The sequence below is a fragment of the Temnothorax longispinosus genome, chromosome 1 (assembly GCF_030848805.1).
Source record: "Temnothorax longispinosus isolate EJ_2023e chromosome 1, Tlon_JGU_v1, whole genome shotgun sequence".
Classification (NCBI taxonomy): Eukaryota; Metazoa; Arthropoda; class Insecta; order Hymenoptera; family Formicidae; genus Temnothorax; species Temnothorax longispinosus.
The window spans coordinates 3,908,698-4,152,490 of record NC_092358.1 but is presented as its reverse complement, the minus strand read 5'-3'; the positions used below and the strand labels follow the sequence as shown (position 1 = coordinate 4,152,490).

Here is a 243,793-nt window from a genome sequence, read left to right as displayed (position 1 = left end):
AGTGGTGACGTACAGATACGCCCCTTGTGCGGAACCATCGGTGCGATGATACCCTCGGATTTCTCGGCCGAGCTATTTGCCGCGTACGTTATGAGCACGAGCGTTCTCTATAACTGCATTTGTCGGCAGAAATATGTTTTCTTCTAATATTCATTCATTGGAACAAATTTAGTTTAAAGAAATGCGATGGTTACGTCGATGGTTGAGAGCGACCGGTAGATCCGAAAGGGACGATAAAGGGGTGCATAACTAAACGTACAAACATACGTCTCAAAGTTGACATAAACGATGACAATACAATCTTAAAGTATAAACGATGACGGTATAATTGCAAAGCGACGATTTGATATAACAGAACGATTTGTATGATTTTTAGATCGAGAAACTTGAATAACATTTATTTATACAATTTTTCTTCCCACAATTTTCGTACAACACATATTCCCACAATTTACAAATTGGTGTGAAAATCTAAATGCGATTGTGAATGAATGAAATGGTAGGTGAAATGGGAGTGAATTAAATGGACGTAAAAGTATGACACGAATTATTATAGGAGTATAATTCTTTAGCAAAAATTAATTTTTCTTTTTCTAACTAAATAGATAAAAATAGAAAGTCTTAAAACTTAACTTTTTTAAATTTAATTCGTCTCAATAAATTAACGTAAAGATGTTTATAATAAAATATTTACGAAAGGAGAAATAAACAGCCACTAGTCTCGCGTTTCAACGAGGATTACGAATAGGTTACGAATTCATCAATGGTAAAATCTGATGAATGCAATGGATGAAATGATATGTAAAGAATGGATGTTTTTACGAAAAAAGAGACCGATGCCTTATAGATATCGTCGTCCCAGTGCCCTGAACAGATTATCCCTGACGTTGTCCTTGTGGAATCGCATTGGCAGTGGGCAGATTTTGCTGGATTTGCAAAAGCTGCTGAAGCTGTGGCGGCAGATTTCTGGAATACTGATAATTAGGCTGGCTGGCTTGCTGCTGCTGCGGTTGCGGTTGCGGTTGCGATTGCGGCGCATAATTGGAGCGATATTGCGGGTTGTATTGTTGTTGTGGTCGTTGAGCGCCGGGTGGCGGATTATATTGAGCTGGTCGTACGGGAATCTGCTTATAGGTTGGCTGCTGAGGCGCCTGACCTACTTGTACTTGCGGTCGATACTGAGTCAGCTGATTTTGCTGCAAATATTGAGGCTCAATGGGTCTCGAAGGCGCCAAGTTCGGCACCGGTTGCGGCGGAAGGTGAACAATCGGATCGCGATACTGCTGCGCGGCCAATATCTGCTTGATCGCTGCCGGTGCTTGATTGTAACCTCGGTAATTGCCTTGCTGTGCTTGTCTACGTTCCCGGATATGGCCTATTAAGATAATTGGAAACAAATGCAAATCTTCAGCAGGAAAATGGATTTTATATGTTGACGACACAACGGAAAAATATATTCTCAAAAAATATAAGACGTCGAAATTGATTACTCACTGTGGAATTCCGTTCCCAGCACGGGTGCCACGAAGAGGATCAAAAACTGAAAAGCAATATATCAAATAACGAAAGCACTTTTTTGCGTACAAAAAAATTCAAGACATAGATGTTTTTTATGTAACTGTATCAATAGAAGTCGGAAGGACGTGTAATTTTTCATACATTCCGTAAAATGAAAATCTTATCTTGGAAAGCTGAAAAAATTTTTTATTTGCATGATGTAAATAGAATTTCTTAGCTGACATTGATTATTTATGCACCGGCGCCGTAATTTGCACCACGAGAAGTGAAGCGATTATCGAGGTATGTAAATTGGTAAATTTAACTAGATCACCGCACTTGATTCATATCGGAAGAAATGTAATACGACATTTTCCAAGCGTGACGATTGCGTGCAAAGTATCTCGCTACGATGATATTATACAATAATCCTTGAATTTAAAAATAAAGATGTTATCGATAATAACATTATTTATGAAGCTATATTAACGGACTTTGTAATATTTCAATAAGATATACCATCTTAACTTTCTCTGTGAACAGGATTCATATAATAAAATAAACATAATGGAATTTGTAATGAATATTTATAGAAATCGGTCATAAATTAAAGATTAAAAACATAAGAAAATTACATGTCGTTGAGTTGAATGTGAAGAGTTACGAATTTAGCAAATTCCTTTTTTTGAACATTATTTTTATCTTTGATGATCCAATACACCGAACGTTAATTTTCTCCACGAGAAAAAGAAAGGAAAGATCGTTAAACGCGAACGTTCGGTTTTGTCAATTTTTATACTCGGAAATGGAGATACTTAACACTCGGCGATCGATGAACGATAAAGTTTTGCTTATCTTCTCTTTTTTTTCCTTCAGTTACGTGGAGTTAGGAATAAAACTGCGACGAGATTTTAACGATCAACGCGAGATTGGAAAGCAAAAGCGAGCACTCGCTCGGACGTTGGCTACTTCACGGAGCGGCTTTGATCGCGCTTTCTTCCCGCGTGCATCCGCGCCGCGGAATTTCGCGAGGTTTTTAGGGTCGCGTAGACTTACGAGGAATCTCATGATTGTTGAACAACGATATCCGAAGGGCAGCGGAACGAAACTGGCGGCCGCGTCGCGACGCACTTCTATATGGGGCCCGGTCGTCGCGGACCGAGCCGCGCCGTCGGCCACCACCAGCTTTCATGGTTGGACGGGTTTCGACCGATTTTTTTCGCTTGCAAATCCCCCGCCCGTCGTCACGTAACGTACCCAACGCAACGGACCAACGCGCCCCGTGCTAGCTGGCCGCTAGTTGCTCCAGGAAATGACCGGCGCGGTGGCACTAGAAAAGTCAAAGCGCGGTGCAGTTATACGTTTGTCTCTTTCGTATACAATGCCTCGTGGAGAATTGTAAAATAATAATTTTGTTTTAATTTCTGTTTAATAAAATTTAAAATTAAAGTTAAAATAAATCGGAAAATTATTGTGAAATATTATCGAAGAAGTAAGATACTGCAATTAATCCGGAAAAGATTTCATTATTATTATTATTATTATTATAAATTAATTTTATATTTACCAAAAAGTAATATTTTCCAGCAAATTTTATTATTCATTATTCGTTATTGATTAACAGCAACAAAAAAGAAAAGAAAACATAAAATTGAATAAAGTTTATGAGAGAAAAATAAGCAGAGATGTCTCATCTACATGATATAGCGTGACATCGAATGAAACTAATTGTAAATAATAATGTTTATTTATAAATAACAAAATTGCAATAATAGTAAATTAATTTCTCCTGCGTATAGAACTTAATATTCCTTTCATACAAGGTTTATGTAATTTTACATCACATCGTAGATTAGCGATACCGTTACGTGAAAGTGGTTCGACCGTGTCTCTTTTCCCCGTGTTTTTCTTGCAACCATGTAGAACTGTCGAATTTTAGATTGAAATTTTGCGTTGCTTATCGAGTCGTTGACTATGGTAAGCGAACATTGTCATGCATTATGCGTATCACCAATTATTTTCGAACGACGTGAAAGTTGTTCGTTTCTTTGCAGTTGTAGCTCTATGTTACATATATACAGTATCAGTCTCAGTAATAAAAGTCTTTATTTAATTATTCTTAACATTATCTTTATAATTATCTTATATATAATTATCTTTATTACCTATTATATTTCAAAAAAGTCTTAAAATTCTAATGTCCAAAATTCGCGATGTCTAGCGATCTTTTCAGAATTGATATTCAGTTTGTTTCTATTTTTATATTAATAACCAGTTATGATTTATTTAATAACAAGCACTATATCTTAGCTTTCAAAGAAATTATAAATCGTAATATTTTTCTTCTACATCGTAAGCGTATCGATCTCGCCATATCGTGTACTCAGAGACTTGGCAGTGCGCGCGAATACCTACACGTTGAATCGCGAACTCGATGTTCACGATAGATACGTTACATTCCACATGCTCGACGAATGAACGAAGGTGCACTATAATAGATATCTGCTTCGTAGGGAAGGGTGATATATGTATGCATTGCATCCAGTCACGTAATGGTTGAGCCGGCACCATACAGGAAACGAACGCATGGATCGCTTCCGTATTCGACGCGTGTCGTAAATCGAGTGCATCGTTAAAGTGCACAGCAACAACATATCGCAGCATGTTATGCACATTTTAAGGATGCCACAAGATACACAAATACATAAAAATATTCAAATTGACATAATACACCTTAAATATAATAAATTAATGTAGATATTATTATATATAGACATTCTGACGAAAGTATATTGTAATATCTAAAGATTGCCTGCGAAACACACCTGCTGTTTCTTAAAACATCGACATTGAAGAATATTGCATTCAACATTCTGCAAAAAAGTCGCTGAATTTAATTGACGAGTAATTCTATATCGTAGGAACAGTGCTCACTCGCGATTATCAGCTCCCTCTCTCTATACTACTCTCTCTCCATCGCAATTTTATCGTCAAGTGTGTATACATATATATTTATGAGCCAAGATTGCGTAAAGAATTCAGCATTCCGCTTTCAACATTCCGAATTCCTTTCAATGCTTTAAATATATTAAACATTAAACGTATCCGATTGAGCGTCGTAATTACTTAAAAAATAAAAATTATGATGAGATGAGATTTATAGTGCACGCATAAAAAATGTAGAACACAATTAAAATAATCTCTTTAATGATTTTAATGCTAACCTTTAGACATTAAATAAAAATTTTATATTTCAGAATTATTTGATATGAATTTTAAAATATGTAAATTGAGAAAAATATCTTTACATTTCTCCTCAATAAAGCGTAAGGAAATAATTAAATTTAATGGACTTTAAAAATAACGACTATCTCCAATTTATTGAAGAATATATTCATTAAAGTTTGACTTATATATCGGTGGCTAAATTAGATTGGGAAAAAACAAACTTACATCGCAAGGATAGAATCGCAAATATTTTATTTGGAAACACGTATAAATGTAAAAAACTATAATACAGATAAACTTATTACGTATATATTTTTTTCAAACATATATCAATATTCGTCTGAATATATTATCGCGAGAACAACGTTCGGCTCTATTTCTCTTTTCGTTGTATAAGAATCCTGAAAAAAATTGATTTTCAGACGTCAATCTCGCTTTATCTCGTTGTGATATATCAAAACTTCTGATCAAATATGAGAAATCTGTAAGAATGTATTTTTTTTTTCAACCACAGATTTCGCAAAATGTTGACAGCGATAGAGAACTCTCTCTCATTCTTAAAATATTTCTTATTTGTTGGATAAAATCGAAGAAAAATAACTTTAATATCAAAATCCGAGCTTCAAAAACTAAAAAAATAAAAAAATAGATATATGTATTCAATAGAAAAACTAAAATATTCATATCGCATTAATTACCGCACGTATCGTTCATATCTATTACTTAACAAATATCGCATTAAATAGAGAGCATTTTTTCCTCTTTACTTCAGAAAGACCAACAAGAATTTAGAAGATTTCAAGCTATTTATGATTTTCTTTTAATTGTAATCCTTTTCATAAACCTAACAAGTAAACTCTCAAAGTAAAAGCAATGTTTACCCTACCTTCATATAGTAAATTTATTTATTTGACCAAATTATATGTGTTTAAAAAAACTCGAGCGTAATTTATCACATTGTAGAATAGAATCCAGTCCTGTTAGAAAGACTCGTTCTAGGCATAGCAATGAGGATGCCTCGTCAAGGTAATCAGTACTGATTCTCGGTGACGGGTCTTACGCCAGGCTGCTGCTGATTATAGCCGAGTTGCTGATTATAACCGAGTTGCTGATACTGCTGGTTCTGGTCATACGCGGGCTGTATGCGGGCCTGCGTGTATGCGCTAGCCTGACCGTCGTAGGCGCCACCCTGACCTTGGTATTGCGCTTGCTGCAGCGGTTGTTGTTGCAACTGCTGCTGCTGCTGCTGCTGCGCTTCCGCGCGATGCGGCACGTATGGCTCTCCCGCACGGTACGCGACCTGGTTGGCAAAGATGTTGTATGGCGTTTGCGCCTGGAATTTCAGCAGGTCGCGCAATTGAGACGGCAGATTAGGCGAGTACTGAATCTGCGGCTCTGCCGGCGGTTGGGATACCCTGCGATATTGCGGTTGCTGATGTTGCTGTTCAGCCTGACGTTTGCTTCTGGAGTGGCCGCGTGACTTTTGACGAGGTGATCCACGGATCACGGGCTCAGGTGGAGGCGCGGCTGCCGCTTCTTGAGCCAACTTTCGCAGATGTTCCTGGACCTGCTGAGACTGAGCCCGTATGGCGGCCTCTTCGTCGAATCTGTAATTGATTAAGAAAAATAATGATATTTAACATCGATATAGACATAAAGATATCAAAGATGCAATCTTACTCGATGTCCTTATTGTTTCGTACCTGTAAGGTTCCGGAATTATATTGATGTACGGAATTTGCTGCTGGAATTGGAGCAGTTGTTGGATCTGCGGCGGTGCGTTAGAGTAAGGCTTGTAATTTGGCACTGCTTCCGGTTGTTGTTGTTGTTGTTGCGGTTGCGGTTGCGGTTGCGGTCGATGAACTCTTTGTCGGGGCGAGGCTCGCGGAATCGGCGCCGCTGCTTGCGCGTATTGCGGTTCCGCCTGAGCTTGCGGACGTGGTTGACGATCGTACGATCTCCAGTTTACCCTGTAGCCTTTTAATACATATTTATGTCAATTCGATTCGATATATAGTCCGAGACATAGTGACAAAGTTCGTGAAACAAAGTTGATGACAGTACCGCTAGGATCGTCGTACTGGAGCGCTTTTGCATTAATTTGATTAGCATCGTAAGCGGGCTGGATTGCGGGCTGGACTGTGGGCTGACCGTATCGATCAATCGGCCCTTGTACATTGTAGGTGGCCGATCCACCATCCGAGGGCCCTTGAATTTGAAAATTCGAGTGCCCATCCGTAGCACCTTGGATCCTGAAGTTAGTATTACCGTCGGTCGCGCCTTGAATGGTAAAGTCTCCCAGACCACCGCCCTCTAAAAACCGAATATTCAAAAATATCATTTTAAAAAATACACAAAACAAAATTCTAAATTACATTTATATCAACATAGGTACCTTATTTTAAATAATGTTCGAATACTAGTATAACTATAAAGTTATAAAACCCAAGAAGTTTTAGACTATTTTAGAGTAAAAGACATATAAAGGTAAATATCTAAAAAGAAATTTTTCTACGAAATAATTGTGGATTGAAAAAAATGTAAAAATCTATTGAAAAAAACTAAAATATTCTGAAGGACAACTTTATAAAAACAAAAGATAAGTATAAATTGTTTCCCGGTTTTTATACTTTCCAGTCCGCATTGTCTACGTTTATCTGCACTTACCACTTGCGTCTGTGTATTCGATTCCTTTCTCTTCGCTGAACTTAAGACCTTGAGCCCGTCGGTGTCCGTCGCTAGGCCCCTGAATTGAAAATTCAGCCAGGCACATGGGTAGTGCCGTCAATAGTAAAATCTATGACAAAAGATTTATGATAGAATTGTATACAATGTATGACATGACATAATATAATAGAGTGCGTTATGATTTATACCTACGTCATAAATAAATCAAGTATCGGTAATAAAAGAGAAAGTTTATTATACAATGGGATGAATAAAATCCATTCAATTACACGTTGATAATTTTTATGTAATTGTATTATTTTTCCAATAATTTAATACTTGGAAAAGATACTAAAATTATATTTATCATTATTATATTGATCTCTTTATGATCGACATAAATAATGTTTTATCTCTAATCCTTATAACAAAATAAAATCGGAATGTAACATTATTACATTTAAACGTTATTTACTTTGCTCTCGATGTTAAGCGCTTTCGATTTCGCAATCAGACGATCAAAGATCATTATCTAATGCGCGTGGCACTAAACCTGAATCCGTCTTACGGTATGTACTATATTGCATATATGGAAGCGTATCGAGCAACCGGCACCGGGAAGCTGGAAGGGAAAGTCCGCGAGCGCATGAATCTTTAATCACGGTAATCGGGGAAAAGGTGAGCACGTTGCCGGTTAACATTCGCGATCGGTAGACGCACTTGGGTCGTTAGGAACGCGGCCGCAAGACAAAAAGGCAGGTGGAAGAAAAAAAAGAAGAAAAGTGTAAGTCGTCAGTCGACTTATAACTGAGCGATCGAATGCGTTGAGCTGCGAGCGTTACATGGTAGAAAGCGAGGTAGATATTAATCGTTCAGACACGCCCGACGAGATTATTCGAAAAAATTAATTTCGACTCGTTTGAAAATATCTGCGACCGACTGTCACGGGACAAAATGCCGTTCCAGAATTGCACGACGAAAATCTGCGCGAGTCGTATCTCGGAGAACGCGGAAACCGAGCGACATTTCGCGAGGAACAAGTCGCGACACGCATGCTGATTATTGAGGTCTACATACATATGTTCTCCCGTTTAAGCAAGAATCACGACGAAAAAAAAAAGGATATTATGATTGGCTAAAAATAGCGTACATACATAAACCAATGTTTAATTTCAATCAACGCATTTATTCTTGTTGCGTTTTTATATCTGTTTTCTCCTTATAAACGCCTTTTGTATGCCGTTGTAGATTTAGCTCTTAAAGAGAAGAAAATATGTGGAGCGATGCTAAGGGAGTCGATGGAACTAGCAGGACAAGCTACTCCCCATGTTGAAATCTTGATCCGCGAGCTTGCAACGAGATTGCAAAAGTCTGATTACTCGTTTCCGCGGCTGCGACAATTGGGTCGTGAAACGTAGCTGCACTCCCGGCCAGTGACCGCGGTAATTAAGCGGCATTCTGAATCGTCACCCTCTTTACGACATCCAACGATGCAATTACGTGCACGACATTCATCATTCCCTTATTCACGCTTGTTGCCTTTTGACGGGAGGCGGGTTGACCAGTACCTCTGACAAAACAAACGACTTCCCGTTTTCGAATCTTGCGCGTCACGTGTAATAAAACCGTGTAAGAGAGCGTATTCAATATTTTCACGACAAAAACGTGAAAAACGGAGGTGCGAAAGACACGGCGAAATAAATTCGTCGTCCAATTAATATCTGAAAAAATATTTTGCGACACATGGCAATTAAATGTACGCGACACTTCGTTCCACACTTTTCCCAGTTTTTAACGCGACGAGATGGTCAGTGTAAAACGTACATACATGCTTATGTCTCTACAAGATTCACACAGTGATTGACACACAGTGATTAAGGATTTGATCGGCGGATATGCGAGAAAATGTTCAGGAACAAAATAGCGCAAAACAGCGGGCGACACCTGTTAATCGAATCGTCGCATAATTCATCGCTGGTATATCCGGTTTGCGTATCCAGCACGATTATAGGCGCACGCGACTTCATTTCGCCTACATCAGACACCGCGAAGAGAAACGCGCGACTCTCGGAAAAGTCGTACGCGCGCATTCTACATTGTTCTTTACTTTTTGAACGAGGACTTTCGATTCAGAGAAAAAGAATGAATGCAAGGCAGCTGGCGTACTTACGTGCAATTTCATGGCGTGAAAGCTGGTCGATTCGTTCGAGGGTGGAGTGTTTCTGAGGCGGGCGCGCGGTCACCAGAACAACTTTATAGTCGGCCACGTAAAAGGAGCCTTTCGATGACGGGGATGTGACTTGGCGAGAGCCACCTCCATTTTGCACCTCGTCGGCCGGCCGGCCGGCCGACATAGTGCTCTAACAGTCCAGCAGTCATTGCTCTTTCTTGCAAACGCGAGCGTATTAATGGAAATTGCTTCCGGCGCTAAGTAACAGTCTTACCTTAATTCCATTGTAAAGTTCCATCTGCGGACTATATAAATTAAATTTTGACTTATAGCGCTAGTCTTATTCTTGTATATTTCTACTTTTAGTTTTTAAATTTTTTTATTAAAAAAAGAAAAAATTTTAATAAAAAATTTTGATAACTTCTTATAAAGTCAACCGTTAGCATTTCGAAAGTAATTTAATAAAAATTTATAAAATAAATATTTAATTTAACCAAATCACAGTATTACAACCTAATTCTAACTTCTTAGCATGCAGAGAATAAATAAAAAAGAATTTTACATGCCTGCAATAAACAAATTTTTATACAATAATTTTACGAAATGTTTTATATTGCGCATTTTACTAAATTAATCCTAATTTTATAATAATTTATTTGTTCATTGCAATAATATGATTTTTGTTTTACGTGATAACAAGAAAGTATACATTTGTTTGCAAATGCATCTCGAGTTTTGCTTGTCTCGGGTCATCAAGCTTTCTTTATCCAGCTACGAGGCATTAATCTTCTACGCGATGTATTCTAATCGTGAAAAGTCTCGAGTACACAGATGGAAAACTACGGAATAGCTGCGGTGGAATGTGATGCAACACGATATTTCCCAGGCAATCGCCATTCAAAGGTTACGGAGTAAAGAACGCGAGGATCCGCAATTAATTGTCGACATTGAATTCAATCATTGTCCTGTCACGTTATGTAAAGGCACTGCACACCGTTGCTTTTAGCATTAAAGTGCTGCTAATAATACAGATTTAAGCTATAAAAAATGGAATCTTAAAAGAAAGCAAAATAAGAAGTTTTAATGTATTACAATAGTATTGCGATTGGTATAGATATAGTGGTTGCACATATACAGAAATGTAATTAGGGGAATTATTCTTCGAATTAAGCCGCATTATTCCGTATGTATCTTAAACCTATATCATTCTTGACGCTGCATTATCGTCTCTACATACCCTAGGAATTACTAGGTTTCTAATTTCGCAATAAGATTCGATAATAGATCTCTGATGCTCCGTATCATTAAACTCGTAAAGTCTTATTGTTAGTTCCATAGATTCCTATTTCAGATACGCAATTATGGGAGCGTATACTTCTCTTTTATCCAATTATTTGACTGCAAAAGTCGCTCTTACTCACAGATGGAAATGCCGTGTTACGTCAGGTTACAGTAGAAAGTTACACCGTGTCGCATCGCGATAGATCGTCGATCTCCCGTGAAATTATAGATTACCCCAGGTAACTTGTATCGACATGCGAAAAACAATTCTTACAGTACCATTCGGTAATGGTAAAAAAAAATATGTAATGAACAAAAGGTGGACGGTACGTACAGAATGATTCACGAAGAGAATGTCAAACTTTAGAAGCTAATTTACCAGATAATAGCATTCAGAAAAAGGAAAAAAAGTACAATGTATGATAGAAAACCAATTGTGATTAGTTAGAAATTAAAATTGTTACTAATCTTAAGTAAATATTTTACGTATTTAAATTTAATTTAAATATAATAAAATAAAACATAATGCGGTTACAGTTTATCATAATTAAAATATTATACATATACTATTCTTTATAGCAGTTTTTTTGCACGCACATTTTATACTCTGCATGTTTCTCCTGTACTTCAAATACTCTTAGGTTTCTTTATGATGAACGCAATTAATTAACTGCCAGATTTGTTACGAATCACCGTGTAAAATTACGGCTGTAAGTCCCTTCGATTTCCTCGAGCAGAATCTTGGTGAACTTAAAGGGCGTAATCCTGGCGAATTATCTATCTGTGCAAGAGAGCGTCGGTAAGGAGTGAAAAGGAAGATTGCGCAAAATGAAAACGCGACTATTCGCAATTGCGGCGACTCGACGGCTGCATCGACACGCGAAGCGTGAAGGCCACGAAAGTGGATTGTCGGTCTTCCTTGTCCGGAGAAATGCTATCCTTCCACGCTTTTAGAAGTTTCAATTTCTATGTGAAAACGAAAACATATATGTGATCAGGCGATACGCTTTTTCGAATCCTCACATATTATGAATATTCTCACCTTCGTATCGTCATGCATCGATGATGAAATCCGCCTGATCGGATTTCTAATTTCCGTGCCATGCATTAAATTTTTTGCTATCGATAAAGAACTTAATCCCTTTCTAATCAGAATAAAATCTATTAATAAAAGTGTTATGTATTAGCTGTCGTATACTTTTTTCTCTCGTCATATATTCACGCCTGGCAGTAATTTCTGTAATTTATGTGACTCAATCTGATAAGAAATTTCTCAGATTATGTCGTTTCAGAGTTTACTTCCTTTCGCAAAATTTATATCTCAAACGCGCTCTCTTATCGTAATGATATAGCGTAACGTAGCGATTCTGGTAAATGAGATGGAATATCGCTTTCTAACATCGTAGGGAGATCAGGTATCTTTATTCAATAGAAAGCGAAAAACCGTCCGGCTTTCTATTTGCTCTAATAACGTGGGACTTAGTAACTTCTCATGTATAATTAAGCAAATTACTCGTCGCGCGAAACGCGAAACTTCCTGAAAGGAGTAAACGTTAGCTTTGCTTTTATCGAATTTTCGCTCGGGCGTTTAACTCACCTTTTTACGAGCGGAAGTTCCGCCAAGTTCCGTGAGCTAAAATAATAAAAGCAAAGATTGCGCTACGACAAGGTGAATGACTTCCATGATGCCAGAAGCGGAAACGATTTATTTAATACTAATCGTACAAAAAATTACATTCTTCGCGCTACCGTATATAGTCAAGTATTTTCTATCTTTACACACTTACTCATACGAAAAATACTGAATACACACCTTTTCATAATTGAGTGAAATAAAAAACGAACAGAAAATTAATCGAAAAGAAGTCTGTTAGACCAAGATACCATTTGCCATTTCTGTTTTAATAAATTTTCGTCATTAATTACTGTATTATGTAAATTTCCGTGAAAGTCAATTAAATATTTTTTATCAATCTTTTATTCAATTAATTTTCTATAAAGACAAACTTTCTATGTTAATTATATTTAGCAAATTATTCTATGTTAATTATAAATCGAGTAGTTATTTTTTTCTAATTAGTAAATTGGTTCTAATTATCGAGTGTCGAACATTCATCCGTTTTTGACCGTCAAAGAAGAAAACCGCATTTGTTATTGTCAAATACACGGTAGTACAAGATATACGTCATTAAAATGTCAACAAGTGATACAACAATTTAAAGCGTGTTAGATACTAGTCTCAACAAACCCTTGATGATATCAAGAAGCTGTTTCCGCGAGTAAAAACGGGATTCAACTCGAGCGAGTCTTAGGGCTAGCCGTCTTTTCTTCGAAGAGAAAACGCCGAGAAATAGAATATTAAATTATATAAATCGTATTACTACCCTGTAGGTCAATTCTTGGTCAATGGCGCTGTCCCTCTTCGACCGGCTTGTCCTGCTGATATTCCGCGTCGACGTTGTCGTCGCTCGGATAGTAAACCTTGCTGCGGTAATAATAGGGTCCCTTAACGTCATCGGATAACGGCTTGGGGATAAAAGTGCTCTTCGGTTTGTACTGAATGCGATTCGCTGTCACGTCGTATGGTATCTGCGCCTGATATTGCAGCAACTGCTTGATTTCCGAAGGCATGTTTCTGTCCAAATATAGAGTAGGTAGCGGAGGTTCGGGTATGGCTCCTAGCGGAAACGCTACTTGTGGTTGCTGCTGCTGCTGCTGCTGCTGGTGCTGTTGCTGGTGCTGTTGCTGCTGCTGCAGTTGCTGCTGCAGTTGCTGCTGCAGTTGCTGCTGCTGTTGCTGTTGCTCGTAATCCTCCTTGTAGGCGATTCTATCCTGACGCTCCACTCTCCTGTCGCTGTATTCGTATCTGGGCTGCGCTCCTTGAGCATCGATCGATTGGTATCTCGCCGATGGTTGCAAGTAGGCACCGCGAGGAATTTCGGAGGCGGCTGGGGCTAATTGTTGCTGTTCACGTTGCTGCGGTGCCGCCGCAAAGTGGTTGCCGCCGTAAATGAAAGACGTAGGATCGACGTAGGGAGCTTGCGGCTGATAGACCGAATTGATCAGCTGTCTGATGTGACTCGGCACCGCCGAGTACGGCTTGTAACTGTAGTACTGCGGACCCTGGGCCTGCTGCTGGACTTGCTGGGGTTGAGGCTGCGGCGCCGACGCTGGGGCACGATGCTGCTGAGCCTGTCGAAGACGAAGGGGTGAGCCGCCTTCGGCGCGCTGAGGCCGGTGAGCATTCGCCCGCTGCAACTGGCTCTGGGGCGCGAGGTATAGATCCCAGTTGATCCTCGAATCTGAAACACCGAGAGGAACACCGTTCCGTCATTCCGACATCCAATTTATCGCCGGTCGTCGATTGTTGGTGTTTATGCAACGCTGACCTCATTATCGGGGATCACAAAGGAATTGTTCTAAAGATCTGGGATGTGAAAAACACGGACTCTCGCGTGCGTTATAATTGCAGTAGTGGCAACAGTTAATTGCGATACATCAGGTCCAAGGTTCTCGAGGCGTGTCTTCAACAGCGAATAATCGAGAAAACTTCGTACTCACCGCCATCGACATACTTGATTTGCCCTTGCGGCGCGCGAGCAGACCTCCCTACATTTTCCGTTTTCGCCCACGCAATCGATATCACCACAATAAGAAGAATCTGCAAATTTATAATAAATAATATTAGCACAATACATCCGACGATGTCATGTACTGACTTTAAGTTAAAAACAATAAAACTGAATAAATACAACGTTAAAAAATAAATCACGAATAATTGTGCGATAAAATCATATCAATATCACCAAAATGCAATATATATTTCATTGAATAAGACTCTCGAAATGACCATCATTTGACAAACAGAAACCGATTGAAAAATATAGTCCACTTTTAACAGTCACAATTGGCAACAAGTCCCGCGAAGTAAAATTTGAGGAAAAATTAAAATATCTCTCGTCACTATATTAATGCCGACACGATAAATACGGTCAATCAATCAGAATATCCTGGAACACTCACTGGTAGTTTCATGGCTGCGTGTGGAGAGAAAGATGTACGCGGATTGTCGCGTCGAGTTTACTTGCAGAAATCAGCCGGCGGAGTCGGTGTGGCTCTTCTATATAGCCGTAGTCGCCCCGGCGTAATTGGTGGCGCGGCGGCTGTGGTAGCTACCTACTTTTAGAGTAATTCCGCCTCAGGTAACCAGCAAACTCCGACAAAAGGCTCCCCCCCTCGAGGATATATTATCAATCGTTGCAAGAAAGCGCGTCTCCTGGCGTAACGCTATTATAGAATTGTTCTCAAAGGGTGATCCCACAAGAACTCAGAATACTTCCTAAAAAATCTAAAAATTTGAGAACCTGCGATATTTAACTTTTTTCGCGATAGCACGATAATTTTTTATCTGCAGAATTCTCTGTAAGGTTAAAACTATCGCATTTCAAAAATGTATTTTTCAAATGAAATAATTATATAGAGCAGATTTTAATAAAAGATTTTAATGAATAAAAGCAGTATTTAAAGTATAATTTGACATATAGTTAATGTTTTCTAAAGTGTAAATAGAAATTTAAGAAAATAAAAACGTGCAATACTTATATGGATTGTTTTCTCTCAGGTCAGAAAGATTAAAGTAGCAGGAAGGGTTGAAGCGTTCAACTTCACGTTCTCGGAAGCGATTTTTTAAACTTTAGGAGCTGGAATGGTGAAATCGTTAGGCTCCATGCGATCCCGAGGATTTTAACGAGGCTACGATGACGTAATAAGAAACATTGGCGCGGTGTTTTTTTAGCTGAATTCGCGTTTCAGAGCGCTAAACCGGAGCCGGTAAGGTTCGCGTATGCGCTTAAGTTGTCTCAAATGAGGAGTAAAGACGAGAAGAAAGCGCGCTATGTGGTAGAGCAAATGCTCGTAATAATTCTTATTGCGATTACATGTGATTGCATTGAAGCAAAAAAGGAATCAAAAGGCCTAAGAATCTAGTTTCGAGTATTTCCTTGTATTTAACGATGCGAAGTAATAATTAATATAATTCCATAGCAATAAAAATAGAATAAAAAAGTTATAAGGAAAAGAATTTAAAATAAAATAAATTTCCAACTGATTAATAAATTTTACCAAGCAGAGTAAGTGCAATTATATACATTGAAACTCTATACATTGTTTCTTTAATTTTCCAGAAAAATATTAATATCAAGATAAGCTTATTTTTTTATTAATTTTATTACTTTTTTATAATTTTATTTCATTAATCATATTTCAATTTGTCTAACATAAAGTTTTATGCATTTAAAGATTGACTAAACTGAATTATAACATGGAATACAAGAATCTCCGATGACGTGAGTCAAAGCAACGCGGATCTTTTTAGTTAAACGGCCGAGGCATGCTGGAAAAAAATAAACTATGTTGTATGTAACTACACTGTCTCTATGCGTTGCATATAATTAAATTTACGACGCGCAAACGGTCTGGCGTGCGCTAAACATTACCAATTTGCGTCAGGCGAGGCAATCTATAGCGCTCCGCCAAGTCGGACGAAATGAAAGGGGTGAAAAGCAGTGGAAGGAAAAAAAAACCAGGGGATCTACTTAGCTCGGATCTATAAATTCCGTAAGATAATGGACCGCGCTGGCTTTATTACCGCGCGCGAAAAGAAAACCGCTCGCGTACGACGAGATAATTACGCGGCCGCGTGACGCTCGCGAGCCACTAATGCGATGAGAGTGCAACGCAACCGCTCGTGAACAACGATCATTATCTTCCAACTTAACTCATTGACGTATTAAACCGCGTAAATTAAAACCCTATAAGTGCCTAGCGTATCCTGCTGCTTTTTCGTGTATGCGGTGTACGGATAATATAAAAGTTTTATGTTTACATTACTGGTACCGAGTAAGAAATGAATAGCGGACGTTGCATTGCATTAATCCTTTTAGCAGTTCAAATGTTGAAATAAGATATATGGTTTCCTTCTGTATAATCTTATCCTGAAAATAGAATTTTTTCACCTGGCAATTGAATCTCCGATTGCCAAACAATTTTTCCGAGAAGCCGTTCAGCGTCGAAGTAATTTATTAATGGGCCGAATAAAGGAATACCGGATACATGTGTAAGATTATCATGAACAATCGTCGGGTAGAGAGATTGGACAAGGAAACGCGCGGTTTAAGCGAAACCATGAAAATCTCGTAAAACGGCCTTCCTTGACGAATCTCGTTTCGAATTAACGGCAATTTCCCAAGTTACAAACGAACGTTGCGTTGCGACACTTCGAACGGGCGTCAACCTACGTTGATCCGCATGTGCGGATGTAGATGATGAAAAACACGCAGCCGCGATAAGATTCGAAAGGTAAGATCGGCGAGAGAGGAGAGAAAAAAAAAGAAGGATTTGACAGGAGGAAGCGGGCGGAGAAAGTCGATTATTCTCGGCCGATCGACTGGGAAGATCTGCGTCTGTGGCGCCTGATATCGCGGTATCTCGGGAACTTATTTCACCCAGGCGAATGTAGAAATGCATGACTTCCTTCCGTTCGAACGATGTCCGCGATACGCGGTATCTCGACCGACACGATATGTAGTACTTCACTGCACTCAATAAACCTCACGCATTAATTAATTTACTACAATTTACTTCCACAAAATGTCCCATATAGAAAGTTTTTAATTAAATTATCCATTTAAGTCAAAACAAGACGTCGATGATAAAGATAAAAAAAGGCCACAAAAATCGGAAATACAGGAAAATCGCGCATTTGGAGTAATCGACGAGTAAAAAAGCGAAACAGGATATCCATTGCCCCGTCGGAGGAGTTTTATAATCCGTACGTTTGCGCCGCGCCGCGCCGCGCCTGCGATTGCGAGATGCAGAAATAATCGTAAACGAGAAAAATGTTTGATAGCTCGAGGCCGAGAGCAATGAGATCCGCGCGCTTTCGCCATACTTATCGAGTTATTAAGGAAAACGGAAACGCGAACGGAGTATACGAAGTATTACGCCGCGATTAATATATGCGCGCCGAGGCAATTAAAGTCGGCTTGATTTTCCCGGAGTCTCGCGCCGTCGATTCCAATTTGGCGATGCGGTAATGGGCATAAGAACTCATTACCGCGATCGTAACATCGCGGGTTCGCGAGTGAAATCGATGATCATGGTTACTACGGCGAGTGAGGGGGCAATGATCTTGTTTTTCGACGAGTACTTTTTGATACCCCGACGACAGGAAGGAAAAGTAATTTCAAGGATCGCGCGCGACGCCAACCCCGAAGAATGCCCCAAGCTTCCGCACGATTGCCGTTATGCCTCCGATAATCCATTGGAAGTCGGTAACAGCGTTCGGTAAAGTCGGTACATAATCTACTGTAGTGTACAGGCGAAAGACCTCAGGATTGAGTCCTCGGCATTGCGAGTTGTCAGCGAGAAATTCCTGAGAGCGCGCACCCAGGCTTTTCTGTTTCTTTGACCTCGGAACTTGTCGGTTCAATGCATTTGTAAAATTGATATATATTATAGCTATTTGAATTGATAATGATTCTTTTTTTATTAAAACGTTTTGTTCAAACGTCGTGTTCATTACACACGATATTAGCATTTCTACTTTATATTGTTCTCTTCTCTTTTTAATTATTTAAATAATCTATTATTTAAATTGTCGCCTAATGAAAAAAGAGCAAATATAGTGATGAAAATGACCATAATCTTCCAATGTTCCCGAAAGTTAATGAAAATATTATCTGTAACAGCTATATCAACGTTTTGATATTGATTTCATCGCGTTTTTTAAATATATATTGGTTGATTGTTTAATCTCTAATCTTAATCTGTACCTGCCTGCATAATTTAAATTTGAAAACAGAAAATAACAAAGCACAATTTCGCTTATACTATTTTAATTTTGGAAGAATAAAAATGTAAAGAAGATTTACACCGTCGAGGACACTGTCGACAGTTGAAAAATAATTTACATAATTCCACAAATATTCTTTGAAAAGCCCGATAAAAGAAATACATAAATTACAAATGCATTTCTGTAGAAATGCACTTTGTTTGAGTTGTAAAAGTACATTAATTAAAAAAAATGACACTTTTGTTACGATCGATTCTCAAATCTCAACAGAGATATTCGAGCAAGTTAAAATTAACGAGGAATTTTTGAAAACTTCGTCGAAACTGTACGAGCGGAATGCTCGGTTTCCTAAGCGAAATGTCAGCCTAAGTTATCACACGGTGAAGTAATGTACGAGGATTAGAAACTTGTACTGAAATCGTTCGCAGGGCGTGGTGGAAGACCAATGTGATCCGGGACTGGGACGCGCGGGTTGCCCATCAAGGCCTCTTCGCCGGGTTGCCCTGAGCCAACACGTCGTATAAAACGCCCCTCTCATCGACTTCTGGGAGCACTGTTGCGCTTCCCGCTGCATAAGGATCGATTATTCCTTCAACATGCCCGCCGTAGTCGTAAGTGTTTAGTCTTAAATCGTTCTCGTCAAATCACTCCTTTAAACTATAATGTAATTCTATATATAAAGTTAAAATTAATAAAATATACCAGAAAATAATTACGCAATGTCATAAAACGTATACATATGTTAAATAAGAAACAGAAATATTTTATGCCTTGTAGCAGTTGTAGCTCTTAGATATTTCTCAGATATTCCAATTCGTCGGACTAAAAAATTTGTCTGTAAGTATTCAAATTTTATTTTATCACGTACATAGATTATTCTGTTGGGTATCATCATCGGTGTCTCCAGTCAAGAGTCTTATTATCAATCGCCGCATCAGGCGGCGATTTTGAGCGACGCTCGTTATCTCGCGGGTGATGGCACATTCGGCGCCGCCTACTCTCAGGAAGACGGAGTGGAATTTAAGGAGGAAAGCGATGTAGAGGGTAATCGACGTGGATCATACTCGTACATCGATCCAACCGGACAAAGGCGCACTGTGACTTACACGGCCGGAAAGAACGGGTTCCAAGTACGCAGAGTTGCACATTTGCTTGCTAATTAATTTTGTTCATTAATTATATTATTATATGACGCTAAATTTATAACTTTTTATAATTTATTTTTGGTAAATTTTTATAATTTAATTTTATGATGCTATAATTCATTGATTTTTATATAAATATTTTATATAAATATTTCAGAAAAGATTATAGATTAATAATTGAAGAGCCTAACAAATTCATTAGTTTACTGCCAAATTAATCATAATATGAAGCTCAATTTTACTCAATCCTATCTCATTAATTTTAATAGAGTTTTAAGTTAAGCCGCAACTTTTTGTCTCGCAGGCGACCGGGGATCACATTCCCAGCGCACCCCCGCAGGTGCCACCGCAGCCGGAGTATGTACCACTGGCGCAATATAATCCGCCGGATTACCAACCCCCGAGTTACGCATCGCCAGCCCCTCAGCAGTATCCGCGGCGCTATCAACCGGATTACGAACCGCAACCTGTCGTTTATCAACCGCAGCCTCAACCGCGGCCTCAACCGCAGCACCAGTACCGACCGCAGCCGCCGCCGCCGCCGCCGCTGCCTCGCTATCATTATCCCTCGGAGTTGCAAAGTATATCCTCGTACGCGCCACCGAGTTATCAGCCGCACTATCAGCCTCCACTTCGCCCCGCGCTCGCGCCCGCGCCCGCACCGCAATACAACGCGATAACGACGCCGGCGCCCCGCAATTTTTATCCGCCGGGAAAACTCAGCTTCAATCGGACCCCCGACGGCTTCTCCTATACGTTCAGCAAGAGTTGAGTGGCACGCGAGTTTACGATGTGAAAAGCGGTGACGTATCCGTGATGAAATTAACGAAGTTTTTATTTTAATAACGTGTTATTTCGGGTCTTTAAAGAACACGACCCGCCATTACTTAAAAAATCCAAATCTTGAAATAAAAACGTGGTTGAGTCTCAAGAAAATTATTAACTAAAAGTTAATTAATAAAGAAAATTAATAACTAGAAAAGAATCTTGTGCAAAAAATTATCACTTTTGTTCAAAATCATAGTCAACATTTATTTTTGTTTTTATTTCATGTTTTAAATTAATTTTAAACTTAATGTGCTCGATTGTTAAAAATCTAAATAATAATTATGAGTTTTTAAATATTAATCATCAATGACATTGTCGTAACATTGTTCGTAAAGTGTATTAAAATATATTCTCGCAAGAGCTTCTTCTCTCTTCTACATTATGTCCAGTTTTTTGCGTCTGAAAAATAAAACATCGGAACTGCACAGAATCGAATAATTTTCGTCTCGATCGTTCGTGGAATGCCCGATGTACCTTGCATAGCAATTTCCCGTACAAATGCATGCACAATCACATGCTTCATGGGGTCGGCTTACTTTCATCCGGTAACCTTTGCGTTCTCCATGATGTTGCAACTGAGAATCCCACGATACCGAAGAAAATGTGGGATACGCCCGATATACATATATGTATATTTATGCGAGAAACGCATGTATTAGAAATGTATTTATTCTATCTTGATTCAATTCACAATTGTAATTAAATTTATTTAATACGATTATTATAATAGAAAAAGTTTGACTTCGAGAACAAATAAAGATAATTTTTCCAGGTTAAAAGATTAAAAAGACTCGTTTCCATCTCTTTAATTTTATGAGCGACATAAAATAGTTAATAATATTTTAATAAAAATGCTCTTTATTGAAATTAATTTGAAAAGTCGATACGTATATATTTAAATGGGACTATCCGCTATAAAATATCACAAAAATAGCGCTTCATCTTTGTATCTTATTCCATGAAAGACGACGAATTACCGGCAGAAACGGAAGAAACGGAGGGACAAAGGAGCGATTATCTTATTATCCAGGCTCGCGAGTGATAATGCGAATGCACCACGCCATCGCTCGCGCGAGGAGGCAGGGGTCGGCAAGGGCGAGGAAATAAAAATGCAACGAAGTCGAGCCGGTTCGCTGGCCATTATTATTGTTGGCCCGTAACACGGGCGCGGCGCGATCCGGGCAAGGCGAACCGCCTGCATCCGAGCAGGAACTCGGCAACCGAAAGGTGGGCAGAAAGAAATTGCACGCCCGTGATATTTCAGGTCACCCCGACATTGTCGCCCGAGAAAACGCGTTACAACGTTATTGTCGTTCGAATTGACGGTATTACCGATTTTACCGTTGCCACGTCGTAACGTGTGCGACATCAGTTTGTCCTCGATTAAATCTTACGCGCAGAGAGATTAATATCCATCGAACACGACGGCAATAAGTGCGACTTGGGTCTTCTTTTTTTGGTCGTGTTTTATTTATAAAGGTATATTGAGTATACATTTCGTTCCGTATATAATTATGGCAGTAATATACAGACTCTGATTAGCTGCGCGTGACATCAACAGTATAAAAGTAGTCTAAAAACAGCTGCTGTAGAGGCAGTGTGGCATCGAACGTTCACTCTCCTCGTAACAGAAGGACGAAAAAACGAAACTAAACGCCGTCTTACCTAAGTAACTAACTTATGTCAATGTTTTATTTATGCCGGTGTGCCTCCCCAACACGTGAATTTCAAAATGATGACGATGGTGTGAATAAGTCCCAGAGAAAAGGCACTATGCGTCGTATTCTTCCAAATCCTCAACGAGAACGCGTTTACGTATCGCGTTTACTTGAACGCGTCGCTTTTTCCTTCTTTTCGTTTTACTCTTTCTTCCTTTCTTTTGTATGAAAAAAAAATCTTCGTAAAGAAATCCAAGTTACAATGACTGTGCATACACTCTCACGCTTACATTGAACGATATACAATCGAAGCGTGTAATCGACCTGCGTTGTTTCATTCCCACGTGGAGAATGCTATTTGTTCAAGTATTCCTAATGTTCTCTATCGAACGCTACTAACGTTAGTCCTGCTCACGACCGATCTGTAGGCGAATGTTAATTATTTATCCCCTAAACTGCAAACAGTGGTTGACTCCGAAGGCATTGATCTAAATCTGACTGCGCTTTCGTCTCAACACGCGCGACAAGACAATACGGCCGCGCGCGATGCGGACGAGCGTCGTATAGTAAAAAAAAAAATTGGCCTCGCGGCGGGCAATGCTATTCACTAATCTCACTACGCTAAAAATATAAGTTCGGGTCGAAACTCGGGATATTCCCGATGTAATTGTCATGCGGTACGATAGTCTAAGATAGTCGCTATTGTCGCGGTGATTATACCTCTAGTGACATAGTTGTAAATGTTACGTTACACAAAATATACGCTCAGCGTTAGGCTCCGACTTTTGATTTTTATATCATCGCAGAGGCACGGTCGTCCCATGAAGCGACCGTCGAATGGAAAACAACTCGGAAGCGGATTTGTACGTGGGGGCAGGAGGCACGGCAGTTTCGCGTTTCTCTTAGCGCATTTTTTACTGGCTTATCTTAGAAAACTATTCTAGGGAGACGAGAGGAAGCTTTAAGCGCTGTAACAAGCGAATCCTATCGGCTTCTTTCTGGAAGATATAGTTTGTTCACAATGCAAATTCACATTAAGACGCCTGAGAGTCTCTGCCAAATATGTTGACGAGCATATTTCAGTTTCCAACGAAAAATTGGAACTCGATTATTGTCGCTAATTTCCCGATGCGAATAATACGTATATTCGTGTATATGTCTCTTTCCCGATAAAACAATGAATAAATTATCCGAGATCTAGATATACCGCAAGAGAAAAATTAAAAAAATATAAACTTTCTTCATATTTTTCCATGATGGAAATACACACGTGTAAGATATCATAAATGATTCATGATTAATCATACGAGAAAGTCTTTACCATGCATCGTCAATATTCGTAATAACTAAGTTTAAATCTCGAACGTCCTTGATTAAGTACATGCTGATACTTGAGATTTCAAGGATGATCGTAACAATAAGGAATAATCGTACCGTAGTAAAAAACATTAATAAAAAAAATTTTACTTGCACTAAAAATCGACTAATAATAGATATTAAATTTTTTAGCACATGTGTAATAAAAAATGTAATAAAAAAACATATGCTTATTATAAGAAATTCTTCGAGAAATGTAAATAAAAATTGGAGAAATTCGAAACACTTCAAATTAAAGTTTGTCATTTCAAACTTTTTTTTTAGCGAAAGCTTTGTTTTTAGATATACGACCATCGCTGATATTTACGCACTGCAGGGACCCATATTTGGTATATAAGTTGACAATGTATTCGAACCCACTGTCTTTACAAGTTCATAAAATTCCGCCAAAAGTATACTACAAATCGCTAGATAACGATTTAACATATATCAACACATGTAAGCGAATAGTCAACGAGTGACTGACAAGTATAGTAAAATTACACAAGATAATTCATCGAATTTGACAACTTAGATGATGTCGTATAGAAATTAAAAATCTGTTATTTTTATTTTCTCAAAATAAATTATTATATACATAATTTTTTAAATAACTTGATCTTTATATATATAAAATTGTATTCCGATATAAAATATATAACTGACTATAAAATGTACATGTCTTTTAAAATCACACTATCAACTTTTGTTTCAAAATTTGTTTATGTAAGGAATAGTTAAAGAGTAATTTAAGCTAATCAAATTAGATGAATCATTCTGTATAAGACATAATTAATTTTCCAAAATCAGATCTGTAAACGGCACACAATTCATCCTCATTGATATTAAAATCTAGATCAAAGAGAACGATATGCTATCAAAATAATAAATTCTCTAAATTATAACGTTGCAGTTGAAAACATACATATACATATAAAAAAATATAATAGCATTGAGAACAAACCTGTACATCAGAGAATACATGCTATTACAGGCCCACTTTGTAACTTTCTAACTGTAACTATTTAAATCTAACTCTATGATACAACAATATATGGTATATCCTTAATGTCATATATCATTAATCGGTCTTTTTATGCATGTTTTATGCAACTATATGGTTACTGTTAGGCTTTATTCACGCTATATATACATAATTAGAGACCTAATCAGAGACTGGAAATAAGGGAGTCACTTTTGATTGATCCGCCATTTTTCTTCAAAAATAAGAGAAAGAAAAAGAAAGAGATATATGAGAAAGATATATGAGATATATGAGATATATATGAGATATATATATATATATGATATATATATATATATATATATATATATATATATATGAGATATATATATATATATATATAAGATATATATATATATATATATGAGATATATATGAGATATATGAGAAAGCAATATGAATGTATATCGCTTTCTCTTTCTCTTATATCATTCTCTCTCGCAGAATTTTAAGAAATCGCCTGATGACCAGTCTCTGATTACAGTCTCCAGACATAATAACAATCCAATTGCACTCCAGTCTTGCTATATTCATTAGTAAAGAATATTAATAATTATTTACATTGTCAGTCATGTTCAAATATTAAAAATATATTCTTTTAATATAAAATACATTTTTGTTTACTTCGCCTGTGTGACGAAAGAGTGATAACACTCAGGAGTCAACACTGCCAGTCCCAAGCCCGAGTAAAAGAGAAGAGTTCGTGGGCAAGGTTAGTAGCCTATCCACGATAAAACAAAAATGAATGCTCACAAGACAATAAGCCTCGGAAGAGGCGCTATAAAATTGAAAAAACAGACTCAAGCCTAATTAAAGAGAAAAATATTAAATAAAATACATTCATTAAACAAAACATATTCAAATGCAGAATTTTGAAAAAATTAAAACAAGCGCGACTGAATTACTGTATCTATAACGTGAATAAAACTTATATGTTAAAAAGTTACAGAATAGGTCTTCTAGTACCTACAAATAGCAGGAAGCTAGCTATGTAGGAACGTATACTATTAAGTAATAGCTTTTAAATACTGACATAATAGTGCACATTCTTACCATAAGTCAAGTCAGTATCATGTCAATACTTAAAATTTCTTCTTCTCAATAATGTAATCTTATCTTGTGTCAAGATACACAGTAGTGTATTCCTGAAAATAATTCTACGTAACTCTGTTCTGATATGTATTTATTACAAAGTGCGTAAATTGCTACTTCTTTAATAATCTTTTGTGAAATAAACTTGCCAAGACTGTTATCTTCTTAAGAAATATTAGATAAACTTTTCCAGTAATTTGTAAAACGTATAAGGGAATGATCAAACCTAATATATAAAATTCGTTTATCTTCGAGATTATGTCCTTAGTCATAAATGACCCTCTTCTATCATGTGCAAAAGGCTCTAATAAAAATATATTAGAAAATAATCACAGTTGCACGGAATTATCAAATTAATCTATCATGGGTATTGTACTAACATTGCTACTCGTTATTAATTATCGTTATCAAATATGCTACTGTGTATCTATTATCGATAAGTTGGTATATATATCATTACAATCACAATATGCATGACACCCTATGCGAAAGTTTCTGATCGGAATAGAGCAGAAAACTTGTACTATGGTAAGACACAAATCGACGGTACGTAGTGACAGGGAAAAGAGTAATTCTAGCTGCATAATCCATTAGGATCAACGAGTCCTCTGGCAATGAGCTCAGCCGTCGCAGCATCTCCGCCGCTTTGTTTACCACCCGACTGTTGCCCGTGCTCGCAGTGCGTACGTATATGGAACAAAAATTCGGCCTTATCTGTGAAGTCTGCGCGACACATTAAGCAAAAATTCCTCTCGGTGGTATAGGATTGCGCCGGTTGGACAGATCCTGGGAAATACGCAGCGGCGTGTTGTGGCGGCACAGTTCCTTCAACCAAATGAGACCTGCAATTGAGTAAAATTAATTGTAGAAAACGTTAAATTAAAATACAAGTATATTAATGTTGAAAATAAAGAAATATTAACCGAGCATGTGTTGTCCATTCCTCTCTGGTAGCGAGTGATCGTCCGCACAGCTCGCAGGCCCAACTCACTGGCTCCTCCTTCAGTTTATGAATGCTATCTTGACGAGATGGCTGTTGCTGTTGCGCTTGCTGCTGTTGCTGCTGCTGCTGCTGTTGCTGCTGTTGATGTTGATCCGATCTTGGTGTGGTAGGCGCTGACAGAGGCGAAACGCCAGGTTTATGTCTGAGTTTGTTCATATGGATGACCAATTTGTCTCGACGCGCAAACGCTTTACCTGCAACATGTATCGGACTCTTTATTCATTGCTTCCTTTTAAAGGAAGATGATCTGCGATTCAAAATAATTTGTATCTAATGGTAGAATGTATTCTATATGATTTTCATACTTACCGCACACCTCACAAGAATATGGCTTCTCCCCAGTATGTATACGCATGTGTATGACAAGTTTATCTTTACGAGCGAGCCCCTTGCCACACACAGAGCAAGCAAACGCCTTCGTCGTTGGCTCGCCAGTGTTGGTCGCTTTCGAAACAGATCCCGGACGAACATTCACGCTGTTTGCCGTCGTTGTCCGTAATGGTTGATTTACTGCCGGTGCTCTACTTCCAAATTGTTGGTCCGTTCCTGGAAATGCTGGCATCATACTGGGACGCATCGCAGCAGAGTAATCCGATGACCTGTGAAATAAGAACCAATGATCATATTGCAATATCTTTAGCTTGGAGACCAATTAAAATATAATTATGCGAAATTTAATGCAGAAAGCAATCACATAGCTATAAAATAAGCGTAGCAAAATAAGATTTTAATGTAAGGACATTATAGAAAGTGTTTTAGGGAGCATTCCTTTTTTTGCAATATTTCTCTTTTATGAAGGTAGATTGTCAGATATTTCACGCAGAAACATTTATATATTTTAAAAATTATAATCGAGCGATGACTCGAGAATATTTATGATGGAAGATCTCGCTTCTAGAAAGCGATGCTTTAAGAAAGAACCGATCAAAGCACCCTTTACGTACCATGTTCCAATAGACCGCAGAACTCTTACTCCATCATCGTAGCCGAGCCCGTCGTCTGGCAAGGTGAACGTGGGATTCGGTGGCTGCGGGGCCGCGTGAGGTCCAGCCAGAGACCTCGCCTGAGCGGCCTGCTGTGCCATGTGCTGCTGCAGTGCCGCGTGTGCCGCAGTATGCGCTTCCGCGTAACTCGCGTGCTGCTGCTGTTGCCCGCCGTTTGACATCTTGTCCTTGTCCGTATTCTAAATTAAAACCGTTAATTGATCACACGTAGTGCAATAATTAATCCTTATTTATTTAACAACGCGACGAACGCCACGTGGCTCTCGATCAACTTCGCAAAACTCTAACGAGATAGATAACTTTCGTCAAACTCACTTCATTTTCTTTTCCTATCGATACGGCATGTAACTCGTTAAAATATAGCTGTATATTTTCTAAATAAACAGATTTAACGTCATTCAAAATGTTAATTTATTTCAAAATGTAATTACGAATGCAAGTTCATAACGGAGACACGAATACTCGGCGTGTCTCGATTATGTATCGTCCTTTCTATGGCGTCAAACCGTCGTCTGACACGAGAACGGCGCATCAAAGATGGCTTTACGAAGATCCGGAAATCCGTGCGTATACTTCGTAGCCCGGAGTTCTCTTACGAAAGCGATTGAAATACTATTGTTGCAGACAAAAAATAACGTAAAATAAAATTATTCAAAAATTGCTACAGAATAAGATTGTTTTTTCCTGTTATACAGTTCCATACTTGGTCATAATCTATTAATAATAATCGATAATAACAATGCAATGTTCTGAGAGTACTTATTGTTAGCTCGTATCGCTATTATCGCCTATATTATTGCTCTTCTTTTAAAACGCTCATTGTGAAGTAATTATTTGATATTATCAACGATATTTTTCTTTCGTGTAATGGTCTAGAAATATATCAGTCATGTTTCAAATTTTTTTTCTCATGTAATAATCCTATCATCCGGATCCTAGCATCTCCCTCCCGGCGCCAGCGTATACGCTAATGCTCCGTCAAGGTCTCTCGGAGGAAAGAACAATGAGGAAAGCTATCGCGCGCGTTAGGGAAGTGACTCTGGAGAATGCTCCAAATAATCGTCATCGTAATCTGTCGGTCAATTATTCTTTCGCGCTCAATCCTGCTCACTGCCAATGGACTATTAATACAATTGTAATTTACGATAAAAGGACAAGAATCATTTCTGCGTTTCTGCAACTTTCTAAATGTACTAAAATAATCTAAAGTAATCTAAAAAATATATATATCGCGCAATAACGATTGGTGAGCAAGAGACGTTCCGGAAGTAGAGAGAGAGAAACAGAGAGAGAGAAAGAGAGAGAGAGAGAGAGAAAGAAGCCATCGCGCGAGTCGATCGTTCTCACGAAAGAAACGGGCGCCCGTCTTTTTGGACGCGCTTACCACGCACTAACGGAGTCCACGTTCCAAAGACGACCGTTGGGCTCCGGGAATCGAAGGGCCAGGAGAACACCTACGACCGGAGGGAAACGGATTTTTCCCCCAAAAAATATCGCGCGACCCAGATTTTTTAATCACAACACCGATGCAGTAGCTCGGTAAACTACGTAAAGTAGCAATAACGATGACGCGAAGCTGATGTTTATTTTCGGGGGGTTGAGAGACTCACACAATCAGATTACTCCGGATGTACTAGAGCGATGATAACCGGCACGCTTCGGCGGGACAGTTCACTGTACAAACGTTAACACTGACATGCACGTTCGCGAGGCTCTTTACGCGCAAAAAGCTTTGTACGTTGCGTTTTCGTGCTTTTCGCGACGCGTTCGGAGGAATATCCGCGGGTTCACGAGGCAGAAGAGAGCCGCGAAGCTGGCAGCCACCGCAGCCGCCGCCGCCGATTCCCGGCGCGGGAGGATGCAAGGACAAAGAGGCGAAAAAAAAGCAGCCGACGGGCGCGCGGAGGGGATAAGCGCGAGACAACCGGGGAGACGTTTCCCTCGCCGTCGGACTGGGAGAGAAGAAGAAAGAGAGGAAAGAAAGACGGAACCGCAGGTGAAGGGGGAGAAGAGAGAGAGAGGAAGAGAAAGAGATAGAGAAGGTTCAATGAGAGAGGAGAAACGGAGATAAAGACGGAGCGATGTATGCGTGTGTGTGTGTGCGTGAAGACGACGGGGGCGGGAAGAGGGAACGGCGAGAAAGAAGTAAGGCAGAGCCAGCCGGTGACACACACCGACGGAGGAGCGACGCGCGATACAAACGTTGCCGAGCGGAGGCTCCCCGCGGAATGCACCGCGCGGCCGGCTGGCCGGCGCGGAGCGACGGAGCGAAGAGGAGGCGAGCGAGCGAGCGAGCAAGCGCGGGGGCACGCCGAATACGACGAGGAGACCGGGAAGCGACGCGACGGGGGGAGCCGGGAGCGGGAAGAGAGACAAACGGGGCCGGCCCCAGTCGGCCGGCCCGCTGGCCGACCACCGATCGGCAGAAAGGAACGCAAGGTGTGTGTTTACGTGTATATGCGCACGGGGCGATGATTCGTGTGTATCACTCTCTCTCGCGACGTGTAACGTCGCGCTGCTACGAGAGAAGGGAGGCTGGGAGATGTAACAGAAAGAAAGAAAGAGAGAAAGAGAGAGAGAGAGAGAGAGAGAGAGAGAGAGAGAGAGAGAGAGACCGAGAGAAAGAGAGGGAGAGAAAGAAAAAATGCGGGCGAGGAAAGAAAAGCCCGAAGGGAGAAGGGGACCGCCCCGGCGCGCTGGAGGATAACCGACGACGCACGAACGCGACGCGTTACGATATACCGAGCGGATATCCCCGGAATGCGGCGAACCAACGGTCGACCGGACCGGAGGAAGCGAGACGCGAGACGCGAGACAACGAGGAACAACGAGGCGGCGTTAAGGGTGGCCCCGCGTGGGGGTGCCTCTCGCTTCTGTCCCTCCTTTCCATTCGATTCCCTTTTCTCTCTCCCTCTCTCTCTCTCTCTCTCGTTCAGTGTATACGTATTATACGCGACTAGCGGAGCGAGCGATATCGGGATGCACGAGGAGGAGCATCGCCGTTGTGTGCGGTGCAACAGTGGTGGCGGCGACGGCGGCAGCGACCGGTGCGTCGGCCCGCTGACCTTGACACTGACATTGAGAGAGCGAGAGAGAGAGGGCGAGATCCTAGGAGAAGGGGGAGAGCAGAAGGGGAGGTAGAACTTACGCGCGCGCGCGCACACACACATGTCGCAACACGGGAGCGATTCATGGGAGAGACCGGAGAGACGTCAGAGGGACGACGAGGACGTCGTCTCGCGACCCTCTTCGTCGCGCTGCCCTTCGCCGCCGTCCGCGTCGCCGATATTCCGGAGCGCGCCCGGCGACGAGAGAGAAGGAGAGAGTCACCCACGTAACGAGGCTGCGTCGATCTCGTCGGGGTATCCCGGGTTTCGAAACAGGTTTCTCGGCCGCGCGAGCTCACGGCAACTCACGTTGCACCTGTGCCTAGGACTGCCGAATCGGCAGGGGAGAGCGGATGGCTTGGGAGGAGGCGGTGAGGATCGAGCGATCCGGGATCGAACGAGAGAGAGCGCGAGACTGGGAGAAGAAGCGAATAGAGATAAAAAGGAAGGGAGGAGAAGAGAAGCGAGAGGAGGATGGGATTTATATGCCGTGTTCTATGACTAAACCCTTTGGAACATGACGAACAAATGCATATTTGTAAAAAAATGTATCTAAGAGAAAATTGATGCAACTGATAAGGAATGTCGCGAAACGACTGTGATAACTCTAACATTATGGTATTACGATTACGAATCCTTTTTGACAATGAATGTGACAAATGAATGAAATAGTAATGTACGTCACGTTCGTAAAAATAGATAAATAAGTAGCACAAGATAAAAGAGTGATAAAACTGAAGGGCACAGGAAAGAGACAGATGAAGAAAGATGAAATGTAGGAAAGAAACGCAGCGAAATTAAGAAGGAAATAGGAGTGTTACGTGACGAGAGGAGGAACGCGGCAGGCAGGTGAAAGAGAAATAAGTTGCAGAAGCAGATAGGAGAAAAACGGGGGGGGGGGAAGTGGGGGAGAGACAGTCGAGACAGCGAAGAAAGGAGTATACTTGTACTACGACTTTCGCTTTCTGTGCGCGCGACGCGTCTCGCGGTCGCGACGCGCCGATCAATAGACGTCGCGACGTCGGTCGTCGCACACGTACATTCGCACACAGACACATACACACGTACACACACCCTTTCTCTCTCTCTCTCTCTCTGTCTCTGTCTTACCCTTTCTCTCTCCTCCTATTTATCCCTCCTCACCTCCCGCCGGCCCGTCTACGTTGCGTACGCGAGGGTGGAATTATTGAGATCGCGCGCCGCCGGGTGCAGCAGACACGGAAAGGGGGGTCAGCGGGGGACCCGAGCACCTCTAGCTACCGATCAGTGACGCCCCTGCGCGCGTTCCCTCTCTCTCTCTCTCTCTCTCTCTCTCTCTCTTCCCCCCTACCCCCTCGTGATCACCATCCGACAGGACCCGTGCTCCCGTCCGACCGACCCTGTCCTTTCATAGCTTGCCGCTACCAGGAGTACGGAAGAAAGAAAAAGATATGCATCTCTAGCGATACACTCCTCGCGCCATTGGTGATGCTTTAGTAGCTGATTCCTTCGGAGGCAATTAATTCATCAAGTTCATTTTAGTTTTATATACCTATTCAGTTGCAGCGTTTTTGGAAAAATGCTGAGTATCACTGAATTATCAAGTCATTATAAGGAGAAAGCAGAAGAGAGAAAGAACATCGAGAGCGCTGCGTTAAAAAATCTTTTACGCTACACCGATATAAAATCGCTTTATTTTGTGACATTGCGGCGCGTTTTTACGAAGTCGAAGAGGCTCGTACTATTTCGTACTACACCGACAAAATAGCTCAGTCAGTTGTGATGAAATTGGACGTAAAAAAAAACCGAAAATTTTATTTTCCCTCTTCCACGCAAAAGCAAATCCCATGACTGTTTTACCAATTTTGCCGAATCGAAAATCATTTCAATATCCAATACATGGACACCAAAGGGCATTATTATTCTCGCAATATTACAAATGTAATATTGCACAAATGTGAATAAACAAAATCTGAATAAAACACAATCCTGTTACATGTGCGATATATTATAACAACATATGTTTGCTATGATTAAAAGTTCTATGCAATTTAACATAATCCTAGTACGTAGAAAGGAAAATTTCACTTGCCTGATTGTTAAGCGCAACAATGTTCTTCAAGGAATCTGCATAATTCTTCAATACTGCCTCTGTGGATAAGCAGTTGATACGAAATTCGTAGAACATATCTAACTTGTAGATACATCTCTGACAAATATTTTTTGGCAGTCCATCCTCTTTTGCTATCTGTAATAAAATGATCTCGTGTTTTCCTCTGTTTAAAATGGCAACTGGCGAAATTGTAAATCTGATTTCAGGATTCTTTGGAATAATCAGCCATTTAGCTTGACTCTCAATATTTTTTTTTTTTCCAAGCTTTGCGTTACGAGGACATGATGAAACGAAAGGAAATAAGTGCTAAGATAACGATCAAGAAAATCAATATGTTTTAATCGTAGAATTGTTAAATGTTCTTCTTAATACAACAAAATAAACGAGTCATCGAAAATAGAAAAAAAACAAGTAGTAAGACTTAAGGAATGAGCAAACCGATCACAGCCAATTTAAAAACGATAGAAATACGTTTTCGGCAATTCTCGACTGATTGATCAATTCACTTACTTAAGTCTCTATTTTATTTATTTTTTTTGCGATCTTTAGTCACAAAAGTTCAAGGTATCAATTGTTTCAATACTGGAGCATTGGAGCGTAAAACAAGGAGCTATTCAATTCACAAACCACGCCAACGCAGAAAGCTCTGCATTTGCACGTGCAATGCAATCAAGCGAGGCAATTTTAATTGTCCTACAGGTATTCTTAATGATACCCCTTTTCTTAACAATTTGGGAGCTCCGATAATTCAACTCACAATTTTATCTCTCGCGAGGGGAACCTCCGTTCAGAAATATCTCTCGTGCACGTGGTGTAATTCTAGACTTCTAGAGGGTCTCCCGCACAAAAGCTAGCTCGCGTCTCGAGATCTGTCGCGCGTCGCCTCGGCAAATTCGGCCGAAATACGACGGGTCGTTTCGGGTCCCGGGTCCCGGGCGGGCAACGCGGTGGCCGCGTACACGGCAAGTGTCGTCTATACTCACCACGATGGGCACGCAGGAGCGTATTTTGAACAGCAGCTGCCGCTGCTCGCTCTCCTTGTCGAATATCTGCAGCTGGTGGCTGCTCTTGAGCGAGCACAGCCTGCAGAGCTCGGCGAAACCGAGGTCCTCGTTCATTGCCATTGTCGCGCGCGACGGGGAATGCAAAGGGTTTTATATATATATGTATATACGCGCGCACACGCCACACGCACACACACACACACACGCACGAGCGCGCGCGCGCGCGAGTCGCCGATCACCGGGAGATTAGGTTATGCCGCGCTGTGCCGCACGAATTCCGCACGCGCGTGCCGGCGGCACGGAAAATCACGGAATTCGCGAAAATACGCGGACGCGATTACTCGAATCACCGTAGGAACGTATGGGTCCCCGCGCGCGGCGATTTCCCCGGCTTGGGAAGCTCAGCTACGAAAAGCCGTATCGCGCGAGCGAAAGAATCGAGCGCGGCCGATTCTGCTTTTTCTTTGTCGCTACTGTCGGCCGCACACGCTCACGCACACCGTGCTCCACGTCGAGTCCCCGCGTGTCCCCGCGTTTCTCCGACGACTCCGACTCGACGCCCGCTACTTTTCGATCCGACATATACGAGACGCTCTCGATACGAGATACAAACGAACGCCGCGACGCCGCGATCTTGGATCGAGGAGGACGAAGGCGCTGGAAGGCGCGAGCCACTTGTCAGATATATGTTACGTGTATATAAATGTTCGGTTTTTTGGAACTATCGAGCTAATATTCCCGTAGATTGTGACAACTGACAAATTTACTTTGTCGGCAAGCGCGGACGCGACAAACATGGCGCACAATACGGAACGCTCTCTACCGACTACCGAATGAAGCGACTCGAGAAACGTATCTTGCGGGCATTCCCGCGCCATCTAGCGAACGCAGAGGATGACTACGCAAAATTGCAGTTCCGGAAAAAATTTGAAAATTTGAAATTTGAAAACAAATATGGAATCGTAACAAAATATAGATTTTCAACCTATCGGAAGCCGTGTATCAATGCATTCTGTTCCTATTCCCGGTTCCTATTGCCTGTACCTTGAGCCCCGAGTTCCATATATCAGCATATTAATTAATCGCCGAATGAAATATTTACGTTACAACAGTTATCAAATATATATTTTATTCAATATAGATTAGCTATTAATTGCGCGGTTTCATCTGATAATGCACAATTTAATTTTATTTAATCTGATACTATTTAATTTGGTATCGAGGAAAAGGTATAAGCAATATTTTTAAAGGCCGTCCTGCTTGTACCGAATGTCATTGGTCGCGTTCAGCAGACCAAGCCGCTCAATAGTAGACGACCGTCGTGGCTCTTACTTTTAGAACCAACCAATCAACGCAGAGTGTTGATAAGACGAACTCAACAGTTGTGTCTGCTGAACGCGCTTATCGCGATTAAATGCATTTTAGACTTTGCATTTTCTCAGTTATAAATTAAATATTAGTTCTTATCTTAGGTCTTAACCAACATCCGCTAGAAACAGGTCAACCTATAGAGACCCTCCACCTTTTTATATTGGAATAATGCAAAATTAAATAAATTAAAAATATGCTGTAAATTATTTATTTAAATTCTTAAGCAAGATAACAAATTTTTATATTTAAAATCTTAAAAGGTATTAGAATATTTCCAACAAACACCTAATGTTTATAGAAGCATTAGCACTAATCACGCTTATTATCGATTAATAGCTTCTATTTTCAAATAGAGTTGACTGTTATTCATTTTTCTTTGTCTCGACATTCTTTTAGAAAGCATAATATCTTTTATACATATATATGAAACAAGAAGAAACGTTGATCAACCAGATTTACTGGCGACATATCTGTGTACCAGCAGACTGTATAAATATTATTATAATTGCCAAAATGTATCGAGAGTTCTCGAAAGAATATGACATAGGTCCATAATTCGTAATAATTATACTCAAAGTATGTAAATCATACTTAAGCTTAAGATGAACCTTACCAGTCATGGATCTTTTTTCCAATCTTATCCTAAAACCTTCAATTCATCTCAACTTTAACATAAGCAGTCGATAATAGGTGCATTGTACAGGAAAATCAAGAAGAGAGACGTTAGTGAAACAATAAACTCAGTAAAATTTATTATCAACTATAATAGTTCATTATTTAACACTGAGATCCACGAGTCAAATACAAACGCAAATAACGAGGATATACAAAAGTATATCACGCTAAATAGTTGTTTCTCATTAAAAACCGCGTTTCTTGTCGACACTGGAGTTCCAGATGTATATGAAATTCAGATAAAACGCTAAATAAAATACTAAAACTTATCAATCCTTACTCGTACTATAATACTTGATTATATCTTGCACTGAGATCCACGAACCGAATATTAACGCTAATATCGAAAATATAAATAGAAAAGAATTTTTCCATAGCCGCCATTTGAAGGTGCCTAAATGGCTCTCCCAACATGAAATCGTCTCGACGACAGCTGGTATACTGATGCCGAGGATAGAAAAGAATATTGCACCGACTAGGGAAATGAACGGATCTAAATCGGGCACTGACACCGCCATGGCCACTGTAAAAAAAAAAGAATAATATATCACAAACATATCAATCATTATCTTCTGATTTCGAAGCTTACATTCATATTAAACTTGCATGTAGAACACATCTTAATTATCAAGAAGTGTTATCAACAAGCATGACATTTTTATTGTACTTTACACAAACGTCGAATAAAAGAAAGATAAAAGAGAATAAGCTGCAGATAAACTACACATTTTTCGCGGTATTTAGATATTCGTGACGCCGTGTTTACATGATCAGACGACGTATCGGCAGCTCCTAATAAGCGGAAAAAATCTATCAACGATGAGAAATTGAATAAGCGGACCAAAGTGGGCCGAATCTATTGCACCGAACGAAAGAGCTGACCCGAACCGAAACAGGCAGACAGGCAGACAATTCCTTTCTTTCTCGATGCACTTGGTGATAAAAAGGCACGTCACGCGTACATGCACGCGGAGTAAGTGGGTGACACCGATCATTCGATCGGCTCACCGATCGGGTCTCCGACCGACCTCCTCTCTACCGGGAATGTGTGATTCATCGCGGTTTCTCCGTCTCGCCGGTCTCGCGATCGCTGGAATATCGTTCGCGGCAAAAAACGCAAAAAACGCAACCGGAAAAGGTTACGGGAAAGCAGCGTTTAACTCTATGAGGCACGTTGATATGAAAAACACGTCTCTTTAAGTATTTGATGAATATCTAACCATTTCGCTGGACTCGTTATTGCAATTATGAGAGATCAGAGTTGTATCTCACGCAACACAAACCCCTCGATAAAAAAGTAAAAAAAAAATTTGTTTGTAATATTAGTTACGTTACTTTCCTGTTTTAAATGTATAAATCTGTATAATTTGCGTCTCAAAGAGTTAAGATTTCAATAAAAAAGAAAAGAAAAGACAGAGAAAATTCCTAGCGCGAAAAAGAAAATTCTATAAAATGGATTCTAAATAAAAAATTATGTGTACTTTTAATTCTTTTTAAAAACTACATCTTTTCTAGAGATTTATTTGTAGATACGAAAGAATACACGTCGCTAAACGATGCAGACGACTTATGAATCATCCGCTTATAAAAGCAACAGTTGCTTTCCTGTATCGAATTATTTCTATATTTTCTGTTATCCTTTCCAATCAGGTAAAGAACCACCTACGCATGGGACGACCGGTTATTCGTGTTTAATAATACTGCCGTATAGTCGCTCGCTTTGTATAGTCAAAGGATTTTATCTTCGTATAGCCGAAATATGTTGAATATATATTTATAAAATTAAATTATATAGTATTCTCTCGTTTGAAGTACATTTTAATCATTTGTTTATAGTTCAGACTGTGAATTTGTTTCTACCTGCAATTGAGCTGTTCAGATTTAACTATAGTAATGGTATGATGTAAGGTACTTTACCTGTTAGCATAATTATGAATACCCTCATCGACGTCTCGCCGATGGCTGCATACTTATGACTGAACCTGTGCGTTATGCCATTCCATATGATCTCGAGCGGCACGAAGAGCTGCAGACCGTAGGTAAAGAGAACGGCCGCGGCAATGAGGATCTTCACCACCTGGGCTAGACTAAAACATTGCTTTTCGTCAGTCTACAACGCGTGTATCAAAACGACATACTAATATTTAGCGAAAGAGCTGTTTTCTCACTTACGTTTCCTCCGTTGGCAGATTCAACGTGATACTGGCCTCAGAATTTTCGCCGTACGCGAGGTAACCGAACACCCCCATCATGGCGTACAGACACACGACTATCGTCATCGTGACGTTGAGTACACTAGGGCATCCCAGAAAGTGATGCGGTTGTTTCATGTTGTTCGCCACGGGCATCACCTGCAATTACAATCGTACTGGGTTCGAAGAGCGTTCAAGAATACGAAAGACGCAAGAGGGACGTTAATTGTGAATCATTTACTTATAAAAGCAGCAGTTGCTTTCCTATATTGAACTATTTCTATTCTTTGTTATCTTTTCTAATTAAACAAAGAATCACCTATGCTTGCGACGACTAATTACGCGTTTAACAACACTAACCGTCACCGTGGCAGTTGGCATTGGAACTTACAACGCCGATACCTTCGATGGCGAATATCACAGTCGCGAAGAAACGGGGCAGCTCCTCCACCCGGGCGATTAGCTTCTTATTCTCTAACGATAGTAGATTGCTACTACTGAAGACGTAGTAGAGCGTGATCGTGAAGCCGGATATCATGAAGATGTTCGCCAACATCGAGAACGGCATCATATACTTCAAATCGCGCACTTGACCGAGCAGTATCAACGCTGGGATCAGCGAGAGGATGCACAACTGTATCTCTATGTCTCTCTTGGTGTAGAAACTCGCGATCTGAAAAGAAAACAGGATGCTAACACGGAAGATCGATTCGATCACGCGAGTTATGCAAGGGCTCGGGTCGATTTCACGTGTGGAACGAGTGAGACGGAGGACATTCACAAAAAGAGGTAGAACATTCCTCCAAGATGCGATGCCCGATCGAAATTATTTGATGTAATTCTTCTTATTATTGTATTGTTTAATTAATAAAACATTTAATACTTTAAACTTCTGTAATTCTGTGTCCACATTTATGTTTTAAAAGTCAGAATTATCATTATTTTTGTTCTATCGTTTGGATTCTTTCAAATAAACTCAATTGTAGTGTTATATACGTATCTCGAGTTATAATTTTCTCATACATTTTCATAAAGACAAAAAAAACAAGACTATTTGAGTATAATATCTTAAAGAATAAAAATTATCGTAACAATCCATAAACATCGCGAAGCGTCAATCAATTAATGTATCGACGTAAAAAGATAGATAATGACTGTGGATGTGTTTGCAATACACAATCAATAATTACGTACAAAGAGGAAGAATTTTATAATGCTATATAAAAATGTGATAAGAACTATTAACAATAATTACAATCTAACAATGAGATATCTGATAAATTACGCGATAATTATCGTATTATCAAATTATATTTTTATTATTGTTTCACTAACAATAACGCAAATATAAACTACACTAAAGTTATCTGCTGATTGAAGAGTGTAATAATCATCGCGTAAAAGAAAAAACATTTATTCGATATCGCGAAATCATAAAAATTGCAAAGCGAGAGTTAATTCATCAAAATAATCTTGAATATTTTATATAAAGTATCTTCGCGCGAGCTATTAATTTGAATATCAGTTCCTCGCCTCCTTTAGTTCTCATCCATCCCGTTAATGTTATATATCTAATATTTACGGTAAATAATGAGAAAAAAATTAACATGATAAATATGATAAATAGTATATCACTATATGTAAGACATCTTCGTACTCATTAGACTTACATTAGATTGTGTACATGTTGGTACAAGTCTAATGACAGACAGAAACTAATTGTTGTAGCGGAATAAGGCAAAAATGTATTAATAAGTTGCGCTCGTCGCGCCAAACGTGTCTTAGCATAGATAGACGACCTTGCTGTTATGAATTATGCAAGATGCATACCTGTTGAATGGTCTTAGCAATAAACACGATGTAAACGCATGAGCCGCCCACGTATGTCGCGCACAGCGCCGTGTTCACGAATATCTTGCTGCCGTTGGCCCAAGGCCTGATCGGCTTCGGCCCACAGAGAAAGGCCGCGTACGCTGTCTCGGCGTACGACAGATGTGGCGTTTTGGTGCGCCGGCAGAGCACGTGAGACGTGCGCACCAGTATGTGCACACAATGTGAGCAAATTATGCCGATTATGATCGTACCGATCCCGCCGAATAGCAGCCCGCCGTTCTTTATCGCGTGCGGCATAGCCAGGATTCCTGTCCCCAGAGAGGACTTCAGGAGATGCATCATGGAGCCCAGGTCCCTGAAACGCGCGGCAAAACGTGGAATTATGTTACTGACGCTTGTTTCTTATTTGCTACATGTGCAAAATGGAATTGATTATAGAAAATTACGCATATGTTACCGGTAAAATTTGATTAAACGAGATTGGAATAAATTTATTTAGTATGAGACTAGATAAACCTTGTATTCATGAAAAAAAATTGTTGTCAAAAGATAATTATTTTCTCTAATGTATATTTTGTAATGTTGATATTTCCATTATATAAATAATGTAAATAAATTTGTTTAATTAAATTTAAATAAATTTAAGTGATGTGTAAATGAATTTACTATTGTAAAAGTACTTTGTCGTTATTATTTGAATATATTAAAATCATTAACATGCATTTCGATCTTAATTGAATGTTTTTCTATTGCATCTAAAGGCAACTATATTTTCATATTTTTGAATGAAAATGTAGAAAGTTATTTTCAAGATTAACTGATAAGTTTGCATCTTTTTATAAATGCATATAATATTATTACGGTCATAATATATATATAGTTTACGCCTATGCATATGTTAATGTGTATGTTAAATAAAAAATGTTGCAATGCGCGGTACTTTGTCGTCAGAATATAATTGCTTAACACGTGCCGATAAAGACTTTAAAACGAAACTTACGAAGGTTACTTACGAGGAACTTACGGTTTGCGAAGCGAAAAATGTACGTAAAATTATGCAAAAAATATTCCTAGGCACAAAAGATCCAGTCTGTAGGCCGTATATAGGCACATTTTCTATTTACTTCATTGTTATTATAATGGTCATGACTCACTTAAAATATATGAAACTTACGAAGTTGAACGTCGCTTATCGCGATGCTCAAAGGGATCGTATAGTTCATCCTTTTCTTTATATTCGCCGATATTCGGGGCTATCTTCGTGCTAAAAACGAAAAAAATAAATTATTATATAAAGCATTAAATAAAATACAATGAGATAAGGAAGAAATATAATAACATATCTATATACAATTATGGGAGCATTAAAGAATACATGTTTATAATAAAAGACGCTCTTTTTTGTAATTTTTCCCGATAAAAAAGACAATATATTTATGCAATAATATTTTACTTCTCATAAAAGAAATTCTTGTCTCATTGAAAAGTCACGTTGCTTTTTTTTACTGCAAGTTCCACATATCGTAATATCGTAAATAAATTAAATTCTAATAAAAATATACTACTCTAACTATCGTTAAATATAACTTTGGATAATTTTAATGAGAATCTTGAAAATTTTTGCAGTGCTATTTGCCATTCTACCTGTCAAGTTTTACAACAAATATTAATAAAAATTAAAAGAAAATTTCAATCAAGTGTTATAGGGAAAAACCGAGTTGATACAACGCGTTTGCTATCGTCGCATAAAACGCGATACAATCGCATTCCACGACGATTATTCTTGATCAATAATGATTACTTTTGCAGACACTGCGTATACAGAAGTCGCCGTTATCTACGATTGACGTATGTCACTTAAGGATGACTCTGCTCATTAAGCAAGCCGTTGTCGATCATTTAATTGTTATCTGCACGATTTTAACATAGTTATCATGCATGAACAATATCAGCAAGATCTTTTACCATGCAATGAACAAAATTTACATTCTGATTAATCTTTGTATATTTTGTTGTTTGGATCATCGTGTAAATAATACAGCATTGGACATTAATGATATAAGGGAAATACCTGCTACTGAATTCCGTCATGGGATTGCCTGATTGCTCTTTCTCCTTTCGACCCATGGTGATTCTGTAAAAATAACAATATCATATAGAAAATTGAAAAAGAAAAATTTATTTTTAACTACATATAGTATCTAATAATTAAATCATGACATGATATAAAAATGAATTATTACGTTAATATTAATTAATTGTTACAGAATTAAATAAATAAATTCTTTATGTATTTTTATAAGCTTACTATTTTATATGAGAGTAAAATTGTACGAATATGAAAATAAACTTGAAAATTATTTCTTATTTCGTAATAGCAAAAAATGCGTTATTCACATTCACATTCCTATCAGTTCTGTCTTTTAATTTTCGTTAATGTGATATGAGTTGTCGAAAAATCAATAATCTTAGACATAAAATGAATTGCCGGCGCATCAAATGAGATAAGCGTTATCGGATCAAGCATGCTGGAAACGGAAGGCTTCCTCGTTGTCGTATCATATTGTAAATATAAATCAAACAGCTAAACAAATACTGGTTGACCGCGATTTTTTTATATTGACGTGAATCAGTGTAACAATCAGTGCAGCTTTCAAAAAAATAAACATGCTTTTTCCATAAGCGATTGTAACTTTTCTTTATATTTATTTATTGATACTATAAGCGATATTATGTTGGTGAAGTCTTTACACTCGTATCTATGTCTGCATTGCAAAAAAAAAGTTTACATTTATAAGATGTATTATTAACACTGCGCGGACCGTGTTTTTGGAGCACTCACCCGGACACCCTGGGACTTTTAAGTCTAAAAGGTTTTTGAAAGCGGTTCTGTGTTACAAAAAAGTCTATAAATGTATCATCTTTAAGGTTTCAAAAAGTGATTTCTATACTTACATAGGCCAGAACTATTGCAAATTTTTTTTTAAGTGTTGAAACGTCAAAAGACAACTGTGAAATACGAAAAATTGACTGTGCCGTAAAAAGCCCACAGTGTCCGCGCAATGTTAATTATACACTATACTACTATACTATAGCTGCATTATTAATATTCTTTGATAAAAAAAAATGCTAAGGTCAAAGTCCAGTCACGTTCTGAATTAACTAATTTCAAGAATACATATATTACACTTTTTATTCCCGATAACTGTATGAGTCAGTATTAATTATTAACAAATACTTGAATTGCAGAAATCCGCGAATTTCAGAGAAGTTCTCTCTCTACAATTCAAGTATTTCAAAATCACTTTTTGATAAGATTAACACACTGCAATGAAATCTTGGATATATATCACTTAATTTGCCACCTATAATTTATATAACTCTCTCAAATAAAGAAATAATTGATAAAAAGATCAAATATCAATTTTGTTTAATCAGATCCAAGAATTTAATAAGGTAACAATAAGATCTGTGAAAAATTGGTTGAAAGTTTATCGGTGAATCGCGATTTAATAGTTCAAGGCTTGCACTCAATTATTATCGATCATTAATTTTATCGGATGTTGTGATTTACTCTGAGATACAGAATATTAATAAAAACGATAAAAGAAAATTTGGACATGAAAAATGCAGCAAAAAGAGATGCGAGTTTCTAAAGACTTATCGACAAGTAACCGGTTACGTAAAAAAAAATTTAACATATATTATATACACGATACACATCTGACAAATGGATGTTATATGATGCTTCGCCTTGACCAATTTTCTTAAAAAGTTTCTCCAAAGTTTATTTGCCAACAAAAGCCATGCGCGCTGTTCCGACGACCGATGACGAAAATTCTTCGTGGATTGCGACCCGACACTCGACAGACAACCTGAGATTCGCGTGGGAAATTAATGAAAGATAAAAAAGTCGGAGTTGTGCAAGACGCGGCCCCCCTGCGCTCAAGATTGCAGCCAGCCGATAGCGACCGATTCTTGATCTGCTTTCGCCATTTTACGTAAAAGCGGCAGGAAAAAAACTCCATATTACGCGAACGAACCGGAGTGATCTCACTCGGCAGTGATAAATGGACCTGAATGTAGATCCTTGATTGATTAAGCGACTATACGCGGCGCATATATAAGAGATTTCAACGCGAAGGACTCGCACAATTGAAAACTACATCTCATACATATTCCACGAGGAGCAAAGAATAATGCCGACAAAAGAATACAAGGACAATCTATGGTTGCAATTTGCGGAGGTAGAATTTAATCATGAAAAAATATCGAACATTATAACAGAAAATTCAATATTATAATATATAATAATGAGTGAGAGCATCCATGTATATAAGTGGATGTAATTAATTACGTCTGCAAATTTTTTTATGCAATTTCGACTAATATTTAAAAATTGTAGAATAATTAAATTCGACATTTAAAGGCTAAACTGTATAATAATTTGATTAAAGATCTGATTAAAGAGTTTTAATTTTTCCGATAATATGTATACTTAGCGCTTTAACTAATAATATCGAAAAAAAAGGGAGAAAGAAATCTCTCTTCAAAAAGAATCAATATCTATTTTTATTTCTAATTATCACTATAACATGTCATATCGATATGACGTAGCAAGATCTGTCGACATATTTTGTTAATCGTAACGGTTCTTTGTAAGTTAATCAGCAAATTAGTTGTACCGAGATAGATTACTTCGCAGAAGTCTTACAGATAAGCTTTGCATCAAGGACCGAGTCAAGTGGACACAATTCTTATTATTTGCAACGCGATTTCGAAAGAATTTTATCAAGTGATATATACACCTTGTCTTCTTTAGCAACTTTTAATTTGTTATGTTGTGACTAGAAGCGTCATAACTTTTTTGCAACTTTTAATTTGCTACAAACTCTAATTGTTTGTTGTAAAATTGTCTTTTACAGTCAAGAAGTAATTATTTGAATAATTACTGTTTTAAATACTCGCTTACAATAGACAATATTATCTCTCTTATAAATTGCAAGTCATCCCATTATTACAAAGGACTATTTGTCTTCTACGGCAAAAAATTGAACAGTGTGATAGTTGAAACTTTCTAACTTTCACAAGTTAAGAATATTTACAAAAAAAAACTGCCGATAATACGTTGTAAATTCCTGCAAAATATATTTACCTGCACTGAACGATTAATGCTTGTATTATTCCAATAATTTACTGCAGATAGAATAACTCACGACGCGATTAAATTTTTTAAGCAAGTCAGTAAGTTAACGCAGTTACTTTATATCACGTGAAGTGTTTTATCGCAGAGCGAAGTATCTTTCGAACCGTGTGGCATTTTCAAAGATCTCGTGATCGCTTCCAGTACGCAATGGCTAAAAATTTGATATTTGATAGCAACATAAATATCTACAATGATATTTAAAAGTACAAGTATGTAAATATTGCTCTTCATTTTTATCGAATCTATCATTCATCGTGTTAATGTTGAGAAGAATAAGTCCGCGTCGAACGAGATCATCTTAAATCAACGATAATCTTATCGATCACACAGCATAGATTGTTATCGCCCGAGTCTGTCATCAGCTTACAGGGGAAATTTTTGCTGTGATACAATTCTTTATAAAAAAAATTAATAAACGCAACTGTCGAACGTCACATTCTATCTCTTGGAAAATATTAGCATAGCATTCATGAATGCTTATCATGATTCAGATGTGTAGTATAATAATACGATTTATATACGCGATATCTTTGTAGTGTTGAATTTTACTAAGAAATTTTTCGATAAATATAAGTCAGTTTTTATCAAAACTTCTCTAATCAAAAATATTTAATTATTTCGGGAAAACCCATTAAACTGTACGTCAGAAATATTTAATAATAAAAAAAAACTTTGTGTTTTATGTTAGAATATAAAGTTATAATAAAAGCATTCTTAGATTCTTACAAATTGCATTTACAAAACACTAAAATTGTTTTCAAATTATTTTCGATTTTACTTTATTACTTAAAGATTTTGTCTTACAATACAATTCCAGCTCTGACACAAAATCGGTCATTAAAATTACTCATAAAGATCTCGTAAAGAGTCTCTAAGTAAGTCTGCAAATATAATCATCGAGAAGAATGTTTGTGGTATTTGCCGCACGTGCAGGTAAATTAATCTACACGGTCTTTTAAATGGAAAAAGAAGCTTATTTACGCCACTTTCTTTCGCTTATTGCTTATGCGTTGACAACTTATCAATTACTATAACGTAACATGTTCAAGTGATACACTCGGAGAAAAAAGTAATACCACAACTAGAAAATTGAGAAGAATTAGCATCTCAACTATGTATTACGAAATTATTATGTTCCCTTAGTTCGTATCTTACCACATTTTTTTTTGTAACAAAAATGTGGTAAGATAAAATACAAAAAATAGTAATAAGATAGTTTTATTAAGAAAAAATATATTATTAACACAAAAAATGTGTCATGGTACGCTATTATAGTAATGACTGATTCCAAAAAAAATATTTGTCTGAATTGAAAGAACATAATTATCATGGCTTATTGTACAAAGCCTGTATAACTATATATTGTATATTATAATTATTTTGCTATTTTATTACTATTTAATAGTATTGAAAATTTATTACTATTTATTATTATATTTAATTTATTACTAATTAAGTAATATGCAACTACTACTTACATATAACTAATGAAATAATGTTAATATTCAACGTCATTTTTTGTCGTGACTATATTTTAATCATTCTCAAAAAATTACTCTCATCCTCATGACATTATACAAATTATTTGCGGATATTTAAATCCTAGTGTTATAGGTGGCAGAACTAATTTGTTTTCTCTGAATGTAAACACCTGACCTTCTTATATAAACATGCCATTCGTAAGTTAGGACCTTCGTCGCAATCTTCAGACGACGATTAGATAAAATGTCTATTTTCATAAATTTTTCCAAATACATTTGCAATGTACGTGACTTGCGTCGTTAAAGTCATACTTACTTGTGTGTACTGAGACGTGGACGCGAACGTAGATGCTTAATTTACGAAGAACGTTTATTTCTTTCTCTGACGACGTTGGAGTACGCCGAATCCTCACATTGTCATTCTGCTCAAATGAAAATATTGGTCCTCTTGTTTAAAACGACGCTTTACTTTATTATTCTGGTTTAGACTCTCGAAGGCCTTTATTTTCTCTCTGTCTCTTTCTGTTTTCCCTCTTCTCATGGAGCACGAAACGCTCACGTGAACTTCGTGGTCGAGTGAGAGCTGTTAAGTTCTATCCAAGGTCTCGTACCCTTCTGCCTCTTCCTTTCTTAAAAGCCTATATTTATAATATAACGAGATAATGACTTATCGGCGGATTATTAAAGCTATCCAGGTGTGATTTACAAGATTCCCAGACAAAATCCAGACGATCCTGACAAATCCCGCAGCTTACAATTGTGCAAAGAAGACAACGACCGGTTGATCCTCTTGGTGACCACTATCTCTTATCAATGTCGCGAATGTGCGTCGCGCGAATTTCTCAGCGAGATTGGAAATAATTCGAAGATCGCACGCTCGCGCTGCGAGGTGACGATCAGGTAGATTTCACCTCGGCGACGATGGAAACTCGTGCGTGGTTCCACCATAGAATTTCGCGGTTCCGAGATAAACTGTCTATAATAACTCATCTGCAGGTGTTGTCCTTGAATTCCATCGGAAATTATCACCGCCGTTTCCGCAATGGTACAATCACAGGGTTTAGTCTCACGACGACGGATTTATGAGTGCTGGTAATCATCCGGAAGATTGATGACTTCTTTCCGTCTGAGACCACAAAGTAGCCGATGAACACAGGGTAATAGATAAATAACTTTCGTCGATTTCGCGGGATAATGGGCTTCTTTTTTCTGGTCTGTCACTGAGGGAAGGAGGGAGGTAATGACGACGAGTAACGAGACGAAATTAACGTGAAACGGTGACAGACCGCACACGACTGGGCAACTTCCTTGGCGTTAGCCAGGTATATATACGGACAGTCAATACACGTGAGTGACTACCGCGAGCATGAGCTTCCTCACTCGTGCGAGTATAACAGAAAGGGAGGGAGTAGATAGTGACAGCATGTAATGTACTCGAGTCGACGTTACTTTGAAGTGCGCACGATAAACGATATGGCAGGGATTAAACCCAATGGATTTGCTTGCCAATATTATAGACAAAAAATTGCTTCGTCCGACAATTAATGAGCGTTAGGGTTTGACGTCGCGAAGAGCTTAAATATCATGGATTAATATAACTTCGAGAGTTAAGTAAAATATTTTTCCAGATCTACAATTAATTAATACAATCATTATGCAAAGAAGAGAGCGGGGAACGGATAATAGTTTAGCTCCTTTATTTTATTTTTTTTTTTTTTAATGATGGAATTGTTGTTAAGTATTTCAACACAAATCAGAAAAATCGTCTCTAATGGCTAAGAGTTACAAAGCCGAAAATATTGAACTGGAGATAAATATCGAACATACAGAACGTGACGCGTGCAAAATAATAATGAAGATATTCGAAAACAACATATTTGAGGGGGAACTATATTTGCAAAATAATATTTAAATTCTCTCTAAGATACCTCAATGTTTGCGATTTCATGAATGAACGATCGTTTCAGTGTTGACGGATAACATCCGAAATTATATGTCGAAGTGCTATATATCGACCGTATAACCATCGAATCACTTTCCGCTTTCACGTTTTTCCCTCCATCTAATCCTTGCGGTACCGCTTCCGCTTCTCTATCCCATTGCGCGTTTATCCTCGCTCGAGCATTCGCGACCGCGTAATTAATTGATTAACGGAACTTTACAGTCGAAGGTTCGGTAAAAAACAGACGCGCGACGAGTCACTCGGAATCAGAAATCGTCGACACCTCCGGCTCCTGAAGTATACTACGTCGAGTAACCGTCCTCGAGTTTCGTACCCATAAAGACGTCGGTTATTCGACTGTGCGATCAGCTCGATTCGCGCCTCTGCATCTCGCGCGTTCCCTTTCACCTGTATCCTCTTACTTCTTCCATTCACGAGGCGTGCGCGCTCGCCGTCTCTTTTCGTCCTCTTGCAAGAAGGTCCTCGGCGAGTCTCCCACCTTCTCTGGACCGCCGTGTTGCGCCGCGGTGCAGTTTCTCATTGTAGGCTGCCGCTCTTGTTCCACATTGCGAGCGGCGTAACTCCGCTGTGCGTTACGTAAACGCCGGCCGAGGGAAATTGAAGGTGTTTCCCCCCTTCCCCCTGTGGAATGTCGCAAGTGCCACATTCCAATCTTTACGGAAATTAAGGGTCCTCGATACCGGTCGATATCGATCATGTTGATCTCGGGCATGTAAAAGCAAGAAAATCGCAAGAAAAGAACGACCGAGATATGTCACCCTTACGATGCCGGCACGCAAACTGAAATGCTCTCGTAACGAGTGGAGCTTGAGATATTTCTTCTCGTATAGAATCACAGTGCGCGAAAAGCAAATGTAATCAAAGAGCATTGTTATAAAAATTATATTTATCCACCTTTCGCTTCGCTGCTTTAGAGAGTCCTTCATCTTTATCATAATATCATCTTGCTACTGATTGTAAGAGTCATAACTCTCGGCAAGTGACATCAGACTGTTTTGCGTAGCGTATTATATTATCACAAGAAGCAGCTTCGTAATTTTGTGTCGAGTCTCTCAAATAATTTAACAAGCTGTCGATCAACATGTTTCCTGCTTCGTTCCGCTATATTCTCTAACAATTGACCAAGTGCTTTCTATCGTTCCAAAAATCTGTAAAGTAACACAAGCGTATATTGCATCATTTAAAAGATTACGGCGCGTGCATTCAAATAAATATTCGCTATCTCAAATAATAACAATGTTTATACTTTTGATAATCTCAGGACTGATGAAATTGAAAAAGAGAACCGATAATCTTAAAACTAAAGTTAATATTTACTTCGGAGGGTTCAAATTACAGATTTCGATTAAGAACTTGAAAAAAACTAATCTTGGAAAATTTGAAATAAAATTAATTTTTTCACATTTTTACGAAATCATCTAATCCTATAAATTTCTTCGTGTATTCTTATTTCTACGAAAATTCGTACCAAGATCAACAGCCACACGACGAAAATAGCGATATTCTTCACGAGCATCATCCTTGTGGCTTCCGCCCACTTAGTCGACGTCTCGATTAGTATGGGTATCAGCAGCATGATCGTCGATATGCTCAAGGCGGCGAATAAACCCAGCAAGGGTACCATTTGGGGCACGGCGATGGCCAACAATGCTACGAACGGAAAGAAAGACGAGGACGAGGTTATTTCCTGGTAATTACATTCAACATTCGTGCCATCGAGTGCTTATAACACGCTTACTGGTGCCTATTATGCCGCCTAATCGGAGCGAGTATTCGTAAAATCGATGATGCAGCGTATTCTTCGTGACGATTCTCGAGCGGATCATGGGCCATAGCACGCTGATTGGGACGTAGTACGCCAAACCGACAGTAAACAGGACCGACAAGGAAATGGCTATCTTGACTACTTGGGCCAGACTGCAAAAGAGTATAAAACGATCGATATAGTATTAAACGATCAATAAGGTGGGATTTTGGGACATAAGTTGCGATTTTGGTACGTCTGCGATCGATACAAATCTAAGATTTTATCGTGAAGCAATCTTTTGATTCGAGATATGATATTCTCTCACAACGCAATTATTATATTAAAAGAGGGAGATTTAGATTAACGCTGAAGTAGAATTAAAATGTTACAGTATATAATTCCGTATGTTTATATATTATATAATTATGACGAAAGAACAGTCGTTGATTACTTATCTAGCAATGTTGTATTATTATTATTTAAATTTCAAAATGCTGCAGCAGCGTCGCAGAAACGTGCATGCAGTATAACTGTATTGATCTCTAATCGAACGGGATGTTATACAACTCGATGATCAAGAGAGAAATTCCATAACAAAATTATACGATAAGGTATGTATCAGTGGACAGTGAACACGTGTTAATAATGATACAGAACGTTACTCATTACGTACAGATAAGTGACCGAATTAATAACCCACGCGAAATCAAGGTATGTCGATCGTGTGAAGCCTAATGAATTGCGATCGGATAATTCCTAGAATATTGCGGCAATATATTGTGCTTAACGATACGTGAAATCGTCAGATCGCATTGTCCAGATGCAATGACTGTGATAATTTAACTGTGGTTGTCTTTAAACTAGTTTCAAGTCAGACTTGAGTCCTTCACGTTTACGCGGTCAAACTGACCCTCACGATTGCGTATTTCTTTACTACGGTTGGCTGGTTCGTTTCGCTTTTGTTGAATTTGTTCGAAGGACTCGCCGTGGATACGTATTCTTGTGATTCTTACGAGAAGTACAGAATGAATCGAGAATACTGAACACGCGTGGAGAGAGCCGCACGATCACGTAAATGTTAAGCACATCCTGTTCTGTGATCACAGATTATGGCGATGTTAATTATACAGCTGTCATTTAAAGCAGACAGCTCACATATTTGCCGATTGTCGCACGTTAATGCACAGTTTAATTGCCTTTGATAACAATTTATTTGCAATTCCTGGCAAATAATAAATTTTTATTTGCCCAAGAAACTGATGTAATTTCTTCGACTATTTCGTTTGCTGAAAATAGTGCAAATGGTCTGTGAAGTCAGCTATTTTTGGTCTAAATATAATTAACTATAATTGATCGAAAGAAAAAGAGAAAGAGAGAGAAATATAAGTAAAATATATGTTCGATATTAAAGTATTAATTAAATGGACAAGCGGTAGTACGAGTATTTCGCAAGGTAGAAATTAATCCACCTACGTCTCCTCCATTGGTAAATTCTTGATGACGGTGTCGCAGGCGTCTGGATACTTGTTGTAGCCGAAGAAACCAAATGCCAGGTATATGACCGTGTTGAGCGACGTGCTGGCGACGATCAGGCGCGGCATATGACCGGGATGCCTCATCGTGTTCTCCAGCGGCAGGTACAGGGTCATATTGTGCAAGGCGAACAGGAAAATGGCGCAATACATGGGCACAGGTAGAACTTCCGTCAGGGCGTCAAGTCTACGGGGATCGGGCACATCGTCCAAGAAGTAGTAAAACGCGATGCAGACCCCGAGGAACAGGAAGACAGTGCCGATAATGGAGAACGGTGCCAGATACTTCAGGTTCGGCACGAAGCCCAGGGCGCAGGTGAAGGGAAAGAAGATGACGATATAGACCCGCGGGTTCAACTCGAGACCCGAGAAAAATTCTATCACCTGGAAATACCGCAAAGCATCAAGTATATGTTACGTAATTTGTTACCTGTAAATCAGAGATATCCGAAGATTATATTGAAAACTTTGTCATAAAAAATGCTCGTAATCACCATTTTTTCGTAGATATCGATTTCCCGCAACTTTGTCGTATCATATCTCTTTGTTTGTCCTAATGTCCGCTCATTTTGCAATAATAAAAAAAAATATAAGGCGAGACCGAGGAAAATAAGATAAAATGCGATATCTAATTGCAATTAGAGTAAGTTGAAATAAGATCCTTCGAGCAGTCTTTGGTCCGGTATTTCCTTAATTGAAACATTGAACTATAATTTCCGGATACAAGCCGGTGGAAGCGAAGGACCTTCCACAAGAAAAACGAGTTTCGTCAAAGAATCGATCATTAAAATTGAGGTCGTCTGTTCCGGGAATACCCTACGTAAAAGGATTTTCATTTGTATAAAAATCACCGAACGGACGTCACGACTTTATTTATCGTTCCGACTTCCGGCTTCCGACTTCCACTGTGGTACCGCGATACCGTGTCATCGTACCTGTTGGAACGACGTGGCCACGTATAAGATGTATATCACGACGGCCTGAAAGTGCACGAAGCAAATGATCACGTTGGTAACTACGCCGAATAGCCTGGCGTACTTTCGAATCCTCTCCGGACCCGCCTGGAAGGAGAACTGCGCCGTTTCGGCAAAATCCAGCATGGGCACGCGGTTGCGCCTGCATAACGCCTGGGAGCATTGCACCTGGACACCGAGAAAGAGAAAAAAAAGAGAGAAAAAGAATCTGCCTGCATTCGGATGCGCTTTGCGCGATCCAGGACTTTCCTTTCACTCTATGTCTAATATGTAGCTTATCTCATCGATTGCGGCACCGATTCGCAAACAATTAAGTCATTGCGGTATACAAGGACAAGCATGATAAGCAAGAGAGATGCCTATGTGTTCGTTTCTCGCTAATTGTTATGATTTTTTTAAACGCTAGCGATAACGCTCGAGGAGAAAAAGTTCTCGCTCTTTGTGTTCTCACGTACGACGATGATGGCGGTGTGAATGGAGAGCGTGCCGGCGACGATACCGCAGACGATGGACATCGCGTAGCCGGTCCTTCTGAAGGCGTGCGGCAGGAAGAGGATGCCGGTGCCGATCGCGCACTTCAGCAGATGCATGAACACAGCGAAATCTCTGCAACGGTTTTATCACGATAATGTGCGTGCAACCTTCCTGTTTGTTACCGATATCTTGGTAATCAATATAATAAATAAGATAATATGGAATCGTTGATCCAATCGTAAACCCTTATTAATTTCGCAATTTTATTGCGATAAACGCTTCTCGCATAAATAATAAATAATATAATTGACGATTATTTCATATATTAATTATAATCGTGGCACACGAATCAACATAATAACTACATATGCTCTTGAAATGTTGGTATAGAACTCTTTTTAAAATAATTTTAATTAACTTGATGACAAATTTCGGTAATAAAAGAACATATAGAGATCATGAATAAGAGAACGATATAACTCTCTAAGCGACAAGCGTTTCGAAAATTGTCTCATAATAATTTTTTGTAATAATTTTGTCACGTGAGTGCAGCTTAGCCTGTTAGCATTTTGGATCTTTAAAAGTTTTACATAAACTCAAGTATTGATTCTTGTCTTGAAACAAATCGATTGATTAATCAATCCAGATAGGAAATTAATAAGTTGTATGATTTTAAAAGTCATTTTTCCAAAGATTTGAAAGTATATATATATGGCTCAAGAGATATTTAATAATACGGAATTAGCTGATACCTTATCAGCTTATACATTTACCAAAAAATTGCATCATTATAATTTATTCTGCGATCATTTTCTCAATGCGTCCATTGCGACAAATATCAGTTTATAATCCACTTTACACAAATAATCATGCAGTATGTACAGAAGAAATTATAATGCATGACATATTTCTATCGCTCTAAATTTTAACAGGACATTTTATAAAGGATTTAAGTTAGGTTAGATTAGGTATAATGTTTACACGTTAATTGCAGATTGCTAGTCCGCTTATTAGTTTAACGTGTAAAATCACATATGTCTAGCTTAAGAAAGCTTTTAACTGATGATCAAGGGCAATCAAGGAAAAGATAGTAAAGATACAAAACGTACGAGGTCAGAGGTGCGGATGGGCGATCGGCAAAGGGATCGTACTCGCTCTCTCGGATCTGCTGTTCAGCTTGGACTTGGACATCTTCCGCGTTTCGTCTCCTTGAGATCTGGGACCTATCGTCGTCGTCGATCAAGAATGTAGATAGGGGAACGGGGGGTAGCCCCCCCGGACATTATTGAAATTCAAGTATACCGCGTATCTATGGCCATTGTTTAAACATTCTGCATATGTCGAGATACGCCAGAAGGGCATATATTAGAATGTTTAAACAATGGCCATAGATACGCGGTATACTTGAATTTCAATAATGTCTATTCTCGTTTGAATATTTAAGTACGAGACGTCTTACTTATCGATCATATCGCGCGTTGCCTGGAACTCCGCAAGGTTTGCCGGCATCTCTGGATAGCTTCGATAACGCGAAGCATCCGGATCTCTCGCTCGCGGAGATTCCGCACGACGCTCGACGCTCCCGTCGGATGATGACAACCGATAAACCATCTAATTAACGTATTAACCCGCTTGCGTGACGTTCGTCAGTGTCATTAATGCCTCTCCGCAAACCCGTTTAACACAAGCAGTGGCATTTAATCCGGCGGGAGAACATTCGCGCGCTGCAGCCTGATCGTCGAAGAAAACGCGATGGTTTTGAAAAACGCGCAGCGATTACGAAATGCGATTAAACCAGACGGACGGACCCGGACGGACAATTACCTCGTAACTTTGATTGACACTTACATCCGAGGAGTACGAAGTAACGAAGTCGTCTCGAATTATCGATTTAAATCGCCTGTATTCTGCGAAATTGAAAGAAAGAAAAAAAAAAGAGAAAGAAAGAGACCGAGACTCTCGAGCTTGTATATTTAAAAGAAAATGATAGTGTTTTTCTTGATCGGAGTTATTAAGTTGAAATTAAATCACTTTTTGAGATTAAAGACGTTTAAATGTAAAAGGTCGGCATTCTTTTTGCAATTTTGCGGCAGCGGTCACACAACGTGTTCTCCCGAAATAATACGAGACATCCGTTGTGTGTTAACCGACGTATATAATTGCTGGCCGTTTAACATGACGGTGTGAGTGCGCCACACTGTTTTATTACGAAATTTAACTGGGCATAATAACAACCTTGCGTTTCGAAGAAGCAATTTTTCGCAAAGACATTGCAAAATGTTTTCTTGATCAGCGGTGAACTTGAAATACTTGTCGAGGAAACACGTATTTGCGATGTTGGAACTGAATGCATAATTATAACGTTTTTATCTCACCTATGATTGCATACAAATACTGCAGAAACGTAAAGTCGCTGCTATAGTCGAAAATAACAAAAGCCTTACAACGGCGAAACGATTTGTTTTCCGCGCAATTATTTATCGGAATGCATTTGCTTTTATCAAGAAATTCTCAACCACGTAAATGATAGGAAATATATTATTCATCACTTATTCGTATAATCACACGACTGAAAAGATAAATTGTCTCAACTTTCCGTTGGCAATTCAATAAAATACGTGAGAGAATGGCATTTTACTTGGAAAAAAGTTTCTTCGTCAGTTTCTCTTTGTCGGAAGTAGCATTCACTTCGATCAATATGTCCTTGATAAGTTAATAGAAAGCTTTGTCATGAATCTTATGCAACAGCATGAATAAAATCTTCCACATTTATGACAAATTAGTTTCTTATAAAAGTAGTGCAATAATTATTTGCATTATTACCGAAATAATCGGTATTATACTAAGATCATTATTTTATTTCATCATCTCATGATACTGAAAGATTTTAACGATTTAACGATATCATCCAAATATTAATTCTACGATTATAGATAATTGTTGATTGGAGATAATATGTGATTGCGAAGTGATTTCTTATAATATGATGAAATATGATATACGTTTTGCTGTTGAATACAAGTTGTTTTACAAGTACGCGCGGTAATCTGCCAAAGTCGTACAGATTTACACGAGGACTATATTAAATGCATACTAGAAAATGGATATCTTCAAGTAATTTCATTTTATTAATAGGATCACATTATCGCAGATTCGTTACAGATAATATTTATTTACATTAGAGCTAATTTATTTAAATAAATCGCGACGTTATCTATGTACAAATATGTCGGTGTGTATTCGTAAAACAATAATTAATAATTCTATGATGATAAGACATATCTAAACTAGATAAAGTATAATACAGCGACAGCGCTTTAATAACCATCGGTATCGGGAGGATGCTGCACTCTCGCAGCCCATTTATATATGTTCTTTCTCGATTACTCGTTAATTAAAGGTATAAAAATAATAGCCTCCAGTCGGCAGCGCGCACGCTGATACGGGCACTAAAATCCACCGGCTGTACGAATAACAATATCTGAGCATTTTCGCTGGCGTCCACGAACCCCATTGTACAAAAAGGAAAAGAAGATAAGGAAAAGAGCAAAATTCACCGAATGCGCATCGGTTCCCCTGTTCGTTTTCGCCGCGCATAAAGACATTAGGCGCTAATAAAATAATAAGTAGAGTCCGTCAGTCCTGTGGCTTACACCTTAAACTATATGTTAATCACATGTTTCACGGTTATTTATAGCTAGGATCACAGGCTCTGTCTGTGATTATTATTCAGTGTTCACAATCGTCAATGTTAATAGTTATAAATTAAAATTGGTTGTTGAAACGAGGAACTGTGTAGTACATAGTGCTCTTTCCGGAGTCGCGGCATCGTGAGTTTTACGCGCATTGGAACGCGATTCCGGTGAATCGTTAACGAATTCGACGAGCCTCAACCTTCCTATAACGAGTAAGAGTTAACACCGTTCATCTTTTATCACCCTCAGTTGAAATATACATTGTGCGACCGAAGAACGAATGAACAGCGAACACGAAATCAAAATTTGTTTAAAAAAAGCTTTTTCAACGTATCGCATTTTATTCGTTCTATTCGCATTCATTGTTCGTTCGTTGTTCATGCATTCGATGTATATCTATACCAAACATACACCCGTTATTGCGTCCAGCGGACGAGCGCATGAATATAATTAAACATGATATGTTATTTTCGAGAAAGTGTGAGTGGAGAGCACTCAATATATTTCCATATTCGATGAAAGTTTCAGCATCCGCCTTTTGTCTTTTAAATTTTTCAACAGTCACGCATTTCGCACAATCGTAGCACAATACTTTTTCGTATCATCAACTAAACATTGACTAAACTCAGACATAAATCCGCATTATTATAACACACGCAATAAATAAGAAAGCGATTAATCACAACATAGATTCGAAGAAATGCTAAATGGAATACGAAATTGCAACTGTGGAATGTGAAATATTGATTCTGTTAGTCCTCTGTTGCGAGCTAACAACCCGATCGGATCTTTCCTGATTACACACCTGACGACACATCTGTTAGACCAAAAGCTTTTCGCTTAAAAAATTACAAATATTCGTGAGAAATATATAAAATAAAAATAACGGTACATAAAGTGTAGATATAAAATTTACAGAATTGCGAAGTACTGTCACCGAACGTGGACCAAGTAATCGAAAGTTTGATTAACACAAACTCATTCTTGACGTTGGTTACGTAAACCAAATACCGTTTACATGTTAAAAATAATACCAAACGTAACATCAAATAACATCAAAATGAATAAATATAAGCGTTTGCTGTTGCATTTATTGATATGCGACTCTATAAAAGATTCAAAAATGTTTCTTAATTGATAAGAATTATACATATACCTCTTGATAAATTAGGTATATATTTTACACACATGTGAGAAATCCGAACAAAGACAAAACGTGAGAGTTTGTGCAAGAATAACGTATATTCTTGCACAAACTCTCTAAAAAGATTCGAAAAGAATTTTTATCATATTTCGGTATGTGTGTATCTTTCTTTTACTTGATAAATAAATTGATATATTTGAATAAATTGATCAATTTGAAATTTGACCATACTTAAATGATATATCTATATAAATTTGAAATTTGACCATATTTCCATCTTTATATCGTTAATGAAAGTAATAACTTTAGCATTTTTTTGACAATTACAATCATCCGTTACATCAATTATACACATTATAAATCAATGTACGTTCGTCGTGATGAAAGTCAATACATCATTTTTATTCTTGATTAGATAGCAAAATTGATTGCTAAAAAATCTCCGTCATGTTATAAAGGTGTATGAAATGCTCTTCAAATGCAACTCGAGGGAAGTACACAGTAAGTCCTGTGGGGAAATGGTATTGTTACATTTCAGTTTAGAATCGTTAGATTTCTGTCCGTTTAGAATCACCACAAGATGCGATTCTCAAACAAATAAAAACGAAAAAAACAGTCGATATTAAAAAGGCACAGAATAAGGGTCATTGAGAACGCGAGTGTCACTCCTCCAGCGCATCGTATCTTCTAAACGAATATGTTTCACGTATCTAGAATTCTGTTATTTATACATTCGTGTACGCATCGACGATACGATGCGGATAAGGCCGCGTAGAAGCAGAACCAGTGGTACGGTGTGAAATAATGGAAAGAAGCAAGAGCAAGTAATTCACTCTACGCGACTCGCCATTTTACTAGCTTCGCGTTAACGTCGACGATCGGCGCATTTTAATCCTCGCTCGAAATCGGATGGCATTCGAGCGAGTCGCACTCGGCCAGGGCCTCGCCGCGTCGCAGAGGAAACTCGTCGGTTAGCAGGCTCTCCGGCACCGTAGCCGCCGAGTCGATGCTGTCGAAGTAGCGATGAGGCCAGGCGGAACTTGTGCGGAAGCGCCTGGTAGGCGAGCCGATTATGAATTCTACCCGTGTGGAACCGGTGACGGACGACGTCTCTTGATTCAGGGAATCCGGATAGAGGGACGAGTCGCTGTGACGAAAACTGCTGTTGGTCGAACACCAGGAACTCGGTGGTTCGGTGCAGTTCTGGAAAACGCAAAACGCGTGTTAGTCAAGTTGAACAAATAAAATGCGCCCTGCTGCTGTTCTATTACAAGCGAGAAGATGCTCCTGCCGAGACTACAGCATCGCTTTAGAGATGCATCATCTTGGAGATGCATCTTGAAGAGATGCGTGACAAAGAGATTAACTTTATATTAATACCCAAGAATTTAGAACAGCCGATTTATAAGTTAAATTTTGCAGCGTGAAAGTTGACGATAGACAAAATTACGTGCTAAATGTAAGGACGGTAACAATCTGTGAAAATACTAGTACTACTGGCTGTTTTAATGCTGAGGTATCAAGATCTGTCATCCCTCGTATTTATATAATATGATATGTACGGGCGTATTAAAGTAAAATTCTCATACGAAGCGAACTTACTACGTAATGATTTGAATTCAATCATAAGAAATGTAAACGTAAGAATCGTAGTAATTAAAGTAAAGAGAGCGTCTCGTGAATTTTATCAGCAAATGGAATATATTGTAAAATGTAACATCGTTTCGCGCGATATTGCTGGATATAAGATGGACAATGAACCGCAAGGCCAAGCAGGTAAGCGTCGCTTCATTTTGATCGATTCATTTTCCCTCAAAATCGCTGGTCGCAAATATGACTATGGTAAATCGCGATTATGACGACTCTCTCGGGCTTTTTTTTATGTTCCGCATATAAGCAACGCTAGCAAATAAAATAAAATCTCAGCAAACGAAAAGAGCAAACCAATTTAACATACAACATACATTTGAAAGAGTAGGGAGAAAAACTCGCTAACGTGGATTGCTAATGATGGTAAAAAAAATACGTGCTAAATAAATGATTTCTCCTCTTTCTCTCTTTCTATTTCGTGAGAGATGTTTGAAAACGTGTACTGGCGAAATGTACGACAGTGTCGAGGTAAATGGGTATGCGACGAATCGAGCGTGTATGGTGTGCGTCTTTATAGACAAAAGAAATGTGAAATCTAAACGTGGCTAGGATACTTTTAATTTTATCCAGCGGTCGGTCGTACTTCAACAAAAACTTCGACAATGGTAGCTCGCGCTTATCGCGATGAATGCATAGACTTTGATCAAATATTCCATGATCGGCTGTGCATGCACGAATTAACGGGTTCTCGTAAATAAATCGCAAAAGAGAAGAAAAAGCAGCAAAATTCAATGTGCGAATAACCGTGTAAACCCTTTGTAAAGCAATTTTAAAATAAAAGACTGTCTACTTATTTTACTGTATTTTCTAATACTACCATGGATCGTTGAAATCTGCTTTCAAAATATTTGAAATTAAACAACTAAGAATGTGTTAATTTCTGTTACTAGTCTAAATTGTATACGTGTAGAGTTAGCAGTCTCCCTTGAAAGAGAAAAATAATTTCGTTCACGAAATGGAAATTAAAATAATCTTTGAATTTACAGTAACAAACTAATATACAATTAATGTCTATTAGTTCTATATAATTCAGATAAAACATTAGCATATATTAAAACTACGTTATCCATTCCGAAAGCTCAAAAAACTTTCATGTAATATATTTGCAGATATAAGCGTTCTTACTCATATTCGCAATCTGGGGAGCTTTTGACTACGGGTACGTGCGCATGCCAAAATCCAAGTGAGAGCGTTCAAACCATTGTGTATACTCTACCGGTGTGGACAGAGGGGGGAAATGAGAGTGGATTGAAAAGACAGGCTACAGCTCACCACATCCAGGAAAGAAGCATCGAAGCAAATGATAATAAAAGAAGCATAACTTACGAGAAAAAACCGGCGGCACGCGAGAAGGGGCCACTTTCTTTCTTTATTGGACCGCCGTTGGGGACGGGCTCGAACGCACGCTCGCCTGCCCTCCAGATCAGACTGATTTCGGTATGGTAGACGGTCGGGCGGACAATTGGTGGTTTTAAAACAAGAGTCAGTCGATTCGCTCGCTCAAGTCTCTGCATGTATTGTTAGAGATGTGTCTTTTTTTCAGGAACATTGGTTTATCAGACAAAGATAGTGGCTCAGCGAAAACGGAAGTTCCGTTCCTGTATGATCGTACATCATTGCTACCGCCGTATCAAAGTCCGCGATGGAAACAGAGGGGAAGGAAGGGAATAGGACAAGGACATAGTGAAGAAAGATGCTATGGGAAAAATGGGAAAAAATGACAATCTTATAAAAGTCGGTGCATACATTTGTCCGTATCATTGTAGGAGACTGTATCAGATAAATGTACGTATTTTCGGTATCACCGGCTAATAGTCACTGTTACGGTTATTATGCACGGTAAAGACGTGACGTAACGGTAATGACAGTAACAGTACTAGTTACAGGCGAGAAGTACAGAAGTGAGACAGTTAGCAAGATAGTACAGAAGGATTCACCGTGTCAAATGGAAGCGACAAGGGTAGAACGAGTAGCCGTTTAGTCCGTCTAGCCGATCTTAATTTAACGTGACCAAAGTCAGTGCGGATCGAGATACTATCGGGAAAAAAAGGGATAGCGATTTTCTAATCTTTTTGCAAAGGATAAGAGAGTGGACTTCGAAGGGAATGACGTTGAAGGCGGTGATTGTCCCTAAGAGAGAGCGACTACAGCCCGTCGTCTTGGGAGAGAGAGAAGGCTTGCTGAGAGCTCTCTACTATACCGGGCCGTTGGACAACGGTGACTTCAGCCAGCTGCTCCAAAAGAATTGCTTTATGGGTCGTACCTTGCCGTTCTCGGACGCATCGACGGACGTCGCTACGCGCGCCAGGCTGTGGGAACGGCGTGCGGGAGCGGGCGGCCGTCGAGGGGGAGCATTAACCGTTCCCGTGATGGGCGAGGACGTGCCAAGATTGTTGTTGGACTCCAGCGAGTCACGGGCGCGGGACAGCGAGGAGGATTTATTTAAGGAGTCTCGGCTGGAATTGTTACGTGGCAGGGACCGGTTGTTCAAGGACGACTCCCGGTTTGTTTCCTTGTTGCCACCGCCGCCGCCGACGCTAATGTTGCTGCTTCCGTTACCACCGCTCTTGGACAGACTTTTATTGCCCAGCGAGTCTCGGCTGGAGTCGCGCGGTTTCGACAACGACTTGCCGCCGCCATGGCTGTCGCGACTAGAATCACGCGGCGGTCTCGTTAGCGACTTAAGCGATTCCCTGCTGTCGTTCCTGCCGTGACTGGGCGGTCGCGCAGGCGTGGTTGCAGTCACGCTCGCTGTAGGCGTCGTCGATGTCTTGCCGCTCACGTTGCCGGGTAAAGGTATACGACTAGGACGCCGCCGCGGCGACGGTTTGATCTCTACCGGCGGATGATGGTCTCGCGCGGATTCCGTACTGCTGCCGGGCTCGAGACCGCTCTGCTCGCACCTGGGTTGTTCCAGATCCGCCTCGGGATCGGCTTCCGTCGGCGGTCGTTGTTGAAGACGCTCCAACACGCGCACTCGCGCCCGCGTGCCTTCCAGTTCGATGTTTCGTTCCTCCAACTGAAAGAGATGCAGATTGTTTTATATTATGCTATGACAATTAGTATAGTCTTTTTAGAGAGAGAATGTAACGCATTTAACAATGACACCCTTCTTTGAGACTCTTTCTAAAGTTGCTATGCAGCGACTTTTATAATTGCAACTCACCTGGAAACGTAAATCGTCGTTCTCCTCGCGCGCTTTGTCTAGTCGCTCCGAGAGAGTTTCTGTGCTCTTTTTCACTTCATCTAACCTTTTTTGTAGGACCTGCAAATGATAAAATTATCGAGAGATTAACAGACATTGACCAAGTTTATTCTTCTCACATAAATAGATGCATTAGAATAGAAATCACCAATCTTACCTGATTATGGACGGTAGTAGTAATTAGGTGCCGCTGAAGCTCGAGGGGCGAATGCTCGCGAAGAATGGCCGCAATCTTCTTTGAGTCTACATCTTTCACGTGAGTCACCCGGGTGGGCGAGACTAGGATGGAATCGAGCGCTCCCAGCCTAGCTCGCCTTTCATTCACGTTCGCCTCAACATCGATGTCGACATTGCGCATCTCGTCATTGCGCCCGACAACGTCCAACAATACATTCTTCTCGATCGTCCTCGTGCGAAAGCGGCTCTTGTGAGCCTTGCTTCCAGGACTACCGGTGACCGACGCAAACGCCGAGGTCTTGCTTTTGATACTAATAACACTGGCATTCTTCGGCGAAGAAATCACCGGCGCGATAGGTTGCAGTCTTTGAACGCCCGGTGCCAAAATCTCCGAGGCGTTCTCGGTCAGTCCAGCCCGCAACCGATCCTCCAGACCAGTCTTGAGCGCTGACAGAGCAGCCAATTCCGTCTGCAGTTCTTGAGCTCGAGCGCGACTCGATATCGTTTCCGCTTCGAGCTCGGCCACTTTGTCCAGGAGCTGTTCCTTTTCCCGCCTGAGAGCTATCACTTGCGGGTCCCTACTGTCCTGCTGCTGCCGATCGACGCTCCCATCGTCAACAACGTTGCGGTCGATCGTCCTGTCGGCATTGCCAAGGCCGGTGATTTTCCTCACAGCCTCAAGCACGTCCGTCGACACCAGCTCCTCCGTCGCCACGCTCTCCAGGCGACCCTGAAGGCACTCGACCTCCTCTCGCAGCCGGATTCCCTTCCGGTGAATCACGTCCAGCAGGTTCCAGAGCTCATCCTCCGCCTCGTCCAACGCATTCGGCCGGGGGCTGCTCGCTCGCGGCGCGATCGCCGTCGAGGCGCTGTCCTTCGACGAGGTCTCCGTACTGAAACCGGAGTCCTGGACCGTCGCGCTACAGTTGTTCTTGGTGCCGCCGCTGTGGGAGTTGCTGCGGCTTCTAGGCAGCGACGAGGATGAGGATTCACCTCCACCCCCGCTGCCGCTTCCACCGCTGCCGCCGCCGCCGCTACTTTCGCGCGTCACTCGTCGCCTTATCTTGCCAGGCTCCCATTCGCTGATCCTTCGCGAGGACGGGCTCGACAGCGGCAGCGGGATGTGCGAGCTCTGGGTACAGGTGGACGACATCACGGACGCACCCGCGGACGCCGTCGCGGCCATCTTGTGCCGGAGGTTTGGGAACGTCTCGATGACGAGGTCCCGGAACTCGAGCAGGGCGCCGACCTCATTCTGCAATTCCTGCAGGGCCACCAGGGACTTGGCTTGCTCGCTGATGAGGTAGTGGAACGGACCGGGGCGCAGGGGCATGCAGTCCATGCCACCGACGCCGACGCCGCTGCCGCCGCTGCCGACGCCGTTACTGGCACCGACGTTCACCACGACACCCTCCGTCGAACCACCGCCGCCGCTGCTACCGCTGCCGCACTGCTACAACAAACCAAGAAGAATATGATCTCGCAATCTGTTATAGCTTGATAGAATGTACAAACACATATAAAACCCTACTTTACAATCTATAATTTGTGGCTATAATAACGTCTATAATATGTTGTACACAGAAAGAATCAATCATCAGTAATAGAGAACACTTAAAAAATCTGCACACAGTATTAGAATACATATATTTATATGAGAATGTACGTAACATATGTATATATGTGCAATATGTAAAAAAAATACAGGGCATATATATAATCAAAAATGTATTACGTATTGTAATAATATCTGCAAATTTTGTATTAAAATTTCTTTTTTATTGTAGTAATTTAACCTTGAATAAATTATCATTTCTTCGTTTGTTTATTATGTAAAAAGAAACATACTTTCTTTCTCTGTCGTTCTAAAATTTGAAAATTATCCCTATATAACAGATGTTTATTTTACAAAATTGATTCTCGCAGTATTAAATGATAAATAGAAAATATGCAGTTAATAGAAACTGCAAAAATTTCTAATTTATTTATGAGTTTACTAAGACAATTAATTCAATCGCAAGTGCCAAACTTTCTTTTTATCACTGAAATCGACGATGAAACGACACTTTCTCACCATCTGATCGTTTTCTAGTACTACAAGTCTCGAAATGAAGCCCTATGCGTGACGGTGAAACCGTCCACTTTCCTGCGCGAAAATAACATACTCGCTAATCCTAAGTGAGGCGCGCTAACTGTTATCCGAACGTGTTAGTAATTCGCGAAGTCTGGCACGTCTTCTCTCGGTACACCGTCAATCTCGCCGCCGTCGTGTCGTTCTTTTCGGACACACCCGCACGCGAACGAACCGTGACAGCACAAATTACGCCGATAATCGGCGTAATTTATCGCATTGGAAAGTGCAGTTTCTATCTTGTTCCCGCGAGAGACGTCCTTCCATTATTCGAGGGATGTTGTCCGATATCTCACACTCGTGGAAAATAGGTACTCCAAAAGCTTTCACGATGTACTTCTCACAAAATGAATGTCATTTAAGTAGAATACACCGCGTTAAATTGATTCCCAAGGCAATCGAAGAATCTCTTAAAATTAATTGAAGAATCAATCAAAATCAATATTGGAAGTTTACGAACATTTGTGATGTATTACGCGATACCGAGTATTTATTAACTCAATATACTTCACACGTTATCTGCCTAGCGAGTTTTATGCCTTACCGTATGTCACAGTAGAATTTTTATTATCATAAGCGTATATGATAAAATATCATGTAACATGATTAAATATTCTCATGAGTAATGTGTTGAATATCGCATTTTTTAATTTTATGTTATTATTTAGTTATTCATGATTCTAAATTTTATATTAATGGCATTTATTTTTTACAAGCGCGTTTTAAAAAATTCGATAAAATATCATTTAATCATTATCATGTAACATGATTAAATATTCTCATGAGTAATGTGTTGAATAGCGCATTTTTTAATTTTATCTTATTATTTAGTTATTTATGATTCAAAATTTTATATTAATGGCATTTATTTTTTACAAGCGCGTTTTAAAAAATTCGAATCTGTACGCGATTATAATCGGCAAATTTTATTTTTGGGATCCCCATATATTTTTTCAAATAAAAATTCTTTGATTCGTGCGAGAATAGTCGAAAAAATAAAGTTCAGGACAAAATATTTGATATTCGCGAGAAATAATTTGAAAAAATTTAATTACGCATGCCGTTGATTGTATTGGTGTTATTGGGTTGTTACGCGTGAAGTCATTTTTTCCATTTTGCGAATGATCGAATCTACGTTTTGAATTGCCTGCAGTTCTATTGTCGTGCGCAACAAACCTTAATTATCCTTCGGAGAAACACTTTATGGCTAAGATTAGCAGATTACTGCGAATTTTTGAAGCGTGAAGATTCGGATAATTCGCATACATTACAAAGATCCCTGGCGTTCGCATATAAGCGAACGCATAAGCGGGTAATCAGATACGTCTGTTGTATTATAAAACGGTACTTGGGCTTTTAGAGCCTTCCATATACCGTGATTATCGTTTCCTGATGCATTTCCGGCAATAAGAATCGGGTTATTGGGGCCTAATATCCGTTCGTTTCTCTCGCGGTACACGAAGGAACTGCTTCCGGACGGACACCGCGACTCGTCCGCGCCGAAAGTGTACCAGGATATTTCTGGGAGCGATAATTATCGATTATGCTAACGAGGCGTGCAACGTCATGCAATGTCGTTCCTACTTTCACTGGCACGTATATCCCGCCGGTGATAATGAGAAATTCGCACCGTGCGCGACCGATCGCCGCAGATCACAAAACGACCGACCGGCCGACAATCAAATATAGCGTCGGTCATAAAGGTTCGCCGCGCGCTTCTCCTCGCTGAATAATCCGGATTTAGGCCGACGTATCTAACGGAGCGGTGTAATCTTCTTCTTCCCAATTATCGGTACGCACTTTCACCGGTTGTACACCCGACGAAGGAGAATGTGGCCGGCCGGTGACTGCGTCAGATCGAGATGCACGCGCGTGAATCGGATCCATTGTGCAAATTCGATCTCCATAGCTAGTGTTGATGACTGAAACGCGCATTTTCCCTCGTAAAAGATACCTATATACGCGTACCAGTACGGTCGAAAGCGAGATACGAAAGTGAGTACCGAGACGGATGTGCGTCGGCATGGATAATTAGTTTATAATCGCATTATCCGGGAAAAGCTTCACTGTTACTTTTCTCTCTAGTAAGTCGATCTGGAGAAAATCGGGTAATATATCTCGCTACGCGCGCGCCTATATCTCTACAGCCTACATAATTACTATATCCGTTATAGGATAAGATTTCTAAATAAGATATCATCAATCGGTGTCAATAACGACCAAATAAACCTCACCATAGTAGTATATAATAACATGGTATCTACTGACAATGAGTGATGTGTAATAAATAATGTAAGACTATTAAGATATACTTAGGAAACGTACTAGAATTATGATAAATAATCGTGGTGTCAAGTATCGAGATATATAGTACCTACAATTAGATGTTTCAGGTAAAACTCGAAATCTACATATAGACATAATTAGTTATTATATAGATTATATAATTAACTGAAAGTTAAATAATTAGGTCAAAATAATTTTCCTAAATTCACAGTTGAAATTATTAAATTCTTATGGGATATGTTGCTGAGTACAAGTAGGCGCTGTCTCGCGCAGTGCTATGTCCATGTCCATTGCTGGGAAAGAAAGTGGAAACCTCCCGCGTAGCGGGCACACGTTTCACGCCCGTTATTTTATCTTCGTACAATTTGCACCGCACGGTGCCGAAGATGCCGATGCCGGTTATGCGTGATACGCGCTACCGTCTCGACGACGCAGGGTACGATGCGTGACGCGTCTGATTAGTCAAGCGGCAAGGCGGCAGGAAAGTGCGAGAGAAAACGAGGCTTTTGTGTCAAAGTCTTTCTCAAGATATTTCTCCGTCGAATGATAATCGTTAAAGATTCGAAGAGCGGATACGGTACTCAATTTTTAACACATCTCAGACGGTTTTACAAGCTAAGAATTTGTAATGAGATCTGTGTATAACATTATCACGTACGACTTTGGGGAAGAAATTGCAGAACGGTCAGTGAAAGCCTCGTGCGAAGAACTCGTCACTTTTATCTTAATTTAGAATTGCAACTTTCTCATTTATGATTCTGTGCTTGTAGAATTGATAATTTAAAAGATTTTCAGCTAATTGCCGAGTATCCATTAATAATATACAAAGAATGTTTCTACTCATTACTTGCACAATCGATTTATCTGTATGGTCACCTCCGTGTAACGTTTAAACAGTGTGATGTTGCAACATGTTACTGGAAGCATAATGCGTCCCAAGCAAGGAAACGGATCCCGCCTTTGTCCATGAACGGATGATTCACGCCGAGCTCGACAGACGGTATATCGTACCTCAGAACAGGACATCGTTTGCCCCACCGACATCTTCAAGCGAACTCACCTTCGCGCACTCATTCAAGAAGCCGAAATATCTTTCGATTGAAGCGTCTTAGGTAAATATTCATATTTTAAAGAGTTCTATATGCAATTAAATGTCCGGCAAATATATTTATTCGGACTTCGTTACCCGTATTCGAATCACGACATAGCAATCGTATTCAAACAAGTTCGATTGCTTTATTCGACGAGTCAAGGACTCGACGTGAATTACCTTCAAGTACCTCTCGTCGCACAAGAAGGTTGTGATACAGTCTATAAATCATTTCAATAACAATCAAACACAGAGCCTGCAATTTTCACAACGACTTATAAATAAAGAATCAACTATGACATCTTAATTGTGATGAATTCTACGTAGAACAATTCATGATTAATGTACGAAAGAGCTCAGAGCGAATTCCTTATCTAAATCAGTCTCCGAATTAGAGATTGAATAGCAGAATAAATAACAGAATCTTCAATCTTTATTTCATATACGGTAAAATGGATTTTATAATTTTAGAATAATGAATTTCTTCGCCAGTGTATAGAATAACAAATAAGCAACTTAATCGACAGACTGGCAATATATAACATCTCTTCGATGTGACCATTGAGGTCAATGGTCACATCGAAGAGATGTTATATATTGCCAGTCTGTCGATTAAGTTGCTTATTTGTTTATAATTTTAGTTTTAAAGTAAGTAGTTAGTTTTAAATTCGAAGTAGAAAATTAAAGTTTGCAATAAATGAGAACTTTGCTTCTTTCTTTCATATAAGATTTCTTGCACAAGATTCAATTAAGTAATTTGTTAATTACTTGTCCTATTGTTCTTAATGTTTCATGAAGTAATTTCTCTCTTTCTCTGTCTATACATATGTATAATGTTATCGGTCAATAACGGGTTATTGACTGTTTCGACAGATTAATTCTCTCCTTTGGCTCGAAGGCTGTTCTCGGGCACGGCCTCCGCATTTTCCGCGACATTCACCCACACACGTTTTCGCCATTGTTCCTCCTTAAACGTGCCGCTCCTTTTAAACGTTTCTCGTTAGGCGTGCAGCTACTCCAGGACGAGAACGTCACGACAGCGGATCTTTATGCGAGGTCGCGACACAATACAATGTATGAAAGTTTAAAGGAGCAACGCGACTTCCCCGACGAACACCCTCATTTCTATAAGAGGCTACACTGATCGACATATCGAATTGATTTGTGAAGATTTATGAGCGATTCGTAGATGACGATGTCCTACCATAATCGGCTCAAACGGTTTCTTAATAAGGCACAGCATTACCATCATCAAGCAATTTGTTCCGTTTATGGGTCTCGTCGAGAGACTAATGCACATCGTCCCGCATATAAAAAATGCTCCGTTATTTATTCCGTATATTATAACTCGACATCTGATTCAAATTCCCCGAAGCATTTAATTATTTATAAAAAAATTTTATAGTTAAAAAATAAAATTTAAGAAAATTTACAACAAGAGATAAATTTGTGCATAAAAGTCAGCGTTATAAACTTAAATAGAAAATAATAAGCATATTTTCTTATTGAAAACTAGATAATTCTATTAATTATATCAATATTCTGAAAATGAGATGCTACGTAAAAGTCAACTCATCGAAAGTTGACTCACTTGTGTTTCCTATATTGCTGTTATTTTCAATTAATTATTTCGATTAATTAACACAAAAGACTCGCATCTCTCTTGATGTCGATAAACGATGGCGAAATTAATTTGCATATCGTTATTCTCAGCCATGAGTTAAGCAATAATAGCTAAAGGGGTGAAGTTGTTTATGGGATTGTTTAAGACGAGCAAAGCAATATTATCATTAGCGCGGGTAATTTATTCAACGCGTAAATCCACGTCGATGAGCCAAACTTTTACGAATCAACGTTATGGAATTAAAACAGAGAGGGGAAAAAAGGGAGACGCAGAAGGTTCGCCTGCACGCCCGAGGGGTTTGCGTGATTTATGATGCGTCGATGCTAATCTCAAGGCCTCCTCTTCACCCTGAAAAACAATGCTTCCGATGAAAGGCAAGGGCCTCCATCGATACCGAATCGGCGCTAATTACAAATTTATTTACAGCCTCGACAATTTTTCCCGATACATTTTGAATCCTGTGATGTCAAATGTATTTTTGATTTACAATTCCCAGTTAATTTATTCTAAACCTGAATTCGAAAGTTATGCACACTTTCAATTGATGACAATGCATCTTTATTAATAATTAATCACTAACACTCGAACAGTGAATAAGACTTCGTTCTGTGCGAAATATTTTTGTAATGCAATAAAAGATGGAAAGATCCTCAAAGCTATTTCTTTCCAAGTTAAAATTAGTTGATTCTATATATAATTCATTCAATTATTAAAACATTGCTGCAGTTCATATGAATCATTTATCATAATCAAGCATCGAGAAATTATACGAACGAGAAAGAATGAAAATCTTACTCCGTGAGCTCGTGATTCATAAGGCGCTGATGCTTGTATCGCGACTTTTCTTTCTAGCCTACAGGATAAGACCTCGGGCGGGGATTCTAGCGGGCACGTTCGCGTGCAACGTGGGGCCCCCGCACGCGGTAATCATCTGTATAATAATGGCTCGGTCGTTGCACGCGCGTGTCACTCCTATAAGGAGCGAGCTGATGCCTACGCGTTCGCTGCGCTGCGTTTTTTTTCTCTATTCGTGTCTATCGTCCGTGCCCCTACGAGGAAGAGCACAGAGTGGAACGGAGTAAAACGTGATGCAGGCGATGAGAGAGAGAGAAAATCCTGTCCGCCTCCACGTGTTGGCGCGCGTCGTTTGCTCCGCATGTACCTTCGCCCGCCTTCTCGACTACGCTAAGTGAAGATCTTGATGTAAAGGGCCGTGATTCTTAGACGCTCCGCGTGTTGATTGCGTCGACGTGCCCCGAGGTCGCAGCGCGCACCTAAGCGTACACACGTTGCTACATTTGTATCGCGATAATAACTTGACATGTCAAATTGAATTTTACTCAACGAGTAGACAATTAATAATGAGCTTTTTTATACCTTTACTTTACAGATTAAAAAAATGAAAAATATAGAAGCGGAGAATCTTTCTCTTTAATAAAGATAAATTTTCATAAATTTTTTACTATGTTAATAATTTATAGAAGTATAGGTATTCGCATAAAGTATTTCCATCAATACAAGTATAAAAAAGATCTAACAACATAAAAAACGATTTAAGAAAATTTTATCTTAGAAAAATAAATGAGTCAAGAAAAGAGAGGAGAGATTTCTCTTTCTCTTCTTCTCTCATTATATGAAAAATTGTAATGGTGATTAGCCGTTACTATCCGTTCTTCCTCCGTTTGGAAAGTACTAATTTTATTGCAAGCATAGTGCAAATGCAAACTCGCGAATAAAGTGCTAGTCCGATACGAAACATTCTCGCGACGCTAATTTATTGTTCGGTTAGCGGTTTTACCATCAGGTCGATTTTTTTCGAACCGATATCGTGAGCGTCGTACGGTTAAAAGCCCGCATAACTCCTACGTATCGGCAAACCGCACTAAACGAGAAATGTAGCATTAAATATTTTTACCGAAACTGAATGCGCGTTATTCGTGGGCGATTGTTCAATCAGAATCGCCCGCATGGTCTCTCTATGATTTTTAGCTCTGGCGGCTGATTACTCTACCGTAACTGAGACCGAAATATGACAGGGCCGAAAGTTATACAAGAGCAGAGCAACCGTGCAAGACAGTAACACAATTTAAAGCAAAATAACTACGCCGAAAATAAACCGAGGTTACGTCTCTCAAAAATTACTTTGTAAATTTAATTCTGGTGCTTATCTTGCGTCACATAAATTTATTATATTTGAACAGATAATTACACAAAGACCAAGTTTTTTACCTATTTAAAAAGAGATAAAAAGAAGAATTAATCTTCTCAGAAATAACAAAATATATTCTGTCTGAATAAATATATAATCTGAATCATTTAAGTAAAATAATTATTAGAGATCAAAGGTGAGATCAAAAAGATAATATAAAAAGTGTCCATCGAGCAAATATACTTGCAATTCAGATTATATCTCATATCAAAATTCAAGGCCTTGTAAAGAATTTCTTACGAGATCGAGGTCGAGTCTCCCAGGTGGAAGTCCGTGAACACTCTTATCCGCTAAACCGTGTCGTTACCCTATCCCGTTTGTATCTCAACGCATATGGATGAGACCATCGTCATAGACGGTAACCGTCAAAGGTAAAACTTGAAAAAAGTACTCACGGGTACGTCAAGTATGGCAGTCACCGCAGTGTCGAGTCTCAAGGACGCTGTTTAACGCGGTAAGGTACATGTACCAGCATCTACTTAATTTCGATAGGAACAGAGTGGGCGACGGCGGTTATGTTCTCCTGTCTCCACACAACGCTGCAACGGCGCGCTAACCAAGAATGAAGGTTGACTGTGTAAATTGTGTAAAACATCGGCGAGGGAAGGATTCGTCTGCGCTGATTCCTGCACTCTTCAACCGTGTTCGGTAAGGCGGGTTTACTCGTTACTCCGCGAATATCTCGCACGAATCGACACGTTGGACTCGCGTGAGGAAACACTCGTTACGCTTCAAGTTCACGGCACACTCAGTAACGAACTCGCCAGGGAGACTATCTGTTAGCGATGATATGTGGGCGCCAGCACAGTGAAGCCGCAGGAAGGCTGTGCTGGCGTTCGAGCTTCAAGGATTCGAGCTGCCAGTTGCACGTATCAAGTAATTGTCTTAGCGGAAACCCTTAGAAATCCTCGAAAGTACATTGGAAGAGCGCTTAAAAATCCGGGTAGAAAAGTGATTTTAACATTTATCAGATGCACTTCTTCTAAGAACGTTCTCGGAAAGAATTCACCGTTATGAGTACGTTTATGAGTACGCGAGATAAAATAAGAAAAAGTATATACTCGAACGAACAAACGACATCTCTCTGCAACCTCAAACTGCTAATTTCCAGCTTCATTCCGGTTTCACTCCGCCTATATGTCGTTGGATAGTTCTATCACGATGCACACAATGTCAAGCTTGCCGGGAGAATTACTGTAATTTCTGAACGAGGTCGCGCATAGAACTTGCGTGAAATCTTCGAACGGGAGTCAATTGATAGGGAGCACTCGTTAGGCGAGGCTTTCTCTAATAGTTTGATCTTACTGACACGAATCGCGTGCTGCCGAGACTTAATTGCTGAAAATTCGCCGATGCATCGACGTCGGCGGCGGCGAACGCGGTGTATGCGGGTCAAGGGATCAAGGGAGACGCCGTGATGAGTAATGAGGTTTGTGACACGCGAGGCGTCAGTAACTAGGAAACAGTATCTATAGGCCGATCCGTGAAAATTTCTACGAACTTTCCCACGCAATTTATTCCCACAAAAGAATCAGCCTGCCACCCAAGTAAATTGCTTTTCTTCGGCACGCCTCGCTTCTTCGGCGCAAAATGTATGAGATTCGCAGCAGATTCGATTTCGAGATAAATAGTCGCTCGGAAAAGTGGGTCGACGTGTGAACGCGTGACGCAATACAACAATAGAAAACTATACATATAAATCATTCATTGAAAAAAATAATGTAAAAAGATTTGAAATTTATGTACGTAAAACAGAGTGTAAATTAATATAACAGACAGAATCTAACACACCCAATCGGTCTGACACATCCGATTGCTCCAACAACCCACGTACGTGTCGTAAGCGTATGCAGGAATATAATTACTTAGTCAAGCGATTATCTCTCTCTTATAATGACATTCATTCTTATCGAGGAATACTTGAAATTGCAGTGATTAATTAGCGGTAAAACGTGTATTGATTAACGCGCGGTAATAGCTTGCCTAAGCATCTGAGTGCAGGGAATAAACGTGAATTTCGATAGATCGACGGAACATCATTTTCAGCGAAGATAAAGTAGATCAATGCTACCTCACTAGGTTATAACTCGAAATGCTCGACCTTCGACATTAAACGGAATTCTCTTGCCGCAGAAGGACGATGATCCTTCTGCAGCAGACCTTGACCCGTGCCACTCGCGTCTGCGAATGCTTAATCGAATTCCCAATAAGTGGTATCCTACTTCTCAAGCATAGAATTACATCGTTATCTCGCGCGAGCGAAAATAATTAATAATAAAAACAAACTCGAAATCGCGGTGCGAGCCACGCAGGAAAAGACTGTCCTGAATAGCGAAGCTCGCACGAAATATCGCGTTCTCGGTCGAAACGATTCGACTTTCGTTCTCGTCGAGCAGCGTGAAACATCACGGCCAGAAAATCCGCGAGGCAATCTGATAAACGACCGGTTCGCGACGCTTCGCATCGCGGATATCGGCGCGAGGCGCGTGGGTGCGACGCTATAAAGATCAGCTCTCCTGTGAGTTTCCGCCTCGATCCGGCTGAATTTCGATTCGACGAGAACAAATGAATTCTGAGATCCGAACCACGCCGCAAGGTCAATATCGACGATGCCGCGAGAAGTAGGACTGCCGGCAACGCGACTTTCCATTCCAACCGATTTTCTATTACATGTTTACGCAGTCAATTGATTTCGTGCACTCGCGACGCTCAGCCGCGCGGATCCCGGTTCCTATTTTCAACTCCATTTAACGTCGCTCATTCAACATTACTTCTCGAATATTGTGTCGATATGAATGTCAAACGAAAAGCAGGAGATTGCGTGCAAGAGTGTTGCTAGGCGGAAATTTTACATTACTTTTCGCAAATCAAACGGGAAATCGAACAGTCACGTTACGACTCAAATGTGAGAAAACAAATCAATCTCCGTTATAAAAAAAAATTAGTAAAATGCGTTATTTTAGTGCATATTTTTGGCAGTCCTACGATGTCACTTTTTATTGCGCAAAGTATTCAATCACTTTCGAGAAGTTTATCTCATATCACGTCTTGAAATGTCACTAAAATTAAATCTACACGCGAATGTTAAAAGAGAAACTGAACGAAAAAGTCAGTGATCGAAATAACTTTTTGCGCTCGTATTGTATAAATAATGGAAACGTTTGTTGACCAATTTTTCGAAACTATTTTAAATTGCAAAAAATTAAACGGTATAACGATCGTGATCGAACGTAGGCGAGGGGAACTTGATCGATTGATCGATCGGTAACCCAATTGGCTCATCCATTCGGTCCCCGAGGGTTTACATAATGGCGCTCGACGTCCTGTTATGGAATTTATCGATCGTTACATCGATATAAGGATGTACGCCGGCCAACTGTCATCTTATCTGCGTCCGTTCTGGCGATGGACCCAATTCAATCCCCTTAAAATTAAATTTTAAGTATTATTTGTCTTTTAAGCGGATCTCAATCGCAGGTATTTCATAATCTACAGCAATCTAAATTAGTATCGTGTAGCAAAAAGGTAGAAGTAAAAACTATTGCATAACGATTCGAGCTTCAATCGTTACGTATAAAGCCGATAATTTCCGATTGCATTTATTTGTATTGATCAAGTCTATATTTGAAGAATATATTAGTAGAAAACTTATAAAGCAGTGTTTTTGCCGAAACAAGATTCAATAACCTGATTGGTCATTTTAGAATGTGAAATTGGAGTAAAAATATGGGACACTTTCTATGCTCAAAAAACAAAAGACACGGTGAAAGATAAACGTCGAACGAGCATCGTTTACTACGTTTACTAAAACGTGCATTACGATCCGCCGCGAAAAACGAGCGAACTGCGAGCCGCTCGGCAAAAATGTATTAATGTAACGCTTCGGTAGTTCGCTCGCCGCGGTCATATTGGAGCAATCATCATTTCTCATTGTTCGCGCAGTGAAAGTGGCTTCCCGTGCATAGCGCTGCGCGTGTCGCCCGCGGACATTGTGCTGTTCTTAAAATAATTATATCTGGCCTGCCTCTACCCATGCCAGTACCTATGCGGCGCAACAGCTGATTCGCATATAACTCGGGCCGACCGTCCGAACTCGATAAATTAAATCTCGTGCACGATTCAATAATTCCGAGACGCTCGTCTTCGTGATTCGTGATTCGCGAACCCGAGAAACGTTGTTGCAAATAACAGATCGTTAACGGGCAGTTTGCGCTCGTGCTTAAGGAGCTCGATCCAAACGAATTATAGCGGCGTGTAATAGCGGATCACGAGCCTAATTGCAGATCCCATAATGCCGGATGAATTTAATCACTCCCGTTTAAATAGATCGCCTCTAAAATTCACCGCTAATACTATTCTAGATACGGAGTACTTTAACAGTCGATTTTTAAACGGTGCAACAAGAAAAAGTATGCATCTATGAAATTATTTCTCTGCTCTGGATCTTTTAATTGAACTCATTTTCAGTATAATTTACATCGTTTTCTTTGTTCGCGTTCATCATCACTGATTTTTCACTCTAGAGTTAGAAAAACTCTATGCTATATTATACATTATATGGATTTATATATGTACATTTCAATTTCCTTCAATTGCGAGACAAACACAAGTCATCGCGGCGAGAAATACAAAATTATTGCAAGTACTTATTGCTCTTAATTTCTCCGGAATTTCCATAATACCGATTGCACGGACAGCAAAACATCAACGAGGACTGGATAATACTACGATTTGTAGTACTATAATTACGAATGATCTAATATCGTCTTACGTCACATTAAAACAACATTAACATCATATCACTCTTAGAGCGATATGGAGTAATTTTTTCCAGGCGAGTGATCTTGGATGTCTGTGTGCTACAGTTATTTCGGTTCGATAATTTTCGACTAGTGACTAGTAGATAATTCTTAAAATATCAGAACAGTTCACAAAAATAATTCAAGTGCTAATGGCTCAAAATAGAACGGCTTGTCTTAATTGTAATATTAATGAATCTCCAATCACTTTTATCTATATATCTATATATACGCTTGATTTTTGATACACAAACCATATATGTAACGTTCACACAATTACAATAAGAAAAACTCGTCAAATTTAGAAACTTACCACGTGATTGCGAAAATAGATACATTGTACATTATTAGGATTTCTTCGTGCAAGTTATTATACGAAACAAATGGTTCAATGTGCAAGCGACAATGAAACATGCAGCAATTTTCGCGAATTTTATCTATTTTTACCACTTTTTCGAGTGAGTTAAACAATTAACGGGAAAAGTGGAGCAGGAGCAATTTCTTCCAACTCCCACAATTTCGCTTTCACGATACCATCGTATAATAGACGATTATAGCATGTACTGTGCATTCGACTCGAGCATGTTTCATTCACGCTCGTACACGCGCGAAGCTTAATGTCATACAGACGTAGGTATACGCACAGACGTGCGTTATGAAGATGAACGAAACTGCTCCCGTCTAACATGCAAGTAACACTCCCTCATTAGTGCAAGCAGCAAAGAATTGTGTCTGGATATTATGCTTAGTCTAATGCGATAAAATAAATTTTTACAATTTATATATGTACATAACACATAAATTATATATACTAAAAAATATAAATAATTTAGACTTTAAATATAAAAAATAAACAGGCGTAATAAAAAGAGAGCATGATGTAAATTATAATGCAACAATATCGAGCAGAGCAGGGGCTGTTTAACAAGAGCGATTTCCTTTTATCGTACAACTCACAGGGGCGGCAGATGCACGCCATGTGTTATAAATGGCCCAGTGAGCATCTCGTCGATAATAAATCTCAGGAAAAGGCGTGTGTATATCCGTGTCTCGATTAAGGAAAAATACGCGTGTAAACTATCGCGCTTTACACAGCTGTATCCGATAGGTGGTTACGCAGCGTCTCGGTATTTTCCAAAATGTTGAACAAACACTTGGGAATTGTATTTAATCGAGTATATATAAAAGGAAGATAAGAATTTTCACATAAATAATTTTTACGCTGGTTGGATGTACCGTACTGGCCGATAATTTTGCAAAATAGTTTCTACTTTGCTTTCTTTTTACGTGCAATCGTTGCGATGCGACGTCGTGTTTTGCACAGCGCAATTCTGCACTCTTTCGTAAACCACCGGGTAGAGCAATTCAATGCAACTCGAGTAATCCTCACGGCGTGACCATGGGAAAGTAAGGATACAGCAAAAGTGAAAGCAATGTAGGCCAATATCGAAGTCAGGAGGCGTCGTATCGACCAAACATTTGTTTGACGACATGGCGCGAGATTGGCTGAGAATTTATTAAATCGAATATATACATACATAGTATAATAAAGTATGCATATATATAATATAATCAAGAAAAAATAACCAACATTAATTCACGAAATTATTGCACTTAATAATTGATTTTTATTTGAGGGTGTATATGTATGTGAGTACATATACATATATAATATGTGTATATATCATCCAACATCTTTTATTCGAATATATGAAGATTTATTAAAATATTTAACATTGAAAATTAAGTTATCAAAAAATATTATATTTTGCGAAACTTTTATTAAGGATTTTAAATTCGTTCGAGAATCTATAATCGAGGGAAACTAAACTGATCTCATACATCTTGAAATCTTGTGTAATATTCGAGATACAAATATGTATCTTCATTAATTGTTTGAATAAATATGTCTATCAGTTTCGATTCGCGTTATCAGCGTTCGCAATTGAAAAAAAGTAAACGATACGTTCGTTACGAAGATACGTTAAACTCTTGTTGAGTCTTAACAACCATCGCTTATCACAGCATTGAATAAGCAACAAAGCGAGGCATGAGGGAGAATGAAAGAGGGAGAGAGAAAGAGAGAACGAGGTTGCAGGATGCAGCTGATTGGCGATTCGCAACGTGAAGCATCACCGTGAACATGCGTGTCGCGACTCAATACGCATAAGAGAGTGTACGCGATTGCATAGCAGCGAACACGCGTGACAGACTAGACTTAGAGGTTCACAAACATCTTAATCTTATGTCTTTTATGAGAGACTCTTAATATTGTGTCTCTTAATATTCCATTAAGAATAATGATCGGTTTTAAATTTTACTTAAATTTTAATGTTAATTTACATGCCAATATCTTTATATAAGCACTATATCATGCAAATTTGTTAAATAAAATGTTACTGATAAAATGACAAAGTACATTAGCTTGTCTGAGCAATGGTAATAGAAGCAATTAAAGTAATTGATTGTAAAATAATAATGTACACAGAAGACAGACTAAAGCAATTTTGGCAATTTTAAAGCAAAATATTTATGCAACAATTATATACATACGTTTTATTTAAAACATAAATTTAGTTCCAGATGTATCGTCGCGCCTTTGTGAGCCTGGTAAGGAGCTAATTAAGTTGTTGGATCCTGGAACGTGATGCTTGCTTCGTCGAATGGAACATTTCGCGGGTTCTCTTTTTGCTGAATATTTCCTTTGAGGAAGAAGAAACTATATGAATAAATCGCTGAAAAATTTGTGCACTAATTCCTAAGTGATCTGATATTCATAGCAAAGTACGTATTACAGAGTTTATATAGACTTCAAGCCAGTAGTAACATGCTGAGTTGTCAGCTCTAAATTTAGCAAAAAAGAAAAAAAATTGTTAAAGATTATAATAAAAGATTTTTATAATACGTATCTTTTTACAGATTTCTCAAATATTTTTTTCTTCTTTTTTTCTAAAATCAATGAATTAAAAAATGAATTAAATGTAAACGAGTATACCATCCATTTAATTAAAAAAATCCAGTTTTAATATCTTATAATATCTCAATCAAAATTCCTCGATAGTTCACCTGTCACGAAAACCGTAATAAAAAAAAAACAATAATGGTTGGCGGCAACCGGCTCTGTAATTCAATAAATGTCACGAAAATGACGAGGTGCCAGCTCGCGCTGTCGTGCTCTTCGACCCATTTTTACTCGGCTGCACCTCTCATCGCCGTAACTCTCTCGCATGGCGAACGATAGCATAAAAGGATAATAAAACTGCCGTGACGGGGCGAACCGTTCCGTTCGATCGGAGCACCAACCTGCCCTAGCCGGTATCACTCTTGCTGCGGCGCAAATATACGCGGTGATAAATGATCTATTATTCGTGAATGATTCGCGCGGAGCCTAGAGCAAGGCGATATTCGACGTTCGATTGTAGTAGGCAGGTAAAATTTGTCTGCTCAAGCTTCATGCTTCGCTTATCCTTGAAAAGTTACAGAAAATAAATGAAACGTGAATCGACTCTCGATTTCCGCGCGTTTTGCGTTTTATTCTTATATTATTTTTATACTATTAGCAAGAGAAAGTATAAAGATCGGGATACACTGAAATCGACACCTTTTAGTATCGCGAAATAAATAAATTATCTAGCTCGGACTCCGCGCGAGATAATACGAATTGCAACTTGCAAGGACAGCCGGTAGGGAAGCCGGCAACAAAGCATGCTCCGTGCATGGGCTGATCTTGTAACAAGAGGCGAGGGGCAACAAGCGGCAATTAGCACGATCCTACATGGCAAAGTGTAGAAATTCTCGCGTGTTTACGCGACGAGACGCGCACTTTATCGGGCTCTGTGTGCGCGCTTGCTCGTAAAACGCTGTTCGTGACTCCGCAATATGCTCGAGTACGTTGACCGCGCGGTTGCATACTGCGGTAATTAGGTAACAAAAACCGTGAGTCTTTGTCGCGCCCGATAAACAATCCGTGGATTTAAACGCCCCGCGCCTCGTGATTGCACGCGATCCCGAAATCTGCATGCCGCGCAAAAAGGTAAAGGTCGAAAAAAGGTCTCGGCAAACGGCGCAGCAGTCTGCGAGACGGGCAAGAATAATTACAGCATCTAATCGGTATCGCTTCCCGTGTTTGCGCGATTACGTAAGTTAATCGACCGCGACCGCGAATTCCCCGCCCCGATTTCGATTCTATCGACAGCGCGCGGTTTCAATCGGCTGAAACGGGCAGGTGCACCGGGCCGGATATGCCGCTCAGCATCATTAATCGATCGGATGCTTCGATCAACATCTGATAATGGCATGGCCTCTTTCATGATCAAAATGACGCTGCATTGACCACCGAATTCGGGTCGAATTAATTCAACCTCTTTTTCTTTCGTTTAACTTGTATAAATTTATAACTAATTTAGATATAACGTTTTTCATCTACACACATATATTATATAATTTATATAAATTTTGATAAAATTTATAAGTTTACTTTAACATATTTAATAATAAGATAACACGATCGAGGTACAGCGGATCAGTCTTGTCGTGACAATCAACGTTAGTAAGAAAGTCATCATTTTCATGGTCGTTTTTCGAAGAGACTCAATTAAGGGACTACTTCTTGTGGCAAAGGGTACAACCATTAATTACGAGATTCGTCAGGTATATAAGTTGAAAGTCACTTTGACCCTTGGTGCAACTTGGTGCATTGTGCGGCAACGAATCGCTCGCGTGCAATTAAGTGGTACGGTTCTAAGCGGAGGTGCCTTTGAAACTTCATTCAAAGGAAAGAGCTCAGTCGGTTAATCTCGCGTTCTAATCCACACGTTTCGAATCGATTAAACAATGCATAAATTTCGAGATTGAATAAGAAGTTATTACGGCGAACACTCTGTTGCGCGTGAAAGAATAATTCATTAAAGGAACGCTTCACCGGTGCACTTTTCATTTCTTTAATTAATACAGTGTAATGCAATTTCGACGGTATAACTCTTTTCCCGCAAAATGGAGCAAACTGAGGATCTCGAAACTGCACTCGATAACGCATCCGAGCAATAATCGGGACGGCATATCACGCACCAGCCCGCGATGCAAATCATATTTCTTACGCATGCAATTAGTAACTTCCCTGCGGGAGGCAAAACGATCATTATAACTGCACGCATTGCGCAGATCGGGTCGCGTATCTGCGGAAATTAGCGTTGCGCCGTAATGCCACTGATTGTGAGTAACTGTAACTAGATGCGAAATGGGCCAACGTAATTATCAAGAAGCGCGGAAGAGGAGGACGCGATGAGATAGTTGACTATACATATGCCCGATGGAGCTCACGTTTTTCTTTACCCTACCGGCAAATTATAGTCCAACACGCGATTTTGTACATCTAATAGAAGCTTCAAGTGAATAATGTTTCCCGAATAGAATCAATGTTTCACACTTTTTTTATCGTATACCAATGGTAATCGTAATCTGATGTAATCTTTAACGCTGTCGTACATTGGACAATTGATGAAATTGTATATCTTTCATCATGTAAGACTAAACTACCGGGGCTCGCGAAATACCGAGATATTTTAACGGCGAATTAAATTGAGATCCTGAAATGTAACTCGTGATACATATACTTTCTTTTTTATGCCCGCGAATTGCGGTGAGCCGACGTAATAAGGAAACGTGGCTCCTCTTACGTGGAGCTAAACTCTCGGTAAACAGGTGTTCCCGAAAGATGACAGATGGCGGATGATGAGAACGGTTGTACGAAGCGAGTAAAATCGCTCGCTGCTTCATCTCGATCAAGAGGCCTATTCAAAAGGATATAACGTCGCGATTTGCAATACCTATGTAATCACTCTCTAAAGAATACTAATGTCTGCTTTTTTCCCGCATATAAATCTTTTGATCAATCTTTTGATCATCATACCATTATAAATTGCGAATAATCTCTTTAGTTGATCTATCTCGGTCGAGATCGTCAATCTGTTGCCGTTTCTTCGTAAGAAATATGCGTTAAATACTAGAAAGAGCGTTATTACATTCTCTGACGTAGACTATATTATTTCTAATTTTTAACTCTCTGTATAATTTTTCTTTATGTATTTTTACTGGAAGACAGTTAGACTGTGATATATTAGAACGTGCACACGTACACTGCGGTATGCAGCATCGCGCTAGGCGGGAGCATTTTCTCCGTTGATTTGTAGAGCGTGGCCGCTGCACGCCGCTTTATTTTATACACGGTCAGAACCAACGAGCCCTACTCTCGGTCAGCAGTTATTTAACCATAATAGGACGCTATCAACATTTTAAATCGGCGTACGTCGGCCACGGCGTGTATCGTGAACGCGATGCAGGAGGAGGCTGTGCGTGAGGAAGAAAAATACCGTTCAGAAACATTTTCACTTAACACATAGAGCAGAATCTTGTTTATGAGTAAAAAAATAAAATTTTTCAAAACTCCTTTGTGGAAAAAAAGACATACCGTATAAAGAATAGAAACTTTCAAAAAAATTATTCTCGAGATCCAATGCGTTAACTTGATGAGTCTTGACTTAATTAATTTCATAATCTTCGACGATAAACATACTTATCAGATAAGCATGCTGATAGTAAGCATGTATTTCTAAGTTAACTTTACAAATCGCTGATAACTCGTCGCTTGCATTAATCTGTTTATGCAATCGATATGCATTATATGTAATCTTATCTTCACAGTCTTTTATCTTCACTGCGAGACACACATTTTCCATTGTTCTATTTTTATTTCTTTATAACTCAATTCGTGTGTTACTCAATCACGGTCTTCTAACTCTTCGTTTTAAGAGCAGACTACTTTTTTTCTGCTCTTCAAGAGCCACGCACGATTGTAAAATCATCTAGTGCAGGAGTCTGTTCTGACTCGCTGATATTGCGAGCGGTTGCTTGCGCCGCTACCTCCGCCTGCAACACGCAGCATCAGGTTATCTCGGAACATGTGCGGAACAAAAAAAAAGAGGTACAGGTGGATACGAGCGGAAATTGAACGTTGCCATTGGCGCAGCAGGCTGAAACGCGGGGTGGCAAGCAAGATCAAGGATGATTTAGGGCCGATTCCACCGACGCCGATTACTGTACGTTCTTTCTCCCCTCGGTATCACCATCCTGTGATCCCCATGGAGAGAGAATATTCGGTCGGCGGAGATAAACGACGTCGGAGGAGTTGGTTCTTATAATCGTTCGTAATCTGTTTACATGCATGCACCTGCACTTTTATTAACGTTTACTCTAAAGGTGTAAATTTCTATGTCTTATTTACATATAGAAATTATCGTAATTATCTTTTCCAGGATCGATGACTACGCGGCTCACTCTATCGCATCGAAGGTAAGCAACGATTAAATCGTGCGTACAGTAAATACGCATTAACCCCGGAAAATGGAGGAGCAATTGGTTGCGCGTAAGTGCGCACGGCGCGGAGTTAGTGCGCATCGACGATACGGGATGTACAGGAAAGAATAAAGCGGAAGCCTTTGCGGGAGGAAAACGGTTGTTGATTACGCATTATAAACAAATTGCCGATAAGCCAAGCAAGAAGGAAAAAACGTGATGGTTACTTCGGTATCGACCGGCGACACCGAAATGCACTTTGAGGAGACAAGCGCACAGCGTTCCTTGTATAAATTTTACTTTGTTATAAAAATAACAAATTGCTATTATCGTTATAATAAGAGAGAAAATAAAATACCGTTAATAATGTATAGAACACAATACGTAAGAGATATTTTTTTTATGAAGCTTTTACCTACGATAATAAATCGTAACAAAGAAACTGTAATATGTACATTATTAATTATTAATTAATTATGTAATTGTTTCTGCGATACGTATAAATGTAAGTAAATGATAAAAGCGAAAAGTAGAAATATAGATGGAACATCTGCGAGTACGAACGATCGATACATTTCGCCTTTCTCGTTGTAATTACAGTTATTACACGCATTTCCCGCGTTATGTGATAGACGCGAGTCCAATTACAACTAATTCGCACTCTGCCGACGAAGGCAGTGGGTTTTCTTTTTTCCTTCCTCGCTCTGTCGTAATCGCTTTTAAACGCATCGGACGGTAGGTAGTAACGACGTAATGTAAAAAACAGGGAAATCATCGGAGCATGTTCAGCTGAAATCCACTGTCGAAACGTTTGCAGAAATCGCTTACACAATGCTTCGGTAATAACCGATGATAATGAGGTTAATGTCAATCATATTTGCCACATACATAACCAATATATGACGACTGATAAATTACTCTTAATTTACGTGTTATAAAACATTTTGGTATTGATCGAAAGCAAATATTTTCTCCTTTTACTAGTCAAACTACTTTTTTTATAAAAAAAAATTGCATGTTACGTACTGTCTAAAATTAATATTGCTTTAATGATTTCTCGTTTGTATGAAACCACAAAATACATTTTGTGTATGCGAGTGAAAAAGTTTGATAAAATAAGCTTCATGGTAAAGTTTCTTGTTTAGAACAAAAGCACGTAATAAGCAAGATTGGCAAGTGAACACGGTCATGTGAAATTCGTACCTTTTATTTAGTTAAAAGGTACATTGTCGCACGCGAACTCCTAATTTGTTTCCGTGATCCACAGAACCTCGACGTAAAAATACTCACAAAAGTTCGCGTGTCACATCACCATTGTGGTCTCCAATCGATCGATTAAATTATTCGGACCGTTCTTTTTTCATCCTTTTTTTGTTAATCATTGCCCAAATTTCTTGGTTAATAAATTGTTATCGCAACATAATAGGTTCAGATTTTATATCGCAATTACAGGATTTGTCAAAAAACGCCAAGAATATTAATAATAGAATATACTCCGAAGTTTGCGCGAACAGACTGGGAATGTAAGTATTTATATTTAACAAAGAGAAAAAAAACAATGGAATTCTCAACAATGTTAGATTAATGGCTTGGAACGATTTTGAAGATTTTATCTTAACGGGTCTCTCGTTATTAAGAGGCTCAAGTATGTATTTCAGACGTGATGTAAGTTTCTTAAGTTATATTCGCGCGACGCCGTCGCCGGAAATTCAGCCCGCATGAATTATTTCGACACTCAATTCTGCAGGCACTTGAGTTTCGTAGTGAGTACGTATGAAGTACCCGCTTTCAACTTGCAAACGATTGACAGACAAATTGCTTTTATACACATATGTATATGTGTATTACATGCAAATCTGACTACCAAAATATCAATACACGCCATATATGTACACAGCTAAAAATATTGTAATCTTGAAAATTACCACTACAAAGATACAGAATATCAAACTAACGAACACAAATGTTTCATCTCAGTAAAAAAAATCTTGCTTCTTCAAAGGTATTATAAATAAATGCATAATAAAGATTTTTGCATAGCAAAAGGCATACCTATTGTTACTTAAAAATTAGCTGGATCTCAAAATAGATTGGGTTGGTTTTACATATAACCGCGTATTATAATAGCTACTAATTTACTCAAGAATAAAGATGAGTCTGAGCGAATGTCGAGCTTTCATGCAGAAAGAAAGAATTGCGGCGAAGTGCATTCGATCAAGTATCTCGTGAAACAACGGCAGCGGGTTGGTTCACCGGGTTTGTCTGACTCTCTGTACGGTAACGCACCCGCGTACATGCGTGAGCTTGCAATGTACGCGAGCATCCTGCACACATATTGACACAAATTGTATCTGGAGTATATCGCGCGACATGAGCCCGCCCGTTTCTCCAACTGGCTTCCTAATCCAGTTAAACGACGGCGGAGTGGCGCAGCACTGTGGCTGCGGCTGCGACTCAATCACTTCTCCTTTGAGGCGTTACGAGGGCGTTCAACCTCGCCCGACGGAGGAACCTCTCGATTGCCATAACACGCGAGATTCGCATGTGGCCGCGCGTGGCCCACGCGATCGCTTAATTCACTAAAAACGTAAAATGCGCGCAATAATAATGTCACGGAAATGTATTAAATGAGAGAATCGATAATAAGCTTCCAATCTTCTGTCGATTTTATCTCTCGTAAAATCTCAATACCATTACAATTCAATTACTCTGAAAATAAGAAAGTTGTAGAATTAACATTCTACGTTCTACGTGATAGGAGCTTATTCGCCAGCTAATGTGCGAATTAGGTAAATGAAGATATTCTCGTCTAGACATAATACTCATTCTTTCCATTGTGTACATGCGTCTTTTTCCATTCTATTCTTTATGACGCGACGCAAGCGGGCCAAAGATTTGCACAGAGACAGAGAATTTTTGTTGAGCAAGGAACTGCAAAAGATATCCGCAACTGCAGAGATACTTTTCTCTTAATAATAGCGAAAACGCAGTAAATCCGTATATGATGGTTGGGTGTCACGGTACGGCGCGTTATTCTTCCACGGTAACGGGAATCGAATTGCCGACTGCAAGTTGCGTGTCATTCCCATTCTGCTAATTCGGTCTCATCCGCAGGAAAGCGTTTGTGTACCGTTTCCCGCAATATTGTTTCAAAGAGCCACCATTTAGACTAATGTGGGACAGATTACGTTCGCGACCGCGAATACGTCATAATCTGGGAAAACGGATGCTAAAGTTATGTCAATGGGACATAAACGAGCCAATTAATGAGCAATTGTGGGCGCATTATCGTTGCGTTATCGCTACACATCGCGATCACGAAGAGAGCATCAGGCAAAATTCGGATAGTTGTTTTGTCACAAAAGTGGCACACATTGTCTACCACTGTGACTAAGTGGTTAATGTGCAATTTGTAATAAGTGTATGCCGATTTTCTCCCATACCTTCTGAGAAAATTAATATCTCGTCACATGCCTTTTATATCGAAACATTAAACAAATTGCACTTTCTAAAATAAGATAAACGTATCTAAATCAACAATTTCTGATGTCTTGACGACTAGTTAAACGTCGTACTTTGGATGTTTAAAGAAAGTATTAGAAACTATGGCCTAGTCAGTTACGGCACTTTGCCATTAGAGTAACATAGGCACACGTACGATTTTTTTCCAGATTGTATAAACATACGCAAGACAGAGAAGATAAGTCGACAATTTCCAATCAAAATTCTGAGACTGTGCCAACATCTCTTTGGGATGCAACTGTTCATCCTCCAACTTCCTCCCCGATAAAGTTGTTCAATGCAACCGGAAGTTCTGCTCAACTCCGACTGTGTTGCAGCGATCTCGACACGGTGCCGGTACGCGCGCAAACACAGTCACGTTCACGCATGTCCGCTTCAACCCGTTCCTCCGCACGCTCGTTGCACGCGCATCGGCTCGCGTGCACGAGTGTGCTGCATCCGTAAACTAGGCTCCTGGAATTGAAACTAGCCGCGCACATATGGCGCACATGGCGCACAGGGGAAGGATACAATGTCGTAGAATTTGATTATTCCAAGCCGTAATTTGAACGGTTCGTTCAGAATAATACCTACGTCATGCTACCAATCATAAAATATTCACGCTATAATAAAGAAAAAATAATTATTATCTCCATGATATATGGCAACTATACTTGAGGATTGCTTTTAATTACACCGACTGGAAGAAAGAAGAATAATTTGCGATTTATTATCAATAATAATATGAAAATTTTACCATTGTTCTCACAAACTTTTACACAAAAAAGAATAATCGGAAAATATTCCAGTATTCGAAATCTTCTCTATTTAAGATACTAGATAGAAACATGAAGCTACGAGAACACTCATGATATAAAATAAAGAATGTATGTACATAACAAGATTATGCTTATCACCGATGAGCCTTTAGTATTACGAGTAGATTGTACAAAGGTGAACTCCAATAATAGTATTGGCGTTACTGTAAGATCAAAAGTAAAGCATATTCGTATCTCCGCAATGCAAACGTTCACTAAATGTTACTTCAATGTAGGGGGGTAGGTCGTGAAACGACGGAGGGAGTTAGCCAAGCGTGCTGACGAGCATCCGCTTCCGCAGGATGCGCGATTGTCATTTTACCTTTTCAGGATTCGGCCGCTGAATCGGACACGACAGTCGGCGCGATTTTGCACGGGGATTAATTCGTCGCGGTATCGACCGAAGGAAATTAATCCGAGTTCACTCGTGCCGGATGGCGGTGCGAGTTGAAAGAGGAAAATCGGAGCAATGAGAGGGACGCCCAACTGTATGTCGTTAGTCTAGTTGATCGTTTTTGTTGAAGGTTCCTGAGTCACCGAGCTGACAATCGAAAAAGTCATATGAAATGAAAGCTAACACGTGCGTACTTTTACGTACGTAAAAATCGAAGCACTATTGATCACCATGTAATTTTCTTTACTCCATTTTAAAGCCATTGAAATTTTTTTGACTAGCATCAAAATTTGCATGTTCATGCATATACGTGTGTACGTGTGTACGGGCGAAATTAATACGCAAGAATTTTTGAAATGGATCAAAAAACAGCAGTTATGCAACTTGAACCTTTGTCTTTTTCAGAGGACGTGAGCGACGCGAGTTACGTGCGAAAAGAATCTTTATCTCGGTATCGCGTTGCCTCAGTAATACATGATGCGTACATATTATCGAAGTAATTCTACACTCGAGCTATCTAATCACGTTGGTAACTGGAGCTTCACGTGAGAAAAGAAGCCACGTAGCTATTTACGCAAATCCACATGCGCTAACCATCGTGCGCGGAAATCTTACGTCACGTGCAGAAATTCTCTCAGCACGCATCGAGCGTTCTCGGAACGTTGAACATTTGCAATTTTGTAAATAGTCTCTAATTTTGTAATAGCCTACATATTGCCAATTTTCAAGATGGCAACCAAAACTTGCCACTTTTAATATATATAAAAAAATTATAAAATAATACATATATAATATAATATCTGATATCCTTCACGCTCAGCATTTACATTTACATACATTTTGCGTTTTCTTCTTCCCTTCGTTTGTTAATTTTTTGATAAGTATTATTATAATTCTTTATATGTGTTTATGTGCCAAATTTTATATATCTATGCATATACCTATATTTTATTTAACGTCAGTTAATACAAGTCAGTATCTTCTATGACATTTTATATTTATTTATGTACACGTAAACGATGCACCTTTATGTTCTTCATGTTCTCTTTCCTCATTAGCGCATCATGTCACTGCACACTGCAATTTGAAGTTTGCATGCTCGTTCATCGCGGATGTCTTGCATTGCCTGCGTGAATTCTCTCTGGTAGCAAGCACTCTCCGTCCCTCTCGCCGGCGGTTGCCATTTATTCGCTTATATGTGGGCTGATTACCTTCGCGCTTGCACGCGAGAGCGGAATCCATCGGGACGACTATCTAATTTTATTATGAGACGATCATCGGTATGTATTCTCCGTACACGGAATGCAAACGTGCGCGGGACTTCTTTCGGCAGTCTTTCGCGTGCCTTCTTTTCATCGCAGGTTCGCGAGAGAAAAGTTCTCGCTCTGTAACTTCGCTCGCCTTGCGGAGGTCGCCTAGTTGCAAAACTCGTTTCACGGGCTATACGACGATCGCGCAGTTATCTGGCCGGCGAGGGAAAGAAGAAGGACGAACGAAGAAAACGAAGGGAAGAGAAAAAAGAAGGGCAGAGAAATTAACTTACTATTCTGGGAAACTAGTAAGTGCGAACACTGCGCCACAGAGTAAACGACATATGTAAAAAATAAAAATAATGAAAAAATTATATCACGATATAAAAGCAAAATAATGATACAACGTAATGTTCAAACAATAGGTACTAATTGCATAATTATATCAACAATCAAAGTACCTACATAATTATAAAAATTTTTCAAAAATTATGTATTGTAGGTATATATTATATTATAAATATTAAAACTATGAACATCAAATATATTATCGATTAATATTACTCGAGCATTGTAAGAAACAGGTGCAGTTTTTGTACAAGCCGATCTCATACGAGCGCATATACGGATATTTGAGATACCATCGTCGGATACAAGTAAAAATAATCGACCGCGGAATAAAAATACGTCAAGCGGTGCATCGATCTTTCTCTCTGGAGAAACGTCGTCATCGTCGTCGCACCGAGAACGGCAAGTCGTTGCAGCCGGTCCTGCAGGTGCAAGAATCTTGATTATTACAGCTTCTATTCCGCAGGACTCGACTTAATGAGAATACTTCCCGCATGAGTACAATCATATTTGTGACGATGCGCACCGCACTCCCTACAAACGCAACGATGATCGCGACTTTCTTTCACGTCTTTTGTTTCTTTTTCTATCAAAATCCTTCATCTTCATGCAAGTATCTACATTATGTTTTGACTGCGCAAACAAAGGAAACGCGCGGCAACGAGACGAAAAACTTCAAATTAATTTACACGATAGAAAATAAAAACAAAATGTAGCTTGAAGCCGTCTTCCATAAATTGCAGCAATCAAGCTAGTTCGAGAGAGATATTCGTTAACTAAAAACCTATCATAAATTTCTATATATAATTATAGAGAATTAAAAAATTATTAATAAAATAATTAGGAAATAACAATTGCGGAAACTAAATAAGATATTTAAGTGTATTAGTCAAAAAGCAATGATGAATTGAGCACATTGGTCAAAACATTGCACACAATGATGATAAATTCGCGCGTTGCCATTTCCGCACTGTTAAATTAATTATCGCAGTGAAAACTGCCTTTCAGTTCGATTAGTAAAACACTTTTTCCGGATAAGGATAAAACGGATCGTACGCGTGCGGAAAGATAGGCGCACGAAGGTTCGTGACATGCTCTAACACTTTCACGTGTACAAATCGAGCTCGGCCAGCGTGGGTCGTCGTGTATAATTGACGCGTTCGACCTCCCACGAACGGCAAGGCAGGCATTGCACGCGTCTCAACGTGGGAGTCTCTCGCCGATTTATAATTCGAATAAATCATCCCGGGGTGGGCGTCGAAGTTGCGAAAAAATCGCGACCTCTCGTCCGCAAGACGAGGCTCGGGGAGGCGGTAAAGGCTCATCGATCCTCCGCATGATTCTGACGAGATGCCGCGATCCTCGTATTTCCTGCATCGCCCTCACCGCTTTATTAATCGTCAATCTCTCTCTCTCCCTCCCTCTCTCTCTCTCTCTCTCTCTCTCTCTCTCTCTCTTTCTCTCTCAAATTGCCCGGGGATTTAATTAAGTGTGTAATAATATCATAAGCAGCGGGTATTTTTTTCCACAGAGAAATATTGACATAAAAATTTCAAATTGTGGAGAAATACTTCATTGTGCTAAATTAATTGTACACTCTCCGTGATATATTATCGAGATGGCATCATTTATGATCATCAACTGAAGAGAATATATACCGGAAGCGACACCGAGACTCTAGTCATGTGAGACTATTATCGTCACTTGCGAGACAATAATAAACATGGTGGAACAATGAACGAGACCCGATTATTAAGACGAGATAGCATCTAGCACGACGAAGCAATTTGTAGATGGAACCTAATTGTCCTGCACTATCTCACCATTGACATCAGGGATCTGATAAGCGACTTCTGACTGAGAACAGGAGCGTACACTCCTCCCCCCCCTTCAGTTTTCTTACCTTCGTTTATCCGGCAGTTTTTAGACAACCAGCGGAAGTTTCTTTCACTATTGTCATAAAAAGAGGCACATTCATTTGTTATTTGAATGTGATACATAATAAAATTGCTAAGAAACTACTAAATTATTAACATTTAGCTTCGTGCGCATCGTATGTTTGGAATATAATTGTGGGTTCTCTTACGCACGAAAGAAATTTCTAATAGTTTTAGATAATGCGTCGGATAAGATTATTTCCTACTCGTGATTATACTGGTTTATGCTCACGGTCATTGCACTTTGTATCTAATAAATTTGAATAGACGATACGAATCGAAGTTGTTTCATTTTTTTTCTTTCCTTTCCTCTTTTTATTTAATTGGTGCGGAAAATTGATGCTAATTATTTTCTATTTTAACCAAAAAAGGTCTATATCAACAGTTTAATCAGCAAACTTATTTATACGAGGAGTATCAACAAAAGAAATTATGCAATGCGTGTCGAAGAATTTTAATAATAAAATCAAAGTAAATTAATTTAATTGAGAATTTCCCGCTATCCGCGCGCTCGCCGCCAATTACAAGATGGAAATTTCACCCAATTGGGTCAAAATTAACACTTTCGCGTAGACGAATGACCGCCAATTAAAATCTTATATCGAGGAAGCGTGTAGCCGGCCACTTCCGTACCGGATGTAGAAATGAAAAATCCTGATCGGAACCGGGCCGGAGCGAATCCGACTTGTCGATTGTTCCAGGCCAACGAGGTAATAAAAACGCACCGTTATCCTTAGGCAAGTCGAGTTCGCGCCGGTTCTCAATTAAACGCAGCCTCGTAATTCCACCCGCCATTAAAAGGAGGACAGCTGGATACAATGGCGCGAAGTCGTCGGCCGGCAAGGAAAGAAGAAACGCATTCGGTCGTGTTAGTTCCGAGTGTCTCGCGCGATTCGCGCATCTTCTCAATCCGCGATGTTCCTCGATCCCGCAAATCCGTCGCCGCAATATCCAGCGAATCGTTAAAAAGAGAAAAAAAAATCTGGAGAAAGCCCATTTTTCGCTATAAAGATAACGTCGAAACGCTGCGAACGTTCTACGAATCGCACGAACGGCAGTAATTATCGAGCCGCGTTTCCGAGCAAGCAAATCCCTTTAACGCGGAAAAGAAAGCAGCCGCATGATCCTCCCGGCAAAAAGTAAGAGCGACCGGAGGCACGAAGAATGTTTTTTCGCGTGCGCGCGCGCGCATTGCGCGTCCTGAGAGAGGAGAGAGAGAGAGAGAGAGAGAGAGAGAGAGAGAGAGAGAGAGAGAGAGAGAGAGAGAGATACTTGCGTAATTCGTTATGCTACATTCGTTTCGCCTGTCAGACATCGACTTCCTTGGACCATCAACCATCGAGCGTAGCCGTATGCGTGTTCGGAGTCATAACACTGCAAAATTACGCTGCAGGGCGTCGCGTAAAAAGTAGAAATCGGTAGCAGCGCAGAGCGGCCCGCGTGTTCCCTAATGAGCATGAAAACGACTTTATCCTATGGTGGAAGTTAAAATAGAGATCGTTATCTCCGTGGAACTTCTGTGAGTCCTCGAGAAACTAATCGCGACAATCTTGGATCAGCTGATGCGGCTCGCCGACTAGTTTCGCGAGAAAAAAACTACTCGCAGTTGGTAGAAAATTAGCGTCATTATTTATGACTCACGCGTTTTTATTTATGTCCCATGTACGAGCGACAAGTGACGCAAACGTTAAAGGAAACGTATGCTGTTTAGTTCCTTTGTTGGTGCAATGCGACAGCCGTTTTACATATCGCTTCTACGTAATAAAAAAAAATGGCAATCGTGCTTTACTGTTCTTTTAGAAAAATGGACGGCGCACGTCTCCATCATTTCGAATCGCACCTAACGATGAACACGTCAAAATCACGTCTTAAATCATCTAATGATTACCTATGGTATATGACAACGCTCACTCGATGATGCTGCTGGATTTTACTTTCTTGATTTTATAATCTATCGTTACTTCCATCAATAATCGCACGTATGCTTGGACGTTAGCGCGTGTGGACATGTAAAACCAGCTGTGGAGGTTTATTTGCGATAAACTATATTAAAAAAATTTTTTATGCGTTTTATTTCAAGATAATGTGCGGAATAATGCGCGAAAAATATCAGATAAATTTATTAAACTTATGCAATACATATATGCATATTGTTACAAAGCTTTTCAGAAATAAAAATTTAAAAAATATAAATGTTTTTTTTACTCTTTCAATCGTTGTTTCTAAAACGTCTCTTGTTAGCTCTATAATATTATCAAATTTTAAAGAGAAAATTTACAATACACCAAAATTATTGTAGGTATATAATATTACGCTATTGTACGATGAATGTAAACTTGCTACACTTTTAATTCGTTTTGTTCATATATGATGAAAAATGTTGATCGCAATATTATGCGAACCGTTCGTTTTATGAAGCTCGCAATCAAACAGTCAATTCAATTATAAGGAGCAGAACATTCATTGCCGAGGGACAAATGGGAATTGGCGACTCAAAATTCGATTCCCAAAGCCTGACTGCCCTCCTTTACAGACCGGTCCTCGCACACGCACTCACGCGTGCGTTCGTATTATCATTCTTTATTATCGTCCTACGGAGGTACACGCGAGTGTGTGAAACCTTATATAAGCCAGTATGTCGCAGACCTGATAATTCTCCGACATTACATCGGTTGCACGAATAAAGAGATTAAAAAAAAGTCGAAAGAAAATAACCGGCTGCGTACCGACTTATACTAATGGCCGCATATTCTCTTATTGATGCATTTCAATTATATTCGAGAAATTCTCGTTACTTATATACCGAAGAGTTTTAATCAAGTTAAAAAAAACTTCGCTAATGTGAATTCTTTCCCCGGCATCTCGTTAGCATAGCAAATGCGTGGTTCTGTGCAACAATTTTTTTTCCCTAACACTTTCTATACTTAAAGTGAGTGACTAAAGTGCGTTCGCGCTCTAAAGAAAGGAAGAAAATAGATAACAAGAAAGTTTAATTAGAGAGGACAATCCCAATATAGATCACTACTCTATAAAGTACCGTTGAAAGCCGTACTCACTCACTGCGATAACGCATTGTGCCCTCGACGTGAAACGTGCGGCTATTATTACATAAAGGCAAAGGCACGCGGTATCCATTATCGTATTCGCCGGTCGAGTGAAGAATAATATCTTATTGCCTCGACAATTCAACAACATCCTCGCGCCGAGAGTTCATCGGCGCCCGCGTGGTGCTCCACGCGCGAATAGAAACTTCAAAAGATACACGCCTGACTCAACCGCGCCGCGCGCGGCCGTTGCGAAACCGGCACACAAACGATTTCACCGCAGCGCGGCAACAGAGTCCTCGGAAATTTCTCAGATGTACCTATTATCGTTAACTGTCGGAGCTATCAAGAGCAAACATCGCACGCAGTCATAACACTAATATTCTTTCTCGAAGTAATTACGATCTCCGCGCTGTAAATACCTTCGTAAGCCTTTTCGAAATATTTCTTGAGAAAAAGTCAAGTTTGATTCTGAACGATGTGCCCTTGACATTTTTCGGCAAGTCTAAGACGTGTGTTAAGTATATATCTAATTTTATATTCAATATCGTAATAACTTCCGTATGTCTTGTCTTTCCGTGTTCCCACTTATCTTCTCGTGTATCTCTCGCGAGATATAGCCTGATAACCGGCTTCGCATATTGTGCGCGAAAACGTGGCAATCTCATTTCAAATCACACATCTCCATTCCAAACACAAATCCAGATTTAGCTTTGTTGGGGATATCCGCTTCGCGGAGAAAGCGGTCTCGGATGAATATACATCCATTATTTCGATTCGGTTAGGTAACTTTGTTTTTCTGAAAATTACTCCGAATTAAATGCGGAAGTTATTTTTTACCGGGAAAACGGAGAAATCCGCGGCGAGCGTGCATTTAAGGCCACGTGCACAAGACTGACGTGCACGAACGGGCATCGGCAGAAACTTTTAGCCTGAATCGCGTGTGCATTATCGTCTTTTATACGCCGTCCTTATCGTCGCACGTAATCTCCAGCGCATCGTTTACCGACCGACCGGCTCGTATAAGCATTAAGCGCGCGGAAAACGATGACCCGCGTTTTTCCCCGTTCCGAATCGCGCGACCGCGAACTTTGACCCTTCATTTCGTCGTTTGCATAATACATATGCATATATGCCGACACTGGTCGAACTATGCGCGAGTTCAAGAGGCGATGTCCGGCTCGAGAAACGTTGCCGCTTCGTCGTCTAAAGGCCTCAAAGGGTAAAAAAAGGGTAAAAAGACCACAAGAAAATATGAGCCAGAGCAATTTCGCGACTTGGGCTTTAATAAGAATCTTAATAAGAATCTTGCTATGGAAAGTCATACAAGAGAAAAAATATATATATGCTAAAAATAATGAATTTGAATTTTTTTGAGAGGCAACAAATTAAAATTATTTTAGCTTTATTAGCATTAAAGTTATTATTTGAAGAATAAAACTTATTGTGTTGAAAAATTTGGCATATCGTATATATTTAAAATAATATGCTTTTGGCTCGATATAAGTACCATCTGGCTTTTCTCTACATGCAGCCCTGGCCACCAATATTGCAAAAACATGCAAATCAATAAAACTATCGACATATTCAAAAGGAAAAGCGTGCACATCGCAATTTCACCGGCGAGTGCGTAGAACGTTAATAAATTATCTGCATTATGCAAATTCACCGTTCCGCGCCTGGCGTACCTCGAGGAATGCTTTACGCCGCGAAATGCAGCACCGAAGATTCTTGCATTTCTGAAAATGACGAGGCAGACAGTAAAACTGAGTGAACGGTGCGAAATTTAAGATGCATTCGCATCACGCGACCGTATTTTGCAGATTTGTGGAAGCCGAGCAACTGTCGAATTCTTCAGCGTTTTATGAAACAAAGGATAATCTCTCTCATAATGTGTTTGCCATTATTAAAAAATAATGAAATAGTTGTAACAATTTTTCAACATTTTAACAAGCCTCATTTAAACCGTCCTATATTTTTACGGTAATTTCAAATCGAGATTGTATGTAAAAAATAATTTCAAATTTTCTTGTGAAAGAATTATATTAAAATCACGAATTATGCAAGTGTATACACGACGGCACACACATCTATATTCTCTTCTCATGCTCACGAATAACGATAAGGTACACCGGAAATCCATTGAAAAGAAAGCATGTAGTCTTGTTTTTCACCTTTACACAATAGAATAATAAAAAGGCCCAGTCGATATCGACAAGAAATCTCAAATTATCTAAACGCTTTAAAAGAATCTCAAGATACTAACAATAAGAAAAGCAGTAAAAATCTTGAGAAATTATTATTGACGTTCAGAACGGGCGATTTGAGCCGGCTTGTACGAAAATTTAGTTTTCTGGTGATTATAGCATGCAGGATCACACGCCGACTAATTACGCATGCAGGATCACACGGGGGATGCGTAACGGTTGCAGCAATCGGCCACCCACGTTCCCCGCCGCGATTGACCGATTAACGAGCCGTGTCGCACGAGATCCGCCGTTAACTGCATCCTAACAGTATCGCATCGCAAAATCGCCGATCGGTATCAATCACACTCCGATACTTCGGCGCGAATCGCGGCGAACACGACTACGGAATACGTGCCCGCACGAAAGCTAGGCGTCCCTAAGCGCGCGCGTAGATTTAATTGGAAACGACGCATACAACGGGGTATGTAACGGTGCGCGAGTTACATTCTCTAATGAGATTAATCAGAATTTATTATTAAAGACCGAGTAAGACAGAAATGCCGTGAGAGCGAGTTCACGGTTGTTAATGATGGATGCGGGTTGCTGACGGTTTAACGCGTGACATATCACGCGGCTAATAATTTTGCAATTCGCGATTAAAAAGCAATGAGCCGTACATTATCCGCGAAGTTTTAGTATCTTTGCAATAATACCGTAGGTTCCTCTTGATTAGCATAAAATAAATTTAATTTAATTACATGAGAACTTATTAATTATTATCGTGTACCCGGCATAATTTAATTTGATGTAATATTCACCAGCGACCTGTAGACCTTTATAATTTTCTACATCTTGGAATTCTACTAAAATTTAATACGTCTATGTAATAATATCGGGGTTATACATGTTAAGTTAGAGACAATTGCACAAGATTAACGATGCTTACACAGCTTTACATCAGGCTGTTGCAAATAAGTGAAAGTTATTAATAGCGCGTTACAGATAAATTTAGCTTTCAACAAAGTTCTCGCACGGTGCGCTTGCGAGATGGAAATACGGCGAACGAGTCGATCGACATGGTCGATCGATTTACCGCCATAAAATCGAATGCCATGGAACGCGAGTGGAAAAAAGTGAGAGGACTCGGAAGACACGTCGCCGGTACGATTCTTTGGTTCGTTGCTCGCGCAACCTTGCGCCTTGTGCCAGGAAGACCTAGACCGGTAATTTATTTTTGAACACGTGAGACGAGAATGATTCGCGGCCTTGTATTCGCATACACGTATGTATGTCGCCTCTGGGTACCTTCTAAATCGAATTCCAATCGACGACCCAATGCGTGAGATCAGAGGAACGCATTTAGCATCTGGATCCAACGTTTTTTATATTTATCAGAGGCAAAGTGTTTACCACAAGTTTTATTTGGCGAATAAAGTCATAATTATCGTTGTTACTTTACGACCACATAGACATAGAGTATTATGTCTGTTGTCATAAATATTTTTATGTTTCTCCGAAGGCTATCATGTATATAAAAAAAAATTGTGAGTTAGGACTTGTATTTGATCCGAGCAATTTATTCTAAATGCTTGTAGCAAATTTTGAGATATATATAGCGATCCGTGTTTTTAGCAAGCTCTAAATGTAAGAAACGTGTCTGACTCATTTCCTACCAACATTAAACATGAACCTTGTATTAAGGCAAATATTTCAGAGAATATCTCCTGTCATATTTAAATTTATTAAGCTTGTTTCGGCTTCGATTTATCTCGATAATTTATATAAATTATCTCATTATCAGACGCAGATTTAAAGATCACACTTATTTGCTTATTAAAATCGAGTGTCGGATTTACGTACAGCAAAGCTTCACATTGCTTACATTCAAAAGAAATAGATATATAGCAGAGAATAAAAATGGAGGAAGTAATAGCGGAATATTCGCAACATAGAACGATCACTAGTTACGAGTCACCTATGAAATTCCATCATGCTGGCTAGGAAGCATATAAGGTGTATCGACACGTTATATAGGCTTCAGGAATGCGTGAATCGCGTGCGGATCTAGTATTAACCGCTACTCCACGCGAGAGCGGAAAAATCCATCCGGGCCGAGATCGGTCAATCGCTGATCGCCGTTGACATGCACGCATTCGAGATAGATCGTCAATAGATCGCTGTAGCAATCGAGCCTTGATCTTGTCCGACGACAGAACCAGTTCCGTTGAATGGCAGACCGGCGTATGGCGGTGCGAAACGAGCTTCCGCGTTCAATGCAGATTAGATGCTGCAAGAACGGGCATTTGCTCGTTCAATCACCTCGAAATGGACACTCAGAAGACAGCAAAGTGCGAACAGCGCGCCGGAGAAAAAGAAAAAGTGAAATAGGTAGATGCAACAGAGTGAATAAACGTTGAATCTAAAAGAAAGAGAAAGACATCAAGAAAAATCGAGAAAAATCAAGTACACTGCAGAGAAAAAAATATTTTAATAAAAAAAAAATATTTATTAGGTGGCTCCTAATAGCATATTTACTTACTTTTTACACATATTTATTTAGAATTAAATATTTTTATTTCAATTAAATAAAAATATCTAATTCTAAATATATGCTATGACCTATTAGGATTAAAATATGTTTTTCTCAGTGTACAAAATTAAAAAGTGCGGCTAATCTCGTAAATTTCATCCAACGCAAATTACAAACTTTGCGAGAGTATAAGCGATTTAAAAAGTTGTTTTTCCCGAGCCGCGGATTTTATATTCGCGGGTCAACCAGTGCACCTTGATCTCTGCGATTTAATTGGAAATTATTGCGCGCGGCTCGCGTTGCAATATATACGCGATTAATAACCCGCGTGACGTTCCACTTCAGCGTAGGCTACGTCGAGCCGGCGGTATTATTCAATTTGGTCACAATTCACGAGTACGTTGCTATCGCTATAGGGTCGGGCTACTAATCGTAAGATCGAAAGCGTTTCGAGACACCGCCGACCTTACACGCGCGCCCGCCTGTTCACCGTTATTAACCGCGATTTATCGGCCTGCCGGCTTTTCGACTCGCCGGTCGTGAACGCGCATTCCGCATTTGCTGCCGGTTATCGTCGAACGATAAATTCGCTCGTATCGCAACACGGCGCGTCATGGCAATGCGAGTGAATTAGTAGTATAGTTCGCGCCGTGCGCAGAGAAAATCTCCGAGGGCTCTCGTTAATGCGAGAGCAGTGATTCGCCGCTCGTAGAGCTCGCTCGACATTCACCTGCGTTCTCTAGCTCCGAGATACGACGCAGCGAATAAAGGCATTGGTCCACGGATCTACTCGTGGAGAAAAAAAAGGGATATTTTTTCCTCCCGCGATTTTACCGCTGAAATCAAGGACGGTCGATAGAGCGTGAAGGAGCCGACCTGCCTTTCGAAAGAATTCGCGTGGCTTTTTCTCGCCAGCTGCGATTTTTCAGGAAGTATAATACGCTTTTTGTGTGTCGCATGGCCGAAGGTGCGAATTAAGATCAAGAATTCACTTAATATCCATAAATTAAAACTGCGGGCAACCTTGAGCCACGCAATGACTTCCGTGATTTCGGATCGTGGAACATATAGCGCGGAATATTCGCAAGAATGATTTGCTAAAAGTGAGCTTCTGAAAAACAAGAAAACAGGTCGCGCACAACACGTTGGGGACGAACGTATAGTTAACACGCTGACACACATATCATGGCTGAAGAGCTTCGTGTCGCGAGAAGGAACTTGTCACGGGGCCGGCGGCCGTCGCGCCACATTGGGTTCGACGGGCGAGTTGAAGACATTTACGATCGAAATGCTTCACGACCGATGTACTCTCGGTCGGAAAATTCTCGGTCGGATAATGCCGGATAATTTAGTAGGCGCATTATTCTGGCAGAATCTTCTTCGTGTTGACGGCATATAGGCGAGTACATATAAAGTATCGATTTACAGTGAAGAAAGATAATAAAACTAAACTTGCGATCGAGCACGGACTTTTACGAGCGAAAGATCGGAGAAAGAGAGATCTACGTTCTTAAATGTGAAAACAATGTGGTAGATATTAATATAAAAAATTATATTTTGGCACACATAAGATTTTAAGACATAAACGATAAAAGGGCATTTTTTATTCTATTTCAGATTAATTTTATAACATTAATTTTAGATTTTTTATTTTAAATCAGATTCTTTTTTTTTTTGCTCTAAAATATATTTAATATTAAAAATTAGATAATTTTACCTAAATATTTACTATTGAGAAATCGATACAAGATACATCAAGAAATAAAAGATGTAACAGCTTTACAGAACATCAATTAAAGAAAATGTCTGTGGTTAACAATTTTAAAACACACCGTAATCAAGAATCACCGAGATCAATTGCATATGATGTAGCAATAATTTCCATTAAAGTAATGGTCAACCATTACATGAGAAAGTATACTTAACCGTCGCGGTTATAGCGTTGACCTGCAAGCGTGCAAAAAATAAATTAAATGAAATTTAATGCACAACCGTATGTATGTATAACTAGGAATACCCCATAAAAGAGTAGCGTAATTTTATTTGACGCGAGAAAGGCCCTCTTCCACTTTCTTCTTGTGTCGTGCGACGACACTCGACGAAAAGAGGCTTAATTATAGCGATCTCGAGTCGTAATTTCGCAAGCGGAAATTTCTTCATCACAGTGGAAAAAAAAACGAGATTCCGCGTCGGACACGCGCTCGGCGAGCTTGTTTTAATGAAATTAAAATTGCGTGTGTTCGAGGTGAGCGCAACTTTCCAACTATAGTTGCCATAAAAGTCGAACCCTTTATACATCTTTAGTCTATAGACAAAAACGGCATAAAAATAGTATAGTGTAATTTCTTTTATGGTAAATAGAAGTGTAAGTTTCTTTCTCAAAACGCAATATAAATTTTACATTTCAAATATCTAATTGTTTCATATGGCTCAATAAATAAGTAAAAAATAAAAGTAAAAGCGTCTTAGAAAATTTCCTCCATAACATGATGTATAATTTCCAATCTATAAAAATTTTCTCCACATAGAGTAAGATAAATTAATACCGCAAATTATACCCGTTGTGCTCTCATATTTATACAACAAGTATATATATATGATATCGCAAATTTATTGCTGGTATAAATATATAACATGTTCGGCTCTTAACGCATCGCTACACGGGGTCATCGATAACGGACTTTCGAAAAAAATCGAACACCTATGCTCCATACCGCAAATGGGTGTGTATAAATTCTTCGTAGAATATTAAGGTCTATAATTATTCCCCGTTGTAAAAGAGTGATCCAATCATCTTAATTGGATCACTCTTTTACAACGATGTCGATCGCGTTCGCGCGGATTTTGACACTCTCGTTTTTCCGTTCCCGCGGGAGGACTTGAAAAGAGTCGCTATTGACACACTTTCCGATGAATTTTCCAACTGTAAAGCGAGACAAGCCGGAAAACAGGTATAATAAAAGTAATTTACGCTCTCTTCTTAATGAACGCAAAGTATTATCTTTATCAACAAAATTAGAGCGCTCTCTTTCTCTTTTCTCCACTATTGTCAAAATATTAATTATAATGCATTCTCACGATTTATTGATAAAGATACTATATGCTTTGGTCAAGACGTTTTTTCTACAAATATTGATCACTGAGACGCGATCCTCTTGAAAAGGTTAAATATATATTAAACGCATGGATAATAACACCAGAAAAAAAAGGGACGGCGTTACACATGTGAGGCGAGAAAATATACTTTTGTCTGCAGACCACATGGCGCGTCGTGTCGCAAGATCATGTTGCTTTGATTGTGAGACACGGCGCGACAATCCGTAAAAAGGAGCATCCGCGTGAACGAAGGGCGTGACGCGAGCAAGGACAAAGCGAAAAGGATGGAAAGCGAACGTAAGACGATTTCGTCGGCTCGTTCCTCCCGTAAGAGTTTCTCTGGTGAAATGCAAACCATTCTTACACACAGCAGATATACCGTTGAAAGCGCGGCGGTGAAACCTCCCAGACTTCTACCAATAAACATTACTGTGCGTACATCCTGTGGTCGTCGTGAGCACTGCGAGGTGTCTCCGACAGGGATATATCTAACAGTAGTGTCAAATGGTGCCAAATATTTTTACGTACATATGAATTATGCAGCACGAAGAAAGCTATGATGTTTAACAGAGGTTTAAATTAAATCTTATGTTAAATTTTTATATAATTTTATGATTAATTATATGTTATATAAATCTACAACTAATATACATTATGCAAATTGCACACCTTTGCATATCATTCTGTCGCGATATCAAATAATAATCATCATAATAATTTAGTGCCGGAATGTCGCGTCATCGAAATTAAAATCACATAATACTATCACGATGATCATGTTTTAATGTCACGCGAAAAAATGGGCTTTAAGCCGCATGCCGTTAACACGTGAGTCGTTTTCAATGTCAGGAACTGCGAGAACAATGGCCACTGCTACGTAACAACCGCGGTATTACCATTTAACGCCATTTCATTGCAAACTGTATGGATGGAGAACATACAATGAACGCGTAATTATGTCGAATCATTTGATTACAAACCAAGTATCATTGATCGTACGAAACTCCCTTCAACCGTGATTGGTACGGTTAGTGATTTAACTGTGTACTGGAATAATTCCGATCATTCATTCCAAGTGAATTCGCCAATTGCAAATTGAATAACTGGCTGGTTTAACGCGGCAACAAAGAGCCTATTTCGAAGCAATCTCAAATAATGTCACTATCCTTCAAATACGTAAAAAAAAAGATCCAAATAGAATTAAAAATTTATCCTAATAGTACGATTTTCTTATTAATAAATAATCTGGTCAATTTCGCAGAATCGGCGACTGACGCCGAGATTATTCCCGGAATTGAGTTTTTAGAACTGAATAACTATAAATATGTTTTATGTTTTCCGTTGTAAAAGAACAAGCTGACTAAACTGCGGATTGCATAATTGCATTTCGCAATAACAGAGTTACATCGTAACATAAGCCGTTGTAGCGCCGCTAGACGCTACATCGTCAAAACGCTGAAGCATCTCGGTAATTGTCTCGGTGTCTCTCTCGTCGTCGTGTGCGTTTATGTAAACGGATAGGTAGGTAAAAAAGGGAAATTACCGTCGAATCACTGTCAACACATGGATAATGAACGCGAACAAAGGTGCGCGCGCTCGCGTAACTCGCTTTCTAACATCGGCACCTGGACATATGCGAGCACCTAATGTTCACGCGTATTCGTAACTCTCTCTCTCTCTCTCTCTCTCTCTCTCTCTCTCTCTCTCTCTCTCTCTCTCTCTCTTTTTGGAAAGGATTGTTCAACGCTATTAAATCATTAAATCAACTCGATTGTGCTTTTTCTAGTTCTAAACTTCCTTTGCCTTACATGCGTGATAAAATTCTTTTATAGAGAACATGAATAGTTTTAAATCTGAATAGAACTCAAATAAATATTTTCAAAAGCAAAAAGATTCTTTGTAGATAATAAAAATCTTAATAATAAAAAATCTCAAACGAAATCAGTTATCTGAAAACGTGATTATATATATAACTTGAATATTTTTATGACAAACTTTGATTTTTTATAATGGGCAGTAATAAATAACAATTAAAATATTCGATTGCGGAAAAATATATAACTGCGCAAGTGTTTTTTTGCGCTCTTTTTTTCGCCGAGAGATTACTTCCGGTTGCAATTTCTTGATTATATTCACAGCATGCACGCGTGCGCAGTTAGTTGCGGGTTAATTATAAATGTTACACCTCACTGCATACGCTGATTGCGCTAACCACACATAATTGTACCTAATAACACCGACGTCAGTGAATACACTATTGTTCTAATACCTCTATATACGCTTTTAAGAGAAATCGACATTCGATACATTATTGAGACAAATTGATCGATAAATAGACCGCGCCGTTGTTAATCTCTATAAATTATATTTGTCTACTCTTGAAAAATGTTTCGAATAGCAGAAATCTTCGATATTAAAATTTACCAACCAAAGTGTCTATGATTAGAAGCCAAGTTATCCTAAAGAGAGCTGAGACGATTTGTGGGTAACTGTTTTCATAACAAGTGTAATTTTCAGGCAAATCACCGTAATGAGACTTTCACGCTCCTTAGGATAACGAAAGGAAGCTGACGTAAATTATTAGCTATGCAGCATCGCCGTGAAGATGCAATGCGCTCCTACAGCGGAATATGTAATCTTAAATATTTGCGAGAAAACACTTTTCTTATCGATCGCGCCGCGCGCGGCTTGCGTTGGCTTAATGCAACAAACGTGCACGCGACACGTTCATGGATATTTTCTGCACGTGTCTCGTACGGGAAATGCCGCTTGAGTCTTCTTCTATGTAAGTGGGAGAAACAGCTCGTCCGACGACCGTAACGCGTAGAACGTGCAACGGATTTGAAAGGATTCGCAAGTCCGCGAGCTGAAACGTTCCAACAAGTTACTCTGTTGTCTTTTGCATAATCCAATCATCCCATTCTCGCTGCGGTGCCCCAAAAACTGAACGACGTTTAGAACAAAAGTTTTATTTGCGGAGTTCTCATCGACAAAATTCATTAATCCGTATGACACTCGTGAAGAATACAGATTTCTCGTGTACAAGTCGCGATAATTACGATGTAACTTCAGTATATACTGGGCTCGTCGTTTTGCGGACAGATCGGCTTGCGAATCACCATGCGCAAAGAATTGTTGTAAAATTCCCGTGGATCGTCCCGACCTATTCTTTGATCCCGCATTCTTGACTCCGTCGTCTCGGACACGCTGATTATCTCGTTCCTGAGATTCAATTATTGTTAGTTTGCCTTACGTTTTTGAAAATAGTAGCTTAAATATTAGTATAATAATTTAAGCTTCATATAAAAGAAATTGTTAAACCAAAAGAAATATTTTTAGTTTCTATCTAGATGTAAAATTTAAATTATACAAGTTTTCGGTTCTTAAATATAAATAAATTAGAAGTGTATTTTAAATTAAAAATTAGTGTCTTATCTATCTCTTTCTAACTGCACGCCAACATTACTACGAAAATAATTAGCTTTATATTATAATCTTATCTGTAGTTTAGGTATATTAGCTCGAAATGTGACTGAAGAAAGATCGACAGAGAGGACAAGGACAAGTCGATGAATAATATTCGCGTGCAGAAGCGTGGTTTCGCGAGGAACCTCGCATCGATACGTCGCGTTGCGTGCATGTGGCACATCGTAGGACGACGACTTTTACTTTCTAAAGCAATAAGTAAGACGCTATCGCGCAAAATTACGCGCACGCATACGCGTGTACGCACGTACGCATCCGTATGTCGGGGGAAAAAGGGGCATTAGGAGACGCCCATGAAATGCACGGGTGACCGACCCCGATCCCGATGTTATATTCAACGTGCACGTGAGCCTACCCGTACGTTCATATTTTCCATCGATTAATAACACGAAATCATATTTATGACCTTATATCATCGGCTGTTGCACGCGCGCCTTTGCTAATTTTATTACCTCTGGTATAAAACGATTCTTGCATCGTGACTCATATCCATTTCGCGGAAAACAAGGAATTTCATACAAGATCGGGAGATCAATAGGAATTAGCAAACTATTGCTTAAACTATTGCTTAAACTATTGCTTAACTTGGGGATTAACATGAAAATTCTTGCTCGGTAATTTCACATGATCTATTGCGGTTTGAATAAATTTCCACTAACACGAATCAGCCTATATGGACACAATTTCAATTTGCCATGAAATAGAGCCGCGTGACATCAGCGACTGTTTATCAAAATTATCAGCACGTCACGGTGCATGAAATCGTTACTGGAGTCAATCGTCGGTATCGAAAGGAACCGAGAAACGACGACTAATTCCTCGTTTACTCGCGATCGAAATTTTTCGAAGTTTGTCAGCACGCCACAGTCGTTTGTACCAGTATACAGAGTGGCTCATGTTTATCGTGCCAATTCCAAGATTATATATTTACGTAAATCATATAGATATCATGTCTAAATAAATTCCTTTTACGAATTATTTCTTAACAATTTGGAAGTAGATATCAATTATTTAACTACAGATGAAATAAATCTTTCGCCAATTAATTTTCGGAAACAGATTATAAAATATTCTTTAACTAATTTCTATTTTAACAGAAATATTATCTAAATTTTCACCAAATTCTTCATCAATGTTAAAAAATAAATGTAAAAAGTAAGATGTGATAAGCAACGTTTAATCATATCTTCATAAATAGATATTAATTTTTTAATTGATAAAAAAAGTTGGTAAATGAAAATTTTCTTGCTCAATAAAGTTCAGAAACACCCTGTACATTAACATAAACCGCTCGACCGCTCCGTGATACGATGTCCCGAATCCATATTCCGTGCCAGGATGCACCTGCCTGCCCGACAAATCACCGAAGTTATTCCGCGGCAATGTGCAATTTGAGCTTTCATTAGAGAGAACCTGCGGTGGACAGAAGGCGAGACTGTGAAGAAGTAACCGTAGTAAAGCTCGGAAAGAGAAATTTACTCGAATTCCTATCTATATCGCGCATAGAGAAAGCGTACTTCTCTTCCCGCTTTCATACAGCTGAATCGCTTTGTCTGATATTGTCATCGCGAGATTATTAATCTTCATCAGATATCAGATTGTGTTTCTTTAAGTCAGCAGCTGATTATGAGAAAATACTGAATAGAAGGTAACAAATCGAAAATAATTGCCTTGTAGTGTACTTGTATGTTCGTCATTGAAATAAGAAACGCTATATAGACTACAAAATTAAGAGTAAATTATATTTACACCACAAGATAAAGCTAAATGCATTTCAATCTACTAAACATTCTGTTATTTGAAAAATTACCATAAAGGATTACCGAAATTTTATATTATAAATGTCTAAAAAAAAATCTAAATTACTGAAGTAATGAGACAAACAATTTACTTAAAGATGTTAATAAGCTATTGATAAGCAATGACGAATACAAACATGTTGTCGAGAAGATAAGAGCAAGATAAAGGATTTTGCTCGGAATAGAAACTGCCGATATCACCGGCGACGGTTGATTTCATATTTTACAGTAAAATTAATGTTTTAATATGCATTAGCTCACGCAACTTTCTCAAATGAGGTGATCGATAGATACAAGCACGCTCTTGTGTACACGCGTGTACGCGAAGCGAATGAGTCATGCCGAGAGACGTAACCGCCACTCGCATATAGCACAGCCTGTAATCAAATAGGATCTCCGTACGATCCAGTGAACAGGACGCAAAGCCGTGAAAGTGCAGTCCTACACCCCGCGTTACTCGTAAAACTCGTTGCAATTCGAATCCGCGGATGCGACGTACTTAGAAATATCACTTTGACGTAAACGTATCTAGGGCTAGTTCAATGCGCGTAGATCAAAATGAAATGTTCCATGTTCCTTGATAAATATTCTTGTAACGCGTAACGTGTTGAAATAATATTTCGAAACATATTTATGGGAAAAGTTACATATATCTGTAATATGTCTAAAGTAGATTTCTACGTCTATTTTCTAATATTAAAAATTGCAAAATTCAGAGGTAAGGTGGACTAAATATATGTAAGTCTATTTTTTATATCTCTTATTATTTAAGACAAATTTTTTTATATAAGGCTTGATCCACTCTTGTACCAAATATTTCTAATAATATTAGAATCTAAGTATCACTACTGTGTATGTAATAAGCATTTGTCATTCTAGATACGTACCAGAAAATGGCATTCGTCTAAAGGTATGATTGCGTGAAATTCTTAAGCAACGAGGCATCTCGTTCGAAAGTTTATTCGTCTGTATCATTTACGGGCCGATAAGGGTCAAGCTGATCAACCAGTCGAGACCGTTTCCGGCGGGTATCGTACTGTGAGTGTCGTCGACGCGTTGGTCGAATGTAAACCGACCGCAATGGCGATACCGTTACCGATTTTTAGCGCGGTTAGCACGCGAACGGGCTTGCGGATTCGAGCCGCAACGCTGCGTCTATGTGCACTTGCAAATTCGATATCTATGCTTTTCCGCTACGAGACACCGATATTTAATTTCAAGTCTGGGCGACGAAAAAAAAGAATTCGCATAAAGATCTAGGCGATGAAGTTCAAAGCTGACAAAGATCTAGGAGGTGAAAAATGCAAAGATGTATCTTATAAAGCATCAAAATTTGAGATAATTCTTAAATATCCTAGAATTCGAAATTCTCAGAATAAATAAATTATTTTAACTTCTTCTTTTTCTTTTGCGTTAATTAGAAGCTAAAATTTCCTACTAAAAAATACAATTTTTCTCGAATTGCAAGAATGAAAAGGGGGGATCAGCAATACCCTAATTGAGCGGAAAACGTCAGTCCCGCCGGAGCCACCGCGACAATGGTGCCACGCTGCAATGTGTCTGTGAAATCCACGTCTGACACTTCCTCGGTGTTCATGGAATTCGAAACGGTATCGGTTATTTCGCTTCCGAACGACGTGGAAGTCGTAGTCGTCGTCGTCATTGTCGTGCTCTGCAGATTCTCGCCTGAATCGTTGGGGAAAATGAACGGAAGTAAGACATTGCAACTAACGTATGCGTTTCCTATCACACGCTTAAAGGCTACTTGATTATTGACTTAGCACGTGAGTGATAATGAATAGAATAATCTTCAGAATATTACGATCGTCTAACTATTTAAGATGTATCGTTACTATTTTTCGATTGCGAATAAAAAAATAACTCTTTATCATAAATAAAATATCTGAAAACGAAAATTTATCGCACCCCTTGTAATTTCTGAACGTCAATTAATCGGATTTACTTTAATTTATTAAATACCTTGCGCGTTTTTAGAAAAAGATTTAAAACTCTTAAATCGAATTAAATAGAGAAACTGAGAATATCTTTTATAATTCTCAGTTTCTTATAATAAATCAAAACACCGATATACTGAGGCGAATTTGAATTAGGATAAATTTACGGCGACTTGGAATCCTCGTTTCCGAAAATATCGCGAGCGCAAATATTTTACGTGCATCGGTCTATATCTAATCTCGTAAATAAACTGGCAGCGCGGTGCTGAATTCCGTAAGGTCTTACTCAGCTCCGTTCTCTCGACATCGCGATCGAAGGTACTCGCGGAGAGGACGATGGTGTTCGTAGCGGAGGTCGAGGGTTCATCGGGGTCGCCTTCGGAGAAATAACTGGCGAGGTCTTGGTAAGATTCGCGCGTCCTTGCAGCATCCGCAGAATGATGCTCGGACCGATAATCCGAGGTATCGCTCTTTGCCGTATCTTGCTCGTTCAGCGTGGACGCTGACGAAGAGAGAATGTAAAAGGAATATTTATAAATACTTTTAAATGTATATTCCTTTAGAGGAAATGTGTAAAAAAAAAGACATCTCTTTTTGTTGACACCGAACGTGATATTTACCACTGCCAAGATTCGCGACCTCGTCGATTTTCTCGAGAACGCGCGGACGAATTTCGCAGTGATTCACGTTCCCTACTTCGGAATCGGTTTCCCTCTCACTCTTTGATTTCATAAAGCGCTTCAAAGGATTATGAAAGGTGGGCAGCTTCGATCTAATCTGTGCATTGTGTTCATTAGACGATGTTTCCTCCTGAACGTAAAACATACATTTCGCCCTTCCCTCGTGTCGCAAAGCCGATTAAGTTGTTTAATTAACCTTGTGTTAGCCGGCTTATATAATTATTTGCTCAGCTAAGATGCACTTCAATCTTATCGTTGTACATTTATAAAGTTAAAGTATAAGTTACTTTCCGCAATTAATGCGATGGTAAAACAATAATTACACTCTATAATAAATAAGAAGTGAATTTTTACACTATTATGAGAATTTCCGTTTGATGAATAATATCACTCCTTTTTCATAGAGTCGAATAAGTCATGTGTAAAATATGCAACATAAGTATAAGAAAAACTTATATTAATTGTGTAATAGAACGCCACAAAAGTTTATAACGCAGAACACGTACAGGATATTCCACGCTTCATGTCTTTCTCCTGTCAACCGTAAATTCTTCAAACATAGTTGGACTTTTATCTATAAAACTTTCAGCAACTTTAGCTGTATTTACACTGCTCTAAAGCGCAACGGTAGATACCCAATACGAATATTGCACGTCAAATGTTTATTGGTATGTTTACAGATAAGAAATAACAGCTAACTTTTGGATTGATATTGCAATATAAATCGCTTCGAATATAACAACGACGACCGAAACTTTCGATAAGTGCTCCGAAATATAACTGCTGTTTAGCCCGTCAAAATATTTTGATTCCTCTTAAAACATTTAGGTTCCTCTATTTTTCAATATTCTTTTATCGCGATCCCCAAACATCGTATTCTCACCTTCTGCTTCATTGCGGAGAATAGAGATTTCTTATCGGAATTTCTAGGATCGATATGATTAACGGGCGTACGATCCAAGGGACCCTCCCGTTTCGGGGTATCCGAACTATTCGAGGCTTCCCTGTTTGTTGTATTACTCATATCTGAATCATATCGTCGATAAAAGAGGAGCAAATCAACGGTACAATCCTACTTATCAATTTGAACGTCGTACGTTTCGATATCGACCATTGCATCCGGTCGATCGGCTTTTGTTCATTATCAATTATAATGCGGATAAATTAAATGCATATATATTCATTATACGAGAGAGACAATAACGAGACTTTAAATTATAAAAAAAAATAGCGGGATACATATCTTCTCGGAGTGTGCACGATTCACAATTTTTCACGGTAAAGCTTAGATAATAATGTTATATACGTAATATTTTACACACTTTTCAACGCAATAATTTCAAATGCAAAAGAGATTCGTTATTAAAACAGAATACTTACAGAGATATATTTTAATTTCAATGTAAAATTGCAATATAAACAAATTGGAAAACGTCTATCATTTGCATGGCAAATTAAACTGAATAACAAATAATATTTTTCAACGTGATAATTTCAAATAAAAGAGAGACTCGACATAGCAAATTAGAATACTCGTTGGAATATATTTTAATATCAACGAAGAATTTGCAATATAATAAAAAAATTAAAAGACGTCTATAATTAAAGTCTTCATAAATAATAAGGATAAATATTCTAAAGCTCATGTTTATGACTGTCGCACGCATGATTATCGTGCAACTATAATTAAACGTCGTAAAAGTCATGTTTATATATTTTTTTTATTTGTTTTCCTTTATGAGGCACGTTCCCGAAGTATTATCCGGTTCTCCATAACAAATAAACGATCAATAATAAAAAAAACTGCTTGTCGTTTTCAAATCTCGAACAAAGAAAGTCGAAAATATTGAATCTTTCGATACCGAGAACGCGATAACCGAGCGACGACGGGCAAAGAAACGTCGCGGTAGAAAACTGGACGCACACTCGACGAGAGATCGCGAAAAAAACGCGTACGGGAAAGAGAATAATTAATCTCACCTGATAGACGTAAGGCGTGCAGGGTACGTAGAATTCTCTGCTCATAATAGACGGGTCGCCTGCGGGCGGCGGTGAAGTCCAGCTGACGGGTCGTCCTTCGGCAAGTGTCAAAACGCCGGTGGCGCCATCTTGATCTCGCTCGGATCGGAGCGAGTCGTCGAACTGTCACGACGAGCAGGCGGCAGGATCACCGAATCCCAATTGCGGCCGCGCGGGCCATCCCTCGCCCGTTTTTTCGGGGTTCATGCACGCCGTGCGGCCGGATGCACGGTACACGCGTGTCACCCGTCACGTCGCGTCGCGCGCCGCGCGTCGCGTTACGTCACGGTCACCGTGTGTCGCGCCGCGACGTTCAGGTCGTTCGCGTCAGCGTCGTCGTTGGCGGACGACGTGCGACAACGACATCGACCATCGGGGATCCCCGGTCTCGACGCGCGCGCGGCTCACCAAAGCACACCCGGGGGGTACACACTGCATAAATATCACCTAACGACGTCGCCGGGTTCGTCGTCCCAACTCGATGATCATGGCGCGCACTCCTACGGTCGATCGGTCCCCGCGAGGGAGAAACCTAACCGTCGGCGGGATCGACGGCGCGTCTCCAAACGACTGGCCCCTCCTCGCTGTTCGTGCAAAAACGCGGCAGGCGGAACGACACACTCAAGCTCAATCACTACGCCATTTTCGTTGCGCGGCTTGCACCCCTCTCTCTCTTTCTCTCTTGCGCGCGCGCATGCCCCACAACGTGCCACCGTACGCGTTCGCTGACGAATGCCGACTGGCGGATCACGGAGAGCCGACCGGACCCGACGGCTGCCGAAGCGCGGCGGCGCCACCAACTTCACGTCGCTCGCGCCGCGCCGTCGCGCGCCGGCACGTTTTCGCACTTTCGCTCCGCTGGTAAAAACCGAGCGCTCGCGAATAAACAATTTCTTTTACTATATATAATTAAACGATGAACAAATAATACCTTTCGCGTTTAATCGATATACTGTCTTCACGGTCGTTTCGTAAATAAATTTTCGACCGCTCTCGAAGGAAATTCTATCCGTCTCGTAATAAATAAAATAAATTCGTTTTGTTTCAAAAAGCATTTTCAAACCGTTCTCAATTAAGGCCTTTACTTTTCTCTATCTATTACGTTAACGCCATAAGGATCTCAAAAAAGATAATAATCTAGTAACGCAAGATCCGGGCGAGCAAAACGAACGGATCAAGGTTTCAAAATGCAAATCGGACTTTTCCTCGGCAATTTTTGCAGCGTGTGATTTCGCATTGTCGCGTGTCGGCGTATTTCCTCTCTTTGACTTTGAATTGATAATAGGTATCGCTCCTCTATCTGCGGCAAAACGAGCGAGAAATTGCTCGAGAGATATCGATACTGAATTAAAGCGATACGTAACTTTTTCGGCTGAAATAGTGGGATTTAATGAAATAAGCAAATTATAAATGTTTACGCGTGCAGCTTTACATGCAGGTGAGAATCCAATTAGGATCCGCGACGTGCGCGTGCGTTCCCGTTTCCGCATGGGTTTCCGAGCGGGTTTTCGCGCGGATTTTCGCGCAGCAGGTAGGCACGCCGCGTCTCTCACAGGGAATGGACGTCATGTCGTGACGCGGGTCGTCGCGACGCGGCCGTCGAAGGGACGAGGGATGCTTCCGCTTCCTCTCGGACTTGATGACGATGTTGCGCGGCAACAGGATCTCGTCCCAGGGGATCTCGACGTCGTCGGACGGGCAGGTCTGCTCCTCCCTCGGCGGACGTATCTCTATCGGCTTCTCCAGGGCCAGGTCGGCCCAGGGTATCTCCAACGCGGAGTCGCAGGTTCCCGGCTCGTCCAACGACTCCAACGTGCTCCGCAGGGTCTCCGTGATGAGCAAATCCTGCCACGGCAGCGCCATGGCGCCGGTGGACTCTCGCCTCTCGCCGCTGACGGTTTTCGTTTCAGCCTCGTCCGTTTCCCGATCGGCCGTCGTCGGAGCCACGTCGGGAGACGTGCGAATTCTCATGCCCGCCGTCGGCAGGGCGATGTCCCGCCAGGGTAGCTCGATCTTGGAGTCGCACAGCACGGACTCGTCCGAGAACTCGCGGCGGAGCGTCTGCATGTAGGGCTCGTGCCAGATCTCCTCTTCCGGATTGTACACGAAGACCTGTCTCTTTCTCTTGGAACGGTCTTTGATTCCGAACTTCTTTTTTCGATGCACGTACACCTTTATGCGACACGTGCACAACTGTTGCAGTCTGCTGCGGCCCACCGTGCCCGGCATAATCGCGACGAGTTCTCGACGTGGTCGTACTCGGCTTGCACTTGACGATTTGTGCCTTTTTCACTTTTCCAACCCCATGTTGCGAGAGTGAAGGGAACGATCGACTTGAACGTGGACGCGAGCAGCTTCGATAAACTTGTTTGTTTATTAGTCCAACGTTCATTGCTTTGAGCTATCAGGCGCCCAAGCGGTTTTATACATACGACTGTGATTTGTGATTGTCTAGCTCTATAGCTTCTTTATAATCCATAGTGGAGTTGTACAGAAATTATATTATATCTACACATTAAATTATTCCATTTTTATTGTATTATTCGATTTTACTTGGTACCTTTATTTATATTTAGATCATTATTAAAATCTTATTTATTTTGATCAATTATTAGTTCAACGTTCATTAACCCTGAGCCTACCGACGATTTACATACGACTGTGACCATCTAGTTTTTTATTCAATCCATCCATAGTTGACTTATGCATAGAAATTGTTTTCCCATTTTTATCGTATTGTTCGATTTTATTTTGTATCTTTATTTATATTTAGATTATTATTTAAATTTCATATCTTGACTATATACATAGAATATAAATGATTAAAACCTAAATATTTGCGTGCAGTCGCGTGTATGATTATGCGACGTTTTACATCGTAATATTACGAATATCATGTACGACGGTTATAATTATATAATTATAGTTCAATTTCAAATGACAGGTCAATTTGTGCAATGAATATTCACCGCGTTTCGTTACATCATACTACCTATAGATTTATCGAGAAGGCCTCGAGTGGCTCATTATCTTAAAGCTATACGAGCAACCTGTAACGTGCGAGATATTATCGCCTAATGTCTCAATAGCACAACGAGGAACGCAAGGAAAATGCTAAACGTGTCTTTTCTAGAAGGAATTTTGTCTCAGCTTCGAGAAAACCGGTTGGAATCGTGACTAATGAGCAATGAAGGAACCACCAGCGTGTGCATGTGACGCACGACGCACGTTGCATCGTATGATCGCGCGTGTTCATTGGGCTCGTCAGCGCAAATCAGAATTATCAGATCGTCATCGTTTGAAGAGAGACAAGTCCGCCAAGAGAGCGTTCTTGCCAATGTTTACCGATTGTTGCCTTCTCGCGAAACATATCTCGTCATGTCTCATCAAAAAGCGTGACAATATCTCCGAGGCACGCTCGCGAGCATGAGTAATCTATAATTTGAAACGTTCGCTACAATGACAAGCAATAAGTGGGCAAGGTCATTCCTCCGCCTAGCTTCGGCGTGCCGAGAGACATCTCGAGCGCTTAAAACCCGGGAGGAAAATAATATTTTATTCGCACTTTCCAATTCCGTCATTCCGACGCTTCCCTCTGCACGCGCGCTTCATCCCTGGGCGGCCCGGGGCGCGGGGCGGGGGATCGTTCGCGACCTTACTTTCGACGCACCGGGTATACGGAGATACACCACGGTGCGCGACGTTGCGCGTTGCGCGTGTCGGAACCCGGAACAGGATCGTCTGCGTCCCGCCGCGCCATCTGTCGGCGGTGGCGCGGGTGCGCTGGGAATTCGCTGATTGCCGATAAAAGGAAATCCACGGTGACGGTGGCCCCCCTCCCGGGTTCGCGAGTTCGTGAGGCCGCGTTCGCGACGAGTGTCCACGAGAAAGCAACGCCGAATAAAAGTATACGATCGACCCCCGTATTTTGCCGTCCGCGAGATTCGTCGCGCGGGCATCCCACCTCGGGGTTTTCGTTGTGACGCGTCGCGACGTGCTCGCCGTCGCGCGGAGATCGCGGACAGCGCCGCGCTTGACCAGCGCAGTCCGGGCTACGTTTAGAAGGCAGCCATCTTGCAATCCCTAATCAAAGATCCACGGCAAGCGGGGTATCGCTGTCTGGTATTGCGGCCAGTTAATATCAACACACAGTTCGTCAAATGGCTTTAAAGCGAATTAATAAGGTACGTGGAGGCAAGTCGGCGTTCGTGCCGCGTCGACGACGCGGCCGGGCGTTGTCGTGCGCCGCGTTCGGCCGTACGCCCCCTTAACGATCTGTCTCTATCTCTCTCTCACTCACTCTCTCACTCTCTCTTTCTCTCTCTCTCTATCTATCTATCTCTCTCTGTCGCCCTCGCCGAGCCTGGTGTGCGAAACAGTGTGTGCGAACGCCTGGGAAGAACCCAAGCCTGGCCCGCGTCAGCGGGGCCATCCTCGCCGTCGCCGTCGCCGATCGTCGACCATCGTACCACGACGAGATGGCGGCCGCGCGCCGTGCGCATCTAGGAGCCATGCGAACTGCGAACCCGTCCCTCGACGCCCTGCGCCAGCCGGGCTCGGCCGTGGGTGACAGTGAGAAACTCGGACGGATTTTGTGTTACTCGTACTCCGCAAGATCTCCGGAAATAACGCACGTTTACCGTGCTCCGCGCGTGTCACCGACGTACGCATTGAGCGCGTAGATTGTCCTCGCGGGTCCTCCCTCTTGGTGCTCTTCGCTGGACTTTTGTGCCTTTACCTCGTGGTGCCAGCGACTACTTTGTTCTCGAGTGGTTTGTCGTGAAAGCCTCGCGATGCGTATTGTAGTAGAGTAAAGTGGAGTCATTTGACGTGGTGCATCTCCACGATGTGAGTGCCAATAATGTTTGATTTGTCGTATAACATACAGAATGGACTATGACACGGAGCAAGATTGAAGAGCATGAGTTGCACGAGCGAGGCTGTAAAGTTCAGCGAAAAGCTATAGCTTTTATTTCATCTTGATCATCTATAGTATTGCAATGATATTAATAACAATGAGAGTATGAGAATACGATTGTGGAATTGTATGATACTTGAACAATGTAATATGCTATAATTAGATTTTGTCTTTGTTATAAAGATGTTATAGATAAGATTGCAAACAACAAAAAACTTTGTCTCGGAAACTTCCATTATTATGCAGTAATATCTCATTTTCAATGACTATATATACATATATATATATGTATGAATTATCTAGAAGGCTCTATATCTATTGTCAAGAGAATGTCGAATTGTGTATATATATATATGTTTATAAATACCAAAGTTACTTATAGAATAATGGTACGACATATGATTGGAATTGTTGCAGTAAAATATATTGGAAATTAAATAGGCTCTATTTATGTTAATTATAAATCTCTATTCAGGTTAATTAAAATAATTGTAATTATATTATTTTATTATGTATAAAATGTTTTAATTTTTGTAACGCTATTATCTGTATTTATAATTCCAGGAACTTCAGGACCTTGGTAGAGATCCGCCAGCACAATGCTCGGCTGGACCTGTAGGAGATGATTGTAAGTATTAAGTTTGCAATAAATACTTAGAATAAAATAAATAGCATAAAAATGTTATAGTTAAGTTATACATTACAAACTTAAAGCTACAGCTCTTTAATTTTTTATTTGGATATTTTGAATTAGGAAGAACTGATTATCAACGTACCATAAAAAAGTAGTCGTATAAGGTATATCATAGGGTCTGTTTTCTATTGCTGCATTCGACAAGTGTACATATACATTAGGCCTGTTTGTGTTGCTTACACTTTTTACATTTAGAATCCTCGATTTTTTTCTCTCCATCGTTCGAATATATATTTATCTCGACTTAAAAACTTTTAGAGATTTTAAGCAACACGAACAAACCTATTGCAGTTAGTGTAGCAATAGAAAACAAACCCATAATTTAATAACAGTTTGCATGTAAATTTAACGTAATATTTTTCTAGTATTCCACTGGCAGGCAACAATCATGGGACCAGTAAGTGACACATCTTTATGCAAATTTTTAACTTTCTTTTTCTGTATAAGAATTTCTTCATATAAATTATTAATATATAATATTTCTTTATATCTTATTGAAATGTGATAAAAAGCTATTGAATTGTTGATGATTATACATTATATACTTTGCACTTTTTATGCTATAACAATTTTTTAGTAGATTGCTAATAAATATATGGCCATCAAGCAAGAGTTGATACATAGAGTTTTATTATAGAATAATTATGTAACATATTGTATATATTAATTTCATTTTTCTCTTACAGCCTGACAGTCCGTATCAAGGAGGGGTATTTTTCTTAACAATACACTTTCCAACAGATTACCCGTTTAAACCACCTAAGGTACGTTACATTGTACAGGCAAAATTTTTAATTATGTATTGCAGCAGTAGAAGATACAAAAACTATCCATCACAAATAATTATTTTGTTTATTTATAGGTCGCATTCACGACTAGAATTTATCATCCCAATATCAACAGTAATGGAAGTATTTGTCTGGATATTCTACGATCTCAATGGTCTCCTGCACTCACTATATCAAAGGGTACGTATTCTATGTAATGTGCATTTGGAAAAATATATTTTGTATCAATTGAACATTATTAACATTATCGATTACTTTCCAGTGTTACTGTCAATATGCTCTTTGCTGTGCGATCCAAATCCAGATGACCCACTGGTACCAGAAATAGCCAGGATATACAAAACCGACAGGGAGAAGTATAATGAATTGGCACGCGAATGGACGCGCAAGTATGCCATGTGATGCGCCAATCTCCACTGACTTCAACATCCAAACACCACCAAGAAACAGCCCCAGCCTATTGCCACTTACGCATCAGCACCGATTGAAATTAGCTATGGCTCGTATACTTTTAAACTTAAGCCGGTAATCGGGCCCGAGGAATCCTCAGGCAAACGTGATCGATCTGAACTTCTCGCGGTTCAGGAATTCCGCGGATAGTTAAAATGTTGCCGCAATGGCAATCGAGGCAATTTTGAAGGTGGTCACCCAGCATTATATATATACCGAATCAGACAACACATCGCTTTGTTTTTCATAAATAAAAAAAAATGGAAGTAACATATAGGAGAGTGAAAGTAGGATTTGTATTTAAATCTAATAGATTGGTTTCTAATTATTGTGCTTATAATAATTGTAACATTACGATACCTACTTTCTTCAGTGAAAACTGAAAACTTTGAACTGACAGCACATCGATTGTTAGTCTTAACGCAAGTGAGCAATGTTTGCCCGTCCCTTGAAACGATGTGGTCACTTTTTGTAAGACTGGGCTATATATATATAAATATTACTGAAACTGTACGTGTATGCTTTGTTCAATTATTAAAATTCCTTATACCTGACAAATTCTACGAGTAACTCGAAATCTGTGCTTTTGGTTCCTGTGTGTGTGTGTAGTAATTTAATTATGCATATCGTTAATCGGCAAGTGGCAACCGTGAAACTTTAAGTAATCGGAAGCATCTGCAAACACTGGACAAAAGATTATCTGATAGCCTGGAGTATGGTCTGCGGTTTTCGCGGGTCTGCGAGGTTCGCTACGTAATTTATTGGAAGCATGCAGTGTCACCCTTTTCGGCTTTACGCTGAGATACGGGAAGCAGTCGATGGGTCATTTCATCGATGAGTGATGCGAGGGAGAGCAATTCCGATTATTTAAATTTATATACGGGTCGCGTTAGAAATTAGGCGACAAATATGTCGACAGCGCGAGGAGATCGCCACTGGATTGCTAAAATCTCGGCGACTCGTCTCGTATTATAGTGCATGAATGCACGCTATTAAGTTATGCGTCGCGTTCTGCGAATCAGGAATTCGCGCTACTTCGTCGTTCATCGCGACGCTATTTTACTCGCATCAATACTTTTACCGCTGTTTTGCGTGCAGATGTTTCTTTAAGCAGCGATTTTTTTTAATTATTATTTAGTTTCCGTGACCAGATGTTTTTCCTTTTATCCACAATATAAACGTACACTTGCGACGCGCGACCGTTACTGTCCATTGCTGGACGAACGATAGACTTAAATACAATCTGTTATTTAAACGTTGCAATTACGATACTGTATCCTCGATATATTGTGGCTGTAAGGGTAAAGCGATGTGATTACATATTATTTCATAAAAATCTAACTATATACAAAATGAACAAAATGTGTCGTTAAATTGCGAAATGTCATTCAGCGCGATAGTTCGTTTAAGAATATATGAAACTACATAATTGCACTGTCTGATGGTGCTAGCAGTGTGTTTTTGGCTTCTAATCATAGATAAATAAAATCTGATACGTCATTAAAAAAAAAGAAAGATTACGATTACTTAATTAGTGCGTAAGTAAAAACGAATTTGTCTTGCGAACCATGTGTAAAGCGCGCGTTAGTGCGAAACGTCTCGATGTAATCGGTGCTTAAATATGGCAAGCTGATGGGGCGACTAAAGGAACCTAGAGAAGACAAATCGATTAGTATGTAATGCGGCGGCCCGTTGTTTACGCCGACCTTGTCTCATACGACCGTGTATCTGTAATTTAATTACGAGTAAAACGCGTCGAATCTGGTATTTAAAAGTTATAGTCCTCGAGAAAAAAAAACAATTGATCATCGTTCACTCTCTAGTAGAAGATGACTATTCATGTGTATAATTAATTATTACTACCGCAATAATGAACATTTTTAATAACTTATCTTGTGTACATTTTAGCATTAGCCCTTTATATAATAAAGTCCACATGATGATAAGGTAAAGCATCGAGAATCTTTTCTTTTCTTTTCCTCGCGCGGACGGCGATGAAATCTGAGCGTGCGGATGATAAGCGGATAGGATCGTGATACAGTGGTCACGTTTCGCGTTAATCGCGTTATATAGCCATCAGAGTTCCTATCGTACAAGTCGCGTAACTGAAAACTCGTGCTGATAGCTGCAAAATTACTATCGCATCAACGTGGATCTCTCATTCGAAAGTGGCCTTAGCCCACGCGTCTTTCCCAATTCTTCAACGTCACCGATGTGACCTACGTGAAAGTAACGCGAGATCGACTCGCGCTTCTGAAGATTTTATTATACACGGTCGTCGCGCTTTCGACGAAGAAACTTTTTTTCGCGCTCGAAAGCGCGATGGAGATTGAAATCTAAAATTGTAATTCGAGATTAGTTTAAATAGGGAAGTAAGGTGTATAAATGTCTGGACACGCGATTATAACGACACGTTAAATTGAGAAATTACTACACAAGAGTAATTTCAGATTATGCAGAAGTTATAGATCAAATTATTAATTATGTATACGTATCATGTCACACGTAATGATTTGACATATGCATTAGATAAAGCTGATAAAAGCTGAGCTGCTCCAAAAAAGAATCATATGTAATCATCGTATATATCTCATTCGAAGCTATTGCGAGATGTGTCGCGGTATCGAAGGACACCCGGCGATTCGGCCGATCACGAATCCATGGAGAACCGGACGAGCGCTCGCCGTCCGAGCAGTGAAAGTATGTACCAGTGAGATACCCCCCTTTGTGTCTCGAGTACGGGGGGACCGTTGATCCCCGAGCATGTGCTCTTCATGCGGGACGTATGTACATCGGGAGCGACCCTGGCTAGTCGCCGTCATCTTCGTCGTCGCCGCCACCACCACCACCGCCGCCGTCACTTCGCAATCTGACGCTCACTGCCAGTGTTCTGCTCGGCGCGCTCGGTGCGGTCGATGAAATCGCGTTGCGGTCCGATACGCCGCGGTGAGATTCGCACACGTGAAGAGTGCGCCAATGCGTCGGTAAGCGCAAAGCCCGGACGCCCGACCAAGAGACGTCGATGACTCTCCGTTTCCTCGACCGTCCGCAGAACCGTCGATCGCCGCTCCACGAGGTACGTGATTTACTCGGATACCGCTCGTTGAAGCGTCATCCGAAAGCGGAAAGCGAAGCTCAGGTGTTAACGATAAAAATAAACATGCTAATTATATTGTATCGACCGGTATCATCGAACGAGACACGTGTCGCTTTTTACAATATTTATGAAGAAGATAATTGTATTAACTGTAGATATTTATCAAAAGATATAAGGTAGTTTTATATCTTTTTAAATATCGCTGATGCAAAGATAAATTAAGTCTTTTTCTGTATAGCACGATCAGATACGCGAACAGGTGATTCCCCATTTGCATTGGGAGAACCCGCGTCTTCGCCCAAATCTCGCACGCATTTAAATTCTGAAGCGCGGCTAATTGAACAAAGACAAATGAATCTCGCACCAAAGTTAGCACCGCATCGCCTCGCTCGATGAATTCAATGTCATATCTTACTTTCGACGTGGCTTTACTATAAAGCATACTATTACAGGTAGTGGGACTTTGTCCTGCAAACTAGGAGAAGAGATGGTAATCGCGTTTGCTAAGGAAGTTTAATAACTGACGTCTTTACGGGTCATTAGCTTGACCTACTGAATATAGTGATATATATATACACGTGGTATACATATCGAAATGTGCAACCACAGTCACATTTACTTAATTCATTATCATTTAATGAATTGGAGATTCAACTCATATAATAAAATTAATATGCAATTAATTAAAGATGTAGAACGTTATAAATTAAACTTCCGACTTCTTAATAAAGGTAATTGTTATATATATATATATATGCAATTATATTCTTAAAAATAATGCGTACGTATTTATTTATATTTAATGTAATTTTATCAACAAAATTTCTTGATTCGATGAATGAGTATTATACTAATCAATTCATTAAAGTGCAGAATTTTATTATATGATATCGTTCGCCTTTGTTCTTAATTGTTCGCACGATGATAATGCTATTATCCATTGTGTAGCAATTGATGCAATTACTCCTTTCGTATCAATAAAAAGATAAGTACGCCAATTAATTTTTATTTATCAACACAATGCGCTGTGTTTATGGCAACACTTCAATAATTGCGCAATTATAGAGTTACACGTTATAGAAACCTTCCTTCCTATTACTTCCGTAAAAAACATAATATTGAAATTATTAATTATTTAGTTGTTTATCACATATTCATTTATTTACGATGTCAAAAACACGTTATTCACGTTATTCTAGTCACGAGTTACGGTAAATCTATTTATCCTTTTGCACAGAATAAATTAAAGATGTAAAAAACTAGCTGACTGCACATTGGTCTACCTGTGTGACTCTCGGCCGTATTCAATGTAAATTATCATTTTCGTGTATTGATTTAATATATTTATTTTATTACAAAACGAGTCATTATTGTGTGTCAATAAAATATATCAGTAAAATCAATATCAAACGCCATGATATGGAAAGGGCAGCAATTTCAAGATTATACAAATCGTTACGCGAACATGCCGCCAAGTTACTTCCTGCTCGTATATATAATGGTGAAAATATAATCTGTGCAACAGTACTTTTCATCGGGTGTAAACGTACGATCTGAACGGATTCCAAAGTGCGCCTGCGACTTTCTCGCAGATTAGACGTAGTCGCGTGATGAAGAGAGAGTGAACTGAACAGAAATCTCCTCCTCTCACACGGAGTCCAGATAAAAAGACAACTAGGACGTCGCGATTCTCCGGAGCAAGCTTTTTCGCTCCTAACACGCTACCCGCGTGTGTTGCGTGCGTTAATGTGAATATAATCCCGTTTCTTATTTTCTAATAATAACGACTAGAAATTCGTAAAATATCGGCCCGAATATTCTTTTCGGCTCAACCGCGAGATTTCTAATCGGTCGATTTCGCGTGGCGCTCGAAAGTTAAGCGCTTCCACGATTTTTCTCTTGCGCAGCCTTCGCGCAGTTTTTGCCCCTTAACTACCGCTTAACTAACAATAAGTAACGATATACTGACTCTTTGTGCGGCTGCAAATAAAATTCACTTCCAATTAGACGGCGTCACGTAAGAAAGCATTCCGCTGCTTACGACGGTTACTGCTTGCTTTCCGTACGCACGCGGCAATCTCCTTTCTCGAGAAAGTTACGTATATATATCGACGTCACCTTATATATCAAACTCGTATTTCTAGTCGGAGGTCTATGAAAAGTATATGAGGATTGTCTTGATGAATAAAAATTTTACTCTTATATTTATCTCTTCGTTAATACGCAAGTAGTAATTGCGCCAATTACCGTACGATACAATGGATCGCTTGTCATCGTACGAACCATTAAGATTAAAAACGAACGATATCGCATGATATAATTCTCGCTGTATGTATATATAGTGAATTGATAAAAGATTAAGGAACTTTCTAGGCGAGGAAAAGTCGGAATGTTAAAAAAAAATGTTTCCTCCTCTAATAGGAATAACTTAAAGTTTATCGCATTTATGTTTCTTTTCTATAGATATCTAATAGCGTGTATCAAAAAGTTGTAATTACGTCCGGATTTAATTAAACTTAAGAAGTTTCTTAAGAAGTTGCTAATTCATGATGAAGACCGTGAAAAACTGCTACCTCACGACGGAGATCATCGTGAAATTCCTGCAAAATTAATATCTAAATGTATTTCTTTTTACGTATACTTCACATACGTATACCTCCACATATCTCTTCGAGGTATGCAGAGGTTTTGTATGTAATTAACCTCCCCGAGTTTAACCATTTAAATACATTGTAACGAGTCTTTGAAATTCTACACATCGTGCGTCAAATGAAAATTATATACGCTGGATCAGGTCTCGTTTGACAGTAATGTTATCGCGGATAACATGATGAACGGTTAACGGTTGTCTCCAATCTTTCTATCGTTATGTCTTTCAGGAAGCAGGTGCTGCACAAAAGGTCTACGCCGTTTGAATGATGAAACTACTTGCAGGCGTAGAGGAGGTTAGCGACCACTGTGAAAAAGAGACTAATAATGGCCAACTGCACAACAATAATAGTCATGAAAAGCAATCTGCGGCAGAATTGGCGCAAGAAGCGAACAAGCCGCTCGTCAACAAGGTCAGTCAATGTGTGCATACCTGACATCTTCATCGTGTCAAACGAGATTCTCTAAATTCAAAACAGATTAAAATTATTAATTAAGACTCAAGAATAAATTTTAAGGAGAGGGAATTAAAAATGAAAGCGTAATAAAATGTGCGTATCACTGCAGATAACGATGATGAAAGACTTTCGCGATAATTTCCTTTCTCGGATAAAATCGACGATCTGATTCCGGAAGTAACAGCTCCGCGCAAAGGACACTGTAAAGTTCATATGCTCCATTTCTTGTTGAAGTCATCTAGCCGCTTCCGCTTTTTCCGAGACCAAGACACGCGACTACGACTTTCTGGGTTACGCGATAAACTCTGTAATTTTACATTTCTCCTTTTCTCGTGTACGTCACGAGGATTAACAGGATTTTTCCATCAAGTTAGAGATTAACAAATTAAGTCTGTTTTGCAAAAATGCATTCCATCATTTGCAGCTTCCGATAATAAGCGATTAACGATCTGTTCGGGCATAATACGTAAATTGATTGTTAATCGTCCGACGATTGTTAATCGTGCTCATTATAAGGCAAAAGTATAACATTGTTTTCTGTTTTATATCTCAACGAAAAATCTGAAATCTTGTAATTGTATTTCAACTTGAAATCTGACATTATTTGCTGATTATTCTTCATTTTCCGCGATACTCGCACTCAATCGCGGTCAATATTGCTTCGCGCTGGCGTAGCAACGAGAATCGATTTCACTATAGCTGCAAACTTACGACACGAGAGGAAAACGGATGGCGTAAACTTGACACACTCGGATGAAAGGCAGGTCCCGTTGCGGCCTACTTACCGCATTCGCATATCTGTGAAAGATATAGCTAGTATGAACGAAACTCTTCTTGTCTACATCCTCGTCTCGTGTAGGCTCTTTCCGAGTCATTAGGAGCGCAATCTACATCCATTGAATTCACTTGTCAATCCCCTTTCATATAGAAAATAACTTTCTATCTTGCGGGCATCAACTAGGGACAAAACTATACTTTGTACTTTAACACAGTGTCACACTTAAAGTTACATTAACAATTAGAATTTATGTGTCAAATAGATATTTGTAAGACATATAGAAATAAAGCTTGCAACAAATATTTTAATATTAGAAAGTTGAATATTTTATAATTTACTCTTTGTGCGATTAATTAATCTTTTTCTTAATTTTATTTTAAATATTATATATTGTTTTTATCATAAAGATACAATTGAAAGTGGTGAAATTTTTAAGCCACGAGAACTTTAATTTTAACATGGACAACGTTTTCTCTTTCTAATAATAGTAATAATTATACCAAATTAAAAAAGGAGAATTCATCGCATCGTAAAGTCACATCATTCCATTGTTGCTGCGGCAAGTTTACATCGCTGAGGAATGTAACAAACGAAAGCGATGAAAGCACTTCGTATTGTTCAGAATACTCCAAGTGCAATAAAACGTCATTGCACGGACTTCTTATGTAAGTGACTTATGCACTTATGATTGAAGTTTAGATTCAACAGTTACTTGCACGAAACAAAAGTGTCATTTTTTCCCCGTTCAGTTGTATTCTGTTATACAAGGAGACTGCAATTTTTTTACATGACTATTTCAAAAGAAAGAAGATTCACGATTTTTTTGCAATATTGAATACTTTATCCGGATAACATAAAAATATAAAAAGTACCGTGCACAAATATCTAAAATTTTAACTATTCTTTTTTAGATTTTTGTGTTCGGATACGTTTAATTTGTTTTGACCTTCTGTCTTGAAATAGATATGCGGCGATTCGACAGCCAAGAAGGAAATTACACCAGAGGAAGAAGAAAAGCTGAGACGTTTGCTACGGTTCGAGGAGGCGCCTGAATTCCTTCAGCACAATCCCTACATACGGCGTGGCTATCGAGGCTCCCTGACCACCAAACTATGTCTCGAGAGGTTGATTTTAACATTCCTCAACGCATTTGCGATAAACGAACTCCGAATATCTCGGAGATAATAAACGTATAGTCCGACAGCGTGCGCTTCTTCACGAAAATATTGCGTGTTTCAGCATATTTTGGTGGACGAACGAGACCGTGAACATATGGAGCCACATTTTTGGCTGGATGCTCTTCTTTGGTCTGACCTTATATGATCTCTGTCTACTGAACATTCACGCGCCGTTTGGCGACAAACTGATTGTGTCCTTGCTGCTTCTCTGTTTTCAGGTATTAAAATCTGTAAAAATTTGGCAGCGTGCGATATCACATGACTTGTTAAAATATAATAAAGTAAATAAATGAAACTGTTTTCAGATATGCATGATCCTGTCGTCCGTGTATCACACCTTCTCGTGCCGAAGCGAGAGAGATTACTGGTGCTTCCTATCCTTCGACTTATTCGGTATTGCCCTGAGCATGCTGTCGATATATATGTCGGGGGTCTACTATGCCTTTTGGTGTCACAAGGTGAAGAAAACATCGATTTCTCTAGCTATAATTTCAGCGACTCTACGTCATACGAAGCTTATACGAAGAAAGTTTTATTCATATTTGTGTTTATGTACACGCGATAGTTTTGCGTTTCGAGAGCTTACAGAAATAATTAAAGCGTTTTCCGGTATACTCGTGTCAATGCGATCGATAAATCAAGTCGGCCTCGAATCCGTGAATCTTTTACAGGAGCTGCAGCGGTTTTACCTCATAACCGTGCTCGCGATCTTCATTTTCGCGATGATACTGCAAATACCGAGACTGAACATCAATAGCAACGTTAAGCTGGCCGTATTCGTGAGCTGGGCGATATATGGCGTGCTGCCAACGCTGCATTGGACCTTTGCGATGGGTGGCTTTGATAACCCGATCGTTAAAATGCTCATTCCGAGGGTGATAGGAATGTACATTATTAACGCGATAGCATTCGCGTTCTATATGCTCAAGATACCCGAACGTTTTTATCCAGGTAATTGTGGACGATTACCGCTCTCGTTATCATAACGATGTTCCTTGCTTCATACTGTACTCAGTACTGAATAATGGTATAATTGCACATTGTTGTTGAATAAACGTTGACAATATGCGACGTTTCCTATAGGCTGGGTGGACTACGTCGGCTCGTCACATCAATGGTGGCACGCGTTGGTCGTGCTAGCCCTCTATTATTGGCACAACACTGGAATGCTTTACGTGGAATACAGAATGAATCACGGATGTCCGAGCAGTGCGGCATTATGACATACGGATTCCGGCGACCAGCCAGGTACGCGTGATAATGGTCGTAACTCTACGCCAGTTGTGACTGATGGTGACATACTGATACTGTAAATCATATTACGTTTTCGCAATATCAAATATGACCGTTGCTGTATGATCGTCGGTTGTGCCTAGAAATATCTAAGATGTTTCAAGTATAATGCCAGAGCGACAAAAATTCTAAACATTCATCTATTTTTTGATAAAAAAAAAAACATAAAAGTTAAAAATATTGTACGTGTGCATACACAGCCAGGAAAGTTTTTCAAAACATTTCTAATTTATTAATTACGATTAATTACGATTTAGTTAAAACTACCGAATTACTGAGACGAATCTGAGATTTAGGATTGCAAACATTTTGTTGCAGAATCCGTTCTCGCCATGGATTGCTCTTGCATGATGAAGACGGGTGCTTGGTCGTCGTGGACCGCGGAACCGCCGTTTTATAGTGTTTTGAAGAATACGTCTTGCGAGATACAAAATCCACTGCGTGTTTACGCGCATCGATAGTCGCGACACGTACACCTTTAGGAAATACATGCCATCGACGTTCTGGATGGAAAGAGACTCGCAGTGGATGTATAAGCCACGACATTCCGCAGCTCTATTTATATTTATTCAATATCACTATTTATATCTGTTTCGTGACAGCTAGTTTTATCCTAAATGTTTTTTATTTCCTGATCTTTAATTCTAGCAGGACTAAATACAAAACTAATTAATATTAAATATTTTTAGTATTGCTAAAAAAAAGCGTTCTTTCAACTTAATCCCGGATTGAAAAATTTTTTAGATTTACAAACATTTAATCAACTAAAATCCATAAAGAAACGAACAAATTTTTAACGACGACAACACGAAGGATGAATATTTCGTAACCATTTCCTGCTGGGATCAACGCGACTCTTTGTTTTTAGAAATATATTTCTATAAGAGCTGTTTCTTTTTATTACGTTCCAAGGAGAGGACTGGGGATTTTATACTGTTCGATATATAGACTATAATGAATTTAGTGTTTTTCGCGACATCTTTTTTGGTGAACGATATTAGAAATATCGGGACGTGGGTTTTTATCTCTGGCACAAAAGTGTGTCTTTCCATCGTCGTTTCACTATTTTGTGAACGATATTACAAATATCAGGTTGTGGGTTTTCATTTCTGATGCAAAAGTAAGTCTTTCCATCGTTTCCGGTGAAGAATTGCTGATATCTGTGATGTAATGTTAACGAGATATCGGCGATTGATTAATCAAAGCGCTCTTGACGACATTGATGGCTGCTTTTACAACGCGGTATATACATATTTTGTAATTCGTGCGCAGAAATGAGGCTTACATACCAAACGATATCAAACACAATATATTGAAATTCTTTACTGATTCCAACATGCATGCCGCGTTCTAAAGCGGTCCTTACACAATATACATCATTGCATATAAATAAACAGTTAGGTGTTAATAACTGTAACGTTGAAACAATGTTGTTCCCTAAATCGTTGAATAAGAAAAATAAATATTTTATTTATAAATAAGAGCATTTTCCTTCCTTTATATCTAACCATTTGTACATGCACAATCATTTTGTATGTATAATTGCTCCATTAATAATTATTTTTAATTATTTATTAAATTAGCAACAAAAGAGAGAGAGAGAGAGAGAGAGAGAGAGAGAGAGAGAGAGAGAGAGAAATATTATTATCTATTGAGCAGGTTCTTGAACATTTACCTTCGCGATCAGTAATCTTCTAATTCAGCATATGATATACCAGAATAATCGACTATTCTACTCACCCGATACAGGCCGATAAACTTTCGATTTCGCCGCGAGATGGCGCCATCGCCCTCCTCACGAAATTCAAACGTACGGCAGTTCGTGCGAGCGGTGGGTGCGAGTCGTAAACCGCGCGCGTACTTCTCGCGCTGTTCGCCGCAAAATTATCTTGATCGTTCGCGAGAGATTCGTCGGAAAGGTCGGAAATACCGCAGAAATCGGGATTCCCGGCAGCGCGTATCAGGTATGTGACAAATATGCAATGTGATATATCCAATTCGCGTGCGTTTCTGACACGGCAAGTTGCGTTTCGCCGGAACGAGCATCGGGGAGTCTCGTTCTGCCATTACTTTTTGAGATTTTGCGTTAATCACTCCGCTGCGTAGCGTGGAGTTTCAATTTCGATCGCTACTTTGATATCATCGTACATTCGATACGCGAGAGTCGCGTAATATCGCAATTATAATATGTATATGTCTGAAATCACGTATTACTCCGTGATTTCCGTATTACTCCGGGATACGGATATGAAGGTACATATGAAATCGAGATTTAATATCGGTGTAAATTCGCCGAGTTTCCAACGCTGCGAGTATGCGAGAAAGGACCTTCTTATAGACGTCGCGTTTCATTTATTCACGAATGAGCATAAGGACCATTATTGCAAACGTATGGTATCTAAATGTAACTCGGCGACATTACACCGATGTTAATCCTACTTGTATCCTTGATGCATGAAAATAGAACTTTATTTCGAAATAGCCGAAATAATTAATTTAATTCCTCACGGCAATACTTCGGCAATACGGTTGATATTTCCTCTATTTCCGATTGTTTTTCTTTTATACAACAATAAATTATTTTATATAGCAATCACTTTGACGCAGAGTTGGAAAATAATTTTATAGGAATAAAGTATTTCCTCAATTAAATTCGAGTGATGTAGATATAATAATACAAAATTTCTAATTATTTAATTCTTGGTTTAATTTTTAACTAAAAAATTTTATCCTGTGAGATTAATTTACAAGATTATAGTCTATATATTATTTAAAAAAAAAAACGAACAAATTGTGTAACGATTTTTAAAAGCGTAGTACGCTAACAAACAAATCAGTGCAAATTATTTTTTAAAATTACAAAATTTTACAAATCGCTGTTTTTCAAAATCTATAAATTCTATAATTTGCGGTTCAAGTTTACGTCATTCCCGATTGATCGCTAAACAATCGTATCGATTTTATGGGGGAAAAAAAATACAAAGTAACGGTAATCGTTACTTTACCGATAATTAAAGGTAACTGTTCCTGTTTATTACGATAAAGTAATGATCCCGTTGCGGAGTATCCTTCCGTCTTACCGAGACTCCTGTAATCCCTTCTGCAATCCTTTTGCGTCCACGGCGAAGCGACTTTCACTTTTCTTCCGTCGACGATGCGTCTAACCGAGGCGGCGGCGATTCTTTATCCATGCAAGAAAGAAGGAGCGCGCGGTAGAATTTACGTAGCACTTAATCCCGCCGCTTAGAAGGCCTCGGCAAAATCACCCTACTTCACATCCTCGAGTACCTCCTATTCCTCCGCTCCTTTACGCCTCGTCCTTCGCCACTCATCATCCTTGCTACGTGCATTCGAGCACCTTCGCTCGCGCTTTTCATTAGCTGCCGAGAGCGGCGATTTTCCCGTAAGACGTACCTTATCAGGGTATATCATTTTTCGCGTCGTTCTTATTTCATGTATTTCTTTGCGCATTGCCAAAAATTAAACGACACGGAGTAACGAAAATTCTTAACCAAGATAAAACAAACTTTTTATAGAATTAGAATTATGTGAGTAGACATAATCTAAGTTTTAAAATAATTAATCTCTAAAGTCGGTCTGTTTTGTATATAATATAAACAACACGCTTATATACATCTTTCTCCTTCTTATTATCATAAAATATTACTTATAAAAACTTACGTAATTTTAAGATGTCATCTTTTTCATTGGCAGCATCAAGATTTATGTCTTTCTATGCAGAAAAATATAATTCAATAAAGAAAACCACAGTAATATATTAATCTGCTTGACACAATATATTTCGAATTTCTACGCGCGTGATAATCATTTAAATTTTAAATCAAATATTTATCACATTTTCACATAATAGGTATCTCGTTGTCAGCGTGTTGATTAAACATTTTATTTGTATTCGAATTATCCGAATAGAAAAACATTCTGCCGTTCTCGGTCACTCGGCGCTTCGGGAGTATCGCGAGAAGATTCCGCGGAAAGGTTCCGCGAATCAGCTGCGAAGCCAATCCTTTAATCGTCAGTACTAAAATATTATAAGGCGCGTAATCGCCCGCGATCGCGCTGAAATCCGTCGGCTAATCTCTCCACCGTAAAAGCGGTTTTATGTACCCATCTACCGGGAGCTCTCGCTCTCGGCTCGGCCGTTACGCTTGGTGCTTCGCTCTCGCTGCTTTCCGAGATTTTAATGGCAGTCACACGGCGGAGTCGATGGCAGAGAGCGAGCGAGCGAGCCGGGCCGGTACGAGTGTACACATTATTCCGTCGTCAGAGACAACAGAAACGTTAATCTCGGTCGCCAATTATCGGTTTTAGGCGGCACTCTTCGTTGTCTTTCGCCCGGCGCGCGGCGCTCGCGCTAAAAACCGCCCAGGGCTCGCTTGCTCGCTCGTTTGCTCGAAAGAATGATTAAACGCGGTTCGATTCATCGATTATCGGCTTTACGCCCCGAAGGGAAATCGCTTCGCCTATAGTATGCCCCTATATACTGTCCCCGATTTATATCACGGACTTCAACGAGGTGTCCCAAATCCACCGATCTCAATTTCCGATTCCTTGACCAAGTTGAAGTTTTAATGAAGATTCAATGTTGAATATTAAGAGATTGCAGCAATGCGTTCAGAATAGGAATAGCGGAAATCTTTAGTTCGTAAAATCTATCTTGACTTTGCGATATTCTAATTTATATAAAATAAATGTACAAATAATGGGCTTATATTTTATACTCTTCATATGATAACTCCGAATTTGCTAGGGAATCGTCAAAGTCGTGTTCATGAAATAGTTTCTAAAAGCTCTATGATGTGAAATTGTTATATAACAGATATAATAACGGCCCTCTGTTTCATATAAATATCTAACTCATTTAACGGTTCGATGTTGCGGTTTGAAACGGACGACTTGCGATTCGTCGAGTACTGTGGCATCAAATTGACGACGGCCGGTGGCTCGTGATTACGGGACAAATCAGTGGATTATCCGGAAGCTCAGTTTCGCGAGTGTACGGGAGCCGGGAATAGGATACCGGGAGTTTCCATTTCGTCCGAGAGAATAACAATTCGAAGCAGGGAGACAGTTCGAGAGTGACGAGTCTCCATCTGTTCCACTAAAGGGAATCGGGTGGGTGGAGGCGGGTCAAGAACGAAATGGAGAAAGAGGTCAAAAAGGACAATGGCGTGTGTGAGCGGGAGAGAAAAATAGCAACATGGCGCGCGGGTAAAAGAGAGAAACGGAGAACGGATGACGGGCGGGTAAAGAAGAATCGCGTGAAAGGGAAGTAATGCGACGGAAACGACACGACAGGGGTAAACGAGAAGGACGTAGGAAGGAAAAGAGAGTGAAAGGGGTGTGGGCATTGCGTCCGGGAAAATAAAGGAAAGTAGCACCGGTAATCCAGAGCGCGGCCCGAGTCTTACCGAGGCTTCCACGGATGTTTATTGAGTCGGTACGCGCACGCGCTACATGCAACACTATCATCTCATCTCATCCGGTCTCGTCTCATCGCCCGTGTATTCCCCGTGGTCCTTTCTCGTCTCCCTCCCTCTCTCTCTCTCTCTCTCTCTCTTTCGTTGTCTGCTCATTTGCCCTCTCCTCCTCTCTCGTTCTTGATTTTACTTCTATCACATTTTCCACCTTTTCTCGCCTCTCCCGTTCTCTTTCTTCCGCTCGCCACCTTATCCCGTACCTTCGTGACGTCCATTCAATTCTGTCTCATCTGCTCGAGGTTAGGACCTCCCGTCGCCCTATTTTCCCTGGGCCACCGACTCTTTCATTCATTCCTAACTCGGCGAACGCGTCGACCGATTTTCCTCGGTCTCGGTGACGCGTCTTATTTTTATCTGATTCATTTTGCAGCGGTTCGAAAATGATACTTGATATGACCGAGTCGAATATCGAGTCTACTTTTTTATGTAATTGAATTTTGTACTGCATTTTTGAAATTGAATATTTAATTTGTTCTCTAATTTAAATTTATAATAGGTGGCATAATAATAACGCAAAAATTATTAGTTTTTTTATTGCAATTTTAATCGCAATTTTTTTACATTAAGCTATCGATATTTTTGTAAATATATGATAAATCTATCTTATTAGTGATCGACATTCTTTATCGATTTTCGGTTAATGTATAATCGGGTATAATCGTTACTTTTTATAGACTGCAAACAAATAATTATTATATCTTTGGTAATTTTCTAACGATTTCATATTTCTTATTGAAAGACTGAGATTAAAACCGGACGAGACACTTCAATATCATAATTTACTCCCGTATCACAATTACGCTGATTGAGCTCACAAGATCGTGGTTGCAACGTACGAGCGAGTGAAGCGGCAATAGAGACGAGGCTCACGCATATACGCGCAGCACGAATCAGATAAATCTCGAGTGAAACACGTGCGCGCGTGGTCCCCTCGAATTGCCTCGAAAGGGTTGTTTGCACACTGATAACTGGCGCATACGATATGAGATTATTGTAAAGATAGGAAACCATATATAACGTACAGTTGTAACCTACGCCACGTCGACATAGATAGAAGACGAGAATCGCCGCGCTTTTTTTCCATACCGCTTCAATTACGTTGGCGCAGTGTTTACGCAGCACTTATAGCACGCCGTTTTCTGCGTGTCTTCATTGTTAAATGAAGCTCGATGTCTTATTGATTTTACCGTTAGCGGGATGTCACTGTTACATATATATGCATTGCCATTTTCGCTACAATTTACTTGTATTAAACATAAGATATATGTATATATATTTTTGGTATTATTCTGAAGTAATCAAATATCGCGAATTTTTTAAATAATATTTCTGCCTGATTTTCTTATTAATTTATTAGCATATAATTCATATTGTATGCTGTTAATACATATGCGTATCGCAATAATATTTTTGATTATATAACTCATTCTAGTACTTTAAACTGCTTTATTTCTAATAGAAGTTAAGTTTTTTTACATGTGTGCCAAATTGAATGTAAAATAACTGAACGTAAAAATTTATGCAAAAATTGGTAAAAAATATTTCTGCGATATTTTTGAAAACAACAAAATTAAAATCTACCGAAAATCTTGCGTTTATTTTTTTTTTACTGCATTAAATCCTACTGCGATAGGATAATTAAACGAATAGTTCTTGCAATTCCGGCATACATTTTTCATATCACATACGCAATCTTATCAGAAATTATTTTCTAACGCATGCAATCTTATGTCAAAGCGAGAAATCCGACGAAAGCGTTATACTGTTTAGTGGCAATAAATGCGTCAGATAGTATTCTCGCGGTTGAATCTAGAATCTTAGAAGTTCGTTTACTTCTGTTAATTTCGCAGACTAAAAGAGAATTCGCGCGCGTGCGCGACGGGTTTGTTCGTCAATAGTAATTCAGCCGTGGTCGCATCCCCTAATTTGTCCATCTTCTCGCTTATTGATGTCAAAGTGGAAGGAAGGCCGGATAAAATTAAAAATAATTAATAAAGTTAACTCTTTCCCTCCCTCATCCTCTTCGCGAGCGGAGGTCGAGTGGATCGAGAGACGGGTTTAAAAGCCACCTGTAACCGTTATTACTTTTTCGCCTTCTCGGATCGTTCGCCACGCACGTACCGGCAAACGACACTCGCGTCGTCGCCGCGTATAAACGCGGCCTATATTTTCCTTCTTTTTAACGCGGAATTACTCTCTTCATGCCGCCGGCATCGCGATGCACCACGCGCACGCGTGAGCGAGGCACGCGGCGATCAATCTTTCGAATCTCTCGAGTTGCCTTGCGAGGAAACAGGCTTATGGTAGCATTCGCCGACATTATATGTGAGAGACGTCGACAATGCAGCGACGATAATTAATTCAATCAAGCTTCGATAGTATATAACCGATACCCATAATTTGACCGCGCAAAACACATGTGCATAATTATGGTTTGCAACTCGTAATATAATCAAAATTTCGTAATAACTAGAAATAATTGCTCTTCTACATTTGAAAAATATATACTTATAACAGCTGCTGTTTTTTAATCATCTCTTCTATTTGTTAATTGTTATCCTACTCGTTATCCTCGATTTTTGCGAGAAGGCACGGCACAAGTCGTCGCTTTTTCCTACGAGCGACAGACAGACGCTCGTTTTTTACTTAATTGCGAAAATCCAAGAGGTAGACCATTCTCGGCTTTCCGAATGCTACGCTCGGTTAATGCACCACCCCCGCGTCGCGCTCGGCAGTCGCCGGAAAACCGACGATTTTCTTTCTCCTCTCTTTTCCTACCTGCCTGCTGTCTTTCCACCACCGTTTTTTTTCTCTACATTTCTCCGTTGGACTTTCACCAAGAGTTCGTTGGTTTCGGTGTTCACCGACACCGGGGAGAATTAGAAGCGCGAGGAGTGTCGACGACGACGGGGACAACGATGACGACGACGACGACGGCGACTTGCACTCTTCTCTTTCTAAACTCAGTCTCTTCCTTTTCTCTTCTTTCGCCTCCGTTATTCTCCACCTTGGTTCTCCTGCTACTCTATATCGGGGAGCCTCCATTAAATTCATTAGGCCATTAGTGGCTGCAACCCTCCAAGATGGCTCCCGTCGCCTGGCAACGCTCTGCTTCTCTACGCTCACCCTCTCTTCGCTTCTCTCTCTCTCTCTCTCTCTCTCTCTCTGTTTCTCGTTCTCCCTCTGCTTTCTCTCTCCATTACTCCCTATCTCCTGGGTCCAATCTCTTTCTCCCTTGCTCTGGTCCTCCTGGTCCCTCCTTCCGTCTCTCCCGTACTCTCCGTAAGTTTCCGCTCACTCTGTGGGGCGGGTAGGTCTTGGCGGATGTAATTAGATTCAACGAGCGAGAAAAGGGAAGGGCGGAGGGTAGTTGCTAGGTTGGAAAAGGTGGTAGCCCAGGAGGTTAGCCTGCTCTCGAGGTACGTCGCTGAAGAGGGCCATTGCCAGAGGATGGCCAAGGTTTCCCTCGTTTCTCTCTCACGATATCCCGGCAACCCTCTTCGTTTTTCTTTACCCAAGCTGCCTTCCACGACGAGTTGGTTTTGGCATACACGCTTCCAGAATCGTTTGCTCCCGGCTTCACGCTCGCTTGGCGAGTAAATTTTATTATTGCTCTTCCATAAAGTAATTTTACCTTTATTCATCGCTGTTCTCTCTCGGACAAATCAAAGTAAAGAGATGATGATCGATTTCGTTATGTATAAATATTAATTAACATGATAATAATAATTGCACACATTTTACTTCGTCTTGTGTGTCTGCAAAGATTATGGATTAAATAATTATGTTTTGTGTTTTCCGACTTTGAAAAATTATTATATTAACTACTTACTTTTTATATACTCTATTTTCATTGGACACATATGAGTTTTTAAAAATATATTTATATAATTAAATAAATAATGCAATTTCTCATGATATTTTATGTACAGATATTGTCAGGGTTTATGATTACCTTTACAAATATAAAATTAGGTGGTTTTGTTATTCTTTTCTATAACTTGAATTTGTTTTAGAAATACGAATACAATAAACGTGTGAACTTAATTTTTATTTATAAGTCGACATTGCTGAAAAGTTAAAATTTGACTTTTGAAACGATTTTCGCTTTTGGAATGGCAACTTATCCTCTCGCGCGTGTCAGAGATTAAGACATGACATACAGATACTGAGAACGCGACAAAGTGATAGCATAACTATGGGAAGATTAGCCAAGTCAAGACAACGGTGGACAGTGTTGCATTTCTAAACACAAGCCGGAACGCGCTCATACGAGCGGCTGTTTTCGGGGGTGGCAGAGCAAAGGGGACTCTTAAAATACTCCAAGAGCTTCTAAATCATGGAGGCTTAGTCGCCGTCGTGCGAGCAGGGATTACCTACCTTACTTCAAAGTGCCCTGCAGGTGCAGGCTCTCCGTTTCGAATCCTCTTCCACGACAGAACGTTGAATCATGATGCGTCAGTCGCGCTTAACGACACCGTTTTGTGCGTGCTCGTCGAATGCGCGTTCTTTTTATCCTGACACTCGACCTTTTCTCCTGCGTCGCTACCGAGGACATCACGGGACTTGTGTTACAGAATTCCGATTTAACACTCGGTACACAGTAAAATATATAATTTACGAACGAAATGTCAGACGTTTCGAAATGATCCACGTTTCCCAAATTATTTGAATAAGATTTATAATTAAAGATTAACAAAGAATACTCTGAGGAATGGTTCGAGATTCATCATCCGCGAAAGTAATATAATTCAATTCGATTTGTCCCCAGATCAACACGGTTTGTCCTCCAGATTTTAAGAGCGTTTCTTCGTTAAGCACCAGCAAATTTCAACGTGCGCTTATTTCTATGAGATTCGCAAAACGCTTCGCTTTTACCGAAGTAATGTCGGGCTGAGCTAGAATATTCGGAAGGCGCGTGGCTAACGATTACCATAAGAATTAAACGTGGGCAGAAACGCGGAGCGGTTCTCTCCCCGACGAAGCAACGTCATTTCATTTTCGCGGCAAACGAAGCCGAGGAAGAATTCTCCCAATTCTCTAAGCCCCCGCCCTAAGCCCTCAATTTCACTAGAGTAAAAGCTCAACGGGAAGCGTGATAAAATGGCTTCTTATTCCCGCGTTTATATTCAATCTCGACGCCGACGCCGCAGCCACAAAGGGCTCCATTTGAAACACGTTAGTCGATGCCGTATACGCCGGATAGACACACACGCACACAATGGGGGTAGGAGAGAATCGCGGTGATGCATTATGTAGTACCCTCGCTGATCCTTATATGCATCTATGCATGGTCTCCGCGACGTACCAACTTTATAGGCGTGCTACAACACTTACCGGCGATCCGAACCGTTAACGTAACCACAAACGCATTTTGACAATGTACTTTCAGTTTGCATAGAAAAACATTTTTAATAATCAGAGCGCGTTCTTCTTATTCTTAAAACAAACATTGGTTACAAAACTGCTAGTGAAACTCGCATATATATTTAAAAAAAAAAAGACTATATAAAATATATTCTTTTTTAAAAAAGTAAGAAATCTTCTCTCAACTTTGAATGTCTCTTAACTCGTGAAATTTTCAGACCAATAAAAAATCTTTTTCATATCCCTTTACAAAATTCTTTTTAAATTAAATTAATTAATTAATAGATGTGTCTCATAATTGTAATTTTTATCGCTATTACCGTGTTAGAATTTCAAATATTATGATTAATATAATTTATTTATACTGTTTAAATTCAGTAATAAAAAAGGACCTATTATTTTCTACAGATGGAACGTGTCGTATTCATTTCATCACTTGAGGTGTCGGGCCGCTCGAGAGTTTCGTTCGAGAGAAAATGCGAGTACAGTTCGATTTTATGGCAGCGTGCATACGTAAGTACAACGTTTCGCACTCTTACTGATTGCTATGCGCGAAAACAATCAACGCCAAATGGACCGATCGACGTCGGCTTCCAGATGTTACAGCACTTAAAACAGAGCGAAAAAATAATTTATCAAAGTGCTGATTCAAAACAAATTTTTTTTACTTTTTAAATGATAGTTATGGTCTTTTATACATATTCATTGTTCTTATTTGTCCGCGATAAAATAATTTTCAAGTTTCAACAGAAATATAATAAAAGAAAATTCACTAATTTAAAATATTCACGATATAAAAAGGCATTTTGCAAAAACTAACATTTTACAAATTGAATATAACGATTTTATAACAAACATCAGTCGTACTTATTGTAGTCTTTCATATAAAACTTGTCCATCCGATTTACTAGAATACAGAACACATTTATTTTCGCACTAATGAGTTTCTCGGTACAAGAACGAGCCAGTCGAAGCAACTTTGAAAGTAAGTTGAACTCGAGAACGGGTCGCTTGATTCGAGCCGACGGCACTACGGGCGATAGCTCGCGTACCGGCAATAAATAACACCATACCTGAGATCCACTCTATATGGTATATGCATAGTTTGCACAATGGACTACAATAAGTACAGAGAAGCGGAAGAGAATAACGTCACGCAGGAATTACATTTAAAATTCAACATTTTTTTATATACGATTAACGTCGGTCATATTTAAACATGAAAAAATCGGTGAAAAATATTCTTTTTGATAAATAAAGACAGAAGCAAGTTGTTTAGAATTTTAAAAGTCGGTATTTAACGATGATTATTAGCATTGTAATGTCGTTAATAATTTTTTTACCAATATTGCCTCTTACTTTGGACGAATTACTGACCTTGGTTACATGAGTTGACGACACGAGATAATAACGAAGGTGCGGAGTTCTTGTAAAACCTGCCAAATATGTTGGTTACGCCAATGCGTGAGATAAGGTTGCGATGATGGCGCAGATACGCAGCCCGGTATCTTTATTACCCTTCGCGAGACACGTTGCTCAAGTTAATGTTAATTGCCATTTTATCTTACTCAGACGCCTGATATTTTGAGCGCGTGATCCGCGCAAACTTTACGGCACGTATAAACGTGAAAGGTGACGAGTCTCGGTAAAACGCTCGTTTCAACTAATAACCGAGATGTATCGACGTTAATCCTTGGGAAATAATCATAGAAATATAATTGTCACACAAAGAACAAGAACAGAAATCTATTTATAAAAAAATTGCTATTGTCGAGGTACTTGTATCTTAAAGGCATTTTTGCTTCTGCTAAAAGCATTTGTTTCATATTTCTTGACATGACCTATCGAATCACGGATCTTAAACTGATATCAATAGGTTATCGCAAATCTGGCGTAATTCCGTAATCGTAAGAATGTCGAGGGGAATTACGGTGACGTGCCGATCCGCAATATTTGTCTGCCCGAGTCGAGGGTACGTATGTCGTATAGCGGCTCGGCGCGGCGGCGTCTCGGCGCGGCGCAGGGGAAAAGATCGCGCCCGCCCATGGGAGAGCAAGCGCGTCGTGAGCAAGAACAACATATTCACGAGGCTGTATCGGATTTTATTTCGCGGGTAAATCCTCGAATCTCAACGGGCCCGTCTGCGTCTTTGCGTATTTCGCCCTCTCGCGATTCGTCCCGCCGTGACGGTCCACAAACCCTCCGCTTCCTCCACCTCGTCCCGCGTCGTCCACGCGCTTTCACTCCGTCGAGAGAAGTTTCGGGAGTTACGGTGACTGTTCGTAAGCCGACGAAGACGATGACGGTCCCGGCACGTCTTTTTACTGGCGAAGGTCATTTCGTCGGTGAAACGTGGATGGCAGGGTTGGGCGGCCCACCCTATCCTAGCCTACTTCGTTCCATCTCTTCCCATCTCTCCCGTCTCTCGTTTTCCTGCCACGTCTCGCTGGAGCTCGTCCGTATTCAAATGTTCGGTCGGGGATGCACGGAGGCGGACGAGAACCGAATTACCTGCTCTGAATTGGAGACCGGTGAAGAGGCGGGATAGCCTCGTTGTTACGGAACGAGGCGAGAAAAAAGTAGGACGCCTGGTAGAGAGAAGACGCCCCTTTTCATTTCTTTTCACGAGATGTGTGTGTAGTGTCACGCGGTCAAAAATTTCATCGAAATACCAAACCGATACCGCGTCCGATAATTTAATTAAATATACGCGACAAAGTTATATTCTCTCTTTTAACGTAAAATCAGAAATAGAAGCATATGGTCGAGAGAAAATGATTTTTTGTTAATATATCATTCAAATATTGGAAAAGTATATACATATATATAAAGAAAAAAAGCTCTTTATGAAATCTTCCTGGCAATAAATGATATAACGAAGTTTTAAAGGAGTACGCTCGGAGATTTTTGAGGAAAGTGTCGTGCGCCGTACGAGTGATAAGATTACGGAAGAAGATAAATTGGCGGAGAGATAAAACGCTCTTTGTACATTGGACTTACAATTAAGAGGAATTTTAAGCAGCGCGATGAGATCTTACCGATAACGTATTTTAATTATATACGTATATAACTATAAAACTGACGACAATAAGTAAGACCATATATATCTATTATACCGTGGCAATAATATAAATTATATTAAATAATAATCAATTTAATTAATATAATTAACGCATAAATTTTTGTTACTATTCATTGGATCGTAATAAAGCCGGCGGGTTTCTTAATGTGCGACTGTCGTACGCGATATAGCACATAATAGGGAAACATACGGGTTGTGCAACATCTTATAACTGCGCTACGCCATTAACGGCGCCACGATCATTGTAATATACGTTTAGTTTAGTTTAGCACATGAGGGTGGTTGGGAGCCAGCGTAGCGTACGATCGACCCTCGCGTGCCAGCCGAGGGTGCATAATTTATCGCCACGTCCCGACCACCGTAATGCAATACGTTACACGCTCGGCATGCATGTGAACTCCGCGTAGGTTATCGATGCTCCCTCAATGTCCGAGGGGCGCATAACTAACTACCTATAAATAGCACGATCATGTATCGGCATTCATTGCTCAACATCTCCCCATTTGAAATGAAGCCTCCTATTCCGTAATATGACAACACGCGAAGCATTAGAGAAATGTATTTCCATACCTCTGCTTTGACCTTCGATGCGAACATAACAATTTTTATCTAACTTTATGAGACATTCACTAACTAAATGTAAAGAGACCAATCTTAAAATAATCAAGAAATAGCTATAGTTTATAAAAGAGTCGACACACGGAATAAAAATCGTAATCTTATCGGCGAACTCTCGCGCGGGTAGGGGATATAGTTTCCGAGGCGTTGCTTTAGAATAGAATTGGTTTTTATTGTGACTAGATTACAAACGGGGCCTTTTACGGCGCTCAATATCGCCCAGTAGGAACGTTTACACGTAGCGAGTGAGGTGACAAACGGGAATGAAGAACATTCTGCGTGACGTTACGAATCACTCACCGCAGGGACTGGGATATGTGATTACGACGAACATTTGTACGACATTGGGATTCATACAAAATAGCGGTCGTTTCTTATACGCCTATCTTACATGACTATGCCTTCGAGCTCTATGGCGATATCGGCCGCTCGCTGTCGACTTCCGAAGTCGATCGGTTCGCCTCGTGTCTCATCGTCGCGTTTCACCCCGTCAAAATCTCCCCGACATACCACCACACTCCCCCGTTATGCGTAATAATTTATACAATTATCTCCGTGGCCTCGACGCGCGGCATAATTACTATACATACGTGATATTTTTTGGGTTTAACTTTGGTTTTGTTTTCTCACAACGCGTGGTCTATCAAATAATAAGCTACTTATAAAAATAGGACATTTTCGTTGGTTATGTTAACGCCTCTCTAGTTACACAATCAAGGGTATATACGTATAAGATAAACACCGTCGTTGGAACGATAAGAGAGTACGAAGAGAAAGAGAAATCGACGGATTTGAAAAATCCAATTGTACGCGCCGCGCGAGGATACTGTGAATATTGTTTTAGTAATTATTCGACAATACTAATTCAGATTTATAACGTACGCCTAATCGAATGCTCTTTGTTCCATACACTGTACAACGCATAAATCCGTTTACTTACAGCCTATAATATTTTAATATTCTGCTGAATAATCGTTATTATCGTCATTACAATGTAACAATTTTTTGGTATACAGTTACGCTCGGCATAAAGAGCCGGCGTTCTACTATACATATATCTACAGAATAGTGAGTACGTGATCCGCATGGGATCTTTATTAGCGCCGTCGTTCTTAGAAATTAACCCCACCCCACATTTTATATCGTATCGAAAAAAAAAATTATTAAATAAAACATGCTTCGTACAATTAGCGCATTTACATCACACGAAGAAATATGCTTCTCGTTTCTTTCAGCGAAATAATATTATTTTGTTATCGCGATGCATATTCAGCATCGTATTCGAACAAATAAATATATCTGTCAAAATAAATTCCTAAAAGGAAAATGAGGGGTGGGGAGATTAAACATACTTTTTATCGCGGCGAAAGTTTAACTTTTGTACTCCATTAACTGTTATCTGTCTCGAGGAATAAATGCGATTTCATTGAACTCACTGAACTTATAGTTTGCCGATCGTGCCCGACGTAGTCAATTGTTCGCATAATCGTTATTTACAATGTAATCAAATATTTTCAACTGTAAGTTCTGTAAATTCTTTCATCGTGATAGACACTAGTTCTTTACCCTTTTTCCTTACCCTCAATTTTCGCGAAGATCCCAAAATCGAAGATTATTAGTTGTCAGTGAAATTCAAAATTTGCAAAAACCAAATATTTCTAATTCTACGACAAAATTTGCATTACATGTTCAATTTCAATCGATTACTGATTAACACAGTATAAATAATTTTGTACCTTTATAAGTTCTATAAAGGCATGAAGAAGTCGTTTTGGTTACATATATTTTTTAATATACTACAACTAAATTATTTCCGTTTGGTTCTCGGCAGAGATATAAATCTGGTATTTCCGAGCTATATTCGCTAAGATATCAAACATTTTAATGAAACGAAACGAGATATCGCGATAAATTGGGGGAATTAGGACAACGCCAACGTGAGTGGTCAATAAAATTCTACTGGCCTCAATCGTCATCCCGCGGCAGAGACAGCGTCTGCGAACCGGACGCGATCGGCGGCGTCGTCCAACAGTCGAATAACGATGGCCAGTAGCCGGTAGCGGTAGTCGCATGTTGCCAGTAACCAGTCAGTCCGGTACCACTTCCAGTGGCCGTACCCGGTCCCCCTACACCGATACCAACTCCCACGCCAATACCACCGGCGGTGGCAGCTACAACCTGTTCAGGATTCACCATGTTACTTGTCTCGATAACACCTCGCTCGTCCACTTCCATTTTTTGGTCCGCCGCGGCCCCGTCCTCATCGTACATAAGATAATGCGGATGCGAGGTCGTCGACGAGGGCGTCGACGATAGCGTCGGCGAGGCGGCGGACCTAGGCCTGGGTCACTCTTGCGATCTGAGCTGATTGTCGCTCGGCTGACCTGACACCGTGGCCGCCGCAGAGCCAGACGGCGGTACCACTTGATTACCACCGCCGCTGAGGGAACTCCCGGAATTCGGATTCGCTACGTTGTGATGATGGGGGCTAGACGTAGCCCCCGCTTCGCCTCAGACCTGGCCCCTGGCGGTGGCGTGCGCCTCGGGACCACCCGGGGAATGAGGGTTCGCTCCGGACGCTGTTGTCAACGCGTACTGACAGGCGCTCAAACTGCCGCCACCGCCGCCAACGGAGGACGCTCTCGAGCTTACGGGACTTATACTTCCAGCCGTGGTACCGCCCGTGGTACCGCCTGCGAAAGAACCACCGCCACTGCCGCCGTAACCGCTGCTGTGCTGTTTCGCTTTCATTCGTAGCGAAGCGATGCTACTCGATGTCATCACCGTGCAGGATTCGGGCGATCGATGGTGGGGCGTATAGACCGGCGGTCCATATGGATGATGCGGCGCCGCCGGCGCCGCGTACGGACACGCCGCGCCGGACGCAGCGACCGGCGAGCTCGCGACACCGAGACCGGAACCCATGCCCGGTAACATGGACGTGGCCGCCTGGCCGACCGAAACCGACATGCCGCTCACGTGGCTGCCCGCGACCGACGTCGCTGCGGCGTTAAAGGGATTCACTGGGCTGACCTGAGCGTGATGGTGATGATGCGATGCTGCAGGCACGACTGAGCCCAGAGTATTCATCCAGGGAAAACTCTTGCCGCTCAAAGGCGACGGCACTTTGGCCCAATTGTTGTACGTGCTATACGAGCTGTAGAGGGTGTCGGGGTCCGGGAACGGTTGGGCGATAAAACCGTTCAGGCTGGCTGTACTGAAGCCCGACTTGAAATCCGCCGCGGCCTGCGCAGCGGCGTTCATCGCGTTACGCTCCTTCTTCCGCCATTTCGCCCGCCTATTCTTGAACCAGACCTAAAAACAGAAAAACGGAGCGTTGCGAGAAAAATGTGTCTATTAACTACAATACATATATAGAATATTATTTGAGAAATTTAATAAAAGAATATCGGTTATCTTTTCTTCGATATTCCCTATTTCTATTTTTAGAATAACCAGCATTTTAAAAAAAGAGACCCTGTGATTCTTTTGTGATATACAAATGCTATATACCCTCCAGATTTCGTTTTTAACGTATATGTATAGCTCGTATATTGAGAAGAGGAGGGAAGGCACAACAATGCGTGTAGTGTTTCGCCAGATTTCGCGAGCGTTCGCACAACACAGGTTATTAGTCACGAACGCAACGAAGAAAGCAACGGGCGGCGGTTCCGCTCCGTGGTAGACGGTAGGTGAATCTCGAGACAAATAGCAAGAAAACCCCGGCGAGCTCCTCCATCCTGAAATATGACGGCGTTAATTCAAGGCGGCCCTTCTCCCACGCTCGATACTACGGCGAACTTCGTCAGCCGTTTTCACTCTCCCCCCCATCCCTTCGCTCTCTCGCCCTTCAAACCTACCTACCTACCCGACGTCCTTCGATTATGTCGTCTCTCTTTCTTGACGACGACGCCCGCCTGCGTCCCTGCTCACCCCCGAACAATTATACGGGTGGTTGCGCTCAGATACACGTCGCTCTCGCGTAACTGTAAGGCAAAGGGGCGGGAAAATGCGAAATACGAAGGGTCGTGGCGTAAGTATTCGACGAGGAGATGGTAGCCGAGGGAGAGCAAGATAGGAAGAAAGGAGGGAAGGATACTAAGCGAAGCAATGTTGAAGGAGGTCGGCGGAATACTCCGTAAGATGGATGGCCTTACGATCACGCCGTGGAAACGCTAAGAGGCGCGACGGGTCATTGAAAGTGGGGGCGGAAGACTAGCTAATGAAGAATAATGTTCCTTCCTCTCGACGATTATTCTCGGAACGTCGCGTAACAGTCCAAATTTGCTAGTAATTTTCATTGTATAACCGAACGGAATAATTTTAATGAGACGATAACGGCGGATAGATATGTAAAACATAGTTGGAATTTTTTAATAAATTCTTGCTCATTAACTTACATAACTTTATAACGATTTTCTTTAAGAAACAATTGTTTTTATTATATTATATATTCCTGTTGTCATTAATATCACAGATGGTGCGATATCAATATAATATTATCGTTTTTTTGCCGATAAAGAATGGTTAATCTTTGATCTATATATCCTCGCGGAAGATTTACGTATAGATGCGTATTTTTTCCGCATTGGTAAGCCGCACGAGAAACATCATTGGATTTTACGAAGCGGCCCGGTAGCCACGACACTACGGGCGACGACGATAAGCCAGGAGGGAGTAAATTCGATAGGACAGAATGGTACGGCGGGCGAAAGATGCCGCGACTCGAGAATCAATAAACTCTCTCGCGCAAAGGCGCATCGTGTACACACAAGATGCCGCGCCCATAAAGTTTAACAGCGTCGCGAAATCTCGACTGAAGCCATCTGGAATGACCAGGAGAATCTTAATGCTGCTGATTCATAAACTCGTCAACGAAACATACGCTCGAAACTCGAGTGAAAACTCTATCGTTTGACTGGATTCCATCAGCTATTGACCAAATGATCTGCGAATCGTGAGAGGAATCGCGTTTGTGACATAAATATATCAACAACGCGTATCGCATTCCAATAATAATTTATGACATAATTAATCGGTATATTATGTTAATCTCATTAATAGCTATTTCCAATCCAATTTGACGAATATCCACAAAATATTGACGCAACGAGCTGCGATACATAAAATCTGTTTTCACGCAAAGCTGCGCGTTTGCCGCAGTTATTGGTAATTTTTAATGAGCTAAAAATTATATGTTATTAAAGTGCGTCGGACCGATTCTCGATGACGTTGGAAACGTCGACGTGTACGATTTCGGGGGTAGTCCAGTTGACGCGATAAATCGAATCCATTGTTTTCCGCCTGGCAACCAACTCGGAGAACAATGGTCGCGTCACATCATTCGGGCAATAAAATCTCATCAAATCACGACCCCTCGCCACCGTGTAAGCCTCCATTCGCTCTCTTTCTTCCTCCCGGTCGCGCGCACGTTCGGCTCAATCTACGAAAGCTTATATAAATGTAATGAGACCGTGACCGGGGATGCCTCATCAATCACACCCCCTACGGCCCCTCCTGTCCTGTCCCATTCCATCGTCGGCGTCGCTCTTCCCTCCTACAGTCGTCTTCCGCGCCGCACATACGTCTACGTGCTACATAGACACCCTCGAACACCGCACCGGCCCGTCCGCGGTAATCCCGTGACTTAACATCGGGCTCCGGGCTTTCCGGGTAACCGCGATTTGTTCCATTGCGCTCAGAAGTTGCGCGCCACGCTGCGCCGTTAGTTCCTCGGTCAAGAGAGTCTTACAGCCGAGAGTCTTACTGGAGCCCGGCTCTTGAGTAAGGCCTATTTAAGCGGAACGGTTTTCAAACGATATCCTATCGGACCGAGGCATCGTTTTATAGCACCAATTTATAGCGTTGTTTACAAATACGCCCGCAATAAATTCACAATTAAATTCTCAAAGCTTGAAATTGCTGTTTATTGATAAAATTCACTTTTAAAATACCAATTTATATCTATTGTGTTCACCTTTCGACTTATATAAAATTTATATAAAATAAATAGCTACTTCCCGTCTCTTTCCGTAAAATATTTTTTGTCAAATAGATCAGTAGCCTCAGACTAGCCTTCATGTATGTACATATCGTATATTTTAGAACAAAAATTATAGTGAATATCGACTGTCAGAGTCGAAAGCAAATGGCCGCATTCGCCACAAATCTATACATATACATAAATCTGGATTGACAAGCCTTATCGATAATAAATTATATTCAAGTACAAATTATAATATAAGAGCCTATATAACATTCTTTCACTCCACATTAGCATGTTATAACGTGTAAGAAATTTTTAAGTACCATTGCGACACGTAAACACCAAAAATATAAATCTCTCGACCTAGCGTGCAATTTCTTTACGTTTTTCTACGTCTAGATTAACGATCTCGTTCATTCCGTGCGAAACGTTCGCGTGAATTCGTACGAGTTCGCATCCTTTACGAGATGAAGGAGGAAGGAGAGAGAAACCGAAGGACGAGCTAAAGGAGGAGGCTGTAGAGAGACGGTAGAAGGGAGAGAAACCTGACATTCGTAGGGTGGAGATGGCGATGGTGGCCGCGCCGGAGGGGAAACTCGAGGGGGAGTCTGAGGGAAGGTTAGTCGTGGGTGTAGAGAGACAGGGAGAGACAGAGAGTGAAAGAGAGAGTGAGAGCGAAAGAGAGACGCATAGACGAGGAAACGGAGGTGGAGGTGGAGGAGGATAATATTGATCCCCTCGTAGCCCCGCCCCTCCTCGCCCAGCCGACGCCATCATTATATTATCCACCATCCCTCCGACTCCGTTTCCCGACGTATCGCACACCTACGACCTCTCGAAACTCGCGAAACTATCCTGGCCATGCACGCGCGTTGTCTTGTGTTCCCGGAAAAGGGGAAAAGCATGGAGGCTACCCTTACGTTCACCGTTGTGTTCCTCGGCCGATCCTCTTTCTTAACCTTGCTTTACCACCCTTGTTTTGCTCCCCCGTGTCTTCTTATTAGAAGGAAAGGGACAGAGAATAGTTCGAGGAGGAACGTTGCCGTTGAGGATTCGTGGCAAGTTTCCCGAAAATCTTGCGAGGACCAGCGCGCGTGCGAAAGCGCCACTTCATTAAAAATAAATTCCGTGAAGGAGCCGACGGATATCCGAGGGCTTCGCGAGGATTTTACGCCGCAGACTCGCTTTCTCATTCTCTCTCTACGTCTCGTTCGTTGTTCCTTTCGCCTATCCATAATTCGACGCGCCTTTCTCGTTTGTCTCGTGAACGTTATCTCGATGTTTCCCATTTCTCTTCTCCACTTTTATTGTACTGTGAATTAGTTTTAACCCGTGTTTTATCTCTTTCTTCAGTTGAATGTTTTTTTTTTTCAAATTTTCGCAGGAATTTCCAACTTTTCGCATTATCGACGGTTTTACAGCTAATTGGAAATTTTTATCTTACAAATAATAAATATTCTAAATATTACCTACTAGAAAATGTTGTAACTGTATGAAATGTACAAAATAAGTTGTATATATGTACTGGAATATTTAGTCAAAAATATGCATTGGAAAATTAAGAATTAATCCTGCTTTATCCTTTGATTAATGACGCATAGCTATTTAATATTTAATAAAAGTATATATCATAAAATTTTTAATACTTTAACATGTCAATTCCGAAAGTTCATTTTTTACTTTTTACTTTCCAAAATTTAACATTACGTGTCATATATTATATCGTATACATCATCGACGTTATTGAATATTCATTATTAACATTGCTCGCATTATCGTTGCTATTCAAATAGCCTCTATTCCATCATTATCTGACTTAAATGTGTTGCGTCAGGTTACAAAAATCATGATTGTCGTTACGAAAAGCGCCAAGCAATTACCGCGGTGAACAAACAGGTGCGATGACGTCGGTAGTTACGCGCCGAAAACACGACGGCGGCGGCGCGACACCACTTCGTTAAAAGTAAATTCCGTGAAGTATACCGCCGGATATCCGGGGCTTCGCGGGGATTTGACGGTGGCGCGAAGGTGGAAACCTTTTGTCTGTCGGGAATAAGCGGTTCGCCACTCGTAACTTTGAACTACTCCTACATCTCTTTGCGAAAGCTCTCGCGACACCGTCCGCGATTTATAACAACATCCGCTTTCTCTCGCTCGAGCGCCGTCTTATGCCCGGAGCCGAGGGAAAAGTTCACGGGGCTACTAATTTCTGTCGATATTCTTGAGCGCCCTGCCATTCCCTCAGAACCAATTAATCCCACTCACAGTTATGCGGAACAACATCCTAATAATTTTTAAGTGCTTCATCTCCTCCGAGAAAATAAATAAACTTTTGGTTGCCCGAAGAAGGCAGCTGCTCGCTTATGGTAGACTTGCTTACCGCGACCATCATGGCCGCCAAGATGATTCTCCTTCCCTTCCACCCTTCTCTCTTCTCGTTTCTTCTCTCGCTTCCTCCGTACAATATTTCTTTCTATCTCAGCTTTGATCCTCTTTTTTTCCTCTCTTGTCCTGAACAGATCTTTCTCTTTCTTTCTGCGGCTCCACATGTACCTACACACGTTCCCGCACGCGAAATACACTCTCCGTCTTCTGGTCGTTGCTCCTTCTCTTCGCGTCCTCTTCCTTACCTCTTCCCATGTCCTCCACACCCGGCCACAGTCTCAGGTTCCAACAGTGGCGTCTCCATAAATCTCGCTATAACGCCGAGATGGATCAGTGAGAATGGCCACGTCCGACACAGGGGAAACGGGACACGGCTGCGTTTGTATCGTTGCATACGCTACCGTGCATACGTGGTCCGGTGCGCACGCGTATATGTTCGAGGGTAGGATCGGTGAACTGCACGCAGCAAACACGGCAAACCATCGGCCATCAGGAGTGGATACGAATAAAATTCGTCACGTCTGCGACAACGAACCCCATTTACGCGTATATCAACAACTTGAGATCAGAATAGTTGATGTTGTTCCACAGTCTGGAGAGGAAAGGAATTTTATATATGTGGATATTGTCTCTCTTGATATTTCTCTTTTATGTCGATCACTTTAACCCCAATATATCGGTGTGCTCAAATCAAATTGGGAAATACTAATATTATAATACAATATTATCGATAACTATGAGAGTAAGCAAAACAATAATGATGAGCCCAAAAAGTGCTTTTGAGAACTGACAGTTCAGAGTTGAAAACTGAGAATCAAGAAGTTAAGTAGGAATTTATGTTGAAAGTTTTCCTATTTGGACTACTTATGTTTCAGTCTTGTGTTTTATTGTACTTTGCAGTATCCACGCAGATCGGAAGGATACAGCCGACGGAAACGAGAAATCGTTCGTGTTAAAGTGTCGCGGAGGGCGGCGCTGAACGATACAAACGGCGTACGAACCGACGCGCACGACGCGGAATGGGAAGCTGGGCTTTCTCTGTCTCTTTCTCTCTCTCTCTCCCACAGAGTGAGTAGTTTTATGGATTTTTTTATCGTTGTGCTGGTGGACCGTAACAGCTGCACAGCCGGTGGGATTCGGATATTCAATGTCGGCGTACCTGTATGGATATTAAATTAACACCCGTAAGCCGCGAGTATTAACAACTTTGCAAAAGATTATACGAGATTATGAGCTCAAGCGGAACACGTGATTTTTAATGCCGCCGTCCCCGTCCTACTAGCTCTCGAGGCTTCTCCATTTCTTTGTAATTTATAAATAGTTACGGCTCATTGCCCGCGTTCACCGTCGATTCGTTTCCAGTTAAATACACTTTTTTTCCGTTCCTTCTTTTTTTTGTTCGTTTAGCTACATCGGACTCCGTTAGGTCGCGACTCTTCCGCGATATCGGCATAAGAGTGCCCGTACGAATTTATCATGAAGCGTGCCAGGATTACGCAGTCCATTCTCTTTGTTTTCTTTCGTTAATTCAAGTGAACGAATTGTCAACGGATGCATCAGTAAATGATAACTTAGGAGAGAAATATAATTATCATGCAAATAATATTTTATTTACATTATTACTTTAGATTTTCACTTATAGCTTTTATGTATTGATTTAATTTCCAAATTTTAAATCGTTAATTTTATTGTGTGAAAAAAGATGTCCGCGTTATATTTTATTAACAAACATACATTTTTATTCCTTAATGCATTTATCCTATTTTCCTTCGAATAAATTTATGTTTCATCGCGTACTTTTTACTTCGCTATAGCGTTCGTGAACAACCAAGCGTAACGATTTTATTTTGCGACGTACATATCTACTCGAACCGAATAAACCTTCTGCGAATCCAAGATCACTGACCGTTAAAACCTAGAAAACATTTCTTATCGCGATAAACCACCAGCACCGGAAGAATGATTAAATCGATTTCAATTCATTATCCGAAAATATGTGCAGTCCCCGACTTCGACCCTGGTCTTGCGAGATATAAAAATATCAACTGCGTAAGATTACCAGGAAAAATTGATGCATGCACGTAAGATTGTTCCGGTTCGCAAAATTTTAACATACCAAATGACAAAATAAATATCAGATATATTACTATGAACATATTTAAAATTACACAATTTTACAACAAAACATTATTTGAAACCAGACAAAGTGTTTCTCATAAATTTTTGAATGTTGAAAACGATGCCATAAGTTAAAATTTCACCAGCACGTCAAGTTTTCGAGATAATTAAAGTTTAATGCATAAATACCATGGCTGAAAAGTAAGATACAAAAATAAAAACATTTTACAGGGAATAGACAATATATTCATGACTTTTGATAAGAATTTCAAGATAACTGTTAACTGTTCTTACAAAAGAATTTTAAATATCACAAAAAAGTCATTTTTAATGCATTAAACTTCAATTATCTCGAAAACCTGATGCGTTGGTGAAATGGCTTGCAGCATCGTTTTCATCTTGAAAAATCTATAAAAAATATTTTGTCTGGTTCAAAATAATAAAACAAATTTATTTTACAAACTTGTGTTATTTTCCCAGATTTGTTTACGATTAGTATTCACTTGATATAAATATTTTACTACACTCGATCAAAGTACTGAATTTTTAAAAAATATTTAAAAACTCCAGCGTTTTGCGACAAAATTGCGGAACGCATTGCAATGCTTTGTACCAAAAATACAATACCCGATAGAAGATTAACTGCCGCCGAGTCGAATCCTGATTCGCTTGTAGAGTACGCGCAATTCGCCCTTTGCCATTTTTCATCTCGTTCAACGTGATATTAACTTGAAAACGGCCACTCTCGGACATTACCGTAAAGCCGATCGTATCTCTGCTTCGACCCGCTCTAAAGCCGAAGCTGGAGCTGAAGGGAGCCTTTTGCGGGATAAAAACTTATATTACGGCTAACGTTAAATTGAATCTAACCGTCAATTTATCGTATATCATGTTAAACATATGTTTACCACCTACGAATAAGCACTAGATGCTTAGGTAGCTGCAATGACGCTTTCAGAGCGTATTTATATCCAGTCTTTTCTTCAAACATACAGTGACACATCTAAAGTGAAATCTTATTGTGAATTTAAAATAATCATATATCATATAAATCTAGATTTATTTTATCTTTTTATTCTAAATTCTTCATATGAAAAAGAGATTTTGAATCACGAAATTTTTATTAAATATACTTTAATTTAATTTGGTTCATCTAATGTGTACACATATAAACTATATCGCTTGGTATATGAAAGAGCTATTTGTAAAATCATTCATTACGTGAGTGTCATTATTATCCATTCGTTATACCAACTTTAACATTACTACATTAATAGCAAAACTCGTTATGAGTGCTACTGCTATTTTATATTTATTCTACAAGCATTATTGCTACGATACGCTCACTATACATATGAACACTACTACTATCTATTTCTCCGTTAATCGTTGCTTCGCACCGAAAGCCCAAGACAACGCAGTACTTTTCGCGTTCACCAGAACTTACGAGCTGGCGATGCCATCAGAACGGTGAAGCCAGGCAACCAGCAACTGCCACGGATTCGACGTTAAACCCGCGTAACTGTGGAAGCGCGGGTTGAATCGGAGATGTGCGAGAGGCGCGGTCGCGCGGCGCGTTTGCATACGATGTGTCGCGATGCAAATCGGCCCGCGTGATGCGAACGAGATACGGCGGGTGGGCGGGCGATGCATTCGCGGTGTAACAGAGTGTGTGTACCGGAATGCAGCCGAGCGTTGTGCGGCGAGGCTAAAGGTAATAATTGATATATAGCGATAGCATTGGCCGCTGACAGCCGCTAACCCGGCCGAATACGGATGACACTCGGTAATCCTCACTCTCATACCGGTTAGTGTCCACCTATATTCCGCGGCGTCCCATTTCCCATTCCCATGGTGTGTAAGCTCCTCTCTCCCGCTCTCATTCTCTCTGTCTCTCCCCCTCCCCTTTCTCCCGATCCCTCTCGTTCGCGCAACCCCTTCGCCCTCCGAATCAGGCTGAGATATACAGACACTGGATGTGTGTCGGTTGCGCCGCAATCAGGGGTCCAGGAGGGTGGATGATTGTGCGGCAGAGTAAGCGAGAGAGAGAGAGAGAGAGGGGGGTGGGAATTGGATAGAGAACAGAAAGAGAGCGAGTGAGAAGGAGAGACCTAGAGAATAGAGAAAGAAAGACAGAGGCAGCGCACTGCCACTGGAGGCTGGAGCACAGAGCGACTCTCGTGCACCAGCCAGAGCGCCGCCGCGAGGTGTGCGGTGCAACCATACTAATCCGCCGATGGATTTATGGTCTTAATCACCGGCGGATTATCTCGGACAGCCGCGCTCTGCTGCCACCGACCGAAACATACGCCTGCCTCTTTGCAGATAACTGTACCCGGCTTCGCGCTCGACCTCTCTTTCTCGTTGTTTCTCTTCTCTCTCTCTCTCTCTCTCTCTCTCTCTCTCTCTCTCTCTCTCTCTCTCCACTCTGCCTCTCTCGTCCAGTTCCTCTCGTCGTCGACTCTTCGGTGCCTTTCTCTCCGTTCTTCTCTTCAATATGACGTTTTCGGATCTTTTATCCGGCACCAGGGATTTCTATGACGTTATGTTACGCTGAGGAAACGAATTTTAAAGTTAATGCGTGATAAAATTCGTAAAATACTACTTGAATATAAAATTTCAAGATTTCTTCAATTTGTAAACAATTCGCTAGGATTTTATAAAAAATGTTAGCCTCCGTTTTACTGGAAGCTCCTATAATGTAACTTGAATACGCGCGGGCTTCTTTTGGAGTACAGTTCTATTATTTTTCGTTACGACAAACAGAATACGAATTAAACTCTGAGCTAATGAGGGTCGCGTAGAGGGATGTCTTTCGCACTTGAAGTAAACGCGCGCCAAGGCAGGTTTAAAATGAAGAATGCCTCCATAATGGCGTTACAGTTTGCGAACGAGCGACGGCCGGGGGATCTGCAGCGTTTTGGTACATGGCGTATAGCACCGTGGCGGGAACACCGTACCACGCTATATGTGGTTCTATAAATCCACCAGGGCTTACTGGCGCAAAGCCTCCCCTGCGGCTTGCGCGCGGCACTCTCACCTCTTTCCCCATGTGACCTCCTATCTGCCCACTCTCTTCCATCCCCCCCCGCTCCGTGTCCTCCCCCTCTGTGCTGTGCCTTTTTCACGCACACTTCTTCCACGCTTTTGCCGTCTCGCGATGCCGACCACTCGCCGGAACGTCCCGATGAAACGCAAGCAGGCCGCCGGGATTTCAAAGAGCATGTCTGGCCTCTCGCTTGATCCGTTTCGAAGTCACTCGGACTTGGACTGCGCGCGATCCGTCGTTTGTTCGCGAATCAAGTCGCGGAGGATTTATACAGTGCTTACGGATTTGCGAACTTTCTAACGGTCTAGTTTCTTCGACGTCATTTCATCGCCTTTTTTTACAATTTTAGAAAAGTACCGGAGGAGAAATATCATAATCGCTTGTCGTGTTTGGGGTTGTTGCGGTAAAATGTGATCGTTTTGAATCAGACAAAACGCGATTGCATACGAAATTCTTATTATAAATTTCTAGCGTTTAGAATTCTTAGCTTAGTTATACATAGATTTTATTATGTGTAAGCATGATTTTTCTTTAGTAGTGCTACCACGTGTATACAATAATAGTATGATATTAATTTCAAGTTTATATTTGTCTCATAGTTTGATTATATTTTCTCAATATAGGTTTATATACGGAATAAGTATAAAAACTGTTAGCAAAATGTTTTAAATAGAAACATTGACTAATTAACGTTTACTAACGTCTAAAACATCTGATCATTTCCGTCTTTATCTTGTAAAAACCGTATGCTTGACTAATGCAAGAGATTATCATCCGTGGTCAGCAGATTGTTGCCTTTGTAATCGATATCTCGATGCTTCAATGCACCCATTGTGAGCGTCTGTTACTGCTTCATTCATCGCGAGCTCAAATTTTTAGGCGTCGCTTCAATGTTGCTGTTATATTTTTCGCTTCTCCGAGGCGGATTCTTAAGAAAACAATTCTCGAGTCGTTAATGTTTCGTGGGCACACGCGCGAGTCGATCGATTGAATTAGAATTGATTACACAAATTATTGAAACAAAATTAAATCTGAATTATTTCTATTATTTTCTATCGATTCATTAATTATATCTATAATCATTTTTTATTATTTTATTAAATAACTTAAATTATTAAAATGAGTTATTAAATAAATCTAAAATCTTTGAGGCTTAATTATAATAAGCAAAAGTTTTCATTTAGTCACTATTCGAATCGTTGTTTTATTATTCGATATGCATTTCTCATACAAATGCATCTCGAATAATTAGATACTTATTTATAATGATTCTAACGCGCGATGAAATTTAAACTTCAATGTAAAGTGGTAATGTTATCAATTCTCTTACCCTGACTCGAGCTTCCGTAAGATTCGTACAGCAAGCTATCTCTTCTCTGGTTGACATGTCTGGATACCGGTTCCTCATAAACGTCATCTCCAGATTCTGAAGCTGATGCTGCGTAAAGTGCGTCCTCTGCCGCCTTTGCCTCTTGTTCTTCTTACCATCCTTGTCGTCGGTATCGTTGACTCCGACCACTCCAGGAGAAACGACACCACCAGCACCCAATTCGTGTTTCACTTCTGGTGGTGTTCGTACACCTGAAAAGTGTTAAGGTATCATATCTTCGACGAGACCGTCAATGGCGTTTGAAATGTAGGACTCATAAATTGTTTCTAAATTCCGCGGAAGATTATCAAAGAAATATTGACAGTATAATCTTCGTTTTCAGGTAATTAACTGATATACATTTAGAAATGATAAAGAGATCCCTAAAGCAAATACCGTACAAATTTGAATAGCGTAGTCTGGAGATTAATTAGAATAAAATATATTAACATAAAATAAGTCAAAGTTACAATAATTTTTAAATTATAAATTATTAGTTTGCTGCTGATTTCGCGTAAAACTTGTGCACTCCGGCCCATAACTGCGTATTAATTTGCTATCTGTTATTAATTTTCACAGTTCAGGTGATATTGATTTTTACTGGGCTTAGTTGAGTTTATCGCTTAGTTTCTTATACATTGTTACTATATGCATGTAACAATTAACAGATTATTAATTCGATTATTAATGACATATTTCAATTTTTATAAATTATAAATTATTTAATCATTTTTTAGATAAAAACTTGAATAATTAATTTTAACTAAGAAAGAATGATTAAACTTAACGTTAAGTCTAATTTTTAAGAAAGAAATAAAGTTCGTTTTAATCGAAAAATAGAAATTAATTTAATATTTTAATAATAAATTTATTTTAATTTTTATCATATTTTTAGATTAGACGAAAAGCAAAATTATGTGATTTTAATACGAAGTAAATTGCCATTTTTCTTGATGTCTTTGATTTATTAAAATTACGATTTTTTATTTAATCATATCCGATATCCCACGGTTAACAAATCGTTAAACATAAGCAATTATTATTTATCGAAACACGTATCTCGCATAATTTATTCGTTTAAAGTTTTAAAGCAAGCATCGAAGTATAGCAGATAGGAATCAGAAATTATTTTATAATATTTACGGGCAATAATTATTTATTCAACAATGCTAGATTTGATTATATCTTAAATTAGTATTATATTCTGAAATTGTTATTAATTTAAATATAATTTATCTAGCATCTTTGTGTTGAAAATATAAAAGAATAATATACGAATAACCAGATCAATCAATTAACCAGACAAATCAATTAAATTCGACGCAGTTCGACGCCACTTGCGAACGCGGAGAAACACGTCAATCGTACGGAAAAATAAGTGTATATTGTCTCGGAACGACCCCGGGGAGAGCCTATCAAGAGAGCAATCTTCGCGACTCGCAAATTTATCTGCGTGTGAAACGGAAATTTTCAAAATCCGATATACGCACAACGACGATAGATAGATACATTTACATTACTTCGATACGAGGTTCTCGCACTCTCGGCGAGCAAAGAGACATACATTTGCCAATTCGCTTGGGTTAAATGAGACAACTTGTTAAATGTTGTATTCTATGCGATAAATCAATTAATTTAACGCCACTTACGATCATTGAGAAACATGTTAATAGTCGATCGTACGGATTTCCACACACATGTACCGAGAAGATCGCCCGTCGCTAGATTCCGACACTCGTTCACACGCAAAATTCACGATCGATAATAGTTTAGAGAATACGTGAAACGCGGAGCAGGCCACACGCAGTCTTGAATTCGCACTAATACTGACCGCGTCGTCCGCGTCTTCGCGTCTATGGCAATAGGAAAAATTTTTGGAAAGAGTGGGGGAATGGGGGAAGAGTGTACGCCGCGTTGAGCGTCTTCCAGGAAATAGAAAGCCGAGCGGCCCGAGCCTAAAAAACGTAAACAATCTCGGCGGGCTCGGCGAGCAATTACGGCAGTATACAATACAGCGACGGCCGACGCGACGGCTCGCGAGCGACGCTTTTTAAGCTCCGCGTTCAATTTCTCCCTACGAAAAGTACGAAATAATAGGTAAACGGAAACTGTTTTTCGCTCCAGCGATGAGTGCGACGGGCAGAAACGCGAAACGTGTGATTCGTGGCTAATAACAGCGAGTCGATAAGTATGCCGCTCTCGCGCGATTATAACGCGAAATTCATACGCGGAGTGTTTTAACATTATGCAAAAAAATGAGTTAATCCGTTTTGAATGTATTAAAAAGCGTTATTTCGACCCAGTATACATATATAACTCATTCTTTGGAAACTCATTCTTGGAGTTTACTCGTTTTCGCGTATGGAAACCAGTCGATTCTTGAATTTATTCCCAAGAGAAACGTATGCGATAATTCTGCTTTTACAGAAAAGTTGCAAGTCGGTTGGCTATCGCGTGACTTTTAATCAATCAACTTGGAACGTTTCTGTAAAAATTTGCGTATAAGTACGTTTCTCTCGCGAATGAATTCAAGAATCGAGCGGGGTGAAGTGCGGCGCGCCGCTCGCGGCGTGAACGGTTGACGAAACATCTCCCCCCTCTTCTCCCGATATTTAACGGCTATGTTCATTCCGATCGCGTAGTGGCACGGCTCCGACGGCGAATTGCGGCCGCTAAGTGCTTTTCGCGTCTTTTTACCCGCCGGATGTGAATCTCGCGTGCGAACGAGTGTCGGGAGTGTCGAATCGAGCGCGGACGATCGTCTCGAGTGTTCTGATGGTGTAGGTGGTCGCGATTAACGCGTCTTGCGACGTTCCGAGTCCGAAGGCGGCCGCGACGCAATTTACTCTCCTCTTCGGAGCATTGCATATGGCGGATTTCAGGTGTTCTCGTTCGACGACATGCGAGACGCAAGTGAGTTTGCACGATCGCATCTTTTTATCTGTCGAAAATAAACCTCGCGTATAAATAAACGGCTCGGAGTGCTGTGCTTTTGATGGACGGCGGTTATTATTTCTGATTATTTCGCTCGGCTTTTCTGAAAGGGACGTTTTCGTCCCGCTTCCCCGTGCTCTTTCCAAATCTTTCGTAGGTATACATCGCAGTCGCGTTATATCCGCGCGAGTCCGAAGTCGTGTCGCGCCTGCTCCGCGCTTCTCATTTGCTCCATTTTACCTGTCGAGAGGAAGTTTTGTGCGCGAACGAGTGTCCGGAGTATCCGGAATCAATGGGTAATCGTCTCGATGCGTATGTAAATTTGTAGTACAATCGTGATCAACGCGTATGGCGACGTTCGTAAACGGCATCGAAGTATCGCGTTCTATCGCGTTGCTGCGTAATAGCGGATTTCGAGTTTCGATTTCGCGGAACGCGAGTTAATTACGCGCGGGGGAACATCTTTCGCCCCGTAGTAAATGCGCGTGAAATTAAGTATCATAACGTTCGGTCAGTTCGCGTCGAGCACACTGATACCAGAAATCCGTATGCTGTGTGATAACTTTCGGAGATGGGAACGCGACGAGTATACTGAAAGACGCTAAACGTGATCATTATTTATCGTTATAGGAATACGTTTATTAGCGTACACGGTTTCAATCTCGCGATTAATACCTTGTAAACGTAAAACGATAGTTACTTATCGAAGCACATATTTCGCCTTTTATTCATTAAAATAGAAACCAGAGCAAAATAGATATAGGAGTTATAAGCAATTGTTTCGTCGTAATGTTTGCGGGCAATAATTCTTTTTAATATAACGCTTATTAATATAGAGTTGAATATACTATCTCGCGATGCATTACGCGCTTGTGTAATTAATATTGAATTTTGATTATATATTTTCGATCCGTCGTATCTTAATAAACTATTAACTCCATTTTGTAAATTGAATCATGCTAGGGTCATTTACAAATTTTTTTATCGTTAATGAAACGGTGTGAGTACGGAACGGATCGACTCCGAGTCGACTGGTGTCGCGACGCGAATTAGTGAATCGTAATTACTTTCATATTTTAATACGGGATTAATTATTTGACCAACTGTGCGTAGCATAAATTCGCCGTTTGTACATATTGCTCATTTGTTAAAACCCTCCGCCGTTGAAAATTCGTCCGTCGCGCTTATTTACAAGACAGCGTGAGTGTTGAACGGATTGTAGCTCCGTGCGATAATACTTTTTTCGTATTATCCTCCCGTCGCAGTGTAACGTAATGTGCGCGTTACGTGTGATTAATGTCAGGAGTGTCGCGCGCGATCGTAATTAACCGTGTCTCGCGAGTAAGTGTTGCGTGTTACGAGATGCAGTTACAACTCTACTCCTGCGCATCGTGTAGGTGAGTGATAAATTAGTAAAAACTATAAGTAATAATCTTCCTTATATAATGTTTCATAACTATCTTAATATTCTGGAGCTTAATTAAATTTGAAAATGATTTAAAATTGATTTAAAAAATATCGAAATTATTAATGGTCTAATTTTAATTGATTAAATTTGGTATCGTATATAACATTCGCGCGCTTGAACTTACATATTTCAGAATTGAACAGTGTTAACTTATAATGGATTTATAAAATGTTATATTTGTCTGTCATATTTTTTTAAACGTCTTGATACATTCATGTACATTTATTTGCATCTCTTTTATGCATATCTAATACAATATTCATATAGATCCATTACTTTAATTTGAAATGAAATATAAATATAATTATTTATTAAATTGGTATTAAATTGGTATTTTGAATTGTTCTCTCGCGTATATATCTAGGTTAATATTAAAATATAAAATAATAAAATATTATAAAGTAATATTTATTGATCTATTTGAAATTTTGGATAATCGGATGCCTTTAGAAATTCCGTTTTTTTTATGTGTTTGATTTTTACTGAACGAGGTGAAATTCGCTCATATTTACGCAAGTAACCGCGTCTTGTCACAAAAGTACGATGGACTCTAGCGAGAGGCATAAAGAGGCGGGAAACCGACGACTCTATCTACCGCCGATATTAGAACGGACGAAGTGAGATCCGCGTCGGAGGTTTGTTGTTAACCGGGAATATAAGACTCCGGGAGATATTTCAATTTGCGGGGATTTGGGGCGCGGGTGAGAGTGTTCCAGCTAAGTGCCGAACAAACGTGCAAACAAACGTAAGCGACCTTTTCCGCCCACTCGTCGCTATCCACCATTCCGCGCATTCGTTTCAGAACTCCGTGTAAACGCGATAGAAAATGGCGTCCGAATGGTATCTTCTCCCTCTCTGAATTTGAATCTAAATTTTGATTCGAGCAAATAACGTACCTCTCCTGTTACTGAATCTAATGTCGAACTTTGAATTACGTGTGTGCTTGTGGATATATGAGCTATCACATATTTTATATTGTTTGTAGAAAAGCATGTTAAATTAATAAAATTTGACACGATTTAATATAATTGGTAATGATAATGACATCTGCTAATAATAACCGATACGAAAGATATTAAATTTTTTTTATGTGCGCAGATAGCGCACTCGCTCTTTAATACAATGGAATTAAATTATGATTTTCCACCCAATGGGAATTTTAATATGTACAAATTGAAGAAAGATTACATTTTTTATATTATTCTTGCACGGTCGAAACGTACCTTTTCGAATATCTGGCCTGTGAGTTGCGTTCGTACGGTTTCTTGGCTGCCCAGTGGAGTATCCACCGGAGGGTGTCGTGGGGGTCGCCCCCGGTGTACTAGGATTGCTACCACCGGGGGTGTGAGCGCCGTGACCCGCGTCGAGCCTCGCGAGACCCCCGTTGGTTTCGTCCCCGAAGTCACTCTGTGCCCAGACTGCAAAACACATCACACCCTCTTGCAACGTCGTCTAGGCGCACAGTAATCCTTATTTATTCTTGGCTGCAGCCGCGCACGTTAATGGGAGGGGTTCCTTTTCGCTAAGTTCCGCTAAGTCATTCGTGCACGATATCGCGACATAACGAATGATATACTGCCATTTCAGATTTAATCAAGACAAATAGCTAACAATAAGTTAATAATGATTGGGCAATTAATGTTGCATACATTTTTATCGTTAATACCACTGTTAGTTGCAATGCAATATCGAATAATCCAGTAAAAAAACACGGTCTGTTATGCCAAATAGATAAAAAATTAATTTTACTCTCAAGAAACCTTTTAATTATGTTTATCAACGAAACACAACCGTTTTAGAAATTTTAGATTGCAATTTCTCATAATAGCAATGCACATGTCGCATGAATGGGTCAGTTAATAATCGCATGTCACCTCGCCCACCCAAATAAAAGTTATGTCTCCCTGCGGCGAGCTGCCCCTCAATCAACGACTATTTATCTACCGACGAAGTAGACGCGATAAAAAGACAAAGACGGATTCTCCACTGCTCCTTTCCACGCTCCTTTCGTCGTCGATGTGTGCTCCTTACGTACGTGTCCGCGTGTCCGTGTGTGCGTGCGAAGAAGCCATGCGGGGCGGGCTAAGAAGTTAATCGGCTCGGTCGTTTAGTTTCGCTCCGTTTAGTTATATTTGGTTTCCACGGGAGCGGCAAAGAGGAGGGACATAGTTCACAATTAGTCGGCGCATAACTCGGGCTGATTTAGTGCCGCGGAGCTTGCTACGAACCACGAAGACGCGTGTGTCATTCTACCTCGATACCGCGCGCGGGGCACACGTGTTCGTACGAAATAAAAGAGATTTTTTGTGTGATATTTTCGGTGGTGTTAAGTATACTCAAGTATATTTAAACTAAAGTTTTTAAATTAATTATCTTTGACTGTTGTGTAAAAAGGTGAGACCCTTGTAATTGAATAATTTTATGTACGAAAAAATACTCGTTTAAACCAAAATAATTTTCAATTTAATAGAAAAACTTTAGCATTCTTATTCACCAACGATGTCTAACACGATTATATATTTTATGGTTGTTATATGCGTCTTTTAAATATTATACCAATTTTAATTAATCTTCCTTCGAACTTATGTCTTCTTCCATCTCAAAATAATTAAATAGTTCTATAATTGATAATAAAAGTGGCTATCAAGATAGAAAGACGTAATAATAAATAAAAATGAGATGGTTCGTAGAAAGTTGGGTCAAGTTTTCACTCGCGCCTATCTCGAGCGAAGTTATGACATCTCGGTAGACAACTCAGTACAGTTTATCACGGCACCGTTTCGGTGTGCACGCGCACGAATACACGCGCAAAATTTTTTTGGCAACGGAAGACGTACTTGTCGGCGTGTACGATATTTTAGCGGACGTGCGTTCTCTGTAGTACTAATTTACATGTTTGCGAGTTACGAATGCGCGGCGTAATTGAGGAAATCGTCGAAGCTGTTGACGGACGTGCCCCAAACAGTTGTTGACGGTGTCAAATATTTTTTTTTTTCAGTGTTGATACCTCTGTGTTAACATTTTGATTGCCAAGATTAATTTCGGCATGAGTTCTGGGAAGTACAAAGTCCGAGAAATGCGCAACTCTTTATAAAATATATAGTCCGATTACAACATAAAATTTTCAGAAAAATAAATATCTATAAATAAAAAATATATATTTTATATGATTAATATTGTTAAACATTTAATAATGCAAGTCCAGACAGAATAAATAAGAATAAAATTCTTCTCGCGGAAGTTATTGTTGAAATTCTCGTGGAAACGCACGCGTCCAAAGATGTGACATCGTAAAAGTGTTAATGCCAATTTACCAAAGAAAAACTTTAATATTTGGTAATAGCAACTGCTTTGCGATTTATGTTCTGAATTCACGCAACTACGTTGACATAACTTTTTATATTAAAAATCGAGTGCGAATACCGTGTTCCCTGCAAAGACCGACAGATTTCTCTCGGGGGCATTTTGTATTTATAGCTCGACTATAAATTCGTAGAGAAATATCTACTGTTGGGGGGGGGGGGAACGTGGTGAAAATCGCCGTGGAATATTGATATTGACGAATATCGCAACTTCGCGTCGTATAAATCAATTTCGCTTTGGACATCGTCGCGCGATCATGCGTGCGGATACTTGTCACGCGTTCGCTACTGCTGTATGTTATCATGTATGTTTATACAATCATTACTGTTATTTATCGCTTTGGTAGCGGAGATTGAGACTGATATAATTTCGGTAGGTTCGGATCTCGATGTTAAATGCTGCGGAAATGATCTTATTCGTAATGGTTAGCGTAAGGTATGTTTGAGGTATATTTAGAAACTGGTTTAAATCCACAACGCATAATAATACAACTCGAGATACAACTTGTTAAAACGAGTCTTAACATTTTTTCTATATAATTTATTTTTTCTTTCTTTGCGTTTCACACATAAGCGGTTTAAAGCTCATTGCAAATTATACCGATTTCAACCCCGCCTTTACCAAACATGTTTTCTCGCATGAGTATGACATGAGTATCGTATAAATACGCGAATGCGAATCGCGAAATTGCGACTCGTCCGCCGGAATTCGTGATTAATTCGCCGGCCGACGAAATGCGAGAGCGGATGAGCCGAGCCGTGTCGACAACGGGATTATGCAAGACGCAAAATGCGGTGCAATTTCGAACGAGACGAAGTATATAGCTGTGCTGTGCATCGCGGAAATGCTAGTGTCTCTTGAAATTTATTTCCGAATTTATGCACAGCACAACAGGACTGAATTTATCCGGAAAACGACCCAAGAATGCTTTTGATATTGGCGTGTAGATTTCATTAGACAGATCGATTACTAGATAGTCACATATGTGATTCACAAAACACGTGTTCCTATGAAAAGCGTTTTCCTATGAATGGGCATACTGGAATAACCACGTGTTCAAAAGAATTTGTTCAATGGGGCAATGTGAGCAACCTGTTTGATGCCCAAAGAAAGACGAACGTTGTTAAAACATTATCGCCACATCGTAGATGTCTTGATAAGTAAGAAAATAATTATTTCTAAACGATTTAAAGATTACGGCTAACATTTAAGTATTACTATAATTTTCGAAAAATAAATAGACATGGCAACGTAAATTACATAAATTAAAATATTTGTATTATCTTTTATATTTTGCTTTTTCTCGGATTTCTTAGTTAAATAAAACACGCGATTCTCCAGAGAGTTTGAGGATTTTCATCTGTTTACTGCGAAGGTATTTAAATGTTAACTGAGGGATACGTTCGCCTTCCTCGTTTCGATAAAGATAATGTATACCGACAGAATCTCCTACACACCGCTGCTTGTATATTATTTCAAGATTAGAGTTAATCACATAATCTACATAGTGATCTGACTAATACTACTCAAGCGACCTACTCGCTAAGTAAAATTTATAGACTGTCATTTCTCACGCTTCAATATGTCGCAAGATGCATATGTATAAGGTTTTGTATCTTTGACGACCCTATCGAATTTTTATTAGACTTCGTCTCTTCGAAAGCACGTCTTTTTACCACAATAATTAATCGTGCAAATACTCTGTATTTTAAAATATGTCGCGATAATTTGAATGCGCAGCTTTTGTATTAAATTGAATTGTTTAACAAAAAATTTCTAAAATTTCTATAGCTATCGAATAATCAAATTCAATTGATTTTTTGAATAATTAATCGAACATCGAGGATAGAACTCGAATACGATGTGACAAGTGCGAGTAGAAGTTGCGAATATTTTTACGCGAGTGACAATAATAAACAAACAGCGTGCGAGACGTGGCGCAATGATTTTCCAGGGTGTTGTTCATGGATACACTTTCCTCGTGTCTAGCGCGCACGTTCCCACGAGATCCCCTGCGGAGTTCTCGGAGGCTTAAGATGTCGTATCGTTTGACGGCTGTGTACTTGTCCGCCGGCGGCCACCATGGATTCGTGGCGGAGTTACCGCGGATACGAGAGAGGATCCCGAGAGGGCGGAATGTGGCCTCGACACTCTCCACCCCGCCCTGTCAAACACGTTCGACACCCCCGATCCCGTTCACGCGCTCGAGCATTTCGTTTCTCGAAGAGAGAGAGATCATATATTGATCCCTCGACCTGAAAACGTCGAAACAATATGGACCTTTCTTCCCGCCGACGCAACGCAAGCGAAGACTGTTTCATACGTCGGACATCTGTCAAAAATATGCGAGGCATAATACGAATATGAATACAATTTCGCTTCATTGATGAATATACATAAATTAATGTAAAACGAACTTGACATAACGAGAAGGGTAAAGTAGCTTTATTCATATAAAAAAAGGTAGAGTTCTTTTAATTTTGTCATTTTCGAGGCTGAAAGAAAAATAGAGAGGCGCGAGGCGCCTCGGATTCTTTCCAAGTGTCGCGTTGCGTCGGTTCGCACGTGTTTTCACACAGAAGGGAAGAAGCCGAAATTCGGTCCATGAAAACGTATAGATGACAAGGGGAGAAAGGAACCGCAACGTACGGCCGAGCGGACGGAATAAAGAAAAGCGAGAGTTAGGATGTCGAGTGAGGAGGGAAGAGGGATGGTAACTAGAGGGAGAGACACAGGTTGTAACTCACAAATTTATTACTTTTCCCCGCGCTTCAAGTTATTTTATGCCAAAGACAAACCGGGCCCGTCCCCTGTGAGCGCGAGAGGGGAGATGACGACGGGAACGAATATCTCAACTGCCTCGTCGCGCGCGTTTTTACGCCCGCGGGATATATTAGTGGACCGCTAATCCGCACGGATTTTACGGGGCGGCTGTGCATGCGTCGAGAACGCCGTCGTCGTCGTCGACGACGAAGACGACGAGCGACAGCGACGATTGCAGCGGCGAAGCCACCGCGCACCGTTTTCATCCCGTTCCATTTAGCCCCATCGACTCTCTCGTTCCGATCCCATGACCTCGGCCATGTCCGAGTTTGCGCTCGGGCTAAGTCGACTTACGCCCTTTCGTCGATATCGCGATGTTACAGTGAACTCTCTGTCGGCCGACGTCGTGTGCTCAAGACCTTCTGAATAACCGGGGGGTTTCAGGAAATTCGCATAAAAATCGCAGCAGTAACTCCTACAATCATTCTTCATAGAGTGATCATCGTTATTATAATATATAAAATCTAGAGATTGATGTGAAATAATTTACTTAATATATTGTAATATACGAAGATAAATAATTAGTCAATTAATTTTTACAATCACGTTACGAACAAATTCTGTCTTAATAACTATAATGAAAATGCAGTTTCGATATTATGCAATTTAATTTTTACGTGGTTGCTATAATGGAAAATTAATATTTGTCTGTACGCGAGTAAATAATGCAATTTCGTTAATTTTTCGACACACACGCGCAAGTATAATCCGGGCCGTGATAACTGCGTACACACCGACGTTAAGCCGTGGAAACTATAAAAGCCGTGGATTATGATTTAGGCCATTGTAGTCCGATCTCCGATACAAAATTAACAGCGTGCCGCTGCTTTCATCACCCGTAAGTTTTAGTCGCGCGCGATAATAAAGCTCGCATCAATATATGCGGCATCGATCAAGAGATATTTGGCGAATTGACATTCTGGTGCTATTAATTTATTGTCGTAATCGAACAGAAATATCTCCATATCTTTGAAATGATTAATGTTACCGTGACGACTACACACAGTGCACACATATGGCAGCTTATATATAAATAACTATAAAGAATATTCTTTGTTATAGAGAATTCGGATGTTAATTAATTATTAATCTCAATATTCGTTTACGTAAATATTTATTTATGTAAACTATGCTTTATAAATATGGCTTGTTCTGATAGAACTATTAATATGTTTTTCTCCAAGCTTAGATCATTTTACGCTCAGCGAACATGAAAAGGTGAGCATGAATACGTGACGCGTGGCACAAAAATTGTACGTGTTTAGTGAACTATAGCGCGACGTAATTCGACTATAAAGGGGGGTTATGAGGGTTGGTGAAATATACGTGTCACGCAGCTGCGAAGTGCTTGAAAAGTCACATGAAATAGCTCGATCATCGAAATTCTCTTACGCTGGCGTACTTTTATTAGATCTGAAAATGCTCTACTGAAATTAGTGTCCAATATCTCAATACACATAATGCATAATAACTCAAACAAGCACAAGTAAAATATCCTTTATATTAAACTAACTTTTAAATTAATCCTCATCGTTTGGAGTTAATCAATTTTCTCTTGATTGTTTCTTTTATTAACCTGTTATATTTTTATTCTCTTGATAAAGACAAGACACAAATCTTTTCTTGACAAACGCGCGTTTTTTCCCCCGATTCTGAGAAAACCAAAATGTGTCACGTATAGGGGATAGCGTTTCTCAAATGACGGACGAGCGCAGCCGTGAGTCCAATAATTACTAAAGCGTGCGATCCCCGTAACAGGAGGAACGTCGGGGTTACGTCAGGGGTTGAGGTACGGCAGCATGGTGAGAGCACCTGCGGGCCCCAGCAGCCTCTGCTCGGGCGAGAGAAAGTCCTAGTCCGCCGCTGGGTCTCCGCCCCTAATCTCCTAATCCTTGGCTTCCTTAGGAAGTCGTTTATTAGTCAACCGCAACCGGGCGCTATGCGTCACCGGAGCAAAGTATTTTGTATCCGGAGTCTTAAAATCACTCTGCCTATAAATACATAAAGACACTCGTGCGCCGCGTCACGTCGATGAATTTCATTAGTGGGGCTCTATCGCTGGAAGATATAGATAAAAAATGCAAACCGAGATTCCAATAGATATTTAAATTCTTCAGTATATTTTTAATGCAAATTTTAATACTCAATTTTCTCTTCGTTGTAATATCTATTCGCATCGAAGGTACTTTTACAATTTTTGATGATATTAGCGACTCACGGTGTGTTTGAAATCACTTAATTGTGTATAAAGTGCTCAAGAGAGATTATCCTAGAGTGTTTTGTCCTATACGTGGAGATCTATTCCCTCGCGATAGAGAGAGAATCACGAGGGCCGTACAACCGATTAGTTTGTTTGTCTGACACAGAAACGTCGGGAGCGATTCTGCGGATGGGGTTCGTTATCGCTTGTCAAGCAATTTGTTTAGTTTCATCTTGACGCGTGGGGAAAGCACATGGAACCAATGAGTAACTTGAGCACGAGTGGCTCCTTTGGGGGCGTGACGAGGATATTTCGGAAAAATTCTACTGAATGAAAGGTTCTGCGCCGTTCAGACTGCCTGGCGCTTTCCGAAAACTCTGGTGTCAGAATTTGAGAAGAGACGCCGGGAACGGACGATCGGGAATGATCATCCTATTACAATGAGAAATTGTGAACTCAGCACGACATATTTTTTCTCCCCCTGTAAGATTTTTGAGAAATCGAGTCGTATCGTCTTTCTGAAGAATTTTTTTTTAAGATAATCTCTAAATTTTTCGACAATCGCGCAATTGAGCTAAATTATAATAAAATAAAATAAAAATTAATAAAGATAAATAACGTTAGAAATATATATTGAATGAATATATCGAATTAAATTGCGGTAAAAAATATAATTTATTGATTAGGAGTAACAATATAAAAGTATTCTAGACTCATTAATATAAGCTCTAGTTATAACGGTAGCACCTGTTTTAATGTCAATCGTGACATATGTTACAATTCTCTTTGGTTACCGCTCAGTTCTCACACATCGGCACGTACAAGAATTTTGTCGGTGAGACAACCCTCGGGAATGAGCCTACCCCAGCCGATGGCGGTCGGAACCCACTGAGTACACAAAACCTCGTTGTTGAGGTAGACAGGGACCTGCCTTACCGCAGCAGCTGAGATAATGGGAAGGAAATCAGTTCATTTCTATGTTGATCCCACCAGTTTGGTCCCCGGCGCTTAAAGGATCGCCACGATTGGCTGGCTGATCGAGAAAATCGAACCGGAACATCAGCGCGGCTCATCGAAAGACTCGATCGTGCCCGCCGATCGTGAACGATTCAAAGAAGCATTCGTGTAGAATACAAAAGAAATACATCCGCTAATTGTCTCATTATATGATTTAAAATTGATATTATACATAGATATATCATTAATACTTGTCATTACTAATAAAACTTTTCCGAGTTTGCGTAGTTTACAAGTGGATATGTTATCTATACAGATACAATATTATATTTCATACTTATACGTAATACGCATATAAAAAGCTAGACGTTATTATTATTGAGATTTTAAATACGAACTACAAAGGCGTTTCGATAAAACAGAGTTTCAAGAGATGTGATATCTTGCCCTTTACAACGTTCGGAGTTCGACGGGAATTCGAAGTTCCGTTTAAGATCGCTGCACGACAAAGTTCCCGTGTGGAGGAATCACGATTTGCGGGAGTCGCGGTTCAATTTCGCGTCTAAACGCCCATAAGTTTGCGGCGAGGAGACTTTTGCGGGCGCATTCTCCGGGGAGACTAGAGGCTAGCCGAGCAATTTGTCAACACCATTAGTCCGGGGGGTGCAGCAAGGGTGGACTTCGACGCATCTGCTAGCTCGATCGCAAGGCCGCGCGATAATAAAGGGGTAGTTAATGACTAACGGGGGCTGCGCAGATCGCAGCCGACCGTATGCCGCCCTGTTGACAAAATATTGAGCATCCCATCGGCTGAACGGGGAAAAGAGATTTTCCGCAGCGATTCTTCCCGTCGAATTTTCGCTCGCTATCTCGATCCGATCGCCCGATCGGGCGCCGCTATTTCCGCATCATCATTTTCATTAGAGGGCCGGTATTGCTTTTATCGCGGTCGACGCTGGCATTAATTTCCATCGACGTGCCGATATTAATAGAGCTCGCGTAATCCCGCCGCGATATTAATGACAATAATATGTGGGGTAGCGTTCACGATAGAAATTTTAATTCGCCCGCGACCGCCTCGAATTTATCAATGTCCTACCTGTTGACCGATCAAGCGCGACGACAAATAATGCGAAAGTGAGTTCGAATAATGATAGGGCAGTTAAATGAAAAATCATTGACATTGCATAATGCTTTGGGAAATAAGTTGTGAGTAATTTTTCTAATCGTAAAATTTAACGTGAATTTACACACAATCAAGTTTTATCCTCCGAACGGATTCATAAATCGAAACACACGGATTTGGATTCCACGGTTCTCGTGGAATCCATTTACATACATATGTAGACGCGAGCACGATTTATTGTCGGAAAAGCGAGCGGGGAAAATTCGATACACTCAGAAGAAAAATGAAGCTCTTCTTATAGAGTACCCGCGATCCTAAATGGTGGGAGCCGTTGGCGCGCGAGTCTAGGACTGGAACCGAAATGGGGATAGAGGTAGGATGCCATTGGAATAAGATCGGGTTTAGCCGCAGTGTCGGGTTCGAGCCCCGGATAAGTCTACCTTATCCCGATAAGCCGGTGAGTTAATGAATCACAAAACAGGTGGTGGCGCTGCCACGAGAGAGGATCGTCTTCGTCGTCTTCGACGATCGTCGTACGTGAGACTGAAATCGTCCGTCGCTCGAATGACACTACATTACAATAAACGACTAGAGTTATGAAACTTGACTTCGATTCATCCGTTTCGACGAACATTCCCAACGAACGTCTTCGATCAAAATTTTGCGGTGTAAAGAAGCATTTCGGGTCTTACATATAAATGTAGTTTATTTGTATCTGAAATTAAGTATTTTACGAATTTGTAACAAGAGTAAGAGAGGGTAATGTGAGAAAAAAAATCTCAAATAATATGAAATAATATATTCAACGAAAGTATTTATGTCGGGCCATGGAAAATAATACATTTAATAATAGACAGTGTTTAAATCATTTATCTCCGGTAAAACTAGGTATATATAAAGCGTATACTTTCGAGTTTTTAGGTTTTCGGCGACGGCGCATTACCACTCAATGGATACGAAGTTTTATCTGGTGCTTCGTACCGTGGAGATATAGAATAACACAACGGGAGCGGTGCTTATCAAAGCTATTCGTACTAAACTTTTATCTGTGTGCTCGTCTGGCACTTGACAAGAATCAACGTCGTTTCATCAGACAAGAGTCTCTTCTGATATTACGATTGGAAAGAAAGAAAGAAAAAAAGAAAAAAATCAAGCTTCAAATAGTTTGTCTCTAGCTAACGCACGGAAATCCGTTTATTGATTTCTCCTTTTTAATTTCCTTAATAGTTATATACTTATCTACCGCACGATTATCATTGTTTGAGAGTTTTGCTTACGTATACGATATCATGATAGATTATGATTAGTCGATCACAACGGAAATAACATTCATTTGATTTTTTTTTGCAAGAGTGGGAGTGTTTGCAATAAACGCATCTGAATTACAGATCGTTCGATAAAAGCGCAACGGGGGAGACGTAATATATTAAATTTTGCCTTCTTATCGAGATTTATCGGCGACGTAGCATGTAATTGAATATTTCAGATCGTGCGTCACATCGCGATTCGTCGCATTGAATTACGCCGATCGAACAAACGTTTCCGTTTTCCTCGCCGAATTATTTCATTGACTCCGATCGTTTGCGTGTTGCGTGTCTGTTTGTTTGTCGCGGTATTTGTATGGCGAACGACGGCGAATAAAGAAAGTTTCCTACTTTTGTGCAATGTCACACGTATCAATCTTATTTTGCGAATGACACATCCGTGATATGAGATTTTCGGCGGAGATGCACGATAATGCAGCTTTCGCGCGGCACAAAGTCAGGAAAAACGTCGGATACTTATCGCGCGAATAAATGAGGATCGATAGTATCGCCAACAATAAAATCAGGCGACAAGTCAGCTACATGCGATTATATCGCGATAACGTGCGATGCGCCGACAGTGGAAAAAGCAAACCTCATATCTTGTCGATACACAAGAGAGAACACGTCGATTGTAATTACCGAACTCATTCGCGAAGCCACTTTACCGCGACATTATCAAACTTAATCCTTTCATGATCTTATAGAATGCGATTCTCTCGATTTGTTGCATCTTATGCATTTTACGCAGCAACATACACATTTCGATTGCTATTACATATTAAACCTTATTGAATCTTAAAACAATATCTTTATATAGATATATATTATTGTGCTGAATTGAAAAATTGCCGTAGTTATCACATTGTAAGAGTAGGTGGAAAGCAATTTTAGATAAAAATTTATTCAATCTCTATTCAATCTTGATAGCATATGCTAACTATATTAATTATTTTCGAGGATTTATGTACAGGTATATCAAAGTAGATCTATTGCTCTACGAAAAAATAACATTTATATTCTTTTTTTGTAATTGAAGCTATTTGATTCTGTGTTAAATAATAACTTTTTGTTTTATCTTGTTTAACAGCGATGAAACCTAGCAATTAAAAAGCTATAAAATATGTCTACAACAATAGACACAAATTAATTTTCTGAAATATCGTGCAAATATCGTGTTTGTCCCTAAATATAGACGGATGATACATGATCTTTAAGTAAATCGCGCATAAACTTCTGATCGCGTTAAATTCGTCACGATCAACGAGGATGACGACGAGCGCCGGGTAGTCTTTAGTATTGTAAACGACTCACCACGTTTAAGTTTCTCTAGCGGTTCGTGGTGCAGCTGGTGGCTGGAGTTGTGTAGCATCGAGGTGTCGTGATGCGAATTACCGTGGAGATCGTGATGGTGCATCGCGCCCTGAAGATGGTCGCCGTGTAGGCCGGCCATCGAGGCGGTCGCCGCAACCGCGTGCTGGTGATGCTGCACCGAGAGGCCGCTCGTAGGCCCGATCACGAGGTCCTGTAGACACAGATCCGCGTTGCCGCCGCCACCACCGCCGCCTCCCCCGCCACCGCCGCCGCCACCGGCGAGTTCGAGGCTCCCCCCGGCCCCGCCGCCCCGCTCCATACTGTAGAAAGTTAACGTCGTGTTGACTGTTCCTTACGACTCGGTGACACGATCAACCTGGCCCGCGAGAGGCCGCGAATCAGCGCGATCACGCCGGTTTGTCCGCTGCTTCCTTCTAAGGACACATTCAAGCGTTCTCTCTGTTCCGTAGATCGGAGTACACGTCGTCAATAAGAATCTGCGTGATTGTTCTTTAGAGGCGATTACCAGTCAAAAACATCAGCTTGTTTCTTTCGAAGAGAGTACTTGTCTCACGAGAATTTTGACGTACCGGGTCCCGTCAAAGTTTCTATATCAAGAATATGATGCGTGACGGTTGTCGACGTAGTCAGTAATGAGATCAATAGATTTTTTTGATATAGGTTTGTCCTCTGAGAATTATACTCGTGCGATTCTACCAGAGACGGTCACAGCGCGTTCGTCATGCCGTCGGCACTTCGCTGACGCTCCGGTTTCCTTTAGCGTCGGCAACGAAATAAGCGCGTACTCGATATCCAAAATCGACCGACGGGAATACGTGGACGGTCGCGAATTCACGCGAGACTCCGAAAGATTCCGAAAAAAAACGTGGGACTCACATGGACGACGCGCGCTATGACACGGAGGCTTGATAAATCAGATAACCGTCGGTTCAATGTCGTCGTGTTACGTAAGAAAAAAAGCTAAGAGTTATAAAATACGTCGTTTAAGTAGGTTAAACTACTTAAGCACTATCATCCTCGTAAACCTCTTCCACCTGAGGTAGGTGAATTCTTCTACCTCTCTTGCTCTTCCACCGTTTTTATCTTTTAAACTTTTGCTATATTTCTCTCTCTTTGATGGAGTCAGTCGTTATAAGTATTCACGATTTGTCGCGATTTTTCTTCATGCTTTTACGTTCTCCGCGTGAGTTCTGTCGAAACGTTCATAGGGCAGGTTTGTCGACGATTCGGAGTCACTACGTTAAGACGGTTGACGGACAAGGCGTAATCAAGGTGCAATATATCTAGCACTACGTTGATCATCACTCCCGTGTCACCCACTCTCTTCAGCGAGTCGTTCACCAACATCCACCGGCTTCTGTCACTAATCAAAGTTACGCCGATAATTTGACGCACCCGAAGGGTGAACGTGGCATCCCCGCGACACCACGACGATCTATACCTATTATCACCACTTCCAAATTTTCGTCTTTCACTCCGGAAATCCACGACGTGAGTGTTTACACGCGATTTACAGGCGCGCGGTACGAGAACGACGAGGTCTCCTACCCGCGACCGTCGTCGAACGCCGCGGCCGCGGGCAACGACGTCGACGTCGTCGCCGTCGCCGTCGTCGTCGTCGGCACGAGCGCGTCGATGATGATGATCACGCAGCACTCGTCACTACTCGTCACCTCCGCCCTTAACGTACGTTAGAGAGGAGAAGTGCGGAGCGGGACACGGCGATGGAGGAAAATATAAGAAGGCGGCGGCGGCGGTACCGCCGGTCGCAGCGGTGTATCCTGATTTTCCCGCCGGTAGATGAAACGCGTCGTAGTGGCTAGCGCCGCGTAAGTCGGTTGGTAGGTGGGTCCGCCAGGCTTAGCCGGTTGAGCCTTTCGGACTGCCTGCCGGCTTAAGTCTCTAAGTCGGTAAGCCGAGCGGATCTAGTGGTCTTGGCTGGTGCACTGGCTGCCTGCTAGCTTGCTTGCCTGGCTGCCTGCCTGTCTGGTTGCCTGCCTGCCTGCCTGCCTGCCTGCCTTCCTTGCTTGCCGGGCGGCCTGCCTGACTGTCTGACTGCGCCTCTCCCTCCGGCTCGCTCGCTCTTACTCCCCTCCATCCGTTCCTTCTCTCTTTGCCTCCGCACCCGGAGCAGACTCCCCACCTAGCACATCTCGCTCGTGCTCGTGGTGTGTCGCTCGCTCCCCTTGGCACGATCTCTCACGCCTGTGCTCGCGTTGCCGCGCTCGCTCTTTTCCTCCCTCGACTCGCCACATCCCGAACGCATCTCTCTCGGTGCCGTTTGTTCGCGGCTCGTATCCTCCCGCTTCAGTCGTGTGCATCCTTGTCCACGTAACGCGGGTTCTCGTCCGCTCCCTCGCGATCTCTTACACACCGTCGTCTTGTCCCTCCTCCGCGCTTCTTCCGACCAGCCCCTCCACACGTCTTTCTCTCGCACGGCATCCCTTCTTTCAGAATCGCATGGCGTTCCTTTCCTATCGCATTTCGTTGCCCGCGCGATTTCTAGCTCCGAATTCCCGTCTCGTATGTGAGGTTTAGTCTGCAGTAATAGCAACTCTCTTTAGGTGCCTAAGTTCGTCATTGTTCTCTCTTCGCCTGTCTTCATCTTCAGCCATCTTGCTATAATATTACTGTAATATTATTGTTATAATAGAATTTTCCACGCCGCCACGATCTTTCGCGTCTCTTTTCGTTGCATAGTTCCCCGAGGCGGTTACACCGGTTAACGTTCAGTGTCACCGACGCGCATCCCTTTCGGTCCATCCCTACCTTCGGATTTTAACCCCACCTTTGACCCGGAGTTGCCCCTCCTACGGTAGCGACGGTGGTCGGCGTGCTTGCTCCTTCGAGCGAACGCACACGCACACGTGGTGTTTCCTCTTTTCTCTTGAACTCTACCGGCGATCTTGTGGATCTTGCCGTACTACGACGATTATCGTTTGTTGTTTCTCCCGTGGTCGACCTCGTAGCGCCCTGACCACGCGAGATCGCGATCCCACCACCGTCGGAGTAGTCTCGGCGATTACCCTTCGCCTCCGTAAGAAATACATAGCTATATCACCGTTTGTTTACCTGAACACCTTACGTGCAAATAAAACAGTGGAGAGGAAATAGTCTGGGCATCCTTGCGCTGTTGCGAGAAGTCAATCTTGCCGTTTCTCTTGCGCGATTCATAGAAGAGAATAAAGTGGAGAAGAAGCATCAGGAAATTTTGTTACAACTTGGTTTACAAATTTTATTTTTAACAATTATTTGTGGTTTGAAGCGCTGAAATTTGTTGGCAATTCAGTTTACGAATAATACTTGGTATTTTTTTTATTAGTAATATTATTCGTAAATTATTCTGTTTCGGTAATAATCGCGCTTTCTATTCAACTTTACGATCGTGCGTCTCATAAAAACAAAAATTAAGTTTGCGGCGGTTCTCTATTCAAAATCGGGATTGCTACGTGGTTATCGCACGGCTTATCAGTCGGAGCAAATATCGGTCTGCGGTGACGTCTGGAGTCGTCTGTATTGGGTGTACTATTCGATTTCGAGAGGTGTGCCTCGAACGCAAGGAGTTTACGACTGCGGATGTGCGAGCGTTTTCAAGGAAAAGCGAATTCCCGATTGCTTGATCTACTGTCAAACGCCGATACGATTGGTCGTGCAACATTCATGCGCGATTAATCTGAGAATTCAAAATTTATTATTACTGTCAGCTTTACCATATCAAATAATATTAGTATGCATATGTACATTGGAAATGATCTTGAATGTAACAGGCAACGATTTAAATACATTAATCGCCTTTTTTTTCACTATTTAAATGTCACAAAGTCTAAGCTTATCGATGCCATATATTTTTACATAACGTTTGGAATTTCACATAGTTAAAATTTGAAAAAGTAATGAAGTAGATAGGGGAAAGATTAGCTACGTCGGATTGACCGAATTGCAAACTATATTTAGTATCTCCATTCCCTGTGTACTATATCGAGTGGTATTGCGTCAACCGAATAACCTACAAGTTTCTCGGTGACTACTTCGTAGACATGACGGCGTCCAACTCGTTCTTATTACGGCGGGAAACAAGGTCCGGAAGGGTCAGAGACGAAGTCGGCCGCGCGTGATCCTCGTAAGAGAATCGTCGTCAGCAAAGGGAACCGTGGACGTCGTGACTGGCGTCAAGAAGTTGTCACGCAACGAATGGGGCGGGGGATGGAAGCATCTTCCGAGAAAGGGAGAGCGAGAGAAGGAGAGAGAGAGAGAGAGGAGAGAAAATATGTGGAAGAAAAATAAAACGGACGCAGGAAGGACGAAAAGGAAAACGGAAAGAGACGGAGAGTAACTATCGGCGGTACAGAAGGTAGAAGGGTGAAGAGGGGGAGGAAACGCGACTCTAAAGCACTCGATGGAAGAGAACGCGGCGGGCGCGTGGAAAACGAAGAGCGCGATACGAAAACGGGGGTTGTAGCGGCAGTACATACGTCAAGCTAGGAACAGAGCGCCATCCCGGGGATCCCCTAACGCCTCGGGGAAAGTAGAGGAGACAAATGACAAGATGGCCACGCCTACCGTGCAGGCCGCGTGGGCGTTATTTGCCGGTGTGTGCGTGTGACTTCCCAGAGTTCAGAGTTAGAGTGGGAGCACCACATTGGCGCGACTCGGTTTGGTGGGACAGAAGCAAGAGAGAGAGAGAGAGAGAGAGAGAGAAAGAGAAAGGGAAAGGGGGAGGGGGGAGAGAGAGAGAGAGAACGAGAGAGTGGGTTACATAGGATGCGGATGCGGGGTGGGACGTGTTCACCAGGGTGTCTTCTGATTTTTGAAGCGACCATCCGAGTTATATGAGCAACGTACAGCGAGTACGATGTCGCGGCCGAAATGTGGAAACCACTCTACCTCGGTAAATTAAAGTCGAAGATGATGATCGGGGATGGACACTGGCTTCGAATGAAATGTGGCTTCTCCTATAGTTGTAGAGAATAATGTGTGTGTGTGTATCTTTCTTCATCTCTCTTTCATCTTTTTCACCTACACCCTTGTACATCGGCGATGTCTTATACCGGGCGTGAGAAGCGTATTTCAGTATTGGCATTTCGACAGTTCTGTCGGACGTATCGACAACTTAATATCGTTCCATTAAAAACTATGATAGTAATATTTCATAATGCGTATTATGGCATACGTAAAATAAAAGATGAACAAATGAAACTGCTTGGCAAAATATCGTATTTATTGAATGCAGTAGTAATAGTCAACGCACAATATGATCCGCGACATAAAGTCATGTCTATTATATATATACTACAGTGGTACTATAACTGTAGCAAGATAAATTAACAAGTAGAACTTTGCAACGCGCCATTTTGGTCGATACACGATAGAAACTATCGGGAGAATCGGACGTTTGTATTATACGTCCGGCCATAATTATTGTAATTCAATAATAATTGAAGGATTACGGATTATCTCTGTATATAGGAGAGTCGCGGCACGGCTTTGCGGCTGGCCTCAACGTCGAGGCTGTCGCACACGATCGCACTCGCTATTCGCTATTGATCTCTTTCGATCGACGTTCAACTCTGACTGGGATTCGATAATCGGCTCGTTCTATCGACGGTTAAACTTCGCGCGACATGTTGTCGGCGCTATTTTTCTCTATCGCGAATCTACTGCATATCTCGAAATCGATACATATATAAAGTGTTTATTGAGAAAATGGCCAAACTTATACTTTAAAGTACTGATAGTCTCTTATTCTGTATGATGTACTTACGGCAGTCTTGTTGTGCAAACTTATTTTGCGTGCAATACTACACACGTAAATAATGTAGTTAAATAAATATTTAATTATAGATATGCGATGAGAAAAAGACTTGAGATAAATTTAGAAAGACGCTGGAATAATTTGACGCATCTTCCTGAGGTCGATCTTTAAAATCAAATTTACGTAATCAAACTTGCGAAAATGACGTATGCATGTTTCGATCAGCAAACTTTTGCTATTGACATGTAATAAATATTGACGGTAGTTATTTACGCGCATAAAGCTGAAATTGCAGAATCTTATCGTCCGGTTTTACAAGCCGCTAAAAACAAGGCCTCGCATTATCTAATTATCACTCATAATTCTAATTACTACGCCGCATCATACGCGTGATTATTATTTGTACTTGTCATTTGCTCAATATCGGCGACAACCATAAACTAAGTTATTGCCGGGATGCCATAAAAGGATAAGATAGACGTTTATCAGCTACAAGCGGCCGGTTGCTCGTTTTAACGACGAGAACTCGACTCGCAAGCACACACGTCTGACGTTAAATATTACTTGTCAGTCGATTATTTTGCGACGCGACGCAAAAAACGCCAAAAACATAAAAAAAACTCAGTTATATTATATGCAAATATCGTTTAATTTGCAATGTACAAAATATGCGATTGACATAGATATGTGAAAATAAATTCGGAAGCAAAATGTTTTTAAATAAAGAATGAAAGGATTTACATATTACGTTACGTTACATATGTTGCATTTACTTTAAATCTTTGAAATGCTAAAATATATTGTGTATAATTGCATATAAAAAGGATAGATGTCTTATAGTTTATACTATTCTCAATATTCACATATATTAGTATTTAATATTATTTCAACAAAAAAGGGATACCTACATATGCTTACTCATTTCATGATGCAAGTAATTGCAATTATGTACTCTAAACATTTCTATTGACCGATGAATAAGATATTGTTTTTATTAAAAACACATTAATATCTTGCATATAAAATCTTTATTTCTTTCGAAGCTACGCAATTTGTAGAGATATAATTTTTCTTACGCAAGTACGGAATCTTTTCAGGAAACGCCTACTCGACTTTCGATATTGGTCATTGGTGATTGGTTTTTGTCGTGGTTTATTAATTGATACAATAGATTGCTTTTGGCACCAATGCTTGAATTGCGATATTGAAACGAAATCGATAAATAGATTTTGTAAGATAAATTTTTGAAATATTGATTTTCTACATTTCTGCAAATCTTTATTTTAACATCCTATTTTTTAAAGTTAAATCAAAGGTAAAAATTAAAAGATTCTATATCAATGCAACAGTACTGTCACCGACTTTTTATCTCTTTTTACAAAATTAATTTTAAAATGCCAGTAATTTAAACTTAATCTTTGCGGCTTTACAAGATTTATTTCTCAAATTTAGGAAATCCAAAATTTCTATTGCATTGAACTCTTTAGTTTGAATATCTCTTATTCCATGAATGAGTGAAGACTCACTTTCGTTTCTTTGTATCTCTCGGATGGAAAGATGGATGGTTTATATTTCGAAATGTATCGGCAAGATAGGCGGAATAAGCCGGTCGATGGGATCGCCGTAAAGGATCCATCGGCGGCACGAAGCGTTTCTATGACCGCAAGAGAGCAGATCAATTGTCACCGCCGACATGACTCGCTCGTGTTTTACTAGCGATAGTAAAACGTGCTTGTGGCGCAAACAATCGATACTCGGTGCGAAATATCGTTTTCGAGATTCGTATCTACCGCCGCGATAACATCCTTCTTTGTGCTTGCATTTACCTACTCCACCGCCGAATCTCAACAAAGAAGTCTCGAAGCAGGCAGAGTTCGCATTCTTTCGACCCTTTCTTATCGCCATTCTCAGAACGATACGTATCTCGTGATGCTTATTGCAGGGGTAATCGATTTGCCGATTAGTCAGTTTTATCCGCCTTGACATGGCCGCCAAATGTTCAAGGTTGATCAAATATGTGTTAAAATAAAAAATGATTTTTCTTTAAAAAAAAATTACAAAATTTCTTATTAACCAATTCGAAATAAATGTTTCTGTAACAGAAGTCTCCAAACGCTCATAGAGGTATTGCGATCTAATTAAGTTTCCAGTACACAAATAACTATATAGGGGTTTGTTTTCCACTGCTGAACTGGCTGCACTAGTTCAGAGTTTATTTTTACTCCACATTGGAAGGAAAAAGATAAATTTTGAACTAGTGCAGCCAGTTCAGCAATAGAAAACAGACCCATAATCTTATAAATAAAATTTTCTTGAAAAAATTATCGCAAAAATTGACTACTAATGCTGTTTACGCAATGAGATTTGGGCCGTTGCACCTGCAATTTAAAGCGACACGTCTGCATTGAAAGATACGCAATAATTTACATCTTCAATCGGTTTTGTCTTCTATCGGCCGACCGACCTGCACGATAAAAACGGCTAATCTATCTATCTCGATTGTAAAACGTGTCCATCCGACGCGCCGACAGTTTATCTTCGGGCGGAATCTTTTCGCCAATAATTCGAACAAATGTCAGCGAACGACACTCGTCATCCCACGATAACTCCAAAATAATTTTGATATTTCCACATTGAGAGAAGCATCTTTCGATTACATTTTGACCAAGTGAACGAAGGAGGCATGTGTACTTTTTTACGCGCGTATCGTCGCATTCCTCGAACCGTCCTGAGTTTATTCTCGTACGAAGGAATCATATCGATTGCCGTCAAGAACAGTACCTCGGGGTTGCTCTCTGTTTCGATTTCGTTTACTACTGGTGCTAGCCGTTCTTCCTTTTCGCTCCCCAGGCGCTCGTGCGTTTTCCTTTCTCCCTTGACTCACCCCCTTCGCTCCCACTCTATACGGCCAAGCCGTTCGGTCGTTACAGCGCGCCGTCTTTACAAATTTTATATCATTTTTATGAGGCATAAAGTCGTCGAGAAGCCGACCGAGGAGAAAAGAGAGAGGGTTAGAGCAGCGAGCACGGGTGCGGCAGAGGGGAAGCTCCTCGGTCCAAATCACCCCTCTCGGTTTCCTATCATCCCCGCCAGTCGACACTGTAGTCACGTGGTTGGGCGGAGCGGATCGTACTCCCTCGTTCTCGTCCGTCGGCGTGGGGTACGAAGAGCGGGGCAAGCCGGCAACGTAGAAGGGGATGCTGCGCTACGTTAGGGGTGGTGGATTGTAATTCGCCGGACGAACTCTATATCGAGGAACGCTTCATGTCTTGTCTTGTTAAAAAACTCGCGATCACCGATACGTCTTTTTCATCTGTGAAACGAAATATACCTAGTTTTGGGAAAGCATAGTTTTTGAGTTTTATGATTAAGTTTTACGGGTGAAACGTTTCATATCGAAACGCATAATATATAAATACATAAGAAAAAATAAGAGTAGATCATTTTTTAATATCAATGTAAAAATTAATGAATAATTACAAAGAAATTAGTTAAAAACGAATTATAAGAACTTGGGACATCTGAAAAAGATTTAATATTAAACTTATAATCTCTGAAATTGCGTTATCTCTACAGGTTATTTATTATGAAAACTATTTTAGTCAAGATATAAGAATATGAGCCGCGATTAAATCAGCTAATTGAAAAAAAAAAGACCGGCGGAATATATCATAACTCGCGATGCGATGAATCGATCGGCTCTTTGCAACTATGCCACTCACTGCTCAATTATACGGCGAGGATTATTCTCCCAGTTTAAGGTTAATCCTGTTTAAGATGGACGGAAAGTAGGCGAAAACTTGGCTTCTTACTCGGTCAGCCTTTCGGCGATAGTGCGGCTTAGCGGCATTACGAGCGACGATCCCGTTAACGAGCTTTCAATGGAGCAGACGATTTCGTTCGCGGATTCGTTTCGCGCTTCTTTAAATACGTAGCACGGGATTCGATTCCCAACAAGCTTGACATCGCTATCCTCTGATCCCTGTGTTTCGACTTCCTCGAGTTAGCTCTCTTTAAAAAAAGGATCGTTTACGCTTCCCGTTATTCTACCTCGTATAATTTAACAAACATATACAGACGATATGTTATACAAACATGTTGACTCTTTGCCCAAATGGATTTCACGTTAATTATATTTAAAACACAAAATTTTGTGCTGCATTATTCTAACCATGCGCGTGCATCTCCGCAACACATGTATGATACGTTTATACATATATATAAAAGACACATTGCAAAATAGTAATTTATTCATATGTATGCAGAAGTTGGATCGTAATTACTATTTTATTGCTGCGACATACGGAACGTAAAACTCTATTTTCTCCGCTATGAAACTCTCTCTCTCTCTCTCTCTCTTTTTCTCTCTCTGTCTCTGTCTCTTTCTCTGTTACTTTGAAATTCAACGCGCACGTGTAAACGGCGTCACCCTTTTGCGTGTTTTGATAAATGAACCGCGAGCACCGTCATTCCCTTAGCCGACCTCCTTCAGCCCCCTTGATTCCACTCCATCAATTTTCAATCACAAAGAAGTCTCTGCTCCGCCACCGCCACAGTTATCGCGACTCCTTCTTTGGCCGGTTATAGCTACCTATATATTCCTTCTTCTATCTCCTTTCGTATTGCTTTTCACACTCGCGATTTACCTGTTTTAGTCCACAAAAATGTTTTATTCAAACAAACAGATATATTTTTTAATCTCTGTCGATCTTTGTTCTTATATCGAACATGAAATCATTCAATTTTCTATTCTCTATTAGGTTTTAAATTATTAGTTAAAAATGGAAATAATTTTTATTCCTCGAGAAATCCAGCGTCGAATTTTCTTTAAAAAAGAGCAACAATGCCTTGTGTTTAATTCTTAATTTTAAATATTATATGTAGGAGACAACGGGACGAAATAATAATTTAACGAAAGCAAAATGGGTAAACTGCCTTAACGAATGTCGCGATAAAAATTATTGTCGCGATTGTGTTCCGTGGCTCAATGCGTGCTGCAAGGGATTACGTGGATAAAGAGAGGCGTGCAAGATAAGCAAATGTTTTTTTTCCCTTTTTATTATTGGCAAATGTTCGAGACTCGTGCGTGACTAATCCTAATGAAAGCGGACAGCACGCATTGGTCGTGTTTAATGACCAATGGAGATAATAAATGTACACGGATGGTAAACATTAACGATTGTACGAATTATCTTCTTTCGCGCCGACGGCTCGGCAATAAAGATATCTTCCCCATGATTATTGTGTCGGGCATGGAAAACACAACAGCCGATCAAAGATCAATATCGAAATTGAAAATTTGATACATAATATTGATAAAATCAATCGGACTATCTATTGTATCGTAGTTATTATATTTCTGACATTAGAAATAATAGTAATTATATAAAATTATGATAGTAAAAATATGATAGTAGTTCATTATATACATGGTTAAAAATATATAAAAAAGGAGTTGCTACAATTCTATTAAATCGTTATAACGTTATCCCTATTTCGCAATTATTCTGATTATATTGATAGATTCTAACTATTCTATATAAATAATTGATCTAAACTATTCTAAAATATCTATCTTGTGATTTATTATTTCGTTTACATTACACAATAATCGAATATAAAAATTATTACATTTCTTTTCGCTTTCCCTCTTCCATCTCTTGCCTATCTGGCTTCAAGTTTACGAAATAACATCGAGCACCACCGAAATCGAAGAAATCTTCCATAATCCAGCCGGTGGTCTCCACCGTAGTCTTCCGGACGACCCGTCAGGCCGCAAAATATACTTGAAATTACGATCTATCCAGTCCGAGGGACGCTTTCTTGCCCTCGATTTGGCCCCAAGGAAGCGAGAGAAGGAGAGTTCTTCGGTCCTTCTCGAAAATTACTCAATGCGCGAGCGTGTGCGGCGCGTATCGTGTACGTCGATACAACGCACACACCGTATCCACCGGCCACGCACACGTCTGCAGTTGCGTCGATACTCACGCACCCACACCTACCGCGCTGTTACATCGCGTCTCGCGCACACACGCGACCGGGGAGTCTCGCGGCGGGGAGCGTAGGTGAAGCTGAAGAGAGGATACCCTGCAGTCCTCCCTTCATTCCCCGTACTCCGGAACAACGAGCCGACGACCAATGGAAACGCGAGTCCGGGGCGGTGCCTTTGGTGTCGGCCAACATGGCAGCTCTTCGTCTTGCTCACCCGCCGGCGGACACAGTGCGGAGGAAGATCCACTTCGTACATCTCTCGTCGATACTCCCGTTTCCACCTATTGTTCCTCGCACGTTTCATTGTCGCGGAGCCTCGAGCCACGTCTCCTCTCTCGCCAGCCAGCCGCCAGAAATTTCACGATGCAGTGACCCACGTAATTCGGACCGGATAGACACATCTATAGCATTGTTTTCAGTAAACGCGCCAGGTACGGCCCGCGGCCGGACAGCTCCACGTCGCCGCATGCCGGACGTGAGGTGAAGTGCAAGCGACAGGTGAAGCGACCAATGAACCATCACCGTTGCATCGTTCTCAATTTACAGCTCGATGTTCGCGAGGAATATCACGAAGTGTCCCGTACTTGCTTGAAATTCAGCTGGAAAAAACCCCTATTCTATATATCATACTGACCCTTAAGCGAATCTTCTTGTATGTGATTCTGATACAATTAATTTGTCTTGACTGTTTATCTTCAAAACTGATTAATCCAAATACTTTCATAAATTTGAGATATATTTTATCTTAAAAACAGAGAGAAAAAGAGAGAGAGAGAGAGAGAGGGGGGGGGGGAGAATTAATGCAGTAATAAACACGAAGCTAATTATAGATGTGATTTTTATACAAATTTCAGATAAAAATTATTCGGAGATTGATAAACCAATATGATCCAATTTTGTATTTTGATCTTTAAAAAGTGTTTTCTCTCAAATACACAGGATTGAGGTTAAAAATGATAGATGTACATAATAATTTACAGTCTGAATGTTATCTTAAATGTTATCGCCCATCGCTTGCATAACAGCAATTACGCAATTAAGATTTGATATTAATTATAGTAGACACAATCACTAATCAGCGTTGATATTAAGTCGTGATATTTAGAGTTGCTTAAAATTAGTCGTTGCAAACGGCCATGCATAACGATATTTCTTTAAGTCGCGCTCCCGAATTTTGTCCCTGCTCGATTTACCACTCGGTCGACGGTCGGAAAACGTTTATTACTTCTTCTACAGATCTCTACGCGAGACTTCACGAACAAGCGTATAGGGTGCGTCAATAATATATCATTACAGGATTTTAGGCGACTTTGGAAACGGAGTTTTGCCGCGAACCACGGCTAATCTCTCATGTAGATAATAATGACTGGAAAAGCATTGTACGTCTACCCGCGGAAAATTCATTTGGCCTGAAGCTCCGCATAACTTATAATGGCTTAGGTGATATCGCAAATTATTTTCCCACCGTGGCCCGGATTAAGCAGCGCCTGCCTAAAATAATTATCCCCCTCCTATCTGCGCGAATGATAATGTTCCTATAAATACCTTAAAAGCTAAGAGCTCGCGCTTGAATTTTCCGACGCTCCAGGTAATCGTGTCGCACAGTCGGAGTTAATTCTCAAACGGCCGAAATTATAATTATTATAGTTAGGATCAAATCTCACTTTGTTCTTTTAAAATTATATACACTTTAATTAGATAGTCGAAAAATTGCAGAAAATTAAGTAAAATGTGTTGAATATAGCATAGAAACTTTGAAAACTGCAACACTTTTAATAAAATTGGAATATTTTTATTCATTAATATAAGTAATGGCTTTTTTTAAAATGTCATTCGAGATATAATAGATACTTTGTGAAATTTATCATTAAATAAATTCTATGATCAAAATACGACAATAAATGCAACATTTTTTCGAATATTATGTCGTGTGTGGCCGCGTGCTCCGTTCGTGCGACGCGAGTATACGTTCAAGGACCGACATAAAGATAAGTTCTTTCCACGAAGACAGTAGGAACAAAGATTGTAAGAAGGTGTGAAACGAGCCACGTGCTCTACTACGCGCTCATATATCACGGCCCTTTCCATTCTCTTTCTCTCCTTCTACATCGCTCGCCCGTTCCTTTTTTTTTTACTTCTCTCTTTGCATCTCTCTGTCATTCCGACGCTGCAAGGGTGCAGGGGTGGCGGCAGTCTATGAATATTCTCGTTCGCCCCGGCAATGAAATGATGAACGACACCCCCGTCCGACGTCACCCCCTCTCGACGCGCAGCCCCGCACCTTTTGCCGGCATCCTACCGAAAAGAAGAGTCTCACGCTCGGTTTCCTCCCGCGGTTCCTCCATGCGAACCATACCATCGGTTCCTTAAACTTCCGCGAGCGTCGGGACCACCCTCGGTCTCATTTATCAAAATCAAGCCACCGCTATTGGCAACTGACGTAATTGCTCGAAGATGTTGCGCGTACTCGATAGAATCGTTAAGACCTATTTAGACGATCTATTTAGGCGTTTTCTAGAACCTGAGCGTTACAACATCATACCGAAATCATATATCGATATCATACTGATATCATTCCGAAAGTATACCGTAATCTATCGGAGTAATCTCATTTTTTCTGAATTTCTTTCTTTCTTCATTTCCATATCATGGGGTGAACATTTTTGTTAATTCTACTACGAACGACGCAAATTAATGTAAAAAAATAGTAATATATTTGGTACAACGATGATGGAATATCCAGAATTTTGAAGTCTCTCAGTATTTTAAATAATCTAAAACGTTATAAATACTTTATAGGTTGAATGTGAGAGATATTGATATCGCACATACGGTCAAAATACGGCTATTCACGATCCGTTTGCGGTGTCTATATATTTAGATAATTAATTCTCTTGACAGCATAAGGCCTTCCCAGATAGCACAGTTGATCTTTATGAATTCATAAAGATCAGATTCAGATCTTTTTGAATTCATAAAGATCAGCTGTGCTATCTGGGTTGGCAACTTTGTTATATTGATGGAGATTTTGATATCGCGTATATACGTCAAAAAGTGATATACTTAATATTCGCGATCCGTTGCTATAGACGATTGTTTCTCTCAAAAAACAAAGCTATTTTGGTAATTTTGAGACAATTTGGGGCAGGCAAATTTGCTTTTTGTGAAAAATTATCATTTAATAAATGTTGCATCTACAATGGGAAGAATACTCGTAATTCTCCGGGCAATAAAACTGTCGTTTGGTGGGAATTTGAGATGGCCCCTTTCGTAATCGCGCAACGATCGTTCTCTGATTGGCTTTTATTTTTGCAACGACTTCGGTGGCGAACCTGCACCGACACATCCGGCGACGTGACGCGAGCGATTCACTGCGAGTTGAACGACGCGCGGCGCGGCGGCTCGTCTCGTCTATGACTGACGGCTCATAAAACCTTATCGTCTGTTGTTCGGCACGAGCAAACGAACCCCTCCCGACACTATCGTCTCTCTTGGGTTAACGTAAATACGAGAAACGATTAAACGCGAGCAATCCTCTCGGCGACTTCCAAACACTCGGCGTTTTAGGTAAATTCTACGGCGCCGTAACTTTTTTTTTTATCTTTATCTTGTTTTTGGCCGGCTAGTTTCCGTGATATTTGTATGTGTCATTATATATGATGGTCCGCTAGATGATCACGTTGTGATGGATGTTACGCCACCGAAATTTTCATAATTTCTCTGTTCCGCAAATTTTTTCGCTAACCGTGTCTAAATTTTTTTAAAATAGAAAATAAGGTAGTATTATAAGGTATTATTACCTCAGATTATTTTTAACTAATTTTTATCATTGAATTCTTTTATTTTGTATTGTTAATAATTAAATAGGTATTTATATTTCAACATTGGAGATCAATCATCATATTCTTTTCTAACATATTAATTTGAGAGAAGTATAATAGAGGATATCTTAAGTGGTCTAAGAGACCCTATATTTTACTTTTTATTTAGGATTTTTTGGATTTTGTTGTGGACGCATATAGATAAAATTATATTCTACCAATAAGATACAATAAATGCTAAATAGTTACGACACACAGATGTACGAAATGACGTTCTTTCCTGCACTTTCGATAACCGCGAGTCAGATGACAACGATTATAATGATAAGATTATAAAAGATAAAAAGAAAGCATCTATTTCGTCTTCCATTCTGAAGTAGACGAGGCAGGCAGTCATGAGCGTATGATTAATCTGCTATCATGATATTAAATTCTCATGCAATATATTGGAACAGTTTAGAATACACTTATTGTTAAATAATTTATAAACATTAAAGTTAACAGCTGGATAAAAAAAATTAGTTTTAAATAATCACATTTATTTTGAAAGATAATATTAGTGATGATAATAAGGTGATAGATTCAAGCTGTGAAACATAAGTAAAAGTAAATAAAAAGATTAATCTCTACAAGCCCCATGCATCTCATCGAGTTAAAAGAAGACACATTTACGATTTCAAAGTAATAAAAATTACATTACATTTTTAGCTTTTAATATAAAATAATAATCAACGATTTATATTTGCATTAAAAAAATTTTAACGAATTGAATTTGCTTATTATCCGACAGTAGAGATATTATTTTTTTTTAATGTTTATCATAAAAATTAATAAGGTTTGAAGTTCGAGCAACAGTCTTTTTTAATTTTTTATTATTACGTCTTATTCTTATACATTTCATTATGTTTCGTTTCTTATTCGCCGAATCTGTTTTAGCAGCCGATTCTTAATTAACCTTTGATCCTCCTATGCCACGTATCATTAACCGTAATCGTTTGATAAGAAGTGGGGTCACTTTGACGACCTTGACGTACGTCAGTTACCCTCGCGACTACGGTAATTGTTACTTGTCCGCCTCTCCGAATGCCATACGTGTGCGACCTATAGATATGTTATACGCGTCGCGTATTCGCATCCGTCAGATTTTCCACGTCTGTGAGTCGACGCGACGTGCGCTCCCCGCCGGCGACCGTAGGGAAACCTTTAGGGGTGAAAACGCGCAGGGGATGGCGGCAATCTCCGTCGAAACGCGTTTCTCACTGCGGCGGTTGGAAACGAAATACCTCGCGATTTTATTCGCGCGTACGAATCCCTACTATATTGAAAATACTCGTAGATTTAGCAAAACGTCCAAAAATGTTTTATAGGTACAAAATATTTAAATTAAAGTGATACAAATAGATTTAAAAATCGAATAAAATAATATATTAGAATAAGATAAAACATTTTACTTCTACGTATTTTTATCGCATATTCGTTTAATATTAACATAGTGTATATATGTTGTACTATAAATCGTTTGAGCGAAACCGGTTTTATATAAAATATCGCGATTTATTGTTGTAATTGATCGTAGCTGCAGCCTCTCGCTAACAATTTGCATGATCGGAGATGTGTCGCGAATATTCGAGAGAGTCGAGATGGCAGAAACAACCCTCGGAGTTGCGGCACGTCGGGACACGCACATAGGGGCGACGAGGACGCGTGTCCGCGTTCCCACGTGTCGACGGCGCCGGGGATCGTATCGGCGTACATGTATACCGCCGTTGTGTGCTGTCGTCCCGTCACGTTTCTCACTCTCGCGGATTCTACACCGATATTTGCCCTTTTCGCGGCTATAAGTGGGTGCGACCGCCCTACGACAGACAATCTCGAAATTCTGGATAAATAATCGGCAGTCTCGTAAAAAAGTAAACTTATAATCTAATCTCTCGTCTGTGCACCTTGCATTCTCGTTCTTGCATTTATATCAAATGATTTTATTAAGTGGGATTAATTTTGATCTTCGTAAAGAAGTCCACAGCGCATTATTATATAAATTATATCAAAATTATATCTTAATATTTTGTTCTAAACTTATGCAACATGCACGTGGAAACAAATGTAATTGTATAAAAATAAGCTAATAATGTGTGGTCCAGTTTTAGTTTCATGACATTCATATTTACTCACAATTAATTACTCGTCATATAAAAAGATATATTATCTTTAATAGGCGTGTAAATTATATTTGATAGTAATTGCAATCAAATGTGACGATCAAAGATAAATTTAAGGAAGATTTAACGAGAAGATCGGACCTGGTCTTCGAAGTAGGCGGGGGAGAGAGCGCGTTAATTAACTAAAATCAGGTCCGGATAATCGAAATAATCTCCGGAGCCGCAATGAGAGGGGATTAGACATTTACTGAAATACTAATCCATTTGTTATACACCACCAGCAGTAAAATCTATCCGCCCGGGCGCGCTCCTAGGACGTTGTTATTTTAGGTGATATCTGAGAGCATGGCTGAGGAGACGCGAGGGGGGAAGGGGGCGGTGAATAGATTGAGCAGAGGCAGAAGGGAAATGCGGAGAACGGTCGTCGTCGCGCAGGTTGTGGGTCGAGCCTTAGCGAGGGAAGCGCCCGAGGACCCTCGAAGGTAATCTTGGCTCGTTCGCGGAGGGTTGCATTTTGATCCCCGGAGCTTCCGCCGTGGCACGATCTCTCCGCGCCACCACTGCGTCCGGGGCTCACGCATTTACTATAATTAGAACTCCCTAATTAACGAGCAAACGTCGCACGGGTCTGTCGTAATCTCAGGCTTGACCTTCCACCATCATTTAGACGCCTTTTCTCGCCCCGCGTTTTAATCCGCCTTCCTCCGCCTCCTTCCCTCACCGCCTCGGTCTGCCCATTCGCGGAACATCAAGAAAAAGTGGAGGCTGCGCGCGGCACTAAAATTTATTCCATTCTTTTTATTTCGAGATTAAGAGTAATGTATATATACTAAAGGCGATGAGTTTGGCGATTGTCAAAAGGCAAATGCCATTAAATTGTTTCGTTCTATTTTTATGTGAAAAAGTACATTCCATACAGTTTTAAAATCATTAATATCTTTATGATATTGGGTAGGTACTGTAGGAACATTTGGAATTATTTTGAGAGAAAGACAGGATGAAAGAATTCGTAATGTCACTTCTGTGAACTAGTAATATTTGCATGTGTTTCGTAAATCGACGCGAAAACGGCATTCCTGAAATATATTTCCAGTGACGCTGATTCTCTTGCTCGGCTGGTAGTTGGTATCCTTTAAAGCTCGTGTACGAGAAATGATAACACGACGAACGTTTCCCGTTTGTTCCCACCGCATTCGAAATCACACGACGCGTAATATCAACTTTGACACTCACACATCACCAGATACCCCTTTTCCCTTAGGGACAAGTTGTTTTAAAATAATTTTAAAACATTGAGTAAACACTACATGCTTGCACGTGCAACCATATTGAACCAAAATGAGAAAATAAGCTTTTTAAATCGCCACCCCTTCGTAGGCCTCTATTTAGAAAGTCTTCCCCTCTCTTTCTGTCGTCAGTGAAGGCTGAGAAACGGCAAATAAACTAAGGATTAATTTTATAGGATTGCACACTATTTAATTGAATATCATAAGTTTTTTATTGATATTTTATATTTATTTTGATTAATATTAAAATGCAAAAATGAAAGTTTGACATAAATGTATACATTATATAGATATATAAACTTATAAAAATTAAGAGTTAAATATAAAGTTGCGGAACGATCAAAGAATCGTGAAAGATAAAAAGCCATTTTATAGAATTAATTAAAAAGTCATATAATTGTTTATGAAAAAATTTTGAAATATTTTTTCTATCGATTAATGTTATAATATTTGTTAGCGCATTCTCAGAATTATTATTTATATTCTGCATAACATATAATTCCTTTATATATGGAATTAGAAAATGTGTTTTACCAATTCTAGAGAAGCAATGGATTAAAATGGAAATTACATCATATGTGACGTCTGGTTAATTTAGTGTGTTGCTTATTATTCGCTGTGTCATTTGCGGCTTTGTCTATTTAGCTGAAACGACGGTGGAAGAACGAAATCCGAAAGGAACGATAAAACCCGACGGGTAGTGCCAGTGTGCACCGCGCTGATAAATATAACGTAACAAGTTCAGTGGAATAACAGCTTCATCCTGGAGGGATCAATGCGACTTTGCTTCGACTTTCACGCAGAATTTCCTTCTGGAAAAGCGTACGCGTAAAAGAATCGAATAGATAGAGCGGAATCAGTTCAAATGTGGTATACAGTAGCATCATTGCCTCAGTCATTACTTGTGTGAATGTGTCTTTAAAAATAATGCTGTGCCGATTCAAATTAATTTCTAAATATTTAAAATGATTTGACTTAATCGTATCGGTTCGATTTCCGTTTGATCAGCTTTATTACAGAATGAGCTGTAGCTGCTCATTTTTGTATAACGCAGTTTGACGTTTTTATATATGAAAGGCAAATTCTACTGTCGGACACTATATTATGCAGTTGATTGCGTTCGACAGAATAGATCGCGACCGGTCGTTAATTTGCAATGACGAAGAAGCTTTCCATCTCCTTAATGGCAGTGGAAAAACTATGTGCGCACGCGCGACCGTAAAAAGTAAATTAAATAAGAATTAAATACAAATAAAATCGTTCAGCCAAGTAATTGGCTGGTAACCTCACTCGTTGCCTGACGACCGTCTGAGATCGTTCTACCCTTATAGCCTCTCTTCATTATACTGGGACAGAAAAAGGATCCACGTCAATAGACACGCTCCGCGGCATAATTCACAGCAAAATTACTATTATCGAGACCACCGAGTTTACGATTAATCGAAACAATCACAAACGACGTATCCATATGGTGTCACGCAAAACTGTATAATGAGTCTAGATAACAAATTCGACGTAGATCGTAATACATCCATGATAGAGCAAAAATTCTGTTAACTTTTAATACAAAAATGATGAAGGAAAGTTGAACGCGCGCGAGCGTGAAAATTCATCACCTCGCGCCGTTGCGAGGTTCGTCAAAAAGCGTTTTAAAGGAGCTAGGAGAATGGGGTCAGACAGAGGAAAGAGGAAGGGTAGCGTACTACATCTCATAGCCGAGGTGGAGTTTTCGTGACGAGGCGGTCGGCGGGGCAATCATGGTCGGATTAGACGTATGTATAAGGATCGTGCTGCCTACTCCGGCTGCCTGGCGCGGAGAGAGGGTGTCGGAGGGTTGCGAGCCGGGTCAAACGGGTCGCAAGATAGACGTTTGCGCGCGGGGTGAGAAACATAAATGATATTTCATGAGGAGCATATGCGTGCGGAGATGACTCCTCCTTCGCGCGAGCCCTCGGCGAGGGTGGCTCCGCTGTCACCCCGAGCTGGCAGCGGGGCGCTGGTTTATTACAAACAAGGATTACCCGGGTAATGGGACATTCTGTCCCTTCAGCTCACTGCCGATGCCGTGCCGAGTCGAGCAGTGAGAACTTGGTGCGCACTGACTCACGCGCGCCTGCCGATCTTCGAGCCGCCTGCGCCTCGAACTGTCAAAGGGGCGAAAATGCGAGAGCCGGCAATCGGGAGATCTCTGCTCGTGATAACCGAGGCAAGCTCGTGAGCCACTGGTTAAATTTGTCAACATGATCAGATTGGCATAGATAGATAGGATAATCGGATACTTTATCACGCTGCGAAATAATGGCGACGATCATTGACGCGATTTAATCATATCTGTCTTCGTGATGTACAGAAGCCTTCTAATGCGATCAATTTCGTGTCTACATTACAGTCACGTTGACAATCCGCTGCTTCTCGAAGTGTTCCAAAACGTAAATCTCGCCAGATTATGCCAATAGCGATAATGGTATTTGTAAAAGCGGGTGCTTCATTCGGCGAATTGCAGGTTTCAGTTTAATCCGAACGTTCTCCAAGCGTGCCGCTCAAACACCGTCCAAATCCGTGTTTAAATACTGTAAAAAGTTCCGTCGATTTTGCGACTGTATCCGGGATTCGATTGGTCCATATGAGGACCCTCGATATTTAATTTCACGCTGCTCGGATGAATTCTGCGCGGTAAAGTTGGCCCGCTATGACACCTCGATTTATCCGCCGATAAAGGTACCCGAACTACCGATTTAAGTTCCTCGTCCGGATGACCGCTCACGTGCCTCGGTCTATCTGGTTTAGGTGGTTCTGGTAAAATCTAAAAATGTTCAAACATATCCGTTTATTTTTCATACTGAGATTTTATATTGTTGAATGACGCATTTGCATAATTCAAAGTACCTTAATCTCGTTTCGCAAGACACGCCAAGTTTCTCTGCCGAGCGTCTCTGGCTGGATGGGCACGTACATTTTCGAAACTAGAGTGTCTCGACTGTGAGCGTAAACGCTGTTTAATGCTAGGTCAAGGGCGTCATGCGGAACCTGTAAAAGCAGGTGTATGTGTATTATGTATAGGCCTGTATCAACCAAAGTTGACGCAATATACAAAGTTTTACTTTCAATATCGTCAATATCGAATATCAAACCTGCGGTCTGACGAGTCGACGATCTCTGCGGATGCTGTTCAGGGTGTGATGAGCGAAGAGACGCTCGTGAGCGCTCAATTTGACGTTCCAGTCTCTATCCGACGGCGAGACTTTTTCTCCCAACACAGGTCCGCGCGATATCCACGCTCCTTCCCGGGAGATATCCGGCACGGGATAAGGATTTCGAACGTAGAATGCCTGGGCCATTATAGCGCGACCTATACCAACATCGTAAAATATATGTACGAGTCAATTTTCTAATCGAAACATGCTGTAATCTTAATGTTGTTGCGAGTTAAGAGTAAAGTCCTGTCAGTGAATCGTTCGACTAGCTTACCGAGAGAAGTATGCAAAGAGATCTAGAACGATTAGCAATTCATGTGTTTCAGAGATTTCAATTAACAAGTTAAATTTTTATACATTTTTAATTTTTCTCCAGAAAATTTTTTACTTGCGATTAAAAGCAAGAAGTAGAAAGAATCGGTACATTATTATTTTTATCTCGAATTTATTTCTGTATGCCTTATTTTCATATTAGTTTTAACATTGTTCTAATATTTTAATTTATATACTTTTCAAAATATTTTTTTAATTAATCAAAACGGAAGTGTTCGTTATGTTTTTATTCTTATATGAGCGTTGTTTTCTTCTTATACGATAACACTCTCTTATTTCATGTAAATCTACAGCAAACAATGCCAATCCGTTCGGGATTCAAGAGGCCGCATCCGGTCTCGCAGTCTGTTTCTTCGGGATTAAGACGCGACTCCGCCGCAGAGAGCAACACTCGAGTTGATACGCGGCTCGCGTGGATTTCGATCCTCGTCCATAAACGAAACCGACTTTAACCCATGCGAACGGCCTGCATCGTATCACTCTCCATGGGGTGTCCACTTATCGTTTCTTCCGCTCGTTCTCGCTTTCGCGGTGGTATTTGGATATTTCCTAGGCTCAAAGTTTCCCGAAGTCTTTCACGGGCGCTTTCGCGTCGTGAAAGGATCTTCTATGAAATTCGGCCGAGGCTTTTCACGAATAATACCATTTATACGCCTTTCCTTTCGCGCTTGTTCGAATTCAGCCGGTCGGTTAACGTCATATCCGGTAGAAATGAGTTTTCATTAGAAAGGATATAGAAATGTAAACGGAATAATTGAATTCAATAAGTTTAAACCGATTTGTAGCAGTTTGAGGTATACTAATGCATAGTTCTGAACTAAGCTATATAGTTTAGAAAGAAAGTCGCAGAGAGAAATGACACCGAAACTAAATCTGAAGCTACTTGAACGTGAAGATATTTCTTAGTTTACGGGTTCTTGTCAAAACGATTCTCTACCAGTTTGATACATAATCTTATTGAAATACAATACGTGTAATTATTACTATTTGCGTGCTCGGTATCAGATCCTGGTGGAATTCGTCGAGTAAACCGAGAAATCGCGAATCGCGGTTGCGCGCATCCGGGCTCTTCCCGCATTTAACGTATTTTGCTCAGGAGGTGGTCGGCCACGGGGCCAACGCCGACGTCCAATATTAAACCCGTAGTAATTTATGTTAGCGCGAGCGTGCATAATGCTGTTTGTATAAAGCGCTACCGCCACGTGTCGACTCGTGCCGACGCGCGACGGTACGTATCACTCCCTCCTGCCTGTCCTTTAATTCCCGCTGTGCTGCGTAGGCGACCCCGCAAAATCCCGGCCAGTTACGTACGCATGCCATTTTATACGTATCTTTGCGTCTTGGATTCTAAGACACGTAAAAAAAAATAATACTACACTTATTGGTAGGGATTATTTTATTATCTTATTAAAACTATTACCAATTTTTTATTTTACGCAAACTTATCAATTTAAATTTTTTTTTTAAATGAAAAATTGAAGATATTTTGATTATATTGAAGATTATATTGAAGATATTGCTACAAAGGATAATGCATCACTCTTACATTTGTTAGTCATAAATATCGTTGGGATTGAACGATGATATTATTAGATAGATTATTAAATAGACCTCAAATACGACGAAAAAGTGGCGCCTCTTTTTTTTCTCGGCTGGTTTATATATAGCGTATAGATTCGCTCCTTGCGGATGATATGAGGGAGCGAATCATCTTCCGCGTCATTGCTTGTTCGACCTCTCCTTCGGGGCGTCAGCCCGGGCTGTACGATGGGGAGACGACACGCGTAATCGCGTAATCGCGTAATCGTGGCGCGTGCTGAAGTTCGGGTTGCGGGAGCTTTGCGTGCGTCTACACTGGCGCACGTGCGACGTTGCACACCCTGAATCAACAGCGATCGCGAATCGCACAGATCTGTTCGTGAACGTCAAACGGACGCATCCGTCCGTCCGTCCGTTCGTCCGGACGGTGAATCCCGGTAGTGCGTTTTACGAGATAATCGGCGCAACGACCTGAACCGGATTATCGCCGACTATCATAAGCGCATCAAGTGTACGCGACCGAAATGACGCTAATTAAGCAAGATAGGTGATTGCGGTAATGACCGTAATTTTCGGAAGAGTAGATTAACAATTAACTTACGTTATCGATATTGTGATATTACAGTCGCATTAGTTCCGCTAATTAAAAAAAAATAATTTTAGAACGTAATTTTTATAACATTTTATTCACATTATATATACAAAAGAGGGATTTGTTTTTATGATATGTATGCAAATAAATTTAATTAAAAAATTCAACATATAATATACTGTATTTTATTTGAAAAATGGTGTGTTTAATTGTATGAAATATTTATAATATTTGTATATATATATTAGATTTCTAAAATTACGCTATCTTTATATTCTTTAGTTTTTTAACGTTGGAATTACTTGTGACGTTATAAGCGACAAAAAAAAAGAAAAGGTGCGAACCTGTCTTTTTACTTTTTCGACTTCACCGTGTTTACTATCGCACCCTGCAGCAATACGCGGCGTATTCCGCAGAAATGACCGAGTTTCTACGATTGTGCCGAGATTCCCTTTAAATCCTAATCCGGTAATATTCTCGGGCCGATATACCGGCATCGGTAATGGAATCGCGCATTCAAATGGACATCGTTTCCCACCGACGGCGACGGCAGGAGGCAGGTCGCGGCGAGGGACAATGCCAGGGGATGATATTGCCAATATTTGGCTTGATTCTGGTGCGAATGTGCTCGGCTGTGTGCCGAGGGGTGCGCCCGCTCTCTCGCACCCCCTTGAAACGTTGGGTTGGGTAGGGCGCGTCGGTGTACGTTAGACGCGCGAGCCGATTACCATTTGAATGCCCCTACCGGCGGTCAGGCTTTGTGAGCCCCCGTGACACTGACCGCACCTACCTATCTATCTAAGGGAGAGATCCACCTACCCCCCTAGTCGCCCCCTTTTTGTCGACGACCGTCTGTTCCACGATGATGCTGCGTCGAGAAAGAGTGGTCGTCGAGATTTGTCAACATCTCTTACTCCCACTTAATTTTTTTCCACGGTCGTTCCAGCTTGGTTGTCGACTGGCGTCTCCCGTTCGAAAGATCGATCGAATTGGGTGTCGAACTGGGAGAAAAAAAGGTGATCGAATTGGTTGAACTGGTGGCGCGAGCAGTTCACTCCTGAGAAGGTGGACACTTCTAATCGATTGAGTCTAAGGGGCGTTCCGACGCCCGGCGCGCTTCCCTTTGTTTCCTCGCAATCTGACATATTTGTTGTTTTCCTGGCATTGTGTTCAAACGACGGCGGCAGATGATGATGACGACGAAAATCGGGAAAGATTATGTTTTGTCGGGAAACATTCAAAGAGTAAGTCAACCAAACGACACTTCCCAATAAGCGTGCATTAATTCGAAATCCAGGATAACATTTTTAAATGCCGTCAAAAGTCATAAATCAAATATTTGATTTTTACATATTATGTACTATGAAACCTGTAGATTTGAATTTTTTACAATAGTAATTACATATCTCGTATCATGAACTTGATAATTTCAATCGCTTATTGACGCATCTTCCTCCCGTTACATATATAGATGTGTATGCATGATCATGGATATTTACGTGTATTGATTTGGAAGGTTCATCATATGCTAGTTTAAGCATATGCTTTTTATTCTAAAATCAAAGATGTTTTACTTTTTGAAGATATAAGATTCTTTTTTTTTTTTTCAATACAAAAAAGAAATATTAAAGAAAACGACTGGCATACATTTAGTAAGAAATTAGATCGCAGCGAAAGTAGAATTTCCATTTATGATTTTCGCAGATAAGTCAGAGTTAGTTTCCACGGTACAGTCCATGCACTACCCTCGGTGTAGAATAATGTCTTACACCCTGCGTGACCGATGCGACAAAACGAATAGGGCGGATGAGGCGTCGGTGCGACAGGTGGCCCGTGAAATCAGTGCACGAGCGCGCCGTTTTCCACGACCCTCGCTCGATGCGCTTCATTAGGAAATTAAGTGCATAATAATTAGAGTCGGGGTGCCGATAGGTCACGTTAAACGTTTTGTCTTACGATCTATCCCATCGCGTAGCCAACTTATTCTTCATGCGCGATTTGGTATGATTACAAAAGAAATATTGCGTTTATTTTCATTTAAAAAAAATTGGACCGCTATGAACAATTATAATTTACAATTGGTAATTGACATAAATTAATATAAATTATCGCGCGATGGATTTTTGTTTGAAAGAAAAATAATCTTGCTGTATTATAAAAGTGGAATTAGTTGAGCATTATTATTGCTAAGGAAAAACTTGATTCGCGCATTCATCAAAGAATCCGTGCGTGAAATATTTTTCGGTAAGTGCGGAACATTCCGTATACAATGCTCGTGCACAATTTGCATACCGATGATCGAGGGGGGTGCTTGCGCAGTTTCGTGCGTCGCGCGGGCTCGCCGGTGTATTTTAGCATTTCACGTTTGTTTCCATTTAAATGGTAATCGGGTTCATAATGTAATTGTATTCGCCGCGTAAGCCCGGGCTCACCGCAGCGCTACGTCCCGGCCATTGTTTGCATTGTTCTCCTCGCGGCGCGAACAATCCGCGCGCCGCGCTGCCTTTCAGCCTCGCGTTTTGGCGAAATCTAAACCCCTCGGTCCCCTCCCGCCCGCCACTCGCGCCCGATATTTCGCCCCGATGCGAAAACAACGCGTATCTCGCCGACGAATGTCCGTCGAATGCTTATTCGATCGGAAATATTCATATCGAAGTAGAGAGTTTTTAATCCACCGCTTCAAACACACGCGTAACAGAAAGTACGATACTCTCTAATTTTTTATTGCAACGATTACTAAATTGTTTTCAGAGTGAAATAATATGATATATTGCACTTAACATAATTGCATGACGTATTCCCGTACTTATATGTATAGTAAAAAATATCAAATATATATTTTTGTATATAAATAATTATGAAGGTACATATATATATTAATGTAAAAAATATTTCTGTGATTATAGTATCTAGATATATCTAACACACTTGGTCTTTGTTATGTTATCATAGAGATTTATAGATATTATTTAAATAATCGGAAGTATAGTAAACCTCGTCGTGATATATAACGACATTATTTTCTAACGTTTTTTTTTTCTCGGTGATGTGATTTTTTTCACGTAAATTTATAGAGACAACGTAGATCATCGCGTAACGTTAACCGGCGTTACCTCGCATGGGGAACGAATCGTTAAACAGCTCACGGAGAACTCGCAGAATCCGTCGAGGTGAAACGCAGAGCGACGGCGGTCGGGGGTTGAAACGAGGTATGCGAAGGGGGTTGGGCGTTATTGTAACGCGAGGGATGTACCCGACAACGTAGCGTATACGCATATAATACGCGCGTGCTCGCGCGCAGGTATACATACGTCAGAGTCGCGCGGTCGCCTTTCTCTCATACATATTCATCAAACGCTAATTAATCATCGCCCGGCACACCCACGGCGAGCCACCCCCTTGGCAGCCCACGAAGCTGGGAAAAAAAAAAATACGAGCGTTGTCACGCAGACACCTCCATATATTACGAGCTACATCCATATGTCGAAGTCGTCACTATATGTAGCGAGATTTTTGCGTGAATGCGCAGGAAAATATTAAATTCGATAGCAAAAGATGTTTGCACTTTCTCTTGAACTGCATTAAAAGTGTTAATAGGGAAAAGGGAATGTTTAGTATTAAACGTCGATACCACTTAATATCAAAGCTAAAATATCAATACCGGAAAGGATCTTATCACGCTTTCGCAAATTCTAGCGAACAAACGATATAATTAAAGTGCCTTTCAATCTTTAATCGAAATACTTTGAAATAAAAAAATGATGTAAAACAAACTGCCTTTGTCACAGTGAAACAAAAGAAATTGCGTTTAAAGAGCCGTCATAAATTTTACGGACGTTATCTGGCGTGAGAGGAGTTGAACGGTAGCGAGGTATCGATACGGCGGAAACAATATCGAAATATCCACGAGCTGCACGAGCACTCCCGCTCCGTAGGTCATAAATATCGTCGTGTTGGACGATCAATCTAAATTGTAATTTTGTAATCCCATTAAGCAGGCGGCCACCTTCGCACGCACTTGCGGGGTCCTTCCGTCGGCCGGCCCTTTTCACGCAGACGGGCCGCATATAATTAGGTGTCGTTTATTTTACATCTGAAGGCGCCTCGCGCCGTTGGGGTGACATCGCCACCACCAATATATATATACATATATATAATACATATATACTTATATATACATATATATATCGTATATGTATGCACCGGGTCTTTATACATATATAGTCGCGCGATGTGGCAGTGGCTCATAGAACGCTCGACTGCTAATGTGACGCGATCATCGCCACCCAGCCATCGTCCATTGATATTATACGCGCCGTGGGGATGCCCGCACCCTTCTCGCCCTTTCGGTATTTCCTGCCAACCCTGCCTTCGCTGTAACACCCATCCCCGGCTCTTCTCGTAGAATAGCACCGCAATTTTCTACGTCACTGTTCGTACATTACGCGATCTCTCGCCCGCGAGATGATGATACGGTCCGATGCTTCATTGACTTATTGATATCGAGGGGAAATATATCGGATATATCGTTTTATTCTCATTATTGAGAGAATTTTGAATGTTACTTTAGGAAAAGTAGAGTACGTTACTCGTATACATATACTACGTGTGGTTAAAATTAAAACGTCTAGAAGCAATTTTGAATTTGATTGATCAATTACTATTATTGGTTCTCTATGTCTTCCTACAGAATCTCTTTAAGAATAGAATAAATTAACAATATATAGGTACTGTATTTCATGATATCTTGTGACTATCATAAACATTTGAAATAATTAGTACTTAAGAGACTTATTTCTTTGCGCGATTAGTAATATGTCAACAGGTACGTGTCAAACATGTCGAACGAAATAGTTATATACAATATACTATAATAGTCCATTATATAGAATGATTTATAAATGCGAGAAGAATTCACGAATGTAAAAAGAGCGAACGAAAAACGTGCTCTCACGATTTCGCGCGATGAAAATGCCCATTTTTTCCCTCGCTGACACTTGAAATTTCAAGATTCGGGGAACGCGTCGCGTTTGCCATTTGCTGAAAAACATGTTGGCGTGTTTTGACTGTCGCCATCAAATCGCAACGGAGCGGCAGATTGCGAACTGACAAATGAGCAATGGGGACGCGACGCACGGCAGACATATGGGCTTCATAAAAAAAAAAGAGAGATAGGTGGCCTGCAGTCGATCCGAAATTAATGGAGACCAAACACCGCACATTCTGTGTCGCCGCCGTTCCCGCTGTTGTGTACACATTGGCGATCGCCATTATGCTTCTGTTATAATGTGTGTACACACCCCCTTTAGCACAATAGAATGATCTATGACCTCTGCAAGTACGAATCGGTAAGTCGGACTCGCGCTCTTCTACGATTTTTTTCCGTGTTTTCACTCTGCTCCTCTTATCTAGATTTTAGACACAGTGCATTTTCAAATTTTCGTTAAAGGATTGAAAGTCTTCATTGAATCTTGAATTCGTTAATGCAAAAGTATGAGAAGATGTGCGATCTCAATATACAAGCTAGCTCTTCCACAATATTTTTTACTATTCTTTTTTCTGTATTTAACATATTTTTCTTTAGATAAAAAACAATACTGATGTAGTCGAGAAAATTCTAAAAAATATATGCAACAAACGTGAATTAAAAAATACAAATAAAATAAATACTATACGTATGTTTTTGTCGAAGTAAATACCTAAAAAGATATAAACACGCATATAAATCATTTATTTTGTATATAAGAAATTATAAGAAATATAAATATATATCAATAATAAAAAGTATAAAATGTATACTATAATTATATTTGCATGGTTAAATAATTATTTTTAACTGTAAAGAATACATGTTCTACTTTTCTTTGTACGAAGCATTGTACGAATAAGAAGAGCATTCGATATACAAATTGAGATTTTCTTGCAAGGAGCAAGAATATTTTGTATCTTATTCGTAATACGCTCGAAAGGGCAAATTTTCGCGTTACGCGTAGAATCGTGTAATTCGGCTGCGTCTAAGCGTCCAAATAATAAAATTGGATTTCGCCACCCCCGCCTTGGCGCATACGTGGCGCGTGACTCGAAGGGTAGGTTTTCGGAAGGTGGACAGGGGCACGGCGGGGTTCGAAGGGGCCGCGGGTGAGCTACAAGATCAAAGACGCCCCGCAGCAATTCCGTACCTTCTACGTGACATATTACGTGTAAATTGACGAGGACAGGCACGAGTGGCACGGCACCTAGCGAACTTTGATCATTTCACCTGTGGGACTTGTATGCCCGCGGCAGTCGCGATAAGGAATACGATCGTTGCCGATAAATTCGCTTTTGGCTCTGCCATGTAATGATGCTATTTGATGACGCATGCAAATCGAAAAGTGCGTTAATCGCTAAATTTTCTCGCGATGGCGTATAATAAAAACAGAGCTTTTGGTTTGGCGTGAAAATTAACTTGTCGGATAGGTAAGACATAACTTTTGCAAGAATTTTAGATTTCTGTTTTGCTTTCAAAAAATGAAAAATTAGATTTAAGAGAACAATGTTATTGTTAAGAAGTACTACATGAGCCTGAGTCAACTTATATACTAATCATGAATTTCTTTGTTTAGCTTTATAGCTTTACGTAGTTTTAAAACACACGTAAACACACATAAACACACGACACACATATACAAGAGAAAATATATATAGTATAATTGTTTGCTGTAAAAATTTTCCGTCAGTTTTAGTTTCAGAATATTATATACACGTTATTTCCCATTTTTTTAATTAAGTAAAATCAAGAAAAATTTATGTGAATGTTTTAAAAATTGATGATAAATAACCTTAGTTTTGTTACCTAATAACGATGAAACCGGAAGGTTGATTATTTGTTTCGCGAAAAAACGAGATATCGAGTTATAGTGAAAAGTTATAAATTTTACCTTTGCAAGCGAGAAAGATAATTTTTGACGTTTGTGTGCCACGACTTGTTCTGCACGAAACACACTGAAAATGCTCGAAAGAATAGTTTCCTTGGTAACGAGCGGAAACATTTACGTTATACGGACGTAGAGTTATGTCGATATTATTGTACTTTGATAAAGAGCCTTGAAATATCTTTCCACGCTCCATCTTTTCGCCACTTTCATGACTCCGGTGACTCAAAGAGAACTGCAGTAGATAACATTTAAATCCAGAACGCGAGTATGTTGAACTTATCTGTCTGAGAATGCTTGAAGTACCGTGACTCGGTGCTTGTACTCAATCGGTAACTTGAAAGTATCAGGTATTCAGAATGGAGCGTGATTTCATATATTGGCAATATATTGTTACGAATCTAAAATGGTAGATAAGTATTCATTGTGTATCAAAGTTGATTCTGGGAGTCTAGATATACCAGATGATATTGACATGACCAACTGTTGGTATCACAACGCATACATGAAGAAACAGATTTAATACTTTATCTTTATATTGATGAAAATTATTAAATATTTTTTATAACAGAAAGAATATGTAAGAAATACAAAAATTATTTGGATTAAAAAATATTGAATTTAGATATGAGAATGCTGAGAAAATATTAAAATGTAAATAGTATTTAATTAGTATACTCTTTAAACTAGTATACTCTCTGAATAGTCACTGATTCAGATTTAGAGAGTAGCAATATTCTATAAAATTACAAAATAATATCCAATTGAAACAATTACACATTGCAAAAATTTTTTTATTTTTATGTTACTTTATTTTGTAATGCATTATATTCTCTATTTGAAATTTTTTAAGAAGGAAGAGATTAATGTTACCATACATTTTTTGAGTTTAACAAAATTGTTTATTATTTTATCTATTTATTACTAAAAATATACATATTATCAAGCAGAGTTTATAAATGATTTCAACTTTATCGGCTTCGCCTCTTTGGTGTTTGAATTATTTCAAAGCAGTCTTGTATGATGGCGGTATCTGTATTCAGGACATTTTTACTTTCATTTTAAATCATTCCCAATAGTATAAAATGTGTTAAATCATTAAAAATTAGTAGAACATTTAATTGCGTGTATCATTGCTTTATTTTAATATCTGCTTTTTTTTGATGTTTCAGCTTCCCAATGATTTAAAGAAACTTCTTTTCGGAACTTCGTTCAGTCGGTGAGTTCTATCTATCTTTAACTAAAACATTAATATAGCGTTTATCTAGAAATATTTACAGTATCATAAAAGTATTTTTAATTTTTATATTCCTGAATTCATATTCAGCTATATCAGATAGATAAAAAATTTGTGATTTACGAATACTCAGCGATAAATTTATATATTTTTGTCGAATCTTTATCTCTTTAGTCATATCCAGTTTATAAAAATTAACATTAATTATATTTGACGCGTGATCTGGGTCATATAAATCGCAAGTATTTTAATCATCCCTAAGTCGCCGTGCCACGTGGAGGCGAAGCTGGCGGTCCACGTATCGGGTGATTTACGACACGTCGAGATAATCGGCCCACGAGGGCACGTCACATTTCGATAGCGCGTGCACAAAAAAATATGTTGGCATGTTTCGGCCGCAACACGTTATTAAATATCACGTATTATTTTGCCCCTGCGGGGTCAGTCGTGATAATGACGTAGTAGCGGCTTGTGTACGGGGGTCACGTGTACGGGGGTAAGGCACCACGACGACGGATTTCATTGGTCGACACTGCCATCGTACCACCCATAAACGTCGTTATTCTCGTACGCCACGATAACAATTGTATGTATTTTCACGCGGGGCAACTAACCGATGTTTGTCAGCAGAGAACGCGCTGATAACGATAACTATAAGGCGCCCCGTCACGTCTTCCTCATTATCGTCATCATTGTCGATTGTTAGGACGTATCGATAAATTGTTAGATTTCTGAACTATTTATTAAAAACGAAGAAATCAATAAAAATATTATAAGGAAAAAAATAAAAAATTTTTTAAATATAAATAATATAAATATAACTTTCTTTTAAGAAATTTCTTTTCCGATAATAAAAATAAGACAGAGAGGATTTATTTGATTTTTTATTTATAAGTATTTAACTTTTAAAAATCAATTATTAGTGTGACTTATTATTCAAAGAGTGATAATTTTTTTTCTATATATATCCCTCATTTTAGATAGTTTAAACTATCGACATTTTGATCAGTTTTGTCACAGGTGCACGTTGAAATATTCAGATTTTAATGAAGCAATTATCGTCACGATTAATCTTGTTGATTATTTAATTGAAAGATATCTCGCATTAATTATATATAATCACGTTAAATTGAAAAGATATCGTGGAATCCCCAGAGATACAATGTTCCAACTATAAAATGCTCGATAAATCAGATATTTTATCGGATTTCGAGGGTCGCAACGGGGTCGATGGGTACCACGTATGCGAGATTTCGATAATTCGAGAGCGTTCATAAATAAAAAAAATTATCTGCCGATTCATCGATCGCTTTTTCGTTTTTTCACGTGCGTTAATCAAATCCGGCGATATTGAGTTGAACGATCCGTTTTGACGTGTGATTTATTTTGCTGGGTTGCGAATTTGTGCCATATATAATGGACAGTCTAAAAACCGTTTTGTTTAGCTAAATTTACATGCTTAGACGACATTACTAACTTTGGTGAACTGTTCGGCGTTCTCTGTAGGGCTTGTATTTTTTCCATCAAAATCTGTCTAATTTCATAAATCTGTCTATATAACAATAATGTATTAGAAAAGGAAAATCATTTTTTCTCTTTTTTTTTAAGAGTAATTGAATCTAATATTAATTATTGCGGTTAGGCAACTTATAAGTCAGTGCATTACTAAAATTTGCTTTTTTGTTCTTTTATAATTTACATATATGTAGCTATCTTTCCTTCATTTATTTATTAGAGAGAAACGCGTTCCTATGTACATATTAAAGAAACATGTATGTATAGAAATATTTTTCTATGTATTACACATTAACATATTAATTCTGATGGTTGAGAATTAAATACGAGCAAACGGAAAGATAATAAAAATAATGAAGAGCGTGCATCTTTGAGCGTATGTTATTTAAGGGGATGTCGTGACCTCTCAAAGAAAAACATAATATGGCATCGCGCAGAGAGCAAATGAGAAAGCGTTTGATGATATTGATACCATGTAGGCCACGATCAAAACATGTTTTTGTACATCACAGTACTTTTGTCACGTTAAAATCCCAACCCCTTGCTGCTTTTTTGTGCGAGAGAGATCAACACTTCTCTTGCGTAGGTTGACTCAAGACTCAAAACTACGTTGATAGGGTTACAGTCACTCGTGTGTCAGCATCAGTTTCTTCAAATCTAAGATACAAAACAACGGAATACAATATAACGCGATAATATTTCTTCAAGAGGGGTTTAAGTATAAAATATTTATCTCATATTAATTCATGACTTTGCGTGCACATTTATTTTTATATCAAAGAAGAAGAGTTTGACAGATTAATGAGATGATTCTCTCTCTCTCTCTCTCTCTCTCTCTCTCTCTCTCTCTCTCTTACACTTACTCACTTCTACTATTACTTCAAATGAATTTCAAATCAGCTTCAAGGAATTTCAGGGAAAAATTACAAAGAATATTTCTCTGTCATTATAGCGCGCGTGTTTCGTCTTATTTTGTTATTTTATCGAGACCCGGAACGAATAAACAGCAATCGGTTTTAGATACCGACTCTGCATACACGAGCGACGAATGATTCACGGGAAACGCGAGATGTCGAGAGGCTGTGCTGGCCGTTTCTCGTCGCCAGGGTTCAACGTTCACTCCGCGCAAGGACGTGACTGTCGCCGTCGACGGCGACAGCGGTGGAAACACGCGAAAAAAGTCGAGAACGTGAAAACACTGATATTTTCTGTCGGAACGAGCGAGCCTAATGAGCCGCCTAACACGCGGAAAAATGATAAGGCCGGGTCCTTGACAGTTGGCACTTAAACGAGCCCCGATAAGCGCACGACGCCGACGTCGCTTTCCGGTATCGACACGATCTTAACCCTGAGTCGCATAAGCGAGCAAACACGCCGCGTATGCAATTTTCGAAAATTGCAAACAACAGGAAGAGCTATTTTTTAAGTCGATAATCGGGAGATAGTGTAATGTTTGCTGTCACGTGAAATATTTTCAATACGCTTCGTTTCGCGTGATAATTTGTCACATGACGAAGTATTTCAGACTGTACGAATTAGATACTTAAACGCTAATGTTAGCGCTAATTTTATGCGCTTAAAGTACTTTAGCTGAATTTTATCGTGCACGCACGTGTCTAGCTGGTACGTGCTAGTTTTCTATTCTTCATATTGCGGCATCTTTTTCGTCATTTGAAAAAAGAAAGTTCTCTAAGACTCTAAGCGATATTTTCTCGAACGTTCTGAACGCACAAAGATACCTCCATTACAACTGGCGATAAAAAACTTGTAGGTATTCTGTTGCCTAAATAACGTCGAACATTAAGAGAAACTTTCAATTGAGCAGCTCGAAATCTTGTTGTCCGCTCCAAATGGCGAGCGTTCATTTTGACCATCGTGAACTTCGCACCCGACGACGGTACGCTCGTAACGCACCGGCTTCGGCTCTCTGCGCACTTATTCCGCTCGAGTGACGATTCGACTCGGTAATGATTGTGCGCGGCGATTACGCAACGGGGGTAGAGAGACTCGAGGGCCCGCGCACGATCGTTGAGTAAGAGACGAGGTGAAGGTGAGCGGTGAAGCCGAGAGTAGTAGTAGCAGCAACGCGCGGCCGCGCCGCGCTGGCCGGGCACACGCGGGGAGGGTAAACTGCAGCTGATCGCTCGGGCTCTACTACGGGCGGGAGAATACTTAGGATCAACGACCGGAACCGCATCGTGATCTCGCGAAGCGGGGCAAAAGGCAGAATTTCCCTTTCATCGCGAAGCGCCCGGCTCTCGTGTGCTCGCTCTCGCGTAAGCCGCGGTTTGTTAGATAATGCGCGCTACTTACCTACACGACTAGCGGTTACATACATTTACGGTATTTACGCTTTGCTCCACTTCGCGAAGACGAAGATCAGATATACTTATATATCTGACATACATATTTTTCAAGTAAAATCTGAGTAAAATCTAAATGGGCAAGTGGGGAAAAATAAGATGTATATAGAATTAGCGCTAGATGATGACGATGTAATGAAGTAATCATTTACATCGGTTTTAATCATACTAATTTCTATTTTTGCTACAAAACATCTTGGAAGAAATATGTAGATTACTTGTTAAAATTTTAGTTTACTAGTATCGCAAGTAATCAGGTTAAGGATGGAACATTTAATTCTTTCACCAAAAAAATACATTTTTTTGTTTTAAAAACTATTCTAAATAAAAATACGAAAAAGGTTTAAAGAAATCCCTGGTTTGTCGTATATCAGACGGTAACCGTAAGGGTGAAATAACGATAGGAGAAGAAAGTATACAATTTTCGTATTCACAATTATATTTAAACATCAAGGACAATCGAAGTGACGATGACGCGAAGTAGCTGTGGTCGATTAGCGGTAGCCACATCAGGGAATACCTCAGGATTTATGTCGAAATCCTGGCCAGTGCTGACTCGTCACACTGGATTCACTCACGAACGTGCGCCTACACTGCACGAGGGGGAAGCACGTGGGCACGGAGTGGGTCTTATAAAAGTAGGTGTGCTAGCATGCACGTAGGGGGTTTTACGAGGAAACTGCAAGAATCGTAACCTACTTTGATCGAAGTGGACACGAGCGATTCGAATAAGGGGGGTAAATCAAGGAGGAAAGGGGGGTCCCTCGGCTCTCCGGAATTTGTATGGTCATCGTTTACGTGGACGAACATTCTCGGAATAATTACATTGGGCATACGGAACGGTTAAATTCTGCCAACTTTCCATTTCAATGTGAATCCAAGGCTTCCAAGGAATTCGATTGACCTACATCTGCCTCTGATTAACGTATATAAAGAAAAATATTCTGCGATAAAATTAGTAAGCGTATATTTATAAAGCAATATTGCTTAAAAATGAAAGAAAGAAGAATATGATAAATTAATGAAATTACGTTTATTAGTTTTGATTTTATCATTCGTATCGATATTCGTTTAGAAGTTTAGATCCTTATTATTTGTCAAATAAAAGAATGACTTATTTGAATGAATTAATTTCATTTTTCAAGTTAAAATATCTCTAATTTATTTATTAAATTAATTTTGTTCTACAAGTGATCTTCTTGAGAAGTTATATCTTCAATTACTCTGGTACTTCACTCTTACAGAAGTTGAAAGTCTCGATAAAGAACAACATTCACAAGGAAGTTTAATATTAATCGTCGCGTAAATAAACGGTATATCGTATATTTATAACTGCCACAAATTGCCATAGTTGGTTTATTCTAAAATTCGTCGGTTATTACTCGACAATTTCTGGAATTTATTGGTCGTTGCTCGCGCATAATCGCCGGATGGATTCGCTATCGATGCTTTGGGTCAAGGCGTGACGTGAAGATACAAGTGCAGACGTGAAAAAAGTGCGCGATATAAAAAAGAATAGTGTAGAGTAGATGATATTAATTGTGTTCAGGCTGAAAGTTATCATGCACCGCGGATAAGGGTTATCGAAAGTATGAGAGAGACTATCATTTTATTTTTTATCCACAAAATACCGTTGCATCTTTATGACTGTTTTTCCTTATGCCAACTGAACGACGTTTAGACACTTCTGAGATATCAGCTTAATTACATACGCGTCAATTATATATAATTATTAATGAGATTAATTTATTATGCACATACAATGTTATTACAAAGATATTTCATTACTTTTTATTTTAATTGTACAATAAATATTGCTCGAAAATAATTTAATGTTAATATAAATGAGCTTAAAATGTGATTTTGATCTACTATTGATAAACACTGCGCGGACACCGTGGGCCTTTTAAGGTACAGTCGATTTTTCGTATTTTACAGTTTTCTCTTGACGTTGCAACACTTAAGAAAAAATTGCAACAGTTCCGGCTTTACGTTAGTATAGAAATCACTTTTTGAAACCTTAGAGATGATACATGATTTTTTGTAACACAGAAACGTTTTAAAAAATCTCTTAAAAGTCCCAGGGTGAGTGCTCCAAAAACACGGTGTTCGCGCAATGTTGAAAAAATAATATGATCACTGAAGATAATAATTTTATCGTATATAGTGCAATTAGCTATATGTTATATTATACTATATGTTAGTATAATATAACATATAGCTATATTGCACTATATATGATAAAATTATTATCGAATATAGTTCAATATAGCTATATGTTATAAAACGGAAAAAGGGATATTGAGAAGATAATATAACAAGTTGTTCTCCAGGGATTGATATCTTTATTTTCGCTTGCGTGTTACAGTTATGATGTACACTGGAAAAAAAAAATACTTTGATCCAAGAAAATATTTTTTCACAGTACCAATGGCTTATTTAGTTAATATAATCACATATTTATTTAGAATTAGATATCTTTACTTAAATTAAGTAAAAATATCTTGTGGCCACAAGATGCCACAAGACATTTACTTAAATTAAGTAAAATTATCTAATTCTAAATAAATATGTGATTATATTAAGTAAATAAGTAAGCCATTAGTACTATGTGAAAAAATATTTTCTTGGATCTAAGTATTTTTTTTTTAGTGTAGATTAATGTCGCGTGCGGCATGTTGTATCACAGATAATACATCCTGACGCACATACATTTTTTAGCGGAAATCTCATAATACGATATTGGCGAAGTGTTATTGCATTGTGTTATTGTATAATAACGTGCGTTCGGGATAAATTAAACTGATATTACGGATTATCGCAGTGCCGGGAAAATATATTATCTACATCGGAATAACAGCAGAGAAACGTTGAGTTATTGTCATCAGTGCATTGCATCAACTAGTTGAGTCGCATTGTACAAAGAAAAACAAGGATATAAACGTGGAATTGATTTTGACTAGTATATATTATTATAGTGTATATTATTTAAATTGCACCTAAATCTTTTTTATCACTTTTAAGTGCGCCATGTTTGCATAATTTCTTGCTTTCTTATATTCAAGATTAGAAAGAAAAGAAATTTAATAAATGCTATTACTTCAAACGTTTCAAACGTTTTATTAGCTTTATATTTTATCATGCTGATAATGTTTCGCGCAAGGAATCCTGGAATGCGATATCTATATTTTTTTTCTTTACGGGTCCTTATTTCCGAATTCACTGCGACAACAGGCGAGTAATTAGGCATTGAAATTTCATCATCGAACGTCAGATCGAACACGAGACGTTTGACGTCGATCCACGATAATTCTACAGTCACATTACACGCATGTTGCGTGATCTCGATGGAAGAAAGGGGTTCAGAGGCGACGAGTAGTTATCGGTCGATAGGGGGTCCCGAGATGGTGCGGGGTGCGCTCGTAGGGGGCAGGGGCAATGGGCAAAGTGGAAAACAGCAATAACAACGATCTACGCGGACCCCCTGCGACGTCTATCGCTTATTTCCATTGCGTCAGTAGCTTCTAGTAATAACACGACCCCCCGTGGGTTATCGTTTCGTATTTTTGCTTCTTTTCGCTTTCTTTGGCGTTTGTAATCACGCGAGATGCTTCCCTTCCTCGCCTGTTGCCTTGTCGCCGCGGTCGTCAGCGATAACTTCGTCAGTGATAAATTCCTCGCGTGATAAAACCGTCGCGAGAAGTCGATCAACGACGAAGGCGCTGTATTGCGTTGCGGGACTTCGCGGGGCCCTCTCGGATCAATCTTTGTCTCTACCGTCCCGCATGGCGATATCCCTTCGCGCATGTCGGTTGCGCGCATCGATGTCCCTGTAGTATTCTTTAGGTTGCATCAGCCGTCCGTTTCTGGTCCGAGAGACACATTTGCGACGTAGTTCAAATTGGCGTAACGGGATAAGTTTTTGTAATAATACGAAATAATGTTGTAGCGTCTATTGGCAAAACTCGATATATGCATACGTTTCGATCCAATCAAAATTTTCTGAAATATTATGTTTTTTTTTTCAACAGAATTGGACAGTATTTTGTAATTGCAGGCTATGTAATTATTTAATCTAATTTACCATAAAGTGATTTGTCATTATGTCATATTTCACTTATCTACTTTGAGTCGGCATAACTGAGAACATCCTCGATGTATGCAAGAAATGAAAGAGACATCTGATGCAATTCTTAAAATATTTTGTTTCATACGCGTAAGCTTCGGTTGACTTCGTAACTCTATAAATTTATATATCGCAAATAAGCATTTAAGCGTAAACTTGTAAATCATATAAAAATCCTACGTAAATGTCACAGTTATAATAAAATATGATCATTTTTTAATCAGTCGCTTAGAGGCGTTTGTATACTAATAAGTCTCGTACGTGAGTCATTTGCAAACACAAAAAGATTACATGCCTATCGGTTCACTTCGTGGTAACATTCATTGTTTATGACTGACCTATCATGTCACGAAATATTGTATAATTTGGCTGATAAAATAGTATCTTTAACGTAGATGGTTCATTCAACGTCCAATTCTACAACGGATTGACTGCGACAGCACTTATTCGTTGAAAATAACCGTGGAAAATAACTGTGTCGAAAAACATTACAATGGTTTTCAATCAGATTCTTTCTTGTAGGAAATGATCGTTTCGGTAAATACATTTAATAAAGGGACGAATGTGCATTGCATGATAAAATAATACTTGGTTTCACAAGAAATATATACGTATTGATTTTTCGCGAATTTTGACTTTTTATTTGAATAAATTCAAACAAATTTGCAACTTCACGTAATTTTCATTCTAGGCGTGAAACAGAAGTGATAAAAAAAACACTCTTGCCCCTTGCCCCTAATGAGCGACAGATTACGCGTAGCTTAAGAGACAATATATAATTAGCAGATATATTCCGTCGGTCGGCATCAGACGCGACGTCCTTTGACCTTCCGACGATTCCATTCGTGAAACATAAGCATTTACGTATATAATCAATGTATAAGTTATATTCCATTACATCAGTTGCCCGCGACTTGTTTTATTCCAAACGGAAACAAAACTGCTGTGCATTAATTTTTTTGGAGCGTCTGCAAATATTATGATCGGAGAAAATAATTTTTTGCTATCAAACGGTAGATAATGATTCTTATTTCTTGCGTTCTTTGTAATGCTAATGAGGCGCTATAAATCGCACGTATATTATGTAACTGGATCAGTTTGTTATGTATGCAACCTGGTGACATGTGCTATGAATACTCTAATGCTATGTGTGACTTTACGTGCATTGTTGTACCTGATAACTGAGTCTGAGTCATCAATTCATGAACTTTGTAGTAGCTTCATAGGATTACGTATTCTACTTTATTTCAGAAAACTTATTTTTAAGATTTTTATTTCTATTTTACATGTTATTTCTTAATATACAATGTGTCTTAAATCACAAATACACACTGGCATGTTGAGTGTATAATACTACACCTTTTTATTATCTATATGATTAAAATAGTATAATACACATGTCTAAAAGAATTTATGCATTTAGTATGGTTTTTTCTCGTATATCGGTCGTAATAAACCGTTTTTCTCATCCTTTCTTTTCGAGACTGTTCTCGCCCGATTACTCTTTGTCAGCATTTTCTGCGATCTTCGAGAAGGAAATCGCGAAACGGATGCAACCAACACACGAGCTCGGTCATTCGGTCACTCGTAGTACATACGGCTGCGTACGCTAATATTAGCAGCGCAACATGGTAACCGCGCATCGAGCTTATTCCTGGCCTAGCAGCCAGCTGCTTGGCTAGCCAGAGTCAAGGTTACGGCATTACTAGCGACTTGTCGATGTTATAGTTGTAAATATCATGCACGCGGTCGCGTGTGCATCGGATTGCTCTTTCTGGATATAAGAATTCGAACGAGGCGATTTTCAATTAGTACTAGCAGCCGTATCAGTCAGACAGTAGGATGCGACGGATTGTGACTAACAATAAGAAGTTTACAATGCTTTATTAGTATAAAAGATATATTGATTTACTTCTTATTTCTGGCGATATTATACATTTTATTTCTATCTTATTACCGTGGTTTTTCAAAAGTTCGATTAAAAAAGCGGAGAGCTACTAACAATAAGCTTGATCTTCCCAAGTATGACTTTTTATTTCTTTTCTATCTTAGTTATAATACTTATCTGCTAGTATGCTATCAGCAATCATAGGATTAAAGATAGCATATTTCTATAAAAAGACACTGCAAAATACGCGCGACCGTGGAGGATTCCATAACGGAAATGCCGTCGCAACGCGCCATTTTGACGACGACGACGACGACGACGACGACGACGGCCTTGGCCTTCGTTTTCGAACGAAATATACGCCGTCGCCCGAAGCGAATAGCATCTACGAGCCAACCCACTTCGATTGGGGCGGGCGCGTATGTGGAGCATGCGTTCATGGTAAAAGTGACACGACGACGCCGACGTTACGTTACGTGCCCCGTTATGGCGCACGCTAGCCGGGATGCCGGTTTGTACTTCGTTTTATCCGCTAACCTAAGGCCAAGGTAGTGGGCACGTTACTTTCACCGATTATGTCGGATCCCTCGCGACGCCGACGGTTTCTCGAAACTCCCCTCCCTCCCTTTCCATTCCTATCGTCGGTATGCCGTATTAGGCATGGATCTTGTTGATTTTATTAGAAAGAGTCCCGACTCTAGTCCGGTTCACTGCTGTCCAAGGTTTCAGTAGTAATTCCAGAGATGACAACCGACATTTGATATCAATTTCAAGCTAATCAGATGTTTTTAGTAAAATTTGAATACCAAATTTTAAGTGGCTATTAAGAAACTGAGCGAATCCTGTCTGTGACGCTCGCGAATTCTAATTTACTGAATTTAAAAAAATCAACAATTGCCTCACGGAGAAAATTTTATAGTAAATATTACTATGGTGTCGCACTAGCTGCGGACCATCGAGGAATTTCAAGTTAAAATACTATAATTATTGTTTTAAAAACGATTAAATAACGTAATTTTTACCATAAACATAGTAATTTAACTTAAAATTCCTCGATGGTCCGCAGCTAGTGCGACACCATAGTAATATTTACTATAAAATTTTCTCCGTGCTCCTTCGCTCCTTACAAGATCTATTCATTCCGGAATTTTTTTTTTCGACGATTCTTGACTTGAGTCATTTTTTTATTTCTCGATGGCATAACTTTTGCATCCTCTTACGTAATATTAGAGAATATTGAATATTTTTCATTATTACAGAATATCTAGATTAGCAAGATATTAATTTGTTTTTACTACATTAATCTTTTTATTTCCATTATTCATATGATATCGTAAATGGGACCGACACTTTTCGAACATGAGCATTCAAAACTTATGATGGGTATTTCCATTCAAAACAAATGCGTTGCCATTGATAATACAATGGCGGCATCGGGAGTTCACACCGGATAAAAGCTTTAATAAATTCATCCGCTAGCGCCATGTTTCCATACAATGATGTCTCGATTACTTTGTGTTTAGTCGTTACGTCATATTTAGAAATTTATAAGTAAATTAATTAACATTGTTCGCGTTTTAAATGTAGAATATTACAGCAGGTTTATATAATTGCTCTCGTTGCATAATTAAATATAATGACATATTTATATGCAAGATTAGTTTTTTTTTATGGAGTATTAAAAAATAGATACATTGCTAGTAAAGTCGCTCAGCGCTCAGTTTACTCGAAACAATTTCCGTTCCAATAGTTTTTTCAAAGATTATTCTAGGATTATATACTGCGACTACTTGATAACAGAAACTTCGTGCACCGTAACAATTTGTTTTTATCTGAAGATAATGCGCAAAAAAATCGAAATTGCTCTCTAAATATACTGATAAAAATTCCGTTCGTTAAGTTAGTAGTTATTTCTGGTTTCAAGATTAAAAATTATTTTTTTGCTCCCTCACATAATACGTACTTCGTACAACGAACAAAATTAGATGTTTTACTGTTTTATTTACATCCACGACAAATGTTTTGTAGAATTATTTGTTTAAGAAAATTATTAACTTTCAGGATAAACAAATTTTTACTATCAAATTAGATATGAATCATAATATTTTTTTCTGATATGTATTAAACTATTGGAACATGTAGTAAAAAAAGCAAAAAATTAATATCGAATTCGAACAAGAGATATATAAGAGATATATGCTTCCTATTATAAGATATACGTTTCCATAATGATTTTATAATGCCTTGTGAATAAATACTTAAAAACGTGTTATCAAGAAATAATCTTTTTTATTATCTTTTAATGATATACCGCGTAAATTCGTTTTATTAAATTGAAGGAAGGAATGCCAGTTTCTTTACAGCTTGCGATAATGGAAAATGTTCTTCTCGTGGGGGAATATGTTTCAAACTAAAAGCATATTCTGAATTATAACACTGTTTTTTGTATTTATACATACATTTACATTAACGGCACTTGATATTGTGAATTGATATCGTGCTGTACTTGAGACATCTTCAAAACTTTTCAAGGAAATAATTAAAAATCGTTGGAGATATTAAACTATTTATATTCGTATTATATATAGAAAGTAATATTACATAATGTCATAAGTTACCTCGACAGTAGCTTTCTTCGAACTTAATTTAATATAGAAGTTGGCACAAAATTTCTATCTGCAATTAGGTTACGACACTTGCGAATTTGATGATATTACGTTAGTAATGTTTAGATGACTTGGCGAAAAGTGCCACTTTCAGCATGCTAGTAAAGAACTGTTATTCATCGCATATTACCCTCGATGATGATTGTAAAATTTTACGGTACGAAGGAATGAAATCGTGAAAAGAATGTAATAACATCGACAGATGATGCTACTATCATTATGAAGAAATAGGTTAAGCAAATCCGTAAATAACGCACACAATTATTTTCATTATATTTATTTAGATTTAAATGAACTAACTCTATGCAAACTTAAAAATAAAATTTTTTTAGTCATTAATTGTGCATAAATAAATATTTATATGCTGTATCATTATTCATAAATCGTTGAAGAAAACTAAGAATTGTAATTAATTTTGTAATTATTAAAGGCGGTAATTGGAATTTATATATTTTCAAAACAATGCAATTTAATCGAATAAATTTTGGATAGTGCACTAAAGAAATATAACTTTGTTGACACTACAACCTTTAAGCATCAATGTTGGCGCATCAACGATGCACGATCGCGTAATCGGCATGCCCTAAGCACTGTTTAGAATTCAGCGCGCGCCATTAACCCACAAAGTGCCTTTCTACTACGAAAATAGAAGGGCACTCGCAGCTGTTAATGGCATGCCCCGAATGCATTATGGCCTATGACGGTTCTGACTTTTCCCATAATTAGGGAAATTTTAGCCGCTTGTTAGCATTCTTTGCCATTCGCTGCGAATACAATTTTCAACGCCATGTTCCAATAACGTTTGACTGAAAATATTAGGAAGTGGAATAGATAATCGCTCCCCCAACTCTGTTCTTAAAATGTTTTTAAAAATGCGAAATTCTCTTTCTTCTTTTTAATTATTCTTTTTCTCAACGTTTTAATCCACGAAATTTCCCATATGAGGACAATGATAAAAAACAAACTAAAGAACAGAACATCAATTTTTTATCAAACTACTTCTGTATTTCTATACACGGAGAGAATTTTCTCTTAAAATTTACCCTGAGAAATCATGGTAGTTGTGGGACAACATGTACCACCAAGAATTTTATACGAGATATTCTGATTAATATCCACCATAATAAAAAATATTAATATCTATTACATTAAAATATAAAATATGTTTGATTAATTTTACTGAAATATATCTAGGAAATTTCAATAATTTTTCAAAATTTACCAATCTGCTTGGTAATTTTTATCACGTTGTTTGTAAAATGTCTTTTGTATATATATTTTAAAAATTCCTTAGTTGCCAAGTTGTCCCAAGTTTGTAGTGAATTTAAGGGTAAAATATAACAAAAAATTCTCTCCGTGTATTATTAAATCTCTATGCCATGGTTCGCTCATATTTTGATTACGAGATACGAGAAGAAGATTCTAGATTTTTAGAACTTATATCCTTGAAAGAGATTCGGTTTTCGATGAGTGGGTTTTTCCCCGGAGCACGTCGTCGTATCGTCGCCATCGGTTTCTATTTTTACGAGCGATAACGAGGTCGTGATAAAAAATAAAGCATTCGCACGGGGTTAAGTACGCGCGTACTCCGCGGTGCATACGTCTCGGAGCATATGTACGTATATACGTATGTACGTACGTACGTACGAACGAGAGTGAATGAGCGTAAGCGAGGCGCTTCGCGCCGGCCTCGTAATGAAAGTGAAATCGAGGGCGCCGCGCCGCGCCGCGCCGCGCCGGAGTGCCCGGTCGTTCGTTCGCTTCGTCGCGCTTTGCCTCGCTGACGATGCCGAGACTTCGTCGAGAAGTCACTCGGCTGACAGGAACAAACAGTTCGCACGTCGCGGTTACTGAGTAACCCGTATGTCTGCCGGAAGTAGGTTGGCGCTGATCTCGTTACTCGATTTCGCTCGGATGACCTCGCTTTGAGAAAGGGAAAGGCACGCATATAGAGAACGTATCATCGTTTTTATGATCTCCTACGCGGTGAAATTTGACCATTTTTGGTATTTTTAGCATCGTTGAATCGTTCGCTGCGTAAGCTGCGTAATATGGGAAATCTTCTACGTGGAAAAGATTTGAATGCGTCGCACGTTGATATAACCGGATGACATAACGCCATCGAAGTTAATTTTTATGAATCCCAAAAATTATTGCATTATCATGTAGGAAGCTTTAAAAATAACGACGATCTTTTTGCTTTGTTTTACGATGTTTTCTGTCATTTTTTAATAAAAAATTTATACGATCTTTTTACAATGAATAGTATGAATAATTTGATAATTGATGAGTAATTTGTAATTTGTTATTACAATATTAATTTTTCTTTCAAATTTATAAAAAATTTCGTAATATTATATTCTGATTCTAATAGAACACATGATATATATTATCATTCGAAATTTATTATTCCGAAAAAGCAGATATTTAAATTGTCAATGCGAGTTTTAAATGGTTAAAAATAATCTTATATACATAATTCTGAGAAAAAAAGAACAAGACAAACAATCACGTGTCAAAGCATCACGTTTTCAAGATATTATACTCAAAAATAGTACGTTAGCTTGTGAAATTTATCATGTAATGAAATGCTCTAGCTAACGTGAAAGGAATTAACATTAGATAGAAAGTACACCTAGAACAAGATTCTTATTTTTGAGGAAGAAATTAGGGGCCCACCATGGCGACCATCTAGAATTTCTAAGCCCTAAAAAAAAAAGAAAATCAAGCGAATGTCGAGCGAAGGAGATGAAGAGAAGGAAAGACTAACATCGATCGTGGTAGGGAAGAGTGAAGCGGGGGTTTAACAAAGAGGGAGGGACTGCTCGTAGCGTTGGCTCAAACTTTCACTTTTTTCACCTCTTCGCCCCTCTCACAGTGGTTCTTAAAAAGTGCTATGGCGGTACCAGATTGTGATTGGTGGATTTTCGTCCGGTCTTCTCGTTCATTGGATCTCCCCCCTTATAGAGCGGATTCTCTCTGATCTCTCTTTTTCTTACTCCTTTCCTTCGTTCCCTATTTCGTGCCTCTCTTTCTAACACATATGGTCCTTTTTGCTCGCTCGCCGAGGGTCCTCTCTCCTTTTCTCGGTTTATCCCCTCCAAGACGGACAATCTCCCTCTCCAGCAACCCCTCCGATACTTCTGGGCACGGCAGGAGTCCTTATGTAACTGACACCATTCCGCTAGAGTAACCGGGACAAAACGCCGTACAGTATTATAGCGGATAAACAAAGGAAACAGGGGGCGAAAAGAGCGCCGCCGCGCCGCGAGAATCGAGCTAGATAATCTGATAACAGCTAGACATCTCTCGATATACATGTTGTCGAGTGTGCTTAGAAAGATAAAATAATTAAGAGAAAGGGCACGCAGTCTTAGACTTCTTTGCTCTCGAGATATACTCAAAAATGCTGAGATGACTTATTGTTAGATTTGCATCAAAAAGTAGAATTTTTGAAATTAAAAAGAGAAATAAGAAATTTATTGTAAGAATGAAGGTAAAATTATTTATCTTATAAATATTGCTTTGTAACTCATAAAATACATAAGTACATTTAAGAAATATATCTATATAAGATATAAAATGTAAAATATTACTTGATATTTTTTATATTTTACGTCTTTATTTTTATCAATTTAAATTAGTAATAGACAAAAAAATATAAACTTATTGGATACCATAATATTTATTAAGATATCTATTAAGAAATAATATTTATTAAGTTATATATTAAGAAATATCAAAACAATTAATTTTTTTGAGAAACACTTCTCATAAGCCTTGATGTTTTCTTAACGATGTTTATACACAATTCGAGATAACTATTTAGCCTTTTGACGTCGCGTCACATCGACCGTCGCGTTTTAATCATGTCCGCATTCTCGGTCGTGTTATCGCGTTAAAATCAAGAGGGACCGGTGGTCGAAACTGCGACGCGCAAAGCGCGACAAGCTAATTGCGGCAATTAGCGGCGAGTCGCGCGAACGTTCGCGGACCGCGCTGTCTCCCGCGGGCGCGCGAATCTGGAACGGATTCGACGATCGCGACCGTTCCATTGTTGGGGCCGGCCGCTAAGAATTCCTGCTTTTGCAATCTTCCCAGGCCCGATCTAGTTGCGCCCGCCAATCGGCGCCTCGTAGGAGACGACGCTCGACAAAAGTTCGCGCAACAATGAGCGACGTTGCAAATCCGGCGGAGGCAGTTTGCGAAACGGCGCCAGATATTTCTTATAATCCGCCCTGTTCTCCGTCGTGCGGAGTCGCATGGGAATTTCTATCATTTTCTTCATCTTTCGCGCTCTCTACCTCCGTTCACGTTTCGCGTCGACGACGGCGGCACGGCGCCGCCGGCGGCGGCGCGGCGGCGATGGGCTAGCTTTATTCCCCGATTGTACACTTTCAAAACGTCGGACGTTTAAGTTCGGTGGACTTACGATCTTCACTGCAGGATGTTCCGTTCGTATGATCATCCTTCTCGTCCGTCGATTCTTACAATTAGACGAATTTGCAAACAAATAACATATTTGATAGGAAATTCGAGATAAAATGAGAGATAAAATTTTGATTATCATTCTTTCTCGATCAGCATCAACGATCTATAATTAAAAATACAGATTTTTGTTCGTGAAAATGCCTACTATTTTTTTTGCGGAGTATACGATTGTTCTTCAATATAATCGTTCTTCTGTGACTACGTTTGTTCCTATTCCATCATGTGCTTCGTTGTCGGTATCCGTTTTTCATTGTGCTAGGTAATGCATGATGAATATTTCAATCGGAAAGGTTAATGATGTTGCCGTTAATTGCGCATTGCTTGCAAATCTCGATCGCGTTCCACAAACACCGTATCCATCTTTGCTTTTTTTAGCGTAGCGAAGATGAATATTCATGAATAACTATTGAGCAACATATTATAGCAATTTTGTTATAACTTTGTAGTGAATTATTTATACTAAATAATATTTACGTTTAATTACCAAATCGATGCTTACTGACAACTTCAAAGTAACGACATATTTTTACACTTATTATAATAACTATAATAATATATATATATATTATATTAACACAGTATAAGTTATATATACCACATATAGGTACTACATCATTATATTGAATAAATTGAACAGATTTCATCATTTTATTAAACAATAGAAAGTACTTACACATTAGAAGAGCATAAGCTCGTGAAAACTCTAGCGATGTCATCAATAGGATTGTATCTATAAGCCGCCTGTGCTAAAAAATATATTACCTATTGCAAAGCTATACGCATATCTTTCCAATGTAAGAAAGTGTTATCTTGTCGATGCGACATTGTTAAAATAAAACAAACTCGCATCCTTTTACCGCATGTATTACGTCAAGGCAATTGCGCGTTGCGCGCATTTTCTTTTGTAATTAATCATTATCGAAAGCATGTTACACTTGGCGCGTAACCAAGCGATTATGACGCCGACGATGACGATGACGACGCGGCGACGCTAAGCGACGCCGCGCCGGCATGGCAGTGGGGACGAAGTGAAAGTGAGTCGAGCATTGTTTAGGAAGCCTCGTTCCTGCAGCGGCTCTCAATGATGCCTTGCATGCCGGTATCGGCTTAGGAGTGGATATCACTAATAAAAAATGAAAATTTAAAAGAAATTAATGATAAGAACTTACACACACACAAAAATAATTTAACTATTTAGATTTATTTAGATTCTGCTCGATGTTTTCATGAGACAAGGTGAAAAAGACGATGTAATTATGGATATGCTAAGGAGTCAAGGTTTATTAAATACGTGGTTGTTTATGCATTTTGATCATTTCGGTATATTTTAGAACTCCGAATTTATTTAATAAATTATCATTAATTAAGCGGCAGAATAATTAGTTCGCACACAATTGCAGCCTATAGACATCGAAATCATCAAATACGGGAGGCATCGACTATCGACGGCCTTGGTTTTCAGCGGCGCGAAAGCGTCGACCGTCGTATTTTTCCTAGCGCGATCAACAACTCGCTCGATTGCGGAAACATTAATCGCAACGAAAAGATCGTAAATGCAAGATTATTGATAGGAGTTCGAGTCCGGTTGTAAAAAAATCAGGTTTCTATAATAGTTATTATTATATATAATTATTTATAAACTATCGTTTTCTGTCTCGTTTTAGGTCTCTATCCATATAAATCGATACATCACAATATTTTTAACAAAGAAAGATACTATTTTTTTATATGAATGTGATAAAAATCTTATTTATTTGGCTTTACGAATCTTTCGAAAAATATTTTTTATTTTGTATCGCGGTTATACATGGAAAGCGCATTGTACATAGAAAATATAATGCCTTGTATGGTAATAATTTTTCGTTAGTTTCCATCAAGCGCGCTTACATGTCTGATCGGATATATTGGGAACAACACCTGTGGTTAGACTGCTGATACATCAGCGATTTCTCATGGCAGAGTGTATTCCCGTGAGGATGTGGCATTTCGATCGGCGTTAGAACGGTGCCGGGTATTATTGGTATCCAGCTGCCAATGGACCGATCGCGTAAACTCTCACGATGGATTCATAAGTAGTTTTACGATGAGACTTGCTTTCGGCAAGACAACTTTCCTTACGATGGATTGATCGATCGTCAAGTATAACGCCCGCGGCGATTAATTCAGCTGCGATTTGGCATTAGCATTTAATGCAAGGAGAAATATTTATTAAGTCTCTAAATAATAACTTTTTTGACAAATGAAATATATTTTTGAGATTAGATGCATCTATAATTTGAAATTAGAGGTGCAAAAATATCGTCAATTTATAAAGATTTGACGCAATTAGTAGAAATAAAATTTTATATGATAGACAAGTTTTCATTTAAACGAATATATTTATGTATATATTACGATGTATAATAAAAAGATTTTCTAACAGTATGTGTCATTGTTTCCAGAATACGTCAGCGTTTATCTGCTAAGTCATTCGCGTCTGTTTATCCTGGAGCTGTCTCGGCCATCGTTCCTTCTTGATTCTTCAAACGTAAGTGATAATTCATTCATATTAAATTTCTGCGTCGATGAAACTGTTACTTCGCGTAACAGCGATACCGTAATGATTTATTATAGAAGAAACGTGATGGAGATTATCACATTATCTTTCTGCGTTTCTGGGAAGCGATCGATCGTTGACACGAGCGAGACTAAATAAGCGGAGAATGTTTAGAGAAAACTTCCGTGCAATAACCATATACATATAATAGCCGTGTAATAACCGATTGTGCGGGCAATTAAAGACTCGGCGAGGTGCGCTTTTAGAGGCGTAGAAATCGTAGGTGTGTCAGGGCAGTGACGCAAAGCGACCGACGCATTTTCTATTACGCATCATCGGCTTAACGTGGATATAGACTACGTCGGCGATGATTTTCTTCGGTCGATTGTATTCGCGAATGAACGCGCGTCTACCGAGATATGTATTATATATCTACAAGGAATCGGCGGGTAATACCCGAGAGTGTCGGACTGTCTGAGCCGACGTGTGTGTGCGCACGTCCCACGCATGTAGCCGCATTTATTACTCGGGCAGCTCGATATCCTATTTCATTGCCGAAGAATCTTTTCCGGCTTGTTACAAAACCATTAACTGCATTAACTGCATTAACTGCAGTGGTCTTCGTAAACTCTCAACTTGCGATAAGAAATTTGCAATGAGAGTAATTCTTTTGTATGAAATGCAGATGTTTAAGATTCGAGCCAATGATTTAATGATAAATTTTTTAACAAATTTGGAGTATATTTTCCTTTAAAGAAAAGTATTTTTTTACGCTGTTTATGATAGAGTCATTATTGTGAATTTTTAAGATTTTAATGAAGAGAAAATGAAACGAAAGAGAGGAAGGATTTATTATACCTATCGCTCCATTTAGAGGTACCATAAAGTGGTTAGTGATTTTTATCACACATATGGGATTCACATTAACCTCAGGTTAATATTCGCGTGCGAAAATCGGTATCGTTGCTTTATTATTACGGCGGGATTTCCTTTAAGTTTGCTCGAGGTCATGGCTTTGTATGCATTATTATGCAATGATATCGCTTTGACATCAGTGCTAATTTAGCGGGGATTCCTTGATGTTAATTTTTCTCGAGAATTTCCACGAGAATATGCTGCGTGCACTATGATTTTTTCACACATTAATCAATGTTGTCTTTATGGTTTTGAATACTAACGAGATAAAGATTCTTTGCAGTTTCTTACAATATGAATCAATTAAAAAAAAATACAATATAAAATAAAGTATATATGAAAAAACGTCTATGAAAATATATCAATATGAAAATAACCGTAAAAATTACGATTTAAAAATTAGCATAAAAACTCGCATAAAAATTATTTTAGACTATAATTGAAAAAGAGATTTCTCAAGTTTATTTCCGTTATCTATACAAAATCTAATTTAATACTTATACGAAACGTTCGTAATTAATCTAATGTAAGCAAAAATTAATTTATTTTAACTTTTTAGACATAATGATGGATAATATTAAATTCTAAAAAATTTTAACGTTACTCGTGATAGAGCTTATTTGTGGAAAAACGACACCGATGTCACTTTCAGCAGCAAGTATCAATGACACACCATCAACCGGTTCCAGTTATTTGATGATAAAAATAGCTCTGCGAAATTTAATCGTACTCACGAATATATAATCGGTAAATCGTCGCGTCACGTAAAATCACATTGTTGCTTCCGACCGAGAAAAACATCATCGAGAGAGTATCAAGAGACATGGTAGTGTTTCACGCCAAGTACGCACGGAGCGAGACCGACCGTGACTCTTTTAAGCGACGCGACGAGTTGCGAGTATAGAGAGACGTCATATCTCCAATGACTATATATAGGATATCCCTGAATTAGTCAAATGAATCGCCAATCTTTGGGACTGTATTATACTTATTATGAAAATGAGTAAAGAGGTCATAGGTCCAAAAACTCTTCCATTCCGAGTTTCCAACAACACTTTTGTTTGTAGCAAAATTTTTTGTAAAACTACCAAGTTTGACGATTTATTTTACGGATACTTTGCATAACATCTATAGAATAATACCATCTGTAACGTTGAAGCACCGTTACCTTGTTTGTAACACTTTTGACGTATTCTTTTCTTGGAATGAACCGGGTCAATTCCCATTCTACTTTTGGTCAATATTACTGTAACGTCACGTAGAACGACATGCAACCCGTGGAAGGCAAAATATACGAGATATATCTAACGACGAAATAGCGCCTCGCAACCGGTTACACTGATAGAGCGACGATAGCGAGGACGAGCATGGTCGCGGGTCAGATCGTTACCCATGACCTTAGCGAGTTGGTATCGCTCCACGTGCGGCGGCCGATCGAACGACTCAAGGACTCCTGCCGTCCTGTGTACGCCGAGATATCTGATTGCATCCGTTAAGCGATAGCGCGCGCATTGGATTCAATATGGTACGCGTGGTAAGACGCGCGTCAGCTGAATGATTTGTCGCGCGAAGGGGCTACCTTAAGCGTCAACCACGACTCCGCGACGACGACTTTCCCACAGTTCGCATGTGCATCTGTGACTCGAGAAGTTTATTTAGAGCCGAAGTATTAATGACCAATGTGCTGTTTAATGTACAGGGAATCGTATAAACGAAAAGTTCACGACAGTGCGTTTGTCAAGTTCGTGTAGTTTCATACTCTCATCGTCTGCTAGCTTGGTATCGCATTACGGACAGTCTTGATATAAAAGAAACTAAATTTTTGAAGTAGACACCACATTCGCATTTATGCATGAGGGATCTTAATGTAAACGATTAAAATTTTTTAATTCTGCACTTTTATTCTGCCAAAAAATCTAGGAAAGATTTACAAAATATATGCAAATGTGCTTTTCCATATTAATATCGATAATTTATGTAGAAAGTCAAACATGTTTTCAAATTACATCTTTTATCCGACAATAGAGAATCAAAGAGATAGACGCTAGTCTAGGTATAACATCCTAAGATTAAGTAGATGTCCAGGCCATCTTTTGATGAAGGCTCGATTCGATTCGACGTCCCGTAATATCTACCTGGTGGACAAAACCTATCTCTTCCGGATAGGGCTGGCGAGCGCGGTGCAAGGCGCGTGTTCTCTCCTAGGGTCGACGACCGCGACCGACCAGCTAGGAATTTGGTGCAGGTGAGGCCCAATGGGAGGAACCGCCTTCTCTCTGTGTCGGCAATGGCCCGCAAGGGGGATCATGTCTGCTCGTTTGCTTGTCCTCTTGTGTACTCTTGCGGGCCAATGACCTGTCGTGTGCACCTTGTACAAACGCTGACTTCCGTCAACTGACCGCGTACGATGCGCATGATTTCTTGCACGTACCTGACTGCCCCGTTCACTTTACTCTACGATTCAACGTCTCACATTCAACGTCGGTGAAACAACAGAAACTATCTCTGATATTTCTAGATAACTTTAAATAACGTACGCCTTCCACTTGGTAAGTTAAGAAATGTGTGTAATATCTTTATCTATAATAATAACTGATTGATTGACGTTTTCCTTGAAAAATGTTAAAGAAAATAGAATACAGCTCACTTTTATGGATCAACCAGTAAATAGTATCAACAGATACTGTTGCTGCCTTATTCTATTCTGCTACTCTATTTGTATCAGGTATACCTAGTAAGCATGCATGAATGTTCGTTCGTCTAAGAACATAATTCTCAGTACGACTGTATATAGCAAGGTGATAAATATTGCGAGTTGAGAATCGAATTGGGAGAATAATGTTCCTTCGGCATCCTTTGTGATTCCTTTGTTCGTAGATTCCCGCGGTGAATCAGACGAACTCTTGGCCGAAGAAAATAGGGAAAGGGTCGACGGCCCTATTTCGCTCGAAGTCAAATATCTCGAAAGAGCCGGACCGCTTCCGCCTCGTTTTATAAAAGAAAAAAGAGATGTAAAATAACACGGTACGGGCTGGGAACCCTAATCAAAAGGCGGATTTGGGGCTGGCGGACGCCTCAGTTTTCGTACTGCCGTTTTGGGTTCTGGGTGCTTGCCAATTTGAGTCCGGCATAAATAAACGCGTTTCCGTGTGGGTGATATCCGTGCATGCGCGCGCGCGTGCACGTGATGGTATCGCGCGCGTCTTGGCGAACGGAACGTCTCCTTAAGGTCAGACGAGCACGAAACACTCCCGAAGAATTACGCTCGCTTCTTTTTATCCATGCCAGATTTAATTCTCGATCATGCGAGAAGGACCCTCTCTTCGTGGAAGGCGACGAGAAGTCGGGAAAAATGCGGAAGAGAGCGTACGCGCCACGGTGTGATAATTATTTATAGCCCTCAATCATAAAATAACTATATGTTCGTGTGCGATTCGAGGAGGCGTACATTTCGTACTGCGTCTTTCGAATTCGAGATCGATATCGGTTTTGAGACAAAAGCGGGCCTTGAGGCGATCAAATGCATATTTAATGAAAGTCAAATAAATCAAACGCACTTGATTTATCATTTGGATTTATTTTACATTTTGTACATACATATTGAGAAAGAGAGAAAGGAAAAAGAGAGAAACAATAGGTACTTTCATGGAATTTTCTTTATAATTATACATTTTTCATAGATTTTTCATGTTGCTAAAAATCTAAAATATACTAAAAAGTGAAATTATTTTTTTCAAATTAAAATTTGACTCTCTATTTCGCAGATAAATCGTGCGTTGTGCTCATAAATTAGATTATTTGTTTTCTAATGTAAAATGTAACTAGAATCAATGCATTTTGAAAAGATAATTTTCTCTGCACAATAATTCCAGAAAATTTGAATCTGCTTGAAAGGACATTGCATTTCTAGGTTACACAAGCTTTGATGTTTTAATGTACATGAATGAAAAAGAAGAACTAATTTGGGTAGGATCTACTAAAGTTTCTCCACTAGATATAAAAAGTGTGTCAATAGATCTCTCATTAGTAGTCTAGCCCATGCTATTAGTCTATAAGAAAATTTTTGATTGAGGAGAGTTCTAATATTAATAACTTATATTTGTTTGCGATTTCTTCAATAGATGCTATTTTTTCCATGATGTCTGACCTACGATAACATGTAAAAAATTTTACGCACGATGAAGGAAGAAGAAAAAAACAGCGAAGTTTACAGCGCCGTAGTATCATTTATTTTCGTTAAGTCTAAACATAGACTTGTAGGATAAAAAATGATCACGTACGTCGTATGTTTTCAGCTCATGCAAATTCCCTCGACTATTATTTCTCGAGATGTTCTCGAATTTATATAGTTTATATATCCTATAAAAATATAGGATTTTATACTGAGCATATGTATTCACAAATTTAATAGAAATATTAGAAAAATCATAAATATGATATTTTACTTTTTAACTTGCAAACTTATTCACCAGTATACTAATTTTAGAAAGAATGCAATTAAGTAATTACCCATTAAAGCACAAGCTATAAATAGATATAAGTTTCGCGTTTTTTCTCGTACAACTTGTCATATGATTTAGCAATCGTATTTCAAGATTTTTAAATATTTTGTTCTATATTATTATATTCTTTAAGATAAACTTGCTATATTACGATGATATTAATCTTACGACTTGTAATCTGTCTATACGTACACTCTTAACATCTTTATGTGCCAAAAACAAATGTTTACAACTTCAGTTTTCGCCGAGTGCGTACTAACGTATCGGCAGTCGTTAGTTTGAAATTCGACAATGCGTTCGGACGATTAATGGATACTAAATATAAATGCGACGGTGAACGTATAAACAACGAGAGTGTATATTTGCACAAACGTGGCGCCTCTCTAGAGCGCTCTAGAGCGATTCACGTCTATGATCACGTCGCCTACACTGCAACTTGATCGCAATACACAGAGTGAAGCATTTAAATGAAATCACTCGTCTCAATTTCGCCGTGGGAGTCAGACAAAGATGATTTATTCGGAAGGACTATAGCCTAACAATAGCTCTCGAATGCAATTAATCCGCTTATCAATCTCCTCTTATTTTGATATTAAACTCGTGCGTTTCTAGTACGCGTAATGTATAATATTTTAAGGAAATCATACAATAACTGCAGTATACTTTATGCAGTTGTCAAGTATGAACAAATTAAAGGTGTAGCGATCTGTATTACTTTTTTGAATACATATTTGTATTTGAAATTCTTCTCTAGTTAAAGTACAAGTAGCGTAGAAATGAAATTTATTTGATAGAAAGCGAAATAGCTCCAAGTGACATTTGACTTGATTTATATAAGGGACGAATAACGCTTCATCCGAGTATATTCATTGAATGAACGTAATCACGTAACACGCGTCAGTCAGCGCCGCGCCGCCGCGCCGATTGCGCTAGCGAGATGCAAGCGAGATTGCAGAGCTTTTGTCTCGCTAGTAAATCGTAAGCCTCGTAGGTCAGCGACGTCGATTGCGAAAAGTCGTTCGCTTGGTCCGACTGACTAACTAACTGACTGGCTGGCTGGCTGGCTGGCTGGCTGATTGACTGACTGACTGACTGACTGACTGACTGACTGACTGTGCGGCTGATTGGCTGGCTTGTCCGTTCGGTGTAGGCCGTACATACACACGTCGCCGTGAGCAAAGCAAGGTCAGGGCCTCGCGAAACAGCTGTTAGGCTTAACCCAACCCACATACGCGCGCGAAACAAACTTACGCGTACTCATTCGTGAATACCGCTCTGTTTCCGCGCCGGTCGGTCCACCCGTGTCTGGTGCCCTCTGATTACCGCCGACGTCACTCTCTTCTATTGTGAGGCGTAAAGGCGAACTCGCGCTCTCAGTTCACTCCCGGCGATTAGCGCCGATGAATCATCCGTGGTGAGAGAAAGGCGAATGATGTAAACCGAACATCCGCGTTAAATAATGAAAGAAATCGAGCCACTTCCTGTAGCTTCGTTCAAATTGTTGATTATTATCTGAAAATCAAGGGTTGCATTTGTTATGATTGATATAATACTCGTACGAAGCATATCGTAGATTTGTTATGTTAGATCTTCGAAGAAGTCACGAAACGGAAGATTTGTCAGGTCGTGTACTATTTTTTGTTTACAATTTATTTTTTTTACGGAAGCTTTTTTATTATATTAGTTTATTGTATAAGTTTCTGTACAGATAAATACGGGTGCGCGGACTAATTTAATGACTAATTTATTGAGAGTTTTCTCTTTCGTAGTGCCAGGTGAGTGAACGTTTATCTGTATCACGCGTTATTCCCGTGGAAATCGAATTTCCGTCTACAAGTTGATCGTTATAATGTAGATAACTTTTGATTTCTTGTGTATATTTTGTCGGTCCCCTACGTGTCTTACAAATAGTATGACAGTTTACTCAAGCTTCTTCTTTGAAGCTAATAGGTATTTAGTTAAGTATTAATACTAAGTCTTATACTCGAAGAACACAGAGATAAAATGTACAATATTCTTAATAATTACAAGTGACATAACTCCTTAGTGAAAAAAAAGGCTATGAAGAGGTAGGGAGAGCAGGAAATGTTGCTTTATGCGCATTTCCGCCGGCATGCCACTTCGGGTGTTGCTCAACGGTCGCGCCTCGACGCAGATCGATTGCTTCTCCGCGATTCTCTCGCCCCGGATGCTATCTTTTCGCATAGGTCACGTACGATCGTTCCTCCTACGAAAGACCGCGACAGAAGACGGCGACGGCCTTGGCGACTTCGGAGAGAAAAAGCGCGCTCTGATCGTGACCTTTGGCGCGGCCGCTACCGTTCGTTCGAACACGAGCGAATGCACGAGTGCACGCGTGCACGCTCGTGGATGCGTGTGTGCGTGACACCGCGTGTACTTTAAAGGTCCTCGCACAATGCCAGGCAACAAGCAATAAGAACAGGAAATAACCAAAAATTTATTAATACAACTTAAAGAATTCAAACGCTATGATTGGTCGGCAACAGGCAATAGGCAAAGAATTTCCATCATGAAAGAAATTTTTTATTTATTGCCTGTGTCACCGTCCATTCTGCATTGATACAAGGCTTCTGATTTCTGTTCCCTGTTCCCTGTTCCTATTGCCTAGCATTGTATAAGGGCCTTAAGAGTCCTCTTACACAATGCACCACCAACGGATAAACGTGCGTTATGATAATACGCGCGTCACGTCGACGCCTTCGACTTTGGTCTGTATGATCCCTTAAAGTTAACGGTACGCTCGTATCGTGGATGTCACATCGTGCCATGATTAATATGAAGAAAATAGAGATATGAAATAGGATAGAAATTTGAGAAGACTACGTACAAGCTTTGCTGTTTCTCTTCAAAAAGATCTGACCATATTTATCTGCTATGTAATTCGTGTTGATATCGTAAATTATATGGACTGTATGTTTTGCGTCTTTATCTTAATTTGTACAGTCTATATAATTTACGTACATATTTTAGATTAAGTAGTCTCCCAAAAAGAATTTCGTTCGTGTATGTAAACGCTCTGCACAAATGACACGTACATTAGCATCTATTCTTCAATTCGCAAGTCGATAGCCTTCGGCTTTGTTAGAGTGAATGTATTCAGCCTTCGTTCATTCAAGAAGAAAAACATAAATAAAACCACGGTTTAATATTATGCGTCGCGCGTTCTACATTATGATGAATGACTGGTAGTTTGATGAATATCTCTAACAACGCGAAGGTTCAACGTACAAGAGTATTTTTTATTTTTAATAGCCAGATACATGATAGTTCTTAACAGAACCAGAGCAAATGACGACAAAAATGTAATTTACCAACTTGCTTTATATGCAACTGCATGGCATGTTATAAAGGGAGTAAAAATGATTGATTAGAGATTAGAATATTGATTAGAAATGATTGATTAGAAAATCATAATTAATGTAAAAATATTTATTTTGGCATTGATAACATTACTTAATTCTGTTAAAAATATAAATAATGGAGAATATCTTCTAAAAATTATCATATTAAATATATAATGATGCATATGCTAAAATATGTACTAAAATATGTACTATCGTACCGAAAAGCTATCTTTTCGTGAGAAAAGTCGACGGTTTTTGCGTTATGGCGTTTGTCAAGCGTATCGCGTCGTACCCCGATCATACTAATAGAAATAGTAAAATGCGTAGGAAATCAGGGAGTGGTGCGTGCAGCGCTAAATTCTCACGCCGAACGTGAGCGTGTCGTACGTGCGTGCGCGTACGTAGATACGCGCGAGAGAACACGACGTGGGCGTTCTTAGGTGTGGAACGGGGGCGAGAAGAAGGTCTCCCCGATCGGGACGATCATTTGATCGTGACTCGAGACCACGAGCAAGATCGACATTTTTTTTTAAGTGATCGTAGGGACTGTTGCGCGAGTAACCACCTACGAATGCTTATTGTGCGCGAGGACAGTTTCGCATACGATTACCATTTAAATGAATACTAAAAACATTATTATTAAATAGGAGATATAACATTACGTGTTTGAGAGATTTAAAGAGATAAAAAAAATAATCAGTGTTACAGACTACTTGACTAAACAAATCTACCATTAATTTAATATCTCGTTTTTAATTTTTACTTAAACGATAAATTTTATTATAACTTGTAAATTTAAGCATTAAATATTCAAGCTTTAAATTAAAATTCTATTACATCATAAATTAGATTTATTATAAATTAGATAGAACATAAGCTTTTGTTATCTATTTACAACCTGGAAGCTCAATTTCTAATAGTCCATAAGTTGATTTCTGTTTATATCATTTATATTGTGCATAAGAATATTGCAGAACATATTGTCTAGCGAGTCGAACCGCAAGCAACAATATCTGTGAAACTATAATAATAATGCAGTAATTCACGAGTGTGGACGTCTATTACCTATTGAGTCTTAGGAGTGCGAGAGTTAACCCCTCACGAGCGTTTCAAGCGGCGTGTTTCACGAGAGTCCTTAATCTCTTAAACAGCCTTCGTCTTTGAAAGCGGACTCGCTCTATCGAGGTGCAATCGCAATAAAACGGAATCGGTCGCAAACAGTCGATTCATGGGGGATTTATGACAAGCGGCGGTCTCCCGCGGAGCGGACTGTCGTTTATGAACGCACTTATAGGTTCAGAACTAGGCTGGTTTACCGTCATTTTTGTTGCGACATAGACCGGCGGTACATCCTTTCGGATGACAGCGTACTTACGAGCCAAAGAGAATTTGATAAAAGGATACAGAATAGTAAGGCGCGCTTGTATGTCAAGAATTAAAAATAATTTAGATAATATTTGTAATAAAATTATGTTGATCTTAAGGGAACATGATGAAGTACCACCACTGGTATATTTGATTTTCCTACCGCAGCGAGAGAGAGAGAGAGAGAGAGAGAGAGAGAGAGAGAGGGGGGGGGGAGAGAGAGAGAGAGAGAGAGAGAGAGAGAGAGAGAGAGAGAGAGAGAGAGAGAGAGAGAGAGAAGAGAGAGAGAGAGAGTGAGTAACGTCACTTTTAATGCTTTAGCAGAAGTAATTTCATATTGTAGATATATAGACTTAGGATTCAGGTTTCATCTACGGTTTAAGAAAGTAAGAGCATCTAAGCAAATATTATTAACACTAATTTGTATTCCAGAATTTTTACTTCTTTCTTTTTTTTCCTCTTTCTGTCTTGCCTACCGCTTTTTAGGACTATTCTGAAAGCAATCTTTACTCCGGCGCAAACTTCTCTCAACCGTTCTCGACTTTCATTGCTCGACTGAGATTGGGCCGTGTGCTTCATCATTCAAGCAAGGAATTACGCAAACGGCTCGCGACGGACGGCCGTTCATCCGTCTGAGACTTCCCAGAGGTGCTCGAAGCGCGCTTCGCGACTCGATCCGTCTGTGTATCTCCGGGCCCGATCTTCGAGCAGCGCGAGTGCGGCGGCAGTCAGCATTCAGTGGCTTTCAGCTTCCGTGGGCCGATATATCGGCAGCGACGGCGAACGTCTAGAAAACGGTATGGAGAACGCGAACGTCTTATTATCGTGCGTTCCGTAGTCGTCACCTAAGCGGCCGGCCTTGATCCTTTAGTGCTGCAGTCGCCCGGAGCCCGACTACTCGGCGCGCTACTCGCCACTTTCACTGACTAAGTACTCCATCCTGTCCTGTCCTGTCCTGTCCTATCCTGAGCGCTTGGTACATGCATATGTACACACATACGCGCGTTCGTATGTACATACGCTCGCGCATTATGCTCGCCTAGCTAAACCGCGGGCACAGAAACGGCTCTCAACCGGTACCAGCTCTTGCCTCTTCACCGCATCGCGTCACGCGCGCGCACCTTTGATTATCTCCGAGCGCGGTCCCGTTAGACCCGACGCTATAACAAAATACACGTTGCCCTTTTTTTTCTATTCCCGCGGGCGCGAAGCGGCATGCCTGGGCTGGGATTGCGGTACGCTTCCTTGCCTGTGTATGCGGGGACGAGTTATCGCGTTTCTTTAATGACAGGGGGATTACACGTGAGAGAATCTGACTAATTCTTAGTTGGGCATCTAGGATAACTGGATGTCCCTAATTTCGGAAGAAAGTATATATTTTTTGATTTATTTCAGTCGTATCATTACTTTCAAACGACACGCGAAGCAATTATTTTTTTACGGCCCATAACTCTTTAAGACCCTATTTTATTTTGAGACGCGCTCATCTTTTCATCTTTGACAAAACTATTAGAAATCTATTTTTCCAAAAATAGATATTTTACGTTTAAAGATACATAAAAATTGTTGAATTCTTCGGCTTACATCCGTATTACATTTGTCGCGAGCAAATCCCGGAGCGCGCGTTATCGGGCACGGTGGCAGGTCGATACCTGCATCTTTTTTTCTCTGACGGGTCGCGCCGGCTTATGTGGCGTTATAGGAAAACGCGTGTCGCGATAAGACCTACGCGTCCATCTATTGCGTCGTCGCCGTCGACGTCGGTCGCGACGAGCGTCGAACGTACGGGTGCCCGCAGAGTTGAGCACCGCTTCCCCGTTTCTAGGTTACACGCGCAGCGAGCTGAGTTTCACTTTTTCAGTGTTCGACGCCACGCTCCGCGGCCATCGGGAAGTTGGCCTGGTCTCGTCTAGCATTCGTCGACGACGTCGATGTATATACGTTGCAGCCGCGGTGGCGGATAGCAATGCACCACTCGTAGTCCGTCCGATCCATCACTTACGGTCAGCCTGCGTTGCTCTCGAGTCAAGCTAAAATAGCGTTATTTCAGTAAAAAAAAAAAAGATAAATGGTACGGAACAATGCGTCAAGTTGAATCGCAACGGCAAAGTAGGAACGGAAAAATCTTAATAGCAAACAGGCTAGAGATTGAAACTTTGGAAGCTACGCAGTTATTCGTATTACTCCAAGGTTGGAATTCGCAGAGTTACCTAATAGCAACATTCCTTAAACCTGAGTCATCTACTATAATTTTTCTTTGGGCAACTTTCTCAATTACCTGTCTTTATAAAATCCAATTGCAATTTGTCGAATTTGTAGAATTTGTCGAATCAATTATCGTAAATTTTATCATAAACTTTGTGCCGTCAAACAAAAACTGACGGATCCTTTCCACGATCATTCATAGTCTTGCCGATTTGATTCATTGACCTGTGTCGCGGTTATCGCAACATTGTTATCTAACGTTTTCCTGGGCCGTCCTAACTCGTTTCTTCTCCCTTCGCCGTTCCGTCGTTCTCACGCCTTGTTTCTCCTCTCGAATTTCAGGCTCTCATGGTCGTCCGTGCTAGACATAGCACACGTAGCGAGTGTTCGGTGAAACTCGCGGGCCGACACGAGCCTGGAATACGCGAGGAGCTCGAGACTTTCGTTTTTGAAAGAGCCAACTTCGCCGCCGAATATGCGTCCTCGTTCGTATCGCCTTTTTAGCGTTCTAAACTGCAGCCTCGATCGCCACGGCATTGGCGAATATGTGCGCAGCGTAGGTGTGATAGTTTTAACGAACGAACCGTTTCTTTAGAATCCATTCATGCTGAAATTCACACGTTTCGAATGCGCGCGCCAAAATCTGTTTACGAGGTAAACAGGTATATACCAGTTTTATAAGGATCTTTATTTAAAATCTCTAGCAAATAAATTTTATATATTATAATTTTAAAAGTGACATCTTGAGATTTAGAGAATTAGGAAATATGACCCTTTTTTATTTTGTAACTTTAGTAAAAAGCTACGTTAAGAGAGTAATTGGAGACTTTTTTTCCAGAAAAACTTTTGAGCTTATTTTCGACTTAATAAATTTTACAAACGGAGCGCATGTAACACTTTTGCCTCTCTCTCTCTTCGAATATAGTTTATATCGTGTCCGGTAGCAACTTCTAGTAGCGCCATCAATGGAAAACCTGATTTCTCGACCACCTGTTGCTTGTCCCAACAACTCGATCTGTTCCCGCGCGTGTCCCACACGCGTACCTGCTATTTTCGCATAAATAGATCGCGACCATGCGCGCGCGTGCGTTTATCATACCGCTGGATCGCTGAATCTACGTGAGATCTACGAGAGGCTACGTGAGAGTTTTTTTCGTGACGCGGCCCACGAAAGTTGGTCCCGGCACATCCGTGACCCTCGAAAATTTGAACTTTCACCACCGCGGATGGCCATATATCGCGACGGTGTATAGAGGAATCGTGCGAGTATAAGATACGTGAGGTATAAAAATAGCCGACGGAAGCGAGTCAACGAGAAGGAAAGTGAAACTCTGTACGCGAACGGGCAGGCAGATATTCTCTATCGTATTAATTGTCATGAGGTTTATTAGATGCCATTTGACGTTTGCCTGTATTTGTTATCTTTCCTCTCGTCTACGATAATGACCCTATTTATGATCTATTATGCAAGAATATGTACTCTGTCGTGCCTATGATAATGATCTGTGAAATTTCTCTCACAAGATGCGCAACATTTCTTCTTTTCAAAATTTCAAGTACGATAATGAAGTGCGTGATCTATATAAATGTATCATGCAGACAAGTAAGAAAAATGGGATTGCAATTAACAGGCACAGAATAAAGCTGATATTAATATCCTAGAATCGTGCAAATAAAAAAGGAAAACATGTACCGAGATTACATTTCATTTGTCTAACGGAGTCGAGATTAGTAAGCCGAACTCATATAGCGGGGAGATATATCCAGCCATTATATATACCTCATTTTGTTAAAGCAATGTAGGTAACTTCCGTAATTGTTGGCAAAGATGTTAGATAAGCGAAGATAAGAGAGAAGCGAGGGAGAAGTGTGTCGGAGCGCGATTCACGTA

At 39.8% G+C, this 243,793-nt stretch overlaps 13 protein-coding genes across 18 annotated transcripts; 3 read left to right on the top strand and 10 right to left on the bottom strand.

Annotated features, from left to right (window-relative positions):
• Nucleotides 1–381: 381 nt before the first annotated feature.
• On the bottom strand, nt 382–2,708 carry LOC139815880 (uncharacterized). The gene is made up of 3 exons (XM_071783127.1): nt 2,554–2,708; nt 1,495–1,540; nt 382–1,375 (listed from the first exon to the last, which is right to left on the bottom strand). The coding sequence occupies exons 1-3, from the start codon at nt 2,563–2,565 to the stop codon at nt 876–878; spliced, it is 558 nt and encodes a 185-aa protein (XP_071639228.1). The 5' UTR covers nt 2,566–2,708; the 3' UTR covers nt 382–875.
• Nucleotides 2,709–4,863: 2,155 nt separating this feature from the next.
• LOC139815872 (uncharacterized) lies at nt 4,864–9,603 on the bottom strand. The gene is made up of 5 exons (XM_071783116.1): nt 9,563–9,603; nt 7,393–7,522; nt 6,790–7,038; nt 6,429–6,702; nt 4,864–6,332 (listed from the first exon to the last, which is right to left on the bottom strand). Exons 1-5 carry the CDS (start codon nt 9,572–9,574, stop codon nt 5,756–5,758), a joined length of 1,242 nt encoding a protein of 413 aa, XP_071639217.1. The 5' UTR covers nt 9,575–9,603; the 3' UTR covers nt 4,864–5,755.
• A 2,953-nt stretch (nt 9,604–12,556) lies between these two features.
• LOC139808954 (uncharacterized) lies at nt 12,557–15,257 on the bottom strand. The gene is made up of 3 exons (XM_071771507.1): nt 14,867–15,257; nt 14,405–14,504; nt 12,557–14,145 (listed from the first exon to the last, which is right to left on the bottom strand). The coding sequence occupies exons 1-3, from the start codon at nt 14,876–14,878 to the stop codon at nt 13,247–13,249; spliced, it is 1,011 nt and encodes a 336-aa protein (XP_071627608.1). The 5' UTR covers nt 14,879–15,257; the 3' UTR covers nt 12,557–13,246.
• A 106-nt stretch (nt 15,258–15,363) lies between these two features.
• On the top strand, nt 15,364–21,556 carry LOC139808961 (cuticular protein 19). Its single transcript, XM_071771520.1, has 3 exons — nt 15,364–19,306; nt 19,568–19,825; nt 20,145–21,556. Exons 1-3 carry the CDS (start codon nt 19,292–19,294, stop codon nt 20,610–20,612), a joined length of 741 nt encoding a protein of 246 aa, XP_071627621.1. The 5' UTR covers nt 15,364–19,291; the 3' UTR covers nt 20,613–21,556.
• Nucleotides 21,557–22,410: 854 nt separating this feature from the next.
• LOC139808947 (uncharacterized) lies at nt 22,411–34,743 on the bottom strand. The gene is made up of 6 exons (XM_071771494.1): nt 33,988–34,743; nt 32,984–33,139; nt 27,746–27,984; nt 27,111–27,400; nt 26,722–26,995; nt 22,411–26,640 (listed from the first exon to the last, which is right to left on the bottom strand). Exons 1-6 carry the CDS (start codon nt 34,126–34,128, stop codon nt 26,373–26,375), a joined length of 1,368 nt encoding a protein of 455 aa, XP_071627595.1. The 5' UTR covers nt 34,129–34,743; the 3' UTR covers nt 22,411–26,372.
• Nucleotides 34,744–36,106: 1,363 nt separating this feature from the next.
• LOC139809659 (proton-coupled amino acid transporter-like protein pathetic) lies at nt 36,107–48,051 on the bottom strand. The gene is made up of 8 exons (XM_071772729.1): nt 47,083–48,051; nt 42,151–42,213; nt 41,254–41,343; nt 40,077–40,434; nt 38,638–38,919; nt 38,227–38,405; nt 37,972–38,141; nt 36,107–36,577 (listed from the first exon to the last, which is right to left on the bottom strand). The coding sequence occupies exons 2-8, from the start codon at nt 42,204–42,206 to the stop codon at nt 36,324–36,326; spliced, it is 1,389 nt and encodes a 462-aa protein (XP_071628830.1). The 5' UTR covers nt 42,207–42,213; nt 47,083–48,051; the 3' UTR covers nt 36,107–36,323.
• LOC139809663 (proton-coupled amino acid transporter-like protein pathetic) lies at nt 47,883–53,382 on the bottom strand. The gene is made up of 5 exons (XM_071772744.1): nt 52,944–53,382; nt 51,950–52,392; nt 50,468–50,646; nt 50,198–50,379; nt 47,883–49,877 (listed from the first exon to the last, which is right to left on the bottom strand). The coding sequence occupies exons 1-5, from the start codon at nt 53,106–53,108 to the stop codon at nt 49,806–49,808; spliced, it is 1,041 nt and encodes a 346-aa protein (XP_071628845.1). The 5' UTR covers nt 53,109–53,382; the 3' UTR covers nt 47,883–49,805.
• Nucleotides 53,383–56,565: 3,183 nt separating this feature from the next.
• On the bottom strand, nt 56,566–114,587 carry Jvl (javelin-like). 4 transcript variants are annotated; one of them, XM_071770975.1, is made up of 6 exons: nt 113,824–114,587; nt 80,020–80,168; nt 63,308–64,780; nt 63,112–63,210; nt 62,209–62,964; nt 56,566–59,498 (listed from the first exon to the last, which is right to left on the bottom strand). In XM_071770975.1, the coding sequence occupies exons 3-6, from the start codon at nt 64,667–64,669 to the stop codon at nt 59,184–59,186; spliced, it is 2,532 nt and encodes an 843-aa protein (XP_071627076.1). In that variant the 5' UTR covers nt 64,670–64,780; nt 80,020–80,168; nt 113,824–114,587; the 3' UTR covers nt 56,566–59,183. The 4 variants fall into 4 exon arrangements, with proteins under 4 accessions (XP_071627076.1, XP_071627085.1, XP_071627059.1 ...); XM_071770984.1 differs by having other exon boundaries at nt 63,308–64,777; XM_071770958.1 differs by lacking the exon at nt 80,020–80,168.
• A 443-nt stretch (nt 114,588–115,030) lies between these two features.
• Nucleotides 115,031–116,091, bottom strand: LOC139819792 (uncharacterized). Its single transcript, XM_071789523.1, has one exon. The coding sequence runs from the start codon at nt 116,089–116,091 to the stop codon at nt 115,291–115,293; it is 801 nt and encodes a 266-aa protein (XP_071645624.1). The 3' UTR covers nt 115,031–115,290.
• Nucleotides 116,092–117,646: 1,555 nt separating this feature from the next.
• Nucleotides 117,647–121,225, top strand: Eff (ubiquitin-conjugating enzyme E2 eff). The gene is made up of 6 exons (XM_071794017.1): nt 117,647–118,046; nt 119,345–119,408; nt 119,840–119,871; nt 120,161–120,238; nt 120,337–120,442; nt 120,525–121,225. Exons 1-6 carry the CDS (start codon nt 118,023–118,025, stop codon nt 120,662–120,664), a joined length of 444 nt encoding a protein of 147 aa, XP_071650118.1. The 5' UTR covers nt 117,647–118,022; the 3' UTR covers nt 120,665–121,225.
• Nucleotides 121,226–123,568: 2,343 nt separating this feature from the next.
• Nucleotides 123,569–131,646, top strand: LOC139822172 (progestin and adipoQ receptor family member 3). 3 transcript variants are annotated; one of them, XM_071793870.1, is made up of 9 exons: nt 123,569–123,788; nt 124,262–124,299; nt 126,689–126,871; nt 128,658–128,818; nt 128,934–129,090; nt 129,178–129,330; nt 129,544–129,823; nt 129,956–130,120; nt 130,484–131,646. In XM_071793870.1, the coding sequence occupies exons 3-8, from the start codon at nt 126,725–126,727 to the stop codon at nt 130,093–130,095; spliced, it is 1,038 nt and encodes a 345-aa protein (XP_071649971.1). In that variant the 5' UTR covers nt 123,569–123,788; nt 124,262–124,299; nt 126,689–126,724; the 3' UTR covers nt 130,096–130,120; nt 130,484–131,646. The 3 variants fall into 3 exon arrangements, with proteins under 3 accessions (XP_071649971.1, XP_071649918.1, XP_071650019.1); XM_071793817.1 differs by lacking the exon at nt 124,262–124,299 and having other exon boundaries at nt 123,570–123,788; XM_071793918.1 differs by lacking the exons at nt 123,569–123,788; nt 124,262–124,299 and adding an exon at nt 126,345–126,484.
• Nucleotides 131,647–146,997: 15,351 nt separating this feature from the next.
• Nucleotides 146,998–179,443, bottom strand: Ptx1 (pituitary homeobox homolog Ptx1). The gene is made up of 4 exons (XM_071782217.1): nt 177,130–179,443; nt 165,263–165,457; nt 159,599–159,849; nt 146,998–148,045 (listed from the first exon to the last, which is right to left on the bottom strand). The coding sequence occupies exons 1-4, from the start codon at nt 177,443–177,445 to the stop codon at nt 147,242–147,244; spliced, it is 1,566 nt and encodes a 521-aa protein (XP_071638318.1). The 5' UTR covers nt 177,446–179,443; the 3' UTR covers nt 146,998–147,241.
• Nucleotides 179,444–193,520: 14,077 nt separating this feature from the next.
• Nucleotides 193,521–208,837, bottom strand: LOC139812672 (cilia- and flagella-associated protein 276). The gene is made up of 4 exons (XM_071777699.1): nt 208,735–208,837; nt 199,288–199,505; nt 199,043–199,183; nt 193,521–198,959 (listed from the first exon to the last, which is right to left on the bottom strand). Exons 2-4 carry the CDS (start codon nt 199,492–199,494, stop codon nt 198,720–198,722), a joined length of 588 nt encoding a protein of 195 aa, XP_071633800.1. The 5' UTR covers nt 199,495–199,505; nt 208,735–208,837; the 3' UTR covers nt 193,521–198,719.
• Nucleotides 208,838–243,793: the final 34,956 nt, after the last annotated feature.

Coding starts and splice junctions, on each gene's coding strand:
- LOC139809663 (XM_071772744.1), bottom strand. CDS start 53,108: ATGCTGGATTTTGCCGAAACGGCGCAGTTCTCCTTCCAGGCGGGTCCG. Junction 50,647..51,949: donor AATTTACCAATGGAGGAGAC/GTAGGTGGATTA, acceptor ACTCTTTTGCAG/TCTGGCCCAAGTAGTCAAGA. Junction 50,380..50,467: donor AGGCGGCATAATAGGCACCA/GTAAGCGTGTTA, acceptor TTCCGTTCGTAG/CATTGTTGGCCATCGCCGTG.
- Ptx1 (XM_071782217.1), bottom strand. CDS start 177,445: ATGGAGCGGGGCGGCGGGGCCGGGGGGAGCCTCGAACTCGCCGGTGGC. Junction 165,458..177,129: donor ACCGCTAGAGAAACTTAAAC/GTGGTGAGTCGT, acceptor TGTGTTTTGCAG/TCTGGGCACAGAGTGACTTC. Junction 159,850..165,262: donor CAGGCCAGATATTCGAAAAG/GTACGTTTCGAC, acceptor AACACTTTTCAG/GTGTACGAACACCACCAGAA.
- LOC139808947 (XM_071771494.1), bottom strand. CDS start 34,128: ATGGCAATGAACGAGGACCTCGGTTTCGCCGAGCTCTGCAGGCTGTGC. Junction 27,401..27,745: donor CTGCGGTCTATTGGAACATG/GTACGTAAAGGG, acceptor CTTATTTCACAG/GTCATCGGATTACTCTGCTG. Junction 26,996..27,110: donor ATATTCTTGTGAGGTGTGCG/GTAAGTATGAAA, acceptor TACATGTTGCAG/GTAAAGCGTTTGCGCGTCGA.
- Jvl (XM_071770958.1), bottom strand. CDS start 113,868: ATGAGCAGAGAATTCTACGTACCCTGCACGCCTTACGTCTATCAG. Junction 63,211..63,307: donor CTACTACCGTCCATAATCAG/GTAAGATTGGTG, acceptor TATCATTTGCAG/GTCCTACAAAAAAGGTTAGA. Junction 62,965..63,111: donor ACGACGATTTACGTTTCCAG/GTGAGTTGCAAT, acceptor CATCTCTTTCAG/TTGGAGGAACGAAACATCGA.
- LOC139808954 (XM_071771507.1), bottom strand. Junction 14,146..14,404: donor AATCAAGTATGTCGATGGCG/GTGAGTACGAAG, acceptor TCGGTGTTTCAG/ATTCGAGGATCAACTGGGAT.
- LOC139819792 (XM_071789523.1), bottom strand. CDS start 116,091: ATGCCGGGCACGGTGGGCCGCAGCAGACTGCAACAGTTGTGCACGTGT.
- LOC139812672 (XM_071777699.1), bottom strand. CDS start 199,494: ATGGCCCAGGCATTCTACGTTCGAAATCCTTATCCCGTGCCGGATATC. Junction 199,184..199,287: donor GTCGACTCGTCAGACCGCAG/GTTTGATATTCG, acceptor CTGCTTTTACAG/GTTCCGCATGACGCCCTTGA. Junction 198,960..199,042: donor TCTTGCGAAACGAGATTAAG/GTACTTTGAATT, acceptor GAACATTTTTAG/ATTTTACCAGAACCACCTAA.
- LOC139815880 (XM_071783127.1), bottom strand. Junction 1,376..1,494: donor GCTGGGAACGGAATTCCACA/GTGAGTAATCAA, acceptor TTATCTTAATAG/GCCATATCCGGGAACGTAGA.
- LOC139815872 (XM_071783116.1), bottom strand. Junction 7,039..7,392: donor CGAATACACAGACGCAAGTG/GTAAGTGCAGAT, acceptor TTCGGTTTTTAG/AGGGCGGTGGTCTGGGAGAC. Junction 6,703..6,789: donor CCAGTACGACGATCCTAGCG/GTACTGTCATCA, acceptor ATGTATTAAAAG/GCTACAGGGTAAACTGGAGA.
- LOC139809659 (XM_071772729.1), bottom strand. CDS start 42,206: ATGGGTCGAAAGGAGAAAGAGCAATCAGGCAATCCCATGACGGAATTC. Junction 38,920..40,076: donor TTGCTAAGACCATTCAACAG/GTATGCATCTTG, acceptor TTTTCTTTTCAG/ATCGCGAGTTTCTACACCAA. Junction 38,406..38,637: donor CCATCGAAGGTATCGGCGTT/GTAAGTTCCAAT, acceptor TTGTAATTGCAG/GTGATGCCCGTGGCGAACAA.
- LOC139822172 (XM_071793870.1), top strand. CDS start 126,725: ATGATGAAACTACTTGCAGGCGTAGAGGAGGTTAGCGACCACTGTGAA. Junction 126,872..128,657: donor ACAAGCCGCTCGTCAACAAG/GTCAGTCAATGT, acceptor GTCTTGAAATAG/ATATGCGGCGATTCGACAGC. Junction 129,824..129,955: donor ACCCGAACGTTTTTATCCAG/GTAATTGTGGAC, acceptor CGTTTCCTATAG/GCTGGGTGGACTACGTCGGC.
- Eff (XM_071794017.1), top strand. CDS start 118,023: ATGGCTTTAAAGCGAATTAATAAG. Junction 119,409..119,839: donor TGGACCTGTAGGAGATGATT/GTAAGTATTAAG, acceptor ATATTTTTCTAG/TATTCCACTGGCAGGCAACA. Junction 119,872..120,160: donor AGGCAACAATCATGGGACCA/GTAAGTGACACA, acceptor TTTCTCTTACAG/CCTGACAGTCCGTATCAAGG.
- LOC139808961 (XM_071771520.1), top strand. Junction 19,826..20,144: donor CCGGAAAGAACGGGTTCCAA/GTACGCAGAGTT, acceptor TTTGTCTCGCAG/GCGACCGGGGATCACATTCC.